This window comes from Chroicocephalus ridibundus, chromosome 11 (assembly GCF_963924245.1).
Source record: "Chroicocephalus ridibundus chromosome 11, bChrRid1.1, whole genome shotgun sequence".
Lineage (NCBI taxonomy): Eukaryota > Metazoa > Chordata > Aves > Charadriiformes > Laridae > Chroicocephalus > Chroicocephalus ridibundus.
Window position 1 is genome coordinate 15,079,555 of NC_086294.1, and position 284,760 is coordinate 15,364,314.

Genomic DNA, 284,760 nt, shown 5'->3' on the forward strand with positions numbered 1-284,760 from the left:
AGGAGAAGCGGGGGCACGGCATGGCACCGGCACGGCACCGGCACGGCACCGGCACAGCCCGAGCCAGGATTGTGCTGAGGGTGGTGATGCCTCCCCCGGGCCAACAGCAACCGCCTCTCAACCTCCCCCCAGCCCGTCTGCTGTGCGTGTGTGATATTTTCCATGCCAAGCACCAGAAACTCGTCAGTGGTGATGAAGTGACTGCCCCACCTGACACCAGGGGAGATGTCACTGCCGCCTCCGTCCCACAGTTGTCTTCTACGGCTGGAAAACATGACCTGAGCTTTGAAACCCAGCAAACCTGGTGTCCCATCCCTAGCAGAGGGAGCAGCTCTGCTGGGAAATACCCTGCAAAGGTGTTTCCATCCTCATCCCTTCCATCCAGCAAAGGTGAAACTGGATGGAAGGGAGTGGGGACACAGCTGGTTTGGCGGCAACCAGCCACCAGCACATGTTACAGCGGTAACCAAATATAATTATCACTTGGAGACACACTCAAGCTGGGAAAAGACTTAACTGCAGTGCTGACATAGATCACTCATCATCAGTGAGCGGTTGCAGGTAAACCGAAAAATCTTTGGAGCATGAACTGTTCCCGCGATGCCCAGCAAGAGCCGAGTGGGAGGTGGCAGCTCGGGCCATCACCTTCTCCGAGGAAGAGGAGGGAGATGCTTCCGGAGCATCTTCCGGAGCTGGGGAAAAGCCAGCGACTGCACTGGGCTGGGATCGGCAGAGCCACCCTGGTGCTGGGCACGGCACCGACAGCCCGGCTACGGAGCAAACCTGACCCACGGCACCGTCCACCGGCGGAGACCGCAAACATCCGATGAGTAACTTCCCTATAAAGTCATTTGTTCAGCCTTACAAATCTCTCAGCGCTGCTGGGAGCAGAGCAAGGAGCAGAGATCAGCATTAAGCCTCAGAGGGATGATGTCCTCTCCAAGTGGTGGGGCTGAGCCATTTCCAGCACTTCGTAAGAGTTAAATCTACCACAGGCCATTCACAGCTTCCCAGGCTGAGAGGGTATGCGAACCCCGCAGGTGCTCTACACTGCTTCATCCTTGTTCTTGCAGATTTTCTTGTCTTTTACCTCATATTTAGATGTTGAGTGGTTCCTTATTTAACCACGGCATCTTACCCGTGCGCCACAAATCTGCAGCTGTGACATTTCAGGGTTATTGCCTTTGCAGCATCTGTAATAACAGAAGGATGAAAAATGTCAACATGTGTATGGGACAAGGCAAATACGCACCGAGCATTCGGGGTTGTTCTACACGGAGAGAAAAGATAACGGATTGTTTCCCATGTGATGAGTAGAGCAGTTGCAAAGGGTGGGGGTGGGGGGGAAAAGGTTGCCTCTGAGTGTAAAATAGCAATAAAATATTGCTCCAGCCCTCCCTGCCCACCTCCCCTCGGGGTCTCGGCAGGAAAGCTGGGAAAAAAGCCCGTTAAATGCAGGGCACAATACGCCAAACCGCCAGGAAACCCAGCGAAGTCTGTGTGGGAAACGTCTCTTTTGCAGCTCTGCTTGCGAGGTTGCATTTGGGTTTGGTGGTAAGTAACAGGAGAGCGATGGTAAACTGCTCAGCTTTCACGGTGGTTTTCTCTGAACTTCTTGAAAGAGAAGGCAAATTTTGGCTAAGGTGCCTGAAGAGCAAAATTAAATGTACTTTTGAAGGCTGTAAACTCCACCGAGAGGATTGTTTTGGCCTGGAAGAGGGTGTGCAGCGGCAGGGAAGCTCAGGGGGAGGACGGATGCGTTTGCAGCTCCTGGCAGAAACACGAATGCCCCGAGATTCAGCAAATCTGAAACAGAGTCTGGAAAAAATATTTGTCCCTTCATTTCTGGGGAAATGGCCTGGATAAATCAATCAGTTTCCCCCCCTCCTTTCTTTCCTCTCTGGCTTCTGTTCAGCACCGATTTTTGCCGTCGGCTCCGCTTTCCCTTCTGGGTACAGAAGAGAAGAGGACAACATACCCAACGGGGGGACGTCTCACCCTCGGGATGGTTCATCACAACAAACAGCCCCATCGGCACCCTAAGCCAAGCCCAGCTTATTAATTGCAGTGGGGACCCCCCTACTTTGGCAGAGACTGGGGGTTTCGGTGGTGGGGTTGGGACCCCTGTATAGACTCGGGGCCACAGGAGGAACGAGAGATACTTGAAATGAGAAATGTGTGATGGCAGCCCAGAAAGCCAACCCCATCCTGGGCTGCATCCCCAGCAGCGTGGGCCGCAGGGGGAGGAGGGGATTCTGCCCCTCTGCTCCGCTCTGGGGAGACCCCCCTGCAGTGCTGCCGCCAGCTCTGGGGCACCAACAGCAGAAGGACACGGAGCTGTTGGAGCGGGGCCAGAGGAGGCCCCGGAGATGCTGGGAGGGCTGGAGCCCCTCTGCTGTGAGGACAGGCTGAGAGAGCTGGGGGGGTTCAGCCTGGAGAAGAGAAGGCTCCGGGGAGACCTTGGAGCCCCTTCCAGTCCCTCAAGGGGCTCCAGGAGAGCTGGGGAGGGACTCTGGATCAGGGAGGGGAGCCATAGGACAAGTGGGAATGGTTTTACACTGAAAGAGGGGAGATTTAGATGAGATCTCAGGAAGAAATTGTTTGCTGTGAGGGTGGTGAGCCCCTGGCCCAGGTTGCCCAGAGAAGCTGTGGCTGCCCCATCCCTGGAGGTGTTCAAGGCCAGGTTGGACGGGGCTTGGAGCAACCTGTTCTGGTGGGAGGTGTCCCTGCCCAGGGCAGGGGGGTGGCACTGGATGATCTTTAATGTCCCTTCCAACCCAAACCATTCTATGATTCTATACCAAATATATTCTCATTGGTACCAGGAGCTGCCGCAGGGTCTGTTTGGGAGTTGGTGAAATACAGCAGGGCAGGTACTGATATGCCACCCATGTGTCTCAGCATGACCCTTGCGGGTCTGGTTTTTCTAAACTCCTGGCACCTGGGGACTGTTAATCTGCGGGGAGCGCCTGGGCCTGGCCGCTTTTATGGACTGCATACAGCAAGAGCAGATTTATTTCCCAAATGAAATATTAACCTCCCTGTAACTCTCCGCTCTCTGATAGGAGCACATAGGATGCCATTTACTGCCTTATGAGGCTGCTAGCTGGCTTTTTTTAATACATTCATAAAATCTTTGGCATAGCTAAGGACTCCCTTCTCCTTCCAATGAAGAGGACAACACCGCTTGCTTGAGCAAACAGAATTACCTTACGCTAACAAACATGCGGCCGAGCGAGCCCAAGAGCATCGCTGCCCACTAGCCAGAAGCAACCGCACCTGGACCCTCACAAAAATCACCTTTCGGCTGATTTCCCATTCCGGAGGCGGTGTTTGCTGGCCGCTGAAGAAGAGATGGGGGTGCTGGGAGGCTGGCAGCAGTGAACTCATCATCCATTTCCAAACTCATTTTTGGTTTCTATATGTATCAATGAAAAGGATTTGTTGGGAATGAGGGAATCAGGGAAAGGTCTGCCGACTGGGGCTTGCATGGATCTGAAGGGCTGTACCGCTGAGGTAAATAAGGAAGGATTTAGCTCATTACTGAATGGCAGGGGAGAAGCAGGAGTCGGCTCCCAGTAGGGATGGAAACATCCCCCAGGCTCAGCTGTTGACCAAACCCAGCTCGAATGTACTTTCACACGTAAGTGGCAGGAGCAGAGGTCTCATGGAGACAACCCCTCCATTCCTTCACTTTGTGCCTCTTCGCCCTTCCCAGGAAGGCGGTGAGGCCGGGGCTGTGTCCCCACCGTGGGACATAGCGCTCGGTGCTGGGCTGTGTCCCCCCGAGCTGGCACAAGCAGAACTCTGCCACAGGCAGCAGTTTCGGCTCCGTTTTGTTATGAGATTTTGACTCATCCCAACCCGAAAGTCAGAACGAAACTCACAGCAGGGGGGGTGAGACCTGAAACACTGAAACCTGGGGGAGGCTGGTACCCGTGGCTGGGTGCAGAAGCAGCGGGGAGGCTGCAGAGGGCTGACATGGGCTCATCACCTAGGACCCCCGGCAGCCAGCCCCCTCTGTCCCCTCTGCTCCCCACCCTGGGCGCTGCAGCCCCTTTTAGGATGCTCTTGGAGCCGACCCGAGCTACAGGACTGACAGGCTCAGCTCCTCCGCAGAGGAATTTGCTTTACATCCTGAAACGCTGTCAAATGTAAACCTAAAGGAAAAGCCCAGACTGAAACACTGCTGTGGCCAACCCAGCCCTAGTTCTGCTTCTCTAATGACTGGCCCAAATTCCCCAGCCTGCACTCTGGCTTTGTCCCAAACCAATGCCCGGCACAGCTGAGCCCTGATGCAGCTCGGTGCAGCTCAGCAGCACGGCGGGATGCCTGGCTCCTGCTCCGGCATGTGCAATTATGACCCCAAATTATCAAAGAACATAACATCTCCTTCCCAACCGAGACGCGGAGACCGCGGTGCTGCCTGAGCCCAGCCGGGGCTCAGCCTTTCTGCTCCCCGGGGCCATCCTCTGCCTCGGCGCCGTTTTGGCACCTTGAGCCGGGGAAGGGGAAGGCATCGCTCGGTGACACCGAGACCATCATCTTCCCCACGAAACGCGTGAGTCATCTCTGCAACCGAGAGGCAGCATCCCAGCGCTCTGCCCACACGCCGCCGGGGAGAGCCAGCTGAAACGAGCCTGTTTGGCTTCCCGGCAGCGCCGGGCCCCCTCCTTCCTTCCTTCCTCCCCCCACCGCCACTTTCGACAGCCACCCGCTCTGCTCGAAAGGATGCTGCTTTTCAGAAAGCTGCTTTTTTGTTGGTTTTTTTTTTTTCTTTCTCTTTTCCTGCGGTCGGTCTGGGCCAGCTGGCTTCAGAAAAAAAAACCCGGGGCTGATCTCCCCCCTCCCTGAGTTACATGCAGTTCCCCGAGAGGTTTGTGTTGGGTCTGATGCAATGGAGAGGGGCTTCGCTCCGAGAGAGCTTCCCCTCGCCCCTGCTGAGCATCTTCCCACCCCAGCAGCAGGGACAGGGACACGGACATGGATGGGGACAGGGACCCCCGAGGCACACCAGGATGCGCAGCATCGCTGCAGCCTGAGGACCGTCAGCTTCCCCGTGCTGGGTGCATGCAGTGCTCTTTGCTTAGTGATGAAAACAGCGTGAAGATGTTACCGCAATAATTTTATGACTTCTCGAGTCTAATTTGATGGCGAAGTCACACTCCAGTCCCACAGGCATGCCATCGTGCTGTAGAGCGTGCCGGAGCCATCGCTGCTCCTCCAAATGACACTGGGTTGTCCCCATGCGTCTGTCCTGGTGGGTCACCACCCAGCAAGCCGGTGGGTGGGAGCTAGGCTGGACCTGGTAAAATAAATCCATGAATAAATTAAACCCTCAGAAAAAGCAACACTCAGCCTGCTGCAGGTCGCTTTTGCCCCAGTTCACTCCAGCTCACCCAGTCCAGCCCCCCCCCAGAACGGACAGGAGCAGGAGCGACCCAGAGGTGTGTGGGGCCGTGCCCAGGGGAGCAGCTTTTGTGGTAGGGCAACGTGGGAATTGCTCTTTTCTGCAGGAATACGAGGTCCAGCGAGGTCACTGGCAAAGCTCCTGATGAACACCCCGCTGGTGCTGCTCCAGCCTGGGCACCGCCGCCTCCAGGCGGATGTCCCAGGGCTGGGGAAAGCGTTTTTGGGAAGTGCAGTGCCACTGTGCTCGTTTGTAGCCGCCACAAGGATCACTCCGAGTGCCTGCAGAGCGGCTTCATCCCCCTGGGATAACCTAGGAGCAGCTGAAGAAACCACCCCGCCGCCTGCTGCGGCGCCTGCTGCACGCTTGGAGTGGCTCCGGCACTTTTATTGAGCGCCACATTAACCATTATTTCAACAAAATACGCAGCAAACCGCAGGGGAAGGGTGGGGAGACGCTGAAATTTGCAGGCTCCTGTTAGGTACAGGCGCTGCTGAGCTGCGTGGCGGTTACTTACCCGTGTGGTTTATGCGGAGAAATCGTGCAAATAAATATAAAGCGGCACTTGCTGCAGAGAGGGAGCATCGCCCGCCTGACGGGGGGAAGAGCATCTCGGCCCCCCCGGGAGCTGCCCCGGCTCAGGGTCACGGCAGCTTGAGAAGCACTTTGAGATCTTTTTTGGATGAAAGCCGTGGCCAGCTCGAGCCAGAGGGAAATGGGGGCTTTCAAACAGCGGCTGAACTTCTCCTGGAAGTAATTGCAGGCACTCGGCGCCTTGGAGCAGCAGGCACAGATGGAGGCTGGGAATAACACGGTAATAGCCCGAGCCTGAGCAGAAGGGGTTTCTATTAAGTGCGATGCTTAAACTGTAAATTTCCCACAATAACCTGCAATACCTCTCTTTGGCTTTCCTAACGCAGACGTGAACCGCAATGTGAAATGCCTTTAAAACACAAACACGGCCTAACACCTGTTCTAACGTTTCCTACGCCGCTCTCGCTGAGAGAAAAAACAATAAAGAAGGCCGGATGGCATCAACAACCACCAAAAAGCAAAGCAATGGCGAAGCTGCCGGATGAAAGAGCATCTCCTTAACGCAGCTCCCACCTGTGGGCACAGGAGCTTTTTAGGCACCATGGTTGAGCGTCCCACCAGGGCCAGCATCCACATTTAGAATCATAGAGTTGTTAGGGTTGGAAGGGACCTTAAAGATCATCTAGTTCCAACACCCCCTGCCCTGGGCAGGGACACCTCCCACTAGATCAGGTTGCTCAGAGCCCCATCCAGCCTGGCCTTAAAAACTTCCAGGGATGGGGCTTCCACCACCCCTCTGGGCAACCTGTTCCAGTGTCTCACCACCTTCATGGTAAAGAACTTCTTCCAAAAATTTACCTGAAATTAAAAGGATTTTTAGCCTTAGAGTATCTTACAGGCATGACTACAATGAATATCTTATAGGAAAAACTATATTCATACAATTGAAGGTTGAAAAATCCACATGGCAAGTGAGAGAGGCCTTGACTCATGTCCTTTACAGCTACAACGTGTGGCACTGGCCATCGCCAAGGCTCAGTGGGGTCCCCACACCCCTGTGGCAGGTACTTGCCATGGAGAGGGACCATCCTCTGAACTCTGCTTCCAAGGAAATATGATTTTGGAGGGCTACCAAGAAGCTGGTGGTTTGAATAGAGGTGTTTTGCAAATAATTTTTGCTTTTTGCTGGTATTCCTGGGTACTGGGAACCCTCCTGCTGGGTGCTCGGGACCAGTGGGGGTGATGGAGGCTGAGGGTTTCCCTACCTTCTCACCTCGGGGCAGGCTGGACTGCAGCAAGCCCGGCTCCAAAGACAGCCACTGCCTGCACCGTGACAGCCCTGCGTCCCGCACACCGCTGCAATTTATGCTACGACGCGTGAATAACCGCTGTTCTCGCAGCCGTCTGACATGAAAACTATTCCTTGGGAATTTCCTGGAGCGGGGAAGGGGAAAAGCCACCCAAATCCAGGTAGAACACCACAGAAGCCCAGTCTCCGGTGCAGCCTCCACCACCCAGGCAGGACCCCTCTCCCCAACCCCCTTTCCCCGCCCCGGGATGCCGGCACCCACTCGCATCCCGCACGCTGGCGGCTTCTAACCAAAGGCCACTGCAAACTAGACTGAAATCACCAGCTCATCTTATGTCAGACACTAAACAGACATGAGATGATCGCTTCGACTTAATTATAAAATAATTAAGCCCTCACATTCCTGTCATCTGCAACTGTCAACGGCAGCCTGAGCGGAGCTGCTGCTCCTCTGGAAGAGCCGTCACTCATCACTGCCGGCTTCGGAGAGGTGTCAAAATAGGGGTAATTTTGCCCGCAATGCCAGCCAAGGGCTGTAAACAGGCGATCGTGCTTCATTTCAGGGCTCTGCTGGAACAGGGGACGTGGGGATGGAGAGGTCCCACTCACCGGCAGCATGGGATAACATCCCGGGGAGTACGGCAGCCTCGGATCCCGGCGCAGGGTCCCCATGTCCCAGCGGTGGCACCGGCGTTGCACCCCCACCTAGTGAAACCACCTCCTTGCCTTGTGCGAGCAAGCTGCATAAAACATAAGTATTTAACCACGCTACCAGGAAAAGTCGAATACAAATTGGCAAATACTTTTCCCGACAGGATCAGAAAATGAAGGCTGAGGATGGAAATGCGGCTTCATTTACTGTTCACCCAGCAGAAGATGCAGTTCCCCGAGGAGCAGCCGAGCACGACATCCACTCGTGGAGTTGCAGTTTCCCAGCGAGTCATTACCATTGCTCCAGCAATACCTCATCTGCTAACGGGCAGGAGGAGAAAGAATATCTCATTCAATTAAAGCGATGATTAATTTTTGCAGAAGCATAATGACTTCCATGGAGGGTTTCCCTCACCCCTGGCCGGCGCTGCTCCTGCACAGCATCTCACACCCACCACCGAGCTTTTCTCTTACCAGTGTCCCAGCCATGCTTTAACAAATTCCCAATTAATCACCGTGGGAGGCCACCCTGATTCATTGCCTCCTCCAAACAAGTGCCTTCCTCACCCTGCCTCGCACGGAGCCCACTGACCTCTCGGCCCTGCACTTGGACAGACGCAGCTTTTGGCTAGTCCTTGTCAACACCGTCTGATTTGGGTGAGCCTGGCACGGCACGCAGGAAAATAAAAGGCAAACTGGAGAGAAAGCGTCACTGTGGCATTCTTGGCATGTGGCACCGCGCTCCCCAGGATGTGCCGAGGGGACCCACACGCAAGGGAAGGAACCTAAAACTGCTGGGAGTAGAGACAGCTTGATGCTGACCTTCATCCTTCACCTGCTCCATCCTCAGAAGGGGATTTGGGATGAGGGGCCTGGAGAAGGGCTGGCTGATGGCACTGCCGAGCCCGGGGCAGCTGTGGTGGGCTGCTGCTGGAGCTGGAGGCACTGGGATGGAGATCCTGAGTGCTGGAGGCCCTGGGCACCCCTCGCAGCTGGGGTTATCATTGCCGCGGAGCAGCTTGTACACTCTGCGTGCTGCTAGAGCACGGGCAGCCAGCCCTGCCCCACGCTGTCCCCATGTCCCCACCATGCCGAGCCTGCTCGCGTGGCGATGCCACCTGAGGCTGGATCCAGACAGCAGCCCGGCGTCGCCATGGGGGAGAGAGGAGAGGTCCCCAAAGGCAGGCAGAGACGTACAGAAAATGCAAAAGCAAATTTGAGCAAAGCGGCTTAAATCGGCATCGCAAATGCGACTTTCTGCATCCACGTGCTTTTGCAAGGGAACGTTGTTAACCGCTGCATTTTTCCTGGGTAACTTATCAGACAGAAATCACTGGTCTTTGCAAGGGTGTGTTGGCCCAAAATAGGTGCTCAGTTGCCCTTTCTTACCCCGGAGCTTGACTTTCTGCTGTTTGTCTTCACAGAGCAACTCTGCAAACAACTGCAAAGGATGTTTTGTTCCTTGAAAACAATTCATTCCTCTTACAGCAGCTCCGCGCACCAAAGCTGGGGAGATCATCGCCCAACTCCCCGAGCTCCTAAAAAACCGGCAATATTGAGAGGTTAAAGATTTTAAAGCCTGCTGCCACCTATGGATGGAAAGCAGTGAGAGCAGGAAAACCTCCCGGGGGCGCGGGGGGGGCACGGCTGGCTGAAAAGAAGACTTGAGCTCTGAATTAAAGCCATGGGTAGTGGGGAGACGCCAGCAGCCCCGGGCAAGACCTGAGCTTTCGCCTTCTTCAGACAAACTCAACGAGGTGCGGGACACAGAGGGCTGAGGGAGGCTATTGGGAAATTCGCCACCCATCGTGTGAATACACGTAGTATCAGAAAGGTAATAAACCTTCTTTTTTTTTGGCTTGCTGGATTAATCTCATCACAGCGGTTTTATTGACAGACCGTTGCTCGCCCTCCCCTTTGCCTAATTGTTATGCTTTAATTAAATCCTTAAAAAAGAAAAATTGCACATATTTGCATCCAGATTGGTAAAGTGGTAATTTCTGCAGTAAAGCTCTACAGAATACCTACAATAGACATTTGTGGGGCCACAAAAACTACAGAGTGGCATATTCCACCCTTGCTGGAGGAAACAGGGTTATCTATAATAAAGAGGACATGTTATTTGTATCGCATCATACCTATAGCAGAGCTTCTGGTTCATGGAAGAGGCAGGGTGGCCACCCATGGCAGGGTAAGGGAGGAGGTCGGGCAGTATTTTCTGCAGACGTGGGACAGGAACACCAGCCACGTAGAACCACGCGTGGCGCAAGACACCTCCCAGCACCCCATGAGCATCGCTCCGGCGAACCGAGCTGCCCCTGCTCCGCGGGACCAACCTGGAATGGGACAGGGAGATGGGGATGGGGAGGAGGATGCAGGCAAACGGACAAAATTCAGTGTTACATGTTGCAGAGGATGCTGTTATACACATCGTATTTAATGCTCGTACACACAGCATCCACCTTCCTTTCATCTGGTTATCTGCATGCTCCCAAAGTGGAAAGCTAACCGAGAACAGGCACAGTCTAATCCGCTGATCTCAGGCATCCACCGCCTTACTCTGGAGAGAAAGATTTAATACTTTCACCACAGGGGTTAAACGTCCCATTATTTTATTCCTTTTTGTCATTTCATAATCTCCAGCTTCTTGAAAAACCTGTTATTTTTTTTTTTTTATCCTGAGTCATTTCACATGAAGAAACCATTGTTCTGAACGGTGACTCATCAGTTTGCATCACCACTTTCCAAACCCCTCGGGGGCACGCGGGCTCGGGGAGCAGGCCATGGCAGCCAGCCCTTATTTACCAATAAATAGGCACTTCATCGCCGCCTCGACTCATCATCGCTATTTAGCCTCATTTTCTTCCTGCATCCCAGCCGTGAGCCCGGAGCCATCGCTCTCTTCGCTTTTGTAACCCGCTTTTTATGAGGAGCGCTCACACGACCCACGTCTCACTGACAGCCTGTCTGCTGGCTAAATACAAACGTAAAAATTTGTAAGGAGACACAAATATCTAAACACTATAGCTGAAATACCAAGTTTCCCCGGAGCCAGCCTGCCACGAGGCAGATGCAGCGAGGGATGAGTGAATTTCACACGAGCGATACCAAGACTTTAGAGTTCAAAGGTGAAAACAAAAGGCTCCATCCTGCTTTCCTTACACACCTAGACCTCAGTAAATTGCCTCGTGTATTTCTGCGACTGAATAAGTATCACTAAACCAAAAGAAACCAAGGAGCTTGCATGCACTCTTTCTTCTAAATCCCACAGTCGCCCAGACCGAACGATACTCAGCACCTTACCCTAAATATAGGACGCAGCCCTTTCTGGTGGGATGCAAATCGCAGCTCAAACCTCCCGCAGCCGTAGCTCCAACTGGAGGCGGAGGGAGTGGTGTCCGCGGAGACCCCTCTGCGGGCTGCGGCCGTAGCTCCGGCACGCTCCCGCCGTGGCTCGGTTGGGTTGGGATTCATCCCAAGGGCAGGAGGGTCACACAAGGCTCAGAGCAGCCTGAAGGCTCGCAGTCATGTCCGAGGCAGAGAAAAGAGCAAGAACATCACTTGAAAACTTGAAAAAAAAGGAATAAAAAGAACACCCAGACCTACGACTGTGACGACTGATGTTAAGTACGCCCAAAAGCGGGTTGCACCCGTGATGAGCTTAACATGGGGCATAAATTCCTGGTTTTCTCTAACAGCAAACAGCCTGTTGTTGGGATCTTACAGAGTTTAGTTTTTCTTGCCTTCCTACTCTTCTATGCCAATCCTTTCTTTGGTTTCCTTTGCAAGGCTAATAGGAAAACCATTTGAAAGCCATCTCTAGCCAAAATTTCCACCAACACTTCACTGCTGGCAGAGCTGCCCAGCCATGCAACATGGGGCACGAATGTATTTTCATGGGATAATGAGCTGAATTTGAGGCTTGGGGGTTTTCTTTGGCTCTTCAGCAGTAGTAACACACCAGCCTGGGCTCCTGATTGAAACCTCCTCCTCAGGCACAGCTTCCCACTGAGAACCTTCCCTGTACTGCAGAAGGCTCGTGTGGGGATGCTGCTCCTTCCACTTCACCTAATTTTTTAGGCTTAGCACAAAAAAATCACAAAGTTGCCAAAGACCAGGACTGGGAGCAGATTATTCCCTAGGGAGGTACAAAAGTACAGGCCGAAGGGAGCAGGCGCAGGGTTGCAATGCATACCCTACAGGCTACATCACACCGGAGAGAGATGAAGGCAGGTGCTGCTCCGGGGGGTTGGGGATGATGCGTGCGAATGGAGGACCACCATCTGTTTTCGGAAGGACTCTCTGTTCCGGCACCTGCCGCAATAAGGCTGGAGTTCGATTGCCTCTTCTGTGAAATGAAGAAAAACCAGGAATGAAGTAAACTCAGCATCCCACTGGTCTTTTTTTTTTTTTTTTTACCCCCTCTGTGTTTTTTCTCTCCCTCCTCAGATGACTTTTTCACCCAGTCCCCAGGACAGGCTCTGCTGTTCCTCCTCCCCTCTGCCTGCACGGACAGGCTCCTGCCTGTCCCAGCCCAGTGCTCAGCCCGCTCCCTGCCACCGCTCCGGATCCCAAGGAAGCCGCAATACTGGTGCTGGACTGGGAGGCACTGGCCTAGGACAGATTTACGGCCGTCCTAGAGTATTTGGGGAGGAATTAAGCATCTGGAACACCTCTCTTATGAAGAAAGGCTGAGGGATTTGGGTCTTTTTAGTCTGGAAAAAAGACGACTGAGGGGGGATCTTATCAATGCTTATAAATACTGAAAGGGGGGGTGTCAGGAGGATGGGGCCAGGCTCTTTTCAGTGGTGGCCAGTGACGGGACAAGAGGTAACGGGCACAAACTTGAGCACAGGAAGTTCCACCTAAACATGAGGAGGAACTTCTTTCCTGTGAGGGTGGCAGAGCCCTGGCAGAGGCTGCCCAGAGAGGTGGGGGAGTCTCCGTCTCTGCAGACATTCCAAACCCGCCTGCACGCGTTCCTGTGCCACCTGCTCTGGGTGACCCTGCTCTGGCAGGGGGTTGGACTGGATGATCTCCAGAGGTCCCTGCCAGCCCCTGCCAGTCTGTGATTCTGTGATCTGGGGTGGGAACACCCCTGGCCATTGCAGCTGGGAGGCAGGCTGCGCGCTGGCAGGGGTGCAGAGGTGCCGGGGTGTCGCAGGGCGCGCAGGTGGGACACGGCTCCTGCGCAGGAGCAGCAGGGACGGGCACGGCCCGGGCAGGCCCAGCAGAAGACTGGGGGGCAGGACCATCTCCTTCCGCACCACAGCCCTGTACCCTGCAGGTCACCATCGGTACCACCCAACAACGGCACGAACAAAGCACAAATGGCCAATTTCTCCCACGTATTTTTTCCCTTCTTCTGCAATCTTGAGACATGCTTTTTTATTTTTTATTTTTTTTTTAATTTTGCAGAAAGGATCCAAGCCTCAGCTGCACATCTGTTTCGACAAGAATTTATTTCAAATCTTGACTGCACAAAAGAAAACTTTTTTCTCGGTGATTTTTTTTTTTTGTTTTCCTAGAGGCTGTCTCTGTGAAGTGCTCTGATGTCCACAAGGTGCGTGAGATGTCATCACAGAAGCTCACAGCCTGTCCCTCCGACGGGTAACGCAGGGGATGGTTTCTTTGCTTTATGGCTTCAGCTACTTCCCTTTCAAGAAACACCTTCCAGCAGCATGTTGTTCTGCAATAAGTTCAAACTCACTTCGTACTCCTGGAGAGGTGCAAGTCCAATGACAGCTGACCAGGTCAGACGAGGACTTCACCAGCACCACCTCCGTGGCGTGTATTTCATAATTCCGTGTTTACGGAGACATAAATAGACGCCATCCCCCAGTCACATGCGTGAGGATCTGTTACACATTCCTCGCTGCAGTCACACAGGCTTGCAGCAGCTCCGCGAACTTCGGCTAACCACGGCGACTGTAACTTCTTCGGGTTTTCCTCATTTCTCCCAAAATATTAACGGCAAACAACATGCGTAAATCTTTTACGGATTCTCTCTCGCCTTCTGCCTGACAACGGCTCTGAAAACACAAGCAGAGTTTCTTCTTTGATCGAATAGAGAGCTCCTTTACAAATTTCTTCCCCAGCATGTTGAACATCAAACTGTTGAAGGAAAGCTCTCCCCCAAAACAGCCTGGGGAAAAAGAAAAAAAGCCATATTGTTTGTTAAATTTAGGAGGCAATTCAAATTACAGATTAGGAAACAAAACAGTGTTACAGAAGTGGTAATAGCAGACAAGAGGACTAGGCGAGGAGTGAAAAAAAAAAAAAAGGAATATAAATTAAAAAAATGTTCTCTTTACAGACAAATTTTCAGGTACAAACGTCACATTGACATACCTTCATTAGGGACGTTCAGCTGAGCTGTTCAGAGCCGGCTGCCGCAGACAGCAACGGGCAGGAGCAAGCAGATGGGACGCATTTTCTAACAAACGCTTGAATAAACATCTCATTTTGTAGGAACACCCAAACTTCTTTACGTCGATGCTAAAAGTGCCTCAGACGCCAGGAACAACGCGCTAAGCTCTAAAAAAAGGCAAACTGTATTATTAGCTCTGCCTCCTCCTGTTCTGCCCAAGCACTGTTTCTCCAGGCGGCACCCAGCACTCCAGCTGCTCTCCCTTCCATAGCTGCACATCCGAACTTCCCCCACGGTGTCTCCTGCAATTATTTTTTCACCGGTAAAGCAGAAAGCTTTTCATTTTCTCTACTGCAAACTCCTGATTAATTTTTTTTTTTTAGCCTTTAAAACCTACTGCGAACGCAGGCCTTCACGAAACGTCCTCTGCAATTTGATGCTAATGCATGGCAGTGACAATATTTTGAAGAGATTTATTTTAAACCTCTTGTGTGCACGTATATATATATGTATACATATATTTTTACATAGTACATTACATACATACACACCCAGAGCAAGGAACAGAAGAGTTAAGCGGCACATACAGGGATCTTCCTTTCACAGTTCCAATTTATTTGAAAATGAACCAAAATCAGGTTCGGAAAGAACGGCATTCGGGCACCGTGGCTGGAACCGATAGCCAAGGCTGAACTCAGACCCCAGCCCCGGGTGCCAACAGGCATGAGAGCGCTTAAAATACGGCTTTAAGTTCTGCAGCTTGTGCTTCTCTCTGGTCAGAAGCGACACACACTGAAGAAACGACCTCGGCTCTGTCCTTGGGGAACAGCCGACCGAGGATCAGCAGTTTTCAGTCACTTTGCAAAACCCAGCTTAATTGTAGGATGGGTTTCAAAACAACCTGAGACACGCCGGCATTACCGTAGCATGCACAGACCAATTGAAACACGGCTCCTATCGCTACCTGATTTGTCTCTCCCGTCTTCGCTTTCACAAGCGCCAGCGTTTCCAAACGGCAGCCCCGGGGTCAGCCCACAAACAAGCTGCGGCAGAGCGGCGTTAGGAGCCCTGCTCCGAATCGCTCTCCCTCTCACCTGGCTGGCAAGAGGCCATTTTTCAACTCGGTTAATTTTCTCCCTTCCTCCATTGCACGGGCAGGAACTTGGTCAAGTATTTCCTAGAGATGCTCGCGCAACCCTCAGGGCAGTCCCTGCAGCGTGGTCCCCAGCGCTGACCACCTCCTCCCGCCTGATTTCCTGCCGCTTTTAGGTTTCAGCAAAACTTTAACAAAGATTTTAACAAATTCTTCACTTAAACCAAATTCAAACCTTCCCCTCACCGAGAAGAGCTTCCTTTGCTCAGAAATCCGGTGTGCTACAAAACCTGAACCACTTCAGCTCCTCTCGACAGGGTAAGCTCAGGCTCCCCGTCTGCACGTCCCACCCCTGCCCAAACCAGCACGTCCCACCGCAAGCACCAGTCCCACGCCTGCCCAGACCAGCATCTCATCACAGCACACCCCTGGTCAACAAACCCGCTCCATCCACTCCCGGGTTTGGGTACTCAAATACCATTAAATTGCAAAGATCAGGTCTCCAACAGCTCATCTCCGCCCCAAACCAGGGCTTTGCTCCAGCTCCTGCTGCTCCTCAGAGTTCATCAAACCCCTCTGACTATAAAGCACCACCTTTGGGGGGACAAAATGTAACCAAACAATATAAATTCTTATTTGCCTATGCCAAAATCAGGCATTTGGACCTAATTCTCCTTTTACAAGGATAGCATTTATTACATCGCACATTTAGTATAGAGAATCAGAAGTGACACATCGAGCCAAGCTTTGCACCCACTCTACACATCACAATTTTTTTGTGCTGCTCTTTTAACTTGTTTTCAACTTAATGTTGTCATAGTTGGGTGCAGGAGCTGACAGTGAAAGGGTACATGCTCAGAGCAGCTTTTTTGCTGCAAAGGCAGAGGAGGTGACCCAAAGTGCCGTCGATTTACACATGGTTTGTGCAGTATCTTCAGCAGCTTACATGTGATGAAGGCTTCCATCATCACTCCGGGACACGGAGAAACGGTGCCAAGGGAGGCGTTGCTTCATCCCATGGTGCTGGTGGTTGCTCTTCTCATTCAGGCAGTGACCAAATATGATCTAATCCCTCCAGACCTCACCTTTGTCACAGGTTAAACAGGGACAACAAGTGCCCTCTGCCCCACAAAGACACCGAGGCACCATTAGCAGACAGAAAGCATCGAGGTCCCGGAGTGAAAGGCATCAAAGATTCTAAAATGTTATTATCGATTTCTTTCTGTGATGGGACACTTGCCATAAGAAACAGGGTCATAAGAAAAACAAGCGATACTTTTTTTTTTTAATGATTATTTTACCCTAACTGCTTATCAACAAACAAATTTCTAACTCTAATTCAAAAGCAGTCAAGTAAGAAATAATTTGACAAATGTAAACCGAGGAGAACGCATACTTTGCATGGGAAAACAGTTCTCTGTCACAGTCAGTTCACACACTTCCCCGTGGATGGGATGAGTGGACTCTGTTTGAAGAGCACCTAAACCCAAGGCAATCCCCACTCCGTGCAGACCCCAGAGGGCAGCAGGATGCCAAGGCAGCAGCATTTGCCTCCAAGATCGGATCCTTCCATCTCATTTTAAAATTGCAACAAAGGAAACACCATTTTTTCCCCTGCTCAAAGAGTTTTCCAAGTAGAGGATTTGCTTCCATGCACGCATGAACAGAAACCCTGGCAAAGAAGAGGCTGAATTATTATTATACCCAGCTGAAAAGAAACCCCAAAACTCACTACTAGACGATGTACGAAGTGACTACACTTTTTTCCTGGTTTTGATAATTTGACAAGAACTCCTTTTGTTTAAAACTCCTTTTCTTCAAATTCCAAGTCAGAATTTTATTTTCTATTCCCAATACTTAAATTTCGAGCATGGGATAACAATAACAAACACCACATTAAGAACATGTTTAAGAACACTTGCATCTTTAGCTTTTCTTCTGCAGTTTATTATATAAATTATGCTTTTAAACATTTAGAGCACTTACATTTCAAAACAGACAATGTTTAGCTCCCCACTGAGATACTAGTGCAAAAAGTGGTTTATCTAAGTGCAAGTAAGTTACATCCCCACTGACAGTCAGTGGATTAGGCTGTTTTTAATATAAATCCCACGTCCATAACTAACAATTATGTTCTCTACGCTAAATCTGAGCATGTTGTAAATCAAAAGAAATATTGGACTTTGGTTGGTAACGACCAAATACTCTGACAGCACAAACAGGAGAAGAACAGTTTGACTTCAAAGCAGACTTGTGAATTCACCGGGGTTGGAGACCACCGCTATCATTTTTCTGATCTGACTTTAGTTATAAATAAGTGGATGCCAAATGTTCTCTTTGACATTCAGTTCCAGTTATTAAAATACAATAAAACTCACATACACGCATGTATTGTATTCCAGTGAATGCCGCAGGTCACCTTTGGCACATCACAGACAGCACCTGAACACTGCATACAAAAATATTCATGAAATAGCCTTGATCTGGCAGGAGGACAAGTGAGAAAGTTCAAAGATCCTTCCCGTCTCCAACGCCAACAATTGTCGCTGAAAAATGGATTAAACCAAGACTGAAATACAGCAATGCCTCTCAGTTACACAATACATACTGAAACCCAAGTTTAATTAAATCCAAGCAAAATAAATCTTTTTCAACCCATAGACACTAGTGTATGGGGTCACTGCAGTGAAACACAGGCCACTGTGAGCAGTAGTTGTCAGTACCTTAGAAATCTGCACTCATTTCTTAAAGAACTGTTGCCACGTAAAACCAAAATGAGACACTTCATAAATAACATCTTTATTAATGAGTTTTCTTTTTCACATTCTTTAAGGTGATGGTTAATTGAAATCTGCATAGTCAAGAGTGCAAAGGAAAAAAAAATTCATAGAAGTCGGACCCAAATGTGAATGTTGCCTTTTTTTTTTTTTTTTTTTTTTTTTTTTTTTTTTTTTTTTTTAAGTTAAGTGAGACTGGTCACAATCATAGGAAAAAGCAACCTCCAGAAATAAGTGACAAGGGAGATACGGAGCGGGGCGGGGATGAAAACCACCAGAAAAACTCTGATTAGTATATTCGTCTATTAATGAAGTCTTCACACAAAGACACACAACACCCATTCACATTCATGTGCACAATGGAACGTAAACTACAGAAGACAGACACTTCCTCTACTGAATGAAGTGAAACCGCAGGATTATCTGTGTATGTAACCCAGTGCTGATCAGCTGTTCCCACGAGGGGAACCATTACAATATCCAGGTGGATAAACCCAGATTTCTTCATGCCCTTATTACAACCACATTTAAACTAGCATCCTACAGCAGGAAACATGAAATCTGAGTATTTCCATACTACTAAGAATTACTCTTAACACGCACTTTTAAAGCGGTATCACCTCCCTTCTTTTTTAATTCTTAATACTATCATCCCTTTCCTTCCTGCTAACGTTACTCGGTTGGTTGGAAGCGCAGGTGAAGAGGAGCTCTCTGTGCCCACGCCATGGCTCAGCCGGTGGAAGCGCAGAACACCTCCAGCTTCATTTCCATAAGCACAGGCGAGACGGTCCCAAGTCTCCCACATCGACACTGCACTGTGACCGCAAGTAGTATTTCTAATATTTACACCATCTACTGATTTAGCTGTTGTTCTCTATTTGTAACCATCATCAGAAAACTCTAGAGAGGGAAAAAAAAGGAAGCATGTCCCCTACGTAACAGCTGTAAGTAGCAAAGACTCACATATCGTCCACGTGCTGGTGAGAGGCCGTTTCTTACCTCCAGCTTTGATTTATACAACCACGACGCTACTCTACAGCTGAGCACTAGTTTAAATGCAAAATTCTCTTGCGTTGGTCATTTGGAAAAGCTATCCAATACCATCGCTCTGAACTTCACCATGCACAAACTAGGCTTAACGCTTTGCATATGACTGCGCACTAATAAACTTCATTACAGTTTACATTAGTTTAGGTTCTGAATTATTCATCTTATTCAGATGCACAATCAAGGACTGTGCGGAACTGATCATCAATATTCAATCGTACAAGTTCAGATCTGGGCAAGGAAAAACTCTCATTTATTTGATATGAGCCCACAGGCTTTAAATCTGAGATTCAAGCCCAGCAGATCAAGAGAAAGTTATTTATGAAATCAAACCAGTCAGAAATACGTTTGCTGCCATGGATATCGTAAACATAAGGCCTAAAGTATTTTGAAGAAGACCTACAACAGTAAGTAAAAGGGATTCAGGAAAAACACTTGCCGCAGTTTGTACTCTTACAAGGGGGAAACAAACTACACAGCAAAACTCAAACCCATCAGGGTGAAACGGTGACTCCAGGGCTGAAACCCTACCTGCGCTGGACAGATGAGAGTGAAACATGCCCAGCACACAGGAACACCAACCCCAGCTCCATGGCAGCGGCAGCCAGCATCAACAAGACACTGAGACACACGTGCTTCCACACCCCTGCTTCAAAAACAACCTGCTTCCTCCTCGGGGAACTAAAGCACTCGAAGATGGGGAAAAACAGGCAGAAGTCTGGGAACAAGGACTGCAGATAATCAAATTTTACCCCCAGAACAAGGCCACCCGGGCAGCCAGCAGCTGCCACACTGGCCAGCTTTCAGGGCAAAACCACAGAAAACAATCCATCCTGGCCCAGTCCACAACACCAAAACCAAAACCAGCCGATTGGGTGCGGGTTGATAAATTTTCACAAGCAGCAATGGCAGCTTTTTTCTTTCCCTGGCAATTTCACAGGCAAGTATTCTGGTAAACCTCAAATCCAACTAAGTTACAAACAGAATATTTAGTGAATGGTACTGTTAATTTCTTCAGAACAAAACCTGTATTTCTTGTGCCGCTTCAGGGGTTTAATTCAAGAGACCAGTACAGTAGGACGACTTTTGACATTAGTTCAGGATTTACATCAGCACAGCTGATCTACATTATTTGTATGTTTTAAAGGTGGTGGTTATAAGGGCATCGAATTAGATTTTTCTTTTACTAACGCAAAATCCTAAAGTCAAAGCAATTTGGAAGTCTGAAAAAAACACACCTTACTCTAACATACAACGAAACTACTTTGTGGCCTTCTGTGTTTCAGGAAAATATCCCACATATTCAGATCATCAGGCAGCCTCACTAGTTAAGACACATTAAAATGAAACATTTTCCATTAAAGTTGCCAAAAACCGGATTTAAATTTATTGCATGACGTTGCATAAGAAAGTATATTATTGAAAACCGTAAGGCATCATGCAATTATCCATCAGCTAATTATTTATTATTCCTTGAAAGATGGTTATATACTCTAAAGTTATAAAACCAGTTTCAAAAAAGTACATAAAAAAATTTAACATAAGCATTAAATACTTTTCACATGTTCGTAGTTTTTAGCTGTTAAAAAGTGCATTCAAACATACTGTACTGGAAAGTTGCTCTGACCAAAAATGGTGCCGGAGACTTGTTAAATTAAAAGCCGCAAAAGAATGTTGCATGGGATTAGAAAGCTCACAGATTGTGGTACTTAAACTTACAAACTTGCTTGAAATAATTTCTCAATCCTCACACTTACAATTTAGCATACATGATATAATTAGCTAAAAATGTATATTTTTTTTAATAACTAAACAGTCGAATTCAAGTTACGTACACTGAGTGATCAAATAAAGAGCAGACTTAATATTCAGACATGGGACAGAACGTACTGGTGCAATTTTGGCATTAATCAATGTACTGTGCCATCCAACGGAAGCCTTCTCCATAGCCTTGTCTCTTTAGCACGCTGCACATAAACACTTCTAGTGGCCTTGCGTTCAGTTCTTTCAGTGGTATACTGCCCTGCAGAGAGACAAGTGGCCCAGGTTACAGTGTTGTTACGAACATATGGCTACTTTACACAGACCTTTGCTTCTATGGAATGCCATTATTTAACTTGTGTTGGATACATGGATTTAGAAAATAAATTGATCTAAAACGTGCACATGTTACTAGGATTAGGGTCACCTGAGAAACACACTGAGTATGTTTTTTCATGTGCATCCATGGTTGGAGAGGGTGAAGTACCCGAAACCATAGTGCAACAGCAAGAACAGCAAGCATGTGCACAGAGAATCTGAGAGCTGATATTAATTTTTCAGTCCCAGCTCCCTGCTCCGTTTCTAATAGCTTTCCAACCAGATTAAAAAGAACATTTGCTACCAATTTTGTAGAACTGACCATAGCAAGAGTGCAAGTCGCTTGCTTGCCAAGATGAGCACAGCGGGATTAAGATGTTGCTCAACTGGAGATTCACCATGGTATTCATACTTTAAGGGAAGCATCTAAGAATAAACACTCTTAGAGGAAAAGAGGAATGGGTTGCCCAGAGAAGCTGTGGCTGCCCCATCCCTGGAGGTGTTCAAGGCCAGGTTGGACGGGGCTTGGAGCAACCTGGGCTGGTGGGAGGTGTCCCTGCCCAGGGCAGGGGGTGGCACTGGATGGGCTTTAGGATCCCTTCCAACTCTAACCGTTCTACGAATTACAAGAGCAGGAGCCCTCCTCAGCAGAGCCACACCAGTGAGCATCTAACGGGAGTTGGGACAGAAGCCGCACTGGAACAGCTTCGTCAGCTGCAGAGAGGTGTCTTTCCAAGGGCAACGGAGCAACTTGTTTCTAGTGCCCTGTATCCAAGTGTCTCCTACAAGTAGTACACTGTATTTACTTTAAATTAAGAAGAGTTGAAGTATCACAAAGGTCCATAATCTTAGTCTGCCTTGTTACAACCAATGCTGGTAGGAACATTTCCCCCTCTCTCCCCTCACAACTTAAACTCAGACTTTACAGTGGTGTAAATCTATTTCTAAGCTTTAGGTAAACGTGTCAAGTAATGAATTGTGCTAAGTCTGAACTTTAAATGAGATAAGTCGCTTACTGAAAGACTTTATTAGTTTTCTCTTATAGTTCTCACTGGAACTATAGTCTCCGAAAACTTGCTCATCCTTTTAAAGGACTGCATAGGAAAGTTGAAGTACTAAAAATTATCCTAGGTACAATTAAGTTTTCTCTGAAAAAACATGGCATTAAACATGATGCAAAAAAATTGTAGTATAGATGCATCTAACACACAAAAAAAGAAACTCCACAATTCATTTACACCATATACAGTTATTATGTACTAAGTGCTTTATAAATTAAAAACTATTTTTTTTTTGCATAGCTAGAGTGGAGTCAACACACAAATAAGGCAAAAAAACCTAACTAACAAAATAAACCAAAGCCACCAAATAAAAAAAAATAAAAAAAAAAAAGGGAGCATTACCTTTCCTGTTGTCTGGCCATACAGACCAAACATCTCTCGTAACCTCTCTTCACTAATGGCTTCAGGTCTGTCAATCTTGTTACCAAGAATTAGGATAGGCACATTAGCAATAGTTTCATCTGTCATTAGTGACTACGAAGGAAAGGAGAAAGGAACAGAGATTAATTTAGAATATAGATGGTCAAGTCATTACTGCTCATTTCCAGGTGGCAGCAGAGCTCCGTTGGATACTCGGAATTTGAGCTTGCTTATTTCTTAGAAGTTAAAACTTTCAAAAACTTATGTAAACTTACGTCGAGTTCTTCTTTTGATTCAAGCAATCTTTCCTGATCTGCACAGTCGACCAAGAACACAATGCCATTAATCGCAGGTAGATAGTTTTTCCACACTCTGCGAGCTACAGGGAAGATGTGAATTAAAAACAAAAGGAAATTATCCTAAAGTTCAGAGTGATGCACATTGGTAATTAACAAACAACAGGGTGTTTTTTTGAACTCTTAGCTTGTGGTGCCAGTTGCAATTTCATGTTTTACAAAACTTGAAATAATGGAGCAAAAGTATCATTCTCCTTACTGTTAACACCACTCTATCCCATATGCACACTGATGTACCAAAACTTTTTGCGTTTCCCCAAGAATTGTCAACAAAGGTAAGCTTGAAGCACAAAGCTTAAAGGTAAACGTAAGCAATTCAAAGTACAGAATCCTCTTCAAAATACAGACATCCATCAAAGATTTATGCTCTACTGCAGCTCCTGCCAAATTGTATTTGGGATTTGTGATAAATGGTGGAGATGTCCAACAGAGCAGTCAATGTTTTTTATGCTGCCAAAGAGAGTGTGGGAAGTCAATCTCTTCAGCATGGTTATATTTCTGATCCGAAACAGACAGACTGTAGACAACTCTAACTCAATTCAGTGAAGTGAGTCAACGTATTCCCTTACCTTGAGCATGCCCACCCAGGTCAAAAGTAGTGAAAGTCATGCCAGCAATTGTCAGCTCTTCCGAAGCTAGAAATACAAAGAATTATGTTCTCTGTGAAGATTATGCAAGTGCATTGGAACAGTCTAACCTTCTAGCATGTAGATTTTACTTTCCCTCTTGGGTCTTTTCAGTATTTTGTTACTCAAGAAACAAATCAGAGCAATACTTTCTCTCTCCAAATCGATAACACGTTTGCTTAACAACAAAACGTTACTAACCATTAAAACACGTGTGAAATATCTATAATGCTAAGAATAGCAGAGAATATTCATACATTACTTATCCCTACACATTACACAAACAACAGTTGGCTCCAGCATCTGGTTTGTCAAAAAGATGGCATTTCATGTACAACACTGTTCAAGGTTTCTCCTCTTGACATCCTTTCCCAACTTCTCACCTCCTTATTGGACACCACCAATCCACATTTTTAACCTGCATTGAACTTTTTCTCCCATGAAGCTACCCGGATAACAATTACATAGCAATCTCTGACCCCCAAAAAATCAAAACAGTGTACATAAATGGTAGTTTTCCAGTTACACAGAAAACCTGCTCCCAAATGCTTGGAGCCCCGATTTCCCACAGTTTCTGTAATCTAGAATCTCAGCTCCATCACTCTACTTGGTTTTCTCCTCAATTTCAAATAAACCGCATTGAACTATTCTACACACATTTTTTTTTAATGTTACTTGAACTATCTACAGATTGCAATCCCAGGAATTCCTTTATTTCTCCCCAGATACACTGTTGGTCTCGTGTACAATGAGATCTTGCTTTTCCTGCAATTATTCAAATACTTTCTAGCTATGGAACCAGCAATATTAACTTACTGGGGTGTAACGTGGGGACATGTTGTCCCAATCTGTCATCTTTGAGCATGTGCAGCAGCGTAGTTTTTCCAGCATTGTCCAGTCCAAGAAACACTAGTTTGCCCGATTTCTTGTACAGTCCTAGAACAAAGCAGGACCTAGTGAACAATCAGTTAAATCGGTGGGAGTTCATTTCCAGCACTAGAGATGATTTTGCTCCCAGGAACAGAGTGTTACAGTCACAGTACAAAATACAGACCAGCCAAGCTCCACCGTGCGCTTTATCAGTGCCCTTTATCCATGTTCTACTTGTATGAACTACGTTCACACTTGCTCATGTGCCTGCGGCACTGGGTGTACCACCTGCAGCCTACAGGATGCTCAGCAGGAGGGGGAGAGACACACAATTGATGTGAACGTGTCACTCATGTAAATGCATTTACATTACCTTAGGAAAACCACAAAACAGGACTAAACCTTGCCAGTGTAGCTTACTCTGCCCCAGCAGAAGGACAGTTTTGCTCACAGGAGGTGGAGAGGGAGGTACGTGGGTACACCAGGCTTTAAAACATGGACCATCCCGGACCTGGACAGAGGGTTTTTTTCTTCAGCTATCTCCAATTATGACAAAAAAAGTTGTCTGAGGCAAAAAGGAAGTTCAGACCTCAATGGGTATATTGCAGAGAAAATAGTTGCCATGTCAATAGTCATAATTAGTGTATGCATGAATTCTTTTATGTTGGTTCACATATTATTTTGACAAAAAATAACATTCACCCATACTCCCAGCTAAATTGTATGAATATATCCTGAATGGCATCATCAGGACTATTCTGACACACTTGCTGTCATGCGATAATGCTTTCATAACAGGAATAAGAAATTTTATTTTCAACAATTGTCACCTTTATAAAAATGCCTCTTCCCCGTTTTTCCCCTCTACTTGTAACCCCCAATAAATGCAACAGTTGCTGCGAAGGAGAGGAAGGATGTATAAAACATGAACGCCACATTTTCTTAAGTTTGAGGTTATCAAGGGGCAATTCTCTCAAACTTGCCAACACCACTTCCTATGCCAGAATTATTTTGCACTGCTTCAAACTGATCGACATTTTTAAGACAGATTTTATTAAAAAAAATAATCCCATTCTGTACTGAAAAACTACTGAAGTAATAGACCCTCAGCTTTGCCTTTAAGGAGAAAAAATTTCCCTTATTCCTTCTTCAGAGAGCTGGATACTACACCTCACACATCTCTTTGGAAATCGCTACTGACCCCACAGCCCTCACAAGTGCTGAAGGTGACAGTACACTTACAGAGGGCGAGGAAATACGTACACACGTGTATGCTGAAATTACATTTCTTCAAAAGCAAAACTGAGCTATGTTCCTAACAGAATTCTCTCTTCTTTCTGTGTAAGAACAACTGCAAAATACAGCCAAATATTGCAATGTGGGAGGTTTTTGCATCACCAGATCTTTTACTATATAATGGCATAGTATTTGTGGTTCTTTGCGATATGCTGAAGAAAAGTACATAGAATCGTAGAATGGTTGGAGTTGGAAGGGAACTTAAAGCTCACCCATTCCCACCCCCTGCCCTGGGCAGGGACACCTCCCACTACACCAGGTTGCTCCAAGCCCCGTCCAACCTGGCCTTGAACACCTCCGGGGGTGATACTGAAACATTTTGTGAAGTACACAATCAGATTTTACTGTTAAAGCTCAACTGTCCCATCGCTGCAGTCCTGACACTTAATCGTAAGCACAGCCAACCCTCCCGACCTGCAAACTAGCCACCAACATCCTGTGCCGTGCCCTGGAGATGCGGGCAAGTGGCTGGTAGCCATCCAAAGGGCGGCTGGTAGCCATCCAAAGGGCACGCTGCCAGCTGCCCATGGCATCTCCATGGGAAGGCTAGCAAGTGAGCCAGCAGCATCAGTTTCTAGAGCCCTCATTTTTCCTTCTTATCTAATGTGTTATCCTCACACCGTGTTTTATTTGGTGGGATTTTAAAGGATGCTGTCGCACAGGTGGCCACTGGGACAGGCCCGCTGATGCCGCAGCGTTACAGAGGTGTACGTGCCTCTGCCCAGCCGACCTTTACACCGCGGCTGTTTGCTTGCCTCTCCCCCTGCCTTTAAGCTAATCTCTGGGATCACATTCCATCATGACATATTTTGTAACATGCAGGAATTCTTCATATTCCTCAGTTTATTTCATTAATGATCTTTATTACTACAGGTACTGTAGAATGTCTTTCAATACAACTCTAACTTCCCAAACTCACATGCCAAAAATATATATTAGCTATTAAGCTACAGAGTGGAGGAGAAAGTATTAATGTTTACAGAGAAAGGAGTGGAGAATCATTTTTGTACATTAACTTATGTCACAGGGGAAACTCCAGTTCACACTAAGCTTATGAGTTAAACAAAACCCTACTAAACCTTAGTAAAACAGTGTTTTTGCCACTCTTAGCCTGGACATCCAGGAGCCTTTGCTCCCAGATCAGGTGCTGGTGGTTTCTCTGAAATATTTCACATTTCCTAAGTGTCTTTCATAGAAATGCAAGATGAACAAGCAGCAATTCTTCAGCTATTAACTACACCAAGACCAGAGTTTACATACATATAAAAAAAAGATTCTTTGTGCATTCTAAATATATACGTGCACAAAGCTGTGCTTCATAAAGTGATCTTATCAGCCTGCTGACAGGACAGCACAAGGAACTGCAGTGAGTTTCTCGAATGTTGTAATCGGCCTTCAACCGTAAATGTAAGTGAGAATGAAAATAGAATGTGTTTCTTCTAAAATAAAGGAGACATATTGAAAGTAATTCTTCTTCCTACTTAAAGCTTCCGTATCTTTCACCAGAATTAGACTTTGCATGCACAGGAATGGGAAAGTGGGCTAGTGTGCAATAATCACTGCTCAGCTAAGTAAGAGGAGATAAGAAAGATTAGTCAACTTAGTTAAAATTTCACTGGCTAATATTCAGTAGTAGTCCAAGGGTCTAACATTCAGCAAAAAAGTTTAAACTTTCAACTGATAAAAGGCAGGGCACACAGCTTGCCATGATACATTAATCTCAAATGCTTTTTATCCGCTTCAATAAAATCTTTGGAACTTGTAAATTGTGCCTTTTACCTATATGATCTGCAACTTCAATTCCTCCTTTTAGTATTCTAACATTCCCTTTCCTCCTGTTTGGGTTTGGTTTTGGTTTTTTTGGGGGGTGGGGTGTGTTTTTTATTCCCCTCCTGTTTTCCACAAGCTAATATTTCACCTTGGATCGATAGGAATTACAGACTCTTTTTGCCAGGGAACACTTTCCTGAGGCTCTTCAGCAGATGCCAGTGAAGTTTCACACTGATTTCAGTGACATGAGTCACAGAATAACACACCACTGAACATGCGCAAGGGCTTCAATATCCGGCACTAATTTTGTGTAGACCATCCCTTCTATTTGGAATTCTCAAGTGATATCCTCATGTGCAACTGAGCTACAATAACTGAGTTCAGTTCTTTACAGCAGAGAAAAATCAGGATAAACTCCATAGAAGTCAACTGAATCACACCAACCTAAATGTAATATGATTAGCGAAAAATCAAACCTGTTATGTTCATGAAAGAAAATGCAATTTTTGAGAGGTTAAAGGATTAATGAAAGATTGAGCAGAGCGCAGATTCTGGAAATACTCAGTATTGATAAGTGAAACTTTTGTTTGAGTATTTTTGAATATACACCAGAACAAATATTATTATTTAACCATCAGCTATGTTTGAAGATAAGAAGTGAACAGACATTTTATGCAAGAATAACAGAAAGAAAAAAAACCAGACATTAAAAACTTACCTAAAAACTGTAATACGCTACTGAAACCACTGTAAATCCAATCAAATATGAAAGCCATATCTGAATCTTATGGTCTGAAATAAACAGAAAATACAATGCATTCAAGATCTGTCACAACGGCACGTTAAACATTTTAAGATATTTATAGGTAACAGAAGCCATCCAAAGTTCTGGGTGAAAGAGTGACCCTGCAATGCATTAAAAAAATTAGTGTAGAAATGAAAACAGAATCCAGATCCAGACTGCCTGATTCAACTGCAGAGACTTCCTCTCTCTCTCCCTCCCCCCTCCCCTCTGCCGCCTTGGAAAATGCTACGTGGACAGAAGTCTTTGCAAGAAGTAAAAATAATTATATCTTAAGCACAGTTTGGTGGAGGTGTGTGATGTTCCACTGAAGATTTCACATGAGATCTTCATATTAACTTTTCAACTAGGAAAACATGGCACTTCTAAGCAGACAACAGAGAAATGTCAGGGCACAATCAGGGCTCCAGCTGCCCCTGGGTGCTGCTGGGGTTTGAAGCAGAGGCAGTAAGAGGTGAAGAAGTTTTGTGAAGTTGAATCCAGAGAAGTCTGATACCAAATAAATCCCTATTGTCTGCACATACCTGTCCATTTAGCTTGTAATGGGAAGCAACTACTTAGCACAAAGCACTGGAACTGCCATCCAAACACCGTGGCGTGCACAGGCTGCCACAACTTAAACCTTAAATACAAAACTTATTTTTTAAAAAAAGTACACTAGAAGACCACGTTTCCCACTAAACTACTTCAGCTTAGATTCAACAACATCTAGTTGGGCTGAGAGGCAGCCAAGGCAACTATAACCAACACCCTCGTTGTTCCATACAACCGTCAGCCCACTTCAGCCGACCATCATAGATGGGACCCCCCTTGCTACCAGGATGAAGCTCTGCTACTCCACAAGCACCCTTTCTTTGGGCCATGGTGAAAAAATATAAGGCACCTACGCTCGTCCCTGGAAAGAAGCAAGTGTCCAAGATGGATTGCACAGACTGACGAATTCAGATGTTGCTGCCCCAGAAAAACCCCTCTGCCACCAAAGGCAGGGCTGCTTCTGGACAAGTGGCCACAGCAGAGGTGTCACGGGAACTCTGGCACACCTCATGCGCCCAGGAGGACAGGTAGCACAGAGGAGAACCTGCTGCTACTGACAAAGCGATGCTTTGGGGCTCAAGAATAAAGCCATCACTAAGTTCACTGCACGGACATAATTTCTTCACTTTCATCTTAATTTCCTCATTATCTGAAGTGAGGATAATCACACTAAAAGCACCAGTTTGACACAGTGAATTAGTATCTAGCATGAAAACCTCTTGAAAGACTCAAAGGCAGCATCCTTAGAAGCATTTAGCCAGCTAATTCCTACTGGAGCGCATAAGCCCTGCTAACATCAGGGGACGTTGGAGTCCGACTGCCCTCGAGAAACTGGACTGCACTGCTGAGTGCAGCTGGCAGAGGCATCCACGTCGCTGGAGGCTGTCCTGCCACACTCGTCTTGATGCTGGAGCTGTACCATGGCGGGGAGGGGGTCACAAGATGATTTTAGGGCAGCTCTGAGCCTGGAGCTCAGGACACAGTAGTCAAAACACAGGTCAGAACCACATCAAAATCCAGGCATCGGTCACAGCAGTTACGCTCATGGCAGCAAACAGACCTTCTCCACTACACAACAACAGGTATATTACAGAAAGGTAATATGGAAAGAGGAAGAAAGAACATTCTAATTATATTTGCTTGCACTGGAACAAAGTCTCTTCAGCCCACATTTGCCTCCCTGGTGAAGACAACAAAGTGCTAGGAGTTCATGGTTTCTCCACAACTAACTCTGAAACTCTTACCCACCTCCTACGTTACTCTGAACAACTCATCAGCTGCAACAGGCGCAAATTTTAAGACTACAAATCAAATATGCTTGTCAATGCATAAACACCCAGTTGCACAACGTCACCACTGAAACTGTCCCTTGCATGGCTAAAAAGCAAAGGTCAAGAATAAGCAAACACGGCAGAACATACACGTCAGCAGATTTATTTATTGCTTGAGCAAAATACCAATCGAGAAAAGCCTCTATGGGGCTTAGAAAAACGATCGACTCAAATAACCTGCAAATCAGGGCAAACAGCGTGATGTAAGAGAAGTGCTCAGATTACTGAGGTGAGAATAACTTCACAGCATTTAGTTGTATTAACCTTTTCCATCTATTAAACTTATGGATAAAACAAAACAAAAAAATCTTTATGCATTACAGGAATGATTTTAAGGGGCAAGATTCAAATGATTAAAGTGAGAACAGGATTACTCCGCAAACACAGCTGAAGTGGCATTAATATAGGTTAAGTTTCTATTGCCACAAGAAAAGTGCGGTTAGAAACAGAGTTATCCAAATACAACCAGAACGGCCTCCATATCAGCTGGCAGCACTTAAAGGGAAATACTTTTAAAACGGGGAACAAAACGGACAGCTAATTGTAAAGGTACACTGGCAATATTTGAATAGAGATATTAAATCTACCCTTATCACGCAGGAAAAGTAACTACATCATTCACAGCAGCGTCAAATCAAAGCATTAAAAAACCATAGTGGTTCTGTATTACTATCAAGAGTTGTTAACGCTGCCGAGACATCCAAGTCATGGAGCTCCCCTGAATTATGGCAAGAGCTGACAACGTTCAACACACACAGACTCAAACTCTCAGGCCCGTGCTAAAAATACCATAAAAGCAGAACAATGAAAACTCTGTCAATGACTGCTCACAAGCCGTGAGGAAGACAAAGATACTCTTTTAAGGTTATTTTACGGGTTCCCTTGAAAATAATCAGTTGTAAGCAGAGATAAGCTTTTAATGAAAAATTGTACTGGACAGAAGACAATCTCTTGATACCAACTATTTTCACAGACCTCACTAACTCACTCATGCCTCCTTAACAAAGATATGAAAAGTAATTTTCTAGCATCACATCAACAACAGATGGCTACCACTTCAAAATGTCTCCAACAACCCTGGCTAACATTATTTCATCAGCAAAGTATCATCTGGTAACTCCCAGGGAGTCCCATGAGCCACTCTATAGGCTGAGGAGATGGGTTTGCCTACTGGAGACCACTTCTGACCGGGGGGGATGCAGAATTCCCACCCAGTGGCTCCGGTAACACCTTGAGCCAGCCTCCTGAAGGGAATGTTGCTGACAGCAGGGGCTAGCAAGCAGAATCATTTCACTTCTGAACCCGTTAGAATAGCAGTTACTTCCAAAGTCTGTAAAACTCTCAGATAAAAGAGAAAATCAGGCTTTTCAAGACAGTTTTAAATCCCTTTATGGATTAATTAGGAAGCAGAAACTAGTGACACCCAAGCTGAACAGCTCTTGCAGTAACTGGGAACGCACTGTGCGGTGCCTGGGTGGTACTGACAGCAAGAGCCAGGAAAGAAACCTCTGTCCAGCCAAACTGCACCAGCCCTGCACCCGGCCACAGCGAAGTCTGAGAACACAACTTGCAGGCGACAGGATAGAGTCTACTGTTAAGTTATAATTTCATGTATGATCATTTTAACATCTTAAAATGTGACAACAGACAACAAAAATGAAAATCCCCAAGAAACTCAGTGAAAAAAACAGTATTCACCTTCTACAGTTCAGTTTATTCTACGTTACGAAGCTGCACTTTGATGTAGCATTTTAAGAGTTGAGGAAAGGGACAGAGTTTGAAAACGAGGTGACAGCACAGCTTTTTTTCAGATATATTTTATCATTTTTTTGATAGCAAGTCATCTGTGAGATTTCAGAAAGAGTAATCATCATGCTGGTCTGTTACTAACTGTGCTGAAAACCAGAAAGATTATGTGGTTTATGGCAGGTGATTTAAATTTAGTTACATCACATCTTTTACTCTGAGACAGCCTATTTGAATTTAGCAAAGATCTCAAGCACATCCAAAACAGCAAAGCAAACCGTTTATCTGCGCAGGCGGCCCGGCAACACGCACTCTGAGCTCCTAAGGGCACCTGATGCAGCCTGGCTGACAAAAAACAGTCCTCAGCGCATGTCTCAGTGTAAGGCCTGCTGCAGCCATTTACTTACTCATAAAAAATAACCTGAAAAGACATAGCTTCTAAAGAAATAATAAGAGTTAGAATAAACCTTGGCAGAGCGGCAGAAGGTGCTGGGGGGCCGCCCAAGAGGGTTTGGGACCACCTGAGGGTTTAGGGCCGCGCTGACACCGCTCCCCCTCGCCATCGCGCACCCCCCGGCAAGGCAGGGCCGGGGCTACGGGGGCACCACCGGGCAGCCGGGAAAGGCTCACCCACCGGGCGGCGGCACACGGGCCGGCAACCCCAGCCCCGGGGCGAGTGAGGAAAGTGGGGAACGGTGAGGAACGGGGGGAACTGGGGGGGGAAGCGCACACCGCTCCTCACAGCGCGCTGCCTGCGGACCCGCGTAGGCCGCGGCCTCCCCCGCCGCGCAAGGACCCCCGGCCAGGCTCGGCCGCGGCCGCTCCCGGCGGGATACGAGAGCACCCCCACACCAAGCCGCTCCCCCTGTCCCGGGCCAGGGCGGGCAGCGCCCCTCACCACCACCCCCCCGCCCCGCGCTCACCCGCCGCCGAGCCTGAGGTGCGGGCGCTCCCCTCCGCTGCCACCGACACGCACCCCCGACGGCCGCACCCCGCTCCGCCCCCGCGCGGCAGCTCCTCCCGGGCCCGACCGCTCCACACGCACCCCGGCCCGGACAAGGCTCGGTTCCGCGGGGTGTCCCGTCCCCCCCACCACCACCACACACCGGACAGCGCCGCCTCCCCCGCCGGCCCCTGCCCCCTTAAGGCGCCAGGCCCCGCCCACTGCCGCAGCGCGCCGCTGCCGGAAGTGCCACGTGTACGCCGTGCGCCTGCGCGCGCCGCCCGGTAGTTCCGGTGCGGGGCCGTCCCTCTCCTCCGCCTCCGTCTCCTCCTCCCCCTGAGCCGGGCCGGGCGCCGCCAGACGGGCGGCACCGCCGAGCCGAGCCCAGCCGAGCCCGCCGCCATGGCCCAGCCCGCCAGGCCCCCCGCCGGCTACCCCAGCCACAACGGCGCTGGCCAGCAGCCCTACAGCAACGGTGAGCGCGGCGCCGGGGTTGGGGGGGGGGGGGTGGCGGCGGAGGCCCGGCCGGGGTGGGGGGGGGCGGCGGGGCAGGCCGCGGCCTGCGGGGAGGGGGTGTGAGGGGCGGGGGGAGTGGGGGCTACTCCCGGTGGGGGCCCGGCGGGGCGGGCGGCGGCCCCGTGGCCGGTGTGTCCGCCCGAGGGTGGCACCGCCCGGGGCTGTGAGCCTTTGGACGGAGCTGTACATGTGGCACCGCCGTTATCGACGAGGGGGGGCGAAGGGGGGGGACAGGGACGGGCTGCACCTACCGGAGGGGTTTTATCTTGTCATCCGCCTCAAACCGATACTGTCCTGTTCTGCGTGCTGCGACCTGGGAAAGTCCTGACGACTTTCTTCCCCTCAAAATAGATTTTTTTTTTTTTTTTTTTATTTAAAATGAGATATTGAAGGGGAGACTGAACAAGTTCCCCCAGGCTTTTAACCTAGGGAGAAAGAAACGCAAGGTGAGCCTTGTTTCCATCTCTGTTTTCTTTGCTTGCAAGTGTGGAAATCTGTGCTGTTGGAAGGATTTCCCGATTTCGGATATACAGACAGCATCCTCCGCACCCGGCTCCTTATTACACACTTCTGTGTTTCAGTAGTTGTGCTGCATCATAAACAATTCATTTATAACAAGATCTTTTGATTTTCCTGCTTTGTGCACGAGTAATTAAATGGTTTGGCTTGTCTTCCCCCTCCTCCTTCACAGCGCGCTTATTACTTTTCCTCAAAGTCATCTGCAAAGTGACATTTTACAAACAACTGTATGTATGGAGGGTCAAGAAAGTGGGAAGCGTATGAATAGAGCCTGAAGAGAGAGATCCTCTTTTCTGGAGAGCGTGCGGGCTGAGCAGAGAGTGTTCGGAGAGAACGTTAGCTAATGGAGTAATCGAGTGGGATGATTTACAGACCAGCATCGCTATGTGTTTGCTGATTTCCCTGTAGTTGGATTAAGCACATAATGGAAGTTCTGGGTAGGCAGGCAGAGGAGGAGGAATTTCAGGCCACCCGTCTGTCAGGTGTATGAAAAAAATCAAGAACTGAAATTTAGAGTTACGCAAATACAAGGTAATAAAATGAAACAGTTGTTATGGTATGTTAGAGATAAGGTTTGGGTTGCTGGCCTTTTGAATAAATCAGATTGTTCAAGCGTGGACTGTTCTTAGCATTGTTTAAAATATATGTTGAGAAGGTGCTGTGATCCTTGACCTTTGCAGTAAAAACAAAGCTTTTTAAAACAGTCTAGAGGGTACTGAGAATACTTGTTGTGGTAATTATAGTGGTCTGTGAGGAAAGAAGGCTGTCAGCGGAATGATAAATTGTTATATAGCTGCAGCTCTTCCTCTCAGCCTGTTGCTTGCTTTGCTGTTTGCAGGTGGCTCCTCAAGCTCATGTGTCTGTGAAGGCAGTACATTATCACAGCAGCACCGTGTACTGACCGGGAAATTGTTTAGCATGGAGCATCGAGTTGCTTAGCAACAACCTTCCTCTCCTTCATTTGTATGTTTTTTCCTTTAATAGGATCAGTATTCTGTATTCATTTAACTGTAGGTTACTAATTTGCTTTCCAGTTAATAGATCTGAAGTGCAAACAAGAAGGAGAAGCAATTCTTTTAGAACTGTTCTGCTCTTCTCATGTGGTATCTTCGCATGGCACTCTGAGGTCAGGAGATGCTTTAGAAGCTGGTGGGTTTGGAGACCTGCGGGTCAAAGCCAGCTGAAGTGGGTGCTGGTGGTGACCGATCCCATGGCGGTTCGGTTGGGATGCAGCTTTTCAGTGTGTTTATTATGCCTGCGTCTCCCTGGAGGTTGGAGAGATTGCGGCTGGTGAAAGTGACGTACGAAATAACTGGCTTGGAGTAGGTGATGCTGAAATTCTGTATGGCAGAAAATACGACTTGACTTCTACCCTCCTGTGTTAATATTTTGACCCTTCATTTTATAAAACCATCAGGCAGCCTTCACACATATTCTGGTGCCATTCCTGATCCCTTAGAAATGTTAAATGACCTTGTGTTCCTGCAGAGGTGTCTGTCGCTGTTTAGTAGGTGGTCTTTCTTGTGTTACTGACTCATTCTGCCCTGAGTGTTGGTAGTTTTGCTGCCGTGCAGGTCTGGCTCTTCAGCCTGTGCTGAATTCCTTGTTGGTTCCTGGCTTCACAGAACTGTGCAGGAAACCAGCAGCTGTGTTTGGGGAAAGCTGGAGAGCCTTTATACTCTCTGACCGGCCTCGGTAAAGAGGTCAGGTCAAGGTGGGTCTTGAAAACATGAACTTCACGTAGGCTATCGAGACTTTTTGGTGTGCTTCTGACTTGAAAAATAAAAATTTTAAATTTTGAACATTTGTTCTATATTTTTTGTATGGCTTATGGTAATGTTGTTACATCAGTGCAAGTGCAGTCAGGAGGCCTGGCATCACCTAAGAATTCTTCATCATTCTTACAGTTAGCAAGTTTAATTTACAATGGCTTTTGTAAATCGATTGTTGAAAACCCATCTGATACACTGCAGGGTAATTTTCTAAGGTGAGTCATAATTGTTAGCATTTTTGTGTTTGCAAGCTTTTTGTTTAGACACCACTGATTTGGGAGAATTATTAATTACTAAGATCTATGAGCAGCATCGTAAGGACAGTAGGGTATAACTGGATTTCCTAACTGAATGATAAGTAGCGTATTGAGATTAATGGGTGGAGAATAATACGGTGTGTACTTTTTATGCACAAATACCAGAGGCGGTGAGGGTGAGGTCACTGGCACTGTAGCACTGCCTTGGCTGTGGAGTTAGCATGGATCTGTACAATATTCAGTGAAGTGACGGCTGTCTGTGAACTGCAGCCTAAGGCTTTCTAGGGAATGAGGAGCTGAATGACCGGTGCAGCATTTGTCCTAAGTATTTCAGTGTATTGTGTGTTTAGCTTAATTTATTGTCAGAAGTGACCAAGTTCAAAGTTGTTTTAACTTGGAAATGCGAACTTCCTCACCTTTTGAAATTTAACTAGCATGCTTCAATAGGAAACCCGCCGTCTTCGTTTTAATGTTAAATGAAATTCCGTGATTTCATTCTGGTGGCAGCTGTTTCCAGTACTTGTATGGTAAATATACATCCGCTCTCCAAGCTCACCTCTCTGGCATGTTTTTGAAAATTTAAGTGTTGAATCCCGCCGACGTTTCTGGTCTGGAAAATTAAGCACTTTTGTTTATCTAGGTTCAAAAAAATTGTCCAAATCTTAGCTAATTCTGAAAAATAGTACATGGTTGCAAAGAAAAACTCTCAGCCATGAAGAGGGTCTTTTCTGCTTTCAGATGTTTAACTGTGTTTGGGGAACGTCTTCGGTATTCAGACTGGGTGTTTAGGGGCATGGGGGGAGCCACAATGTGACTGGCTAAAATAAATGATAAAACATTGGAAAGTGTTTTAGTAATTATTACGGAGTTGTGTCTGGCTGTGGCAGGCGTTATCTAGTGTATTCTGCTCAGAAGGATTTCACTTGAAAATTTATAGTCTCCCTTCAGAATGTCCATTTTGTGGCAATGATATGAACAACCTGCAGTAGTCGCTTTCTTGATGGAGCTCTTATCGTCCTGGAAATCTCACGGTATTCTGTCTCTTCGTGTTCCCACGTAAAGCAGAAACTGATGATGCTCTTGCCAGCGTTGTTTACTGTTTGGAGAATTCTTAACCTTTTTTCATTTGTTTTCCTTCAAATGAGTAAAACGTAGTTCAGCTATACCAACCAGCAAATCCATAAAAAGCACCATTAACCTGTCACGTTTTATTTCTCTGATTGGTGAATTATTATATGATAAAATTACCCTTATTCCGTCTTTGTGACCAGTTGGCTGCTCACATGAGTGGTATGTGTATGAATAGTTCTCTTACTAATATTAACTGCAGAAACTTTCATAGATTAACTCTGTCACTTGAGAAATAGCACGGTGACCTATGCTGAAACTGGCTGGTCTTGTCTTTGCCGTAAGGTGTCAGTCATCAAGTGAAACTGAGTTATTACGTAGTGGATGCTTCCGCTTTCAGTCTGCTCGCTTGTATTACTGCCAGCTGTGTGGGAGAGCGCTCCTCTTTGGTCGGCTTGCTTTTTGGGTGTTTCTGAAGATAGAAATAGTATCGTGTATGAATTTCAGGCTGGGAGGATGGATTGCGCTCAGGCACTGGAATGCTCAGTGGCTGTGAGGCTACTGTAAAACAAAACAAAGATCTAAGCGTTGATAGCAAAATACTACCAAATTCATGTCCCCTGCAGCAATACTTCTGTCATTTACACCTGATTGTTAAAAAAAAGTCTTGGAGACGAATAAAATCCTAAGGAAAAGAGATTCACGGGAATATCTCTTATTTTCAGAAGTGATACACAACACTGACTTTCTAAAAGGTTCATTGTTTTTTTTTTTTTTATTCCAGGTCCTGTTCAAAATCAGCTGATGCATTCATCAGATGGCCAGGGATATAGCCCTTCAGTTCCAGGATCGTATTCGCATCAGGTGCCAGCGAAGGTTCCTCCTCATCAGTCTTCTGGACAGTATAACTATAGCGGCTCTCAGAATGTTTCTCAATTAAACAATTACCAAGGACCTGGGCAGACTCTCAACAGACCACCAGTGGCACCTTTCTCCGGGTCACCAGTACAGCAAACAGGTTCTGTTCCACAAGTACTGCTGCCTCCATTGCCAAACTCAGCTGCTATATCATCTGCTGGTAGCTTTCCCCCTGGAGCTAGCCCACCAGTGCTTTCAAACTGGCAGTACAGCCAGCCTCCCATGAGCCAGCCCGGTGGGGCTCAAACAAGTCATTTGGCTCAGAGGACGGGGACAGGGTCAGCTCAGCCACCGTCGTCATTATCAGGAAATACAAATCCTCCAGGAAATTATCAATATGCTGCTTCTCCGGGAGGGCCTCCACTTCAGAACAGCTATATGAAACCAGGTAACCATAACTTTTTGATATTTTGCAATGCCTATTTCTCAGCGTCCTTTTCTTAAGAAAAGAATACGGAATGGACTCTGCAGCAGTATTTTCCTTGTGGAAGGAGGTTGTCAAAGCAGACACTTTGAGAAAATGCGCATCACAAGTCCTGGGGTGGTTTCTGTGGACTGGAAATGGGATTTCTGTGTGCAGGTCAGGCGTTTCACTTGGCTGGAGCAGGTAACCTCTGAATGGTGTCTTGTTTTGGGAAGCTGTGTGGGGATAATGCTGTCTCTGGGACCTTCACCGTAAGCGTTCTGTGCCATTGAAATAGAGGCCAGCTGAATGGAAAGTTTCCTTCCTCCAAACTTGTAATTTTCACTACATAATAGTAATTGCCAGTCTTCAGAAAGTACTCTGAAAGCGTGAGACTTATGTTCCTGCTGCTTGTGTGCTGGTATATACAGTGGCGAAAAGCTTTTCTAATGCTAAATAGCTCTATTATGCAACTTGTGATTATTATGGAAACAAAGTTAATAACTCAAGTTTCTCTTTGCCAAACTGCTGTTTGTTGTTATAGATGCTTTTCTGAGCATGCAAATAGAAGTTACATACAGAAATATTCTAAATGTTAAAGCAAATATTTTTTTCTTGTTAAATGCTTTTAGCCTCATTAGAGACTTTTCTTTATGCTAGTTATTTGTTATATGCCTGACTAATTTTGTTATGATGTTCAAAGTGTCTTAAGCTCACAGAATCTATGAAACACTTTCTGGCAGTTTATTGGAATAAACGATTCGTACTTTGGAGTTAGTGAGGAAAATGCTGAGAAATTTTGGAAAGCGGCACGTGAAATGAGAGCGAGTGTCTGGAATAAGAGAATTCTTATATCCATTCAGGGATGAATCCTCCTGAGCGACTTCCCTGGTAGTTTTTTGTAGAACAGTGATCACTTTTAAAATGAATTTAGCTCATTTGGTGATCACACACATTCTTAGAACAAAGGTCTGCCAGCTCCCTGCCTGCATGGCCGACTTTGGCCAGCCTCTCAGAGACAGAATCTCTTCCAAGTTCTGATAGTGGTGCCTGCATAGAGTGATTATTAATTAGCTTTGCAGTATCGAACACACAGTTAACTTCACTGGATGTGATTTTCTTTTCCCCCCCTTCCTTTTTTCTTTTCCTCCTCCCTTAAATGTGACCACACTGTGCAAGCTCATGAAGTTGCATATTTTGTGTGGTGGGGAATCTGTCAGTATGCTTTCGTGTATGGCTTAAAGGCTTCTGTACAGCGTTGAGACCTGGTGATACTGGACAGTTTGGTCTTATCTTTTGAAAGGCTGACTTTTATATTAAAATACATTGGTGTCTTCCTGGAGTTAAAGGTCAGATATACTGGCCACTGGAATAATAGGGAACAAAGGGGTGGAAGTGCTCTTAGGATTTGGCATTATTCGAAGGGAAGAAAAGCAATTCGGTTTCTAAATGTCTTGGCATGAGAAAGTCCTAGAATTTTAAAATAGAAGCAATTAAAAACTTTCCTGTGACTTTTAACATGGAGGGTTAAACAATTCAGAATACAACACCTCATGTTCGCACAGCAAGTTTATTCAAACTGCACATTGCTGATGCTTTCCCAAGTGAAATCTTTTTGCCAACTAATTCTAGTAGCTGTAGAATCTGTACGTTGCTGTTTTGCATCGGATTATTGAAGTGGAAGATGAGCATCCTGTCAGAAGGAATCCATTTAGACTCTTACTAGTTCATTATTCTCTGTCTAATATGGGGCTGTACTGTATAAAGTTCAGATTTAGTAATTGAAGTTGGGATGTTTTCTGTATCTCTTGAAATTCTTACCAACAATAGAAACAAAAAGCTGAGAGATCATGGATAATACAGGAACCCAGTATGAGAACAGCATGAGAGAAACAACCTGAAGTTGTGATACCTTTTACACACGTTAAGATTTATGTATCTCATGCTGATTATCATTTGAATAAGAAGAATATTTAGAGTTCAATCTGTGTGCTTTTGTATAAAACTTCTGTAACTTTTTAAGCTGGCTTAAATTCCTCCTAAAAATTAATCTCTTTTCAGGATCTGCACCTCCACCAGTGACTCAGCCTTTAACTCCACTCCACCCCCCTTCAAGGCCACCTTTAGGACCTCCGCCAGTTGGTGGTCCGCCTTTAATTAGGCCATCAACACTGGTAGCAGGACCACCTAATACGCAGTCTCCGCTAAATTCAGCTGCAAATCGAGAAGGTAAGAAATAATTTACTCTTTTTGTTGAATTTGAACATTACAACTTGCTCTAATATGCAACCTTTAAAGTCAAGTACACTGTTCTATTAGACACTCAAATAGTAAAATCAATACTAATACAGCATAATTTTATCTGAAAGGAGCAGGTGAGGACCTGGAAGGAAGTGAAATATTTCTTGTTGACAGTTGTTAATAAAATAAAACTAATTAACACTTCAAAATAGATTCCTAAGTGCTGTTTAACATGTCCATGTCTCCCATAGTTGCCATCTCTTTTTTTATATTAAGTTTCTAAAATGATACTGAAATTATGATTTCTCTGCATCCTTTACTACTGTGTAGGACATAATCTGTCTATACCTTCCTGTATTGCTTTATTCAGCAGGGAAAGCTAAGATGTGAACCCTGCAATTCCTTGCCTGTTTATGTAGCTGTACTTTATTCTTATCCTCCTTGTAAAATCATGGAAACGCATGCCTTGGATTTGTTCATTTTCTGAAGATTATTAGTAGAGGCTGTTAAGCGTCAGCTGTTGAAGACAGATATCTGACTTTCTCGGCCTCCTGTGGGCCCTGCACAAATGTACTACTGTTTTAAGAACTCATCAGGGCTCTGTATCAAACAGCCCTGCGGTTGTATTGCATTTAGTGCCCATGCTCAATGGGGCCATGTGGTAGCTGGCAGTTTTATTTTTCCATACATAGTTTGTTCTGTCAAAACTGTTGGTTCCTTGCATGTTCAGATTGACAGTTTCTTGTATGTGGTAGCTGTGTGAGTCCAAGAATAGTATATTCAAATTTAGCTTAGTTTTCAACATATGAAATGCATTAGAAACTGCTTTTGCTTAGAAAGTCTTTCCTTCGTAATGAAGAGAAACATTTCCAGGGCCCTGGAGAGAGAGAAATGTTTAGTCTGTGAAGCAGGTTGACTGTTGTGTAGTAGCAAGATTCAGTGTACAACGTAAGTTCCTTTCATTGGGTCATCTTTGAAGGTATTAATGATAATAAAAAGTAAACCGAGTACCTACTTCTCTTTAGCAATACATAATTGGTTTTGTATATTTAGACATAGCTTACAAAAAGCTGTCCTTTGGGAGCACTCTCTCAATTTCAAGGTTTTTCTTATCTCAGCTGGAATTTGTATCTTGACTGGTGTGTGACCATATCAGAACTGTTGGTGTTTGGTGAACAGTACTGGACTAAGTGTGTAGGTGAAGGGAATTTGATGTTTCTGTGAATTATCAGTGGAAAAAGTTCTTCAAGGAACTCGGTACCTAAATTCCAACGTACTAAATTCCAAGGAGAAACTGTCTCCTGACACTTTACTGCATATTAGCTTGGAAGTTACGGCGAATACCTAATCTAAAGTAATCTTAAAAGATCATTCAACCTGAAGTGTAGGGATTCTTGTTTTTCTTGAAGAAAGATCATGGGGTTTTATGAATGTCCTTTGTCGAGGTCACATAAGTAGGGAAATTGTGTATGAGAGAGGCCAAGATGTATATTTAATTCAGTTTCATCCTGGGACAGAAACAAAGTAGATCCAAACTACGCTAACCTTAATATTCATCCAGCAAGTAGGATTTCTTTGTAGTTAGCTCATTACAACTTCTTAGTAACTTGTGAAAATTTTTACTGGGACTGTCTTTCTTAATAGGTGATGCTCCATCTGCTGCCAGTGATGGGTCTGTGGTGCAAAACAGCTATGATGCAATAGAAGGTGGTGGCCTCATGGGTAAGGCTTTGGGAATAAAAATGTTTGCTATTACCTAACTTTTTCTAAGAGTCTGGGAAGGACAGAAGTTCAGGCATTTATGTATATTTGGTTCCACGTCTGTCTTGAAACTAAATATGAAGTTTGAAGCATTGACAATTAGCCTTTCTTCGCCTCCAAGTATGGTTAAGCAGTTAAGAGCACTTTGCAAAATAGAGAGCAGTTGTCAGTTGCTTACACTTAGAAACTAAACAACAACAAAAAGCCCTCCTGCTGTATTAATGCATTGAGCAAGCCACTGTTCTTCAGCAATTCATTTTAAGTATTTGTCTATCTGCCTCTAGCAACTCCACATCCTTCTCCTGCACCCCCGAATCTTAAGATGAATAGAAACGTTGGGTATTCTTACCCCGCCTTACCCCCAGGCTACCAAAATACTTCTCCACCCGGAGCACCAGGAATACAAGCATCTGCTTTGCAGTATCCAGATGGATCAAAGCATTTCCACCAGGTAAAGATTGTCTGTTTTTTTATCTCGTTGCTACCCGTGGTGTGTGTGGGTAAAGAAAAGTGGCGATTGGTGTGTGTTGTGCATCTGTGGGGTGCTGCTTCTGTGGCTCACTGTTTGCTGCACCATTTGTTCAAGGTGACAGACGTAGCCTGGAATTAATGCATTTGCTGATGCCTTGGTACCAGTTTGCAAAAGCTGTGTGCCAGCTCTTTCTGCAGTGTTCTCTCCTCAAATCTGTTCGGAATATTTCTCTTAAAACTTTCAGCTGCTTTTGGCATGTTTTTCTTCCCTTGGGTTGTTATTGTTAGCTGAAATACCTGAACTTTCAGAGCGAGCTGACCAACACTTTTGCCAGCTAAGCCTCTGTATTTCAAGAGCTTTGTAGCAAAAGTGTGCTAATTTTTACCTCTTATTATCTCGCCTGCCTAAGTCTAGTTTATGTAACAAGTAGTATTACTAAATATATCATTTGTAATACAATGGCAGTTAATACACAAACAACAAAAAATATTGAAAGGGAAATATGTTTGTTTTTTAAATGAACTGTGGGTTTCATCCAAATAGTTGATGTTAATTTCAGAAATTTTCTTTGACTCTAGCCTCCCCTGGGCACTAATCACTTAACTGCACCTATGGCTGGCCTGAGTCTACAGCAAGAAGGACTAAGAACTGTGAATCTTCTTCAAGAAAGGAATATTCTTCCTACAACCCTCTTGAAGGCTCCTGTCCCAAACTTGCATGAAGAGATCCAGAAGCTCAACTGTAATCCTGAGTAAGACTAAAAATCTGCTATAATTCATAAAAATAAACAGAAGTATACATTGCTACTTGGAAACATAAATCTTCACAAAATATTGCCTTAATTTTGTGAGTAGAAAACATTGAAAACAGTCTTCACTGTGTTACGATAAAGGCGGTAAGTGGTTTAAACTTCGAAGTGAGGAAAATTCTCTGCGTAGAACGTATGAGGAAAAATATGTTGCTCGCAAGGCAGCTATAGATAGGTACAATACAAAAACTTTACAATATAGCTGGCAATGAGTATGACTGAGAAAAGATGTAAAATAGGAGTTAACTCACTTGAGTGAGGTATGCCAAAAAGATTGTGAATGCAGAAACATGAGTGACCTCTGTATTGAAGTAACCATTTAGAACAACGCAGTAAATGGAATGCCAAACAAGAGGCGGGCAGTTTTTTATTCTCTCTGAGGAGACCAAGCAAACTGTGCCTAGCCAGGTACTCCTGCTTTGCAAGTCTTTTATGATAGATAAAGGAAATAACAGCATCTTTGTGAAGCTGGTCATACAAACAAGCTGGACTGGATTTACAGAAGTACTGTGCACATTTGCACTTTGTGGAAGCCATTGAGTTCTGAAGTCCCTGAAATGACTTTGGGATTGTTTACAGTTATTTTTGTGTAGTTTTAAGACAACTTTTTAAACTTTGCTGGTTCAGATTTGTATATAAGGCCACCTCAAAATAGTATTCCAAAATAACACTTGGTATACAAAGATCTGGTGCAACGTTGAACATTGTTAGGCTTAACTTTGACTTGAGTCACTAAAATGACCCTCAGTTCTGTGTAAAGAGCACGTGTATAAAATAACATAAGAACACAAAATATGTAACACGGGCCACGCTCAGACTAAAACAGAACGATCTGACAGAGTTGAAAAAGATCCTTTATCTGGAAACGGAAATTCACCATCACCAGCTCTAGAAAAATATAAAGGATGCTGTATACTACTGAAATCGTTATTTTATTATCTGAAAATAACCCTTTGTCCTCCATGTAGGTTGTTCCGCTGTACCCTGACTAACATTCCTCAAACTCAGGCCTTATTGAATAAAGCCAAACTTCCTTTGGGGCTCCTGCTTCATCCTTTCAAAGACTTATCGGTATGACAAATATTCAAAACTTTAAATACTGAAATATCAACTATGCCTTTATTAGAGTCCAGAGCTGGACAATGAATTATAAAAGGAGGGCAAGTACGTTGGCTAATCTTGGCCCAGAAAAATTACCCTGATACCTTATGCTGTTCCATACAGATAATTTTTCTGAAATTTTTCTCCCTGCCATTTTTAAACTTTCAAGCCTCACTTCTTAATAAAAAAAAAAAAAACCAATCCCCAAACCTCAAAAAACCAGAAGCTTAGAGGCAGCACAGCACTTGGAGTGTGACAGAAGGCAACACATTTAAATTCCAGTATTGCTTAGATAGTTTTATCTTGTCACATATCAGTTGTAGTTATTGATTTCCTATAACAAACCTAGTACTAATTCTTAACTTAATTAAGAGTTAACAAAGTTAAAGGGGTTTGGATGTCCTCAGCTAGCCAGGAGACTTTTTTAATTTATCGGTGTCTCTTTAAAATATTGTGATTTTTCACAATTTAAGTAACTTTTTCAAAGATGCAGGTTTCTTCCTGATTTTTAATCTGTATTGGGTGTAGGACTTGGTCTTAAACCATCAGTGTAAAATTCAAGACTTTAGAGGCTTGAAAAGGGAAACTACGCAGTCAAATAGGTTAGAGTCAGTCATCTTATTAAGGAATTCCAGGGGTGCTGTGAGAATGGAGAAATGCTTCTTCCTTCACCGAGTGTGCTTTGACTAGCTAACCGGGAAGCACAGTGTAGATAATGTTGTTGTTGTAGTTGAATAGCTGTAGTGTGGTGATGCTTTAAAACAGGAAGCTTTTCTTTTCCAGCAATTGCCAGTGGTCACTTCAAGTACTATTGTGAGATGCCGTTCCTGCCGGACATACATTAACCCTTTTGTCAGCTTTCTAGACCAAAGGAGATGGAAATGCAATTTGTGCTATAGAGTGAATGATGGTAGGTTTTAAATGTGCTTATTGCTTTAAACTGTTAAGATTTATCTTTCTCCCCTTCACCTTGGAGACGGTAATATTGGCCATATCAGTACTAGGGATCGTGGTCAGTCATGCTGGGGCTGTGAGACATGTCCTACCTAGTGTAGTTCTCCAAGAAGCGCTGCCAAACAGGCACAAAAGAGTTGATGCATTTGTTTTAAAATGCACCACAGCTAATACTGGTGTGAAATAATAATATATAAACTTATCTGCATAGTTCCTGAAGAATTCATGTATAATCCTGTGACAAGAGTTTATGGAGAACCTCATAAAAGACCTGAAGTCCAGAATGCTACTATCGAGTTTATGGCTCCATCTGAGTACATGGTAAGGCTTTATTTACTCTCACTCTCTCCCTTTGTTTCATTTCCAGAGGGAAGTCAGAAAAAGCCTTGTTGTAGAGGATGCTTTCCAGCATAGTAGAACAGTTGCTGCCTCAAAGAGTGTATCTGAGAACTCTTGGGAAGAACTTCAGATAGTTCTCCATTTCTAAACATTTATGATGTCAAAGTTCTTCTGTATTTAGCACATATAGGTGTTTGTAGGTCTTCTGGAAGAAAACTAGAATTCTAGAATTGCCCAGTACGAGACAAATGCATTTAGAAGTTTTAGCTATCATCAGTGTACTGTTTTAATAAAGTTTAAGCTTTCAGTGGAATGAAGAAACCAACTCTAATGTCATTTTGATAATTAAAGGTAATCTTTTCTTTGCTCAGCTACGTCCACCTCAACCACCTGTGTACCTCTTTGTGTTTGATGTCTCTCATAACGCAATAGAGACAGGATACTTGAATACAGTCTGCCAGACCCTGTTAGACAATCTTGACTTGTAAGTACCTTTTTCTTAGAATCCTGAGGCCTGTTTCTGAGTTTGGCTCTTTCCTGTCTGGTTCACCAATCCCCAAAAAGAATAAACGTGATGTTTATGATGTCTTTTCAACCGTATTTTTTAAAAGCTGAAATTTAGATAGGTATTTGCTGAAAGGCATGCATACATCTAATAAACTTTTCATAAAATACATGCTGTTTGAACTTATGTAAATGCTACTGGTACTTTGCAGCATGTTTCTTCCTTTTCTTTCATTTCTTATTACCCTCTTAAAAAATTTCTTGAGTGACTGCTATGTGACTCTACTATGAGCTCTTTTTTTGTTTTGGGTTTTTTTTTTTTTGTTGATTTTTTTTTGTTTTTGTTTTTTCCCAAAGTGACTTAGTCAAGCTGTTGCAGTTTTGCTGTTAAGCCAACTACTTGGTAACAACCCTGGACAGGTGCAGTGGCTGCTTAAAAAAAAAAAAAGCCTGCAGAAATAAAATTTCATCTTGCTGAACACCATATGTCTCATTTTTAGGCTTCCTGGGAACACTAGAACAAAAATAGGCTTCATAACATTTGACAGCACAATCCATTTCTACAGTCTTCAGGAAGGTCTCTCTCAGCCTCAGATGCTTATAGTTTCAGATATTGAAGGTATGCAAAAATAAATTCACTGTTTAGTATCTACTAATGGTTGCAGGGTTTGACAGCCTTTTGAAAAAATATATCCAGTGGGAGTTTCTAGATCAGATCATTAATTTCTCTAGTAATGGCTTTTGAAGTAGCACATGTCTGCGCTCGTTTATGAAGCCTCTGACGTCTGAGCAATGCTGTGGCTGTTCATGACTTAAAACATGAAAACAACCTTCTTAATTTCTAGTTTAATTTTTACAATTATCTAGATTTCTCCTATGATCCCAAATACTGATGCTTGGTAAATTGCTGTAGATTCTCTGGCGACTGATGCTTAGTACTTGTTCTTCTGCCTTCAGTTTCAAGTCACCTTTCACTCTGTGTTATAAAGGGCAAGGCAGAATGAACACTAGAAAATCTTCACTATGTGTTTTTACTTAGTCTTGATTATCCTTCAACCCTGATTGCTATTCTAACACAGCATTCTAGCCACAGGTATGCTAATCAGAAAAAAGTAATCCGCATAATGTGTTTAAATGGGTTTACATACTGATACTGTATTCTTTCTTTCAATAGTTACAATGGTTGGCAAATAGAACTGGGGGGGAGCTTGATGTGTTTTTAAAAAATAACTTAAACACTTCTTCTTTTTCTTCCAGATGTATTTATACCAATGCCAGAAAACTTACTAGTAAACTTAAATGAGAATAAAGAGGTAAGAACTATCTTAAATAACTAGTAACACTAATACAGTTTGAGATAGGCTTGATAATTTGTGGATTAGTTAATGGTCTTTAACACCTACAGTTTAAATGCCAAGTTTGAGGTGGAAGAAAGAGGTCTTTAAATTTATCAATGTGACTGTAAACATTTGCCAACCTGAAACAAGGCAATACTTGACTTTTGTTAGGGCTTTTGCTTTACTACCTTAATATTAGAAATGTTAATAGGTGTGTAATATGTACGTTCAGCAATCAGCTCTGTAAAGAAGAAAACTCCTGAGTCTTAATATTTTTGTTTTCTCAATTGTAGCTAATCCAGGATCTGTTGAGGACCTTGCCACAGATGTTTACCAAGTCCCTGGAAACTCAGAGTGCTCTGGGGCCTGCATTACAGGCTGCCTTTAAACTGATGTCCCCCACTGGAGGTAGAATCTCTGTCTTCCAGACACAGCTTCCATCTGTGGGAATGGGAGCGCTAAAGTCACGAGAAGAGCCAAACCAAAGAGCCACCGCAAAGGTTAGAAAAGCAAAAAGGCTGAGAGAACTGACTACCCTGTTCTGTACACGTAGGTGGTTCTGGAATTGTCTGTTCTGGGTTAATTTCATGGCTCCTTTGTTGAGCTAACCTTCCTTTGTTAAAGTAGTAGAAAGAACAAAAAAATCCTCCAACCAAGAACTATAAACACAGTTTTTTGGTTTTTTTTGGATATCACTGTAATCAGGGATCGAGAATCAATTAAATCAATTATTATTGTCCCTGAAAACAGGCAATAAATGTGCTAATCTGTTTGAATCTCCTTTTTATTTTGTAATACTCCTTTGTATTAACAGGACATACATTTGACACCGTCGACTGATTTTTACAAGAAGTTAGCCTTGGACTGCTCAGGGCAACAAGTTGCAGTGGATTTATTTCTTCTTAGTGGACAATATTCTGACTTGGCTTCTCTAGGTAAGTCATATTAAACTGTTTTGGGGCGTGTAACTCTTGTACTTTTGGCAAATACGTAGAATCTATATTAACATTTAATATAGGAACCTGATTTGAATAAATCTAGTGTGCCAAGATGCAAATTCATCCTTGATGAGCAGTGACAGTGGACAGAATGTAATCTTTCCGTCTTCCCTAATTTAACCTAGCTGTTCTCATATTCTCCCTTGGTGAGTCAGGATTCTTGTGATCCTGGTATAAGTGGCTGAAATACTTTCCTTCTTGTATGCCTTTTAACCGTCAGTGTAAAGATCTTTAGAGTAAGCATCATTAGGATTTTGATTATTTTTCTGCATTTAAACAAACTTTCAAGTGACAAAATACCTGTAATTTCAGGCCAATGAACACCTGAAACTACACACATACTTGAACGTATAGTTTGTGTTACACCTATGTCTCTGTATGCAGGTTTATAACTGTGTAACAGAGTTATTTGCAGGTGTGAACAGTTTGATAATGAAAGGGAACCTTGCATTCAGCTGGTATATTTAAAGACCACAGCAGCAATTGTCTGCACTTTGCCAATGTATGCTGCTTCTGTTTCAGGTTGTATATCAAGGTATTCCGCAGGTAGTGTCTATTACTACCAGTCTTACCATCATAAACACAACCCTGTCCAGGTGGAGAAATTGCAAAAGGAACTCAAACGATATTTAACTAGAAAGATTGGGTTTGAGGCTGTCATGAGGATAAGATGCACCAAAGGTTTGACTGCAGTTTTTTGGATTTTGGGGGAGGGTGGAGGGGAGGCGGGCATTTGCTGTTATTTGGGAATGTTTTGTTTGGCGTTTTGGCTCTTATGTAAGCTTAAATGGTTAAAAGACAAAGATTAAAAAAGTAAAATTCAGTACCAAGAATAAGACCATTTATTGAAGACTATATTTGCAGTATCTTTACTGGCATCCAAGTTCATTTTTGCAATGGTTAAAACTGGAAATTTTGTTGGACTGCTATTTCAACAAGGGACTGTTTTTATAGAGACTTACTACTATTCTGCATTGATTTGACTTCCAAATTCCTGCTTTCTGCTAGGCTTTGTGGTGAATTAGTTGTCTGTTTGGGATATATCCCTTTGCTGAAGATACTTTATTTAATTGAGAAGGATCTTAACATTCTGATACAGAGCCATCTCACAGTGGTGGCAGGTGTGTAAATGGCGTTTGTACTTCATGACTATAAAACCAAAATTGATTCCATACAATGCTTATCTTGTAGGTCTTTCCATTCACACTTTCCATGGGAACTTCTTCGTACGATCTACAGACTTGTTGTCATTACCCAATGTAAACCCAGATGCGGGATATGCTGTGCAAATGTCAGTAGAAGAGAGTCTTACTGATATGCAAGTCGTTTCCTTTCAGTCAGCTCTCCTCTACACATCCAGCAAAGGTAAGAGACACAGGTAGTGTTGGCTGCATTAACAGGAGAGTATTCACATGAGTCTTTTTTGTGTCTGTTTATCAGCTGCAATTCAGTTGCAGTAACTTACTTACACAAGCTATTTAATCTAGTATCAAGATCTCAGCTGCAATGCGTTACTGCATGTTATTGATGTTATTGCTTCTTCCAGACCGAGAAGTTTCTTGGGAAACTTTGTTCTGGTCTGAAAAGAGGTAGACTTATCCCATAAACTGAGAACTAACTGTTTTTAAAGGCTACTAAAAATGGCCTGATTCACCACTTGTATGATAAATTAGATTAAATCTTAATATTTTTTTTTGCTATTGAGTAAACAGTGGCATTTGTTTTATTGTTTCATAAAACAAAAGTTATGTTTGGAGACTACAGTTTTCTTTTCTTACAGGTGAAAGACGAATTCGTGTCCACACTATGTGCTTACCTGTTGTAACAACACTGAGCGATGTCTACCTAGGGGCAGATGTCCAAGCCATCACTGGGCTGTTAGCCAATATGGGTAAGCACGATAAGAGCTTGTTTGGATACATATGGATGATATCCCTAAAGCTCTGAGCAGTAATCCTCTGGGAAGTAACATCAGAAGAAAAGATTCTCTCTTTCTAAGTTACAAACCTAAGAATTGTTGTCTGTAGTCACCTGGACTTAGTCCTAGTCTGGTGCATCATCATGGGCCCCTGGCTTTTTTCTGAATCACTTGTCTTGACTTCCTCTATAGTGTAGTAAAAGCTTACGACGCATGGAAGAAATGAGGAAATTAACATACGTGACTGTATTCTTACCAAGGGAGGAAAAGCCTCTTATTTGAGCTTTGTACTCTATTTTTAGCTGTGGACCGTTCAGTTTCTGCTACCTTGAGTGATGCTCGGGATGCCTTGGTCAATGCAGTGATAGATTCTTTATCTGCTTACCGTTCATCAGTCCTAAGCATTCAACAACCTGGTCTCATGGCCCCCTACTCACTACGGCTCTTTCCACTTTACGTACTGGCACTCTTAAAACAGGTAAGAGTTAAAAGGAAATGAATGCAAGAGGATGATTTTCTGTTTGGCATGTCAACCTGAAGTAAAAGGACGTTTCTTGATGTACAAATAGCGTCTATCTTCTCTTTCAGTATTTTTGTAGGACTCAAAATTGAGAAGTTGCTTGATTTAGATTGTTTAATAAAACCAGCCTTCCTGCAACGTGCTATTAGAACACTGAGATATTTTAGATCTGAGAACAGTCCTTCTTGCACAGATAAAGTTCGCTTAAGATAATTCCATTTCTTTGCACCCCAGAATTTGATGACTTGAAAGGTCAATGTAGAACAAAGCCTATTTAAACATTTCTCAGGCCTGGGCAGATAACATATGATTTTACAGGTGGTGAATGTGTGTTTTTTATCTTGAGGTCTGCTATGTTATGAAAAATTGAGGCATTTGGAGAATTTTATGAGGAAAAAGTATCAGGGTAACAATGGACGGGCCTTCTGCTCTTGCCTGCTGAGAAGAGCAATAGGGAATAGGGAAGATGTTTACAGGGAATCACTAAAGAGAATGATCTAGTTGGGAAGTGGGAGTTTAGAAGTGAGTACAAAACCAAAAGTATAACTGGTATAAGCAGGGGAATAGGATAATCCTAAGGACCCTGACTAGTCTGGAGAATGTGGCAGGGTACCAGTAGGTGCTTTTTCAAGAATCCAATTTTTGTGCATTTCTGGAACTGTAGATCCACACAGCAGTTCAGTGTGGATTAAGAGCGCTAGCTGGCTGCCAAAGAGGTAGTTGGCTGGCTGTTCTTGCAAAAGGTTTAACACACTTCACAATATGCTCTATGTAAGTATTTTTTGATTGGATTTCCCTGAACTTATACTAGAAGTCATTTTAAGTGTTGCACAAGCTGCCTTTCTGTTCTAGAGGGAATTTTCTGATTCATACCTCTTGATAAGGAATTAACCAGCATGTTGCTACTAGTATGTTTACATTGACATTTGAGCTTTTTCATGTAGAAGACTGTATAACTGTTTGACCCAGTCAAGTGGGAAGAGCGAGCCCTTGTTTCAGTTATAGCTAGGTTTTTTGTCCCAACAAGCCAGGACTATATTGACAGAATTGCCTAAGATTCTGTACAGTAACGCCAATTGTAAACTGCTGCAATGTTTACTCTTTTAAATTCCATCAAGTAGCATTTTTGAGGTGTATGTTAGAAGAGCTGTATTTCAAGATGCTTTCATCTCAGCTGTAGTGCTCACTAGAAAGGATTGATGGCACAAGGTCATGGTAAGTTAATACAGAAATGGGAATACGGAGAAGTGTATGATTTGTATGTGAAACACTGAAGAGAACTATGGAGAAGTAAAATAGCAGTGGTGAAGTACCATATTTTGAGAAAATACTTCTGGCTCAACTCTAAGACTTTTAAGTAAGTTAGAAATAAACAGTAGATGATGCGCTAAATTCAGATTATCTCACTTTGCTTTCACGGTCAAATTAAATGCCCGATTGTTTGCAGAAAGCATTTCAAACTGGGACGACTGCACGTTTAGATGAACGTATTTTTACCATGTGTCAAGTGAAAAACCAGCCCCTCGTTTACCTCATGCTTATGACACATCCCAGTCTGTACAGAGTTGATAATCTCACAGATGAGGTGAGTATTTGCATTGCTACATGGTCTGTTTGTCTGGTTCCAAAGATTTGTACGATGTGAAAATAAACTCGTGTTAAAAATCTCACAAGTTTTCCACATTAAAGCTGCATAGCTGAGATTTACTGATTGCTATTTATGGCATTTATGGGTTTGTTATTTGGGATTGGATTGACGAATTCGGGAGAGAAGCTGTGCTGTGGCTATGGATGGATGGGGAAGATTTTTTTCTAACTTATTACACTTTTTGCTTTGTGTGTTGCACTATAAATCACATGTACATAAAGACAGTATAACATATGCTTTACCTTTTTGTCCCTCTGTAGCTTCCTTTATTTTAAAATGTCAAAGTAGTTCTGTGAACAGTGAGAGAATGTTTATGTAAGAGCCTGAATAATTTTAGAAATCACATCTTTTGTACAGAACAAATCTGATATTCCAGTTATAGAACTAATTAACTAAGATTAATTTGACGAAGTACACGTCTCTAAATAAAACATTGAGATCTGTTAGTAAATTATGCTCTTGAAGTATGACTTGAACTAAACTGAGAAAAAGGGTCCAGCTTCGATATTTAGCATGATATGTCCTATTCATATTTAACCTTTTGTTCCTGTGCCTGTTTCAATGCATCAAGATGTGAACCACTGTTTTTCTTTTTGGTTTTTCCTTTAGGGGGCTCTTAACATAAATGATAGAACTATACCTCAGCCACCCATTCTCCAGCTCTCAGTGGAGAAGTTGAGCAGGGATGGTGCTTACCTAATGGATGCTGGCTCTGTAAGTTGCATGGTGGTAGTGTATTTAAAAAGTATCCAAATTTACTTGACACATTCTTTCTGAGAGCTCTAAATATGTAGGTGACTGGTGTGGGTTTGCGTTGGATTAATGTTGTTATTGCTGGGTATCTTTCAGGTGATGTTTCTGTGGATTGGGAAGAACTGCGGGCAGGGCTTTATCAGCCAAGTCCTTGGAGTTCCAAATTACGGCTCAATACCGCAGAATATGGTACGTGATTGCTTGCTTTGCTGTATACCAGTTGTACAGTGCTGCCAGAATATTACTTTCATGAGAACTAAAATACCACTATTCAAATAATAGCCCTCTAGTTATTATTCACTATAAATCTGGATTCAGGAAAATAAATAATTTAGTTTCTCCAGGCTAAAACTTTATAGATCTTCCCATGAAGGCAATGTAAGAAGAGGCTGGCAATGATTAAGTTTCTCAGAACTGTTGGAGCAGACCGAGAATACTTGTGAACAGTAAGGACAGTGGGAAATCCTTCCGTTACTGCAACAAAACAGGTTATCGATGACAGCTCAGTCATCGCCCTTCTGATAGCCAATACCAGTTTAGTGCACTTGACAGTTTCAGCCCTTTCAAAGGAGACTAAACTAAAACTGTACATCATGAAACGTACCTGTCTGCGTTTCCTTTATACCAAATCAGGATAGAGTTGGGCTATTTTAAGTATTCCTTTTACTGTTTTTTCTGAAAATTATCATGTATGTATTAATGATATCCTTTGCTTCTTAGACGCATCTCCCAGAACTTGAAACTGCAGAATCCATCAGAACAATATCTTTCATTTCTTGGCTGAGAGAACAGAGACCTTTCTTTCCTATACTATATATAGTAAAGTAAGTGTTTTTTAACAGTCTTTGTGCTTCTTTAGGGACCTCTTAACAGTACATATTTGGGTATCATATACTGAACTTTCATAATGGAAGTTTTAACAGTGGTACCTGCTGTGCCTAAGATTTGACAACGGATATGACTTTTTATGAGTTGTCTCTAATTATAATTTCCACAGGCTAAAAAAGATTAAACGTCACAGAACAATCTTTAGTTAATGTCAGATTAAGTGAAGTAAATGCTGGTAAGTGCACTTCTTAGGATTAATCACAAGGGATATTTGAGATCCTTTTTTCATATGTCCTTAAGCTCTTGAAGTATCTTACCACTTGACCTGTAACTTTATTAATTCATTGCACTGTAGATCTTAGCAAATGTTTGTTTCACTCAAACATTTATATTTTCATTTTTAAAGGGATGACAGTCCATTGAAATCAAGTTTTCTGCAAAATATGATTGAAGACAGAACAGAATCAGCCTTATCATACTATGAATTCCTCCTTCATATACAGCAGCAAGTGAATAAATGAAACACTAGCCTTTGGCTCACTTCTTTAAGGAAAGACTTTGCAGTAAAGAACGATTGTGCTTGTAATATCATCATTAAGTCTGTGGCCTGAGGCAGTTGATGAGAAGTTCTCACTGTGATTTCAACGAACTAAAGCAAATAAAGGACCACATCTGAGAATCAAATGTGCAACTACATAATATTGTACCTTAAAAAAAAAAATCAAACTGTTGGAACTGGTTGAGCACCTTTAATTTGCTGCAAATCATGTTTTTACTGTAAGTAGTTGCAGCATGAAGTACATTTACAAAGGCAATACTGAAAAGGTGAAATACATTTTGTAAAATAAAGAGTTCTTTGTTGTTCAAAATGTATATTTCTGTAACTCTCTGCATTTTTTTTTTTTTTTTTTTTTGCTGCTAGATGTAAAACCTCACAATACTGATCATGATTTGCAGGGAAATTCTTTCTTAAGTGCATCCAGTGATTACAGGCAGAGCATCTCAATGTTCAACTTAATACTTAAAGTAGCAATGAAACAACTGTTCATTGTGAAACGAACAAATACTTATGAAGCATAGAATCCAGTGCTGGGGTTGGATTATGGCTAATAGGACTAAAGGTAAGCTTAACCTGGACAAGATGGCTGAATTTGTTAAAGCTTTTAATAAGTCAGTATTCTAATTAAAAAATAGTCGGGAGGAGCGGGCCCTATATGAGATATGTTTTTAGAAGTCAGTGGCTGAGTCAGCAGCAAAAGCAGACTTAGGTAGATGGCAAGCTTTGGTTTTCTTCCTAATTTCAGTTTGTGAATGGTGTGGGAGGGGAAGGGCAAGGAAGGTTATCTTACATTTTTTGGTTTACGTTTAGTAGGCTTTTAGCTCTTGTTTACATTAACTGAAAGTTAGGCCCCTAAAATCTAGTGTGTTTCTGAAGTGAGTTTGTAGGAGAGCACTTCATACCTAATGTTTTCAGACAACATTGAATATTCTGATGTTAAAATTGGAAAAGAACTTATTTTTCCAAAGACAAAAATATTATCGTGTGTTTTAAGATTTGTTTATGGTTTGAGACACGCTTGAAGTTTTCGAGAAATTCTTTTTTTACTGCAGCTGTGTAATGAGCCTAGGTACAAAAGCCAGTGTGCACCAAATAAAAGCTTTAAATATACTCTCAGATCCCTGCCAGAGCTACAGATGAAAGCTGACATTGGACTTGAAGTGAAAATTTATATACAAAGATATTTAAATCATTTTATAAAAGTGTATTGATAATTGTTGCATTTTGGAGATTAAGCTATCATTGATAGCTACCACTGTAAAGAGTATTTAAGTTACTGTATCCGTAGGCCCATGGAAATGTTTCATATGGAAAAATCTTGGTTTGCTTTTTTGTTTAATAGTGGTAAACTTAAAGGTCTTGCAAAACCTACTTCCTGGGGCAAGTAACTTGACCAGGTGAAACACTTGTAAGTGATCAAATGTTACTGTGATTAGGCTAGTTAACTTACATTTTGTGATACAAACGTCAAAGGGCATCGTAGGGTAATCGTTTGCTGCCATTTCAGGCTGTAGCTGCACGTGATTGTCAGGAGTTGCCTTACTTCAGGGGAGGAGTTTCTTTTGGGAAATTGTTCTTGTTGCTTGAGCACAAGCAGCTGATGTTCAGAACAATGTCTAAAATAACATGAAAAGACTATTATAGAACCAATTTAAGCTTCCCTGTCTGCTGCCTCCACAGCAAACAGGAGTATATTTACTTGAACAGCTTTTCAGAGAATTGCACAGTTTCTAGCCATAGTGAAGAGGTTTTTTTTAAGTTTTGACAGTCTGATTTTTTTTTCCGGGGGAAAAGGGGTCTCTTCATTTAAATCATAAATGGAAGCTATGCACTTGCATAGGTTATGACTTAAAACTTGTGTTTTTACTTATATTATCACTCAGATGTTGAAAATCATTCTTGCATCTAACAGCCCACCCAAAGTCTTACTATGACTGTATTTTGCTACTATATCCCTTATTTTCTTTTTAAAAACATCAGTGTTGGAGATGGCTTCATTGCTTTATGTGCACCGGACTAATGGCTAAAGATGTCAGTCTTTGTGGCAATTAACAACTTTTGAATTAGAGTCCCTAAGTTTTATAGAGCAAAACATTTTAAACAAGAATTGGATGAACCCTCTTGGAGTTCTCTTCACTTTGGAAGAAATTCTGTATTAAATTTGGTTAGTTTATTCCCTCGCAGTGGGAAAGGCCTGCTGGTTCACCTTGTATTGCTCTAAGGGCAGTACAGGACAGATGAACACACAGCCTACCTATGATGTGCCATTTTTACCTACAATTGAAAAAATGAGGACACTGAAGATGAACTGCAAAAACAGGCAAGAGTGGCTCTGGTATTTAGATCTCAGCACGACAGCTCTACCACTGCAAATGTACTCTATTTTTCTAGTTGAAGACTTTTTTTTTAAAAATTATTTCTGTATTTGACACATTAGTGTTCAGGCAACATTGTTACCATCCATTTTACTTTGCTTTCATTATCATTTTTAATTTAATATATTTGAGTCCACATAGACTATGTTGCAATAACTAGAATGATTCACTTTTCTTTAGAACTAATTTCTTAACAGAATTTAATCAAAGATGCAGAATGGCTATTAAATAAGGGACCATTAAATGTGATTTTAAGGTTCTGTTCACTATTATGGATATATTCCTTATAGTAAATTTAATTTTGTAAAGTAGTGTATAATATTGTAATATTAAATCTTTGTTTTCTGAACTCAAAACATTTGATCTTCAGTATGAAGTTATAAATCTTCCCCCTTCTGAATTTGAGACAGGATTTACTTGTCCTCCTTTTTACAGTTTGTAATTTTCACTGTTTTATTCCTGTAAAAAGTCATTTGTAACACATGCAAATGCTTATTTTATCTGTGCTAATTTATCAGATTTGGCTACTCAATAAAATTAATTGAAAGAACTCATGCAAGTCCATCAGTCCTTTCTTGTAAATAAAAATAGAACAGTGTATTTGATCAGTCGAGATAAATACCATGTACCAACAAGTGATAAATTCTACTTTTAGCTAAAACGTAGTATTTAGGGGATACAAACTGAGAGGGAATTTGAGAAAATTAGTCCTAGCTGACTCAAACTATTTTTCTGTCACTGGCATTTTTTGTCCCTCCTGAGCATCTCTGTCAGTCAGCATTGTTATTCAGTCCTACCTTGGGGTCTGTCCTCCCAGTAAGCCCGCAGTGGGGCTGTACCCCACCCTGTGGTACCCTGCCATCGGGGTGGAAGTTGGTCTCGAGAGCCAGCTGACATTGACGGTTGGAATTTAGCCTTCAGCAGTGTTCCCAAGATGGTGATCAATTTTATTGTAGGTAATCCTGTTATCTTCATTTAACATCCTATTCTTTCAACACCTTTTTGTAAAAGTCATTCCATCTTATGCTTGCCAGTTTTTTTTTGATGAGCTGTCGTCACTACTGCTTCTGGTTCATCATACATAAGTTAATGCATGAGCTTGGTAATTTGACCTCTGTACTTAAGAGGTTTTTGAATACAGAATTCTATCATTCTCTGAATAACTTAGTAACATAGAAATATTAATTGGACTTGTCAGCACAAAGGTTTTTTTCTTCAATACATGTAACAATCTGTCCTGTTGCTGCTGAATATCACCCCTCCGGCTTTGACTTGGCGTTCGACAGGCAGCCATCCCAGCACTCGTCTTTGGAACTCCAAGTCCAGGATCTTGAAGTCGAGTCCTGCTTCCAACTGAAGTGCCCAAGGCACAGTCTGTTAAGGAGTGAAAGTCTTTTGCTGTCAAGGATGTTGAAGGTAATTAGTTTGAAGTATTGATGGAAAGTATCCATGTCACTGTCTTCATTTGGTTTGGCTTTCAGGATGCCTGTTAGCTATGTGAATGTTCAGCTGAAAAAAGATTACTGTGACCCATTTTTATTACTTTTTGTCACGCAAGCAGAGGTGTGATGGACTTTTTATTGTACAGAAATAGGAAGATTATGTCAACTGTATCTCGCTAGAAAGAAGCAAAGATCCTCCCTGTTTTATAATGTTATGATAATTGTGGAATCCTTGAGAGGTCCTCATGCCCTTGTTTTTCCCCTCAGGATGCATACTCAGTCCTGTCAGCTGCATGCCCTATTAACCAACAGCAGTGCAGTGACACCAGGAATACGCTTTGGGAAGCTGACCTGTGCTGCCCAGCAGTCCCCTACAAGTATTTCCTGACCCTGTGTATCCCTTTCATGTAACATGTAAAAACATCTGTCTGCTGGTGCTCCAACACACAGCGTATTCCCTTTCCTCGTTTGGAGTGCATCCAGAGATGGCAAATTAACTTCCTAAATTCAGCTGCACAGCAGCACTGGAAGCTTTTCCAACAGATCTCAAAACCCTGACCTGCTGCGGCGGGGGCCTGACTGCGCTTCGTGCTCAACATCGCGTGCTGGAATCCAAACAGCTCTGTGGACGTGGCCTAGCGCACACCTCTACGGTTCTGCTGCTTTCCGATGGTCACAATTTTAACTGTTGTTCTTCTAGTTAGGGAAGACCTACTTCGGTTAAAAACATGAACGTTCACTTAATCTAATACTTTAAGATTCTATACAGCACACTGCTCTCATCTATGCTAAGGAAAACATTACCATCCTGTACTACCTTGTATATTTGTATTTTTCCTCACCGAACGCAGGGCGGATTTGCCAGGTTCACCGAAACCAGAATTTTAAGCAAACTAACAAGCGCTCAGGGCAGGACGTGGTGCCGCTGCTGCTCGCTTTTCCCACATCCAAGCAATCCCTCCCGGCAGCCAGAGCCGTCTGTCAGCTCGCCGCCGCCTCAGCCCTTCCCGTCCCCGCGCCGTGCCGACACCGTCACCCCTCGCGCCGTGACGTCACTTCCGAATCCGGAGCGGCCATCTTCACTGCGGGCGTCCTACCGCCGGCGAGCGCGGCGTGCGAGGGGCTTTCCCCGCGCCTCCCCCTGTTTTCCTGCCCTTACGCCAAATGGCGGCGCCGGCTTCACCGGCGGGCGGTTCCGGCGCCTGCGCGCTGAGGCGGGGCGGCCCCATTGTGCGGCGCTGAGGCAGCGCCGCGGCCTGTTCTGCTGGGGATGGAGGACGGCGGCGGGGCGGCAGCGGCGCTCGGGACCCCAGCGGCCCCCACCGGCCTCTCGGCCTCCCAGCGCCGGGCCGAACTGCGGCGGAGGAAGCTGCTGATGAACTCGGAGGAGCGGATAAACCGCATCATGGGCTTTCACCGGCCCGCGGCGGGCAAGGGTGAGCCCTGTGGTGGCGGCGGTGTGAGGGCTCCCGGCCGCGGGGCCGGCGGTAACGTCCGGCTGCGGCCTCCTCCAGCCCTCACCGCGCCCCGCAGCCTCCCTGTGGACAGCAGCGGCTGGATCCCAGCGGCTGCTCTTGTCCCCTCAGCGCGATCTTTCGTTGCAGGGATGCTTCAAGTGAAGCACGACCTTCTGCGGTCCTCCAGAGATCCGCGGATAAAATATACATGTCATCAGAAATGTGCCTAGATCGGGTCTTGGGCCTGTTAACAGTTCTTACTTAGCGAGTAGACAAGCTGTCATTTCACTTCAAGTAGTTTTTCTTGAAGAAACAATGAGCCTTCCCCACGTTTTCATTCAGTAACTGCTTGCTTTCACAGTTGTGTTTTTATTGCAAGGTTTTCTCACATTTGGGTAATAATCAGTTATTGGACGTTTGTGGTTGGCATGTAGAATTTTCTTGCAGATTCGGGTGTGTCATTTATCTTTCTGTAGGAAGCTTGACTGTCTTGCCAGGAGAGAGTTCTCAGATTTCAGTTGTCAAGGTGCCCATAAGTCATGAATCAGACTGCTTGAGTACTGAGAAATGCTCTGAAGTGTTGGTACCCCTCTCTGGTAGGACCAGGCCTGCCCTGCATGCCCCTCTATCTGGTTTGTGTTCTCTGTCATCACCTCTTTAGCTCTAAGATGAGGTCTTCAGGTTTAATACGGGGCAGGTTAAATTAACACCGCTTTGCCTCTGACAATGGAGAACAAGCCATATATGCTTCTTCCATTGCCTGCTCTTTTGTCAGTCTCTAACGCTCCTTCTGGGTGATTCACTTTCTTTGAATCTTTGCTCAGTGTATTTGGAACAACATCTTTCCTCTTGTGCATGCAGCATTGTTGCTTAAGAAAGTCCAATGTTTTCGTTTCCCCCTTGCTGACTGACAGCTCCAACTTCCAACCTGCACTGCACAGCTGTCTCATGTCTGCGCCATTTCTGAAGAGTGCCCTGCGATGTAAAGCAAGAGGTACACGTAGGGTTCTTTGTAGGCTGGTGGAGGGGAGACAGGAGTGTGCTGAGTCTAGTTTTCTAAAAGCATAATTTGGTAAAGCTGATAGGCGTTTTCAGTCTGGTCTATGCTGTGCTTTTCCCTTTTTGTTATCGTTATCTGAGGTGTAACCGAAGTCTGGGTGTAAACCTTCCATTTCCATTTGATACACAAGCAGGTTGTGTATCAGCTGAGCCCATTTCTTTATAAAATGGGATTGCTTGTATTCAGGTATGTCAGATGGCTTTGTAATTAATAATTAGCACATTTATTAATAATAAAACTGTGTTTTCCCTTTGGAAGCAGAGATATCAACCCAAGACCCCAATCTAGTATGGCTAAGCTGTTGTTCCATGGACCCAGTATGCATAACTCTGTTTTGGTTTTGTTTTTTTTTCCTCTTCTGTAGATGATGAAAGCCACACAGAATCAAAGCTTCAGCACGAACAAGATAAATCAAACTCCCTTCCCATTCCTTCAGTTTCCAAGCGAATTGTGCTTGGTGATTCTGTCTGTAATGTGGCAGGCACAGCTGACCACGCAAGCAGCATGGTAGACCTCAAAGGGGATAAGGACTTGTTCAGTAAAACTCCGGAGCTTGTCAGTGAGGGTCCAAGTGAACTCCGTCACCGTAACAGAGGGGAACTGCCATCTGAAGCTGCACCACGGCCATCTAGACACGGATTAGAGCAGTATTTATCCAGATTTGATGAAGCTCTGAAGCTGAGGAACCAGCTGATGAATGAGAAGCCAAGCCAAGAGAACGGGAATGCAGTGGAGGAGTTTGACTCTTTCCGCATTTTTAGATTGGTGGGATGTGCTGTACTTGCCATCGCAGTCAGGGCTTTTGTGTGCAAGTACTTGGTGAGTTCAGGGAAACAATCAAGCCTATTCTGTTTTGCTAGTTTACTGCAAACTTACTGTGAAATACCCTTTATCTAGGGCTGAAGTCTATCAGTAGTGACCGAGTTGAGAACTTCAGGCACTCTTTACATTTCCAACTGTATAAAACCTAAAAAAATCTCTAAATTCTTTGAGATGAGTCTGTTACCTGTCTAACACAGCCACTGTATAACAACTGAGAGTAACAGGTTTGATCCATAGTATTTTGAGGAGCAGAAGCACTGGAATAATTGTTGTAGCTTAAGTCCCCTGCAAGTTTATTTCCATCTTTGTCAGCATGAGTCAACTGCTCTTCTAGTTTGGAGTCTACAAAAGAGTAATAAAGTAAAGATAACAATAGATGTTCCAAGATAAGCAGATCTGACTCATTTATCAGTCTTTCGAGAAAAGTAGTTCCTTCATATTCTAGGTATCTGCCAGTACATGGTACAGAGGTGTGTGGCTGGTGCAGCCTGCCACCTCCTGGATCACTGGGCTCATTTTTACACACTGCTGTACGCTTCTGCAATTTCACGGTTTGGGGCTCAAAGAAAATAAGGCAGAACTTTAATTGCGACATGTAACTTGTCTACCTAGGTTTGTAGTATACAAGAATATTGTTGCTGTTGTTCACAGATTATTTTTTTACCTACCTAATTTTCTTTTATGACTTGGGAAGCATTAAATTTCTGTGTTTTCTTTGTTATTACTTCTGACTAAGTTAATTTTCTTATATTCTTTTCTGTTCCTTCAGTCAATATTTGCACCATTTCTTACTCTGCAACTTGCTTACATGGGACTGTCCAAGTACTTTCCAAAGGTAAAACATTTTTTTCAGAATTAGATCAATTTGAAATGTTTTAAATTTAAACTTGTGCTTAGATTGTACTGTTTTAGGACCAATGCATGTTAAATATTCTTCCCTTGTTTTAAACTGTAGAATTGAGAGTTACCAAATGCTGATAGTTTATACTAGTTTTTAATCTTCCCAGATTAGTAAAAATGTTCTTTGAAGTTGCTCTGAAAATGTGGACTAACAACTGATTTAGTTGTAGCCTGATTAAAGGCATCTGACTGGGAAAGCCAGGTAGTTCTTTCATGTCTTTAAGAAACTTTTGCTTTTCTCCTAGACCATGCTCTTCTGTGGTTGCTGTTTGCTCTTTCAAAAGCTGTTTTGCATGCGATACCTGGACGAAATCCGGGAGGGTGTTCGTTAAAAAATTAGACAGTCCTTGGGTTTTTAAGGGCTCTGCATTCCCTGCTAGTAACGGTTTGAATGGCACCTTGAAATGAGACATTTATTTGTGTGTGAAACTTGCTGCTTATTAGCAAGATTTGCTATATCACTTGCTTTATATATTTACACCAGCTAATTGTAATGAAGTATTTGTTTGGTTGATGATTTTGGCAGGTCTACAGTGCAAAGAGGAATTGAATGATGCTCAGTCCATAGTTGAAAGGGAAAATTTGCATTTTAAAAGGAATAGCAGAGTACCTGTAGAAAATCAGAATAAATCAGCCGTTCTTTCATAGTTAAGCATACCATTGAAAAATAAACTTCGTAGTAGTCATTCTAAACTGATGTGTCACAACACAAAACAGTAGAATTAGCCTTAGACGTGCACGAGCTTATCTGCTAGATCTTTTTGATCTTGTTTCTGCTGTCTTTAAAATCAGCTCTTCAAGTTTCAGAATTTAAAGAGGTAGTTCCTTTCCACAACTTGCTTTTACTGCTCTTTTACCCAGATGAGGTCAGTCAGCTTGTTATCCTGCGTTTTTCTCTCATGAAACCTACATTCTTGAAAGCTTAATTTAGATTGGATTAAATTGAGATATCCAGCAAGTATCACCAAATTACCGGAATTTTCAGCCACTATCACCTTTTCCTGCCTATCAGATTTAGCACCCTTGTGATTCCTCATTTTAAGGACAGAAAAACAGCTTTCAAACGGTTTTTGGGCATTTCTGTGTTCAGAGGATAGAACTGCCAAATGGAGTCATACTAAAATTGCAGGAAACAGTTGGGTTTCAATTCTAAATCATTCTTCTGTGTTAGAAAAGTATTTTTTTGCCAAGTAGTGTGATGAGATTAATCCTGTTCTGCCAGTGGAGCTTCCTTGGCTCAGCTTCTTACACCCAGATTGCCCTTGTCTGGGGCTCTTCCCACTCATGCAGGAGCTGCTGCACAGCCCCGCTTTACAGCCTGCGTTGGAGTGCCAGTGTGAAGGAGGCGTGATATCTGTGATGAGTTTTATCTGCTGTTAACCAGCCTCTCGCTCAGCTCTGGCGCATCCATCACAGCATGCATCTGTAGCCAGGAGAAGGGCTGTGAATACTGGAGCATGTCTGGAGAGAATCAATCCAAAACTGCTGCTCTTACCGATGAATTTGGAATGTGCCTGGCTGCCTGTGAAATTAGCACAACATTCGTGACATGTAAAGCAGAACTGGATTATAACAGAAGAACTAACTGTAATACTGTTGTGTTTTTTTTCTTTTTCTTTTAGTGTGAAAAGAAGGTGAAAACGACGGTATTAACTGCTGCTCTTTTACTGTCTGGAATCCCTGCAGAAGTGATTAGTCGCTCCATGGACACCTACAGCAAAATGGGAGATGTTTTCACAGACCTTTGTGTCTATTTCTTTACTTTTATCTTTTGCCATGAACTTATTCTGTTTTTTGGTTCTGAAGTACCGTGATGGCTCTAGAATTCAACGCAGCAGTTACACTAAAGCTTTCTGGACTGTTTTCCTTTAACATCTGACTGTGCAGACAGGTTTAAACCTTCATTAAAATTCTTACCTGTTCAGATGCTTGAAAGGAGCCTTAAATTCCAGTCATTTTGGGAAAGGAAGAGCAGGGTCCCAGACTGCCAGTTGTATTGGTTACGTTTATTTAAATACTGTGTCTGCCTGTTACAAATGTGAAGAATAGGATGCAGGTGTCAGTGCATTATTTGTTTGGTTTAGTTACATGATGCCCTCAGCCTCCTTCATAAACATTCACAAAGCTGCCTTTGTTCTTTTCAATGAGAACAAAGAGAATTCCTTTCAGCAGAACCATATCTATATCTCTATATCTGGTATGACTATAGCTAAGAAGAACTGCTCATTTTGTGGTGTTCCCATTTTTTAAAAAAAGCTCTAAATAAAAGAAATCCCTGTTATTCTGTTGTTTGGATTCAGAATGCTGAACCAAGTAGCTGCTGCTGGAGAACGTTGGTGAAAATGCCACTTTGTTGTCCTAATCCTTGCCTTGCTATATACATCATTTGTTGTGATTGTGATTGATTTCATTTGGTAATTATAGCGCAAAACAGTGAAGCAAAGCCAACAACAAAAAAGTCCTGTTGCTTATAAATGTCATTAATCAAAAACCAGGAAGAAACAAAATTGTTAATCTCACCTGTTTTGTGAGTTTCCAGCAACCTAATCCTAGTGTAGGTCATACATGTGCTTTCATTCTGATGCCTTTTCTTTAACAGTTCACCTTATGAGGGGAAAGTTGTATATATCGGCAACCACCCTGCAGTATCAAATGTTTGCTCGAGTATATGTAAAATTTACAAGGGAACTATTTTCTTTTCCTAGCTCCTTGCAGGATTGCGTACGACAACTTTTAACATGACATTAATTTCTGCAGTTTGCCTCAGATTATTACCAGACGTTTGCATGAAAACAGGTGCGGAGGAGTTCTGCTCCTGCTGCGCAGTCCCACAACCCAACAGTGCACAGTCTTTGACAGGGCAGAACTATTGATATTAACGTTTTTGGTGTATTTCTGAAGTTGCCCCAGTGAAATCACAGTAGCGATTCCTGTTTAAATCATGTATACTGCAAGTGACAGTGAAATAAAAAATAGTGCTTTGAGTTGACTGCCATGTGAAGATCCATGTACGAAGGGAGAATATAATTTTGTATTTTTTTTCTGTGGATGTCCAGCCACGTGGGTGAAAAGAAAAATACAAACAAATCCTGACACTGGATAAAGTCATGAGCTCATGAACGCTCTTGTTTTCAATCTGTCATGAATTTTGCACAGCAAGAGGAAGGAAGTGCCATTCCAAATAGTCAGCCTAAACGCTGATAATCTGTGAAAATTTCTATTGAAGCTAAATTTGATATTATTTTCAACTTCTTTTTCATTTAGAATCTGGACTTTCAGGCAGTCTAGGCCAATGCCTTTTTTTAGTGTGGAGAAGCGCCTACTTATCTCGGTATTTGTCTGCAGCAATTTTTTTAGGGAGCAGAAGTGCTTAATTATGCCTCTTTAAAGAAAATAGCCCTGCTTTCTGCTTAATCATTTCTGTTAAGGCTTCCTGCTGTAATTTTGGCACTGCATTTCTGACTCCTTAGTTAGGTATGTGTTTGTTTGTGGCATGAAAACAAGAAGCTTATTTTTTGATTTGACAATTTTCAGTTTTTTTACTGATTATTTTGTAACGAGTGTGATGTTACAGGTGTCCAGGGCTGGGCTGCAAAAGATTCTGACTTAGGTCTATTAGCACAAGTATTTATTCAGAAGCTTTAAATCTGTTCCTATTAGACAGGGATTTCAGAAAACTGAAATAGCTGTCATTGAAATTAAGGTTGAGATATGTAAATAATGAATTTGCTGAAAAGTTACACCTGTTCTGACTCTCTGTTCATATGCCCAAATGCAATACAAATAAATTACAAAAATGCTGTGTACTGACATTTGCAAAAAGCAATGAATTTTTAATGCTCAGCGTGATGATTTTAATCCGCATCGGCTAATTGCTACGAGAAGAGCTGACCCACCTGCTGTACATTCACTCAGCCCCTTGCACTGTCGTTAAGGGCAAGGAAAGATGAAACGGGTTTTCTTCTCAAGCGGTGAAAGAAATCGAAATCGTGCTGTGAAACCAAATCTGTGACTTTTCAGCCCGTAAATGGTTGTTTTTGTCCGATGACTTCGGGGTGGGCTTGGGGGAACCCTTCCATGGTCCCAGGAGGGGCTTCTTCACCTGAGGCCACGAAATACATCCCTTTTAGCCCGTTTTTATCTCTGTTCATGTACATAATTCTGTTCGATGTTTATTGCCAAATCGATTGTTTTTCTATTAAAAGTATATTTGTTACCCCCTTCCTTGGCGCTTTGTCCTGGCTCGGGACAGGGGTTGTAGCGCACGGTGGACGCAGGGTGGCGAGGACGGGGCGGAGGCCGTTACCGGGGCCGTTGCCGTGAGGGGGATGGCGGACGGCTGCCCGTCCCTGCCCGTCCCAGGTTCCCGCCCGTTCCGCTGCTGCACCCTCCGGCCGCCAGGGGGCGCTGCGGCGGGCGGCGGGCAGGAAGTGGCGGGGGGGCGCAGCTTCCCGCCGCGCCTCTCGTCGTCCCGGGCGCTGAGGCGCGGAATGGCCGCCGCCGTCTAGCGTAGGGCCCCGCGCTGCTGCCGCCATGGGCCGGGAGTCCAGGTGAGGGCAGCCCAGGCGCCGCCGCTGCCGTTCGGCCGGGGCTCGCTGCTGCCTCGGGTTGCGGCGCGGTGCGGGTGGCTGCGTGTGGGGGGAACAAAGGGCGGCGGCGGCGGGTACGCTGAGGGCCGCACGGCAGGCCCCGGGGCCAGGCGCGGCGCCGGAGCGAGGGACTGGCTCTGAAGGCAGGGCTACGTGGCTCGGGGCTCCGGGACGGGCTTTAGGGGCCCGTCCGAGGAGGGTCCGCGCTCCCCCGGGGAGCTGCCGGGCCCCGAGGAGCGTCCGGGCCCGGCTGCGGTGCCTGGTGTTGGGTCTGAGGGGCCGGGGCCGACGGGCGCGACCCCCTGAGCCGCTCCGAGCCCACCGGGCCTCGGCTGGCTTGTTTTGAAATAATCGCAATGACATAATTATCTGGCTAGCCTTTGATTTTTGTTGTTTGATTGTTTGTTGTTTTTTTTCTTCTGGATTAGTTTTTTTTTTGTTTGTATCTTTCTAAGTTTGTGCAGGATCGCATATCTTTTGTCCTCCTGTAGCTGATATAAACACCCTGATCAGGTGGAACCGACTCGGCAGTAATGTCAGCGTGTACTTTGGCTCAGGTGGAGCCGTGCTGCCAGGTGGTTTGGAGCTGACGAGACTTTGCAGGCTTTAAACCAGCTCCTTAATTTGCACGTGTCTCTGTCTCCTAGTTTAATATAACCATCAGATTTTGATACTAGAACCGTGACACAGTAGTCCTCGCGTGCAGTTATCCCTACCCTGTAACAGTTACCTAGATCCGTAACTGAGATCTATACCGAGAGAGGCAGATGAGTTGAAATTTTAACAACTGCCTTGAGTTCAAATTAGTGATTCGGTGAAAAGCAGGGTTCTCCCACGGTTGTGCCTAAATTAGTTTCAGACTAGCTGGGGCAGCAGTTGTTGCCAGCAGGACACCGTTAGGGACTCCAGCTGTAAAATCTGGGAACTGAACGCCAAACAGCTGGCACTCAAGCCAGCAGGACTCCCTTGCTTATCACAGCACAGCTTTTCTTCTGATAATGACAAGTTTTGTCTGTTTGGGCTAAAAATAATGTTAAAAGTGGGTTTAAACTCATGTTAATTATCTATTTTAATACCTGCAAAAAGTTTTAGAAGTGAAGAAAAGGTAAGAGGGTGGGAGTGCATGCCGGGTGTGGTGGGCTGGACATGTTGGAGTTGATGTAAATAAACATTCATCAGGCTAGGGCTTTTGAAGCCTGAAATCATATACTTAGCTTTATTGTACACCATAGAAAAAAACCTAAAAAAATAAAAATTTTAGTTTTCTAAAATGCGAAGTTTAGAAAAGGGGGGAATTATGGAACAGATCCTGTGGCATTTTGTGACAGAAATGGGAAAGGAATTGGAGATATCTAAAGCTGACAGATGTTCTTTGCATTCAGTTATACTGCTGATGGGCTGTATATGGATATCATGCTGCTACTGTACTGATTCCAAATGTACATGGTACCTGAGTATACCGAAGTGCTGAAATAAACTATGTTATTTTTAGTGCCTATACTGTTGTAATACAACCCTGCCTGGCAATGACGGAAGGGAAAGAAGGACGTGGGGGGCTTCTGGTCTTGTCTTCTCTGCTTCTTCCTGCTTCCCAAGCCTGGCTGCTAGGCTCGTCAGGAGAAAGCGTCTGGGGGTCCTGGGCTACAGGAGGGTGAACGAGGGAATTATTCTGGCGGGGTGACTGAAAATCAGGAATTGGAGGAAGAGGAGATGGTCGTAGTCAAGTCCCTCTGTGACTTGTACTCTCATCTGAAGAGTGTCCTAGAGAATTCCTAGCCCTTCTCTCTCCCACAGTGTGGTTGGGATAAGAGAGCATTAATGAGGGGAGAAAAGGAGACTCCTATCTCCATCATGCACACCCCCTCAAGCCTTGCTAACTTTTTAAAGCATCTGTTGTGATGTTCAATGGTGTTACAGAATTTCTTTTGATGTCAGCATCATAAAGGCATTGGCTGTCGCTGTGTCACATATCCTCAGGGTTTTATGTTTCTTTAATTGCAGTTTTACAGCTTTTCCATTGAGCAGAGGTATCATTTACCTAGCTTACCTGAATAAAAGTTATATATTGTATAAAAATCAACAAAGAACAATTTTATTTGTTTGATTTTGAGATAGTTTCAGAGAGTCTTTGTCTTTTCCTATGTATAATGGAAATGGGTGGATTTCTAAAAAGGAAATTGTTCTTGATGTTCTAGTGTTCACATGATGTACTTATAGTAGTACCTGAAAACCAAAACAAAAATATGACCAAGTAATCCCTCTAATTTCAGTGTTGTTAGGAGTATGCATATATTAATCAGTTTGGCAAGATGATAACAAAAGTTTAGAAATTTGAAAAGTCCAAAAATTTAAGATAATTCTTTTTGGCCTGTCCACCTAAATATAACAAATATCCTGTAACTGTAAATTGTTCTTACGCTCATGTTCATCTTTTTTTGTGAATTTACGATGCAGGCATTATCGAAAGCGCTCTGCGTCACGTGGACGCTCTGGTAGCCGTTCCAGAAGTCGTTCTCCATCTGACAAAAGAGGAAAACGTGGAGAAGACAGACGCTCTAGAAGTAGAGATCGAGAACGTAGACGTGAGAGGTCACGCAGTAGGGACAAGAGAAGGTCTCGATCGCGTGACAGAAAGCGTCAAAGGTATGATTTATCAATTCCAATCAAAGTAGATAAAAATGCCTGATATCTGAATATTGATGTTCTTCCACTGTAATTAGTTACTTTGCTGTTGTTTGTGATAGATTTTACTATCCTTAACGTTTTTGCTTATTAAATGGTTTCTACCTGCTGGTGCTGGACTTTGTAAGCTCTTAGTGATCTTGATGATTGTTGGATTCCTTTTACGGAATCACGGAATCTTCAGAGTTGGAAGGGACCTCTAGAGATCATCTAGTCCAACTCCCCTGCTAGAGCAGGGTTGCCTAAAGCACATCCCTCAGGGCTGCATCCAGGCGGGTCTTGAAAATCTCCAGAGAAGGGGACTTCACAACCTCCCTGGGCAGCCTGTTCCAGTGCTCTGTCACCCTCACTGTAAAGAAGTTTTTCCATGTATTTGAACGGAACTTCCTATGTTCTAGCTTGTGCCCATTGCCCCTTGTCCTGTCACTGGGAACCACTGAAAAGAGCCTGGCTCCGTCCTCCTTAAACCCACCCTTTAGATACTTGTAAACATTAATCAGGTCCCCCCTCAACCTTCTCTTCTCCAGGCTAAAGAGTCCCAGCTCTTTCAGCCTTTCCTCATAAGGGAGGTGCTCCAGTCCCATAATCATCTTGGTTGCCCTATGCTGGACTCGCTCCAGTAGTTCCCTGTCCCTCTTGAACTGGGGAGCCCAAAACTGGACACAGTACTCCAGTTGTGGCCTCACTAGTGCAGAGTAGAGGGGGAGAATGACCTCCCTCGACCTACTGGCCACAGTCTTCCCTATGAGCCCAGGATGCCATTGGCCTTCTTGGCGACAAGGGCACACTGCTGGCTCATGGATAATTTGCTGTCTACCAGGACCCCCAGGTCCTTCTCCTCAGAGCTGCTTCCCAGCATGTCCGCCCCTAACATATACTGGTGTTTGGCATTCTTCCTTCCCAGGTGCAGGACCCTACACTTGCTTTTGTTGAACCTCATTAGGTTCTTCTCTGCCCAGCTCTCCAGCCTGTCCAGGTCACGCTGGATGGCAGCACGGCCCTCTGGAGTGTCGGCCACCCCTCCCAGCTTGGTATCATCAGCAGACTTGCTGAGGATACACTCTGTCCCCTCATCTAGGTCATTAATGAATATATTGAACAAAATTGGTCCAAGTATTGACCCCTGAGGGACACCACTGGTTACAGGCCTCCAACTGGACTCTGTGCCGCTGATCACAACCCTCTGGGTTCTGTCACTCAGCCAGCTCTCGATCCACCTCACTGTCACCTCATCTAGCCCATACTTCCTCAGCTTCCTAATGAGGATGTTATGGGAGACAGTGTCAAAAGCCTTGCTAAGGTCAAGGTAGATGACATCTACGGCTCTCCCCTCATCCAGCCAACCCGTTATAACATCATAGAAAGCTATCAGATTGGTCAGGCATGATTTGCCCTTGGTAAATCCATGCTGACCACTTCCAATAACTTCCTGTTCCTCTACATGTTTGGAGACGACATCCAGAATGAGTCGCTCCATTACCTTCCCAGGGACAGAGGTGAGACTAACCGGCCTGTAGTTCCCTGGGTCCTCCTTCTTGCCTTTTTTGAAGATTGGAGTGATGTCAGCCTTCCTCCAGTCCTCAGGCACCTCTCCTGTTCCCCATGACCTTGCAAAGACAATGGAGAGCGGTCTAGCGATAACATCTGCCAGCTCTCTCAGCACTCACAGGTGCATCCCGTCAGGGCCCATGGATTTATGAATGTCCAGCTTGGCCAAGTGGTCTCTGACCCGGTCCTCCTCAACTAAGGGAAAGTCTTCCTCTCTCCCGACCTTCCCCCTTGCCTCCTTTACAACCTGTTCCTCAGTAGCAGGCTAAAATTATACTGTCATCATGTGCTAAATAAATACAATTTTGTTCTGTGGCAGACGTTCAAGAAGTAGAGAAAGGGAACGGAGCCGAGAAAGAAGAAGATCCCGGAGCCGAGAGAGGAGGCGCTCTAGAAGCAGAAGTAGAGGTAGACGGTCTCGATCCTCCAGTCCAAGCAAGAACAGGAAAACAGAAAACAGGTATTTGCATTCTCTAATTACAGTCAATGTCATAGTGACAAAATACCATAAACCTATTGGTAGCATGGAGGGAATCATCAGGCAAAGCTTTGGTTTGTAGAACAAGGAGGATATTATGTCAGTGTTCTGTTATGATCTTTTCCCATTGCTTAATGTGTCTAATGCAGTTTGTTGTGAGAATGTTTCTGTAAAAGAAAAAGATCCAAGTTGTGGCAGCTAAAAAAAGCAGTTCACTTTAAAGTTAAGACTGAACTTCATTCTGAAAGTTTTGTAGTGCTTCATTGTTGTCTCAGGTTCCAGTATCAATAAGTAACGTTTTGTGTCCCAGCATGTATGCCCAAATTAATAAAGTACAGGTGCACTCTAGCACAGGCATTATGTTAAAGCATAGCTTTCTTTAAACTTATAAGTTACTAGAGAACAGTAAGTTTTAGTTACCAGATTTTCTCCAATGCAGTGTTCTCAGTGATAGGCTGTATCATTTTCTTTCTCAGATAAAGCACGTTATTTCTTTGGAAACACACAGGGCTTTTGAAAAATGTGACTAGGATAGCAGCAGGGGATCTATAAATGGCGTCGTGGTGACATCTAGAACAGGAATTTATAAACTGTTGTAAGTGCCACTGATTGTACCTGAGCTCAATGTTTCCTCCATTCTTTACACAAAAGGTGGTCTAAAGAATGTAAGCCAATAAAGTTTCGAATCTGTTTTTTTAAATTATATTTGTGCACAAAAGTAAAATATATAGTGTAACACTTCAGAGAAGCTCAAGAATTTGCTTTGGTAAAGACACCACTTGTTTTTCTGCTGTGTGTTTAATTCTGTGAGTGTGCTTAGTGCTGCTATCAATACGGATTTGACAAGTACTAGTCTTAGGGGTTTGCAGTCGAATGAACTGTCTAGTAAATAGACTTAGTAAAGAGATGAACCTTGAACTCTTTTAGATGTTGACTTTAGAAATGTGTAAAAACTTATACAGGTTCTTTTAAATATATTTTAATGGAATTTTCAGATATAATTACAAACAGCATATAATCATGTTATACTGTAAAATGAGTGGGAAGTTCGTAAGTTGTCACAGCAGTCTATTCTTTATACAGCAGTCTGTATAAAGAATAAGCAGGTTGATGACAAATCTAGAAATTGTGAGAAGCTGGACTCTCAAAATACTTCGGAATAAGCATATAGTTTGTATTAGAGCACCCCAATTAAAAAAGGCTTAATGAGATTTAATTGGCTAAAGTCAATTTTACATTTATTATCATGAGTTAGAACATGTTTGGTTTGGATGCATTTTTTTTCTTTGTTTTTTTTTTTTTTTTAAGTGGAAGCAAGTAAGGATAATAAAAATCTGTGATAAATGGGTTTTGTATTAAATGCAAGGCTGCACGTTACATGTGAGTTACATGAGTAGCTTTTCCCAGGGAGAAGTGTGTTTATGTCTTTCAGTCAGTACTGTATGCCCAGGGGAACGTTCACACTTCCATGGCAAGATGCTAGATCACTTTACCTTTCTCTAGAAATTCAACAAACAGGAAATTTTTAGTATCCCTTTCCTAACTGCAGTCTTCAAGGAGGTGTAAAATAAACTGCAGAAGCACTAGAGTATCAATTGAAAGTGTTCTGGAAATGAAGTTTGCAACTTCCCTCTGTAAAGAAATGAGAAGACCAGAACCAAAGGATGTGAATTGGTGGATTGCAATAGATTCTACATTTCTGGTAGTTGAAGGGAATATTTCCATTAAATGGAAAGATTCTCTGGGAGGCAGTGTGCTTTGTAAGGTATTTGAAAACATAAACCTGTACAGGGTGTTGATAGTTCTGTCTCTATCCAGCTCATGTGTATCCTCCCCCTGAGAAAAGCTGTAATGTTCTAAGAAACGTTTGATCTTACCTTTCAGATCAAGATCTAAAGAAAAGACAGAAGGTGTTGAAGTTTCCAAAGAAAAGAAAAAAGACAAAGATGACAAAGAAGAAGAGAAGGATAAAGATGCTACCACAAATACTGTGGCCACTGAGGTAGAAGCTTTTAACGCTTATAAATTTAAAAGATAGAACTTAAACCAGGAATTAAGTTAGCCACAGATCACTATATAAACAAAATAAAACCTGTCCTTAGAGCTGGAAAAAGTCCCCACTGAATGAGAGAGTATTCTCTTCAGTAACACAGACCCCTGTCATGGGATATGCTCCCAGTTCTTGACGTAAGAAATATTCTTCTCAATTCAAGATCTGGAACTGCTTACACCGCAAACCGCAGACAAATGTGAAGGATCGCTCATTTTTCACATATTGGTTATCAATAAAGGAGCTGAATTTTTTTTTTTTTGGGGGGGGCCTCTGGACCCAGCCAGGAATCAAAGAACAAAGGGAGAGGGAAGCTCACTTTGCCTTGTTCTGTGACATAAAAAGATGTGTCTAGAGGAAGAATTCCCAAACTAGCAGTTTAGCTAACTGGTCTAAACAGCACGTTGTTACTAACCCTCCGTTGTTGATAGTGGCTGCACGGTCAGTGAGAGCTCCCCAGGCATCAGTCAGTCACAGGCTTTTGTACTAGAAGGACTTCTGGAAGTACAGGGTAATGTGATTATTCTTTAGTCTTTTATGGATTAAGGGCTAAAATGAGTTGAAACTTGCTGGTGTGAGCTACAATATTTTTTTCTAGTAAATAAAGGAAAGTTTCATTTGCTATTATCTTAAAAATAATATGGCAGCTACTATCATGAAAAATAAAATAGTTAACTGCATTTCTTATTTGAAAATGTTATAGTTGATGTTAGTATTTTTCATTTGCTTCTGTTGTGATAAGTTTGTGGATGTCCAGTCTTTCATGGCACGCTCACACAACAGTTATGTTTGTTTGAAGAAGCATAGGCTAAAGCCAGTGGCCATTAGTTGTCACTATTTGCTTGGTTTTTATCATAGAATTTTGATCAGAACAAACTAGAAGAAGAGATGAGAAAACGAAAAGAAAGAGTGGAGAAATGGAGGGAAGAACAACGCAAGAAGGCTATGGAAAACATAGGAGAACTGAAAAAAGAAATTGAAGAGATGAAACAGGGGAAAAAATGGAGTTTAGAAGATGATGATGGTATTTAACGTTTTATATATAACAGTTAAAATACTTTTGTTCCTAATAATATTTTCATAACATTAAAGCATTTAATTACTCTTCAGAATGTGAACTATAGAATAACAAAGGCTTAAATCTGGTCATGGCTTCAAATGAGATACAATTGAGATTAACAAACTGGAGAGATCTGTATGATGAAAAATTTTATAGTCATAAAACTGGACTGTAATTATTTGGGTAGACTAATAACACACGTGAGCACTTTTATCTTTCCCTGTCTCATTCTCATCTTTCTTGCTTGTATTAGATGATGAAGAGGAAACTGCAGAAGGAGAAAAAGAAGGCAATGAGGTTGAAGATGAAGAGTTAGATCCTTTGGATGCTTATATGGAAGAAGTAAAAGAAGAGGTCAAGAAGTTTAATATGAGAAGTGTGAAAGGTGGAGGTGGGAGTGAAAAGGTAAAATCACTTAAAATTTCTTATCTTTGTCTTTTAAAAATAGCTTTCTGTTTTAATATCAAAATGGCTTTGGGAAAAAAGGAGGGAAGGTGCAAAAAAGCAAGAAGTTAGATGTGCTTAATGTCTGGTTGCCTTAGCTTTTATTGCCTGTTGTTTTTATCAAGCTGTTTTATCAAGCATTATTCTGATAAAATTTTGCTGAAGTAAGTGGGGAAAAAAACCCAACAGTATAATGCATTCAGAAGTACAAATATTCTATATATTTTATGCAGCATTTTTTTTGTTTTATATGATAGCGCAATAATTTTTCTTAACTGCTCTTTGTAGAAATCCGGACCAACTGTTACCAAAGTAGTAACCGTGGTGACAACCAAAAAGGCAGCTGCAGAGTCAGAAAAGAAGAAAGGGGAGCTCATGGAGAACGACCAAGATGCAATGGAGGTAATGGAAGTGTCTTGTATTTCTACTATGAAAAGGCAATGTGCTTCTTATAAGGGACATGAGAATGAGTATAGTCCTGGGATTTTTCCATTTCCTAGGAGATAAACATTTAGTTGTTTAATTTGCAGAACCATCTTCACAAGATTTATCGTTTTGCGCACCTTCTTGTTACTTGTACTGTTTTTTTTCAGAAATCTCCTTCGCAGCTCTATTGTTCAGAGGCAGTGTTATACAGATGGGAACTGAATGAGTGCATCAGGTTGTCTGGCTTTGTCATTGTTATTAATGTGACTGGGCTGGTGTATGTCACATGTAGCGTGCGTTCAGTTCACATTACTGAAATTGGGCAGGCATTCCTGGTGATCCCATGTGTGAATGACCCATGAGCTAGTATAGTGTTTATGTGTGCAGCTGCTCAGTCTGCATGTTCAGTCACGTGTATCTAATCTGAAAAAAAATGGAGTTTGTGTGTTACATTTCTGCTGAATTTATTTGTAAGTATAAATATATTAATTTCCAAAACACCTGTAAGTTATGGATCTCAAAAGACTTCATAAATCATAATGAGACGTCTCTTTTAGCACAAATGAGGTAGATGTTTTCATTTTACAGTTAAGGGAACAGTAGAAAGGAGCTCGATTCTGCCTAGGGCTACAAAATGCTATGCCAAGCCATGTGTTCTAGTAGGCAGCACCCTCAACCAGTAAATAACAAATATGTTTTAGTAGGAAGAGGTGGTACAGTTAGATAACTCTAAGCTGCCCTCTCCGTTGGAACTGTGACTGCAGTGGGATGCAAATCAGTGGTATGCTGTCTATTGAATGTAGTGGGGATTTTTGCCTTAGTATTTTCCTCTTTCTATTGTATGGCAGTGATTATTTCTAAATGATTACAAGGTTGGTCTAGTTAATACTCATAAAGTCAAGAAGGTGATACGGAAAGTTAAGGTTTGGGAGAAACATAAAAGAAATAGATCAAAGAATAGTTGGGACTCTCAAACTGAGAGTGGGTTTTCAGTATCTAGTCTGAAAGGATAAGGAGTAACTGTTGCTTCTGAGTAAAGTTTTTCTAGAAATGAAAAACCAGAGCCTCTCAGAATACCATTCACACTAATTTACACACAAATTATAATCTATACAGTATTCCTCAGAAGAGGAGGAAGTTGATCTTCAGACTGCCCTGACTGGCTATCAGACCAAGCAGAGAAAGCTGCTAGAACCAGTGGATCATGGAAAGATAGAATATGAACCTTTCAGGAAAAACTTCTATGTTGAAGTACCAGAACTAGCTAAAATGACTCAAGAAGGTAAGGACAAACACAACCAGAATACCTTGGGTACTATTAAAGAAAGGAGTGATGGATTTTGATGTGCAAAGAAACAGCAAATTCTTTTGGAATATAAAAAGCATTTGGAGCAACTTCATATAGAAAAACACTGAATTATTGAGATCACTACTATTGATAACTTCATATAAATATCTGGGAGGTTTGATGAAAAAATTTATCTGAGTCCTTTCCATCTACCTCCTGTGTTTATGTGTAACAAGCTAAAAGCTGTTTTTATAGTGGTGATAAAATTAGTATCTCATATTCAGGGACGCATCAGGAATATTTTGTTCAAGGTAGTAGAGAAATGTCAAGTTTGACTGTGTTGTAATGCAAACTCTATTTCAGAGGTGAATGTGTACAGGCTGGAGTTGGAGGGAATTACAGTCAAGGGAAAAGGCTGCCCTAAACCAATAAAAACCTGGGTACAGTGTGGTATTTCCATGAAGATTCTCACTGCCCTCAAAAAGTAAGCAAGCACTTTATGAACTATATCAGGCTTGATTTTGTTCACTGTGTTGAGTCATATATTTATGAGAAAAACCTTTTTCTTCATTGTATAATGCAACATGCCCATGTTTGTAGATGTCACGTATACCGTCATCAGAGTGTTTATCACTTGGTATTGAAATATAGTTACAAACTAGTCCTTCTGCCATTTGATCACGTGTTTGCTGCTTGTTTTTATACTGTAGTTTTTGATTGGCACTGATATATATATATATATGTAAATATGAATATGCAAATTTTTTCCAGCATGACACTGTGATTCACATCTGTCAAACCTGATTTTGTTCTTGTAATATCTTTTTTCTCCTCTCTTTAAGACATGGCTATGAAAAGCCCACTCCCATTCAAACCCAGGCCATCCCAGCAATTATGAATGGACGTGACTTGATTGGCATTGCTAAAACAGGAAGCGGAAAAACTATTGCATTTTTGTTGCCCATGTTCAGACACATTATGGATCAGAGAGCATTAGAAGAAGGAGAAGGTCCCATAGGTACAAAGCTTTTATTTTCAAAATTGCTATTTAAATAAATAAAACCTCAAGCATATGATTTAGAAGGGTCTTCAGTTCTTCTCTTGGTTATAGGGGGGAATGCTTACTTACTAATGTCCATTAATGAGTGACTTTTAAAAATTTAGTTAATGATCACCATGCTGTTTAGTGATGTTTGGGACCACTGTGCTGTCTAACGTTGTTTCAAGAGCACTTGAATGTCCATATATCTGGAAGGGAGATGTTACTCTTGATTTGAAACTTTGACCAGATTTCTACTCCATTCTCATACTGTCTTAATTCTCTTTTTCATGAAACTACATTTTTAAAAATACATATAAGTAAATTGCTGTAAACATCATTACCAAAGATGAATTTTTGTTGTATAAATAACAACGTCTCTTATGTTACAATGTATGATGAAAATGCTTTGCTTTTCAGCTGTCATTATGACACCTACTCGTGAGTTGGCTTTGCAGATTACCAAGGAGTGCAAGAAATTCTCAAAGACACTTGGACTTCGAGTTGTGTGTGTCTATGGAGGAACAGGAATCAGTGAACAGGTACGCAAAAGACATAGCTTATTGTCAAATAACTCTTGAACTTAATGTTAGTTAATGTCACTTTTGCAGTGAATTTAGTTCCTTCTCTTTTCCATAAAGCCTTCGTGATGGATTTTCGCTGTATGAATGGTAGTAATGCAAAAGCTTAAGCATTTGCATGTAACTTAGCTTTAAACGTACTGATCTTCTTGAAAATTCTCAAATATGGTCCTTGAAAGTTTCAGACTGTTTCTTTTTATCTATATACTGAGAATGGCAGTAATTAAGCTATTAGTGGAATGTGATAGTTTGAATGTTATTGAGGAGCTATATTTTTATGAGGGTTCACCTCAAGATAACAAAAGCCAGAAAATGTTAACTTTGATTTATTGCATTATCACATATTGCATGTTAGAGTCATTTAGAAATTAATTTCAAGTCTGCCCTCCCCACCTGCCTGGCTTCTGGAATCAACAGGACTTTGAATTTCTGTGATGGAACATGGTTTATTTAGTATCAGTTGTCCCTGATATAACATTTCTTATAGGCCCTTAACCGTATAAAAGTCACATCACCATTATAACTGCTTCAAGTGGTAGTAACTTAGCTTGTCAGACGTTACTCTTTTGGAAAGCAAAGTTTTCCAAAGACTTAAAGAAATTGCCAAGTAAAATCTTTACATAGATTTACATTAGTAGAACAGCTGTATTACAGTGTGCGTTGTTTTCTTTTTTGCAAGGTGATACATGTTGTGTTTTTTAAAAAAACAAACAAACAAAAAAAACCAAAAAACCCCCATTCTAATATTTTTTTTACTATTTTTAAAAATCAGATAGCTGAACTCAAAAGAGGTGCTGAAATTATTGTTTGCACACCTGGGCGTATGATTGACATGTTAGCAGCTAACAATGGTGAGTAGAAAACCTTTTCCTATGGAGAATTTTTTATTTGTTGTGTAATTCTAACAAATTCAAAAGATCATGTATTTTGATAAATGGTCTTATGGAATTTTCTTATATCTCTTCAGGCTGCACTGTCTAGCTATTGAGAATATATAGCACTAATAATAGGTTTAAACACATATTGGTTTGACTTTTTGGGGGAGGACAGGAAATACTACATTCTTGAAGAGTTTCTGAGAATGTTTATCACTGTTAAAATGTGCTGGTCCAAATTTTTTAACTTCAAGTCATTTAGATAAAGGTATATGTAACAGTTGTTTATTTTGTCTGCCTGTTGATCTTTTATTATTGCTAGCATAGCTCAGCAGTTACCCACTGTTACTTAAGGGTCTCTGACTCTGCCTTTATCTGTTGGTTTTAAAAAACACAACAGACTAAGAAGCCCTCCCTAAATAACTGTTCAAAAGTAAAAGAACTGACCTTACATCAAATATTCAGATTGATTAAACTGAGCCACTGCAGCTTTAAGAGGTTTTGTCCTAGTGTAACCATTGCATGCTTATTAGATAAAGTTTTATTATTAAATTATTCCACATCAAAACCTCTACTAAACTGTTGACATTATTTAACTTCTGTGGAAAAAGTACCTTCAAGACATATAGAACTGGGCTTCCAAGACTTAAATCATCAAAGGTAGGTACATTAATGCTGTTCCCAAGTAATTTTACAAAGTTATTATTTGGGGATGAAAGTGTTAAGATGTTAAATAGATATGTAGATTTTAAGAAATATTTATTTTGTTCCTTAAGTATGAATTCCATATCTTAAAAAAAAAAATGCAGCGCTAAATCTCTAAAAAATAATTTGAGGATTCGGCTACAATTTGCTGAAGCTGAAAGGACCGAATTCTACTGTAGTTTGATAGGCACAAGTCTGAGTGATAGTTGTAAAAAATGTGAAAAATCTGTTCCATTCTGAGAGCATTTCACACTGTCACTCCACCGTTGTTTGGAACTGAATGTGTTCACATGTTTATAGCGTTTGAGAATATGGTTTTTACATCCTTGAGTTAAATCCTTCCCCTGAAAGGGATTCTCTTAGCTATTTGTTTGGGAAGGGTGATAATTATCCTGTCCATCATAATTTCAAAATGTTCACAGATACACAACTTGCTTATTTTGTTTCCAGCTGTCCCAGAGTTTGGGGTGGTTCTTAATTTTAAATTTAGTAGTGTTACTGGGTAGGTTTTCATCTTTATATATTCATTTTGAAAAGACTGCTTACTCTGTTTTATGCATATTACTAGCAGTTACCTAGAATTAGTATGATTATCCTCAAATAGTTATTTCTAGCTCCAAGGAAGCATTACAGATTATATGTATAAAAGGAGTTTTTCTGAGGCTGCAACAGTTAGCACTGGACTTTGCCTTCCACACATGCGCTGTAATCTCTAATATGTTTTTTTCTAGGTGGCGCTGTCAGATAATGGCTGATGTGGCTCCTTGCTTCATCTCAGTCTTAGTTTTATGATGTGTTTTGGCGAGGGCAGTTTTCTGAATTTTACAGGTTCTTCTGGCCCTATGATGGTATGCAAGAGAAGAGTTTGACAAAATAAAGGGCCTTGTGCATACTTACACGTTTCCCAGAATGTATATGTGATTAAAATGAGAACATTAAAATTCACATTTAGTGAATTTTTTAAAAAAATAATTAATGTCACTTAGAAGATAGTGAGACTATATAACATTTTTTTAAAAAATTATTCCTGAGGGAAACTAGATTTCCATTTGATTTTGTTTCCCATGTGTTTTTTCCTCTCCTTTCACAGGTCGGGTGACAAATCTCCGTAGAGTCACGTATGTTGTACTTGACGAAGCAGACAGAATGTTTGACATGGGTTTTGAGCCTCAGGTAATTAATGATATGAGTGATATTGCCACAAGATGTTATTTTCCACTTTAAATATTTTGCAATGCTACGTTATTATTACACGGCCAATGAGTGTCAAAAAGATGTGCTGCATATGAACAGTTTAACTGACTCTAATTTTTCTGTTATCTTCACAGGGCTTGTTTTCAAGAAATTTTTATATAGCTTAGATTTTTCTCTAAAATAATATTTTCTTCGTACACACTTGTTTTGGATACCTGTGGCCATGCCGTATCCCTGTGCAGTCCCTTGATGCAGGTGTCATATGAGTAGTTGTAGCCTGCTTATGAAGTCTTTGATGTCTCCTGGCAATGTCGTGCAGGAGACAGGAACAAAATGTTGGAAATGCTGGTGACAAATTACTTGCGGTCATCTTTGGACATCCACGACTCTTTCAGTTGTCATCAGGCTATATTGTCCTCCAAAACTAGGAAAATTCCTTTATTTTCTCTCTTGAGCTGTAGGGTTTCTGCTGCGTGTCAAGATTTCTGCTGGGCTGTTGTCATGTTGCTTATTGCCACTCAAGCTTCCTTTCAAATCCAGCAAATTTTGCCTGTCTTCCAATGCCAGCTCCTAGGTCCCAAGAGGAAATCTGTAAAGAAGTGTTTTGTAGTCTATGTAGTGCAGATACCACTTAACTTTAAAGATGACAGCTCTGTACGTGCATGAGGTTCAATTACAGCTTGTGGGTATTAACGGGGAATGTTCTCTTAAACCAGGTTATGCGCATTGTAGACAACGTCAGGCCTGATCGTCAGACTGTCATGTTCTCTGCTACTTTTCCCAGAGCTATGGAGGCACTAGCTCGGAGAATCCTAAGTAAACCGATAGAAGTGCAGGTTGGAGGCAGAAGTGTTGTCTGTTCTGATGTGGAGCAACACGTTGTGAGTATCACACATCATCTCCCTTGCCTACCTTCTCATTTGCTTGCAAAAGATTATTTCCGGCAATATTTAATATAAACCAATACACCCACAGAGCTTTTATTTTTAGAAGTTTAGTTACCTTATCAAACATGAACTAAACATAAACTAACTCCCTAATTTGCAAATGCAATGTGATAACTTTTTTTTTAACTTGGTTTTATACCACTGATCTGAACAGCAGTTTTGCCACTAGCTATGGAAACAGCCTGGAAAAGTCATCTCCTGTTCCTGATTTTTATTTTTATGCACCCTGAATGTGTTTAATGACTTAAGATACAATTTATACTCTTTCTACTTTGCTTTTGTATCTCTTTTTCCAGATTGTCATAGAAGAGGAGAACAAGTTTCTGAAGTTACTGGAGCTACTGGGACACTATCAGGAGAAAGGATCGGTTATCATATTTGTAGATAAACAAGAACACGCTGATGGGTTGTTGAAAGATTTAATGAGAGCCTCTTATCCTTGCTTGTCTCTTCATGGAGGTAATCTGTTCCTGTATAGTACCAATTATTATTTCTTCATAAGCGGGTTTTGCTTTATAATTGCAGAAGATATTTGTCTCTTAATTTGAAATAGACATGATAGTTTTCCGTAATCACTCTTTATTGTTCCCTGTGAGATGTCATCAGATGCCGAATCATGTCTCTGTGCAACAGGGTTGTGACTGAGAGTTAACACCTCTCAGGGAATATTACTAACTACTTGCTATTGTAGAGTAGTGAATGCCATTAGGGGAGTATTATATGATATTTTTATTTGAGATTCCACAATAACAGCAGCTGTTGTTTCACTTTTCTGCCATCAAGTAGTAATCTAACAGAAGTACTTTAGTAGCAAGAGGAGGAAATCTCTTTAGAATATGGTCCATCCTGGAATGTTTTAGGACTTTCTCTATATAATGCTTTTAAATCACAGTAACTAATAAGTAAAAAAACAACGTTCATTTAGTGCAACTATGGAAGAGGGAGAAATATTCTGAGATTTCTCTTGCCTTTTGAGAACAGACAAAGCCTCCAGATGAGGTCTCAATTGAATATAAGAAGTCAAATAGAAAATCATATTAAAGAAACTTTTGAGGATCTTGGTACGGGAAAACATCTTTTTGTAGTGGAAAAACTAAAAGTTTTGTTATTATGGATAATAGCCTAAGAGATTTATTATTCTAGATAATGTATTGTAATTTTATTTGCTTAGGCTTTCGGTTATTTGAAGTTGGAGGATGTTTTGACCTGTGTACAAATTCTTTTGGCTCAAAGCAGAGCTTTATAGTTAACTGCTTTGTCTGCTTTCTTGCAGGTATTGATCAGTATGATAGGGACAGCATAATTAATGATTTCAAGAATGGAATTTGCAAACTTCTGGTGGCCACATCTGTAGCAGCAAGGGGCTTGGATGTAAAACAATTGATGCTGGTGGTCAATTATAGCTGTCCCAACCATTATGAAGATTATGTGCACCGAGCAGGCCGAACTGGACGAGCTGGCAATAAAGTATGTATAATTAATTGCCTCATTTGGTTATTACTGAAAATTTTTCCTTATTTATTGCTTGATCAAGGTGTTCCCAAGGAATAGCTGCAGAGGGAGTAGTTTACGTTATTGGTGGGAAGAGGATTTTCCTTTAGAGTGCATCTACGGTTTTTGAGGAGTCGTGTAAAATGTACTCTGAATTTTAGCACTGTGAAAGTTGGAAGTTACATGTTCTTCTGATGTATGAATGTTCTTTTAAATCCCATTTGTGGCTGAAAAGTTGTGTGTTTTTCACTGTTGGAAATGTGCCCTACTAAATTTATAAGATTTTATTTTCCAAACTTTTAACTATGACAAGATTGAAAAGAAAGACTTCAGTTTCTGCCATCTGTGGTTGATTACCTCTGTATCAGCTTCCTGGGAAATCACGTTATTCGTTCTACAATCCTGCTAAAAAAAGTTTATGCATTAATATCATGGTTACTTTTATTGACCAGAACAACAGCACAAGGGTGCTTCAATAAATTTAGAGATAAAGTGCCTTTAGAGATTTTTCTTTATTATCTTTTAAATTAATTTTGACCAGGGGTATGCGTACACATTCATTACGGAGGACCAGGCACGGTATGCTGGTGATATCATTAAGGCTTTGGAATTGTCTGGGAATCCAATTCCTACTGATTTGGAGAAGCTCTGGGCTGACTTCAAAGACCAACAGAAGGCTGTGAGTAATTCTTTCTTCTGTGGAGGGCTTTGGTCTGGGTTTAATGTCTGTGCACGTGGGTCCAGCTGTACAGTGTACATACATGAGTCACCTCCCTGACTTCCTTGAGAACACATATGTGTGCTTAGGTAAGTGTGTAAGTGTTTTCAGGGTTGGGATCTTGAATGTCATTTACAAGGCTGTTCTTGAGGATTTAAATATTGTCATCTGGTATGTCATAGAGAAATGCCTACTGTATAAGGGCACTTTGGCTTTTATCAAAGTTCGCATAAAAGGTAATTAAGTTCTTTCACAGAATTTGTGTTGTTATTTCTAGAGCTCTCACCATCACAGGATTTTGCTCATGCTGAGAATAGTGACTTCAGAGTTTTTCCAATATAAAAACTGGAGGTTTTTTTTTTTTACTGCATTTGAAAAGCATTGAAAATGTATACGTACAGAAAATCCTAGTAGTGTAGTGTTTCTATCTGCTGAATTAACGTAGCTTTTTTAATTGCATTTCATTGTAAAAGACAGTTTTTAAATTTGAAGAGCTTTCTAAATGTGCTAGGATTTGTTCATTTCAAATAAATAACTTCAAAATTATTGGTATAATTCTGTTATCTTGTGACTCTTGGAACTGGGATTTTAAACTTCTGCATGTTTTTTTTTCAGGAGGGGAAGTTGATTAAGAAAAGCAGTGGATTCTCTGGCAAAGGTTTTAAATTTGATGAAACAGAACAGGCTTTGGCTAACGAAAGAAAGAAGCTACAAAAAGCAGCTCTTGGCTTGCAAGATTCAGATGATGAAGATACAGCTGTTGATGTAAGCACCTGAAAATAAGATTTAAGTTGCTTAAGAATTTCTAATGTATTTGGTTTTTTCCCCAGTAGGTTACCTAACATGTTGCAGAATGCATGGATTTTTGTTAGTTCATGTCCTGCGCTACTGCCTTAGTTAAATTCCATGAGTAGATCTGTTGTATTCTTCGATACAAAAAATACGTAGCTATGAAGATGAAGATCTGTGAAGGTCTTGAAAGTTTTTCTGACTTACTGGTATTTTATACTTAATATATGTAGTTACGTAAATGATACAGAAATTCTCTTCTTTGTAATACTAATCTTGCTTAAGTTAAATAGAACGGTTGCCCTCAATTGCAAACTTTTTTTTACTTAAAATGTTTTAAAGAAATTCTTAGTCGTCTTTTCTATTTCTAAATCCTTATTAGATTCCTTTCTTAATGTTTGTTAGACTCCTTTTCGTGACCTTGGAAGTAAACACTGTGTTGAAACTTTTTCCTGGTTATTAGGTCATCTGTTCCCTTTGTGGAGTCGTAGTTCTGGGCAGGCCTCTGCCATCTATACAAGATTTATTTCTTTAAAAGCATGTAAACTAAAAATGCACCTTAGTGTTTTCTCTCTTTAGGATGATAAGGTTATCTAATGGTAAATGCAGTGATCCAATAATTGTTATTTTCTTTAGATCGATGAACAAATTGAAAGCATGTTCAACTCAAAGAAAAGAGTAAAAGACATGGCAGCACCGGGAACATCAAATGCTCCTACACCATCAGCTGGAAACGCAGAAAAATTGGAAATTGCGAAAAGATTGGCTTTGAGAATCAATGCCCAAAAGAATCTTGGAGCAGAAGCACAAGTATTGGTGCCCTTCCACTTTAAGGTCAGGCTCTTTACAGAGCAATTTTTTTTCTTTTTCTTGTCTTCCCCCCCCTCCCCCAAAGACTGTTCAGTTCTTTGTTCTGTGGCTGCCATTTTATTTAGTGTTTCTGCACACTAATAATAACATACTGCATTATGTAGTTCATTTGTGCTGGGCTAATTCGGTTAGAAGTTGTAGGATTTGTAATTGAGCTAATATGATAATAAGATTTAATACAGAACTGGAAATGCTTTGTCCGCCCTGTCAAAGAGTTACTTCATTATGGGTAAAATTACACAATTAGGTTCTGTCAGTTTTAGCAGAGTTGGAGGACATCTTTGTCTGCTTCAGCATGTGATATACAGTCCATTTAGGTTTAGGTTAATGTGGTCTGGATGTCCAAAGGTATTTTGAGCTGAATACAACAGACCAATAAGATCTTTTCTATGTAGGTGTGAAGTTATTGAGAGGAAGGAAAGAGAAGTTTGGAGAATGTATGTGTTAAGTGGACGATTATATTACAGAGAAAGCTTTAACAAAACCCATGTTGGTTTCTATAGGACTTCTTTTGGCTACCTTATTCTCAACACGGACCTGTTTGGTTTTTTTTTTACAGGATGTGATGCAGCAGGCTACAAATGCTATCCTGAGAGGAGGCACAATTCAAGCACCTACTGTATCTGCCAAGACCATTGCAGAGCAGCTGGCTGAAAAAATCAATGCTAAGCTCAATTATGTACCCATAGAGAAGCAGGAGGAAGAGAAACAAGATGGAGGACAAAATGAATCCTTTAAGAGATATGAAGAAGAATTGGAGATCAATGACTTCCCACAGGCAAGTAACCATTTTGCTATAATCCAGTGTATATGACCGTTATTTAACAAAGGCTATCTTCATAGCTTAGACTACGATTATACCAATAAAATATTTTTGTCTCTATTTGTTATCATACCTGATGGAAGTTACTACATTATCTGTGATTACTTCTCAGCTTACAGATACGCAGTGCTTTGGACATAGTCCAGAGAATATCAGAAAAGCAAATATTCCTTATCATACAAAATCTTTTCACCCTCTGCCACTGACTTCTTTCATATCCAAATCTTTGACACTGTCTGGCATTTTATTTCAAAGGCCATACTAGTGTGACTGATAACGCTCTTTGCTTTTTTTATTACCTGCGTATTTTTGCCATTCAGAATATTGCTGCTGTAGTCTACGTCATCTGTTATTCTGACGGTTTATATTCCACAATATCAAGCACAAATTCCTTGTATTTGTCTTTGAGGCTCTCCCCAGGTTCACCTTATTTTATCAAGTTGTTGTTTTATTCGTTCATTACCCTTCCCTCTTAGAAATCCTTAATTCTTATCCTAAGTGGTTTCTCATTCGTAGAACCTGTTCCAGATTTTATAATTTTGCTAAGGATCCTTCTAGCTCTTTACGAATGCACTTGCTAGGTACAAAGCTTTGCCTTCACACCAAGGCAGCGTGAGCTTCTCCAGTCTTGTCTTGAGTCCTCTAACTTTGAACGCCAGAGCTCACCACGACAAAAATACTGTCTCCATCTACAAGTAACTTACAACAATCTACTAGATACTTTCTAGTAATTTCATTGTCTAAATTAATGGGATGCATTTATCATAATAAAGTACTTTTGAGGATATTGTAGAGATTTGGGACAATTTGTACAGGGTTCTGAAAAACAACCAGCAGTGTTTATTCCTTAGGATTTATTTATGGAGGTTTTAAGGTTTACTTATTTTTGTCTTTAACCAATGAACTGAGTAGAAATAAATAGCATTTATTTTCTTAAAGGGAAGTACTTGCAGCTGTTAACAGTATATGTTTGCTCTTGAAGTCTATTCCTGTACAAAAAGTGCTAAATAAAATATTTGAGTGCTGCTTTAGAAAATTACAAGTTTTAAACTTTCAGTGTAGCAAAACAGGAGATCTTTAGCCTTCTTGCTTCAATAGTACTATGCATCCTTTCTCTTTTCTCCTTCTTCCATACTTTTTATCTTGCTGACACAAGAGGCAGATTTTTTAAAAATATACTTGTATAAAAAATAACTGGCTAGAATTTCAATCTGCATTTTTAAAGCAGAGCGCCGTGACTGATTTTCACAGTGCAGTCTTCATGTTCTTTGTCTAAAATGTCAACTAACCTTTGGATTGCGATTTTGTGTGATGCCGTTCTCATTGTTGATCCTCCCCTTATCCCTTTCCTTGTAGACTGCCAGATGGAAAGTTACCTCCAAAGAAGCACTGCAGAGAATCAGTGAATATTCTGAAGCTGCTATTACAATCAGAGGAACTTACTTCCCTCCAGGCAAAGAACCCAAGGAAGGAGAACGAAAGATTTATTTGGCTATAGAAAGTACGTATTCTTTTTAGAAATGTTTCAATGAAAGATATGACTCTAGTTTTGTAATTAGTCATGGATTCTCTATAGTCGCAGTGTCTGGGTGCTCAGTTACAGACCCACTGTAGTTACTTTGCAAATTAGTATAATTACTAAAGAAACAGTCGTTTATCTTAATACACTTTGTCAGATGATCAATGGGAATCACAGAGATGCTGCTCCTGAGAAGACTGACCTGCCACAGAACGGCAGCAAACGTGTGGAGTCAGTTTAGTGGAGACAGAAAAAGGAAAAAAGAAAAAAAAATAATCAGAATAAGCACAAAGATGTCTGTGCCAGTGTGAAATAAGGAAGAAAATGGAATTGTGGGTTTTAGCTGTTAAAGGTATAAGGAATTACATCAACTACTACAAAAACTTTGCAAATCTCATTATGATTAAGTTGAATTTTCCTTAAAGAAACCTCTAGTTTCAGATATTTCTGAATACCGTCACTTATGACTGTCTGTTTTCATTATCTTTCTTACAACCGAAAACAGGATAACTGTGGCAGTCTGTACAATACTAGAGTTTTCTTCAGTAAATAGTTAGGAAATTCAGCAAGTTTTGCAGTGTTTCTGGAAATGGCCAGCAGTGTTTGTTCTGTAGGCTTGACATATAGAAAGTGTTGAAGATGGTAATGTTTTTTTGTCTTCAGGTGCCAATGAACTGGCTGTACAGAAAGCAAAGGCAGAAATCACACGACTTATAAAAGAGGAGCTCATCAGATTGGTGAGTGGAATATCTAGAATGCAGAGGGAAAGTGCCTTAATTTATGCTTTATGAAATTGATTTCTACAAATGTTGACACTGGCGTATGTTTTTATTAATATTAGGGACTGGAGCCTATAGATCTCCAAAACACTGTTTCATTGTGAACAGCCTAGAAAATATATTACTGTGTTCAGTCGGGCAGACATACGGCTGTTAGCCAGCCAGCAGATGGAGATAACGCATTAACAGAGCTTTTTGACTGAAGACCCCTTAAAGAGTTAGGCCCAAATACATTTCCTAATTTCAGCACCATCAGGCAGGGGGGAGAAGAATTATTCCCCTCATTTTAATATTTCATATGTGTTGAGAGATTTGTTTTGCCGTAGCTCTACAGCATACCCAGCTGATAATCAGCTGTGTTCAACATACTCTGTTTTCAAATTAAGATATTGTCTTGAGAAATACTATTTTGAGTTCTCTGGTTGAAGAAGCCTCAGCTTTCTCTAGAATAACTTCCAGTGATACTACGTAAGACTTGCCGGTGTCTTTTTTTGGCTTTTTCGCTTAAGTAGCCTTTCAAATCAGCAGTCGATTCCAGTGGTCCTGCCCTGCTGAGCCATTATTGGTAGTTACATTTCTTTTACAAAATTGTTGACCTCCCCATAAAAACGTTTTCCAAAGGAAGGAGATTGCTAAGGAACTGCTTATTCACATGTAATCTGGATTTATTATTAGTGGGGCTCTTATTACAATTCATTTATGCATTTTCACTTTTAACTGTGATTATTCTCTCGTTTATTTGCAGCAAAATTCATACCAACCAACCAACAAAGGAAGATACAAAGTTCTATGAGTTTTTGGAGTTATCTGTCTGCCAGTGGCTGGTGCGTGAAACTTTGTGGCTTCTGTTGTTTTTGCTGTTTACACTGCTTATTGTAAATTAAGAATTTTTTATTTTGTCTTGCGGACATTTTTTAACAGAAAATTGATACTTGCTGAAACATCTTAATTCTCTCCACTACAGTTATCAGTCTTAAAGCAGACCAGTTTTGGCAGAGCATGATTTCATTTAAAAGTGCAGTTTATATACTTTTTGTCATAAAGAATATAAAATAAAACATTTTAATTTTCCTGACAGACTATACTGTTAAGTAAATTAAACAATGTTGGGATTTGTGTTGGAAATTGTTAGAATGTACCCACTTCACATTGTGGGGATGGTTCACACCGTATCAGTTCATACTGGAAAAATGATAAAACCCAAATAAAGGCAGGATTTTCTCCTGATCCGTAGCATCTCTCTGGCTGGTTCCACACACTTCATTCCCTGTACAAATGTCCCCCTAAGGTCAGAGAGTCTTGCGGTGATCAGAGTAGAGAATTTTATCCAGAAATACTTGAGGTCTGGTTTTAAGATCTTATGCTTTTCATGTCTCATTTTGTCTTTATCATCCAGGTAATAGAATAACTCTTCGGGGTTTTTGTAAACTGAAATGTTTTGTAGAATGAAAATAGTTTTCCTGGTTTTTTTCTAAACATCAGAATTTTAGGATTTGATTTTTTTTTCCTCATTCTCTGACATAAGAATGAAAGCCTGTTTAGTTTAAAAAGAAACTCTCAGAAAAAAAAGAGAAACTTCTTTTGTAATGAAATACGACTGTCACTTTTTTATAGTGTTCTTATATATACATTTAATGTGATTTTTTTCCCCCAGGGTTGTCGTCTTTGTTACTGTTAGGACATGGCTTTAAGTAAAAATGAATAATGATATTTATGAGTGAATCCCACAAATATTGACTATCATTGCAGTCAATAAGCTACTGGGACAGGCAAGACCTTTCTTTTTGAGGTCTCATCCCCATAACCATTAGTACTCACGATGGACACTTACTACTCTTAAGCATTTAACTTTGCTGTCTACTTATCTGGAGCCTGAGCGGTAGCAATTTGAATCGTCTCATTCTAGCCGCTGCGAGACTTTCAAGATGATGACTTTCAAAAGGACTTTTGTAGAAAGCTTTTCTTACCTGACACATCGAGAAGAAATGTGTCATTTTAAAACAGCTGTGTATATACTGCTTTAACCCTGGTGAAGACAAATCATACAACCTGCATCATGGCTGTATAAATTCACAACTTGTGTTTCTCAATTTCAGGTAATTTAAATGACTGTGTCTGTTCGCATACAACTGTCTGTTACTCTAATGTCAGTGTACCTTATTTGCAATACAGGAAAGGAAAGTAATGATTATACCAACTTAATAGTATACGTTTAGGATAAGACCAACAATACTTGCCAATATTAATACATTGAGTAGAACAAAGAGGAGCAGCACACACAATAACCCTTCTCAAAATTTAAAACAGAAATCTCAAACTAAAGCCCTTTGGCTCCCTTTAAATAATTCAGGTTTCCTTCTGTTAAGAACTGGGTTTTGATGTATTTCATACAACTTGTTTGTTGAATTGTCTAACTTTTGACAGTGTCCCCCCCAGCAGAGTGGCAGATTTTGGTGTATTTAATGAAGAGCACTTTCAAGTTTGGACAGTCTGACACTTCTTTAAAAATCTTGTTTCAAAATGTTCGTATATATATTGGTATCTCCTAAAAAAGGCATGATGGAGACATTTTTGTGATTTCCAGCTTTGCACTGTTGGATTTCAGAGATGCAACAATGTATAATCTTTAACTTCCTGGGGTTTTTAAATGCAATGTCAATATTCCTATGTTTTTTAAATTCCAGCAAAAATAAAAATAATTTCAATGTATATTTTTCAGAAACTGTCTTTCTGAATAGCTCATCTGTTTTCTGCACTTACGTTGCTTTTGCGTTTTTTACTGTGGCAGTTAACTTTGTACTTTTTGGAGCAGGGTGATGTGTACAGTAACTAGTCCTTGTGTTTTTCTGCTAGAAATGCAGTGAGATGCAACTCAGGCGCAGTTCAGAAGGTTGCAGTGAAGGAGTCTGGGCACGTGAAAACAGGAGAAGAAACTCAAATTAACAAATACACAAGGAAAAAAGAGTGGAAACAAGATGAGAGTAGAAGTTCGGAGAAGACACAATTAAGTAATGAAAAATGTTATATTTAGTGCTTTCCAAGTGTGTCCATGGATATAGACAAGATCTTTGTAAACACCATAGTTTGGCTGCTTTCCAGGGAATCTGCCCTGCACAGATTCTTGTCACCAGTAGTTGGAAGAGCACAGGGGTGCTCTATTTCTTTTTTTCTTTTTCCTTTCCCTTTTTTTTTTTTTTTTTATGTACATAAGCAGAGCTTGTGCTGTTATCCGCTCAAGATGATATGCTACCAGCTTTCTAGGTTGCCTTATGCTTTCAGTGCTAGAGCAAAGAGCGGTATTCTGGGTGGATAAGTGATATAAGTATTTGATACTGGGTCACGAGCGAGTTTTTGCTTGCATTTCGCAGTACTGCAGTGTTGTCATCATGCAGTGGGGGTGGTGAGAGGTGATGCTCTGAGGTCCTGGCCCCAGCGGGTTCGTATCAGCACATCAAGCTACTCCCTGTATGTACAGGAGTGGGCAAACAGGCAGAGGTTTTTGCTCTGTGTCCTAGCCAGGAAAACAGGAGATGAGGACTAAATCCAATGTTCTGGGTGGGGAAAAAAGTACTTCACAGCAAGATGAAAAATGTGTGCAATCATGGTTCAGAATTTTATACTACCCTAACTGTATTGCACATCACTGCCACCCTTGGTTCGTTAAATAGGTAGCTTAAGACCTAATTTACATGTTAGTCTTTATGCTGTAGAAGTTGTAACCAAAATGTAGTCAGGTAGATCACAGCATGGCATGTTTCTGTAGCTGCCCATCCTGGCTGCTTGAGATTTTACTTGTACAGTTAATGCATTGCAGTTTATTCAAAGTGCATTTGGCTGCTAATTGAACAAAAGATTCTGAGGCTCAAAGCGCTATCTGTAGAAGCTTTACTCACTCAAGTCTTCCAAGTGGAAGACAAAAAAATAAAGCTATTTAAGCAAAGCTTTACTAAAATTCTGCAATTGTAATAGTCCCATGTAAAACAAAGACTAAACGCTGGATTTGGGGTCTTCCTAAAATAATAAGTAAAAGAATGCCAGAGTCTCAGGGAAAGAGAGAATGCACTTTGGTATTTCAGTCCTTCAGACATGTTTACATTTGTAAGAGATGTCTGTTACTTCAGCGAAACTAGTGGCAGGGTTAGAGAGGCAGGTACGTGTATCTGTGAGAACGGAGCCTCTGTAGCTTCCCAGAATTAGTTTTTAATTTTCTGCCATGGACACATACGACGGATGGTGTGTTGCTGAACACTTCTATTAAGAAAGCCTTTGCTGAAGACCTCTATTAAGAAAGCCTTTTCTAAATTTGCCTGAATGCCCTTAAATAGGCTGACGAGTTTCTTCTTGGAGCACAGGTTGGTGTAAAACCAGCCGGTGCCACGAGCTGACTCACAGCAAGTTTCGCCTGAAGGTCGTGCGCAGCCCCTCGCTGTACCCGAGCCTGTGCGCCGGGCCCCGTCTGCGCGTTCTGGTCTCCTCACGTGACGCTCCAGGAATGCTCTTTCCTTTGATTATTTTTCTTGACCCAGATCTCTTCCAAATATGGTCTCGGCTTAAACAAGTTTGTGTTCTTAGAGCTGGGGCATTTGCAGAAGAAATTCTGGCTTCCAGCTAACTGTGGCTGTATGGGGGGAGTGGAGGCGGAGAGCAACCTAAAAATGTAAAGATAAAAGGCGCACAGCTGGACTCAAATTTGTCCCAAAATGTACATTTTGTAAAATGTTTATACAAGGTTAGGCAGGAAGATTTGTTTTCATGGTTTTAGCGACAGTGGAAACAATTGTTTTTAAATAAATGACCATTAGTCTGAGTGATTGCCACCCAAACATTGCTTCTCTGAGACTTCTCATCTGAAACAGATTTAAATATTTTTCTTTAATCAAACTGAGAGATACAAAATTGTCAAGCAGACCAGAATAAGCAGAGGTAAATTAATTAGTATCTTGGAACTAAGTAGTTCTAGTGAGCTAAGAAATTAATAACCTACTGTGGAGTAAGCATATGATTCTTGAGTTACTTTATACTTTGGCTATTCTAAGTACGAAGTTTATCATCACAAACATGTTTCTTGGAACAATAAATACCACCAGGCAACTGTTCTGAAAATAACTGTCGAGCAAGGAAAACTTTGCACTTAATGAAAATCCTTAATCTTAACTAAAACCTCCATTTCCTCTGCCTGTGCATGTTAGCAAGCAAGTGAATTTGTAGAAATTATCAGCTCCAATAATTCATACTTAAATAGACATGGCAGTTACGGTACTGAATTCTCCCAGCTTGCTCTGCGTTGGCGGGAGGAGGAACTTGTGCTTTTAGGCCCTTCCTCTCTTCGAAAATTTGGATCTACCAGTGAGATCTCCAGTGAGGGCGAAGGAGAATGGGATTTGGTGGCCCAAGGGGAAGGGCGGCATTTCGTTGTATCTTTTACTTTACAGATCATTAACATAATCATTTGCTACTGCTAGCGAGAGCAGTCCTTTAAAGAATGAAAAGGAGGAAGCAGATTCGCAACCTGAGTAACAGCCGTGCTTCAGGGCCTGGGCAGCTTTCACAAAACAAGACGGTCGCAGCCCAGTTTATCTTGTGCTTGGTTCCTGTTTTTATTAGTACAGCATGCAGATGAGGAAACCAGCCCCTGTCGCTGACAGATTAGTATTTGAGCGGTGTGGGCATGGGAGCTGGCTGCGGCACAGCACAGAGCAGTGACACAGACCCAGTGCCCTGACAGAGACATGTCCAGCTCCAGGGTCAGACCTTTAGATCTTGCTCTGCCAGTGACAGCCTCAACAGCAGCCCGATTCGGGTTTCACAGCTTCTCAGGGTGGAACCTTGCACTGCTTCAAATTACAAGTTCACTCTTCTCTATTATCTGACCGCTTCTGTATTCTGTTGAGATCACGATTTCTTCTACGTAAATCAGGAGCCTGAGCCCAGCCTGGCTTCCACCACCTTCCAGATGAAGATACTAAAAGGAAAATAACAGGATACCAAACAGGTATCGAACTCGCCCGCTTCTGATTGGCAGCGACGTTTCCAACAAGAGTTAAAAACAGCAGAAAGATGAGGTTCGTAAATAAACTGAATCACTTGCTAAATTAAGCTAAATAAATGCTGCTTTCCCCTGCTGCTTTCTTATATTGCAAGTGAGGATTCCTGCATGCATTAGGAAGCACTGGCAAAAAACTGAACCATCGTCTTGGCAGGGTGTTTCACAGCAATTTTTGGCCTGAAGAGCTCCAAGTATCATAGAAATGGAATATCACAGGGTTGGAGTACAGCAGTCAGCTCCCCAAACAACAGCAGGAGAGGAAAATATTTAGAAAAACAAAATTGGCCATTTGTAAAAGCTGCAGGTTCTTTTTTTGCCTGGGCTTTCTTGCTTTTATTTTCCAAGACTTCATCTGAATAGCGCAGAACATCTTTCAGATTTTCAGATGTCAGTCATTTAAGGACTTACATGCTCATTTAGACCCTGTCATTTGAGGGTGTATGTCTGTCAATGGCCCAAGGGTGCTAAGAGAGGGCAGGAAGGTTTGGGTGAATATACAGTGGCACTGATGCAGTCATTAACAAACGTGGATAAAAACCCATATTGGTCATAGCCCTCCACAAAGCAGGCAGTCACTTTGTGCCAGTAAAACTGACCTTGACGACAAAAGGTCAGATTGTGAAAGCGCTGGGTACTTAAAATTCCTCTTTCTATGCAATCTCATTGAAAGTAGTTGAAGTTGCTGCTCTCACTCAAAGCCTTTTTTACAGTGAAGTGCCATTGCAGTACCTGCACTCTTACTAAACTCTTTAGAATGCAGATGGATGAAGTAGGGCGAAATCTTTAATAATCAACAGTACTTCATTGGAGCTGCTGCTGTAAGATGCCAGAGGCTAATGGTAAATGGACTCAGCCCCATATGAGTTACCTTGGAAATGGCTGCTGTTTTCATTGCAAAGTTAGTAAAACTAACCTAATACATAAATACAGTCCTAAAGCTTTATCCTTCCATAATGGATTGCAGCACATGTATTTTTGGGATGGAAAGTATCATGTTCCTCCATCCAAATGAAAGTAATGGAAACACCAAGCATCCTGAGTTTTCAGGAACACGCTTAGCCCTTTACAGTATTTCAAACATACAGGACGTGTTGTAGGATTTATTTTATTGTACAATAAAATAAGTGATTTATCCTTCAGAGCCAGATGCGAAGCTGAATGTGAATAATGCTATTCTTGAGGTGGAGAACAGGAATGATGTCCCTGTGCTGGCCCTGCTGCTCAGCAACCCCTCCGCTGCTCCCCTGCCCTGTCACGGAGGCTCTGGGTGATGGGGATCAAGTCGCCTGTGCTCAAGACTGCTGCATGTCGTCCTGGCCAGCCTCCATGCCTGTCTGGCGGCCCTGCCTTATCTCATGTGTGAAAGCAAGCCGGGGGCAGGCAGGCCAGCCGGCCTCAGCTCTCCATGGGCTCCTCGCACCTCAGCCCGGCGCTCGCCCGCCGCCTTCTCGCCCGCTGGACAAAATGGCGACGGTTTCTCTCGGCTGAGCGCCTCAGCGAGGCGGGAGGAGCCCCCTCGCCGGCCCCGCCCCCGCGCACGCGCCCCGCGCGCCCCCGCGGCTCGCCCGCCGCTCGGGAGCGCGCCCCGCTCTCCCCGCCCGCGCCCGCCGCAGCGCCGCTCCCTGCAGCCGCCCGGCGGGGTGTGGGGGAGGCGGCCGCTCGCTCCTGCCCGTCCGCCCGCCCGTCCGCCGCCTCGCAGGCCGCACCGATCCCCTCAGGTAGGTGCGGGCCGGGCCCGCGCCCCCCCCCACCCCCCCCTCCCCGGGCCCCTTCTCCGTGCGGTGGGAGGCGGCGGGCGGGCAAGATGGAGACGCGGCCGGCGGGGGAGGGGAGGGGAGCGGAGCGGAGCGGTGCGGAGCAAAGCTCTGCTCCCCTCCCCCGCCGGCCGCGTCCAGCCCCGCCGCTGAGGAGGAACCCCCGATCTCCTCACGGCGGGTCCAGTCTGCGCAACATTCCGGGGTGAGGGAGGGAAGCTGCGCCACCGCCACCCCGTCCCGCTGTCCCCCGGCGGGAGGAGGCCGCACCCTGGGCCGAGGTTGAAGGGAGGGCCGTGGGGGAAGTTTGGGCCGGGCCCTGTTTCTTGCCGCCCACGCAGGACAGGTGACACGCGAGGCGACCCCCGGCTGTGGTGGCAGCCCCTTTGTCCCCTCAGCTGGCCCTTGGCCCCTTCAGGTGAAGCAGGGCCCTCCTGCTGCCTCCCAGCCCGGCCTCTGTCCGCTCTGCTCAGGAATTATTAATTCCCCTCAGCACCCACCGCTCTCCTGTGTGGGGATGGTGGATACGCAGTGCTTTTACTTAGAGCATACATGTATTAGCCTGTGGGATCTTAATGCGTGCACGCAGTCCATAAGTGTATTTCCTTAATATACCTAATTAGTGTACGCCTTCGTTTAGCTGCATGTCAGGGTATCCCGATAATCCCCAAAATGTTCGTTCCATGCCTCTTTGCCGCCTAGCATAATGCATGCGAATGGTGTGTGTCCTTGCAGATAGTTAGAGATAGTTTAGTACATCCTTATTTGTGCATAGCTCTCCTGGGGTAATTAATTAGTGAATAGTTGCACCTTTAATTTGCATGCATTTCTCTCTGGATATCTCGCTAAAGAAAGCAACAGTTATTTTGATCCACATGGCTTTTATTTTTCTAAAATGAAAGAGTAGGAGGAACACTCAGTTAATACATTTCTTAAATTACGATTTATTTCCATTTCAGTCTTCAGGTGCCACAGTTTCTCTTACAACTCATTTTTTATCTGTATCCTTCAGGTTTTAGATGCAACCTTAAACAAAAAAAGTCCCGTGTGCTTGTCCGTTGACCATTGTTGAACAGATTCAACAAGTGGACTTTGTCTTTCCATGGTCTAGCATTAAGTACGCTGCAGTGGCTCTGTTTGGGTGTGTTTTGGGTGTCCGGAGCCTTTCGTACTACGTCCTGTTGCAGAGAAACACCGTCGAAGTGCCCATCAGGATGGAGATGCTTGATCCATCTCTTAAGCTTCAGATTCCTTTTGTGGGAGGAGGGGGAGGAGGAGGCTAGGGAAGGAGGAGAGGGTAGGTGAGAACACCCACTGAGATGAATGAGCACCTCTTACCTCTCCGAGCTATTGTTCTAGATTACAGCGAGGTCTGTTCCCTGGGGAGAAGAGCGGGTGGGCGAGGACACCCACGGAGATGAATAAGCATTTCCAGCTCCTCAAAGCCGTTGTTCTAGGCTACGGCGAGGTCTGCTCCTGTTTACCTGGGCATAGTTCCTTGAGGTGAATGGACAATTTCACAAACACTAATAATCCTTTCTTTATAAAGATCTACCTCTACCTGCTCTGTCATTCATATGCATATTTGGATTGCCTTGAAGTTCGGTAATTACAGAACCACAGAATAATCAAGGTGCAGTTTCACAACCTTACTCCTCTAAGCCAGTCTGTCTGGCCTGATGGCTGCCTTGATTCTGCACTCCCACATCTCAGTATGTGGGTTTTTTTCCCCAACCTCCATTCCCTGTGCTGTGTTTGGGACTTGTCGTACCCTTCAATCAGGTCTTCTAAGTCCATTAAGTTGTCAAAGTCATCTTTTTGAGGTCTGATTAGGTTTTTTTTAAGTAACTGGGACCAGAGGCGAGTGGGTCAGTGGCAGCCAGCGGGTAACGCGGCTTAGGCTGACCTGGGACCTCAGTCTGTCTCCGTGCTTCTAATGGAAGTTTGTGTTTCTGTTCCTCTCTTGCCTCAATGCCAGTCAACGGTTGCCTTTGCTTTCTTGTTGGATTAGTTTTCACCTGGGTCAGATCCCCGGTGTTGGTTTATTGTGCCCTTGCACAATAGTTAGTGTTGGCACAAGGAGCGGGAACATGGGAGAAGAGGAAAGGGTGAGATTGTCCTGTTCAGAAAAAATGCGGATTCAGAGTGGTTTCTATTGATTATGAAACCAAACTGTCAATTGTGTCAGTGTAACTGGAGATGCGCGATTAATGAAATCATTGGCGTGATCTTCCTTAATTTTTGTGAAGCTGTCTTAACCCTTTCAAGTGTGCTGTTTTGCATCATCACATGGTTATAGGATCTCAATTTGAGTGGGGGGAAGAAGTCAGCTGACGTTCTTGCTGATGTTAGTAGCATCTAGTGAAACTCTGCCCTTGGATATGACTTATTTGTTTTTTAAGGTTAGAAAGCCTAACAATTACTTGTTTGCCTGGTTTTGCAATGAAATCATGAGCGATCCCTAAAAGTTCACAGTTTACTTGACACTTAGTCTAGCTAGTGCTTGACAATGTCTAATCTTTGTGAGACCAGCGCTGATCTCCGTCCTTAATACAAAGCAGGGTTGCAGGTCCATGGTAAGGAGCAGGAGTCGCAGCCCCCTTGTGAGGCAAGGTTCCCCCTCCACCTGGCACGTCTGTGGAAGAGGAATTTGAAGGGGGTGGGTGTATTAACTCCAAATAACTCTTCCCTTAACTTCCATCATGTAAGAAAATGACCCTGAGTTACAGGGGGGAGGACCGTACTTGTAAGTTCTTGTACTGCTTGGGGAACTCTCTAATTTCTTAGTCCTTTTGCACTAAGAATAACTGAGAAATAAACTGTTTTCAGTTATGTTGTCTGTTCAATTTGCAGTCACATGTTGTCATGTAGTAGCTCTAGTGAGTCAGTGCTGTAAAGAAATTGTTTCTTTTATTTTGGGTGTTTTTAATATATTTTACCTAGTGTCAGATGATAAGAAGAATCATATTATGCAATCAACTGCGGAAAGTGCTTCATCAGCACAGTTTGGAGAAACTGGTTATCTCGCTTCAGAAGTAGCTTAGATTTCAAATGTAGGTTCAGGTGTTACAGTGTATGTTGTGCCACTGATAGGATTTCATACTTAGTATTTTTAAAATATTTACATTTATGGGAATACTCAAGGCAAGGTGCAGCATTGTGAAACAAGCAGTTACGGTTTTTAAAAATTGGGTAAGGCCCTACTTTTGCAAGAGTTAACATATAGAAAAGGAGCTGACAATAAAAGGGACACTTGAAAGGAACACTTAAAGTGATATAATTCATTCTTTTAACTGAGTGATGAAAGTATTTCTCGCACCCGCTGTCCTAAGAGGGAAGAGCAGAACCAATACCGTATCTCTGTCGCCATCTTGAAAGGGAAAATATTGCTACTGCTTAAACTCCCCCCACGCAAAGAAAATGAGCCCTATTGGTATTCCCCAGGGCCAGCAGCCCCTGTGCTGCTGTGTCGTACGTGGCATAGAGCGTTCTTTATGCAGAGATCTTGAACAGAGCTGGTCCTGTGCTCCGCTCCGGCGGTTTTAATTGGTAGAAGTGACGTTCAGAGTAGTAGTGTAGCAATAATACTTGTAGCTGCTTGTGTTTTTAAGTACTATGTCTTATAGTTTGTATGTATTGGCTGTAAGCGAGGTTGGATGATGATGAAAAAGTACTGCTTCAGCCTCCTACAGCTCCGTCAATCCTGCTGAAATCATTGCAAGCTTGGTGGTGGAAAACTTCAGGAAAATGAGTGGGTTTTATATACTAACTCTCATTAAAAGCAAAGTTGTCCCTGTTGTCAAGAGGCGTTTACCTTTCCTGGTATTTGTCATTTGAAAAGCTGTAATACAGATGTACTTCCAGTTTTGTTCAATTTTGCTCTGATTCAGGTGTGTTTTACCAGAAGTGAAAAGCACTTGCTGAGTCAGGTCTGTTCTGGTGCTAACCAGGCTGTAGTTACAGAACGCAGGCTGGGGTGGGTGAGACTGGAGCACTTGCCTGCTTCTTATGTTGGAACTGATTATTCTGCTGAATGCAAATAATGGGTCACAGGTCCAGTACTCAGTATAAAATGTTTCATGAGCAAGTGCCTGTTGTGGGGGGGGCTTGCATACTTTCTCTGCTTGTCAAAGTTTTCATCTTTTCTATGCTGGCAGCTAAATTCTGCCTATGAAAAAGGCAAAGGGAAGATAATGACAGCATCATGTCACAACCCATGAGGGTGTTTTTATGTAATGTGATTTGAGTAGCTTTGGTCCTTTGTGTAGTGAAGAAGACATGAATGGGGATTTTCTGTATAGTTTCAAGCCTAGAGATAGATGGGCCATACCAGTAACAGAAGCCTTAGCAGTTGCAAGCTAGAACTGCATGGTATGTTAACCTGTATTTAGGGGTACAAGGATGCGTTCTGTCTGTGTCCAAACCCTGTACTGTACTATCACTGGAATTAGGTGAATTTTTTTCAGGTTCTTGCTGCATCTGTATTGCCTATAATATGGTTTCTGTTTCATCTCCCAGCAGAAGAAAGCAAACGATATCAAGCTTAACTGTGAAATAAAAAAAATAAAAAATCTTAATGGCAGCCTCATACATCATGTATTGACCAATCAGTAGCCTGGCTGTCACCTGGGCAAAGCAAACCTTCAGACTCACCTAAGCAGGTTAACTTCGCAGGCACTTAGGAGAGCGGCAGTGCAGCTATACTTTAAAAGGAGGGGACGTTACCATGTCCAGAAATCCCTCCGCAGCAAAGCTATGCAGGCCCTGGGTGGATGGTCCTGTTTCTTTCTCTCTTTCTAGCAGCGGTGGAGCTTCTGTGCTTCGTTGCACAGGAAGCTGTAATGCTGCCTCTCTTTTCCCAAAGCTGGCTTATCCAGTTGTCTCCTCCCTTCCCCAGCATTTGTATAGAAATAAATTACCAGATAGAAAAGGATCCATACAGGAAATCTCTACAGCCACTTTCCAGTAAAAGTCTTTTTGAAATATGACTAAATTTTGTTACTGCAGTGCCTCATCTTAACTATTTGTTTACACATTGAACCAGTCAGTTAAATCAGTTTAAAAACTGATTTAAGTAAACTGATGTAAATATCTTTTACGTGTTTTATTTACAGGTTTAAAACAAGTAAGTTCTATTTTGCTGGAAACTTTTCCAGATGGTTTTATTTAAGCATGCTTGCACATAAAGTTGTATGTGTTTGGCTATACAACTTAGCTAGAGTGTGATTTTTAAATTGGCATAGCTTTGCATTTTATACCAATTCTCATTTATACTGTATATCTCTCTGCCGGGAAGCCTGCTTCCACTCTACAGATAGACTCACTACATTCTTTTATTCCCCACTGTAATGTGAATGAAGTAAAATTATGCCGTAGATGTCCATGTTAGGGTAATTAACCTTGATTACAGATTTTCTTTTTAAGACTTTTCAAAAAAAGTCTTAAATCAAAAAACACAGAATACGATCCTTGGCTACTACTTGAAATTTTCATGGTTTGATGAAAAATGGTGCAGAGAGGTGGGGGGGAAGCATAAAAGCAATCCTGTTGGCAGTCTTCCACCAAGATTGTGGGGTTTTTGAAGCTTCCTCTTGTAAGAAATTTTAAACAGTTAATGATTTGTATGTCTGTCTTCTGTCATCAATTAGAGTGATACTGGCTGCTGCCAGATGGAAGGTAAACTAGCATCAACCAGGTTTTGTGTGTAAAGTTAGAGTCTGTGGAGAGCTCACAGGGGTATTGCAGTAGACACAAAACACATGCATATGGTGATGAAGCTCCAATGTGTGCCGGTTACAGCAGGATATACTCACTGTCTAGGAGTACCTGCGATGGTTCTCCCCAAGAAAGATGGATGGTGTCTGTTGGAAAAATCCCTCTGACTATAATGAAGAGAAAAAGCAGAGAATAAGAATGTAACGTAGACAGGAACAAGTCTGAGCAGTGGTCAGTCTCCTGAGAAATACCAGGCGCCCTCACTTTATTCAGTGCCTTCTCCTTGCTCTGGTGTGTTCCTTGGATGCCGGGCAGCTGAACTGATCCTTCTTTGTGGCAGTCCAGCTCGGAGCAGCTTGCTTTTTGGGGCTGAAGCCAGTATTCCTGCATTTAAAGTGAGCACTGAGACAAGAATGCTGCTAACTGCTCCAAGTATCCTCTAGTGTATCAACAAACAGATGAATAGCCTTTCAGAGCCGCTGGGCTTACTGTTGCAGCAGCAAAAATACATTATCAGAACCCTTATGTTTGCAATTATGTATCATGAAAAATCTCAGGTATTTTTTGTGATATTGTAAACCCTATTCTAGTGGGGTTAAAGGAAGGTAACATTTTTTTGACTGGTGATTATAGAAAACTTTAAGCTTCCTTTTTATTGCTGCACAGAAAAGTCTGTCTGGTCTCTTGACCTGTAACTTACTTCCTTTGTTCTTTGCTAAGCGCAGGCTTGCTAATTATTCTTAGTTGTTTCATTTACTAGTCAACACCTGCAATAACAGTGGTTTCACATTTGCTCCACTGTACCCCGTTCAACACACCAGAATTGTAGCTCTCAGATAATCTCTGCTAGAACTATCTAATATTTAAACTATATTACTATCATAATTTCACTATTTGACATAAAATCATATTCATATATTTGCACAAGAGTAATGCATACAGTGTAATGTGCATTTGACAAGCCAAGGTAAATTGGGTGTTACAGCAGGGAGTCGTAAGAAAAGGGCATGGGGATTTACTCCTGGGTAAACAGACTTTCTCTCTGGCTGGGAGGAGACATTTATAACTGCCAAACAAATTCAGTAATCAATGGTAGCATTTAAATTGGGTTGCCGTAGGTGATATTCCAGAGCCAATGCAGGGAAAATACAATAAATCTTCCAGACCTTATCTACTAGAGAAATTTACCGCAGGAGGAAATATTTGGTGTCCTAAGCGTGACTGTAGGGCACAGAAATACTCTGACGTGCCAGATATTGATTGTCTTAATCTTGTCTTCAGCATGGCTAAATATTATTATCTTAAACTGAGTATTTGCAGCTCATTAAGTTGTAGAACCAATATAGTTGAATGGGTGAAAATGTTGCTCCTTGAGTGGCTTGCTGGGTTCTTACGCTATCACCACTATTAAGACATCTGAGGCAGTACCTGTGCAGTTGGTATTTAGAAGCATTAATATTTAAAAAGTTTTAGAATGCCAGTAACATTATTAATCGTTGTGATTCTGCCCCAGTACATAGGCTGCAGGGATTTGATATGACGGATATAAGCATAAACAATTTGCTTAGAAATAATTGCTTGTAATTGTGATGGTGACCGTAAGTGGCTTCTAGCAGCTGGATGTCAGTTTGTCCATTGGAACTGGGGTTATCCTACAGTAACATGCAGGTGAGAGTCGCCCTTCTACAGTCCTAAAGATAGGGCTTTTAACATAGAATCCTAGAATGGTTTGAGCTGGAAGGGACCTTGAAGACCATCCAGTTCCACCCCCCTGCCCTGGGCAGGGACACCTCCCACCACACCAGGTTGCTCCAAGCCCCGTCCAACCTGGCCTTGAACCCCTCCAGGGATGGGGCAGCCACAGCTTCTCTGGGCAACCTGGGCCAGGGGCTCACCACCCTCACAGCAAACAATTTCTTCCCGAGATCTAAATCTCCCCTCTTTCATTTTAAAGCTGTTCCCCTTTGCCCTGTGGCTCCCCTCCCTGATCCAGAGTCCCTCCCCAGCTTTCCTGGAGCCCCTTGAGGGACTGGAAGGGGCTCCAAGGTCTCCCCGGAGCCTTCTCTTCTCCAGGCTGAACCCCCCCAACTCTCTCAGCCTGTCCTCACAGCAGAGGGGCTCCAGCCCTCCCAGCATCTCCGGGGCCTCCTCTGGCCCCACTCCAACAGCTCCGTGTCCTTCTGCTGTTGGTGGCCCCAAAGCTGGAGGCAGCACTGCAGGGGGGTCTCCCCAGAGCAGAGCAGAGGGGTAGAATCCACCCCCCTCGCCCTGCTGCCCACTCTGCTGGGGATGCAGCCCAGGCTGTGGGGGGTTTCTGGGCTGCCAGCGCATGTTGCTGGCTCATGTTGAGCTTCTCATCCACCAACACCCCCAAGTCCTTCTCCTCAGGGCTGCTCTCTAGCCATTATCTGCCCAGCCTGCATTTGTGCTTGGGATTACGCCAACCCACGTGCAGGATCTTGCACTTGGCCTTGTTGAACTTCATGAGGTTGGCATGGGCCCACCTCTCCAGCTTGTCCAGGTCGCTCTGGATGGCATCCCTTCCCTCCAGCATGTCAACTGCTCCACTCAGCTTGGTGTCATCAGCAAACTTGCTGAGGGTGCACTTGATCCCACTGTCCGTGTCGCTGACAAAGCTGTTGAGCAGCACCGGTCCCAGCACCGACCCCTGAGGAACGCCACTCATCACTGGTCTCCACTTGAACATCGAGCCATTGACCACAACTCTCTGAGTGCGGACATCCAGCCAATTCCTTATCCACTGAGTGGTGCATCCATCAAATCCATGTCTCTCCAATTTAGAGATGCAGGACAGTGTCAAATGCTTTGCACAAGTCCAGGTAGATGATGTCATTGTATCTACCAATGCTATAACCCCGCTGTAGAAGGCCACCGTCCAGGTTTCAGCTGGAATAGAGTTAATTTTCTTCCTAGTAGATGCTGTGTTTTGGATTTAGTACGAGAATAATGCTGATAACATGCATTATTTTAGTTGTTGCTAAGTGTGTTTATATTAGTCAAGGACTTTTTCACCTCCCCATAGAAGCCAAGAGGGAGCATAGACAGGGCAAGCTTGACACAGGAATATTCCATACCATAGATATTGTGCTCAGTATATAAACAGGGCTTGGCCAGGGACAGGAGTCCATGATCATGGCTTGCGGTGGGCTGGGCAACTGATAATCGGGTGGTGAGAGCCACTTGCGTCACTTTATTTTGTATATTCTTTTATCATTATTATTGTTATTTTCTTCTTCTGTTATTCTTCTATTAAACTGTTTTTCTCTCATCCCACAAGGTTATTTTTTCCCTTTCCCCTTTCTTCTCCCTACGTTACTGGGGGAAGCAGGGGAGTGAGCAAGTGGCTGTGTGGTCCTAGTTGCTGGCTGGGGTTAAACCACGACAGCCACCAAGTTTCTCAGGCACGATTTGGCCTTAGGGAAGAGATGAGATTCAGTTAGAAAGGTTTGAAATCGCGGTGGGTGAGCGGATATTGTATATCTTGGTTGCTGAAATGCTCTTGTTCAGTTCTTTAATGTACTTCCCTAATTATGCCTATCTGAATAATATGTGGTTTAAATTGTCATTTTTAACTCTTTGTGCAAGTTACTGTGCAAAACCTCAAGCAAAAGCTTAATAAAACTCATTTTAAAAAGTAATTTACTGACATTGGTACTGTTTAGTAAAAATAGACGAAGTAGTTTGGACTAATTTTAAGAAATAGAGGTAGCTTTTGAAAGATTTGTGGAATGCTGCAGTATTATTTTATATTGATACATATTTGTCTCTCTCTGTTTTTGGTAGAAAATGATGCACCCTGTTGCCAGCAGTAATGCAGCTTTCTGTGGGACCGGCAAGAGTTCTTGCCTTAATGAAGACAATGTGAGATCTGCTGATCAGTTTGATTTGTACGCCACGCAGCAAAGTAAATACGGCCACGCGGTTGGCCACAAACCAATTGCATGCCAGAGACAAGACGCGTTGAACGAATCGCACTTGCAGACCACAAGTGGCAGGAATATAGAGACAAAAGACGAACTAAAGAAAAAGAAAAACCTCAACCGATCTGGTAAACGTGGAAGGCCATCAGGGACCACAAAATCAGCAGGGTACCGAACCAGCACAGGTCGACCCCTGGGGACCACCAAAGCAGCTGGATTTAAGACAAGTCCAGGCAGACCCTTGGGTACAACTAAAGCAGCAGGATACAAAGTCAGCCCAGGCAGACCTCCAGGTAGCATTAAAGCTCTATCACGGCTTGCAAATCTAAGTTATACGTGTGGCAGTGCAGCTTTTCCCTATCCTATGGTGCATAACAGAGGAGTACATGCTGCTGGTGAAACTAGTAGCAAAATGAAACAGCCTAATGAATGAAAGGAGGGAATTAGTAACTCCTTACTAATCCGCTTTACTCTGAATTTTGGCATGTTTCTTGCATTTTGTTGTAGTGTTTGCCTAAGTCTGAGTTTCCTAGATTTTGTTTTTATTCAAATAACGCCACAGCCTAGGAGTGCAATTCAGTAACTTAAAGCAATGTGGAGAGGGCACTGGTTTAAAGGGGGTTTTGTTGGTTTTAAATCATAATTTATAGGCAAGTCTGAAGTGTTGCGTATGCCTTGGTGTCGATACTTACGTAATGTCCATGTCCCTATTTTTACATTCACTTTCTGGTAAATGTAGTTGTATAGTTACACATTAAATAATTGAAATAAGGAGGACAGAATTAGCTGGCTGTTGGTTCATGATGTGGCCTATCCCGCAATAAGGAATTTAACCAGGTGAGTTATTACTTGATAAGAAAAACTGGTAGAGAAAGCAACAAGCTATACTTTCTGCTGCTGCAGGAGCTTCTACAGACCTCAGATAGATAGTTGTTTAAAAAAAAAAACCAAACAAACAAAACCACCTTTTTTTAAAGTGCTGATTTCAGGTGGCTTTTGTTTCTGGAGTTGTAGCAGTAAGACAATTTCAACTAATACTCCAAAAATATTTTTGAAAATATTAAAGGAAATTGAGCATTTGTACAGCGCATTACAGCTTCACAGCGCCTTATTAATACAAGCTAATTTGCCTTTAGGTGATAGCTGTTCTTTTAGTTAAGCTGTTACAGGATTCTGCTGTGTAATTTTGAAATGCCTACTAGTATATATACCAAACCACAAATAATTCTTTGAAATTTGAAATATTTTATAAGAAATTAAGTACTGTTCATTCTAGTTACACACTTGGTTAATATTAAACACTATGTTCTTAAATCTGTAAATAGCTATTTACGCTGTTTCTTGCCTTTAAAATCTGTGCTTAGGTGGCGACAGTTTAATAGCTTTTAAAGTATTAATCTATAATGTTTACAAATTAAACTTTTTAAATAGAGACTGTTGCCAAGTTTTCAGACTTAGTTTTGCCAGATATTCCTGGAAATACAGTTATTTCGTTGTTTGACACTTATACTATATTTAAGTTATGGAAGGTTATATATCTACCAAAGGACACCATTTTCATGATTTATAAAAGCAAACTGTATAGCTGATGCAAACAGGATGCAGTTTACTGCACTGCTAGACCCCAGATATAAAGTAATTCATCTATGCATGCAAGCTGAAAAAAATGTTGTTGGTTAACTATAAATACCTTTCTTGACTCAAACTAAAACCTTCCCTCCTTCCAAAAGAAATGTTCCATTTTTCAACTGGGTGTGTTTAATTTTTTTTTTAAGTGTGAGAGAGTGTGTGAGTGCGTGTGTAAAAGACTTTAATCTAGACTTCAAAAAAATCAGTCCTCAATGTTGCATATTGTTTGTTCTAAATTTATTTTGCTGGAATTAAACCTTTTTTCTTTCATTTGGAAGAAAGTTTATGTTTAAGTTGTTTCACATATAACATGACATTTTGATAAATTTATAGCTTCAAGTATCTAGGGAGGGGGAATATAGAGAGTATGCAGATTTGGGGGAGCAGAAAAATTTGGGTTAATTGAGCCTGTGCTGAATGACTAATGATGCTGATAATTTTTGTTAACATAAATGCTGTTCTGGCCTGCTGTCATTTTGATGAGAACTCTTGATTTCAGTGATGACAACTTAAGAAACAGATGTCATGTTTCATACCTTTTTTATCAGGAAAAAAGCAGCAAGCCTTCAGGTGTTCCAGTGATGCCTAACACATATTGAGCTGGACTTTATGCTGTACTTTACAATAGGTGTGTTGAATTGTTTTGGGGGAACTGTGTATGCACTGGCAACTAAGACAATGAACCTCAACTATACTGGATGGCTCCTTAATCAATAGATGAACTAATGGCAGCTAAACTGCTACTAAACAATAGTTTCTTCACACTGAAGCTATGAAATCCAGTTATACGTTCTGTTCCTCAACAAAGTCGCAAGTCTGAAATTTAGCAATCTTTCTCAGAACGATGTAACTTCTGACACATGCAAAATGCGAACGTGAGTTAATTCACCCTCAGGATCTGTGTTGTATTGGCTGTTTTTAATCAGATGATTTTTCAACAAAAGACTGCTTTAAGTTCTTTCTGAACTCAGCTGGGAAAGCAGTCCTCTTCAGCTGAATGTAGTAACTGCAGGAGCGTCACACCTCGCTGGCAAGGAACGTGTTGCATGTCACCACTGTACCTTGGAGAAACTCCACTTCTTACCTCCTCCTCTTTCTCCCGTTGGCTCCTGTTCCATTTCTCACTTGTGCATCGACTCGATGGTGCTGTGCTGTGTGTCAGGAGATAATGCAGATGTATTGCCGTTCTGCTTGTAGAAGGAATTTTGTATTCAAGTATGCTGATGAAATAATGAAATCATCTAAGCAATTTCTGTTCATTACCATTTTTATTAATTAGATCAGATGGAATATAATCCCAGTGAAAAACAATTAACGTTGTCAATTGTGAAATGATGAGCAGTAGAAAAGTGTTCAGAGAGTCTAATGGGTTGCTTGGCACTCTGGATTTAGCAAGGAGACCAGAATTGCGCTGCTGGGCATTTCCTGGCGCTGGTTTATTTTATATGTTTTATTTTACTGGTGCCATGCAGCGAGGGGAAGAAAAAAGAAGTTAAGAGATTCAAAGTGAACTAGAAGTGGAATTTTCAAATACTTCTGCTTTTCCTATGTATAATCTGCAGAATACATTGTGCTTTTTTTTCAACACTTTTCTTTCCATGACAAACACTGAAACAGCATGTTAATGCCTAAACTTTATTAGTACCAATGGGAAAACTGGCCTTTTCCCCCCATAGTATAAAAACATTACTTGTAAGGTAAATTGCTTATTTTATATTATATATCATAATTCAGCTATTCATAAGCTAGGATCACTGTTGTGTGTTAACACTGTTCAGAAGATCTAAATGTCAAGTTTGTTTTTTAATAATTCCTTTTAATTATCAAGTTTCTAATGTCTTATTTATACATAAATGAAATGTATTAGCTTGCTATTATTCCTTAATGATGCTATACAAGTTCACTGTTTAATATACATATAGTAACTACTATTCAGTTTCTGATTAAATTTACTTAAACTTTAAAACCAAATAATTTTGCTACTATAAAGTCTTGCACTGGACATATTCAAGATGCTAGCACCGTATTTTGGCAGAAGAAAATCAGATACTATCAGAAGTGGCTGACTTTGATATCAAAGATAGTATTTTTAAAATCAGCGGTTAGCTTTGTCATTAAAGCAATGTTCTTTATAGCTTGGATTTAGTTTGAACTACTCAAAATAACTATGTATCAAGAGCCATTAAAGATCTCTGTTCCGAATGAATATATTTTCATTTTGTCTGAAAGATCTTAAGAGTTCAGTCAGGACAAAACCAAGCCTTGTCAGTGAAAAGTGATGTGTCTGTGAAAAGAATTACTTGGAACTACAACATACAGAGTAATTCAGATGAGAATTTAACTCCCTCCCCCATTTTTGAAGAGCTTTAAAAGGCAGAGCAATGTGAAGTCATTTGTCCGATGGTTTCATTAGCTGTGACTCTGCTGTTCTTTGTTGTATGTATAATAATGTTTCACGCTATCCTTAGAGTTGACAGTTAAAACAGTTGATAACAATCATAAATACTTTGAACCACAGACTTCATTTCTGACCACAAAAGAAGTTTATTCTTCTCTATTTTAATGCATATATTTTAACACTGCTTAAATATATTTATGACTTTAGTAGAGACTAGACCTTTCTCCTTGTGATTTTTTTTTTCCCAAATAGATAAATCTGTAATCTGAAATTTGAACCACTTTCTGATACTTTAATCTTTCATCATTTACTTTTCCACAGGTTTACTTTGGGGAAGACAGTAATCTGTTAAATAACTAGTATCAGCACCCCATCCTCTGCTGTAAAAAGCCTGACTAGATACTGTGTATGTTTTTATGTCCATGAACTTGAGCTACTCGTGTGCAATTATGTGTATGGGAATGGAGTAGTGTTCATGATCTGTATTTACATCATCATATGGATGTATATTTATTAATAAAGTTAATACTTTAAAACCTAACATTTTTTTCTCTGGGCTTTTTTTAGTAGCTTTTAAATTCTGGCTGCAGCCAGAATTTATTGACAGCGCTGCCAGACCAATGGCCTTAGCCCTTCTCTCTTGTAAATGGAAATGCTGTTTGTTCTCCTGACGTCTCAGTCAGAGTTAAGGGACTGGAGCTGGCACTGGAATGTTTTGGTACACCTTGTACAGATTTCACTTAAAATCCGGCGCTTGTGTTTGTCCCTTGCCTCCCTGAAGTGTAATTGAATCCGACTGCAGTAGATGGAGTGTGTTCATCCCTGCGCGGACTTCAAAATGCACACAGGATTTGTCAGAGTTGGGAGGCCACCGTATTGTGTGATTTTTAAATTTAATAAATAAGCCTTTCAGCATACTTTGTTTTCTGAATTTCAACATGAGACGTGTACTGCTTCTTACGGGCAAGTCCCATATATTTGAATTAAGGCAAAAAGCCTGTATGAATTGCCAGGTATCAGAAAATAGAGGAATGTTGCTTTTTTTTTTTTAATGAATTGAAAACGCTGCTACAGTAACTTAATTGTTCTTATGCTTTCGCTCAAATACGAGAAGTGGGGAGGAAAGGAGTTACAGCTATGTATGTATAAATAGTAAGCTGCTAACTTTTTTTTCTCTGTTGTGCATGGAAATCAATTTGAGACCACTCACAAACTAAACTTTTCATGGAATGGCAGTCGTTATTCATTATTCTGTGATGAGTAAGATGTGCTTATCCCTGTATTCTAGCAATATTCACGTTTATTGGTAAGATGTGCTCTGCATACCACCCAACCCCTCTGTTTTTTTTTTTTACCCTCTACTGAAGTTTTTCAATGACTTTGGGGGAAGATGGGCAGCCCTGCCTACCAGAAGCGCCAGTCTAGACTGCTGTGTCCTCCCCTTGCTCTCCAGCACCCTCTGTTTTCTCTTCCGTGTACTTTCAAAGGCCCTGAATACATTTAGAGTTGAAACGTTTTAAATGACAGTTGCAGTCATTTTGCAGACTTTTATAAGTTGCTTTTACCTGAAAAAGACATCTGATGCCTTTTGTTGTTGTTGGCCATTCTGGTAATTCTGAGCATGTGGCTTTCAAGGTGATGGGATGTGTTCAGAACAGAGTTCAACTACAGTCTGCTATGTCCCGGTCTACAAATCAGTTCCTGGATGTGGTTCCTTGAGCAGATTGGATTGTTTTCTTGGTTGTAATGAAACCTTAAGTGTTATTTAGTCATAAGTTCTGTCATACAAGAATACAGGCTTTTCATCTGTGTTGGAAGTCACTTGACTGCTTCCATGGCTGCTGTGTTCTCTGCCATGTTATGAACTGAACGGCAGAAGTTGCAATGCAATCTGTTCCCTCCGACCCCAGTTGGTGCGCGAGGCCAGGTGCAGGTTCTGGTGACAGGACCGGTTTGTGATTTATTCATCTGACAGACTGGCAGTGGTGGCGTGTCAGCTACACAAGCTGGACATCTTGAAGGAGTCTGGTTATATCTTTTAATAATTTCATTTATGTGTATGACAAGACACCAAGGCTTGCATTGGGGCCGGATTAGCGTTTTTATGGTTTTGTACCTCCTCGGTGTGATGTCGTAAGGTAGCACAAATAGTACAGGTTGAATTAGTGCTATCATACCTATTAAATATGTCAGCTCAACAGAGTGTTTTTGGACCAAGACAAATGAAGATTGTTCTTGATAGTTTATAATTTAAAGCCGTAATGCCCAAAAGTAAAGAACTGACTAGCTGCTTTGCATCGCATGCTATTTTTATCAGGGTTCTGCCTGTGGCTCAGTGTTTATTGTTTAACATTTAAGAGAAAGGTGTGGCCTGACCATGCAGAATTGGCAGCCCAAAGGCTACCGCGTTCTGGAGCTGGCTGTCGCCCAGGTTCCCTGCATGGCCTAGGGATGGCAAGGTCTCCTTTTCCCCATCGGTATAAACGCAGCAAAAATACCTGCTTATCTTGCAGGGTTGCTGGAAGGAATCATTAGTTAACAACTTTTAACTACTTTGAAGGTGAAAAATGTTGTGGAATTCTTAAGTGTTGTTTAAATGATCTGAGGCAGATAAATCTTTATGCCTCTCATGTTGTTTTTTTCATACCACAAAAGCTTGTTCTAATTAGTGAAAAAATACCATAGTAACAATTAGTGCAAGTTTGATTACTTAGAGTAGGCCTTTAAGATATGCGTAATACTAAAATGTGTATCTCCTGCTTCCAGCAGTCATATTTTCAAATAGAACTATTCAACTGCAGCCACGCTGAGAAAACAAAGATTACAAAGTCACACATCCCAAATATAGGTGTAGGTTTAAGTTGCCTGTGGGATCTCAGCCTGTGCTCCTCAGTTGAATGATTGTCGTGTTTTCCTTCTACCTCATCTTTGCACTATTGAATACACAGAATGTCATCAGGATTATACATGATGGAAACCTCGGTCTTGGCAAAGGTCCTGGCGTTGCCTCTTTGTCCCAGTCCGTGTCCTCTTTCACTTGGTCTCTTGCCATGCAGGAGCTGCCCAGTGTGACTGAAATCTGGGGAGGGGAAAAGTCCAGCTGCTGAAATCTTAAGATGCACAAATCACCGCTGAGTTCTGGTGTTTATTCATGGGTGCAACAAAAGACTCCTATTTTGCAAACCTTCCTCTTCGCTAAATTTCACATCATTCCCTAGCAAACAGAGCTTTTGTGTGTCCAAGATTTTTGAACAGATGCAAAATAATGTGTATTTTTACTAGACTTTTTCCTGAAAACAGACATTTGGCATTAAAAATCAGAAAAACGTAAGCCACTGAAAGTAGCTTTGCAACAAAACTGGCAGAAATCGTAAGAAACGTGCCTTCTCTGTAATACATAAGCACTGGGATAGTATGTTTGTTGTGGTTTACGTATGATAAAGCCTGACTATCTCTAACTCTTGGGAGCTCATTTGTGTTGCATTAACAGATCACTTATTATAGTCACCATAAAAAAGAAGACAGTTTTGCACAAACCTTTTGATTTATGTTATGGTAGGGAGGGTATTACGTTAGGATTAAATCCACAGGAGCGTCTCAGATGGAGGTATGCTGCCAGAAAGTTATCTGTTATATTAAAGGTTTGGAATATCACCGCCTGTGTTTGCGATCCGACACCACCCAGGGCTGCGGCAGGGGGAACGCCAGACCCTGATGGCTCTGAGACGAGAGCTGGGAGCCACGTGCAGTCCTTGGCAAGAAGGAAAATTGTTTTGAAATTGAAAATGCCGCTTTGTCCAAACGCAAAGATAAGGACAGTTGGGAATGGGGCAGCTTTTTCCTGACTGGTCTGCACCAGCTTGAATTCCTTATGTGCTTTTGCTTTCAAGCTTGCTTGCTTGGTCTGTGTCTGCTGCTCTGATTATTTTCTCTTTATTTGCAAACCTCATGTTTTATATCTTTAGACTTTTATGTCCTCGATATTAATGCTTATGCAAATTGCACTTTCATAGAAAAAAAAATTCCAAGGAAGAAAAAGTGCATTTATAAGAAAGGACAGAGTTGGAGAAGTGTCTTCTAGTAAAAATAAAGAGAAAAATCCCATTTCTGTAATAAAGCTGACACCCATCTCCATTTATGCGCATGTACAGCGTTTTCCTTGCTTTTTCCCTGTGGGTGCGTATGGTTCATACTCTTGTAGTTCATAATTCTCACTTTTTGACAGATGCAGTTTTGTCAAAATGTCATTGTGCGGTGCTGGCAGTTTGAAGAAACACGGTAAAAAACAGCATATCAGCACTTGGAAGTGCTATGTTCATTTTCAAACTGCCACAAATAGTCCTGCAGCTTCACTATTCAATGAAAAGCAAGTACTAATTCTGTCAGAGGAGGAATATTATCTTGTTTCCTAAAAAGAAATACCGCAATATTTATCTTGCCTTCCAGCTTGGGAGCTTTGGTGCTATGCTGATGGAGCTCATCTTTTCTTTTAAGCTTTTAGAAAGCACGCCTCTAGTTTGCAGGCTTTTGCCCTTCCCCCAGCCTGGCTGAAGGTTAAAGTTTAGTTTTCATGTGCAAACATCCCTAACTGAATCTCTGCTTCTCTGTGGTGGGTTGAAGTAGGCAAATCCTTCAGCAGGCAGAGCTGGGTGTTGAGAAGTTCTGGTCCCAGCAGGCCCTTGGGGCTGCGATACGGGCTTGTAACATAACATCCCTTTGGAATGAATTACAGGGTTTGTGTGCCCTCTCAATTACCCTTCAATCATAACAGCCTGTCAAGTCCTCAGGATGACATTTCCCTCACTGCAAGAATTTTTGACCTGAACTAATTTAGATCAGCAGTGAAATGCCTGCCGACCTCCAGCAGTGCCAGCAAACCCAAACTTCTTACGCTGTGCGGTACAGCTGTCGGTGGACTTGGCCCTGGGCTGCGAAGATGGCAGAAGTGAACCTGCGTTGCTGCCATACAAGCAGGTTCAACTGGGCTGACACCAGAAAACTTGGTTGAAAACCCCCACTATTTGTATTTAATAGTGGCAGGAAGGGACCCTAGCTCAATTCTGCCCGTCCCGTGCTGCTCTGAGCTCCAGCGGATTTCTGTCCCCTCATTTCAGCCTGACGGACACGGGACGGTATTTTTGAGCCCGCAGACGAACGTGGCTGTGGCGATCGCGTCCCCGCCGCTGCGGCCTGCGCTGCTCCCCCGCCCGGAGGCCTCTCCCCACAGGAACACCACCGGGGCGAGCGGTTGGAGGAAGAGGAGCGCACGCCGGGCTCAGCAAACGGCAGGGAGCTGGTCCCGGGGCGGATCCACCATCCCAGCCCCGCCGCGGCCTCTGCCGGCAGCGCCCCCGCACCCCCAACCCCGCGCCAAGACAAGATGGCGGCACGCCACTCTCACGGCGCTACGCAGGCACGCACGGCGGCGGCTCGCCGGAAGCGGAAGTAAGCCGGTGTTCCGGCGGAAGTGGCCGTTGTCCGGGGAGACGGAGCGCTGTGGCGGCGGCTAGTGCCGGGCCGAGGATGTGGCGGCTGTTGCTGGTGCTGATCTTGCTCGGTCAGGCCTTCTCTTCAGGTGAGGGCGGAGGGCCCCGGCGATGGCAGCTGGGGTGGGCCCTGGGGACCGAGCGGTGTGTGCGGGGTCTCCCTGGCGCGGCCGGTGCGCGGGGCGGCTGGGGCTCGGCTGTGGCGCGGAGCTGATCTCTCCCTCCCGGCGCAGGGGTGGTGACGGAGCAGAGTGCCGGCGAGCAGCCCCACTCCCCCGGGGGCGGCTCCGTGCAGGGCGGCGGCGAGCCGGTGCGGTACCGGACTGCGGAGATGGCGGACGCCATGCTGGGCAGCGGGCTCCCCGCGCAGCAGGCCGTGGTGCTCTCGGTGGTGCCGGGGGAGGCGAGGGAAGGCCAGGTGTCCGACGTCGCCAAGGGGGCTTGCGATGCGGCGGACGGAGGCGAAGGGTGCGGCGCGGGGAGCAGCCCTGAGGGTCCCCCGGGCCAGGGCCGGGAGCAGGACGGGCTGGAGACGGTGCTGCCCGCGCCCGCCGAGGAACCGAACAGCACCGACAGCGCCAAAGCTCCCAAAGTGAACTGCGAGGAGAGAAACATCACTGGCGTCGACCGCTTCACGCTGCAGATCCTGAACGTGTCTCAGGTAAACGGATCACCCAGTTGCTGCTTGAGGATGGGGGAAGATGTCCCATCAGCACCGTGTGTGTGTTTCTTTCAGTGCTTGACTTAGTGAATTTCTTTGTGTAACATTGTCTGTGCTGTTGAAAAGAGGAAATGTCTGGGCAAGGCGACTTTCCATGTCATTATGAGCAGAAAAAAAATGGAGATACAGCTTAGTCCGCGTACCTGTGTCTCTCATCTGAGTGCCTGTAGTGAACTGTCAGCTTTCCTGCTGCACGGATTAGTGTCATTCTCTGAAATTGTTAGTGGCACCGCCAGTACCAGTGCATATTTCTGGCTTGTTTCTTCTAATAGTTACGTGTATATATATATTTTTTTTTAAATAATAATCTTTTAAAACAACTTTTAAAAAAGTTTAAATGCAATTGTCCATCTCTTTTGAAAAGGTTAAACAAACGTATAGCTACTTGATAAATATTGTCAAGTATCTAATCGATTGCTGAATGATGCATTCCTACGTAGAATTTAACTGTTCAATATGTAATTGTCCTCATTTGTTTTTCTTCTGCTTTCCCAAAGGACCTGATGGAGTTCTTAAACCCAAACAGCAGTGACTGTACATTAGTCCTGTTCTATACGCCATGGTGCCGCTTTTCTGCCAGTCTGGCACCTCATTTTAATTCTTTACCTCGAGCATTTCCAACTCTTCGCTTCCTGGCACTGGATGCGTCTCAGCACAGCAGGTAACTCACACTTCTTGTGCTCCAGCATCAGTTTATTTCTGTTAGCGAGTTGTGTGTTTTAAAAACATGAGTGATTTTTTTCTTATAAAGTGACAGTTTAATTTAGTAAAATTGGCGCTTCCTTTATCATGTCTATCTTTTGTTTCTTCCTTCAGTGGTTTTCTTTTCCTTCATGCTTTGTATTTGCTTTATGTCCACCAGTTTATCAACTAGATTTGGAACTGTGGCTGTACCCAATATCCTCCTTTTCCAAGGTGCTAAACCTATGGCTAGATTTAATCATACAGACAGAACACTGGAGACACTGAAAGACTTCATTTTTAATCAAACAGGTATGTAAATCAGCCCTGATGTGTCAGTTGGAAGAACAGGTTGGCTTTCCCCTGTTGTTTGTTCTTTAAAATGAATTTCATGAAGACCCTGAGAGGACCCAGCAGTTGCTGTACTGAGCTGGATTTCAGGGTGTGCTGAAAGCAGAAACTCAGCTCACTGGGCTGCTGTCACAGAGTCACGGGAAACAGTGGGGTTTAGCTAGAGAGGGGGCTAGAATGATTGAGCACATCATCCTGCCCACATATTTACTTTGGGAATAAAGGCAGATGAACCTTGGGATTATTGCCAGAGCCACGTAAGGCTCATGGCAGCTGGGGGTCAAGTTGGTTTCGGTTCTTGTGCTGGAGGAGACAAAAGGATTCCAGTTTCCATGATCTGGTTGTCCATGTTGTGAGCTCAGTGCCAGCCAAATCTCTGGTCCTTCTGTGCTTATGTTAAAAAAAAAACAAAAACAAACAAAAAACCAAAACCAAACCAAAACAAAAACCACATTTAGGCCTATGAGGACCTTTGTTAGAGGCCAGAAATTGTTACATTTGCTAATACTCAAACAAACAAAACCTCCACAACCCCCTCCCCAAACTTACACAAGGTTGTGCTGTGGAAGGATGGAACAAGCCTTCTATTGTGAAAACATACATAAAACTCAGTATGTTTTTATGTAAGCAAACTGTGTGCTAGATATATGTTAACATACAAGGACCACCTCGCCAAAATTTTAAGTCTAACTGTACATGCGCCTTAGCCTGAGAACAGGAAGAAACCTCCAAACACAACCAGCTTCTCTGCATTTAATGATTATTGCTGGTGTTGATCAAGTGCTTTCTTTTTTTAGGTATAGAAGCTAAAAGCGACGTGGCTGTGACCGAGGCGGACTGGGAAGGTCCCCTGCCCAGCGTTCTGACAAAAGGCATAGACTGGCTGCTTCTCTTCTCTGTGCTCTTCCTGGCTACCTTTGTCATGTACGCTACTGTCCGAACGGAGAGCATCCGGTGGCTCATCCCGGGACAGGAGCACGAACACCAGGAATAATCTGAGATGCTGGAATAGGGACAGAATTTCCTGCTTATTGGTAAAGTGGGAATTTGTACGGACTAGAAGTACAGAAGAATGAACTGTTGAATTTGGTGGTTGTAGTTTATAATCTTGACTGAAAATCTGCTTTATTTATCAGCTACTGAATCCGTAAAAAACAAATTTGTGGCGATTAATGTGGTAAGCAAAGGAAATACGAAAAAACATGAACTAAAAAAGTATTTATTAAGCTGCTCTGACCGGCTTATTTTTCATGGACTTGAATGTAAATAGGTGATACAGCTCGACTTTGCTCTTCTGAAGAGTTCCCTGAGTTTTGTGTATCGAGTAAGGGTTTTTTACAGCAGGTTGGCCTGTGTGCATGGCACTGCTCGGCGCAGCTCTGGTGGAATCTGGGCATCTTCTTTTACAGATCCTGCAGGCGTATGGACTAAAGCTCCTACGCGGATAAACGCTACGGAATTAGGATGTGTTAGCCCACATCATACTCAGTTTTTTAGCTTGTGTATTCCCGAAATACAACGTTTTAAAGGAAAATGCTGGTGAATGGTGATGTTGCTACATCAGTTTGGCAGTAAAATGAACTATGAAGAAAATGATGTTTTAAAAAAAAGTGTACTTCAAATGAGTTATTCCCTCGTATACCAGCAATAACAACTCAAAAGCGTGTTGTACAGCTCTTGACAGGGTGACTGTTTCCCACCTTTGGTGCTGGTTTCCTTGCTTACGGTGCTCTTCGAGTCTTGACAGTGACAGTTCTTTATGAGATTCAGAATAACTTCCAAAGCTGTCCTCATTGTGTGTGTGTGTACACAACTTATTTACCACATTCTTATGGAATTACATTATATTCGTTGTCCTTCCTTTTTTTTTTTTTTTTAAAATAAATCAGGTTTCTAGTGTAACCTTTTAAGTTGCTTTCTTACAGGATTAAAAACATGCAACATCTGGAGTGTGCATCACCTGCCTAAATTCGCAAGTGAGATTTATTTAAATTTCTGCTGGTGTGTTTGCTGCTTGCAGTCTGCAGCTGAGGTGACATAAAGAATTGATACGGGGTTTAGTTGTAATTAGCATGGAAGACTTTGAATAAGGTATGGATGGGTATGTTGTGTGTTTTTTGGATTATGTGATTGCATGGCAGTTGTACGTGGTGGGGGTTTGCCATAGTACCCTGATTGGAAGCTTTAGAGTGTGAATTAAGCTAAGAAGAAACAAAGATGATAAGAAGAAATAAGATTTATTGTTTGACAAAGAGCTCATATCCCTGCAACGTAATTCTTCATGTATTTTTTCCAGTGGCTGCATCTTTCCACTGCGGAAAGCTGAGGATGTGTATTTCTGTGCGTTAAAAGGAATCTGCACCGATCAAACTTTGGTATTGCCAAAGATAAAACTAGGAACTGTTTTACTGATAAAGATTCAAGATTTTGAACAATAAATTGCGAGCGTTCTTGCCTCTACTGCCTGGTAGCCGCATTCTCCCCGGTGATTACCTCCGTACCCCTGAAGAAACAGCGATGTCGTTACAACCGGTGCCCGCTCCGCGATGTCCTCGCTGGGATTTCCGCGGAAGCCGCCACGGGCCCCACAGCGCCCGGTTGGGGCCCCCCCGGGGGTCGGTGCCCTTCCCCGCCCGGTCGCTCCCTCTCCGTTACCGGCTCCTCCCGCCGCGTGCCCCGGTCCCGCCCGGCGGCCGGGGAAAGGCGGGGCGGGGGCGGTGCGGAGCCGGGCCATGCCGGGCGGCGCGGCCGGGCTGCGGCTGGTGCTGAGCGGAGCGGCCCACTGGGGCCGGGCCGCCATGGTGAGGGGCGGCCGGAACCGGGGGCGGCGGGGGCCGGGCCGCCGTGGTGAGGGGCGGCGGGAACCGGGGGCCGGGCCGCCGTGGTGAGGGGCGGCAGGAATCGGGGCGCCATAGTGGGGGGCGGCGGGGGCCGGGCCGCGCCGCCATGCTGAGGGGAGCGGGGAGGGCGGGGGAGCGGAGCGGAGGGTCCCGACACGGCCGCGCGTGGGCCCCGCTCCCTCCGCCATCGCACCCCGTGACTGTTTATAATCTTATATTTTTGCATATAAATCTACTAATTGCAGGTTCAGACCCTCGCGCCTCAGACATGAAGTATTTTATATTAATTTTTTTTTTTTTTTAAATTTAATTAATGACTTTTTTTTTTCCTCCCTGAGCTTCTTCCACAGGAGCGTTACCCATTGCCCCGGTTAAACTGGGTGGACTGGTGTGCTAAGTCAATATTTGCAGGTCGCTGCGCGCTCCCGCCCTCGGGGGGGTCCCCTTGGGGCACCCCACGGCGTGGGGCTGGGGGTGCGCGGTGGTGAAAACACACACGGCATCTCCCACCTTCTCTTTTCCCTCTTACAAGCGATTTCCTGCTGCTTTCTGCTACGTTTCTGTATATCCTCGTGATGCGTCGCAGGGGCGAACTGGGGACGTGGCCTTTGCAACCCATTTGTGAGCAAAATGCCGCAGTCGGCGTGTTCTGGGGGCCTGCATCAAACTTGGTCTCCATATTTTTATTAAAAAACTACATGATCTAATTTCAGGTCTCGTCAGCGCCTACATGTCCAGGCCAGGTGACTGCAATGTCCCTAAAGCTAACAGAGAACATCATCTCTGCTGCCAGCCGGAGCAGTGAACTTTGTGCCGCCTCCTGGACTTTGCCATCCCACAAAAACCCACCCCCAGGATTTTTTGTAAATTAGCCTACTGATTTCATCTCTTGCCAGATGAAATAGTAATTTTCAAGACAGCCGTTAGCTTTGTCAATTTTTGTATATGCTTGGAAAAAGAAGAATGTAAGAAATTCATGCCTGCAACTGGGGTTACGGCAACAACAAATCCAATATTTGTATTTTTGCCAGTCCAAATTTGTGTTTGAAGCGTAAAGAGCCTAAATTAGTTCATTTTGGGACCTGTAAAACCCATCTCTTGGACTTGACGTATCCACCTGAACACCAGCGGTGGCGGTGATGCTGTGAGATTGATTTATGCCGTCTGGGGTTTTTTTGACCCATATTGTTGGGGAAATCGTTGCTCCTGGGCCGTCCTGCCTTGCTCAGGTCGTGCTAATTGCGTTAATTCCTGCTCTGCTCGGACTCACAGCCCCATCTGGTGGCATCTGCGGCGGAGCTGCCAGCGCCGGCTGGCAAAGGCAGAAAATATTCAGAGGAAATACGTCTTTGCGGAGCTGGGATGTGTTAGTGAAGCTCTGGAGCAAAACGGCTCAGCCCCTTCTGGAAGTTCTCGCAAAGCTGTGCCACCTGCTAATACAAAGACTAAAGAAATATGAATTTGGCTCTGCTGGGGGGAGACGTTAAAGCATTGCGTTTCTGAGTTTGAGACCAATCTGTTAGAGTATACCATCTTAAGTAATCGCTCATCCCTCTGTCTCTGCTTTTAGGAAAAATACCAAACCTCTTCCAAACGCCCCATAGAACTTTCCTCTGTCTCCGGCCTCGCGCGTGGTTCAGGCACTAATTCAGATATCTAAGCAGAGGGGTAATTCGTTACGTCTGTGCTCCCCGTGGCTTCAGAAGGACTCCTTTTGCTTCAAATAAGACTTATTTAGACATAGGTGCTTTGCAGAACCTGGTGCTTACACCAGAAACTTGTAATTTCTCATAATTGTGTCTGTGTTGTCAATTGTTTTTCTTTTCATTGTTAGTTAAAAAGCTCTTTGTCGCTTGTAGAACTCTGCAGTGTGCGCTATCTTTAAATCCATTTTAGGAATAGCAGCAGACAAGTTGCGTAGAATACATTTTCCTATTTTGCTTCTGTCTTTTAAAATAGATAGTCCCCTGATATCCCTTTTAAGCTTTTAATTGTACATTTAGTGTAAATAATCCTGTATTTATGTGACAGAATGGAATATTTGAAAATTAATTCAGTTTTTACGGCATCTGGCTAATTCAGATGAACAAGGGATGGGTCCAGGTACGCTGGTGTCTGTATACATTCCTGTGAAAGCTGGTCGCTAGTTTTGTACAAAAGCATTTTTGTACAAAAGCATTTAGTTTTGTACAAAAGCTAGTTTTGTGCAAAAGCGTTTAGCCTGACTTAATTGACCAAAGAGAAATGGTGTTCCTTGGCTGGTTTGAGTTAAGCCAGTCTGCGAAATTAGAAAAAAGTAAGAAACTCTAGAGTGAATTTTCCACCTCCTCACCTGTCTACAACACATAACCACAATTTCGTCATGTGGTTTTCTTATTGTTGTACAAAGGAGAACCTCGGCCTCACTTGTGTCCTGTTTGTGTTTTTTCTTTCCTCGCTAGTCTTCGCAGTCTCGCTGGCTGACGGCGGAGGAGAGGAACCAAGTCTTGCTTGATCTCAAAGCTTCAGGCTGGTCTGAGTTAGGCGAAAGAGATGCCATCTACAAAGAGTTCAATTTCAAAAATTTTAATCAGGTAATTATTGTTATATACTGCTTTTAATATAAAGGAAAGGTAATTGCTTTAATTTCCCTGCGATCCTGATGGGAAAATATTTGTATTCAGAAATTTGGGAGTATCCTTGCGGGGCCAAACCCTGCTGGGTTTGCCTCAGTGGATTGCTCTCTGATTCTGGTCTCATTAAGTAGAGTGAATTAATTCCGTTTTGTAGTTGTTAAGTAAATTTGGTCTAATAATACAATTTCTTGATTATAATATTAGGGTCAAGGTCAGGGTCGGTACTATGGGATTAGACAAGTAATATTTGATCCTGGTTTATTATTTTTTTTTATTTTCTAGCACTCGTAAATGAATGCTGGGAATAGCTAACGCACAGTGGGGTTCATTTCTGTCAGGGAAAAACTTGAAGAAAAATGGGTAACTGTAAGAACAGAAACTTTTGGCAAATAAAGTGGGGAAAATATGATACGTTTCACCTTCTAAGCAGGCAGACGGAGTTGTGGTATATTCTTGAATGAATCATAGTAGCTGATCTCGCAGTGGCTTCAGCAGGGCAAACTGCCGGTTAGACCTCGCTGGGTTTTTATTTGGAGTCAGGATCCCGAGCCACGACTCACGAGAGCACATCCCGGGCATTGGTTACAAACTTGCTTTAGAAACACTGAATGTGTTTTGAGGCTAGCTGTCAGCTTCGTTCCCCTAAAAAAATTGCTTTCTGAGGAATCATGATGTTGTTGAGAGAAGAGTCACGTTCCGAGAGCATGCATTTCCCTTCTGTTTTATTTCTGCAGGAGAGGTGAGCGTGTTCTCAGGTGGGAGAGGAAACCCAAGGTTTTGTTGGGGTGATGGCTCTCGCTGAGCTGTTCTTTTCCTCACTCCAGGAGGAGGGATGCAGCGAGCTCCAGGCGTTGGTACGCGTAGGGACCAGGAGCTGTGCTGAGATGCTTATTTACACAGCAGTGCCTCAACACAGGCCAAGATATTTTGTTTTAGGAAATCACAGTCAGCTAGATAACAACTTGTAAAGCTGGCTCTTTTTTTTTTGCTGTTTCAGACAGTAGTTGTCACAGTGAGAAAAGCCCAGATAGTAGAGAGAAGGTGGCTTAGGTGCTCCCGGCCCCTCTGAGCTGGGAGAATGCAAAAGAGAAAACAACTGCAGAAAAATCCAGCTCACGAGCGGGATGGTGCTGGTCCAGGGAGCACATCTGGAGCCCCCAGTATGTTTTTTCCTTGATTGCACTTCAAACCTGAACGTTAATACAGAATTCAGATAATTCAGAGGGCAACGCAGGAGGGAAGCCCATGAGAGGGAGCTCACATGAAACCTTGGTGAGATGTGCAGGCAGCTTGGAGCAAGAGCAACCAGGAGACACCAGCACGTTTGATAGAAGAGTTGAGATTTTCAGCCTTTGTGCTTCAAATATGCATGAAGAGGCGTCTCTGATGAGGCACGGTCAAAGTCTTCGTTGCTTCAGCACAACTAGAAATGACTTTTTTTCCCCAAAGTTAATAAAAAAAGTGGGTTTGCACACTGTAACTAAATAAGTCAGCTTGATCAGATGGACTTCGGCAGTCTGCCAGCAGACAGGTCAAGAGACAAACTGGTGTGTCCCAACAGCAGATATCTAGAAAACCCATTGTTTTGGGAAAAAATAACAAAATTGGGGTTTTTTTGACTGTGTAGATTTATCTTACAAAATAGGTAGATATTCGTATGTCTTCCTAATTCAAAGATCACTAACAGTACAGGAAATTGAGTATATTTAAATAGGCCCATTAGTAAATTATGAAGTATCAATTTAGACTTCTAGTATGTGTACCCATCTTAAAAAGGGTATCCTTCAAAATAAATGCCGCTTGAATTGTTTGGGAGATACTGGTCCAGTGTCTGTCATTCTTGGTTGCCCTTGATGGGTGTCAGGTAAGGCAGAAACGAGAGCAGAGGCTGGGAACTGGCTTCAAAAATGAACTTTCTGTACCCAACTGGGAGAACGAGCTGGGCAGGTGGGATCCTCTGGGCACCTCTGGTTGGATCAAGGTTATACATGAATATCCGAAGGCAGAATTTCACCTGCTGATTTGGAAGAACTGGCTGCAGTGTCCCCATTTGCGGTTGCGGTGGGCAGAAGCCGTCCCTGTTATCGTAGTCAAAAGGGCTCAACGCACAGCTCCCGAGGGGATGTTCAGAGCCGGTATTACAGAGCAAGTATTTGCCTTTCAATAAGTTGAAGCTGAAAGTAAATTAAAATTATGCATGTATGCTTATTGATGCTTATGTTTATAATAACTATTAGTAAATATTGTGTTTATTACGACCTAGGGAACAAATGACAAGCGGAGCAGGGGGAATTTAGTCCTGCAATGAAAAAAACTGAACTTGTAGGTACAACTTCTTTCATTTCACGTAATAAATATTCTGTTTACATTATTTAAACTGTGAGTATTTAGTAAAAGCCAAAGGACCGAGAAATATCATTTCCTTGGTGATCTTCCTGCTGCCCTTTTACAGATGACGTAAAATCAGGTGTGTAAAAAAAAAAGAAAAAAACCCACCAAACCAAAAAAACCCACCAAAAGTAGTTGAGCTGACATGAAAGGTATTTCAGATTTATGTTTTGCAGATGATATTGGTATGATTAATGTATTCATTGCTTTTTTATTGCCTCTTGCAGATAATGTTGATGATGCATGGAAAATTCTGTGTCTTTAAAATCTATGCCAGGTTTACAAAGTCTGTGTGTGTCAACAGATGTTAAGAATATAAACACAACTTTTATTATAAAGTCGTGCAAATGTGTAGACATGAGCTTGGTTTATGTATATTATTTTCAGCATGAGAATGAAATGAAACTTCTGTGAAACGAGTTATTTAGATTCCTGAAGCTTTCAGGCTGAGATTAGCTCGGTTAAAAGCTATCAGCAGTGGGCTGCCTTTGTGAGGCTGACAAGCTAATGACACTTCTGGCTTAGGGAATTAGTTTGTAACCCAGAACTTGAAAGCACCGGTGCCATTTGTTAGTCTGAAGATACGTTTTCATGAAAATGGGCTTTGGAGGTACAATTCTCTGAAATGAGCTGGAAACCAGCTTGGGGTCCCGGCTGAAAGCCCTTTGTCGTGTTGCTGTGGGTGCCCACCACGCACCAGTCCGGCTGTGCTGGGCTGGGTGGTGGGTGCTGCTCCGTGTTCCCGTTGCCTTTAGTATGAGACAGGCTCCTGGTTGGGGGGTGTGCTGAATCTTGTATAAAATACAAAATACACCAACAATGGGGAAACAAATGCAAACGCAACTCAACCGTAGAGGAGAGCACTTTGTCTGGAAGAGCTGGGCTGATGGCACCCATGCGACCGTTCCTCCTTACGCCTTGCAATTGCTGCATGTTATTGCCACTGTTGGACAGCAGGCGGGCAGCGGTGAGTTAAAATTGGAGGCTTTTACCTCCAGAACCCTCGCTTGGGTGCACTTGCTCATGTCGCTTTCCCTGGAGCGTGCGCTTGGTGGAAACCTCTGGACCGAGGCCTTGGAGAGCGGTTGGGCTTGGACCACTCCATGGCAAGTCTCCAGCCCTGCCACGCGTCTGGGTCCTGGTGAGCCTCTGTAAACCTCGCAGCCACGTCAGGGAGCTTATTCAGGGCCTCTTTCCATCTCTGTAGGGAAGAGAAAAGCAGCTAACGAGGCTTTTGGGCCACTTATGGCATCAAGAAGGCATGCTCTTGTCCGTTCATGTTTTTGTGCTACTGAAACAGAACGTTTCCCTTCCAGCTATGGAGCAAGCCCTCTGCTTCCAGTCTGCCCAAGCAAAATTTGAAATTGGGATAGAAAGTTAATTTACACCTCCAGAATGTGCCGGTAACTTCTCCCAGTTATAATTCTGCAAACTCAGAAAAGAAACTGCAGAAACATTGGGGCTAATGTTAAAAGTTGGTCATTGAGGGAAGGAAGGGTTGCCGAGGATCTCGATGTCCTGGCCCGTATCTCAGGAATTTCCTGGGATTTTCTCAGCATTTCGGGTCAGCACACCTCGGGAAGGGTGATCCCGCACACTGGACAGATCTGGCTTAAAAATCTGAATTTCCCCAAGTTTGTCTTGAGCCCGGTCCTGGCTGGGCGGGCAGCTGCGAAGGGCTCTGGGCGCTCGGTTTAGGTCCCTTTCCCAGCTGCTCATTTTCACCAAATTTGCAGGAACATCTTAACTCTGAGACTTCCATGTCTCTTGTCAAAGTTGGTTGGATTTGACCAGAGGGTTTAAGGGGCAACTGCCTGTGTGATTGCATTTCCTTCGGTAATCACGCCAAGGCAGAAAATGCAGTTAGGAAATTACAAAGGTGGGCATGTTTGCTGATGGTCAGGTTCAGCATTTACAGCTGCTTTCTTTTATAGGGTAAGTTTTTAATTAAGGTTGTTTTTTAAAAAAAAAAAAAAAAATAATGTAGGAAGTCTCCGTAAGAGCTCTAACGTCATTTTATAAAATGACAGGAAATCAAATGCTCTAAGAGTTTTAAAAGCTGGTTTGAAGACGTTTTGTGTTCTGGGGCTGCAGAACACTGGCGGAAGATGAGCCTGGGCAGCGGGGACAGTAGGGAAGGGCTTTGGAGGACGGTGTACTGTGAGAGCAGGAGCACGTTTGTTTCCTTGCAATTGTGGACTCTGGGTTTTTGAGAACATATTTAAAGATGTGCAGAAAATCTAGAATGGTTCAATAAATTATTACTCTCACTTCGCATTTCCTTTCCAAATTTTCTAGCTCTCTTGTTTGAAATCCAGGAGAAAAATACCAGACAGAGCATGTTAGGGTAGATGCCTTTTTTTTTTCCCCCCTCATTGAAATGCCAATTATTTTCCTTTAGCTGTAGAGAGAGATGCTCAGGTTTGTTCCTTTAAGTTGATCATCCTTTTTGTATTATCACAATTACATATCCGAACGAATTTGGTAGGATATGCAATGAATACTCTTTATTTGTTTCAACGCTGGCACTTGGTGCCAGTCCCTCTAACGTAATCCGTGCTGATACTTCCTTTTTCTACTCCCGGCACGTTACTTTGTCTTCTGCACTGATCAAAGACTGGAAAATTTGTTTTTATATATGTAGGCAGTGTATTTCATTGCTGCTTTATGTACTTAAACTTTTGGCTGTTTGGCTGAAATACGTCCACACCTTTTACGTATTGAAAACATAATATCCTTTAACCTACGGTCTGCAGAGTTAAAATGAATTTTATGTTAAATATTTCATTGTGGACCACATCTCCAGCTTTTTATATGCCACAGCGGTCTTGTGGGTTTTTTTCTTCCCCATTGTCTGATAGTGAGGTCATTTTCAGTCCTCTGAGAAATTTTATTCCCAGCCAGATGCGGGCCATATATTAAAAGTAGCACCTGTGGCTAATATCACAGCAGCTTACCATAAATTTACATGGTAACTAGGATTATATCTGTCAAGACTGTTAAAAAATGTCTAGATTTAATTTGATTTCCAGTATTGAAGGAGCTCTCCAACATTTTGCTTCATAACTATATTTTAAAAGTTAAAATCACTCCATTGTTAAGTTTTATAGCACTCCCAGTGCCCATTAAGTTGATTTGTTAAATGGGGGTCAGAATAAAGCAAGTTGGCTACAGGAGGATCGGAAACCAACCCATTTGTGACAAATTTAGTCCTCGCGTGTGAATCTTCTCAGAGCTCGGGGACTGATTGGATTCAGGTGCAGCTTATGTCAGTTGTGTTTAACCTCAAAGCCTGGGCAGCCTCAGCCCCGACTGTCACTTCTGCTAATCAAAAGACGAACCTGTTTTCATTCGTCTGGGGGGAGGGAGTTGCTATTTTTAATGTAGCATCCGTCTGCTTGCTCCCTCTGCTCGAGTTTTGCGTTAGATTGTTGGTCGAATGAAAAGAAATGATTTTTACTTTTTTTTATCCGCCTAGGAAGGCGCTGGTTTTCATATAGTCTTTCCTAAACTGCTTCGTTTTCCATTATCCTTTGAGTCCTCTCCCATATGCTGTGATTTGTGCACCTGCAAAGTTATGAAAGTATTTCTTCTGGTAGTTACGTTGTTCACTAACTTCCCTGCGTTTATGAATACAATAGCCGATTTACAATAAATCAGAATTATTTATGAGTGGGTTTACAGAGTTGAGAAAAATCTTTGTATCTGAAAATAATGAATTTCTGGCGTATCTGCCTGTTGACATTTCCCTTTATTAGAAACTGATAGTGAAGTTTTCGGGACTTTAGAGGTTGACCTGCAGGCTGAGATGGAGTGAATGAATTGGCTCAAGTGTCCTGTAGCGGAGCATGGTAAAAATATATGATTCCTGGATGGTGACACCTTCCTTGAGTTTATTGTTGTGAATGACTGAGCGAAGAACACTCTCACCTCCGAGTTGGTGGGTTGGAGGGTCAAGGTGCAGCTGCGGGACCTGGACATGGTCCACTGCCCACATCGCCGCCTGGCACTGCCCATGGAAGGCAGGGAGCTCCGTGTCTGGGGGAAATGAAAGGAGAAGTTCTGAGTAGACGGCTCCTTTGAGAGCTTATGAGTCTCCTTCCCTCACCGAGGAGGAGATGACGCTGGTGCCCTGGTCAGCGTGTCCTCTGTCCGGTGATGCTTCCAGTAACCTGGCAGCCAGCAGTGTGAAATTCTGTGGAGCTAGAAAGTCCACAGTGGTGGAGATATGCTGTTGGGTTGCGTCTAGGCAGAAATTAAATTCTTGGTGCTGGGAGCTGGGAAATACAGGATTTATTTTTTTCTCGTGGCCAGCATGGCTGGTGGGGTACAAAACCATATATAAAGTCAGACAGTGCTTCAGAATATTGTCATACCAATGTTTTGCACTTGGCAACACTTTTCTGTTTTAAAGAGAGTTGCCTTAGTGCATCAGCAGCCTCGTACATCCTTTGAAGTCCTGCACAATTAGCTTTTCCCTCCATGTCTGGGAACCGTCGTTTTGTCCTTCAGTCCCTTTATTACAACCTCACGTCTGCAATGCGTATGAGAAATTCATGCCTGATAGAAGTCAGGCAGGTGGTGAGCAGCGATTGCTACTCTTCCTACTGTGGGGTATCTCATCTCTTTGGCCAGGGTTGGTGTGCAGATCCCACCACCCTCCTGTCCCATCTGCTTGTGGCAAGTTACAGTACCGGTGTCACCACTATAACATCATCGTGGCAGTACCACCAGTATTGGGCTGCCAGGGTTATTTAAAATGTCACAACATTAATTGTATTAAATAAAATTAATCGTGTTTAAGTTGAAGGCTCAGAGCGAGCACGTGTCCTTCATCTCCTTCATCATGCGAGATGTCCCATCGCAGGCATCATAGAAGTTGCATCAGTTTAATTTTTCTTGTGACTTAACTGTGATGACGGGTGCTCATTTTCCTGATGAGCTAAGTCATATTTCTCCTTAGAATAAACCATAATTTTATTGTTTATAATTGTTGGGGGTGGTGGTGTTTCTAATAACTGAGTTTGCCCCACCAACTAGACCTGTTGTATCTCCGTTTAAGCAGGCCACCGCTTAAATCTGCCCAGCTGACCTTTGGGCTGCTCTCCAGTTGGCTCTAATGCAGATGCTTTCCTTAAAAGATGGATTTATTGTGACTCAAGTAAAAATTATTATAGCATTTTCCTTATGCTCGTTTCATGCATTGATCTGAAAGCGCGAAAGAAATCATTAGCTGGCTTGTAGATGTGGAGTAGAAGAAATGTTTCTCCTTTTTTTTTTTTCAGCTGCACAAATTGATTGTTCACTCTGTTTGAATTAAAGAGAACAAACGTTCTATCAGCCGTGCGGACAGGGCCGCTGTAGATTCCTACCGAAGAGGGCAAATGTGAGCAGGTCAGCTTGATTTTAACCACAGTTCAGGCTCTTTCCTTGTTAAACCACCTTTGGAAAATGAATGGAAAATTCAATGGGTTTGAATTCTGTTGGACACCTTCGTTTGGGAAAATACAAATAAGGCTGATGTTGCCTTTCCTGAAGAAGGTGGTCACTCCGAATAATTTTTTACCTTTTCAGTTAAGGAAACCTGGTGTCTTGCAACTCTTTCTCCATTAAAATTTATTTTTACGGGGGTGCTGGAAAGATTCCGATTACATGTGAACAGCACATCTCTCTGTCTTGGTTGTTTAACCTTTTGCATCCCCTTGCTTTTAGAATAACGCCCGACTATGTTTTCAAACCATAAATTGCCTTTTACACCAGCAGGTCTCACTTTCTCGTACTCCCATGAAGGAGAGACAGGCTTTGGGATATTCTCCTCTGCAATTGTAATTAAAAATGGACTCTGGCTGGCAGAATAAACTGAAATAAAACTACAACGCCCCTATTTAAAAATTAACCATTACTCACCAAAAGCACATCAAACCCACTTAGCGGACATCCGTTAATCCGGCGGTGAGCCGTTTCAGGCTTTAATGCACACTGTTTTACACGTTAAGGGTTTTGAAGTCGCGGGCCGGCGCTGACCTTTCGCATCTGCTCCTCTCGCAGTAGGAATCTCCGCTCGCCGCTCCCCGTCAGGGCGGATTAACGTGACAAAGTGCAGCGCTTCTGCTGGCTGCAATTTCAGGTTTTGATCAGAATTATTTCTTTCACAAACAATCACGTTTGGCTAAAACGTTACATCTGCTCCGAAAAGCCACTGGCAAGGCCCGCGGTTTATCGGGGTGAGGCGAGTGCAACTCTATTCATTCCTCCTTTAAAAAGCTGCAAACCCGCTTCATGCAGGGTTTTTTCGGGGAGAGCTTCCCTTCTTCCCCCTCCCCTTGCTGTTTTGTTCTTTTAATTTTGCTGGGTTGAGATGAGAAGTTGCTTTGGACGAACATAAAGCTGGCTGTGATGTCATGGAGGGGTTTGGTGGGGAACGTGCTGATGAGTGGGGAGCCCAGTGCCAAGTCATCACCGCACCATTTGCTTTATTTATTGCTGAGGGTGCTTTGTAGGAAAACATTTTTTGTTCCTAGGATCAGAGGGGAAAGTCCTGATTTCATGATCTAGTGGGATTTTCCTCCTGCTGTGATGAGAATAACAGTAGGCAGTTAAATGTATGTGTATGACCAAGGCGTCCCTGGTTGGGAGAATCTTTATTCCGTGATACAGTGGATGGGTGTCATAGCAAGCAAAAGTAGTGTTAGTTGTGCAAGCCCAGGATGCTGTGTTTATGCCTGCCTTTTGTAATGCCAGATCTAATAAAAAAACAGAGGTGTACGAAGGGTTTCCCTTTGTGGTGTTCTCATATGAATTTCTAAAAGAAATTTGACGTTCACTGAAGGACTCAGGATTTGTTTCCCCTTGTGAGCCCGTCTCTCCGTTTCCAGATGTACCGATGTACAAATGGGGTGGGCAGCCCAGAGGAACCCTTGTGTCTTAGTAAAATAACAACCAACCAAAAAAACCCCATGGAACCTCTCAATATATTGCACATTGGATGTACTCTGCCACTTCCAGCCATGTGCGTGGAGCACACAGAGGGGTCTGAAGACAGTTGAAAATGTTAAGTGTGGGTTGTCTGTCTAAATTGTTGGCAGTTAAGTGAGCCTTGTTCTTAATAACTTAACATATCTGCCTTTATCCATTTTTCCATGACCTGCTCTAGCCATTTTTCCAAATAGCAGAGACAGGAGATGAAGCACAGGTCTAGGTGACCTATAGATCACATAGGGAACGGTGGGCATGGCAAACCGGGCGAGGTACCCAACCGCTCCGAGGTTGAAGGATGCCCCGAAGAGAAACATGTCGTCTGGGAAGATGCTTGCTCTCTTCTACTCTTTTTTCAAAGGATCTGCCACTTCTAGACTTGAAATGTCTGCCTGCAAAATAATATTTGAATTTTATAGTGCGATATAAAGTAAAAGCCTGCCATTGCTGGTGCAGGTAAGTCTCCTGCTGAGTTCACTGCCCCCATGGTCATCTGCTTTCCTCTACTATAAGAGGTGTCCAAACATGAAAAGCCATTCTGACAATATTTCAGCAGCTCGGTGGGGTGAAACGATTCCCTGACTGGATAAGCAGTAAATGTTCCTCAGTTTGCTTTATTTCACAGCTTTAGGTCTTTTTAGATTCTGGCTTGGCCAAGAAGGTGATCGGAAACCTCTCCACATTCCTCACACCTCCATCGTGGTTTCTCTGTCTCGCGTTTGAGTTGTTGCCCTTGTCTTTAAAAAAACAAACCAAAACAAAAAAGCTGACACTGTGGCGGGTTGGAGGATAGTGGAAGATGAAATGGTCATGAGACCAGCCGCTTCTTCTCTTAATCCGTCATAAAGCAATGCCTTTCTTATCACTCTCTGATGTTTTCTTAGGATCATAAATGTCAGAGATTTAGAGGATTATCAGAGGCAGGATATGATTGCCCTTGGATACTCAGCAGAGAAGATTTTGGATATGAAGCTGGTAGTGTGTGCAGTCTTGGCCAAAAGGAGAGTTTTGTCTGAGCGCTCCCTATGTTATCAACAGCGTGTATGGCACGTGAACTTCACTTTCATGTCTACGGAATGAAATCATTCCTTTGCACACAAGTAAAAAGAAACATTGGGGAAAATAGTAGTATTTCGTTCTGCTGTAGCCGTGTGTGTTCCACCCAAAACGTGGTGGGATGGGATAATGAACTTCTCTGTTCTTCTACACCCTGCCCGAGCTCTAGAAAAGTCAGAGGAGTCGAGCACCTTTTTGAAGTGGAGCATTCGCTTAAATGAATTCTGATTTGGTCTGGTTTACAATAGTTTCATGTCGTGGGCTGGCAGCGTGGGACGGAGGGTGGTTCATTGCCCGAGCGGCAGCATCCTCGTGCCGCACGAAGCCTGTGGGTTCAGGTGCCCGGATTCAGAAGGTTGGAACTGGGGACGAACTGTGCCTCGTTACCAGTTTATTTTTATAGTGGTTTGGGTGATGGCTTTATTACAGTACACCCAGGGGTTTGGTTTGCTGGGCCAAACATTTGCTTTAACAAGTAAAATTATCATCCTTCCTTCAGTGGCGCAGCCAAGAGAGTTTATTATTTTAAGTGACTGATTGCTTTAGCAGGTGCTCGGTTAATGGGGGCTTCGCTGTATTATTTAATGTTTTTAGGTAGGGCACAAAAAGTTCAGTTAAAAAAGTTGTGTTTCTTGAAATAGCCATTTTATTTGGTGTAAACCTCCAAAGTGCAACCTTTATATTCCATTTTTGAGCACAAAGCACACAAAAATGGCTCGGGAGGTGGAGAGTCACATTTAGCTGACTACGTGGCCGGAGGATTTCTTTCATTTTCTAGTTCAGTCCTGAAGCCTGGGATTATTTTCCTTCTTTTTCTCTGAAAATGTAGTTTAGAGATTTACACTTTTGAATCAATAAAATAATATTTATGAGGCTAGGTTTACCTAGAGTGCTAAGGAACTGGAACTGGGGGGAGGAAAAAAAGCCTTTCTTTTGAATATTTCTGTGTGAAGTGATATATCACAAATATCATGGGACCTTATTCCAGGTTTGTTTGGGATTTAGGAATTCTGCTTAGTTTGCAGTAGTCTTTATGGGCAACTATAATTATTTTTATCTCCTTATAAGCAAATGAATGTATTTTGTATAAGGTTGTATTTACCCCGTGGAGTCTAGGCTTGAAACTTTTTATCGGTCACAGAAAGAAGTTTTTTATGGTGCTTTAAGGCATGTCTATGTTCTCTCACTTCCACTCCATCTAGTTTATAAATCTTTTTGGTGGAATAGGTGATTAATTTTGGCGTGAAGTCTGCTCATTGGATCACCGAGCATATTATCTGCTTTCTGTTCATGAAATCCAGGTGCAATCACTTACAGTAATAAAAATGAGAATAGGAAAAATGATCTGAGGCTGCTGGAAAAGTCGAGATGTGACGAGGAAGAAGGTGTAATAGATGTAACATTTGGTATCATATTATCACCAGTAAGAGAAAAATAGATCTAAATTCAGCAGTTATGAAAATCTTGATATAAACAGGTTTAGAAAAGATAAAAGTTGAGGTTTGTCGTGCAGATTGCACATGAGGGTATTGGGGATGCTTAGTGAGCACAAGGGGAAGGGGAAAGTGAAGCAAGGAGGAGGCCTTACGAGCAGGGCTGTGCTCTCTGCCTTCCCCTTAGTCCCTTTTCTTACACTGATCCCCGTATCCCCTGGCCTTAGCAGAAAATTATTTGTTTTTCAGACCAGTTGAATCTCAGATGGGGCAAATTCTGCTTTGTACCTGCTTTGTGACAAAGTGGTGTCGTAGCTCGGGTCACCGTTGAGCTCAGAAGGTCGAGCCTTTGGCTCAGACCGTGGTTGGAGAGCTGCATCTCTAGCATCATCGGAACGGTGACGCCCCACCTGGTCTGGATTGTGCCGAGCGCGTGTAGACTTCCGAGCGTCCTGGGCTTTTCCTGGGACGGCATTCCTGGAATTGCCTTCTGTCATCTCCTGCGGCTCTTGACATTGTACCGGTACCTGTGTGAGAAACGTCCCCCGTTGAGGAAAGGCCATGCCTCCGAGCTCCGCTTCTCTTTGCCTCCATTTATTCCTCGTGTTCTTCAAATTGGTAAATCATATGACAATAAACAGAAATACCCTCAATGAAGAGAGAAGGGGAAACTGTTGTTTATCTGGTCAGGTGGTTTAGATTAGCAGTGATGCTGGTCTGTATTATGTTACTTTAAATCATAGTGTCCCAACAGGACATAAATTATGAAGATTGTTACAGTATGTTTCATCCAATGTAAGATCAACAAATTGGAATAATTTTTTTAATAGGAAAATCAGTGCTTTGGCAAGGTTATTGTTGAAGAATTTAATTTAACTTGAGCTTTGCTTGCATTATTTCTTAATATATAAAAACTATTTGCATAATGTATGAAGTATAAACATTTTTAGAATCAAAGGCAAGAATGCCTTTTCCAAGATTACATAGAGTGGCAAACTACTTAGAATAGATCAGTGTTTGTGCTTTTGCTGTCAAAAATGTTTGATATAGAGCTGGAGAGCTAGTTTCTTCACCGACATAATTGTAAACAAGTGTTGGGAGACAGAAACAGCGTTCTTTGTAGAACATGGTGTAAACGTTTTCACATACGCCGCTGCAGATCTAACATGGAGAGCCGTGTTTACAGCTAAACTATGAATATAAATAGGTAACTTTTTTTAGAGTGCAAAGCAGCATTTCACGTTTGTATAAATGATGTGTGCAGATAAGTATGGGGGATGCGGGCAGTCGGCTCTTGGAATGTTAAAAGGATATTGTAAACGCAGAAAAACATAGACAATTCAGCTGGAAGTTGTAGCTGTGGGGTTGTTTTTTAGTTTCACATTTTGTTATGAAATGGCACCTCGGTACATGCCAGTGTGTCTGTAGAATTCCTCTCCCACCCTTCCCCTTTGTTAGTGTCTTTCAGAGTTAGGGTGCTTGGGGAATGGGAAGGTTGGCTGAATTCATAATATTTTCCTGCTCAAGCTATTAAAGAGGAGAGGAAAAAAAAAAAAATTATCTACTTGTGGTTTGTTAGGTGGTGTTCACTGTCGGACCCTGCTGGCTGCCCCTTGCCTGGGTGGGGTGGGATGGAGGGAACCGGCTTGTCCATTGCTTGCACTCTCCCCGGAGAGATGGGACGGGAATAATCCAAGTTTAGCTTTATTTTGGGACATGATTTAGTTGCATTCTTAAGGACTGTCCTGCTCTTCTTGGAATGGTTTGAAAAGGGAAAGAGGGATGGGAAGGTGTTCCCCTGGTTTGTTTTGTGGATGAATCCAGACAAGGCCAAAAAAAAAGAAGAAAAGAGGAAAATATCTAATGCCACATGGATCCGGTGTCCCTGGGGATGGTTCAGGCAGGGTGATGATGCCAACAGGGAAGAATCCCAAAATGGACACATGTTTTTGAGAACGAATACCTGTCCTTCTGTGCTGCCATCACCTGCCCAAATACTAGTTGGATTCCTCTTTTTTTTGTGTTTTAACCATATTGTCACTTGCAGATGAAGATTGTGGCCTCGTGAGGTGATTTTTCCATATTTGTAAGGTAAAAGTCTTTCTTTGTGGAGTGAATAGTATTGCAATAAAACAAACCCTGAATTTTTCTTGAAAGCACAGCAGAAAATGTCACGAGATTAAGTCAAACCCTCATGACTAGCTAAACATAACTTAAAATAGCTCAACATTAAAGAGCTTTTCCCTTTTATCTGCGGGCCCGGAGCTCACTGTCAGGTAGTAACGTCAGCTGGATATGCGAAAGCTTCTGCAGTTTGGAAGTGAACCTTAATGATTTGAGTTTACCGTGGTTCTAAGTGTCAAACTGCTAAGGAGCACACGTGCTATATACTGCGCACAAGGGTATTTTTTTCCTTGGGTGAATGGAAAGCAAATGCGTGAAAGCCAATCTCTTGCCTCGTATGGCAATGTCACCGTAACTTGCTTTATTTATTCGTTTCCCACTGATAAATGGTACAGATGCAGCCGGGGTGGGTGGGGAAGGGAAGACAGGTAGCCCTCGCACTGCAAAAGGTCAAGGTTAATGCTACCTCCAGCCTTATAATGACAGATGGGAGGCAGAAACCTTAATGTACTTGTGATTAGCACATGGTTTCCTTGGCTGGGTGTCCGAAGGATTTAAGAAGCTTTGGTAGGCTCTTCATAGCGTACGCATTTTAAAACAAATAAATAAAAAGCCTGTATGGTTATATCGTTGAGCCTTTCAGCTGTTTTTTCTTGAATATCTCCACTTTTGAGTCAAGTTCTGTCAGGCGCTTTGTTCTGGAGATGCTCTGGGGTAATCCATCACTGGGGACTCGTGGGCGGGTGATGTATGAGCGACCTGTGCTCCTTTGATGTATAACTCATCAAGATAATGTTGGCAAGCATTGTGCGAAAGCAACATGTTTAAAAAGTATTAAGATGAATTGATTCCTCGCTTAAGAAGTGTGAAAGGAAGAATAACAGCAGATTAGCTCCGGGATGCCGCGGCTCTGCCGGCGTTGTGCGGTGCGGAGGGGCGGATGGAATTTCATCTTTCCTCCCACTTCTGACAGCAAAGTGTCTGGCCCTGGTTTTCCCATTCTCAGGCCACAAAAATCGCATTAAGTCTTATTTTGTGATAGTGTATTTTGTCACTTCCAAAAGCAATTTGGCCGGTCCCGAAACACTGTTTTACTTTATTGCGTTAACTTGTTCTTCTAAGAGTAGCCCTGATTTTTATCTCATGGAGACAAGCTGTGGCTGGGAGTATTTAAAAACCATTTTAAAAGTGATGTTACGACTGAAACACCATTAGTTTTTAGTTCCTTCTTTCATGATCTTAAAAGACATGAAGGGAAGAGACGTCCTGGCGCACCCAAGGCATCTCCTTGTCTCCGCAGAATTGCTTCCCTCATTATTTGTTCTAGCGCTGTTGGTGGTTCATTACAGGGATTTTGGAATCTGCCATCACTGGGGTGATGGGATGAATTTATTTAGAATAACCTGTATGTCTGGGTGTTATTTTACCCCAAATGTCCTAAAAGGATTAGGTTGAAAATGTCAGTCTGTGACTGAAATATCAGACTACTTTATAATATTTAATACGTCAAAGTCTCTTTTAAGACTTCGTAACGGCTTCTAGAAAATGCTCGAGTCCTTTCTTTCTCCTCTCTCTTTATTTTTTCAAGGAAAAACCTGAAAAAGTTCTCGTTAGTGTCCAAGGGGCCGCAGAAGTCTGTTATTAATATAGAGAAAATCATGATTGTGTTAGGTCTTACTGTCGCGAGTAAAGTACTTGTCCCTCTTTCATCAAGAAATGTGTGATGGTCTGATAAACTCTGCCCACCAGTGCAGTCTTGACAATGATCTTGCACTGCAGACTGCTTAATAATTTTCATTATTTTTAATTAAAGTTGAAGAAGTGCAGACTCCTGCTCAAATTAAGGTTGGTTGTGTTGCCGGAATGTGGTAATTACTTTAATTGATCACAAGATAGTTTCCTTGATCACCAATTAGACCAAATTACCGATCAAGTTTCAAGACGTGAAGAAATGTCCAAACTGATTTTATGTAATAGTGTTTTCATATCTAATCAAACCTAAATATCTTTTCCTTCCAGAGCCAATTGTATTTTCCCGAAGAAAGGTTACGGCTCTACAAATATAAAAGTGATTCATAAACAATAGCCTTCCAATTAATTTAATTAGCAAAGGAAGTATTTAGGACCCTAATGGAGATTGTGCTGGTGAAATTGCTTGGTAGAACTGTAGCGCATTTTCTTAGGGGGAGATACTTCTTGTGTATAATTAAAATAAACTAAAAAGCAAGAAGTAAGTTGCTTCGGGTAATGTGCAAAGAGGGAGAACGTCTCTGAGCAGAGCAGGGCCTGTGCGCTGTGTCCTTCGCTGTAGCAGGACCTGTCCTGGGGGCTTCCTCAGCTCCAAAATTAATTAGTTTTCGTGACTCGGACAGCCCCAAGTTGAGCGCTCTTTGGCAAGATGAACAGCGTTAAGACCAGTGACTGTTTTATCCAACTGGAGGCTTTTTACTGTCTCAGTGGGGAGAGGCAGTGGGTTGGCATGGCGGTCCACTGAGCGGGGAGGATTGGGTGGCCCACTGAGCGGGTGGATTTGGTGTCCACCGATCGGGGACTATTCGGTGGCCCACTGATCAGGGTAGATTTGGTGGTCCACTGAGTGGGAGGATTGGGTGGTCCACTCATCGGGGAGGATCTGGTGGTCCATTGAGCAGGAGGATTTGTTGTCACAAAGCATGAAGGAGGGTCTGCAGAGCAGATTAATTTAGTAGACTCGTTTGCTTGCGTGGTTCACTCTGTCTGCCTTCCGCTGGGGTGGTGACTATTGTCACACGATCAATGGGTTGTGTTTGTGTGGTGTAACCTGTGTATGTACATAGGTGGGTGAGTTCCTGGGATGGACGGATGGACACTGGTGGAGCATACATGAACCTGGTAGAGTTTTCAAAAATTTAATGTATTTTTTTCCTTGCTGTTTGTTTGTACAAAGGCAGTCTAGTTGCAGATGCACCACTGTGTGAATTTTTTTGGGACATTTCTGTGTATAGATTGCTGTATTGGAAATGCCATTCCTATTAAGCCCATGGACACTCTAAGAGCACTTAAATCAAATATCTTTCGGAACTATTAATGCAGAAGTTTTCCAAATCATTGCTAACGTCTAATGCACAACTTACAGCTTTCTGCTTCAAAGCGTGCTGCTGAAACATTTGCAAATTTTTAGAAGTAATTGTTCACTTGAAGTAAAACTAAACCAAGCGAGAGCTTCAAGGGAAGTTAGATTTTCCTGAATTTTGGAATGCTCTTGGGTCAAAGAAAAAAGCTTTTTAATTGCTGACAGTTTGGTGATTTCCAAATGACAAACCTCATTGGAATGATTTTCTCTGATTATAACGTTTGCATTCATTTGACTGGCAAAGCGACTAACAAAGTCATACTTCATCCAGGCACCGATTCCTCTTTTACTGAAAGGTTTTTGTAATTTGTGAGAGGAAAAAAGACTTGAAACTATTATCAACCATTATATGTTATTCATTGACCACATGTTTGTTTGAAACGGCCGTCGCTTGGTGGAAAACTACCTAAATCAGGTAGGGTTTTGTTGAGCTTGTTGTATTATAATACGAACCAGACTATAACGTGGATGTTACTTTTGCTTTGCATGTTAATTCGGGTCCTGAGCCCCGACGGATGGAGCTCGGTACGAATAAAACCCACTGACTTAGAGGCGTCCTGCTCACGCACTGAGGCCCTTCGGGCCCCACTGTGTAATTGCGTTCTTGATTTACATGGACATTCTAATTTTCTTTGTAACGTACTGATTTGATCCAAAGTATTTTGGCGAGGGCCTGCTGTTATTTTCTTCCTGAGCCTGTGATAAAACCTGCGTCCTGGGGGAGCGTGCTGTGCCGAATAGAGGGGCAGAGGATTGGGAAACCTATTTTAACTTATTTTAAGGGAAAATATTTTCTCATAAAGCAGAGGGGCGAACCCACCTGCTGCCTTTCTCCCCCCACAGGAAAATAAATAGCAAAATAGTTATGTGAAAGGATGTGTTTCTGGAATTGGTATCTGTCTAGTACAGGAATACTGTGGCATGCCGCTTAATTAGAAATGGCATGTTTCTGAGATGCAGTAAGGGATGAGGCGTGTTGGGATAGATGTTTAAAATTGCTGATGGATGCTAAAGGTAAAAATCATTGCTCTTGTGCAATGGCTTTGAGTCCTGGAGTAAGTAACTTTGAGCAGAGTGATGTATCGGGGTCTGAAGGGGATGATTTCAGCAGCCTCAGGAGATGCAGAGACGCTGCGGGGGCTGGAGCCCCTCAGCTGTGAGGACAGGCTGAGAGAGCTGGGGGGGTTCAGCCTGGAGAAGAGAAGGCTCCGGGGAGACCTTGGAGCCCCTTCCGGTCCCTCAAGGGGCTCCAGGAGAGCTGGGGAGGGACTCTGGATCAGGGAGGGGAGCCGTGGGATGAGGGGGAACGGTTTTACACTGAAAGAGGGGAGATTTAGATGAGATCTCAGGAAGAAATTCTTTGCTGTGAGGGCGGTGAGCCCCTGGCCCAGGTTGCCCAGAGAAGCTGTGGCTGCCCCATCCCTGGAGGGGTTCAAGGCCAGCTTGGACGGGGCTTGGAACAACCCGGTCTAGTTGAAGATGTCCCTGCTCATTGCAGGGGGGTTGGACCTTTAAAGCTCCCTTCCAACCCAAACCATTGTATGATTCTATGCATTGAAGTGCTCCTTTATCACACACAAACCCGAGCTGCAGCAGTCAGGAACATCTCAAGGAGTTTTTGAGATGTTGGAATGAATCTTGCAGTTCTGCTGCCAGTCCTGGCAGGTGGAGGAGTATTTTACTCTTTGCTCTTTCTCTTCTCAGGCTTTCGGATTTATGACGCGCGTTGCTCTGCAAGCAGAGAAGATGAATCACCACCCGGAATGGTTTAATGTCTACAGCAAGGTAACGTGTTCGCTAGCCCTGGTTACAGGCACGGCAAGTTAAGGAGACCAAACCACTAGCCTGTTGAGAGGAAAAGAGGTTATGTCTTTGTAAAGAAATTTGAGATTTTAAAGAGATATTAAGATATTTGTAGTGGTGATATGGAATCAAACTCTTTGCAATTGTTTGCTGCCAGAGTTTGGACTTGTTGCTTCACCTCTCTGGCTGACATCTAAAAATAAATAGAAGCCTTTAAACTCTTATGTGGCCAACCTGAATAAACGACTGTTTTGACACTGCTCACCAACTCTCATTCCTTTCCGTGCAACACGTCGGGAGCCAAGCGGTGTAGGGTGGCAGACCGTCAATGTGTAGGTACCTATACGGGAGCCTGGCAGTCTCAATTTAGGTTTGATTTTTTAAAAAATCATAGGCCTCTATGTCTCAAACATAGCAGCTTATAAAATTTGTTTATAATATTACCTAACTGACGGTGGTCTCGTATTTACAAGGGTTACAAGGTATACTGCAACCCTCGAATGAAAGGTGCTGTGTGAAGGGGGAAATTATTGCTATGCCTTTATTTTTATTTTCTGATACTTCTCATTGCATTGTATCAAGTTGTTTGGTTTAGCGTTTGATGAATATATGCCAATCCTGCTAAAAATGTCCTAAAAGGACATGTGGAACCACCACTCCCAGGCCAGGACATCCCCACCTCTCCCCCAGCACAGGTTTCTCCTCACCAGCCCGTTAGGTCGCCCTGTTTAAGGGGACATTAAATGATCAGCGGACAAAGTCTGATCGCCTACACATCATGACTTTCTTGTCCTTCCAGAATGTTTAGAATTTATCTTTCCCCCACCACCACCCCCTCTTCTCTCTTCCCAAAATCTCAGTCAATGGCGAGACAAAGTAATGCCCGACTTGTCATCTGGCTTAGTCTAAACAAACCCGTGCAGGCAGCTGCGTCAGAGCAAAATGCACCAGTCCGTTTGTTTTTCTTTTTGAAATTAATCTGCAACAAGCTCAACAATTTTTTCACCTTCAGGGTGCTGGTTTTTAACAAAACACGCATGAGCCCCTGACTCCGCTGTTGGCAGCTTGGTCACTGGCCCAGGTTTGTCGTGAAACTGATCTGTGGAATTTAAATGTAAAGAATGAGTTATTTAATCGGACACCTCTTCTTGGATGAAACCCAAGAATGCAAAGCCTGTTTTATGCTGTGAAGGGGCTCGCTTTGGTGAGACTTTAGGCTCTGTTAAGCCTCCTCACCTACAGTGTCTCCTGGTTTACATGAGCAGTGGGTGTCCAGCTCGCCGCTCACCAGGAGCATCGTATAAAACCAGTTCAGTATGGATATAGGCAGCATTCCCGATGACTTGTTGCTCAGCCTACGTGCCAGAGATCAGAATTGCTTTGTAACCCCTTTCTTCTCCTTTTTGACAGGTTCAGATAACTCTGATTTCCCACGACTGCGGAGGACTGACCAAAAGAGATGTGAAACTGGCTCAGTTTATTGACAAAGCTGCTGCCTCGGTGTAGCAAAGATGTAAAACGTTTTAATACAGTGTCCAGCAACATTTTGTATTTAAGTGGTATCCCTCATTCCTTGTAACCCTGAGTTCACAAAACCCCTGAGACAAGATATTTTGTAGAAAGAGTAGCTTGGCTTGCTTTGCCTCTGAGACCCCTCTGGGTGCCCGTGCGTGTCCTTTGCCATTGCTGGCTCTGCGTGAGGATGTAGCAGATAAACCAGCAAGAAATTGGTTTTGAACAATCCTTTTCTAGGAACTAAAAGAAGCTGGAATGAAAGCACCATCCCTGGAAACATTCAAGGTCAGGTTGGACAGGGCTTTGAACAACCTGATCTAGTTGAAGATGTCCCTGCTCATGGCAGGGGGTTGGACTAGATGACCTTTAAAGGTCCCTTCCAACCCAACACATTCTGTGATTCTATGGAAGCAGGAGCCCACCCGCACGTGTTGGTGTTCCCCAAGCCCATGGGAGCTGAGGCTGGTGGCAGTGGCCACACGAGCCTGTCCCCATGCCCAACCGTTTCCCTCCTATAGATTTGTACATCTCTGCACTTCAGACAGTGTGAGAGCAGCCAGGCCGGGTCAGTGCCCTCCTTGGCACCTCCATCTCTGCCAGGGACTGGTGGCAAGCGCCAGGGATGCTGGTAAGAGCAGCCCAAGCTGCTGCTGATGTTTCCTTGGAGTGGCAGCTCAACCAGCAACTGCAGCTCTACGTTTCGGTGTTTATTCTGTGCTTGTCCGATGGCTCTTCAAACCCATCTGCCCTTTTGGCACCCGCAGCCTCGCAGCTATATCCGCCAAGAGTCTTCTGCGTGCTTGAGAACCGTTCCCCAGCTGAGGTGCAGGACCGCATCCTGCAGTTGCAGAAAACTTTAGCTCTACAAAAAAAATCCCGGTGAGCTCCCAGCACTCATGGCATTAAATGAAGCGTGTGCTTAGGGCCAGGTCAGTGCTCAGCACCTTGCAGGATGGAGCCATTCCTTGTGTTATAACGCTCCCATACCTGACGGCTTGGAGGGGGGGAGCCTGGCTGGGCGCCCGGGGCCCCGGCGGGAGCTGCCGGCAGTGGAGGAAGCGGCATTAGCAAGATTCTTGCTAAGCTGGGCTCGGCTGAAGCTATGCTCACCCTATTTTTTTTTTTTGCATCTGCAATTACTCATTGCGAACATTGTTCCAAGAGCTGCAGATCTCACTGACGAGCTTTAAAATAATTTCTTCCACGGTTTCAAAGTCTTTGTTTTTATCCTATGATCCTCCCCGAGACAGATTTCCACTGCCGGCAGGGAGATTTTCAACCTGCTTAAGGCTTGCAGAAGGGCCTCTCGCTCTGCAATCCCGCTGCCGAGTGTCCCCAGCGTGCACCGTCATGCCCTGCCGGGTGCCGAGCTCCCAGGAGATTGACACCTCCGAAATGCCGGAGCGCATTGCTCGAATGACACCAGCGGCACAGCCACCAGCTACCGAGAAGTGAAATACACCAGTGCCAAAATCTATATCGGGTGTATACGCGAGGTGTGTGGTCTCTCAGATATTCGGGATGCAAAATGCCCCTGGCTGCCGCGCAAGGATTCGTGTGGATAAAATAAGAAAGGTATTTTTTGTTAATCCTTAGCAAGTGCGCTGTCATGTGCTAATTGGTCGCAGGAAGCAAGATGTAAGATGTTGGGGTTTATTGTCAGTAACCCTGCTTGGGATATTGAGTTCATACCTCAAAAAAACCAAATTCAGACTACGTGCTCAAATGTTCTTTGCTTACGAGTGCCCTTCCCCAGCGAAGCGGCGGATTTCCCCGATATGGTTTGAAAACGGTCACTGTTGAGAGGAATGAATAGAACTAAAACAAACAACCGGGCCGTGAAGTCTCCTGTTACTGGTGGGGAAATGAGACGAGCTTCGCCCAAAGTTTTGACAATGTCTCCAATGAACTGGAAAACTCTGTTGTTAGAAATTGCTATATAATGCGTGCGCTTTGAATAAAACCAATGAAATCAAATTCCTCCTTTGTAATTTGTTTCTTTATTATTATACATATGTGACAAAGCTGTTTAGTTTTAAGATAGATTTAAGATAAATAATATTTAGTTGCTGGGAGGTCTTTGGTTTAGAATATTGATATTTATTTACATACTCCGAGGAAAAAAATCCGCACCAACTAATGTAGCTCAGAGAGCTGCAGGGTCCAACTACGGCCCAGAGCTGTGTGATGTGGTGGTTTGAGGATCCCTGGCTGGCGAAGAGGCAAAAATACTCAGAAAACGGAGGACGGCTTTGAAATGCTCGTAGTTTCTAGGTCAGTGCTTGTTAAGCCACCATTTCTTGTTAACTTCTGGGGCATCGCACAGACCTGTGAGTACCTTTCGTGAGCGTTGCTGTGCAACAGTATGAATAATAATAAAATGAAAATAGCGAATAAACTTCTCTACTCTCTTTTCCAGGGAGTGCTGGTGTCAGAGGCAGGCTCCCAAGTGAAATCCTTGTTCCGCTGATGCCATGAAGAGGTGTGACAACGCGCCGTCAACCAGCGCATTCCCTCAGGGCTCCCGGTTCCCTCGGGGCTCCCAGATGCTGCCTTTGCCTCTGGCCACGCTTGGTTTTGTTGGGCTGCTGCTGCCCTGTGTGGGTTGGGAAGCCGTGACACTCTCCTGGGCTTTGCTTTGTCTTGTGGGCACCAGGGATTTCTTTCATTCATACAGTCGTAGAATGGTTTGAGTTAGAAGGGACTTTTAAAGCTCACCTAGTTCCAACCCCCCTGCCCTGGGCAGGGACACCTCCCACCAGAACAGGTTGCTCCAAGCCCCGTCCAACCTGGCCTTGAACCCCTCCAGGGATGGGGCAGCCACAGCTTCTCTGGGCAACCTGGGCCAGGGGCTCACCCCCCTCACAGCAAAGAATTCCTTCCTGAGATCTCATCTAAATCTCCCTCTTTCAGTGTAAAACCATTCCCCCTCATCCCATGGCTCCCCTCCCTGCTCCAGAGTCCCTCCCCAGCTCTCCTGGAGCCCCTTGAGGGACTGGAAGGGGCTCCAAGGTCTCCTCAGAGCCTTCTCTTCTCCAGGCTGAACCCCCCCAGCTCTCTCAGCCTGTCCTCACAGCAGAGGGGCTCCAGCCCTCCCAGCATCTCCGGGGCCTCCTCTGGCCCCACTCCAACAGCTCCGTGTCCTTCTGCTGTTGGTGCCCCAGAGCTGGAGGCAGCACTGCAGGGGGGTCTCTCCAGAGCGGAGCAGAGGGGCAGAATCCCTCCAGCATCCCTTCCCTCCGGTCTGTCGACTGCTCCATCAGCTCGGTGTCATCAGCTGAGGGTGCACTCGATCCCACTGTCCATGTCACCAACAAAGGTGTTGAACAGCACCGGTCCCAGCACCGACCCCTGAGGAACGCCACTCGTCAGTGGTCTCCACTCATTATGAAAGCGCCTTTTATTTTAGGTTTTTGAGGTTTTTTTGGACAGGATTCCCGGCATTTCAGAACCACATCCCAAATCTGCCATGAACCCCCATTGAACTCTACCTCCAGCCCCATCTCAGCAGCATCCCCAACTCGCTGCTCTCTCTGCAGAGCTGGGCAGGGGAGCCCCACAATGCTGAGGAGCCCTGACCCTCCCCTTCCCATAGCCCTCTAAATCCACCCCAGCCAGCCCCTCACCCCCCCAGCCCCGCTCTGTGCTCCCGCATGTCCCCAGCTCTGTGCGGAGACTGCGGGATGCTGAGGAGCACGGGGAGGGGATGCGCTGTCTCCCTGACGGAGCTGGAACTTCACGGGAAATTTATACAGCAGGGATTTAGTGACAGGCGCTGGACTGGGGCCAGGAAACTCAGCCTAAGGCGCCTTCTCCTGTGAAGAGCATCGTCGGCTCCGCTCTGAAGAAAAGTAGCCAGAGCGCGGGTTTTGGGTCGTTTCCAGGTGATGGCAGCGCTGGAGCTGTGCTGCTCTGTGACATTCTGGATCCAGCAGCTGCCCAAAATACGGCTTCATCCCCTGTGCCAGCATCTCCTCAGGGTCAGCGGGGTGCCTGCTCGACCTGTGCCTCGGGGGCTGCACCCCGATGCAGGACAGTGCCACCCCGGCAAACAGCACCATTCCCTGTTCACTGCTCACGGCCGCAGCCACCAGGTTAAATATTGCGCTGGAGTGTTTGGTTGTTTGGGTTTGGGTTGGTTTTTTTTTTTGCTTTAAAGCTGATTGTGGCTTGAAGTATTTGGATAATCCATCACGGAACAGCCGCCTTCTTGCAGGTAACTGCTTCGAGATCGATTCAACTTGGCGTGTCGTCCCCCCCCAACCCAGTCCATGGCACGTGGGAAACGCCATGCCTGGGAGACCCTCCGGTGGTGCTCCGTGGCCACAGGAAATTAAAAAGCAAAAGCTGGCGGCTGAGGGAGCCGAGCAGGAAAGATGCCTGCAGCATGCTACGTGGTTGGGATCGCTGCTTGGGTCCCGCGAGGCTGGAGATCACACCTTCACAGGACCGTCTCTGGAACGCAGCCAGCGAATAATCCTCTCCTTTCCCCAAAACGGGAGCTCAGGTCCAGTAAACTGCAAAAATCATATTGGAAGGGGTGACGGCGGCATGGGATGTGCTGCGGGGATGGGGTCCCACAGGCAGCTCTGCAGGAACGTGTTGGAAAACAAATTTCCCTGTCTTGGTTTGTGAATTATGGCTCCGTCCAACTGCGCCGGGATTCCTCCTGCCCTTCCTCCTCCTCCCAGCTGCCCAGGCTGACGGCCGAGGCGTGGGGGTGGAGCAGCTGAAGAAGAGGTGGGTTTTCTCTTAATGAACTTCTCCCATTGGGGCAGTTTGGACATTAGAAGGGTAACGAGGACGTGTCCTCACCCAGCTGCTTCTCCAGGCTGGAAGGACAGACTGACATGGTTATTTTTCAGGTGCTTCCTCGCTGTCTGTGACACGTCCCTGGCTCCAGGATGGGGCTGGAGGGGTCGCAGCATCCCCTGGGACATGTCCACGCTGCTGTGCTGGTGGCCGCTGGCTCTGCATCAGCCCCACCTGGAGCCCTGGGGGTTCAGCAGAGCGAAACCCAAGGGTGGGTCCCGTTGGACTGAAGTTTTCTGTTGGTTTATGTCCCCCAGATGGCTTGGCCCTGGGTCAGGGGTGCTTGGAGCATCCCTGTTTTTTGGTGATGAGCATGATTTCTGGGTTTGCCCCGATCCCTGCCAGGTCCTCAGCCCCGCTCTGCCTTTCCCTCGTCCGCGAGTGCTTTTCAATCATGCAAAACGCAATTTCAAAAAACTCGAGCTTTCTGCAGCTTCTGATAGGTGTGTGCATCTCCTCTGGCCTTGTCAGCCTCAGGTTAACGAAGGGATTGCCAATTAACTGAAGCTAATGAGTTCTGCGTGAGCTTGTTTCAGTTTTTCACGGTTGTTTGCTCCAAGAAGCAAATATTTGTGGCTTACTCAAAGCTGCACCTCGGGATTAGCCAAACATGTGTGTGTCCTGGAACAAGTGCTCGCGGAGCGTCCAGACTGGCAAGCACAGAGATGCTGACTAATTGAAATAAATTGGCAATTGTTAATAGTCCTTCTCCTAAAGGAACAAGGCAAAAAGCAAACATGGATGTGAGTTATCCTGCCGACATCAAAGGCCGTGTTTATCTTAGCGCTGCTCGCGCTGAAGAACTGCTGCAGAGTTGGGCCCTTTGGTGAGGAACTGACAACTCGCTCGTGAACGAATTTTGGAAAGAGCCCGGGCGCGGCTGCCGGCGGTCCTTCAGTCAGAGCCCGGCCAGCCCGCAGGGGCTGCGGGGACGCTGGAGCCTTGGGAAGTGTCCCCAGAAAGAGCAGAGGTCTGTGCTTGGGCGCCTGCGCCATTTCCAGACCGGCGGTGGGTGCACGAAGGAGGATTAACCCCCCAAAGCTCCACTATGCACCTCGTTGTAGAGGCGCTTGGTGTTTTTTTGCTGTGAGACGCCAGTGCCGGGGTGACGGGATGGTGTGACGCTCCACTGCGGGGCTGACAGCGCTTCACCCCCGGCTGCTCCCGCCCTGGCATGGAGACGGGATGTTCCCCTGGGATGCCGGGAGGGACGGGGCCCAGCACCCACACAGCATCGCCCCGGCTCATCTCCTCCCCCAGGTAGGAGCGGGTGGATGCCTGAACCCCTCAGCAATGCAAACCCAGTAAATTAAGAATAATCAGCATCTGCTTGTTATAGTGCTAATGAAGTAATGTTGTTTATCCAGGACTTGGTCTGGGCATTTGCCCGTGTGGTTTCCTCTTCTGGAAGTGACCTCATAAGTTGGTGACATCAAACAGCAAGTTCCACCCTCCCACCTGCACTGAGGGTCACTCGAGGAAGGTAAGGAGCACCCAGCTAGTTCATGGAGCGATCAGGGAAGCAGCACACGGAGCATCCAGACCCTTCCCAGAATGGACGAGTCACCTCCAGTTTCCTCATAGGTCCTTCCAGCATCTGTTAGAGGCCTTTGCAAGGCGTGCTCCCTCCTGCCGGCTCAGGAACACACAGAGCAAAGCCCTTTGGTACCCCCAGGTGTTGTGTGTATGATGTGGGACCAGCTGACTGGGGTCAGTTCAACCTGGGTGAAGGGAGGACTTGGACAGGAGCAGGATTTCCGACCGGGTCCAGCTGCTGGGGTGGGTCATAAAACCAACAAAAAAATGACAGCAAACTGCAAGAGCTCCCTCCAGCTCTGCCCTTGTTTCTTACAGGAGAAAGGACACCAAGTCCTGCGCCTCCCTGCGCAGGCTGCTGGGCAGCCGCAAATTCACGATGCTCGTGCTCTGCATCGTCTCCGTCAGTGCCATCTCCCCGGCTGTGGAGATCAGCTGCCACTGCCGGTGGCGCTGGGGTTCCTCTCCCGAGGCGAGGCGTGGTGGCACTCTCCCTCGTGCCATGGCCAGGAGGCGGGGGATGGAGGGGATGGGGGTCCGGCCCCCACCACAGCTCAGGGTGGCCACCAGCCCACTGTCCTCCCTGTGCCATTGCCTGCACCAGCCCAGGCCTGGCTGAAATGCATTTCAGCTTCAGATCCTCCACTGATTCGATAATTATTGTTCTTAAAATGCAATTGTTCGGTCCTTTCCATAGCAGCCCTTTCCCCGCTCGCGGTTTCAGCGCAGCTAGTTTTAAGCACCCTTTTAATACGCGATTTTCACATTGAAAAATCCCTCTTGGTCACACTCCTTGATTTCCTTGTCTTACACAAGCCAGCTACTGTACACAAACCTCTGAGCCTTAATTATATATCCCAGTAATATACAGCCGGGCCTGGCTAATGTCAAGAAACCCAGTCACGAGCGTCGGAGGTTTCCGAGAGCTCTGGCTGCAGGACCAGCCTCCGTGCGGGGAATGAGCGGCTCGTGCTCGGCTCCGAGGGGCCGATGGGGTGTATGGTGCATTGGGATGGTGGTGCCAGGTGGTGCCAGGACCCTCCTGCGCTGGGTAGTGACTCGTGATGATGGTGATGACGGTGGCGGGGTGAATCTGGCTCACTTCGGAAATGGTCCCTGTGGGCAGAGGGATGCGGTTGGGGACATTTAATGTGGGAGTGGGGGAAGCGCCAGCGCAGTCCTTGGGGTCTGGCAAGGTTTGCTTGTTCCTCTTTCCAGGTCACAGATGCCACCTTCGTCGCTGTTTACGCCACTGAGATTTTACTGAAGCTCTACGCAGATCCCATCACTTACTAGAAGAGCGGCCGCATCGTCTTGGACGCCGCCGTCCTCCTCGTTGCCTTCCTCCCGCACGTGTTGCCCGTGGACGCCACCATGCACACTCACCTGGAGGGGACGACCAAAGGTCTCCAGACCCTCTGCATACTCAAGCTCATCAAGCACAGCAGCGGGACGCGGGTAAAGCGCGGCTCGCTAATTCAGAGGGGGGATCCCAAACCCAGGGGCCGGGGGAGCCCTTGCCGTACCCAGGTGTCGGGGGCTGCCTGGCCCAAGAGCAGCTGATGCTGCGGTAGCTCGTGAGCAAAGGCAAAAACTAATAATTCCTGATTTTTTAAGAAGCCCATGGCTTGGCTGTCATTTCCCCGCCCCCTGCCCCCACCCTGTTTCTCCTTCTCCCAGGGAGAGGAGAGATTTTCTTTTTTACTACAGCAGACACAAAAAAAACCCCCCAACCCTATAAAACATAGGTCACATCCTATTCTTGGTCTGTGTGTATTTTTCTCTCCAGCACACCATCTCCTACTTAGTTTTCTCCTGACGACTCTGGAGGTTTGTTTTTCAGCGAGGAGCTTATGTGGGCAATGAATGCTCAGCCAGCATTTCTGCGTGTAATTAATTGGCGGGGGAGCCCACCAGAAGTGGGATGTTTATGGGCACAGGGCTCTTATAACGTTCACTTCTGAGCCTTCATTTCTCTAGTTTGGATCGTAAACTTCACTTATCACCAGGCTTTTATATGTTAATTATTCCACGTTGCTTGGAGAAGGGAGGACACGTGGAAGCGCACGGAATAATGACTGGTTTAGGCATGGTGGGTCGGAGGCTCCAGTTTGGTCTGGCTGGTTGTAAGAGACCAAGTTGATGCACGGCAAAATGGGGAGACATTTAAATCAGGGTAAGTGTGTGTGTGTTGGTTGGACCCTCACGCTCAAATCTTTAAATCTTATCCTACAGGTTTTCTTCCTTGTGGTCCCCAGACGAGGCATCTCCTGGCAGGGAGTTCCACCAGGAAGAAAACCTGTAGGATAACATTTGGCACCGTTGCCCCCTGAGGCGCTTAAAATGTTGAGGTGCTTTGAAAAAATCCCACTGGGCACAAATCTGCGAGTTTAAGAGCCTAAAGGCCTTTGAAAATCTGGGCCATACGACACTGGGTCTTGATGGAAGTCGGCGGGACTTAACACCTAAGGGACTGGGGCCACTGGGAGATTGCATCCTGGCTTTGGGTGAGAATGCCTAGAATGGCATTACTGGGGGGGAAAAAATAGCAGAGAGGAAAATTCTTGAGGCTCTCACAGTCCCTTCCTGTTCCAGGGATGCTATAAATACCCTGCAAAGCCCTGCCGCGCCGCTGCTTTCCAGCTCCGGGGGCGTTTGGGACTTGCCTTTGCCTCCTGACCTGAAGGGACAAGTGCCCTGAGCCGCTTGGCATCCCAAGAGACAACACCTACTCGCTTAAAATTTATTTTAAAATACCATAGGGCTGTCTAAATGCATTTTGCTGAAGGTGCGGGAGGCTATTTATGCCTCTGTGTGTATTGTAATTTATTAATTGAAGCCTAAATTAGCCCTCAACAGGTTAGCAGTATTTAACGCAGAGAGCTCAAACATGCAACACATTCTTGGCACGTTTCCCTTTATTAATTAAAAACCTCTTTAAAACACTCTGCCTTCCACCTTGGAGCAATAAATTTCCACCTTGAGGAAATAATTTCCTTGTTGTATTCCATACAGAGACGTTCTGTTAGCTGCAATCCCTGTTTTAGTGTAGGCCCCATTCATGCTTATTTCGATTTCAAAATAAACTTTAAAAATGCCAGGTTGTTCTGGTAAAAAAAAAAAAAATTAAAAAAATAATAAAAAAAAAAGTCGACTTTTCTGCTTTTTAAAAAATATATATTTGGGATTAATTCCGATGTAGTTTACTACCTGTGCAGACTGTGAACCACAAAGGTCTTTCTTAATAAAAGCTCGTAGGAATCCGTGGCGGTTCCTGAAGCAGCCGGAGAAGCCTTGGCAATGGAAAATGGTCCTGCACGGGAGGCGCTCGCCCGCCTGCAGTCGCTGGGAGGATTTTACAGCCCTCCCGTCACCCCCGGCTCTGGGTGGCTGGTTTTCTTTATGACCACGTGCCACAGCCCAAACCTGCCCAATGCCATGACATAACTTGGCAAAAATGTCACCTGATTTGGGGGGGTTGGATGTCTTTTGTTCCCCTGCTGGTCCCGGCCTGCGCCTGCCAGAGAGACCGACGTGTGCAGGGAGGTAGGAAAAACCTCCGCCGGCTCCTCCAAGAGCTTGTACCAAACTGGGTGAGTTTAGGGCTGGTCTCATTTGGCCTTTCGGAGATGGTTCTGCAGACAACGCCATTGCGTGTGTTGTCTCTGCGTTGGGTGCTGCCCCACGTGTAGCGCGGTGGGGGGATTTTCTGGAGCAGGCAAGACTTGCAAAAGCTGGGAATTCTTCAGAGAAGTGCTGTGGGAGTCCTTAACCCATCACAACAAGGTCTGGGTGTTGGCAGCTGGAGGAGACTGGGAAGAGCCCCTCGCTCTAGCTCTGCACAAGCGTCCTTTCCAGGAGGTACCATCTGAGGAGCTCAGCCGGATGCATTCCAGAGCTTTAACTTGAGATGCTGTTGACAGTCAGAGGCGATGGATGAACAGTCCTTGAAGGGGTGCACTGTGTAAGACCCCCCTGGCACTGGCAGGCACAGTGTTCCCTGGGGAGCAGCCAGCCCGTGCTGCTGCTGCTCTCCAGGGGAAGATACCACGGATGCAAGAGACTCCGTGAAGTTGTCTGTGATTTGGAATTAATGGAAATGTTCGCATTTACCTAAATGTCATTACCGACGATAAGCTCAGTTCACCAAACCAGCACGCCTATCAACTCCCAGGCGTGTATTTTGTGTATGTTGGTGTCATACGTGGGTCTTTACAAGAAGCGAGATGGTCTCAGAGGCATTATCACGTCCCTTCCTGGTGACTCCAGGCTTTGCACGGGTCTTTCCCAAGTGGAGCAGCCATGGAGGGATGAGGGACGACTGCGGTCTTTTGTCTCCCATCCTGGCCCATCCTTTGTGGCAGGGCAGGAGCAGCTGGACACTGGGGGCAGCAGAGATATCAGATATCGTTCTACCTCCAGTTTGTGCTCAGACCCCAAGGCACAAGGGTTAACAGGACTGCTCGTTTTTATGCAGCTAATTAATTAGTGCAGAAGCAGGGGAAGAGCTGTATCCTTTATCAACAGGAATCCCTCACCCTGTTAGTCACTTGTCCATATTTCAGGAGGCAGCAAGAAGCCCCTGTGTGCTAGGTGTGATGCTTCTGGGACCAAGCATCGCCCTTGCCATGGTGCAGGACTTACCACTGAGCCCTGCAGGAGCCATTTCCCAGCCCAAGAGGTTGATGCATGGCCACAGCCTCTGGATTTTGTCATGCTCTCATGCATCATGATGGTTGTCCCTTCCCTCTCCTTAATTCCCAGTACAGCCCTGTAGATGCATGAAAGGGAGCTGGTTCAGCGGTGGTCCAGGGAGGTTCCGCATGTCCAGCCCTGCTTCCTAGCCTTCATCCCCTCTGAGCATCTCCCTCACCTACGGAGGAAGCATTTGGGTTTTTTTTTTTCAGGTTTTCACAGAGACTCTTGGCCAGACGATGCAGACAGTGATGTGTGCCCTCATCCTGCTGGTCCTGCTGATGCTTGTGTTTGCCATTTTGGGAAGTGGGTGGTACGGAGATCCCAAAACCAGAGACACTGAAAACGGGGGCAGCTTGAAGGCTGCCTTCTTCACGCTCTTCAATTTAGTAACTGTAAGTACAGCAGCATTTTCCAGTCCATCTCAGCCAAATGACAAACTGCAGATTTTGGAGTGCTGCTGAAGAAGCCCTTTAACTAACCTGCGACTGCATTAGGAAGAGCGTGAGCTGCTCGACAGTGACCTTGTCTTCCAGATCCCTGGGAAAATTTGCTTTGATAGACAAACTCCCCTACCCAGCATCACAAATTCAGAGGGGGAAATCTCTGAAGCTGACAGCAGAGAGATCTGTACCAATTGATTGAAACCTGGACCTCTGAGGAACAGAGAAACTGTTCAGTTTTAAGAAAGAAAGAAAAAGAAGAGGAAGATTTCCTATGGCGTGTGAGTTATGCTGTGGTTTGGAACCAACTCTCTGGTCTGCTTAAATACATTTGCAGGTTGATGGCTGGACAGACTCACGGCGCGAGGTGGATCATTACGGGTTTAGAGCAGCCACATGTTCATAGTCACGTTCATCTCCCTGGGCAACTTCATCTTCTCCAATATGTTGATGGCACAAGCGATTACCGAACCCCAGGTCAGGAGAGCTCTGCGGAGGCGTGTGTGAGCGTGAGTGGGTGGGTGTGCTACCAGCTCATGGGCTCTGTTGGAAAGCTGGTGCTTGGCTGCTTGCAGAAGTTGGCTTCTGGTCCAGCTGGAAACTTTCCGGATACAGAAGTCCCCAGTCGCTGAACAGAGTAAGCGGATCTTTCCCCACCGTCCTCCTTTTGGGTCATCCCTACACCTCTGCTTTGACTATTTTTCCATGGCTGCCGAAAGCTCCTGCTCCTCCCGCACAACCGGATCCCGGCTCCCCTGGGTACACCCAGGTCCTCTTGGCCACCACCCGTTTCTGCCTCCGTTTCACCCAGGGCTGCTCTCGTGGTCTTGTAGCTGCCTCTGGCCCTTTCGCAACAACTCCCTGCCTGGAGCCAGGGCCAGTCGGGTGTGCTGGGGGAATATGGCAAATCCCATACGAGAGGCATCTGCTCCCCAGCAGCTATCGGCTGCTTAACACCTCTCACTGCTGCACGGGGCTGGACCAGGGGTTTTTTGAAGCCCAAATCTCCTTAACCAATCTCTTAACCCCCCCGGTGTGAGCGGTGCTCCAGGACTCACTCGCATCCCTGTGGTTTGGCGTTGGCAGGACTTGGCTCAGGAGTACCACCAGGAGCGCAGAGCAGCGAGGGCGGCTGTTCTTTGGGCCAAGAAACAGAAGATCCTGAAAAAGCAGCAGAAGAACGTGAGCAACCAAGTCACGCTTGAGCAGGTGGGCTGTGGTCAGCTGTGAAGAGCACTGTCTGCAAGCATCAGATGCTGTTTAACGGGGACGAGACGTGGATGAACTGCTTTGCGTACAGGAAAAATTTCCTTTTCTGTCCTCCCCCATTTTTATAATAATCCAGGCTGTAGATCCTGTGTGCCTTTTTGGTAGGTTCATCACACGCGCGGCTCAAAGTATGACGATGGCATATAGCGGTTCAAGTATCATAAAGGTGGAGAAAACCTCTTAATCGGTTTTGATGTGTTTTGTCTGAGTTTGCTTAACTTCAAAGAGAAGTTTTAAAAAAAATCCTTTTAGGTCACGTCGAGCCAAGAGCCCAGTCCAGAAGCGGCTTGGACTCGCTTTCCGCGAGCGCTCAAGGGAGGTCGTGCTCCTTCCCGCGCTCTCGCAGCCCGTTGATGCGACGTATCCAAAACGCTACTCCGGGCTTGAAACTCACACTGCAGCGTCGGGAAGGAGAGCTGCGAGCGGCTTGATAAAGGGCTCTTGCAAAGCTGACTTGAAATAAACGCAGTAAAGCTGTCACTGCAATGTAAATGATTAGAGGAACGTGACTCCCCATTTCCCCCGACTCTTCTGCTCATTCTTGCTTTTAGAAAACGTAATTTAAAAATAATCAGTTCAGGATGGCTCTGTTGAGAGGGTTCTTGCCTTTGGGCCAGAAAATCACTGGTTCGAGTACGAGACTGAGTGACCGATTTGGGTCGGTGGTTTGGGTCCCACCCCACGGGAGGGACGGGGGTCCCTGCAGAGCTGCAGGACCTGCCTGGGTGGGCGCCAGGGAGCCCCTGGCTGTCTCCCTCGGGACCTGCAGCCCATCCCGTCAGCTCCTGCTCTTCCTGTCACATCCAGCTGCTCCAGAAGTGCACTGGGGATGGGCATCACGGGCAGCCCCAGCCCGCAGCAGTGAGAAGTCTGTGCAGGGGTCTGCAGGGTGACGGTCCCAAGTGTCACCTCCTTCTTGCTAACAACATTTTCTATCTGTGTTTTGTTCTTTTTTGCAGCACAAAATCTCTCAAGGTAAAGATTTCAGTGGGCTGCTGGACATCAGAAAGTCTTTGCACCACTCCGATGTCATTATGGATGTTTTTTGTTTCACCATCCCATTTATTGATCTGTATTTGCTCCAGGACGACCTTCGGGATGACCCACTGAACAGGTCAGTAATAGTGGAGCAGCTTGTGACAACAAGAGAGACTCCAGGTTACAAAAACAGATGCCCTTTTGATGTACTGAATTATTTTCTTGGAATGAATGGACATTTTGAGGCTGTTCTCCCTAGGGGAAATGCTACTGGTCTCATCACCAGCAGTGCTGAGAGCCTGGGAAGGTTCCAGCATACGGCACGTGCTAGAAATGGGACTGGTTTCCTCCCCGTCAGGAGAGCTAACGCCATTCCCCAGCGCTGGTGTGAGCTCGGTGTCCATCACAAATGTGCTCAAGTTCCTGCTGGAGAATTCCTCGTTCTTCATTGCACCCCAGCCCTGGCACGTCCTGGAGCTGACAGAGCCCTGGGTGTCCCCTGGGTGCACAGCCCCGAGCAAGGGCCTGTCCCCCGGGTCCAGCTCCATGTTCCACGCCCAGCATGCCTGGGAGAGAGGCGAGAGCGCATCCCGGATTTCTGGGGGCAGTGGGGTTGGAGGACGTGTTTGCACCCGAGTTTGGGAGGTGAGGAGGACTTGCCACCTTCTTGCATTGGTAGTCCAGGCTGAGCTGAGCTTTGCCTCGGCCGTGGACTTCTCTGGATCTTGTCTGGGGAAGGACTAACCCCAGGCAGCGAGTCGAAACCGTGTAACCAGAAAAACCTCCCACAAATCCCCCAGATGGAGACTGCTGAGTTTTACATGTCTTAGGTTAACCTTAATGTGATACAAGCCTATGATCACAGCTTGGTACCTATTGTTTAAAAACCCCGCGGTCTGGCCTGGAGTTCGGATAAAATTCCCTGGATATCAAAAATTCCCTTTTGCCCCGTTCCCCAGGTGACTGTGGCTACTGTCAGGAGTCTCAGTATTATTTCCACCCCCGTACTTTGAAAGCACTGACCAGGACTAGTGCTTCTGAAAAGGTTTTGTTGTGTGCTTGGCACAGGTTGCGGAGCCAGTCCTGGGCTGCATTTCTGCCGTTCTCCTCTGATCTCTGGGAGAAAATTATTTTCAAGGATGTTAAAGAAAATCTGCAGAGCCCAGGGGGCTCAACGTCACGCGAAATTCTCAGGACCTTTCCACTGGTCCTTGCCCTGCGGGCTGGATGGAGGGGTGCTTGCAGAGGGTGCAGTTCTCCACGTGCCTTAGACATGGAGCTTCCCCTCTTGCGTGGTGTTTGGGGGTCTTTTTACCATGCTCTCCCTGCAGGTTGCAACGTCACTATCACAAACACGCTGGCATAGTGAGAGAGATCGTGGAAGTCATGAAAGAAAAACCTTTGCCAGCTCATGAGAAGAGGAAAAGTTCAAAGCTCTTTAGGGGGAACGTGATCCTTGGTGGCTGCCAGACCTCTGCCTACAATCTCCTCTTCAAACCTGCATTAAAACAAGCCAGAAACATTTATGATTACAAATAATTCAGAAAGAATCTGCTCTCTTTTCTGTTCGCTGGCTGGGTGGGAGCGCAGCCGCCGGTGCTGGCCCCGCCGGTGCTGGCCCCGGGCTACAGCAGCCACTGACGGAGGGAGGCATGTCGCCGCTGGGAGCTGGAGAAACCGTGGGCTGGGAAAGGATCCGAGCCCAGGTCCTTTTCCTGGAAACCTTGTGGCAAGGCTGGGACTAGAGCCCAGGCCTCCGGCGCTCTCCCTGCCAGCTCCCTCTTTCTAAGATCAAGCAGCCTCGGCGTAGCTCTGAGTCAGAGCAAACCCCCCCGCGCTGAGGCAAGGGGTCGTGATAATCTCTGAAGGAAGCAGCTCGTTTCTGTGCTCTGATGCTGATCAGTATCTTGGAATAACCCGCTTAGGTTTGTCTGGCGGTTTTAACACAAAAAACACACCCACCTGGCTTTGGGTAATCGGAGAAGGAAAGAGGAGGCTGGTGGAGCAGCAGCCGTTCCTCCACACGGCACGGGCTGTACTGGTACGGAGGTACATCCACAAAGCCCGGGCACGATGGCCGTGACGGTGGCAGTCGATCTGCCTGAGATGACGAGGAACGAACCACCTTGACCCCGTCCTGGTTGTGCAGGCAACGGGGATTAGCAGAGCGGGGCTGGCTGCACGGCTTGGCTTCACCTGGGACACGGTCCCCACGCCACAGCAGGAACTGGGAAATGAGCTTTGGGGGTGATGAAAGGGAGGAAAGTGCCCGAGGAGTCATAGGTTTGGGGGGTTGGCTCTCTGTGGGCTGGATGACATGGGAACAGGGGTGGGTGCCGCATGGTGGGGACGATGGGGGCTCAGGGCTGCTCCTGGGCTCCTGCGGCGACTGCCTTGGACATGAGCCTTGGACACGAGCCTTGGACACTGGGCTCCTGCATTGGACATGAGCCTTGGAGACTCCTGTGAGCCTCCAGTAGCTTGGACATGAGGCTGCCACAAAAGTTGCCTTTGATGGCACTGCTGGTATAACACCAGGTGTTGAGTTTTTCTCGGTCTCGATAGCTTTTATATGACTGTGCCTTGCGATTCTGCACAATCAGTGGGAGTTCAGTATTACCAGAGGAACATCTAAAAAATATCCTCTTTGCTGCTCTGCTATGGCTTCCAGCAGTAAAATAAACAGGAGCCAGACACGAGCAGTATCTAAGAACAATGACTGACACAACCCTGCGGAGAGGGGTGGGTAGATTTTGCAGAGCGCTCTCTGCCCTGCCTGCCTCTTGCCAACCCCAGAGAACTCATCCCCCTGGTTCTTTAAAATCCTTTCCGATACCAGCTCCGGGTTGCCCTTGGCAGTGGGTTTGTGCCCCAAAGCCTTCACCCGAGCCGGTTGAGAGCCACTAACGGGAGCTCCTCGTAAAAGGGCTGAGGAGAAACCAGCGACACGAGCTCCAGCTCAGTTTGGTTTTCATGTTCTCGTTTGTAATAATTTTGTGTTTTATGAGGTATACTTCCTAAAACTTCCCCAACATGATGGAAACACATGTGGTGCTATAATAACGTGATGTGACCCTTCTGGTGGGGAGACGAGATCAAAACCTGCTTTTCTCCGACAGCTCCATGGGATTCGGCGCAGTGCGATGGACAGTCGGTGGGACGTGGGGTACCCGACCTTCCCCCAGGGATGCCCGCACCGCTCACCCCTCCAGAAACACTGCCTGCATATCTTTGCATGCTCAATTTCCAGAGGAATTTTTCTTGATAATTCATTATTTAAACTTTTTTTCTCTCTCTTTTTTTTTTTTTCTTTTTTTCTCCTAGGGGTAACCCAGCTCTGTGCCCATGCATGCCCATGAGTCATGGAAAACGTCATTTAGGATTTTATCCGAAGAGCAGGTTTGCCCCTGTGCTCACTTCAAGGACAGAGACAAACCGGGGGAAGCAAACACTGAGCCTAGAAATGGTTTCTGCGGGCTTCAAAGCTAATAATGCCAAGGTTAAAGGACCTTTGCTGATTTGAATTAGCAAATCCGTCTACAACAGGTGAGACTGAGGCATCAGCGTCACTGGCTGCATCTGGGCCACGCCACAGTAGGTGTCACTGAATTAGGATAATTCCTGCCGCGTTTGTGGCCAGGTGAGTGACGAGGGTCACTTTGCCCGTCACCCAGGACCTCTGGCATCCCCTTCCCCTCAGCGGTGGGTGCAGAGGGTCCCCAAAACCGCAGGGCTGGCTCTCACTGCACCTACAGCAGCACCCTGCCGGGCATCCCCAGCTGAGGATGCGGGCTGTCGGTAATCATGGTTTTCATTATTTTAATGATGAAATAAAACTTTTGTGTAGTGTGAAAAACAATCCAAAGCCTCCCTGTGTCGATAGGATGGGTTCAGACAGGCTGGAACAATGGTGCACCAGGGCTGGAGACCACAGGACAGCAACCAGAGTGAAAGGACACCGGTCACAAACAGTCTGGGGGTATTTTTTTAACTGAAAATAAAATTCTAACGGCAGGAAAGTGCAACAGTGATGTCGGTGAATAATTCAGGATGAATGCAGAGGCTGGCAATCACAGGTAGCAACCAAAAAGTGGTAAAATCCTCTAACCTTGCCAATGGATTTTTAATTTCCAGCTGGGAACGGCAAAGTGCTCTCGAGTTTTTCAGATTCCTTAAAATATTGAGGCCTTGCTTGATGGCCGGAAACATTGCTGCTTTGGGAGAAGCCTCTCTGCCTCTTGTTTTGGCGCTGGAGATGTGCATACGAGCCCAGGAGCTGCAGAAGGCTGTGGCGAGGTGTGTGTCATGGGTGGCATTTTGGGTGCAAAAAGCCTGAGTGCTGGGTGCGGGAGCAGACAGGCTGCGGTAACAGCACCCAGGGATGTCCTTGGACACTTCTGTGCATTTCCCACCTTCACCTTACATCCCTATAAAGTTCTTTTTCTTGCTATTTAATTTTCCCTGCACCTCTGCATACCTTTGAATGGGCTGAGCTGGACCAAGAACTGCTGAAACGCTTCGAGAAACACTCTGGATGTTTTGGGAAATCACTGAACTGTTTCGCCCAGGCTGGGCACTGGGAAGCAGCCCCCTGGCCAGTGCCTTTGGTTTTGGGAGGTGCCAGCAGCATTTCTGGTACCCGACCCACAGCGTGATGCTGCCCCTTGGCTTTGTCCTGGGGAGACTCAGAGAGCAACCAAATACAAAATACGAATATTTGCTGAGAATACCAGTTCCCACCTATTAATCAGGGAAATTAATCTACTTTGTGAGTTGGCTTCTCCTGCACTTTGGGCTGGCATAAATTAGGGCCAGGCCAAAGAAGTCAGGAGGGCTGCACCGGTGTAAACCGGACTTCATAAAATAAAAAGGAGAGGCCCCTTTTGTCAGGCGATGGCTTTTCCTCAGAAGCTAAATGATACATAATGTTTATATAGTGTTTTGCCTCTCCTAAATGCAGGGCTAGACATTAATTGATTCCAGGTTTGCTCTCTGAAGTAGGTCAGCTCTTCCCGCTCCGCAGATAAGGGGGCGGTGGGGATTGCCGAGGGGTCAGGGCCGGTGCGGGGGCACCTCTGCGCATCGCCACCGCCCCACGCCGCCTCCCGAAATGTACGTGGAAATCAGCTGGGACTCTGTAAACCCAGCTACATTAAGCCCGGTTCAAATGAAATCTGTTTATGTCTCCAATGCTCGCTGCCGGTCAAAGCGGGACTTAGCTAACCCAGCGCTGTTTGTCTTCCAAGCCTCTTAAACCCCCGCTCTGACCATCTTGAAGTGAAATATAAAGTGCTCGCTGGGACCTGGAGAGAGGCCAGGGAGCCGTTTCGGTCTCCAACCCCTCCTCGTGCTTTTGCTCGTGGGGCCATTTAGAAAAAAGCGTCGCACATTTTAAACAGTGATGGAAAAAAATAATTTTAATTCACTTCTGTTTACATAGCATTGGAAGCTTGTGAGGGTTTGTGGAGGCGATTATTAATGGTTTCAACTGGCGCAGTAGAAACGCTGCCTTGGTGTGGGAACACGGGCTGGGTCTCCAGCCCCCGGCGCCGGTTCAGCCGAGCACCGGCCCCATGGGCTGTGCTGGAGGAGATGGGGAGGGAGGACCTAATGGTTTGGTGGGTCCCACCGTTGTGTTTCCTTTTGGCATCTTGGAAACGGCCTCCTGCCCTTTCTGCTGATGTTGAGCTACCAAAACCCGAAGTCGGGATCTGGAGAAACACCTGGCTCTTCCTGGTGGTCTCCATTTCTGGGTGCCCGGTGTGGAGGTGTTGGGTGGCCAGATTGTAGGGAAGTGCGGCGTCCCCACCCTCAGAGCATCGCTCCTTCCCTACTGTCTCAACACTGACGTGCAAAGCCTCCGTCTAGCTTCATTTTCTAAATTTGGTCCAGCTTTTTGGGAGAGTGTTCCTTTATTTTTGGATTGGTGAACCAGACTGTGCTCCTCCGAAGCAGGTGGAGTCATGCCCGAATGTGCCCTGGGTGGACCTGAGAGAGGAACTGGGTCCCATGTAATGTGCCCTCATCTCTTTCCAACCGGGAAGGAGGTGGGGATGAGCACGCACAGGCACCCCCGCGGCACCAGCCCGGCCTGCGTGTTACACGCATCCTTGCACGCGTCCATCAGAAGCCTCAGCCATGGTTTTACTGGTCTATCGCACAGCGGGCTCTTGCACCTATAAAACTGCTCTTAATTACTTCCTAAGTTACTAACCAGGGTGACATTGATTTTGTCTTATAACCCAACAGGGCTTTGTCTATTTAGTACAATCCCCTGCCCAGCCAAAGTTTCTTGTCTACGTGTGTTGGTGTATGACCAGAAACTGCATGCACGTGTCCGTGGCTGGTTTTTGGACACCCATTGACCTGCTCTCTGAAACTGCCTGTGCCATTTTTGCTTTCCAGCCTGTCCCCACCACGCTGCAGCACTTCCCCACGCCGTGATTCTCCTGTGGGGCTTTGGCAGGTTGTCAGGCGCCTGCACGGGGAGTGACACAGCCCGGGAAGAGCCTGGGTTGGAGGGTGACAAGCTCCTGGTCCTCCCTCCCAGTGTGGCCAGCTCACACGTGCACAGGGAGGAGGGACCGTCCCCTGTCACCGCGGCACTGACTGCCTCCGATCCGCTTTCACCCTGCCTTGGAGCTGAGTTTGAAGCAATGGCTGTAGTAGCAAAGAAAATAGTAGAGAAAACGATAGTTGGGACCTAAGCCCACGCCAGCATCAGCTCCCGCAGCACCCAGACTCCGCTTTGAAGCTCTTCACTCAAAATACTACCTCCGTAGATCCCTGGGGATTACCCTGCGACGTGGTACTCATGCGGGTGCCAGTATTACAAGATGCATATGCACACAATTTACCTGCCTACTTTGCAAGTCGGCCTCGCACAACAGATTAGGGGGGCGCTTAAAGGCATGTTGGTGTTAGAGGCTGGATCGCAGTTATTACTGACACTCCGGCTCTAGCTGAAACAAGTGAAGGACTAATCTGACCTCATTAACCAACACTGATGTATTCTAAAAACAAATCTGCAATGTGTGAAACATTGTATTTAAAAGAGAAAAAATAATTTATGAGGATAAAGGAGTTCGGAGGCTTTTGCATACAGAGCAGAGGCTGGTCTTTTCTAGAGGACTTCCTCGAGGGCTTGTGACAGATTTCTCCGAGGCTGCAGACCCTGAACAGTGTAGTTTTATGACAATTAGAAATGGATAGAGAAGGGGCTTCCCTCTGCAATTATGGGGTTGCTGTACAGTTTTTTTTCCTATGTTGGGAGAAGGCGTTGGATGAAAGATGTGTGAGTAGCCCAGGGGCTGAGGAACGCTTCGTGTGCTTAGTCATCACCTGAGTGAATCAGGCAGGGAGAACAGCCTTTATTCTCTGAGATGACCCCATCTCAGAAGGATTTTCCTTGAAAAAGGCTCAAAATTTATCCTAAAAAATGTGCTACCACGTGGAGTCCAGCTTCGCACAAGAGGTAACCTTCAGATGGATGCTGTATTTGATATGAGGCTCATAGGTGGCATCGTGATCTGATACATAAAAGCCATGAGACCCGGAACCATCCCCACTGCCTGTCCCAGCAGCAAGGAATATTGCAGGGGGGGGTTTGAACTTAGTGGGAACTTCCCCGAGTTCAAGGAGTGGAGAGTCCAGTTAGAAGGAGATCAAGAAAAGGCCTGAAAATGGGCTTTCTGTCGTAATAGGAATAATTACCCAAATCCTTCAGTTCACGTTTCTCTTGTGTGCCTGCGCACCGGGGCTAATTCCAAGTGATCAAATTATTCTGGACTGATGCTGGCACGGGAAGGGGATCGGTCCCAGAGTTTTCGGATCTGACATTAATGCTTACAGGTGGGAGAGAGCACGTGGGGAAAATGCAACTGGGGACAAGCGTGGTAGGAAGCCACACAAAATCTGAAACCAACCCAGAATCTGGCTGTAAAACACCCAAGCGATTGCAATGGATGTTTCATTGCTTACCATCCTCAGCATCGAGTGTACCCCAGGGGCCGTGTTTTCTCTCCAGTTTTCCTTTTTGCGTTGAAATTGGGCGCTTCCAAAGAGATGCCCATGCAGGCTGGTTTGTCCTGATTAGCTGCTGGCCCCCATGGCACGATCTCCTCGCAGATGTTCTCCTGGCAGGCTGTGCCCACGCCTGGTCCCTGCCTCACCACCGGGTTACTGCCTGCAGGTGCAGATCGGCGATCCCGGACGGAGACCTTCGGGAGTCAGGTCCTCGGCCTCTGGGCTTGGATGCTACAAAGAAGAAAATGGTAAAAGAAAACATTTGGAAATCTGTTTCTTATTTACTGTCCTGCCAAGTTGCTGTTAAGACTTGCTGGAATCACAATCCCAGAAAAATGAGCGTGGAAAGGATTTTCCTGCCGATATTGCTGGCGGTGGGAGAGACCTTGCCGCCTGCCGCAGGCTGGGACAGGTGGGGACAGGGACAGGGACGGGCTTTCTGCTTGCTTGTGAGGGTGAGGAAAACACTTGCAGATGTTCCTTCTTTCTCCTCAACTCTTTCCGAGTAGGAAGTTTATTAAATATTGTGAAGAACTGCAGGGAAACTTGGAGAAGAGCTACTTGGAAAGACAGGTTAGGTTTTGGTGGTGGTGAAGGGTAAACGTGATGTCAGATCCGTGGTGGCAGGAGAAAAAGCATCAGATTCTCAGGCCAAAGAGGGTTTTTGCTGGATGTTTCCATGCTCATGGCATCACCTGGAAGGATCTCCCAGCACTACCAAACCATGAGGTACCAATGGAGACACTGAGGCAGTCATTGCTCTGCTGGCTGTGGAGCAGAAGAGGACTCGTGGTACTTCCCAAGTACTTCCCAAGAGCTCTTCCCAAGGCAGCAAGCTCTCACATCTGCCGTTTTCACCTACAAGCGCCCGCCTCCCTCCTGGGAACGCCGATCATCACCCCCGGCTGCTCGCGCACACGGCAACTGGGGTGAGCCAAGCAGGGAAAGTTTCCCAGAGACTTATGGGCCGTGACGCCAGGACTCATAATTGCCTTGGCAGAGGTGGCCACAGTTGTTCGAACCTGCCCTCTCGCCCGTGAGTCAGAGGGGAAGTGCCAGAGTCATGGGATGGCTGGGAGCAAAGATGCAAAGCTGGGAGTTGCTTTCAGAGTTGCTTTTTATTTCCTTGAGGGCAAGTCTGAAAAACATTAGCGAGGGAGCGAGGGAGACTCCGGCAGCCTCAGATCCTGCCTGCAGCCCTGCAAAGGCAGCGCCAGGCCCTGCCGGTGGGGATGGCTGGCAGCATCTGCAGGGATGGGACTGTCTCTGGGGTCCCCAGTGACGGCGATGCCACGGCAGGGAAAGCAGCCGTGCGGTTTGTGGGCACCCGCAGGTGAAGTGGGTGAGCCTTGGCACCGGTGACGCGTCCCGTGAGCCGTTCGGGGCATGTCTTGCAGAGGCGGTGTTCACCTGGCAGCCACCATCCTACGCCCCGTGTATGGGGCCACATACGTGAGTTTGTCCTATTTAGGTCAGAAAGCATCAGGAGATGGCTCAACAGGGTTTCCTGAGGACAAGTGGCTTTGGGCATCTCGGAGGATCTTCTGCAGTGACAGCACTTTTGCTCTGGGGGGTTTGATGGTCCCTCTCTGGTCTGTGCAACGGAGCAAAGAGCAGAGCCGAGGGGGATAAAAGCTCAGCATCGCCAGCCTGGGGAGCAGGGATGGAAGCTGCTCGCTCTCCCAGCATTGTCCTTGTCCGTGACACTCCATATGAGCATGGGGAGAGAGGCACAGGAAGGGCTGGGGGCCCAAGGGGGCCAGGACAGATGGGTGCTGGTGGAGCCGGTGCTTTCCAAAGCCTCTGCTGGGAGGACTCGGCACATGAATTGCTTCCAGCACATGGAAACCATGATGGGTTATGGTCAACCTGGCTCCACAGGATGGCTGAAATGGTCAGAAAGTGGTGAGAGCAGGGGTGTCCTGACACAGGCATTGGATCTGTCTGGAGGCAGGTGGGAATGGAACCCCCAGTACCAAGCTCTCCCCAACCTTGGGGAGGTCCTGTCGCCTCCAGACTCCAAGTTCATGGCTCGGAGCCATCTCTTGTTTAGTCCCAGTGAATTACCGAGCCCCAGGAAGCCTACCTTACTGAGGCTTTTGTAGAAGTCAAGGGCTCAAATTGAGCAGAAGCTTGGGAAACCGTTTCCCTTGTTAAAATAAATGTATTAGTTTAATACGTACCAGGAGAGGATAGGGAGTTCTCCTTGTTAAATATTTACCAGTCAAACCCTGCTGAGGACTTACTTGGAGCAATTCAGCTTTAGTGATTTCCTTCTATTGTGGTCTCAGTCTCCAGCATCGCTGGGAAACCGCCCGGCAGGGTCAGGAGTGCTGGCGGTGGACCCGAGCCCCGGGTGGCGAAACCAGTGCCAGGATGGACGCCCGATGGTCCTGGGACACCACAGAGCCTCGGCGGGTCCCCACATCCACCCCAAGACCTCCATGGGGATGCCAGAACCCGCCCGGAGTGGCGGAGTGAGCCGCCATGTTTCCGAAGGGAGCGAGGCACAGGAAAGATGCTCAACAACCAGGCAAAAATAAATTAAAAGGAGAAAAGATGAGTAGAGGCACAAAACTTTGCTCTGTGCCTTACCTCTCCTGGCAGCCCCTGAGAGCATCCTTACAGCACTTTCCCAGACACGCCGCTGTGAATTTTAACAAGGAGCGTAATTTCCATGGGGGCTGATCCCTTCGGGAGCGTGTATCTTTGAAAAGAACCCAAATTGTGAATTATCTTCATTTCCCTAAGATGTCGCTCCTGCTATCCGATGGTGGAGTTAAGCCATATTCCAATAATCTTCTATAGTTCAGGATTTCCTGACATAGCTCTTCTATTTATAGGAACAATTTTATATTTACGTTATTTACATGTACATATACTAATTTGACACACATTTGCATTAATAATTTAACTGTCATTTACAAGTTTATATTCCAGCAATCTCTGATGCTTCAAGATTTCTTAATGCTGATAACACACTTTTTTCTTATCAAGCTAAATTCAGATTATTTGTAGTTTTGGTGACTCCATGTTGCTTTGTAACCCTGTTGCTTCTCCTTAAACTCCCCAGAATAAAATGGAAGTACCGGATGGTGGGGAAACATGGGGATCTCTATGGAAATGCTCAGAACTTGCTGGACCCTCGCTCTCCTGAATGCAGCGATCGCAAGTTTTTCAAGGATCGTGTTATCGTGGATTTTTTAAAGAATGACTCTATTAATAACATTAAGAGAAAACAGATGGGTCAGGTTTGCGACCAGAAATGTGGATATTCCAGGAGACATCAATTGTTAGAAGTAAACAACAGCCCTGATTCAACAAAGCTCTTAAGCAGACACTTAACTTTAAGCATACACTTAACACAGGCTTCAGCGAGGCGTTAACATATGTTCTGCTATATAAGGAGGGACTTAAGTACGTACTTACAGTTAAGCTTGTGCTTAAGTGCTTTGTTGAATTGGGGCCAACACTTCAGCTCTCCCTCTGTCTCCCTAACATTAACTGTGCCTGACGTCCAGGAAATCCAAGCAGGGGCTGCTGTACTCACCTACCGGCATTTCTTTTCCCTTCAGACAGTGGCTGCGTCTATTTTGCAGCACGGACGGAGCGTTTTGGACAGCCGGGTCAGGACATCAGTCATGCACCTTCGTGCCCCTGTCACTCCCCATCCCTTGGGAGCCCCACGACACGGTGCCCAAGGGGCCACCTGCGGAGAGACCGAGAAAAGGTCACACTTGTCAGGCTCTGTGAAGACCCCACCTAGAAGTCTTTTGTGCCTTTATTTTTATTGTTTTTTAAACCAAGATATTTTTTCCATAATATTTTGCATGTTCATAAAAGACGCTTGCTTTGTGCTTATTTTTAGGCGGTTGTTTTTTTTTTAGTCCTGAGCACCAAGATTTGCACTGCGCAATGATTTAGCCCCCCTGGTTAATCTTTATGCACGAAAACTTAATTTTGCAATTTTTTCCTTTTGTAGCTTTTTCTCCTATTACATTGCCCATCCACTGAGTTGTGTATATCAACAGATGAACATTAGTGGGAAAGGCTTGGAGTCTTCACAGCTTACTGATGACCTCCTGAACCAGCCTGGATGCTCTGAGATGCCCTTCCAATTAGCTTGAGACTCTTCTTCTTGGCTGTAAGTCACCTTCATTTCAGATCAAAGTTGCTGAGGATGAAGGTCTTCCCACTCTGGTCACTGTAATGGCACTTTGAATCAACTGGAAACCCTAAAGCCTAGCTGTCAGGTTTTTTTCCACTGCTTGGGATCAAATCATCATAATTTGTTGGCTTTTATTTGCAACAAACCAGATTTCTCTGAAAAACTGAACAGATCTTGTTTCAGGAGCCGGGGGAAGCTCAGGGAAAGTGGGAACCAAAGTTGATACCTCCAGACCCAAGTGACATGAGCAAATCCTGAACCAAGCATCTCCAGAGTTTCCCTGATCTGTAGGTGAAGTTTTGCTCTTCTTGCAATCAAAGGGAACTCTAGCACTTGCTGCAACAGCTTTCTCCCCAGGATTTTACTTCTGGACAGTTTTTAAACTGCGGGTGTGTCAGAAGCTCTCTGGAAGAGAGGAGCCCATTGGACAGCAAACCTGCCGCCTTTCCCAGCCCCAACTTTCTTCTACACCACCCCTCTACCCAGAAGGTCATGGATGGAGAGGCATGGTCACGGCAAAAGAGAGGATTTTGTTTCACCACTCAAAGCCAAGTGTGACAAACCCATGGCCTGCAGTTAGACGTGACTCAGGGGGTGTTGTCTAGATACAATGCTAAGTTTTCTTGAATAAAAAAAAATAATGAAGACCTCAAGGCCCAGCTCTTCACTGCTTATTTTCTCTGCCGATGGCAGCATCCAAGTTCCAGTTATTTCTGTCTTGGAAAATAAAAAACTCTACCAGAAGAAAAGGAATGTGAGTTTGCAGCTCAGTTTGGTACCTGGAAGACTCCAGGCTGGAGTGCACAGCCCTGATTTACGGTGTACTTGTTAAAACCACTTGTTCTTGTCATAACAAAACAGATCGAAGTGAAGCTGGGTAGAAGGTCTCCTTCTAGTTGACACTTCATCATGGCTTCTTACTCTGTCTTAGGTTCTGGGGGTTTACAGTTATATAAAACTTAATGAATCAGTACACTTTAGATTTCCTTCCTAATGCATATGGGTTCAATTAACTGCACTGTTTGCTTATTTAAGCGTTTTCATTAAATTGCTTTACTATATTTTCCCGCAATTGAAGGGGAACATGGTGAGGCTGATGCCATCTGCCACCATCGGTTTAGCAGAACCTTTTTCTTTGTTCAGACCCATTCTTTTTTATTAGAAGAGACCCTCCTACCCCCAGTTCCCTGTGTGACACGCTCTTATTGCTTTCTCCTCTTCTGCCTGCAGACTGATAAAAAGTTTGTGCAAGGACCTTTCAGGTATGGTATTTTTTAAGGCTCTCTTTTACAAGATCAGGTTGGGTTTTGCTCCCCCTTCTCTCCCCCTGCCTGCAGATTCCTTTTTGCTCCGGCTTGTGAATAAATAATTGTTGCTGTTACAACAGCTCGCAGCTCTTGCTGCCTGGCTCCGCGGGGTGGGGATTGCTTCGGCTCAAACACCCGGCCAGGCTACAGGCTCGGCCCAGGACAGCAATGACAAGGCAGGGGAGGCTTTTTCCTTTTTTTTAAGGAATAGCTGATCCTAGACATCTCACCAAACCTTCCTAAAGTTCCTTGCATGGCAGGGGGTGGTGTCCCTGTTTCAGCCGTGGCTTCATTTTGGTGTCGTTAGGACTTCCCACACTGTGCTCCCCCCAACACTGAGGCAGTGTTTTCTTACATTCCTCCTTTTCGCTTTACTCCATCCTTTCAAGCTGCATCTCGCCAGTGGAAGTGCTCACCGTGAGCGGCCCCGTGCTTCTCAAAGGGCTGGTGGTCCCCAGGGGGCTGCTGCCAGCATCCCTCCGAAACACCTCGCACCACCACGGGGATGCCCATCAGGGACTGACGCTGCCTTACCCCCGTTTTACAGACAAAATAAACTCAATAAACTCACCCACTTGGTTTGGGGTGCAATCTGCATCCTGTTACACAAAGCCAGTGCTTTATAGACATCACTAATAGGAACAACACCTCCTGTAGAATATAATAGAAGAAGGAAAAACATTCATCCTCGAGGACTCTTGTCCAGAGGTCGGCTTTTTTGATTTAGAAATGCAGCGTTTGATATCGCATGGGTTATCTGCCACCTCTCAGGTAGGGAACAGAGGAAGGCATTAGTGCTCCCAGAGCAAACTGGTATTTTGCAATACAGTCTGGGGAGGAAAACGCCCTAGCGTTTATCATTTTCTATTCCCTGCTACAGGCATTTTATGTAAGGGAAGATGCAACGAGAATAAATATCTTGCCCTGAAGGTACACAATGAACCTGTGGCAAGGCCAGCAAAAGAAATGCTTTTAACCATCGCTCGCAAGAGCCTTGCCCAAGCAGTACTTTCGGTGAGGGGCTGGCAGCCCCTTGTCCTGCCCAAAGTGTGAGGAAACTGCTGCGGCTGTGGAGGACCAGGCGATGATGCTGTGGGACCCTCACCCAGCCTGTGCCCCCTTTTGTAGAGGGGTTGCACTTTGTGGAGCAATGTACCAGACCAGATGCTCCAAGAATGAAAAGAAAAGAAAGAAAGAGAGAGAGAGGAAGGAAAAAAAAAATAACACCATCCAAACCTTTCTGTTTTCAGTAAAGTGAAATGAAGAAAAAGCAAAATGTGGAAAAATACATTTAAACCGGAAGGAAATGCATTTCCTCCTCCACAACTGGTAAAACATTTTTTCTTCCTTTTCTTATTTTCAAAAAGGTTTTCTGATTTCTGTTTTTTTTTTTTTTTCCATGAAAAATGCAGTGAAGACACCAAATATTTTGCAAAACATCACTGAGTTGCCGAATTAACCTTTTTGGGTGGAGGGGAGGGGGAAATCAGCTGGAAAAACATCATCCCGGACCCTCAGCTGCATCCCAGTGCCCCCCTGCCCGTTGCCGGCTGGGCAGGGGCACCCTAACCTCTGCTAACAGCCCCAAGGCTGCAGGGACCCGCATGCAACCAGCTGGATTTGCCAAAATCATTAAGGAATCACCTGAAAAAACCAAACTGGTGCAGAGCCTGGGCTCTGGGAGGCTTTCTGAGAGAGTGGCTTGACAGCCCTGCCAGCTCCAACCTCTCTCTGCTGCCTTTTCTTCTTGAAGTGAGGCATAAAATAAATTGAAGCTGCTGGCTGTGGTAAACATTCCCTCCAAACATGCCTGTTCTTGATACCCCAAATGCAGATATTCAATTGTGGAAGAAAATGGAGAAAGAAAAAAAAAAAAAAAGAAAGAAAAGAAAAGAAAAGGAGAGAGAGAAAAATCCCGACGCTTCCAAGACACTAAAAATAGACTCTGATCACTTACCAAATGGTAAAATGAAAATGATTTGCTTTGAATAGTCTCCAGAAAGGCTCAGATACAATGTCTTGTGGAGCAAAATTGAATCAGTTGAAAGTGCAGACGCCAGCTCAGCCTAATCCCTCCCAGCTGCTTTGCTTTGCTTTTTTTCCAACAAGCAGCCCCTAAAAGTCGTCTCCCTAATCCTGCAAACTGAAATTCAATCTTGTATTTTTTTTTTTAAATCAAGTTTCAAGCCTGGGGCTTGCAGGGTGGGGGAAGAGGAGGAGGGAGGGCTTTGGGGTTGCCTCCTTCCCCTCGCCCTGACTGCAGTAAACACAGCCTTGAATTCAAGGAAAAGCTTTAGACTACAATTCGCTTGGCTTGAGCCAAACACACAAATCTGATGCCTTTAAAGCCCCTCCAGCAGACGGTAGATAGCTTTGAGATGCTCACTAAATGGCTGTCTGGTTGCTGCCTTTTTTGTTGTTGATTGGGGGCCCAAGGAGACCTTGTCTCTGGGTTGTTTTTTCTTTCTTTTTCTTTTTTTTTTTTTTTTTTTCGGTGTCGGCTTTTATCAGTGTATTTGGGTTGGGCATTTACCTAATGCAAAGACCAAGACAAACAGTTTCTGGCAGAGGCTGGTGATTGTGGCCAGCAGCGCATGTACAGGCTCTGCTATCTCGGGGAATATCGAGAGGTATTTATGACACTTTCCCAAGAGTTTCCCGACTCCTGCCCTCCTCTCCCCCAGCTCCAGCCTTGTGTGCGACTTGCAAGGTCTCAGCAAAGGCTCCTGCGGCATCCCGGTTCCCTCTGCGGCACCTGAGAGCGTAACTCCATCCACTTCCAGACTTTCCTTGTCAGTCTTTGCCACCTGATGGTTCACTGAACCCCAAACTTTTTCTGGCATCAAGTGGTACTGGTTTGGTTTTGGAGAGTAATTGAGAAGAGATAAAATAACAGCAAAGCATTCAAAATCAAATCCCACGGCTTAGCATCCTGATAATCCAAATTCCTGGGTCTGAACATTTCCAAACTCAGGGTTTCAAAGCTTTTCCCGGCTTCAGCCATGCAGGCTGGCCCCGCGGGGCTCTTGGTTGAACCCAGGTCATGGTCCAGAATCTGAGCAGAAAACCCCCCACTTATGGCTAGGAGTGCAAAGAGGGAAGGTGTCTATCTTACAGTGTAGAAACTCCCCTAGGAACAGCTGCAGGCAGGTGTAGATTTGCCTGGTCAGGGAAAGGTTCAGAGTACCAAAAAAAAAAAAAAAAAAAAAAAAAAGGGAAATAAAACTTATAAGGAGAGATTGGAAAGCTCAGGTGGAAACCTTTGATATCACTTTGCTTACCCTGACGTATATGATGACAAAAGACAACACCACTGCAGCTGGCACACCCTTGTGGGTATCTCAAGTTGGAAATCGATCCCGTATCCATGAAAAACACACATTTCACAGATGCAGAGAATCCCAGTGTCCACTTTTCTTTATCTTGTTGATGCAATGATCTTGACCCCCCCACACCATGTCAGGAGCAAAATTCTACTTGTTTGCAAGTGGCTGTTATTTCTGCTTTGAGACACGTGGGGTTACGTGACATTTACTCAGCCAATATCTGTTCTTGCTCTCTGTATCCCTGTACCCATCAGTCAGATGCAAGGCTGGGTCACCGAGAGTGACAAAAGCATTATTACTGAAGTTATTTTGAGCTGAATTACCTCTTGTATAACGAGGGACAGCACATTGGGCACCCGGATCAAATGGCCCCATGTGTTGGTTGCTGGATTTTATGGTGTAAACCAATGGACAGTTTAGACAAACATACAGAAATAAATGGGTAGAGATACACAGGTACACAGAGGGTGGATGGATTAGAATAATTGGCATCATTACATAGACATATACAGGGTCTGTGCAGGGGATGGATAATTTGATATTAATACAGAAGAAGTGAAGATGGAAGAAAAACCTGTGTATTTGACATGGACTAGACAGCCGAGGCAGGGGTTTGGTGTGGTGAGTGTGGCCTTGATGCACATCAGGATAAGTAGAATAGATGTAGGATACGCTGTGTTAGAGCAAGTCCCATCTGGGGGGGTGGAAAGTTTATGTAGGAGCATAGCAAACCTATGGGGTAAATATGTAGACAGAAGAGGCACTGTCTGGATTAGCCATAAAATAGAAATATTTGGAAATGTAGAGCCAAGTATGGGAAAATTATAGAGGGGAAGGAAGGAAGGAAGGAAGGAAGGAAGGAAGGAAGGAAGGAAGGAAGGAAGGAAGGAAGGAAGGAAGGAAGGAAAATAAAGAAAAGACATTAAAGAGAGAAAGAAGAGAAAAGAGAAGAAAAGAGAAAAGAAAAGAAGAGAAAAGAAGAGAGAAGAGAAAAGAAGAGAAAAGAAGAGAGAAGAGAAAAGAAAAGAAGAAAAGAGAGAAGAAAAAAGAAAAAAGAAAAGAAAAGAAAAGAAAAGAAAAGAAAAGAAAAGAAAAGAAAAGAAAAGAAAAGAAAAGAAAAGAAAAGAAAAGAAAAGAAAAGAAAAGAAAAGAAAAGAAAAGAAAAGAAAAGAAAAGAAAAGAAAAGAAAAGAAAAGAAAAGAAAAGAAAAAAGAAAAGAAAAGAAAAGAAAAGAAGAGAGTAAACCTGAAATCAGCTAGACAGATAAATGTGCATGGGATGGATTGCAGTACACCCGAGCCTGATAGCTGTGTTAAAGCGAGCAAATAGGTGTCTGTATATCACATATTGGTTTGTTGAATGGGTGTGGAACAGATAAATATGGAAGCGAGAAAGGTGGATTGGGTAGGCAAAGTAACTGCTGGGTGGCGGGGAAGTTAAGCAGAGTAAATGTAATGTGGATAGATTAAAATATGGAAATGTGGACTATCACAAGGAGGTATTGTAAGTACGTAGCTATAATAGGTAGCAAGTAGATAAGTACAGATATAATAGAAAACTTAGCCGGACATATGGAATAAATGGAGACATCAACTGGTATCTGTATCAATTAACATGTTTAGGTAAAGGGACATGCAGAGATGTTCTGGGCTACATAAATTAAATAGAAGTGACACGAGCAGCAGTGACACTAACAGATCTAAATGGGAAAATGGATGTAAGGAGGAAGAGGTGATCCACTGTAAATACTGGGACTATTCCAGGGTTAGGTCAGCTGAGTAAAAGCTGGATGGATGGGTGGATGAAGAGATGGGTATATATACCCACTGAAGGGTTTGTTAACTGAGCTTGTTTTAGCTAGAAAGATTGACTAGGTAAACCTGTAGAGAGCAGATTAATAAATTAAAGGCCAAAAGAGAAAGAGATTAGATTGAGATGGACAGGTTTATGGAAGACAGAACGCGTGTTGTCTGGGTAAAGGGATGGAAAGATAGCTGGAATGATGGAATAATATATGATTAATACAGACAGAAAATATGGGCTGGTAGGGTGAATAGGGCACTGATGATGGGGAATGTGGACAGAGGGGGGAACAGATAAAAGAACAATAACAGAGTTAATAGATGAGTAGTTAATAGAGTAATAGATGAGTAACGCCCATAGAGAGGGTAGTTAGTTGTCAATTGTCTCAACGAACACAAAAAGAAATGTGAAAAAAGCGATGTACAAGACATAGGTGAGCAAAGGAGGGATTGGGTAGGTGCATACAAAAAAGATAAAGTGCACAAACGTGAGAGGAGAGTAGATATGGGAAAAAGCAAAAAAGCACTAAAGGAAGAGTCAGATAAAATAGGCACAGAGTAAATAGATTACATATACAATTCATACAAAATAAAGAGATTATGCTGAAAAAACAAGCTTGGAACAATTAGCGAGCTAACAGGTTGGACTAGGTATTGAGTAGATAGAGACAGAGGAGTATTCATGAGCTGGGAGTGTTGAGAAATTAGCCTGCTGATCAAGTACGAATTAGAGGGATGTTAAATGGGGGAATAAATCCTGGACAGGATGATGGATGAAGAAGGATGTGGGTGCCCATACAGATGAGTGGGTACCAGGAAGCTCGACAGAGTGGGTTCGAGTGAGCAGAGAGATGAATATGGATGGCAGAAGGAGGAAGACGAAAATACATAGTTTACCATGTGCTATGGAAATACAGCGAGATTAATTAAAATTTGCATCAGATTGACTAGATAGGTAAGTAGTCACGGGCATTAGCTTAATGAGTATGTATAAAAGAGACTGCGAAAAAAATCGTTAATCGTGGCATTAGTTGCAGCGATGTCTTAGGCATGACTGGCAAAAGCAGAAGTGGTGAATACATTAGTGCTATAAGAAAGGAGGAGAGAGATTAGTAGATGTGAGATAGACTAGATGTGTGAGACATGAATGTATGCAACATAGGCAAAGAGGTCAGGTAAATGAGAATCCACGGAGATAATGGATTGCTATGTGTTATGAAACTCAAATACAAACACCTACAGGGATGTGTGGGAGACCAAATTAGGTGATCCGCAGTCATAAGATGGACAGAAAGAGAACAGATCTGTTTGCACAAGAAATAAGCATAGAGAAATTACACGGTCAAGGCTGAGATGTGACTCCCACACCAAACCTAAAACTAACCCCAATTCTAAATCCTGACACAAACCCGACCCTGGTCTTAAAGCTTGTCCTAACACAACACTAAGCCACACCTAACCCTAACCCAGCAGTATCTGAACAGAGCACTAACCCATAATCCTAACCTCACCTAAAACTCTGCACCCACCACTAACCCTAACGCGAGTTGAGACCTACCGCTGACCCTGACACTAACCATAATCCCATCCGGAACCTAACCCATGCCTCACCCTAACCCAGCCGTAACCAGACATAATCCTAAACACTGAACCAACCCTATCCCTAACTCTAAATCCATCTCAGCCCAGCCCTAACCCTAACCAAACCCTGACCCTGACTCTACGCAGTAAGCCTTAACCCTATCTCTAACTTAATCCTAACCTTGCACCTTAGAGGAACAGGTAAAAATATATGATACATTTGTATCCAGCTGATACTAAACCGTGTTAAAACAAAAGAAAGAAGATTAGGTAAATATGTCAGAGATGGAGCTGTCAGTTTTACGTATTATAAAGTTATACGGTAGTTGATGTCCACAGGGGGGTAGGAAGGTTGGCTAAATGAGTGGGTATAACACAGAGATGAAGAAATTAAATAACTCTGTATAGAACAATCATACCAGAGAGCTCGGAGTATGCAAGTAAATAAGAAAATCATAGTTACGATCTCAGATCAGAAATCAGATGGATGAAGATGTATAGAACAGAGTCGTACATGCAACCAGTGGTTAAATCATACATCCAAGTAGGCTTGAGGTAGATATTCCTGTGGGATAGGCAGGTAAGGAGCGAGGGAGGAGGAGATGTAAGGCAGGTGAACACACACAGAGCGGGGGAGCCAGGGAATGAATAGGTATGGTTGCTGTCAGAGCTTGTTGGAGAGGACAGGCAACAGGGTGGGTTCAGGTCAGGAAAGCAGGCAGAGCCGTAGATTGGCAGTTTCTCTCTTCTTCAAATTACGGCCCCTGCAGATGTGCCCGGTGGAGGTGCCAGCCGCTGCCCGGTGAGCTTTAGCCCTTTAGCCCATGGTGAACGCTGCTTACTGCTCTCCCCGCAGCCCTGGGAATGAGATGGGGCCAGCGAGGGGAGCGTTCCTCACACGGGGCATCACAGCCGGGGCAGACGGGACAGTCTGGGGAGGTACGGGCGGGTGGGAAGGGGCTGTAGGCTGCTGTGCTCAGAGGTAAAGCATGAAAAGCCACTTAAGGTAGGAGGATGAGCTTTCAGAGGACAGGATCCAGCCCTTTTTGCGAGGGGTTGCACAGGTCCTGTGCTGGACCCAGCCCAGTGCCACCCCGCCAGCCCGTGGGACCGCAGAGGTGGGTCAGCAGAGGGGCCAAGATCCATGTTGGCGGGCACTGCAGAGCGCAGGGCGAGAGGCGCAGGCGTTCTGCCCTGCCACAACCGACAGCCAGCTTTCCTCCAGCTCCAAACGTCTGCACTGACTCAGAATATTTTATTCTCTTCACCGCGGGGAACAAGCTGGCGACGTGGGCAGGAATCGGTGTGGGATGTCCCAGCCCTGGTCTGCGCTGCTGAACCCGCCTCGGAGGGGATGCTCACCAAAGCTGCCGGCTTCTGCAGAATAAGGAGGGAGGGGGCTGCTGCCTGCGTTAGCCGGGTCCTGGGGAGGGGGGGAGCGGGCAGGCCCCCAGCCTCCCCACCTCCCTTTCCAGGTTTGCTTTCAAAGGTTCAAAACCTGCCTCTGCGAATGTTTAAAGAGCGGGGGTCTTGCTTCGTGAGAGCGCAAGATTGAATTTAGGACCTGACTTCAACCACGGACTTGGGAAAGCACGGCTCTCCAAAACGCTTCCTTCGCCTCTCTTAACTTGATGCTTAAACTTTAAGCGACTGTAGTTTGCTGACTTTCGCAGAGTGCGAGCAGCGGGGTGTGAGGAGGGCTGTGATCCTCCATGGGACACAGCCAGCGGCACATCTCCAGCTGGCCTCCGTGGGACCAGGGCTTCACCCCATGCCTAGAAGCATTTTGCTGGGTAGTTTCCTTCAGTGCTTAAGTCCTTTCCTGAATTAGCTCTTAAATGAGCGTTCCCTCCTTCTAGACTTCCTGGGAAAAAAGAAAGGAAGGGAGTGGAGGGATAGTGGGAATTTTTGAGGTGCCTGAGCCTCTGGAAGGGCTTTGGGTTCCCACAGTTTCACCCAGGCATTAGAGGAGCCTCGGAAGGAGCCAGAGCAGATACCTCTGATAGACACAGGCACTGGGTGCTTTTAAAGATCCCACTGTGTACTTAGCTGTATCTTCAGACATCTAAATCCCTCTAAAAGTCTCACTCTCAGTGTCTAAATCCCAGGTGCCTAATTCACTTCTAGGAAAATCTCACACCAGGGCTGATTCACGGAATCATTTTTTTAAATCTGGTCCTCACTCACACAGGGCTTTTGAAAATCCCCCTGCTAATCTCCTATACCCGGGCATGTATCACTCTGAAGCCTGTAAAATAAATTGCTTTGCACTCCTGGGGGACAGCCGCTATTTTGTCCCCGCTCGTACTAAGTCAGATTTCTCTTTCTTGCATATTAACACATAGTTTTGTTTTGTTTTGGGTTTTGTTCTTTTTTTTGAGGGGGTGGGGGGAAGCTCTGAAGCTGCTTTGCGAGACTCGAATTAGCAACCCGCATGGGTTGCCCCTTTTCCGTGTTATTCCAGGGAGGCATCGCCCGCTGCTGTGGGTTGTAGGTCTGTACCAGCGGTGGTGGCTGGAGGAGCTGGTTCTGGGCTGCTCATTTCCACCGGTGGCGTTCGCCCGTGGGCACAAGCCTTCGCTCAGCTCCTGGGAAGATTTGTGACCATATTTGCTCATCTCTAGCCGAGATTAAGCATCGTTACCTGTTTGGGTTTTTTTTTTTTTGCGAGAAATTACTTGGGTGAAGAAGAAAAAAAAAAATCAAACACATATGTTCTTTCATTTTTCTTTTTTTTTTTTTTTTAATTTCCTATGGGAATTTTGATTTGTTGGGAAGTTGGTTTTTTTTGGTAAATAAAATCTTCGCGCATATGCTTTCTTCATTAGAGAAATTGGAGTTGGCGACAAACAAATGACTTTTTTCCTGTTTAAAAAAAAATAAAAAATAAAAAATAATAAAAAAAAATCACGCCGCAAAAGAAAAGGCTGGCTGCCATTGAAACATTTTTGATAGAAAATCTGCCTGCAGCCCTACTGCTTAATCAGTTTGGAGCAGAGCGTAGCCTGTAGCTTGTTAATAAGAGCAGCTTGCCCGAGCGGTTTGCACAATGGTGAGCTGCAGAGGAGGCTCGTTGCATAGCTGTGGATTTTATTTTGCAGCTCTGTTAATTAAAACATATTTTACTTTGAAGGAGGTTTTTACTGTTTTCTATGAGGGTGAGCAGAAAACTGTTCTCCTGGATAGATTAAAGGAAGGATCTGAAGTATTTTTTTAGAAGTAACAACTTAACGTTGTTTGATGGGCAAACTCTTAGCAAAAACAATGTGTAGTTTCTTATTTTTATTTGTTCTCGGTCCTTGTATACAGGCTGCTTTATGAGCCTGAATGTCTTGGCTGTTTTGATAATATCAAACTAAATTTTCACATGTGAGTTGCCAGACTGGAACTGAAAAGTTGTCGCAGATTCCTGTTTAATTGGTAAAGTAATTTTTACTTATACAAGGGTAAACTAAAATAATAAGGCCTGAAACTGTGCCATTGAAGTTAATGACAAACCCTTCATAGGTTTCACATAAAGCCTGTATTTTTATTATCCCGGTTCCACTGACTTTTGTTGCAAGTTTGCAGCAAAATGTTAGGGCATTTCTAAGTGTTATTTTTATTATACAAAATCCCATTAAAATCAGTACTGAAGCATCCCATTAATTTAAATGGGACTTTGCATAGTTTGCTGAGTTCCAGGCCACAGATAAAGAAAAGTATGCAATTTGGAGTTAAACTGACCACAGCTTTTTATTAGAAGACATTTAATCTCGAACAAACAGGGCAGTCTGAGGCATGAAGCCTTTGTGAACTTCATCTGGGTCGGTGCAATAGCAGCCTCCACCGTGCGGCAACCTCTGGGTCGGTCGCCTGGGACCTCTCAGGACCATGCAGCGTTCCCCAGCAAACCCCTAGCCCGGGTAGGTATGCAAAGTGCTCCCCAGGCACCCAAGGAAATGCTAACGGGGAAGCCAGCACACCCAGAACAAATGGAAAACTCGATTCAGCTGTTTCTCTGGCTCCAAGTATCTGCTCGCCTTGACAAAGGCAAGGCTGCAATCTGGGGGCTCTCTGCTGGGGCTCCCCCCTGCTGGAAGGCAGAGTCCCACCGGGCTGGAGCCACACTGGGTCCAAGCGGTGCAGGTTCAGAAATCACCCGCTGGAGCTTCATGCGCTGGAAACCACTGGCAGGAATACGCAGGGCAAGGGGTGGAAAACCATCACCCGCCGTGTGTGGGAACAGCCGCCAGGCAGACGCTGGCACGGGGAGCTTGAAAACCAAAGTGCGAAGAGCAGTGGGGAGAGACATTTTATCCATGGGACAGCCTTTTGGTGACTTTGAGGGGCTAAGGGACCATTAAATGACATCCCCCCTCATCTGCCCCCAGCATGGGCACACACCTGGGTGCCTCCAAGGGCATATCCCTAAGGAAGCTGTGCTTGGGCAAGGTGGTCCCAAACTTTGTATCAAACACATCAAAACCCCAAAGAATTCAAGCTCTAACCATGGTGGGGGAGACCTAAAGGCTGCTGGAAGCAGGGCATCTGTAAAAGTGCACAGGGAAGGTGTAGGAGCTGCTTTCTGCTCAGCGTCTCCTTGGAATTTTCCTTTCCCTGAGCCATAAATATGTCAAGATGCCCAAATTTTGCCCAGCAGCAGCGAATCAGCTCTCCCCGGTACGTTCACAGGGCAGGGGGACACTGGTGATGGCCACCGACACCGAAACCCAAGCCGGCTGTGTCCCTGGTCCCCAGCTCTTTCCCGCAAACTGAGATTCGGGGGGGGGGGGGCGAATCAGGACTCCAACAACTGGAACTTGCAGGAGGGTTTGGCTAAACGTGAGCCCTGCAGCCGCTGGGCTGATTTAGGACTAACAGTGCTACCTCCAGGAACAGGAGAAAATGAACACCGAAAATCCAGGCTAAAATAAAAGCCGGGAGCTTGCGGATGCCCTCCCGGATGGAAGCTGGAGGGGAAAAAAATCAGGAGTTTTCCTGGTCTGGTACACGCTCCCGCAGCCAGAATAAGTCATAAAGCAGCCGAGGAGACTCGGCTCCTCTCTGCTGAGCCCCCGGGTGAGGTGCAAAGCCATCGAGGAGCCCCCCGACCCCGGGACGGGCACGGACACCCCCCCAACTTTGCTGCCAGGGAACGGCTCCTGCGGCTGCGCTGCCCTGCGCGGCCGCGGAAGCCCCCAAGGAGGGGGGGGAGCAGCGCAGGGAGCTGCAAACCCCGCGGAGGGGTGTTTAGGGGTGTGTTGGGAGGGGTGTGGGACATCCGCGGCCGCGCAAACAGCGCGTTTGGGCGGCGGGGAGGCAGCCCCGGCAATGGCTTTTTCCCGCCGCCGGATCCGGCCTCGCCGCAGATAATTTATTAATTCGTTGGTTGAATTATGTCTTTTTTTTCCCCCCACAAAATATTAATAATAATCATTATAGCAATGAAATAATAATGAAATCAGAGTCTTTTGTGCTTGCAACAGCTTGGGAAAAAAAGAAATAAATCGAACAACCCTTAAAATTGAGGATCTCGGAGAATTTGGAGGAGCAAGAGAAAAAAGCACCTTAGAAAACGGGGAAAACGGTTCAGCGGGAAGGAGCGGTCCCAGGGCTGCGACACGCCGCGGTGGGGGGGTCTTCAGGGTGCGAGGATTGACTCTTTGGGGAGAAAAAAAACACCAAACCCAACCCATTATTATTTCGTTCTTCTTTCGTGCGAGCAGAAACGCAGGCGGCGAGGAGCGCTGCCTCTCCCTCCCCCCCCCCCCCAGCCCCGCTGCAATGGCAGCGGGGAAAAATCTGCTGGAAAATTAGAAATTAGAGGTGGGGAGGATTTGCACTGCCCGAGCCGCCCCCCGGGATGGCAGGGAACCCGCACCCCCTCCCCGAAAAAGGATGCCTTCACCCCCACCTTTGGCCGGGTCCCTGCCGGGGTGGGGCGGGGGGGGACACGTTGGGCGACGGCGCAATTACCGAGGGGAAGCGGAGGAGCCCTCCCCAGAATGCCACCACGGGCTGGGGAGTGGGGGGAGAAAGCTGCTTTTCTTCTTATTTAGTCGATCTCTTAAACACGGCCAGAAAAGAACATTAAAGGCATTTCTAGATTTCGTTTCCGTTTTTGGTTTTTTGTTGTTTTTTTTTTTTTTTTATTATTCCCATGCTCTTAATTTTGAAAAAAAAAATAAAATCACAAAACATAACTTATAAAACAATATATATACTGCATCCTTATCCACAACAGCATAATTGAAACATCCAGCGTAACGTTTACCACAGGTGTGAAATACACTGGGAAAGAAGTACCGTGTGCATTTTATATTATGTTTCTTTGTCATCTACAGGTAATAAGTATCGACAAAAATAAGCAACAAATATGCCTGCAATTAAACTTCATATGCGTTTTGTATGCGTATTAATAAAGATCATATTTATCAGTTCCATGTTTGGTTTTTTTTTCTTTTTTTTTTTTTTTTTTTGCCAACAAGCACTTGTTAAAGTATCTACATTTACATAATAACACCTTAAGATAATAACACCTTAAGATCGGAGTTTGTGGGTTTTGTTTTTTTTTTTTGGTTCCTTGTTTTTCCTTCACAGTTAGAAAAGCAAGGAACACTTTCAGCTTTGCTAAGCAACCTTTCCGGACGCCGAGGCTCTCTATTTCTCTAGCAGAGATGCAGTATCTGGATTCACTTCATAACAGACCATTTTTCGTCTTTTTTTTCTCTTTTTTTCCCTAGAATTTCTAAAAGGGGTTTGTTTTTTTGTTTGTCTTTTTTTTTTTTTTAAAGAGAAAAAAAACCGCCTGCATTTAAATAAAGATGAATGATAATTTCATTATCAGGATGGGGAGAATGCTGAACAGTTTTCGCAGCGCTGGAGGGTTTCTGTGCTCTCTCACAACCGGGGATACTGCAGTCTTTTGGAAAGGATGAAGAGGTAGGAACCTTGAGCTGCTTAGTATCAGGAATGACTGGATTATAGCTTCCAACTAAAGAAAAAACATCAAGAATCATGCATTTTAAAAACAGTTTATTCAACGGCCAAGGACAATGATCCGGCACAATGCAACGGTAGATATAAATATAACCTTATATAAGTGGTTGACCCTTGTCATTATTATTTTTAATAGTTTCATACCTAATATTTTAACCATTTTTCCCGCAGAATCTACTCTGCGAATTATATTTTTTTCTGGCGCCCCCCCCCCCTTTTTTTTTCTTTTTTTTTCGAGTGTGATTCTGTTTCTCAGTGGTAAACATTAACCAAACTCTTCCCGTGCGACAAGCGGCCAAGAACCGTCACACCAGCTCTTACCATCGAGGCGTCCCCCTCCCTCCCTCGCCGCCCCCCCCCCCCGCGGGGAAGCGGCCGCCTTACCAACTCCTGTGCAAGTTCAAGTAAACACATACAACCCGCATAATCCAGAGAAAAAAATTGCAACTCATCCATGTACCAGATTTCGGTGTCTCTTGCAAAAGTTTTCTGGTCCGTTTACGGTTTTTGATGGTTTATTTTTAATTTTTTTTTAAAGCGCAGTTTTATTGGTTGCGCCGTTGCATTAATATTGTTTTTTTCCTAGACAGTTGAAGTCCGCGGAGCTTTTGGGGTGTTTGTTTTGGTTTTTTTTCCTTTTTTTTCGGTGGTGTTTTGTTTGTTAGTTTTTTCCTCTCTCACTTGCTCGGGTTTTGCTTTTAATCAGTTTTAATTACTTTATTTTTTTTTCCCTTTTACGTTAAACGTCGATTTGCTTTGTCGGCGGTGGTGGGTTTTTTTGTTTCTTTTTTTTTTTTTTTGTCGGAGGTGGTTTGTGTCAAGTCCGTCAACTGTTGTACTGACAGGCGTTTAGACTGGAGCCGGGGCTTTGCAAACTGCTGTAGCCGAAACTGGAGTGCTGCTTTGATTTCAGTCTGAGACTGGCTAAGCTGGAGTTGCAAGTGTCCCGGTAGACGCTGTAGGGCGAGCCCGGTGGCCCGTAAGGACAGGCCGGCGAGGACATGGCCGAGTTCAGCGAGGAGCCGCTGATGTTGTTGATGTTGTTGAGGCCGGAGTTGGCCATGCCCGGCACGGCCGAGTGGCCCATACTGGAGGGCATGTTCATGGAGGAGATGCTGCTGGGCGCCGAGAACATGGACTGCGAGGAGAGGGGGCTCATGGAGTTGAAGAAGGTGAAGCTCTTGGTGGAAAGCGGCGCCGGGGTGAGGCTTTTGGTGGCCCAGTTGTTGTAGGGGTAGCCGGCGTACATGTCGTCGTAGGGCTGCATCAGCCCGCTGAACTGCGGCACGTAGCCGTTCTTGCACAGGTCCATCTGCTGGTTCCGCTCCCGCTTTCTCCACTTGGCTCGGCGGTTCTTGAACCACACCTGGGGAGGAGAAGGAGTCGGGGGGGGGGACGGACACCGACACGGCACGGTGAGTGCGGGACCACCGCCTCCCCCTTCCCCGCCTCGCAGCGCGGACGCGCGCAAGGAGAGCGCAGGCAGCGCGCAGCCAAAAGCCGCCCTCCCCCGCCCCCCCTCCCCAACACTCCCACCCCGGTCGGGATGCGAGGGGAGGTGGGCACGGCTCCGCGGCCGCGCACGGCCTCTCTCTGCAGCCCCCCGCCCCGGGGGTCTCGCTCCGCGGGCTCTGCGCGCATCCCTCTCTATTCCGCGGGATGCGCGCAGCCGCCTCTCCGCCAACGGTGCCTTCGCGGGTGTCCGCGTCCTCCCGTGTCCCCCCCACACTCGGTCCGTCCCCTCGGAGCAAGCCAAGGGGCGAAGGCACGGCCCGCTCTGATTAGGGCCGGCTCGCCCCGGCTCCGCCGCGTTTCCGAACGCTAATGCTGTGTAATAAAAGTCCCCTGTTACAGATCATAAAAAAGGGGATTGGATTAGTATGTTTAGGTTTAAAAAAAAAAAAAAAATCAGTCCCCGCATCGCCTTTGGGTGGATGCAGCCTCTGCCTTTATATCTAATGAGAATTTACAGCCCTGACTAGGGAACAGAGAAGCGGGGGCCGCTCCTGGTGTTTGATGCAAAAACCTGATCCAGGCTCTCTCGTATTTTTTATATATATATAATTTTTTTAGCCCTCGGAAAGCTTTTGAGCCCGCCGTGATGGAAGCCGGTCAGCCCCAAAATTCTTTTTCCAGGTTGAAAACCAGCATCGCCCTGTCTGCCCCGGCTGCGCCCGGCCTGCGAGACTCTCCTGCTGCTCCCCCCCCCGCGGCTTCCTCTGACCGAGCCGTCGCCCCCCGGCTCCCTGCGGACACTGCGCGGTTCCCTGCGCCCGGCCCCGCGGAAGCTGCGCTCCCTCCGCCGGGACGCGGGGGGGGTGGGCAGCTCTTCGGGCCTCCCCTACCGGCGCAGGAATGGCGCAACTATTATTAAACACCGGTCTCAAGGATGGAAACTTTGCGGGGGGAAAGAGGGGAGAATGGACGGTGGAGTCTATTTTAAAAAATAACAATAATAAAAAGAATCCCATATAAATAGGAAACGAAAGCCAACATGTTCAAGACCTGTAATATACTCCTCGGAAGGTGCTTCCAGACAGGAATTTCCTGAAAATGAGGGTAATAGTTTTAATTATGGCTCCTAGACATTTTAAAGGAAGGCCCTCATAGCAAATTAAGGTTAGATTTGCAATCTGCAATCTCAGAACATCAACCCAAAACATCTCAACGCAGAGGGAGAACGAAATTATGTTAATGGCAACTCATATATTAGTTTTATTTGCTTCCTGAAATATTCCAGCAATATTAATGCAGTTTAGTCTCTGCTCCGGCTTTGTTTTGTTTTAAACTCAATTAAGACAATGCTTTCAGATGCATTTTCCCCATTGCAGATGGGTGTTTACTCTTGAAAGGTTTAAAGCAGAATCTCTGTAATCCGATTTGGTCACTCGCGGTTTAATTGCCAAGAAAAAAAAAAAAGTAAAAAAAAAAAAAGAAAAAAGTGGCTTTTCGGGACGGCGAGGCTGCCCTCCCTCCGCGGTTCCCGTTTTATCCCGGTTTTCTCCCCTCCGCGGCAGCGAACTCAGCCCACGGTCCGCGGGCTCGGCTGGGGTGCGCGGCCGCGGTAGAAACCGCGGGGGTAAACGTCCCGGGTGGGGGGGGAAGCGGGGGGGGAACACAAAGGGGAGGTGGAGAAACCGTGACAGCCCAGGCACGGCGGGCAGAAATTCTACGGATCAATAGAGCTCCGCTCTGGTCCTTCATTGCCAGGATATTTCACCCGTAAATCTCCCTAAGGAACTGCCGAGGCTACACGTACATTTATATATATATTTATTTATATGGTGGCATCGGCTCCGAGGCTCCTTCGCCGTACAAGTATGTGCCTACAGCGCTTATTGACTTTGGAGTGCAATCGCTCCCCAGCCCTCGTCCTTCACTCTGCCTCTGCAAACAGCCCCTCCGTCCGCCCGCGGTCGCGGGAGACGCGCGGCCGCGGAGGATGCGCGGCCGGGAAGGGGCCAGGCACCGACAGTGGTGGGCTGAGCCGCAAGCCCGCCGCCGCAATGGCATCAAGCAGCGGTTTGTTGGGAGATTGCTGGGATTATTGGGAATAACCAGAGCGAGGGGAAGGGCCGCTGAGGCTGCCCAGTTGCTCGGCTGCGGGGTTGCTCTATCCCCGCGTCGGGTTTAGGCCAACCCTGGTGGGGTCTTCCCCCCCACAGTCAGGCCCTTCCCAAGCCCCGGCCACCCCGCTGCCCTCTGCACTGCTCGACCCCCAACTTTTCGGGCCCGTCCCCAAACGCTGGGCCGGCGGCCGCGGCCCGCTCCGGGCGGCATTTCTCCGCGGCCGGGAGGTGAATTTCTCCTCTCTGCTCTGCATCCCAATTTGAGTAATTAAAATCAAGCCCACAGCAGTCGAGAGCTGTTCGCAAACCGCCTCAGCGGGTTCCTAAAAGGGACAATTTCCCCGACGCCCCCACGCTTTCCAGCGGGGCCCGGAGCAGAGCCCTGCACCCCCGCGGGGCTGGACGCCCCTCTTACCCGGACTCGGGGCTCGGTGAGGTTGGTCCAGACGGCGATCTCCTCCCGCATGCTCATGTCGGGGTAGCGGTTCCGCTGGAAAGTGGCCTCCAGCTCCTGCAGCTGCTGGCTGGTGAAGTGGGTCCGCTGCCGCCGCTGCTTCTTCTTCTTCGCCGGGTCGTCGGCGGCCCCGTCCTCGTTTTTCTGCTCGCCGCTGCGCTCCTTTTCTGCGGTGGGGTTTGGGGTTTTGGTTGGCGTTTTTTTTTTTTTTTTTTCTTTTTTTTTCTCAAACAGAAATACACAAAGGCAGCCCCGCCGTCCCCGCACCCGGCCCTGCCCGCCCCCACCGGAGCGACGCGCAGGGACACCCACTAGGGTCCCCGCCGGTCCCTGCACCCACCGAGCGCCCCGCAGCCAAACCCGGCCTTTCCCGGGTGGGGGAAGGCTGGGGAAGGAGGACGGAGCCCTGCCCGGGCCCAGGGCACCTGGGGAGGCAGCGGGACCCCCGGGGCGGCCCGGTTCGAAAGGGGACCGAGGGGTGAGAGCGATCGCGGAGGAGCGGGGTTCCCGCAGCATCGACCGCTCGGCCTTTCCACGGCACCTTCTCACTCCCTTCCACCTCGGGCGCGATCTTTGCTCCATTGTCTTTGTTGTGCTGCGGCCGCGATAGGAAACTTTGGAAGGGCAGGAGTGTAAAACCCAGCAGCAATTAATTGCAAAAGGCACCCTCTCTCTTTGCCTCTACATTCCCCCACGAATTCCTTTTTTTTTTTCTTTTCTTTTGCTACTTTTAGGATTTATTTTAACCCGAGGCCGAGCGAAGCCCTCTGCAAAAATCATATCGAAAGAAGCAAAGCAAAAAAAAAAAAAAAAAACCCCAACAAAAAACCCAGGAGCGTTTTGGCGGCCGGGATTTGCGCGGACTGGCAGCAGGAATCCAGCCCCGCCGCAAACGCGAGGACAAACCCCGGGTCCCTTTTCCTAACGGCCTTTCTGGCTCTCCCAGCCCGGTTTTGGGTCTGATTCGGCCCGGTTGAAGCCCTCGGAAAAGGGACTCAAAGGCCTGAACGAAACGTGCTCCCGGCGGCAGCGGGGGAAGGTGCGGCCAGGCGGCGGGAGGCTGCAGGGCCGGGGGCCGCGGCCATCCACCCGGCCCCCGGCCTCCGCGGGGAGTTTTCCCTTTTCGAGAAGTTGTCTTTCTTTTTATCCTTCTTTTTGGAAGGTTTTATCCCGGCGGCGGAGGAGCCGGGGGCATTTATCCAGCCCCGACCTCTGCGAGGTAAACGGGAGTCTAAAAATAATCGCGGGCTGCATCCAAAGCCCGGGAGGATTCGTCCTTGCAAAGTCACCCCGGAATCGCCCCTCGCCTGGGCACCCTCCCTGGCAAAAGGGGGGAGGACGAGCGAGCCCCAACGGCTCAATGGAAGCCCCCGAAGGGGCCGATCGCAGCCCGGCTGGCCCCTCTCCCTGCTCTAAGAGGTTTGCAGAGCAAACAAGGCCTCTGCAGCACAGACCCCATCGCCACCGGCACCCCCCCCTCCCCCGGTCCCCCCGGCCGCTGGACCGGCCGAGCCGCAGGGCCCGGCGGCGGAGGGGAAACAGAAACCGAAATAACCCCCGCAAAGACAAATCCTCTGGGTTTCCGCTGGGAAGAGCCCGGAGAAACCGGGCCGAGAGGGAGCCGGGGGGATATAGGAAAGCGGCCGCGGTGGGATTTAACCCCACTCCGGATTTAACCCCGCCAGGATTTCATTAAAAATGCGGCCTCCGCGCTGGGCTGCGATACAATTTCAAATCATAAGGCATATTAGCTTTAATCGGCTTTTGTATTTTTTTTTTCCCCCATTAAAAAAAAATAATAAAGCGTGTAAGGTATTTTGCAGCTTCTCGGAGAAGAAAAGCAGGCAGGACCTCAGCCCTCCTCCAGCACCGAGGGGTCACACACAGGGGTAGGGCAAAATGGAGCAAATCTCCCTCTCTAATCTCAAATAATCCCCTCTAATCTTGGAGTCCCTTCCAGACGCCGGTCCCTAACTTTGTTTGCGAATCAGGCTGGGAGGCACAACCAAAACCCTGTTTATCACCGGGTGCCACTTCGGGACCCACTCTTGCCACTGTCATTCCCTAGGTTATAGGACCTGCTAAAACTCCGAAGAGCAACAATAGCTATTAAAAAAAATTGAAATTAAATAACAGATAAACTCCCCCTGAAAGGGTCTCGGTGGAGAACGGGTATCGCGCTCCTTCCTGCAGCTTTTGTTTCCTTCTCCTGGCTTCCCTTGTCACCCTAGAAATGTTGCTACTTGAATTAAACACAAACTGGGAAACCACAGCTTTCCCCGCAGCCCTCGCACATGGTGGTCAGGGCGCGGGCACCCTTTTCCAGCGGGAAAAGCGCGCAGCCCCCGCGCGAAACCTCCGCGGCCGCGCACATCCCCTCCGCGGCGGCCCGCGCTGCCTGTGCCCGGCCCCACGCCGCCTCTCCTGCTCTGCGGGGCTTTTCTTTATTATTATTTTTTTTTTCCCCTCTCTCACCCCCCTCCCCCGACCCCCCCCGCCTCCTTTGACAGAGAGATCTTTTTCCATCTCTGCACCACCCGAGCTGGAAAATAAACCCGGGCAAAAGCTGACATTATTTCAGAAACATCCGGCAAAACCGCACTCCCCGAAGAGCCCCCCTTTCCCTTCGACCCTATCAATTAATAACTGTGTTTTATATATATATATATATAAAAACAGCAGCTCCTGGGATGGGGCTGGGGAGCCGTGTTGTCCTCCCGGCGCGCTGTCAGCCCCGGTTGCCGGGGCTCGCTCGGGATGGAGCCGCCGGGCTCATCGGCAGCTCTTGTGTCCCCCCCCCGCCTCCGTTTCCCCCCCATCACCTCTGGTTGTGCGGGGGGTGCGGGCAAAGCTCCCCCCCCCCAACCGCCCCGCGAAGGGAAGGCGCGGTGGGGAGGGGGAGGCGGCGCGGGGGGGAGCGGGCCGGGGCCGCGGGGTTTGGGGCGGGGGGGGTGGGGGTGGGGGGTTGTTGGGGGTTACCTGGCACCTCCGTGTCGGAGGATTCACTGGCTGAGTTCTCGATCGGGTCTCTGGGTTCCGAGGATCTTTGCAAATGGAAGCTGGAAGCCATGTCATGGGAGGGTTGGGGTCTCAAGCTCTCGGGCAGTCTCTCCAAATTCATTCCACCTTTAAAGGAATCCATGGCAGGGGCGCCGGGCTGCCTGGGGGAGTTTGCAGGTGTTTATTCCACACAGAAAGGAACAAGGAGCTTTTTTTTTTTTTTTCTTTTTCTTTTTTAAAAGAAAAAAACAAAAGCAAACAACAAAACCAAAACCAAATCCACTTATTACTAACAGTATTATTTTAAGGGTGTCGGAAGAAGAGATCTGGGCAGTGCCTGGAAGCCGGTTGTCTCTGCTCGGGGAGAAGCTCGGCAGTCCGGCCGCATAGGCAGGGAAGTGGTAAAGATCCCTTATAGAGAAACGCGAGTTGAGAGTTGGACAGTTTAAAGCTAAAGAGATTAAAGTGACCTGCCCTAGAACAAATGCCTGTAGTTAAACGGGGCTCCTCCCCCTGAAGGTTAAAACCTCCCCGTCTCGCTAATGCATCACTCCATCTAGCGCTCGCCCAGCCCGGGCGGACCTGCCTCCGCGCTCCCCGTCGATGTGCGCGACTTGCGCGGCCGCGGCCAGGCCCGCGGACCCCCGGCCGGCCCCTGCCCGGCCCCCGCCGCCCGGCCGCCTCTCCTCCGAGGATGCCCCCTCCCGCCTCCTCCCCCTCCCCCGCAGCCTCCCCTAAAGCCGGCGAGGTATTAAAAATATTTCAGAAACGAATGGAAAGGTGGAAAAATCACTCCCAGCCGCTCGGGGGGCGGCTCGGGACCCCCTGCCCGCCCCCAGCACCCCGCCGGCCCGCCCTCCTTCGCAGCGTCCTGCCAGCCGGCAGCGCGCAGGTTGCGCCCCCGCGCAGCGCGGCATCTCCGCGGGTAGCCCCGTACCCAGCCCGGCTGGGCCTCCCGGCCCGCGGAACCTCCGCCCCCACTCCCTGCAGTGGACGCGCAACCTGCGCACCCTTCAGCATCCCTGCACGGGGCTGCGCGGCCCGTCCCGGCGTGAAGCCGCCCCGCCGCGAGTTTCAGTCCCGCGGAGAACAGGTCCCTCAGAGCTGGAGGGGATTTCTTTTGGGGACGGACTCCTGGGGGTTGTGTCTGAGCTGGTTTTGTCCTTTTTTTGACATTTTTTTTTTTCTGGCTGCGGGGTTTATAACACATCGGCTCGGGCCCTGCCTGGCGGCTGGGGGACCGCAGCCTGGGGAGCAGAGGCAGCGCCAACGCTCCCATCACACCATCTTTCAGCACATGATTAATAACAAATAATTTTCCTCTCGCAGCCGAACTCGCGGTGACCCTCCGGAGGGGTGTCTGCGGCTCTGCCAGCCCGGGGGGCGGCGGGGAAGGGGCGGGAGATCCCCCCCCCGTCGCAGCGGGCAGTGCGGTCCCCGGGGCGGGTGGAGCGGGGCTGGTCTGGAGACACGGGACACGGCCTGGAGCCCTCCCGGGTAACATCTCGGTTTTTAGGGAGGTGGAAAACCCCACGGGAAGCCCTCAGCCTCGGGGGGCAAGTGGGAAGCGGGGTACCGGCGGGGCAGGCGGCGGGGGGCTCGCTGCACCGGGGACGGGGGCGAGGGGAAGGGGGAGAAGGACCCTGGCTGTGACTCTGCCCGGGGAAAGGACCTTCTCTCCTCTTTATTTTCTCGGCTCACTTTAACTGATCCATCCTGACACTCTATTTTGCTTTCAAATCAAGTAAAGATGTGGGAGAGAACTTTTGAACTGGTTTATGGAAAAGTGGAGGGAAGCAATGTTCCAGCCGCGCAGGCTTTTTCCTACCAGCCCGGGTGATGCAGCCGGGCCCGCCCCGCGCCCACCCCCCCCGGTAGCCCCCATGGGCCCACGGAGCCGGGGACACCCGGGGAGAGCTCAACGCTCCCAGACCCAACCCCTGCACCTCTGATCTCCAGCGCCTTTTGCAGTTTAGGGGAGGTACAGGTGGGTGCTGTCAGGGTCAGGTCTGCCTACCTCTCGCTTTTCCTTTTTTTTTTTTTTTTTTTTTTTTTAGTGGCACATTGTTGTCCGTCTGTCTGTCCGCCGCTCCCGGCTGAACTTCGCTCAGGAGTTTGCAAACGACGGGGAATTTCGGGCACCCGAGGTGAACCAGGCAAAGATGGACGTGGTCTAAAATGCAAATATTTACCAGGGCCTCCGGGCTTCGAGGGGCTCAGCTGATGTAGGAGCCCGGGAAGGATGGAGACCTCCTCCCGGGAGAGAAGGGAGAGGTGGCGGTGGCTTTTCGCCCGAGGAGAAGGAAGGTGACCGGATCGCAAACGTGCACCGTGCCTGAGACCCTTCACAGTCTTTTTTTTTTTTTTTTTTGGCTTTATTTCCGCGGGCCGGGAGTGGCGGCAGCCCCGGGGCAGGTCTCCGGGGGCTCTCCCCGCTGAGCGGGAGCGGGATGGAACCCGGAGGGCCGTGCTGGAGGGGGGGCTGCCAACAGCCCGGCGGCTCCGCTCCGGCTATTTTAAACCCACTGCTCACAGCAGCCTCAAAAACGGAGGCGGGATTTTCTTTCTTTCTTTCTTTCTTTTTTTTTTCGTATTTTTTTTAATGCTCCTAATTTAAAATTTTTGTTCTGCTCTACAAAATTTATTTTTAAAAAATTCGTTCTAGGCTCAACTCCTGCCGGCCGGGCGCGGGGAACAGTTCAGCCCCGGGCACCGACGTGATTTCGTCCAGGCGATAACGCCCCTCCCGGGGCGACGGCCTCCCCGGCTCCTTCTGGGGGGGGTCCCCGGGTCAGACACCCCCCGAAATCGGCGTTAAATGGAGAGTAACGAGCCGCTCCCGCCGCTCCCGGCCCCGGGGAGGCAGAGCAGCGCCCGGCTCCCTCCTGTCACCCCCATGGATGTCCGTGGAGCGGGTCAGACATTTACCGCACACCTGCGCACGGGTCGGCGGTCTCAGGCGGGCGGATATATATATATATATATATATATATGTATGTGTATATATATATATATATATAGGTGTGTATGTCTTGTGTATGTCTCGTATTCGTCTTATGGGGATTTAAGGGCGTCCTCTTGCTCCGCGCTTCGGGGAGCGGGCGCACTCCCACCGCACAGACCCAAATCCTCGCGGTTCTTCCCGTCGCCGGTCGCGACAACACGTGTCGCGACAACAGAGCGCAGCCTCAGGGCTGTCAACCCGCAATTTGCGCTTTCCTCCTCTCTCCTCCCTGCCTTACCCGCTGCGTTCCGGGATGCTGGGGACATCTCTCCTCCGGCAACCCCCTCCAGCAGACGCTACGTCACTCGTGTGACGTCATGCCTTGTTTCCCTGACGTCACGCCTCGCCTTTCAGTCAGGCCAGGACCCAAAGCAAAGCCTTGATGTCCCGCTCGGAGCCGGCTGCTCTTCCCGCGACGTGAAGGCGCGACGGCGGCCCCACGGGACACACACGCACACAGGTTTCCCCTCCCCTGGGGACCCGCGACCCGCGTGGGCGTGGGAAGGGCCGGAGAGAGACGGAGGAAAGGGTCGGGCCCGCGGACCCGCGGCCGGGACGCGGCCGCTGTGCGCGGGTGGCGGGAGGGATTCGCGTGGGAAAGCTCCGCGCAGCGCGGAGTGGGGCTGGCCGGAGAGCACCACCGCTCCGCGCCCGCGCAGCCACCGCACCCCCAGTCCCCCCCCCCCCCGCGCTGGGGGCTGCATCAGGGATCTATGAAACGCTGGAAGCCCGCAAATAAACCGCTCCGCTTCCTCCTGCTATAAATAACCCAAGAACGAGGGACGGCGCTTATAAATAAATCAGCGCTGGCCACGCCGGTGACAACCCTGTGAAGAAGAAGACGAGACGCGTCTGAACGAGAGAGGGACTCCCACTGTCCCCCGAGGGGCGGACGGACCCCGACGGGGCGCAGGGGACGGGGCCGTGTCGCCCGCCGGGTGCCGGGGAGGGGGTCCCTGCTTTCGGAGAGGAGCTCCCATCCCCGACGGGCTGCGGTGGTTGTAGCCAACACAAAACCACCTGGGCCGTATATCAGGCGGCGAAGTTCAGTCTCTGCCAGCTTTTCCTCTTCAGATTTATTAGTGTTGTATGGACTCAGATTCAGTCTATAAATTATTGGGAATTGTTACAAAAATGAAGGCATCTCCTCCCAAACGCACCTCTGCCCGAGAGGAGAGGGAAGCCCTCTGAAAAAGAGCTGCAGTGAGACAAGAGAGGAGGGAGAGGCTCCCCAGCCCAACCAAACCCAGCCCAACCAAACCAAACCCAACCCATCCAAACCCAGCCCAAAAATCCAACCCAACGAAACCCAAGACCAGCCAACACAACCCAACTCAACCAAGACAAACCAAATCAAACCACGCCAAACGAAACCACAACCAACGCAACCAAAACAAGCCAAGCCAAACACGAACAACGCAATCCTAGCCAAACCAAACCAAACCAAACGAAAGCAGCCAACCTCTAGCTGGTGTCCCCTTGGCGCAGCCCAGAACCCGGGAACTGCTGCAGGAAAACAGCTTTTAATAACAAAACCATCCTAAAAGTGCCCAGCGGGCGGCGAAGAGGCACGGACGGGGCGGTGTGAGATGCTGGAAGGGAGCATCTCCCCTGTGCCGAGCGCCGGCAGCACTGCGATAGCGCGCAGGGGCATTTTTAAAGCTTCCCTCTATGAAAATGTCCCCCGCACGGGTGGACGAATGGTTTTCGGCCTCCAGCCCCTGCTCCCGGTCTTCGCTGGTGCGTGGCTCGGACCCATGGGATGCCCACGCCGGTTGTGAAGAAGCAGAGGCCGGGGATGTGCGCCGGGGTGTGCGCAGGGCAGCGAGAGGCCCCGCGGAGCGCGGACCGCACTGGGGGAGCGGTGTTTATCGAGGCAGTGCACCGTGTCTGTGTGTTTGTGTGTGTGTGTGTCCACCAGGACAGTGTTCCAGGGGTGTCCTGCCCCAAAACAGCATCTCCCCAAACACTGCCTTACGCGCAAGGTAGAGACCCTAATGTGCGCCCCCGCGCAAGGCAAAGCTCAGCACTCCCCGCCGCGACGGTAGCCCCCGTCCGAATAGGAAAAAAGGAGCAAACCCCAAGTAACGGCGACCACGAAACGAGCCCCGACACCGCCCGGACTCCGGCGGGAGCTGGGTCGTCCCCCCCCGCCCCGGGCCGGGCGGAGTGGGCAGAGGGAAGCAGAGAGGGGGAAGAAACCCAGCCCAGAGAGCATGTTAAATCGCTCAGGAGAGGAAGGTGGAAAATTACGCTGGCTCCCAGCCGGCCTGTCCTCCTCTGCGCAGCCAGGAGAGCAATTTTCCTAAGAAGTTGAGCAAAACGAAATCAGCCCCTTTTGGATCCGCAGTCCTCTTCGCTCCCCGCGCCGGCCAAGCCACCGCCTTCCGCGGGCGCGCAAGGCCCCCTCCACCCCCGCGCAGCGCTGCCCGGCGGATGCTGGGCGGGAGGGTTTCCAGGGCGATCCCTGCCCCATCCCGCTTCCCTCGGCCCCACTGAATGGCTCTCCCTGCCTTTCAAACCCAACGTGGTACAGGGAATTTTCGCGGGGAGTTTGGTCCGTGACATCTCCCGGGGCACCTGGGGCACCCGGGGCTGCGTCTCGTCCCGGTCCCCGTCCGTGTCCCCCCCTCCCCCGCCATCCCCATCCCTCCCCGGGACTGCCCCGGGCGCCGGCGGCCAGCGGCAGCTCTTGCAAAAACTCGGGATGAAAAAGTTGAAGGCTTAATGTTTTCTGACAGATACAAATGATACCCCAAGGCTTTCTTGAAATGCAGCAACTGACGGCTGGAGAAACGGTTTTCCTATTCGGGTTTCTGCAGCTGGAAGCAGACGTGGGTGGGGGGGAGTTTCCCCTCGGCCCTCCTCCCCCTACCCTCACCCCAAAAAGAAAACCATCTCCTGGGTGTCCGCTGCCAGCCTGGGACAACTCTTTTTTTCCCCAAATGCCTGGCAGCACCCTGGCCCAGAGCTGCTTCCCACCCCTCTCCGCATCCTTCAGACCACAGGCGCTGAGCTCTGCTCTAAGAAAATATTAATTTGCTGTTAATTTGCTTGGGTTTATCTCTGCCCGTTCGCAGCCCGGTGTGAGCAGGAGAGTGTCAGCGCCCTGCAACGACAACGCCGGAGGATGGACAGCTCGGGAATACGGGGGGTTATTTCCCGAGGTGGGGAGGGAGGGGAAAGAGAGGAGAAAAGTACAATATAGTCCCACAATTCCCTCTCTGAGCAGAGGGAACATGCTTTTCTTATTAATTGATGGAGGAAGGGGCACCGGAGTTTGCTAGGCAGCCTGCTCAGGTTACTCTGTGTATCTTTAGATCCCAAAATATGTCTCTTTTGTGGACTAAAAAAGATGCCTCTGAAGGAGGGTAATCAAAGGCCCGCGCACTCCGTTGGCATTTATTGAAGACCCTTTTACAGCAGAAAAAAAAAGAGGCTGCGTTTGGAACCACCGACATTATGTTTCCATGTGGGTTTCCTCCACCTTGTTTCGGGCGAGCAGCCTCTTAATTGCTGCAGCATTTGGATGGGGGGAAACACGTTTCCCTTAAACAGGACATTTCCTGAAAGGCTGAAATATTCTAATAACGCGCTGGGCTCTTTAATGTTCTCAGAACAGCAGCGAATTTCTGCAGAGCCGCACATTTCCTGCTTTAAAATGTAAAATCAGAGAAACAATTAACCTTTGTGTGCATTCAGCTTATTCTATATTATTTTATATCCCCCCTTTTTTTCCTTTTATTTTTTTTCTTATACATTTTTCTCTTCTTTTTTTCCCCCTCTCTCTCTCTTTCTTTTTTTTTTTTTTTTTTTTTTTTTTAATTTCCCCCCGAAAGGCTGATTTCTCCCCGCTGCCCGGTGGCACCGCGCGGCTCCCGGCGCAGCTTTGGCGCAGCCCCCGCTCCTCTCCGCTGCCCGGGGAGCAAACACCGCCGAGATAAAGGCACCGGGACAATTTTCTTTCCAGTTTCATTGTGGGAACGGCCGTATCTTAACGGGCACATCTCGGGGAGAGATAGGAACATACTGCCTTCCAGAGGGCTGTGCTAATCAGCACGCCGGGTTAGATATAAAAGTTCAGGGCAAATAAAACGAATTAGTTTTATTAGCACGTTTAGGAGGCGGTCTAACGAAGGAATTCGGCTTTACTAGAGAATGTTTTCTCCTCCCCTTTTGTTATTTAAAAGCAACATATATCCGAGCAGCTCATCACGAGAGGGAAATAACGCATCGTTCAATCTGCGGTCATTTTCTGGGACAAAGGCGCTCCTTTCTCTAAACCCGATAAGAAGGATATACCCTCTTGGAAATCCACAATTTCATAATAAAACCCTCGTGAACAATAAAACCGACTGTAAAGGACAGGCTGCGGAACCCGCCAGGTTATTGTTCGGCGGTGGGTTTCTATAGGAAATAATCTGCCTCCATCACACGCGCCTCTACCTCGGCTAAAACTTTCCCAGGGAAATGTTGCCACCTCTCCAGCGCGGGATTTCCAGGGACTTTGTCCATATTTCAGGCAAACGAAGGATTTTGGAGAGGTTCTCTCAGTGAAGTAGCTCTCAGAAAATACTTAAAAGTCAGTTTTTAGATCAACGGCTGGAGTTGGCGCAGGGAATAACCAGGAGAACATGGACCTTGGTTTGTTAAGTGGAAATTATGTATTTTTAAAATATTATTTAAAAAAGCAAACGGCGTCTCGGTCCCCGGTTCAGGCATAACAGTATTGTTTTATGTTCAATTCGTGCCTCAGACTTTGTGTCCGCCTGCAGTGCTGTTGGCAAAATTTGGGGAAAAGGGACGAAATAGTAGAAAACTCGTCTAACTTTTTTAACGTGAGACCTAAAAAAAGTCTCCGAAAGCGTCGGTGGAGAGCCCTCACGTCTATTTAAGCAGGGTTAAGACGCGGGGGAAAAAAAGCCTTTTTCCCCCAGCTCCGAGAATTTCACTCCCGCTGCAGGAGGCGTTATCCCGGAGCGATGCTGCCAGAGCCTCGCACTGTGTGTAGTTGCTAAAGATGGTGTTTATTTTTCAAATCAGAAAAAAAAAAAAAGATGGAAAACAAAAGAAAACCAGAGGGACTGTATAATACTATTTTTCTGAAAAGAGAATTCACCGACGGCCCAGACTATTCCCACCCGCTCGCCCCGCTCATCCCCGAGAGCGGCCGCCTCTTCTCCGCGGCAGCGCAGCTCCAGCGGAGCATCGCCGGGGGATCGCGTACTCCGGGCCCGCACCCCCTGGACCCCCCGCTCGTCCCGGGGACCTCCCGCCCCGCCGGGGCCGCCTGACCCTCCGCGCTGCCAGCGGCCAGCCCCCGCCGAGGGCACCGGGGACCCGGGGGCGAGCCGCGGTCTGCTCCGCGCCCCGCGCAGAAGCGCTGGAGGCTGAAAAAGGCGCGGTAGGAAAAAAAAAAATTAAATATATATGTATGAAAAAAAAATATATAAAATGAAGTAACCTCTCTGGAATTGCATTTCCCAGCGCATTTGTCAGAGCTGACGAAGCGCAGAGGCCCCGAAAGAATTTATACACGGCATAAAGATGTCAAGGACTGTGCGGGGAGCGGAGCGCGGAGCGGGCTGCCCGTCGCGCCCCGGCCTCCGCGGGCGCGGAGCCGCCGCCGAGCTGCGGGGCGGGAGGCGAGGCGAGGCCGCGGTGAGGGGCGGCACGTCCCGTCTCGGCTTTGTTTCCCAGCCCCGGAACGCTCCGCACCTCCGTCCCCGCAGCGAGGGGGGACGCGGGAGGGGACGGGGACACGGCCCCGCGGGGGACACGCGTGGGGGGACGCGGCGGACACGCGTGGGGCGTGCCGGAGCGCCGGGCGCAGGCGTGGGGGGGCGGGACGGGGCTCCCCCGCGGGCCGTCGGTGAAGGACAGGCGGCGACACGCGTGGGGCGGGCCGGGGTCGGGAGGGGGGAACACACGCGTGGGGCCGTCCCCGGGGTCACTTACCGGGCGGTGCGCTCGGCGGCGGCGGCGGCGGCGGGGTGCCGGGCCCGGCGGGGGCTGTGTGCGCCCCGGCCGCCGCTCCAGGGTTTTCTTGGGAGATTTCCCCGTCTCCTCCTGACGTCAGCCCCGTCCCAGGGTGCCGCAGACGGGGGAGGGCCGGGGGCAGGGCCGGCCGCACCGGGAGACCGGCGGCACCGGCCGCCCCGCGTCCCTCACCTCCGGCCCGCCGCACGGGGCATCCCCGGCACCGGCCCCCCCCGGCCGGCCCTCGGTGCGCGGCCCCGGGCCGGCCCCCGGGGCGGTTTGGTGCTGCTGGTTACGCGGCCCCTGCCCTCTTCATTTCCTCCCGGCCGGTGCGCTTGTCCGAGGGGGCAGGGACAAGGCAAACCCACTTATTTTGTCTTATTTTTTTGGTTTCCTCCCTGAAATACGCTCCCGGTTCAGGACTTCAGCCTGGAGGTGGGTGCGCGGTGTCGAGCACCCCGGGGGAGGCAGTAAACAGCACCCAGGGCTGAGCGAGGATGGAGCTGGGACACAGGGCTCCGGGGGCATGCTTCGGTGGCTGACATGGTGCTGCCCACCCATCCCCAGGCCCTTCATCCACTTTAATTTTCCAGGGATGCTTCTGGACTTTCAGACACTTCATTTCTCATACCTCCCCTCCCGGAAGGTCCCCTCCCAAGAGAAGAACACCCAGGTCATGCAGTGACCCGAGCGAGCACCACGGTGGGGACATGCCTTGTGCTTTCCCCAGTAGAGCGGGTCACACGCGCGCACACACACACACACACACACACACAGAGGCTATAGCTGTAGCTGAAAACCAAGGACAAAGAATATGGAATGGATCAGAAAGATAAATAGCATAAAATCAGGAACAGTCCAGTCCCACACTTGCCATTTGTTATAGAGAGAAGAAGTAAATGGGATTCACATGTCGAGCATTAGCTGCTTGTTAGTCTGTAAGATAATATTAACTTTAGTGTTTGCTGGTTTACTCCAGTTTTCCAAAGGCAGTTCCAGGAGGCGCCCAGCCTGTAATTTAGGATGGCACATACTGTGTGAAAGAGGCCTTGGCACCGGGGCCTACCAGCACATCAAGGTGATATTAACATAATAAAACGTTTGGAGAGGGAGTAGGAGCTCATAAATTAATGCATTCTACTGTTTTAATGCTAGGAGCTAACAATGCGTTTCCTGTTCGGCTGATCGTCCCCGCTGCAGCCTAACAGCTGTTTTAAAGGTGCTGTGAAATTAAAGAGAGGGAAGATGATTGTCTTTAAATCAATGTTTAATGATGTGTTATTAGGAGAAAAGTCTTCCTCCAGCAGATGTTTACATGCTGAGGATGGAGGGGAGCTTCCCAGGCTGCCTGCCGGAGAAGCAGGGGGGGACGCCCCCATGTCCCACCAGTCTTGCAGATGGCCCTGATGTCCCCAGCACAGGGGTACAGCCCGCTTGGCACTGGGCTCGGCTGAGCGCTGGCACTGGGAGAGGCTTTGCCCAGGTCTTTGGGTGGGTGCTGAGGAAAATCCTCCAGGATGCTGATTTTCCGCAAGGTTTTCAAGTGATTTGAGTGGTGACCATGAGCAGGTGACTACAGCAAATGTCGAGAACATCCTGCCCATGTTCTGCACAGCTCAGGGCTGCCAGGTTCCTTCCCCCGTAAAGATTAGATATGGATGCAGGAGTATCCCCCTGTGCAGGAGTCTCTGGAGGACAAAATCCTTTTTAGCGGCGGATCAGAAGAGCTCTGGAGGGGCAAACAACTGGTCAAAGACCACACAGCAAAGGAGTGGCAGAGCTGTCCCGTGGGCCTTTGGGCTGCAAGGGCAGATCATATGCAAACCCCATCCCTCCTAGCCTAGGAGACCATCCTTGCTGAACCTGTTAATGTGGACTGGAAGCCTTTCCAAGCTCTTCACTTGCACCAGTCAGTTGGATTGAGACACCTCTGGCCCAGCACTAACAGCAGTCTCCAGGTACTAGAAACATAAATGTACCTTTGAGGCAAGATTTAGGAGTGAACTTCTAGATGCGGTGCCTAAAATAAGGTGGAAATCAAAGCTGTGAGCGTAAATCTTTCTGTAGGTGCCTGAGTCTTGTTATTTCCTTTGCGTTTGATCCAAAGAAGGATTAATTAGTCTCAGTGACTGTGCTTCAGCTTCCAGTTTAAAAGATGGCCATCATAAAGCTTCTCCCCCAGAGGAGACATCAGATGGATTCAGATGCCAACCCCACACAGGAACTGGTGCCCAAAAGACCCTGAGGAAGGCGGGTTGCTGGGGGTTGGGAGGGAAGGACCATCCATTGCTGGGCACCTCGTCGCCAGGTCACCCTCCTGCTGTCAACCAAAACAGCATCAAATTGTCTCCAACCCAACCCTGTTTCCAAAAGGATGGTTTCCACAGCCAGCCTCGTATTCCGCATGATGGTGGCACAAACTGTTCCTACACAAGCAGAAGAACCATTTGCAATTGCTTCTTTTAATCACCACAAATGTTCGTTAAAAGTAAGTCTCTCCGTATTTCCAAATATAGTGAAGAAATGACCCTCCAAGCTCACCCATTCCTTTATTTGCAGCTTTCCCTGTTAGTGCATCCTTGGAATAATGTTTAAGAGGCCACACTGCTTCTTTGGGAGAAACGGGGATGTTTGGAACATGAGTGGATTGTAACATTTCTAAACTTCCCAGAAGAGGCAAATTATAGAAGAATAAGCTTCTTTCTGTGCACGCACATTTATTTTGGAGCCAAATGGAAAGGAGAGCACAGAAGAAAAAAAAAAAAAGACAAATTGTTTGGAAAATATTGTCCGTCCCAAGACAGACCCAACCATATGGGGGGAAGGGAGTCAATACTGAAATTTTCCCTTTCTGTTTGAGTCCAGCAGCCCTCCCATTCACTCCGCTGGGAGGTTTGTGTGAGTCAGACCTGCAAGATCATCCACGCAGGGTAGTATTTCCAACACTTCAGTCCCCTCCCTGCTTCACTCCTATTCCCTACTGAAAGAAGTGGGGAATAGGAATGAAGTGGGGGTGTCCCCCTGCTCAGATTTACGGTAGGAGCAGCGGGATGGGACCCAGAGCCATCCATGCTCCTCCTCACCTCATCCACAGCCCGGCATCCCTGAAGATGAACTACAGCGGAGGAAAAGGCAGAACAGCTCTGCCACTTAGAAAACCTATTTGTGAGTTTATGCAGATCATTGCGAAAAGCAAAAAACACGCAGGAGCACGGAAAATTATGTATGAGGAGCTGGAGAAGTCCTCTTTCCAGCCCTGCCCAGCCTCCTGGTGGGACTCCAGCAAGTCGTATGAGGTTTATGTGCCTGCAACCAACTACCCCGACATCCCCCCAGGGCGTGGGCAGGTTAAGGCAGGAATAGGTGTTAGGGAAATGGAAGAAGTTATAAAAGAGCGGAGTTTATTGGCATTTTGATCATGCTTGTGAAAGGCTGCTGTAGCCTCACTGGATCGATAATGCCAGATCTGATTTCTTCGTGGACAAAACGAGGCATTGCTGCCTTGGCGGTTAGATGGAAACACAGAAAATACTTGTTGTGGCAAGGAAATCCCTTCGTTCCTTTTAAATCACCAAATTTATCATCATCGTCATCTTTAAGTAATAAACAAAGCGATATTTATCCGTCCCCGACTGCTAATGGTGACATTTATTCAACAACAAAAAGAGCTGCAGCAACTGCGTACGTTGGCAATTAGTGGCGTGCAGAGCGAGCGCGCGAGATACTTTGAAAGGAGATGTTGGGAAAGAGGGTTTTTTTTTTGTGTGTGTGGTTGCGTTTATTCCCTGGTGACGTGCTGCTAACAAGCTGCCAACCAAGGATCACCCACAACAAACAAAAACAAACAAACAAAGTTTTGTAGAGGGTGGTAATACTTAGTTTAATTCTCTTAGGCCTTTAAAAATAATTATAGCCCTGTTTGTGACAACTGGAAAGGCCCCATTTACTCCAATAAAATGGCTTGTTATTCTTGAAGAATGACATTTGGAGTTGTTTCCTTATACAATGTAGACATTAATGGGAGTAAATCTCAATCAATGAAATATTGACGCATTTCTCATCTTTGCACTAGCAGCGTTTTTGATTCCGCAGCTTGTGGTCGGCTGTTTACTTGCCAGTTAAATCACAACACATTTAACAACTTTCTAGAGATCTGTCTGAGGACTTACTGCCAACGAACAGGATCCTGGGGATTTGGGCTTTAGTGAAAAGTTACTTAAGATCTAGACATCGAACCAAGTATCTCTATTGCAGTTTATTCCATTCATTACCGATTTGGGGGGAAAGTGATAAATGGCACATAGACCTTCAAACTAACACACATGCCTCCAGTGATCTCACGAGGTAGTCGTTACATCGGACTCCAAACACTCTGCCGTGCTTAGTATCATTCGTCTGTGCTTTGAGAGCACAGCGGTGGCTTAGCTCGTGCACTGTCTGAATGTCTTGCTGGATCTTCATGTGCCACGGGTTAGACCTTGGCATCTGCTTGAACCAGCTTCTTAGGTCTTGGTGGAAAAAACCCAAACCATATAGATATAATATAGATACTCCAGTTGAGAAGTGTTTGTCTTCAGCCTTAACAGGGACCGAGCATATATTTAAAGGTTAATTTGTGCTCGTTCATGAAGAGATGGCTGCGGGCAGAGATGTGCAGTATTCTTGGGGTTGTCACAGGATATGTAGTTTATTCCTCCCTCTTCCCCAGGGATGGGCTTTGGGCCATGGTGAGAGGCAAAAGGGGACTTTGCTCTGGCCTGTCCACTCTTGGCTCCTGACGTTAAAGAGTGGAGCGAGACTTTCTCAGAGCCAGGACTGCCTCCTCTCCAGCCCTCTGGGACCTTCTCCGTCTCGTATTATTATTGCCGTATCTATTACCATTAACAACTTCCAAAGTTGTTCTAAAACTATTTAAGTGCCTGCTGATCCATCTGAAACTCATCTCCATTCTGCGCGCAAGTCCCAGGCGTTAATCTTTATAGGTGATGGTGCTGGCCTGCCAGTGGAAATGAGATAAATACACATTATTTGGCAGAAACTATATATCGGACAGCGCTTTCTGGCAGCATGCACAGGGCTTCATACAAATGGAAACTGATGGCTTAATATTTTGTTACGTTTTTCCCACCAGAGTTATTACCTCCTAATTGCAGGGATGGATGAAACCGAAGAGAGCGCGTTCGTTCGGAGGGAGGCTGCCCTGTGTCAGCCTTGAGCTGTCACCGGGAAAGCGGGCGTCGGGGGGCTCCCACTTTCTGCCGTGGCCATGGATGAAGCTGGGGTTAAACACAGGCTGGCATGGCACTAGAGGTGGCATTTCCGAGGGAATTTGTGCTTTCTGTGGCGTTCCAGGGACATGGGAGGGTGCAACCAACTCTGCACTGATTTCTCAGTACGCATCTCATTAATCATGGACGTACCATACTAAGCTGTATTTAGATGACCTCTTTAATTGCCAAACCTATCCCCGAGGTCTGCTGAATTCAGTGAGGCAGAAAGGAGAGGCGGCTTCCAGAGGGAGCCTGAGAGCGTCCGGCCGAGCCAACGTGACAAAACATCGTTTTATACCCCTTTGTGTGCTTTACAGCAGAGCTCGGCACCGGGCTGAGGATGCTCAAGGTGGATTTGGTAGTTGCACGTGTAAAGACCTGCTGGATCTCGTTATTCTCAAAAGCTTTGCACCACATGAGCTTCCTCGGAGAGCTTCCTGTGCATAGGGTGCTCCTGCTGCCATCCCACCCCGGCTCTCCCCATGGGCCAGAGGACGTCATCCTGCCAAAGATGGCCAGGCCACCGCACTTCTGCTCTCCTGAGACCTCTCTGTCTTAGGCCACAGTTTCAAAGCCAGATTGCCAGCTTTCTGGCCCATGGCAGATGCCTTGTTGATGTCTGATTTACCATGATCAGCAGCAGAAGTTCAGAGGCCCCTCTGAAGACAAAGCAGCAGAGAATAAGGATTTGCACCATCATCCCTCCACCTGCTTTCAAAATCAGCAGGTCATTTTGGTGAGAGAATTTTTTTGTGCCTGTTTTAACAGTGAAGACAAAATGACGATAGACCCTTTATAGAGAGCGGCTCGTCCATGCCATGGGGCAAAGGCAAGTTTTTATTTTCTGTTTTGTAAAGCTGGACGGTTCCCGGAGCAGGGACAGGCCCCCGGGAGGTACCGTCCCAGGCTGGAAACCCGCCCAGGGTCAGGAGAGGGAAGGCATTTCTGGCCACTGCAAATACGGAGCTCGATGTAAATATATTTTCTCCAAGGACATGAAAGGGCTGAGCTCTCTCCTGCTGAAACACCCCTACACTAAACCAAAGATGCTCATAGCAATGGAAGAGTGAGAAAATGAATGAGTTTGGGTGCAAATACTCGGTGTTTAAAAAGCAGAATTGTCCACGTGTGTATATTAAAAATGCCTTTAGCATTTTTGCTCTCCGAAAGGGAACATCTACAGAAGAAGACTAACCTGGAACTCTCCCAGCGACTGGGCTGACCACAACGTAATCACCAAAACTGGGTATAAGGTTAAAATTAAACACCTGCATGGAAAGTATTTGCAGAAGAGAAGTCCTCATTTGCCTGTGAGCAAGAGAATAAAAGCATTCATCCAGCTCAGTGAAATACTGTGAGATCTATGGGTGGGAAGTGCTAAGTGTTACAATTATTATTTACTATATATTAATATTTGTTATTCAGGAGGATTTGTGTGTGGAGAGAACTTGGAGGATCTGGGCTGGCTTTGTGTGTGCTGGGACTCTCGAGGGATTTTTTAGTGTCTACCACAATTATAGATGAGGACTGAGTGAAACCTTGTGGTTTTACTCTACAAAACGTTAAGTTCAGCAACTGCCCATGTTTTCAGGGGAAAAAAAATAGAAATGAAAAACAATCTTTCAGGATGTATTTGAACAGTATTTCAACGCTGTGGCTGGGGCAGGCTTTTTAAAGAGGGATCACACATGGCTATGAGGGAAAACTGTAGGCTTAGGCTCCTGGTCATAAAATCGAGCCCTATGCAGGAGGGTGGCAGGTATTTTAATCCTCCTCTGTCTCCCCCAGCACGCAGAGAAAATCCACCTGCACGTGCTGCTCACAGAGGTGGTTTTGCCTCTGTGTTGTTCGTAGCGGTTATGTTTGGTGTGAGGATGTACCTGGCTGGGGCTTTTCTGGCTTCACCTTTTGGTTCCTGCAAAGGAGAAGAGCAGAACGCTTCCCCCTTGACTTGAGGAAGTTGAATTTTTTGTGTTTTGAAAGATGACACGTCTTTCTGGGTGAACGGCACAAATTGCCAAAAAACATTTAAGGTGTGTTTGTATAATTGCTTACTGTACGTCTCTGGATTAGCGAGTGCATTTAGATGTTTAGTTTTAAGGACCAGAGTTTATTCTGCTTCATGATTAAGTAAACACTGGAAGTTTGGATCCTCCATACCGGATAAGACCTCTGGTTCATCAGGTCTGGTGTCCTGGCAGTGACTCACAGCTGATAGCGGGAGAAGCCGTGGTGCCGGAGCGCAGCGATGGAGCCGGGATGTGTGTGCTGGGCTGCGGGGACCAGCTGGGATCCTATCTTGCCCCTCCTGGGCAGCAAACCCTTTGGTTTCACATCGTTGCACCTTCTTTAGCTTTAATACACCATAAAATGTTAGAAACGCTTCTTCAAAAGAGCCTTATGGTCTTCACCGACAGCGCCTGCAGAACTGCTGCTCGTCTTTTCCCTGTCGTGGCCATACTGGCACTCTGCCATGAGAAACCTCCTGTGGTTTCTGCTCTTACATACTGGCGTGTCCCGGCATCGCTACTCCCTGGTGTGCTGGGGTCCTCGATCACGGCTCACACAGAGAGAAATTGCTGGTATTAAAGACTGCAGGTGGGAAAAGCATTCCCCAGGTTTACTTCGGCGTTTATAACCACTCCTCCCATCGCTACAGTGCGTCTGAGCCGAGCTGCGGTTTGGTTTTTTTAAACTTCAACCCTTACGTGACATATAATAACTTTAAACTGCGTTACAAGCCAAGATTACAAGGTATAACATGAGATGAAACAGTATATGGGAAATAAGGATCCATGAAAGGTTTTGTACAAAGGAAGTAACCCACTGTACATAAACTGGGTAGTTGCTCAGGGCAAACCTTTAGGATTTGATGGATTGTTATCCCGGGGATCCAGTGTTAAAGAGTGTTTATTTATTATAGCTGCCTAGTCCTCCTCCTCTCACCATGTCCCAGCCTTGGGGCTCTGAAAGGCTCAGTAATGCCACTTCTCCCAGGCTGCCTCTTCACCCATCCCCATCACTTGGGGGTTTCCACTTAAGGCTGGAGCTCAGACCTGTGCTGCTCTCCTGCTGTCTGCTCTAAATAAACAGGAGAAAGCAGGTTTAGCACTCCTGCCCTCAGGAAACCTGTGTGTGGTTGCTCTGTCCCCTTGTCCCCTGTGCCCGCGTGTCCCAGCCCTGCCACCCTGCTGCCACCGCTGCCACCAAGGGTCTGCACCTGATGCTTTTTGCAAGAGCTCTGAGAGGTGATACTGTTCCACTTCTGTTACCACCTAATGCTGCTGCTGAGCATTTCCAACCCCCTAATTACAAATGTGAACGCAGTGAGTCAGATCCCGATGGATGGCTCTTCCCAGATACCTTCCTCTTTGTTGGGTGACTCTGACTCTTCCTCATCAAGGCAGGATGGGAACTCTCCCGTGAAAACAACTGGAAATCCTGTTTTGTGGAGGGGTACAGCTTCTGTGTGGTACAAAAGCTTCCTAGATTTGACTGAGGGAGTGCTTTGATGTGGAATTGAGGCCAGCCAAGGTCCCTCTCATGACAAAAGAGGCAGCAAAAGAACAAGAATATTATCGATGAGCGTGCAGTGCTCACACTCTTTTTTCAGCTCTTCATTTGGATAAATTTCTTTTACATTTCTCCATTTCATGCTATTTAACTGCAAATTCAAATACAGTGCAAAATTATCCAGCTCCACTCTTTTTTTTGTTTTGTTTTGTTTTGAAGTTCAGGTTGCATTTGTTTTGGTTGGAATTTGGGAGAAGTGACTGTGCCCCAAGGGCAAGAGGTGTGACTGGCAGAGCAGGGTACATCCCTAATCCGCTGACTGCAGTGACACTCCTGGCAGGACTGGGAACTGGGAGTCTCTTTTGTCTGACGAAAGGAACACCGTGTTAGAAGCATGTATTACTTGATAAAATATTCCTCCTGTAGAGATGGAAAGGAAATAACCTCGGAGGCCAGAGACAGAAATTACATTATCCATTACGCCTGGCAGCACATAGCCCAGGGTTTAGTCATGGGTAGTCGTAACCATCCAAACTGCTGTGCTCCCGTGGCTCCCCTGGAAGGATTATTCTGCAGGCTAACACTTTTCATCCTTGGGAAATATCTCCTGATATTCAGCCTAAATCCTTCCTTTCTTAATGTCATCCCATTACTCTTAGTTATGCCCCATGCATAATTCCTCTCCCTCCTTGATGTTTACAGCCTCCAAATACTTGGAGGCTGTTATCATGTCCCCTTAGTCATCTCCTAGCTGAGCTACATGTGTTTGGCTCTTTTAACCTCTCCTTAGAACTCAGCCCACACTCTCCACCCCGGCCACCTCACCGTGATGCTCTGCTTTTCTCCAACCCCCTTCCCGATGCCTTCCCCGCCGCTGTTCTGCCGTGAGGGGCTCTGACCGGGATGCAGCCTTTCCCGCGGAGCTGGGCGAGCAGGGCTGTCCCCGCGGGGCATCCTTCGGGACACACCCCGGTCCCCATGTCCTGGCCACACCATCACCCTCCCACACATCATGGTGCTCTTTTCTCATCTCCTACAGCATCTTAGGATGGAGCCAAGCTTGGACCAAATTGTGTTTTCAACCTGCTTTGCCTTTCTTCTTCCAGACACTTTCTCAGCTCAAAAAGGGAGCCAGGAGCCACCTCTTTCCCCTTTCCCTGGGCAGCAGGACTTGCCGAGCTGCTGCAGAGATCCCTTCTTGCCATGGCTTTCATTTTCTCGAGTCTTTTTCTCATCTGAAGGAGAAGTTAAATCCATTGGCCTCTTTGTAGAATTATCAGTGTCAAAGCTGGTGAGTGGAGAAGGGTCCCAGGACGTCTGCATTTAGAGAAGCACCTGCCCAGCAGCAGAGCCCTCCCACAGATTGCCCACGGACTCGGCAGCCGCGGGAAGATGCTGCGAGGTGCGAGGTCCCTCTTCCCCAGCGCTCGGCTCCCATCACCCAGCGGCAGCCCTGAAACCCAAAACGCCTCCTTCCAGCCCAGGGCAAGCTGTCTGCTAATTCCTCCTGGTGTAAATTTACACCCGGAGCTGTTTTCTGACAGGAGGGTAGGCCGGGAGAGGGCTGCCCGGCCACTACAAATTAGAGCGCTGAGTGGCAGCTCTCGCAGGGATGCTGCTCCCTTCTCCTGACACGCCGGGCTGCCTCGGGCTGCAGGCTCTTGATGCTTATTGCAGTCATCGTGGTATTTTCCCCTCGGTGCACTGCAGTTAATTATTTCTGTGTTGGGCTGCAGCTATCATCTTCCCCCGACCCGCAGCGCCTGCAGCAACGACAAGAGTGAGAGCAAGCAGGTGATGGGGAGCCCTGCGCTGTGGGAGTGGGGCAGCTGGCTCCGTGCAAGTCCTTTCCCTCCAGGATGCTGTGCCAGCGCTGGACTGGAAGTCAGGGCAGTGGGATTTTTGTCTTCCTCCTTCTTCAGCACGTGAGGAGGATCCAGACGTACCTTGTCGGTGGCAGGAGGGATGTGCTGGGGCAGATAAGGACCTAAGGGCAAGGTCACATCTTGTGTCACTTGTGGATGATGCTCTCTGCCTTCCAGCAAGTGTCTCTGGAGGTGAGACCGTTGTGTCTTGCATGAAGCCAGTGAGGAGCTGGGCTGGGAGGGAGCAGAATGGCAGTGGCCACTTCACGCTCAGCATCGCACTGGGGATGACTGCAGGGCACTGGTCTTCCTCCCAGAGGCAGAAAGTCCAACAGAATCAGGCCACGTTAGGGTCCTCTGGTCCTACCAAACCAACCTGGGAGGACTCACTGCCAGAAAGCATTTTACCCTTCAAAACGTGCTTTGAATAGCATGAAACCGGCGCCTCCTTGTAATTACGGAGTTGGGGAGTTATGTTGACAATGTGAGTCATGCTGCCGTCTGCTTTGTCAAGTTGGTTGCCCACGATACGTACACACGCTCAAACACACACCTAGTGTGAAGGGCTGCTGTCACGCTTTCCTTTTCCCTATTTTAGCAAATTAATATAATTAGAAACGCACACAAGTTAATTGTGAGCAGTTCACTGTTTTGGAAAGTGTAACTTTGTATAATTCTGTCTAAATTTGCTGTAACCCTGTGTATTTTGACAAACATCATGCCACCACCTTTTTTGTTTGCTTGTTTCAGGTTTATAATTTGCAGTCAAATAAACCAACAGTTATTGACAGCTATCAACTGTCTCTGTTTTATGCACCTGGACCTGACTAAATTTGGGACTTAATTTGCATTTTATCTTTTGAAAGAAAAAAATTTCAATTTGTCGTGGGCAATTTTGCTGACATCAGGCCGTGTTGTACAGAAAATGGTTTGCTGTTGCGTGTGCCCTCTTTTTCCAAAGGTTTTGCTCAGCTGCATGTTTGTACAGCCGAATACTTACCGCTGTTCTTCCTCGTACCTATTCTTTCAATAAATACCGTTTCACTGAGATCTGACAAGCTCATACTGCTCTGGTGCAACGACTTGCCCATACATATTGTGGTGGTGTATTAAAGAGCTCCCTCATTATTTCGGTGCAGTGTGTATCTCCAGCATTTGTCAAGGCTTGTTCGATTCAAACGTGTTTGTCTTATCAGAGGGGAAAAAAACAACCAGCCCTTTAGAACTGTCACTGAGGACAATTAATAATGTTTTAAAAAAAAAAAGACCCAAAAGAATAGCGCACTGTAAGGAATGCCTGGCTCTTATGGCACCAATAAGGAAATAAGGTACTGAAGCCAATTTGGAAATGAGCTCTGCGTCCCAGGCTGAATGCATGCCCAAATCGGGAGCGTCACGTAAGGAGACAGTGGATGGCTGGAAGCATCAGGGATGCGAAAGCTCCCGGGCGCCCTCCCTCAAGGACTGACCCTGGTCCAGGCAGGGCTGAGGTCAGCCCTGTCCGTCGTCCAGGAGTGCGGATGGCTGAGAAATGTGCTCTCCTCCTCCTTCGTGCCGTTTCAGTGTAATGGAAGTATTTCACGAACGTTTAAGTCATTTGCCAGGAAAACTTAAAATCCTAGTGAGGAATCTCCAGCGGTATTCAAAAAATCCCCAAGTGCCACCAGCTCCATGACTATTTGGAACACCTACATTAAACATTTGATAGATGTAGTTTTCCTTATTCAAAATTCACACCTTTAGCCAAAAGCAGCTAAAAAGCTGAATTTCGTACTTTTTGACCATTTTGTTTTTCATGCTGGCAAGTGGAACAGAGACAAGATTTTCAAGTCCTTTACCTACAAGGCTTAATATTAATCTTATATCACTAATACTAATTTCATACTGACATAGTCTCATTCACATCACCGATGCCATCGAAATTACGCAGGTGTTATCGCTGTTCCAGAAAACTTCCCTGGATCTCCGGTAAGGTGACGAGGATGTGTCAATCTTCTGCAGCGGTTTTACACCTGCAAAGCCCCCGGATTCGGTTGCTCTCCAGGGTGAGTGTGGATTGTCACTTCTTGCCTTTTTTGCCTCGGGAGCCCATCAGTAAAATGGATGTCACCATATCCCATTTCAAAATGCTCTGCGGTAGCTGCTGCTGGTGTTACAAAAGTATTCCCAGGCATCTCTCGTAATGGATTAAATTAATTTTCAGATGATAGAAGTATACAGTATTGTATTTCTCAGGATATATTTTAATTTCTTGTTGCTTTATTCGAAACCCTGCCATGACCCAGATCTATGCTGTCCCAATGAACAATATCAGCTCTAACATCAGAGATTCAGACACACGTGCGGTGCGATCTGAATAGCAGAAGGTAAGCGAGGTGACTTTACCGTTGTTACAAAAAAGCAGGTCACTGGCTTTTGTTTAGCACTTGCTTTGCTCTTGCCATCATGCGGTGCAAAACCAAGAGCTCTCCTTCCACATGAATTTGAAGCTAATCAGCATAACTCTCTACATTTTGGAGCTGCTCTGAGGAACAGAAAGCCAAAGTTCGCCTTCGCTTAAATCAGAAGATTTATGAAGATTATAAAGCTTGGCTAGCATGACTTGTTGAGCGTTTGGAAGTGCAGAGCGTGGTTGAACCCCCTCGACTTGCAATCTCTTTGGTGCTTTTTACCTGCTGTGGAATTCTGTGGAAACCCTTACTTGCACTGTTCTGTGCTGCGTGGGGTCTCGCAGGGTCCCTCTGAAGACAACGGGTCCCTTTGTTTCCAAGACAGAGAGTGAAGAAGACCCCAAGGAGACAAAGAAGATCAGCCTATAAGTACCATGCTTTCTAATTCAAGAAGGACATGGCTTGAGCCAAATATTGCCATAGCGTGGGACACAAGCGTGTGCACGGCTTCTTTTGAGCCTCTCTGTCTTTTCCTTCCTTAGCCTGCCGAGATTCCTGGCAGTGGGATACAGGGCTGTTTGCACTACTGATGTGTCGGTCTTCTACTCTTACTAAATGGAGCAGAGCAATTCCCATTGCTCTCAACCTGGGTTGTGTTGCCAGCGCTCAGTTCACTTGGAAAGCTTTGGTCTGATCGCACACATTCAGCGCACGCTCTTTTAAGTGGTTTCCAGCACTCTCCATAGAAAGAAGGGGAAAGGATAATGATCCTGTGGAGATTTTGGAAAGAACTGAGCATAACCTTGGTGTCCAGGCTGACATTCAAGATCTTCAAGGCTATGTGTTTTGCTGCTCCTTTGTACCACTCCAAGGCAATGGACCAAGGCAAAGATAATCTAAGGTAGTTAAAATCCTCGTTTCCAAGTACATCTCCACATACAGGCCTGTCTTGTCATCGGCATTTTGCTTATTGCTCTCAGTGTGTGCAGAGATCTGTGTAAAAGCAACACCTGCATTTTCTCCTTTTCTACCATTTAATTCCATTAGATGCATTCTTTCCCAACATGCTCTGAGACTACACATTTCCAAACCTTGACACACTTGGATTTTACTGGGTTCTTTGCACATGTCCCTGGCAATGGCCTGCAATCCTTAATTATGACCATTAGCAGCGGTTCAGTACAGCTGAACTCCAAACTCGAGCCCCGGAGCTGGTGTTCCTGCCTGAAACCATGATTTCATGACTCTTTCAAGTAGACACAGCTGCCAAGGAAGCGGGTCTGTGCTCCTCCAAGGTGAGGCTGGTCCCTGCTTGCCCATGACCACCCCTTTGGTGCCCTGCTGAGTCACCAGGTCCACAAAACCCAGGATGGATTAAAGCAAATGATACATGAGAAAAAATGGGGAGTTTCTTGATGTATTTCCCCTTGGGTCTTGGATATGGCCTGGGAAAAAGTTGCCCCAGGAAGGCTGAGCATGCGTCTTGCAGGGATGTGACACAGCCCAGTTGACTGAGACCATTTCCCACCCTGCAGCATTAGGGACCAGTGCTGGATTACTCAACCTTCCCTTTTTTTAACAACCAGAAAATTTTCCAGTGTGCCCCATATGTACTGCAGTACTGGTAGGGAACACGGTGACGGTGACTATTGTATCAGAGCTCACTAAATCTTTCAGGAGTTCTGGGTATCTGGGCTTGTGCCCCCAGGATCATTTCCATCCCTGTTGCTGTTGCTGCTCTTTGGTCCTGCCACGGCTCTGCTGAAGCCTTTTTACAGTTCAGGTCCCAGTTCCCTGAGGAAATAGGTTGCAATTTCCCTTTGCTTCCTCCCGAGACTCTCCCTGCATGAGCGTTGAACTTTATAGGAAATATGAGCAACTGCCATGAAATCTCAATCTCCTTTGTCCCTGAATAGCAGCATGTATATACTGAACTGTACATCCTAGATTTTGCGTCTTTGAAGCTGTAAGATGATTTGTGCCTTCTCCTCCTAGACGTCAAGAGCAGGTCTGTCTTCCTCGGGAGATTTGAATAGCTGAGGCTGTCAGGCTCTGGTTATGGAGGATGGTCCAGGTTTTGAAGGTGCCGTTCTCAAGTTCAACAGAGCCTCGGGCCAGGCTCTGCTTCGGAGACTGAATTCCCTGTCCCACTAGACCATCTGATTACAAATAACCATGACTGGATGTTATATGTCAAAATCCATAATCCCTTGCAAATTGTTTAAAGTCTTGTCCATTGAACTGCAGACCATTATCAGACATAACAATTTATGGGATTCCATGTCTGGCAAATGCAAATATAATGTGTGCTGTGACATGTTTTGCTGTTAGTTTCTCTGTATTATTGGATAATATTATATAGTTCCAGGCTCATGTGAATAATAACCCCAATTAAAATGTGATCTTTGCCAAAAAGTATAAATAAGTCTATTTTAGAGAGCTTGAGTATTTCTTTGTCAAGCTATTTTATTTTTAAGTCCCCATTTTTACAAGTTACTACTTCTGTCCACGAATCTGTGAGCAGCACACTGCATCACGGGCTCTCCTTTCATTTTCCTCTAAGCGGCAAATGGGGAATAACACTTCCACGTCCAAAAATCCTTGCCTGTACTTGTGCTGGATGACTTTGATCAGAAATTGTACAGTTGCATCATGTTGTGAAAGAGGTTTTCTATTCTTTTTTTCCTTTTTACTGAAGTTAGCTTTCCTGTATTGGGAAAGACGTCTAGTCTGTGAGAAGGCTTGTGGTGCAGATATCTTCAAGCAAGATCCACCCAAGCCAACAGCGAGTCTATGGCAGCAGAGATGGACAATGTGTTGTTGCTCCAAACGAGTTATCCTGGGCTCGATGCTGCATTAACAGGGCCATCGTGCTTTTGGTACGCGAATGACAGTCTTTGGGAGGTGTGACACATTTTATAGAGTCATCAGCTTGCTTGGAGCAAACTCACAGATCTCAAACAAAGTACCTCATTTTTTCAGTGGAGACATGCTAAGATGCTTAAAATAATGTTTGCAGCCATTGGGCTGTACTCAAAAGCGGTGTAGATCTTGGGGGTTTACTTGGCAGGGGATTGTGCTAAGTATAAGGATTTATTGCCTGCTTTGCACTCGGATGCTATGTTTTATTCTGCCAGTAAATAATGAGGGCAGCAGAATTGCAATTTAAATTCTTAGAGAAATTTGGTTCTTAACCTCTTACTGGATGGCTGGTCTTGGAAGAACAACTTATTCCCTTGCTTAGGCAGCTAAAAAGTGTGATAGAAACAAGCATTTCTAGTTATTTCTGTTTGAAGAGCTAGTGTACATAAACGTTTCCATGAATGGTATTCTTACCTGGAGAAAAACCCAACTGGAAGGTGAAATTAAAAAAGAAAAATGGAGCCAAACATGCTGCAAGCATAAAACAGGGTAAAGCTGTAATAGGACATAGAGGAGCTTCTGTTCAACGGGAGAGAAATTGGAGTGAGTTAAAATGTGTGGTGCGCTGGCGAGGTTGTGCATGGGGGAAAGACATGAAGTCCTGCAGGATCGCATCTCAGCAGGGAAATCCCACCACCAGAGACGGGATCACTTTCCTCTCCTTAATACCCAAAACCATTCTGGTTCTGCAGATGACTTTTCTTGCTTGCTGTGGACTCCGGTAACACTTAGTTCTCCATTTGGGTTCCTGCTGGCTGGGGAGGGTATATTTTTAAACAGCATTAGTGGAAATTTTTATTCATGGCTTTCTGAAATCCCTGGAACTGAAAGCTTGGAGTTCAGGCTTTTGCATGGTTTCCCTGGACACGTCCTCTTTTTCTGCCTGGAAATTTTATACCAGTGGAATTAGGGGATTTTACATATTTATCCAGGATTTCCAGCATCTGGTGCCTGGCTGGAGCAGTAGCCCTGCCTGCCCATCACTGATGCAGGCTCCTGGTGCTCCCACACGGCTCTGTGGCCCCAGGGCAGCTCGGTCCCTCCGGCATCACTGGATGGGCTGCGTGTGCCTGGCCACCACAATGACCTGATGCTTGCCAGGAGCAAGTGCTACACAGCACACAGTTCACTTTGGGCAGCCCCGCAGAGATAACAGCAGACATGTTGTCGTTGGGTCACAGCTCAAGCTGCTGAAGATCAGGAGCGATGCAGCTCCAAGGGACGTAGTTTACCCATGGGAAAGTAAGACGAGCATTGGCCACGGAACTGCCTCAAGCGAAGTGACTGAGAGCACTATTAACATAGGAACGGCCGGGTTTTTTTATTCTTGTAACTCATCATTTGTTGTAAGAGCCCACAAAGTGCTTTATCCTCAGGTAAATTCTCAAAGAGAAATGGTTTCCCCTTTTGCCTGTGGACAGTAGCTCGGTCTGAGGGAGCTAAAGTGAATCAATCAATTAGGGATAAGAGGAAAACCAGTTTCAAGAGAACTGATGATAAATTTACATTGGACTTGGCAGAAGCCTGCAATGTTGAATCCAACCGAAAATTGGCTCCATGGGTGCCGAGACATGGATCTTACTCGGTTCTTTGGCTCGGTCCTCATGAACCGATTTCAGCTTCAGCCCAAGAAGCCGCAGAGGATTTCCAGTGCTTCCCCCGGCTCCACTCCTCCCAGCGCCCATCCCTTGGTCCTGCCGGAATTTCACGGCACGTGAACGAGGAGGTGCCGTGAGCACTGGTGGGCTGGAAAAGTCAAACCTTCTGTTTGTGCAAAGGATGATTTGAAGTCTTCTATTTCCGAAGTATTTTTTTTTTCCCCTGTTTGCCAGATTTCTTTCATGAATTTTGTTTGACACGTTTCCAAGTTCTTGCAGAAGCATGAGAAAAATGTTATTTAAATGGATTTAGACATTTTAGTTTATCAAACCACTGCTCACCCTGTGAATATGACAACCATTTCAATAAAGTTTTCATAATATTTTGAAAACTGGAATAGAGAAAAGTGAAGCATTTCATCCAATATAAATATGTCCAATGAAATGAGCAAATTTTCCTCGTAGGTTGTTTTGGATAAGGAGCTATTGCTCAATAAGGGGCATTCATTTATTTTTTCTTTCTCCTGGACCTGACTGATTGTCTCTTCTCTGGAGAATGTTGTTGGGTAAATCTGGTGGCTTTGCTCATTCATAAACAAGGAGTGAGACAGAATCATCAAGCAACAGAAATCAGTCAAGGTCCAACAACCAACTTTGTAAATGTGATGGCTTACTGTCTTCTGGTTTAATACCAAACTAGATCATGCTTTCAAAACTGAATGCCTTTTTTTTTTTTTGGAGCCTTGTTGCATGTTTTAGGCACTTCCTTGCTGAGGAGTTGCCTGAAGCAGGTGGTTAAAAGCAGAAATCTCTATTGAGAGCCCTCCATTTCTATTTCCCTTTCCTCCATGGGCACTCTTTGATTTGTATCTTGCATTTTAAAATTTGAACAAACTGGAACAACTGAGCTTTATCCTTTTTTCTCAAAGTAGTGTTGAAAATTTTTTGAAGGGGCAGTGAAAAATTGTGATTTAAGGTGTTTTATACTTTGAGTTAAGGAAAAGTAAGAAATGAGGTAGTTCTTATGCAATTTCAGCTTCCAGGAGAGCTTTCTGTGTAAAAAATTTATCCCATTCCCATGGTTCCAAGAATGGCCACTCATTAACTTTTTGTGGGAGACGAACAAAATTCAGAGAGCTTTGCTAAATCTGGGAACCGAAAACTAACCCACCGTTGAAGAGAGACAATAGAAATCTATTTAATGAGGTAAATCTGACCAGAGATTAACTTTGTTCAGGATATTTTCTAATAGGAAAAAAAGCAGTGGGGTCACCCAGATCCCTTTGAAAATTTATTGCTGTGCTCAGGAATTCCTCGTACATACCAGGACTGGGAATCTGAGTAGCAGGCTGTTGTGGCAAGTAAAAAAATAAATGGTGTTATCTTGATAGCCAGATAAGACAGTATCTGCTCACATAAAGTCATTTGGAGAATATTGTTTGCGAAAACCTCTTTGCTTTGGACCCATTCCTTCTCCTTTCCGTTTTCTGATAAAAAATCCTAAACACCAAGCAGTTAAAGGCTGCCATAAAACTGAGAAGAAACACTGACACTGGTGCTTTATCATGCTCCATCTGGGAGGCGAGCCAGCTCTTCCTACTTCAAGTTTATTTCTACTACTCTGCTTTACCTCAGATAATGTCTCATAAACAGTTAAGAGGGTCATTTATAAACGTCTCGGAATGGTTATTGCTCTCATCATAGGCTTTGGATCTCCGTGCTTTCAGCTAGCGAACATCAAGGTAAAAACCAAAACAAATTCCCAAGCCCAGGGCACTGGCTGTTTGGGAACAGCTTCCCATTGCAGGACAGAAAAGTCACTATTTTTCTCCACCTGGTTTTTGTTTTAATTATAAAATCCCTCTCTCAGATTAGGTGAGACTTTCTAGCTTTCCATGCTTGATGTAGAAACGAACTTCTGCTAAACCAAGGAGTAGGACACTTAAACCAAGAGCTTGACTGGAGCGTTTTAACAGAACATGGCCCCAAACAAGTGGGTTACTTGGCAACAAGGTCTCTGGGGGGGCAAAGCACTAATTTCAACCAAGCTTAGACGCGTTTTTCCCAAGGTTTTGTCCCAGCTTTGTTAAAAGAATTAAAACCGCTGACTGCCAGCGACAGCAGTGTGTGTTGGGAGGGCATGGAGGACTGCTTTCTCCTTCCCCTCGTTTGTGCCTTGCTTGTGGGTGCTCCTCTTTTCGGGAGAAGACATACCCCTGCCTGCAGGTATTACTTAGCTGCTTGTAAAACCCAGGTGCCCATGCCCAGATTGGTAAGCACGTGATATATCTTAATATCCCCCCAAAATATTGCATATTTCGCCTCTCTCCATCAGCATGTGATACCCACCGCTGGGAATGCCAGGGGTGCCCCATATGCCAACGGCGCGGGGATGCAGGAGAGCGGCACAGGGAAAGGAGCTGGTACAACACAACCACGCTCAAACTTATGATGAGCAAAAATAGTATCCCCGTGCCCTGTTTCCAGCGGAGGCAGCAACAAGGGCTCCTTCCCCACGCTCCTGCGCGAGTCAGGCCACTTTGTGAAAAATCAGCGTTTGGCTAATTTCTTGTGACTGTGTTTGAAGAGGCGGGCTGCATAAAAAGACATTTACAATAATCTTTCATGTTCTCCAAAGGAAAAGAATCCACCTGTGTAATCTTTTAAGTTAAGCTTCCCTCAGGTCTTGTTTAACATTATGAAAATGGCAGCTCATATAATTTTATTACCTGAGCTAAATATGATTCTTTCTCTGTCTTCCAGCTATTTCTCCTAATCCATATCAATAAAACTACTAGGGTATAATGATTTTATAGGCTGCTGCTTCTTCATCTTCTTTCTTTTATTGCTCAGAATGTATTCTTTTCAAATAAACTAATTAATCTCACAATTAGAAACCCAAAGTAACATTACTCAATGCATGCAGCTACGTCAGTCAGGAATGTAGAAGCAGACATGACCCGATATTTACTCGTGACGTCCCGGCTCTGAAAGGATTCCTCGGAAAACAGCAAAGAGAAGAAGAACCTGCAGAACTGGGAAAGGAAACGGGGGGCTCCTGGGATGTTTGATCTGGATGGTTTGAGGATGGGCAATTTGGAGAGGGTCTGCTCTGAGCATCTCCGCTCTTCTGTGGCCGTGGGAGGAGGGAAGACAAAACATTGCCCAGGTTTATTGTGTATGGAGAGGGTGGTGGGTTGGTGGTCTGAAGCTCTGGAGAAGGTTGCGTCCGATCAGAGATATCAAACTGCAGCAGGCACAACAAATCAAAAATTTTTGTTTACTGCAAATACAAAGGAAAAGCTAAGTGCTTCGGATAATGAGATGCGAGGCTGGGGCTTGTAGATTCTAAACTCATCTCTGATGCTGTCCTTGAGCAAAATGGGTGTCTTCTGTGTCTTGACCCTCCATAAGATAGGAGCGATGAGAGATACCTACTTCAAGCAACATTAGAGATTCCAGCTGATGTTTTTAATGCACCCTGCAGCAATCACTAAGCAATTATTATGCACTAATTTTTTTTTTTTTTCAGCCCGAGCCTGTAGTCCCTCCTCACTAAGGGGTAGTTTTTGACTGCTGCAGTCAGTGTGGTATCACTGCTGAAGTTGGCATGAGTGGATGTATCATGGTCTGAGCTTTCCCGAAGCGAAATCCCTTCTCATGCAACACAATATATGTCATTGTAGGCAGGGTGTATTAGTTATCCTTACGTACATGGAAAATAAATGACCGTAAAGCTTGCTAAGTCACACTGTCTGTATTGATTGTCTGTGTCTGCAGAGATTCCAATACTGGATGTCAGTGATTTAAAAACAAAATTAAATGCTCCACCTAATTATAGTTCTGTGCACGTATAGTTGCCTTTGAGTATTTGCAGCTGTCAGGTTCAAATATTTCTAATAACTGTGGCTGTGACATTTGTTCAGCAGATGAGGTAAGAATAAAAGATAAAGGCGCAACAGCTTGGTTTGAGGAATGGAAAGAAGATCGGATATATAACGGGATGCCATGGAGCATTGTAACATAAGTTTGAAGGTGGACTTGAACGCACCAGATTTTGCAACTAAAATAAAATAGCAGGTGGTATGGTAGCAACCCTGGAAAACAACACGGAAAAAACACCTCGTGGAGGAAATGGCTGAGAAATACACTTTACTCCAAGCCCAGGCCTGAGAAGGCTGAATGTCAAGGTTTCTCTTGGGAAGGGTTTAAGTTCCTTGGGTAGTTTGTGTCATTTCTGCCATGTTTTCCCGTGGAAGGAGGGCAGTGGTGTGCGGATGTTTGTCTTGCTCTAAAACAGGTTAGCACCAAAAACCTCTGTGCAGACGCATTCAACTCCAGGCTTCCCTACAGAACAACCTGGTGCTTGTGCCCACTCTACCCCCCACCATTCATGCCTTTCCTTCTTCTTTCTGCACAGGGGCTCACTCTCTCCAAGCTGTGCTGAAGTTTCAGGCCTGGAACACCCTGCCAGTGTCTTGCATAGCTGATTTTTCTCTCTCTTTTTTTTTTTTTCCCCCTTGCAAATTATTTTTTACACATTTCTGTCCTCAACTGCTGTGATATGCTGTGTGTAAGCCACAAGGTAATGACAGAAATATAGTTTTGCAAAGACTTCCACTGAGAATTCCCATCATGACATTGCTGACAGGAGATACCTTAAAAAGAAAGCACCGTAAGGAAAAACACATGTTTGGGTTTTTTTTTTGGTAGGGGGGAGTGGAGGGAGGAAAGATTAGTAGACTATTCTCAATGTGTACGTCTTAGATCTGTGATCTTTGCTGCAGAATCCAACTGTGCAGATCTATCAAGTTCAGCCACGCTGGAGTATGCCACACAGGTGGATGGTTTAATCTTGACAGTTGAGCTTCCAACTGAAAGGAGACAGAAAGAATGAGATGAAAAAAAACATGCTAAAACCTGTTCGGCTCCCAGTCGGGCTTTGGAGCTGTGCTTGTAAAACAAAGGCAGAGCGATGGGTGGCTCTTGCAGTTGCGGGTACTGCATTGGTTTTCCTGAAGCAATTGCAAAATAGCAAGGACCCTCCCACCACACAAAATAAAGGAGACGAGGTGCAGCTCCGCTCTGATGAGGAAGAAACAGGAACACGGATATGCCCTTGGAGAAATTAAGATTGAATGCAGCTGAGATCCTTGAGCGCAGTGTGTGTGTTTCACGGGGAATGATACAATACCCCAAAGCTGTACATTTCGGGCTGCATCTTCAAAGCTGCCCAGGTCATGTGCCCACAGAGTTCCCATTTCATTTAAATAGGACAAAACATCCAGTTCTCAGCAGAGACATTCTGGAGCTCCTTGCTCACACAGCGGGTTTGGATGCATGTTGCATTTCTGCTGCAAGCTTCTAGCCGCATGCGTAGAGTTAGCATGGCTTGGGTTAACGTTAAAGGAGGGAAATGTTAATGAATGCTTAAGCACATACCTATGACACAATCTGAAACAGGTGGATGTGGAGCGATTGAAGGCCTCTCGCTTCACTCAAACCATATGTGAAACTCCTATTGCCATCCTAGGAGCAATGATCAAGGGCAAGAGATGGCTGTTAGTGAGCATGATTTAAAACTGACTTTGGAAAGAGTAATTTATGCTTTGGAGCCTCCTCAGATGTGTACCCAGTAGGAAATTCTGTAGCTACACCTGTTTACACATCTTTCGGCTCACTGAGATGCTAATGAGAAACCCAGCCATCATGGGCACAGTGAGAAACTCTAACAATTACTGAACTCCAGAAAGAAAACAGGCTTCAGTGACTGATTTATCAGCAGGATTTCCTGTAGGACAGATAATTCACGCCAGGAGTTTTGAGGGGCCACCGGACTGCACTCAGCTTTTGAGGTGCAAGACTACGGACTGCATCCAGCAGCACTGGTAACACCCAGTGCTCCAGGGCCAGGGACCATCCGAGCCAAAGCTCCCTTCCACCTCTCTTTCTTTTTGCTCGCACCCACATTTTAAAAGTCTCTGGCTGCCCTTCACATTCGTGAAGAGTTTTAGACTTAATGGGGCTTCAGGTCGCTTCACTCTTTCTGCTGAGATGTATTCTTCATTCACTTATTCTTGGCACCATGTGCAGTTGAGGGCCTCCCACCGCAGCACAGTTCACTGGGGGCTCAGCATCAGTTTAACAACACCCTGCCCTGAGCCGTAGCTGTTAGTGCTGCTTGTTAATCTAGGTAGAGAGAAACCAGTGTCCTTAGACTCGGGCTGCATGCAAGGGTAAAATTCCAGCTTGTCACACTCAGTCCTTGAGGGTCCTCTTCCACCTGCAGACTGATGGACCATCCTGCAGCAGTGTGTTGGCTCTCTGGAGAGGTCTCTGTCTACCGTCTGCAGACAGCCTTAAGAAACGGCAATTCTTTGTCAGAATTGAGCCATGGTGCACCCTCTTGGAAACCAGAGAGCGGTGGCAACTGCTTCTCCAGAGGACAGAAATAAGGCTTGATGTTCGAGGACCTTGGTCCTCTTTCAACGATCCCCGTGAACTTCCTCTTCCAAATCCTCACCATCTCCCCCAGGCAAGTGCTGGGGCTAACAACAGAGACCCACTTTGAAGAGCTGGTGAAAACCTTTTGCAGATGTCCGGAGATCCTTCCACTGGGGATGCCCAAACCTGGGGCTGGATCACGGGGCGGCGCCAGCACCCTCTGCACAGACATGGGTGCCTGCACCTCCTCGTGCACCGGGAGTTTGGGCTGGGAGTGGTGGGAGTGAGGAAAACGCTCGGGGAGATTGCAGGATCAAATGGGTTGCTTAAGTACTAGTCATTATAATTTTGTTTGTGAATCATCATTTTACTTTGTTAAAGATAAGTACAAACGTGGTAAAATAAGAATAAGGCTCGGTGTAAATGGATTTGCATGTTTAAAAAACTGCTCCTGCAGTTTTTGGATGTGAGTACACGGTGTGAATATGCTCGCATCAAAGCCGCTTTGAGACTCCAACCCCAATCTCATCATTCCCCTTCCTAAAATCAGATTGCAAACGAGCAACAAGACTTCTGCTTAATTATAGCCCGAGGAGTGATGTTTGGGCTGTGAATCATTTTAGATTTCACACTGATAGACTCGGAGAACATGTGCTGATACCATCTGCAGATTGGGCACAGCTCGCCGGCAGCAGCGGCAGCCTCGCAGAGGTGCACGCCGTGGCGAGGAGGCGTCCCGCTATGCTTCATCCCTGGCAGGTCCCCTGCTCCCAGTGGGAGCCATTCCTGGGACCAGCAAACGCATTTATTTTCTGCCTGAAGTGCAGCTTTCCTGCCGCGCAGCCCCGCGGCTCGCCCTTCCTCTCGTCTCGGAAAGCCTTGGGAATTGGAAGACTCCTTTTTCTGTTTGCATAAGCAGGACATAAATTCAAAGGGTTCTGCTGAATATTTGTTAAGATGCATATTTATGTGCAAAACCCTCCCTACCCCTCAGAAACCATTTAGTTAAAAGAGGATAAAGATGATTTACTCATGCCTTAGGGCGGTTGCTATTTAAACACTCCACATTTATGTCTATTTACTCTGGTATTTACTAAAAAAGCATAGTTAAATTAGCAATCGTTGCCTCTTCTAAGTAATTTCTGAAGGCTCTTACAGCACTTCTTCAAGGGAACAAACTCAGGGATGAGCAAACTGAGTCATTCTGGTTGTAGGACGGTGAAGGCAAACACCCTTTTCCAGTGGCCACAGGGAATGAAAATGGTGTCCAGGGATCCCTCAGTTTGGCAAACTCCTTATTTTGGTGAAAAAAACCAGCTTTGCAAATTGTGTTGTCGCCATGCGATGCATGCAGCATCGCTGGGATGATTTGCTCCATCACCCAGGTTTGCGTGTGGGTTCCTGACATCCCGTCAGCTCCATAAATGGTACGAAAGGGGCAAAATCCCTGGGACTCTCCCCTTTGAGCTCGACAAGGGTTTTTTTTTCTACCCAGGGATATTAGCAGTAACGACACTGGGGCAGTCGATAACTCGCTGGCTGCGCTTAATGACCCGAGGCACGTCAGCTCCTCTCAGCTGGCTCCCAATCCCCAGGAAATGCACCCCGGCTTGATTACTGTCGCCTAAAGAGTCACACATGTACGCTGGGAACCTTCTTTTCATTAACTTAACCTGTGTGCAAAGAGCTGCTGCAGAAACATATTTTTTCAATCAGATAACGCATTTTCAATTAAATGACTTGGTTTCTACCCATTTTCTCTTCCTTTCCTGCTGTACAGGAGCTATCTGTGTTTAATGCTGTAATGGGATCTTACCATAAAGTTGGCTGTGTTCTTCTGAAGTGATGGCAACGGTAATTAAGATGTGTTATTGTTTTCCACTGGGTATATTTGTACCATATGGACATGCAACGTGACTCAGAGCAAAGACTGTTCCTGAAAATTCAAGACAAGATGCGACGGGTGAGACTTCGCAGGGAAAAGTCACTGAAGAAACTCCACGCGAGCAGGAAGCTACGTATTCCCGAACCTGCCTGGAGTTCCCCTGCAGATGACTTCAGCAGCGGTTTGACAAAGGAGCGCACACATTTGTTAGAAGCGTTGCGAATGATATATGGCAAATGTTTGCAAAGTGACTGAGAAGAAAAGCTGCTGGGGCAGGGCTTTGGGTTTTCAGACTGCAAGAGCACCCTAAGGACTATGACCTGAAGATAATATGGCTTTGAGGAGTGCCAGCAGAGTTGAATTAAGCATGAATCAGAAATCTTTGTTGAATAGTGAAGTAAGAAATGGGGGAGTATTTCCATTCCAGAAACCTTTTTCTTCTCCCTCTAAATAAACATTTCCCAGAGCTGTTAAACCATGGCTGTTCCACGTTCCAGACTTGCCTTTGGTGCTGAGTGGGAAATTGCATGTGTTCCTTGCCCCAAAATCAAGAACAAGAACAAACCCGCTCCTTTCCAGGCAGAAAAAAGCCATCAGCAGCCAGAAACAGGCTGGGGTGGCCCCAAGGACCAGCCTCCCCTCTGTGCAGCTCTGCTGGGAAGCGATGGAGGGTGGTGGTGCTGCCCCACTCCAGGTGCCATTCCCTGGGTCTCTTGGGTCTCAGGTGAGGTGACTTTCCTCTGGCAAAAATTTACCCCTTAGTCTTGGTACCCAACTGCATTTTGTGAGACTGCTGTTGGTTTTCACCTCTCCAGGCCCTGTCCCAAACTTTGCAGCTCGTCACACTTGGCGTTGCAACGTGGGAATGACTCACCAAGACCAAAGACATCTGGAAGTGGCAGTTTCAGGTTGCGCTTAAAAAAAAAATATTAATTTTTTTTTTTTTCTGAGCAGGCACCAGCTCTCCAGGACCACAGAGTGCTTCGTGTCAAACTCCCGGTTTTGGTTTGCTGTGGTTGGAGGATAGAAAGGGGGCAAACAAGTGAGATGCTCTTCCAGGAAGGGCAGCATGTGGGCTGGGCACCCTGGATACCGAGGGGTCCCGTGCGACTTCTTCGCCCACCTGTGGGGTGAGGGAAAGAATATGGGTCAATTTATTCTGTTTTCTTTTTAATATCACCTCGGTGTTAGAGAAGACCCCTCATTCTGAAAGTGGGTTTTCCTTTGCTAACGTGACTTCAACAGCCTTCTGAAGAAAGTGGTACAAAAGAAATAACGTTTGAAGCAATTTCCTGTGTATAACAAGTTAAATAGCTCTGCAATGAAATGTGAAGTAAATAACTTTGAAGCATAGTTATTCTTTGTTCTTGGTTTCAGTGGTGAATTTCTTAGAGCTCGCATGGCATGGAGGAGATCTTTTTTCAGGAAAAAAACAGTAAAAAAACCAACCCCTTGGCATGTTTAATGGAAATCAATCTGAATTGGAATTTCAACTGTTAGTAAATCAATGCCATCCCCATGCTTTCTGTGAATACTTGCCCGTTCCTTAAGGATGGTGCTCATATTTATTTAAAAAAAAGGCTGGACAGTGTTTGGTACACAGTGAATTAGACGCCAACCATGCTTTAAAGCCATCACAAAGGAGTGTGAGCTCCTGCAGACCATCTTTGAGAGAACAGCCATTGCTTATGGCAGCTACCTCATTGCCTCCCTCTTACAAGTTCATGCTGTGTGATGCCCCCGTGTCCCTGCCGATGGTTGCTCTGAGCAGAGGAGTAGATGGGGAAGGTCTCCATAGGTCATGCATTTCCCAAAAAATGCTTTTCCTGTGGCTTGAGACCACTGAAATCAAACTGCCCATAAGTGGTCACAGAATCACAGAATGGTTTGGGTTGGATGAGACCTTAAAGATCATCTAGTTCCAATCCCCTTGCCCTCAGCGCGGACACCTCCCATCAGACCAGGTTTCTCCAAGCCCCATCCAACCTGGCCTTGAACCCCTCCAGGGATGGGGTAGCCACAACTTCCCTGGGCAACCTGTTCCTGTGCCTCACCACTCTTACCGTAAAGAATTTCTTCCTGATATCCAATCTAAATCTACCCTCTTTCAGTTTGAGGCCATTACCCCTTGTCCTGTCATAACACTCCCTGATAAAGAGTCCCTCCCCATCCTTCCTGTAGGCCCCCTTTAGATACAGGAAGGCCGCTATAAGGTCTCCTCAGAGCCTTCTCTTCTCCATGCTGCGCGCTGTGGCTCCACCTCTTCAGCAGTGGAGCTCGGCAAATTGGGCTGTTTGCCATTAGCTCTCTGTCCTGGGAGGTTGTCACTCATCCCTCGCAGGCGCTTCTGCCCGAAGTGATCCATCACCGTGCCAGCAGCAAGCCCTCACTTGTCCCTTTCTATGGATCAGAAGCAAAAAAAAAAGAAACATCCACGGAAGGGAGGAACAGGTCTATATGTCTTGGTGTCATACCCTCAAATACGTTTTTATTTTTTAGGGTGCATGACCCATGGTGAGCACCCACCCCACCCACACCCTGCAGGGACAGGGGTGGCACAGCACTGGGCATGCTAGGCACAGAGCACAGGCAGGTCTCTCGAGATGATTATACGTCTCCTGGTACCACTGGGTACCACTGGCATGCCAAGGTCCTTGCCAGGTAGAGGAAATGTCATACAATCAGTCTGCCATCTAAAAATTACTGGCTGGTTTGCATGCTTAGGTTACCTGACTGTCTCTTGCTGTTATTTATTGCTATTATGTTAATTAGTTTCCCACATCCCACCATGTCACAGCTCTTGTCTTAAACATGAGCAGGACAGATGCCCAGACTCTAGGAGATAGGCACCAACCCTGGGAATTAGGAACATGCATGTCCTTGAAGATACCAGCTTTTGCCCAATCCCACATAACCTGGAGGATTAGCCAGAGACTTCTTAAAAGTGCCACAGGAAGAGAGGTGCTGAGGGATCCAGTGCCAATGCTTTTCCTGAATATTTTTCCTGCTGGAAACATGCAAGGGAAGGCCATTTGTGGGCGGTCTGTGCAGGTATTCGCAGGTCCTGGGTGTGCAATGTGCATCCCTCCATGCTCGCACTGCAAGCCCTTACCTAGTTAATTGTCGCGTGCAATTTTTTCCCCTGTGGCAGCCTTCCCATCCCCACAGACAGCACAAACTGGGGGAGGCTGCAGGAAGAAATGGTCCTTCCTCCATCTCCGCTGCTGGAAAAGAGGCAGCAGGACCACATGCACGCTTAACACTTGCATTATCTGCCCCATATGCAGCCATCTGGTTCTGCTGAAGTTTTTGATCTCTCAGCCGGGTTTGATTTATGTGGCAAGAGCAGCGGCATTCCCCATCCTAGAAGTTGAGCGCGATGCTTAACGTTGCCACTGCTTAAGGGTAAAGCCGGATCCCGCCAAGGCTGAGTTTTACATTGCCCCTTATTGGACACATCTGGTGAGGGAAAGGCCTCTCTCCTCGCCCCTGGCCCGCTCCGGCTGGGTTCGGGCCAGGCAACGTGAAACCCTTTTGCAATTTGCAATGCCTAATGTCTTGGTTTGCGGGAACGCCGCTTTCCTGACGATCGAAGTTTGGGAAAACGATACCGAAGGGTACTTTTGCCCTACGAAAATACTAAAACGCAGGGTTTTTTAACTTGGTAGAAGGAGGTTTCTGTCCCCTGTTGTGAGGGTGGCAGCGTCAGGTTTGGTGTCCATATGATGAAGAGTGAAGAGCATCAATGAAATGTTTCGTGAGGGTAGAGCTCCTGGGAGCACATTGGCATCATCAGTTTGCATGTGGGGAATGTAACAGTGCCGCACATTGCTCATCTTGTGTCCTGGGTCATCCTCACAGACATTGATGGTCTTTCTCCTTTTCCTTCACCTCACTGAGGGTGTAAAACACCATATTCAATGGTTGCACACTTGAAACTCCTCTTTGTGTGGTTTTTTTTTTCAGATCTATGTCATTAACATCGCGTACTATGACATGTCATGATGCATTATCAGAGCTTTTTACACTATTTCCTTTATTACATGACATTTTGCAAAGTTCATGAATGAATAGTCATTAGTTCCAGCTGAGACCTGATTGTTGAAGGGTTCGTTCCTGCCTAGGAGGCTCCCCAAAGAAAAGCTGAAATACGAAATTAGTCTGATCCAGGGCTATTTATTTTCACTTCCTAGTGAAATCCGGTGGACTCTCAGTGAGACGCATCGATTTTCATGAGAAGGGCGTTGTATTGCAACATGGTAGTTTGGGACGGGAATTAAGGAGCCACAACTCCAATTGAAATGTCATAGGAAAGTCGGGAAGGCAAAATATACTGACCCAACCTAGAGCGAGCGCAGCCTTCCGCAGCAGGCAGGGCTGGTAAGCCCTGCAAAAAGGGATTTGTTAAGGTTTGGGTGAGTTTCTGTGATGTAGATACTGGAAGGAATTTTTATGGGATCTGGCCCTGGAATCGAGAGGATTAAATAGCAAAGGAAAAACCAACGTGTTGTTCGTAACTGATAGCACACAGAAATGATAGTTCTGGTAGCGACTGGAATTTGAGTCACAGTTGCCTGTAGCCAGCCATTTCCAACCATCTGCCCGCAGAGACAGCCTGGGAGCTGAGGCTGAAGAAATAAGCTGAGGCAGCCCTGGGTTTCTTCATGGCTTCAGGAAGGATGTCCCATAGTGGGAAAGGGGACACAGACCCCAGAGGTTTCTTTATTTGAAGCCATTAGTCCACGTGGCAAAATTTAGTCCACGGGGCAAAAATTAGTCTGTGTGTAGTGAGTTGGAGGTGCCGAAGGGAAGGTCCACAAGCGCAGTGTCAAACCCAGCTGGAAAAAAGCAGGAGGCAGGACGCAAATCATGAAAAGCTCTCTGCAGCGATGCAGCCCACGCTCCTGTCCCGAGTGCAGCAACACGCCGTGTATCATGTGCTGCCACGTAACGCCGCTCTGCATTTCATCAGCAGCCTTTGAGGCGCTTCTTGGGCATTTTGCTATTGGAATTAAACCAAAATACAGCAATGTTGTGGTCAGGCCTCCAGGGGAGAGTAAAGGAGATAATATGGTCTGGGGGCTCGAGCACAGGACTTGAAATCAGTTCAGGGGCCAGTCCTGTATCCTCGTAATTCAAGGTGTTTTCTGGGCGCAATCCATTATTGGTCTGTGCTCTCGTTCCGTCCTGTGTCATCACGATCTTGGAGCATGGTGGCACTCAGCTCATTTACAGGTGTTTGGAGGAATGCCTGCAGTGGGAGATGGAAGGTGGTGCAGAGCGATCCCCTTTTGCATTTTGCACGTGCACTAACTCGAAGCTTGAATTTTGCTACAGAAATGGACCCTTGAACGGGTGGATGGTGGTGTCTTCAGGTCCCACCTGCATAAAGAAACCAGAGTGTCCAAGAGAGGGTGAGAACTGGGACCAACCCCACCGCATCCCCTACCTGTGCTGTGCTTGGGCACTGGGGTGAAGTTCGCCTAAGCCAAAATATTGGGATTTGTAAAGGCAGTTGGCTGCTGCCGAGCCTCTGGGAATTGTAAAGATGCTTCCAAGAGTTTCTGACTTGTCTAAGGAACTTAATTAAATGACTCAGTGAGTGACATGCAACTTTCCAGCATGCCCAGAGCCAGCACCGCAGGGAGCAGCGGTCCACGTCGCTGGAGCCACCTGGGATGGAGCGATGCTGCGTCCGACGCGGCTGGGGGGTGCTGGGATGGCAGTTTTGGCCCCGCTGATCCTGGGACGTTCTCCTCTCCCAGAGCCTCGGCAGCAGCGGGCCGGGAAGCAGCAAACCTGCGGGATGCGTTTCCTGTCAGATATCTTGCATTTTTGAGCCGGGCCATTGCCCCCGCTGCAGAAGGCGGCGGGGAGGAGGGAAGGAACGCCAGGCCTGCAAATTAGCATCAAAGGGTTGGTGCGAGGTTTATGGGGACATTTACTAGTGTTGTTTTCATTATTTACACCAGCCTTGATTCTAGGAGTTCTCATTAAAAGTGTAATAAATGTAAAAATATTTTACAGGCCAATAAAAGTTCCAAAGCAAAAATAGCTTTATATAGTGTGATGGGGTTTTTTTGTTTGTTTTGTTTTTTTTTCTTTTACAAAATACTGTGTGGTATCATCTCGAACCTGCTGATTGCTGATGGGGTGAGAGAAGCCCCTCCGTTCCGGTGCAGTGTAAGGCTGGGGCTCAGGACTGCTTTCCAGCCAACTAATTTGTCAGGTAATGGGTAACTCTTGTGGTCACTGACTTTGATGAGAGAATATTAGGCCATATACAACCTTTTCTTTTTTTTTTTTCCCCCATGGGCAAAAGAGAGAAAACCAGATCATTTATATATTTTTTTTAATATTCTTTTTCTTGTTTAAAAAATATGAAATATGTCCAGAAAGGCACTGGAAAATACGGGACTGACAGAGGGAAAATACATTAATGTTTTCAAGTTCCTCTATAAAATATGTTTGCATAAACACACTGTGTGTAGTCAGAACCAGCCTATAGTTTCTGGAAGTACGTTAAACAAGGAGAGTGATATTTGCCAAATCCTCTGTTATGGTTTTGGGATGTGCAGTCCTCTGCAGAAGGACAGAACTAAAACGAGGAAACGCTTTGGAATGAACTCAGCTTGGAGAAGATCCAAAAATCTTGTGGAATGGGTGGAGACAAAAAAAAAAAAGAATTTAACCATTAAATCATCCAGCAACTTGGCATCTGCGGCATTTATCATCTTGTCCCAAGGATAATAATGTTCCAAAGTCATAATGACATCTAAACATCTTTGATCACAGAGCAGATAAATTGGTCCAAAAATGCTCAGTTTGGCCGTCTCACCCGGGTTATCCTAATAAATACTGAGTCAGCTTTGCAAACGGAGTGGTTTTCAAAAGTGTGGAATGAATGTAGATGTGCTTGACACAGAAGAAGCTGGAGGTGTTAGTTGCAGCAGCCAGTGGACCTCCACTTGCTTGAAAGCAAATTTATGATTCCTGGTTTTTAGGCTCTGGCCTCTGTAAATGCTGCGAATATTTTTTTTTTTTTTCAGACTGACTCTAAAAGCTGCCTTCATAATTTTGCACGAACAGCGACTTTTGCTCATGCGGGGTTTTGGTCCCCATTTTTAGGGCTTCGAAAAGCTAAGCCTGGGCTTGGGGAGAGGGAATGGGAATGAAACTGGTTTCTGCGAGAGGAAGGCTCTGCCTTTTTCCCTGCCCGCTTACTGAGCCGACCTGTTGCCAGGATTAGGGAAGCGTTGACTAACAAGCCAGAGAGGTGCCATCATCCCAAAGACCTTTAATGACACAACTAACGGCATTTTTGAAATCCAGTTCAAGAACTGAGTGAAGCCAGGCAAAAAGACTGAAGCATTTGCATCCCATCTAGCAGGTACCAGCTGAAAGCTCAGGAAGGTGGAGCAATCGCACGACAGATTAATTTGGGCTTTCGACCTGAATCTTCCACTGCTGGATTTTTTATCTTTCTCTGTGACCAGGATAGAGAGTTCCTCTGCGAGGCTATTCAAAGGGGAGGCATGAGCCAGCCAAAAGTCGTGCAACATTTTCTTAGCAGGAAATAAATTTAGATCCTTGCCTTTATTATTATGATTTTTTATTTTTCTAAAATGTTGGAAAGAAATGTGGGACTCGGATTGGATGATCGCTGCAAGAAAACATGACTGGTTTTACTGCGCTTACTATTATGCCCCAAGGCCACAATTAGGTCTGGAATCCCATTGTGCCAGGTATTGTCCAAACACAGAGGAAGGAACAATCCTTGACTCGGAGGTCTGCGGTATTGATTAATTTTTATTTGTTTGTGCAACTGCTAGTTTATTATTAAACCCTTATTATTTGCTTTAGAAGGAAAATGTTCTCAATTTGGAAATAACGAGCCCAGGTATCATTCGTAGCATAAGCCATACATTGCACGTAGGCAACATGGAAATATTTTTTTCGTTTTCATAGGTGTCTCGTCGAAGTGTCAGGTTTTCAGGCAATCTTGGGGAGTTACGCTCGCAGCCCGTGTGACCAGGACACAGAATTCCTGGCAGCCCCTTGGGAACCTGCATCCTAAAATGACACGTCCCTAAGCCCGTGTGAGACAGCAGCAGAGCTACGACTAATTGTATCCCATATCCCAGGGTGGTTCTCTTGAAATAGTATCTCTTGTTTCTGCAAAAATGGACATTCTGGGAATATGCCTCTACAAACCATTTAACTGCAAAGTACACTTGATTTAACTTCCAAGACACTGGTAATCTATATGTCCCTGCCTTGGCTGCTGGCTAAAATACCATTTTCTTGTCCACACATTGATTTTGGCTTCCCCATTGCAATGCTGTTATCTCTCTTGCTATCTCATAATTTACAGGAAATTCAAAACTGGATGCAATCACAACTCATAATTTGAAATGCTAATCCTTGGCCTGTCACTCCAGCTGTAACACATACAGCCTGCTCTATTAAACTTTAATGTCTACGCTAATAGCCGTGTGAGGCTAGAAATCCAGGGATTAGCTTTGATTCCAGTTTAACTACTGATAGGCGCCTGTAGTATTATGAAGGACTCTTTCTCTTCTGAGCAGCGCTGCGCATCTTTGTTTTGGTTTGTTTATAAGCTACTGAAAGTTGGTCTAACATAGATTTTCTCCAAAAAGGACTACTATAAACTGGGTTTAATCTAGCTGAAGAATGGTGCACTCAGCAGCAATGACTCAATTTCTCACTCTGTGTGTATCGCAGGCTGCCTGCTGTAAATATGTTGTCTGCTAGGGAAAGAGCTGAATTTTCGTAGAATCGTAGAATCATAGAATAGTTTGGGTTGGAAGGGACCTTAAAAGGTCATCTAGTCCAACCCCCTGCCATGAGCAGGGACATCTTCAATTAGATCAGGTTGCTCAGAGCCCCGTCCTACCTGGCCTTGAATGTTTCCAGGGATGAGGCATCTACCACCTCTCTGGGCAACCTGGGCCAGTGTTTCACCAGCCTCAGTGTAAAAAATTTAGTAGTGACATTCAGGACCATCTGGATCTGTGAGTGGGTGGAAGATAGGGTATGAAGCAATGGGATTGTGTAAGATGGGTAAAAACCTGGCCCTGTTGAGACCAAGGCTAACATTTCCTCTGATCAGTAGGGCCAAGATTACCCACAATATTTTGGATTGGGCTAATGGTGTTTGCGTTGTCCAAATAGATGCTGGCAAGGGAGGTAATTATTGGTTTTGGTCATGCCTCTCAGTCATGTGAATGCTCCCTCCACGTTGTGTTGGTAGGAAGGCTAAGGAAGGTGTAAGAGCAGATGTTTGGTGGTGTTCTTATGTGTTAAAAGTAGGTAGAACTCATAGGCGTATAGTCTTCTGCAGTTAATACTACTGAGTTATATGCTGGAAATCATAGAATCATAGAATCATTTAGGTTGGAAAAGAGCTTTAAGATCATCGAGTCCAGCCATAAACCTAACACTGCTGAGTCCACCACTAAGCCATGTCCCTAAGCACCGTGTCTACAAATAGGGGGCTCCTATAAGAGCTAGCTTCTGCGGATACAAAAAGACCTATTTGGGTTGTGGATTGGGAACTCTCTTGGTGAAAAATGTCTCATTTCTTTTGCAGAGGAAGATCTGGTTACTGTCACAAAGAATGAGGTTGCAACCTGTTCTTCAGCATGGAGACTGTGCCACCATAGTGCATGCCTGTGGTTACTCCAGGGCATACAGTTGCAATCCAGCCATCTGTGCAGCTCCTCCCAAAGGCCTCCAAGGACAAGTGATGCAGGAGAAACTGCTCCTGAAGGTACCTTCAAGCGTGTTGGTGAGCAGAAGAGGACTACGGAGGCTCAGCAGATCCCCAGTATGGCTGGAGGTCCATCTCTGGAAGCAGCTTGCAGAGGGAGGTTGCATTTCTGTATATGGTCTGTAAAACCCCTACAGCTGGTTGGGAATGGGTTTTGATTAGGATGTTTTAAAATTTGGAACACAGCAATGAGTTCAACCAGGAAGCTTGTGTTTGTTTTGTTATTATTTTTTTTTGAGAAATTTATTATTTTGTATGCAGCTTGCAGCGGGAAAGATCTCTTGGGACCAGAGTAACGTCTCTGCCAAAGCATACAAAGCCCAGGAATCCAAACAGCCTGACAGGGATGGCACTTCTCTTCTCCGCCAAACTTCCTGACTTGCTCGGTGTGGCCTGAGTAGGAAACACAAGTATCGCCTGGTATCGTAGCGTTGGGCTGGAGGTACTCTGCATGAGGCAGAATTTCCCCCAGCGCATCATTCTTTCCTCACAGTTATTCAGGGAAAGATTTTAGTTTTGCCTGGATTTGGAACAGGACCCATGACTGAAGATTGAATTTTTTTTTTTTTTTTAAAAAACCCTGAATTCTTACTGTTCAGCCACTCTTCACTCTCTCGAGGCTAAGACAACCTCCAGGCAGCTCCAGGTCTTCATTTTCATACAGGATCTACCTTTAAGGATCTGGGAACTCTTCCCTGATGGAACCCCTTGTCTGTTGTACTCCAAGGCAGATGATAAATTCAGATGGGATTTTGGGGATGACTCACCAATTTGTTTCAATCTCTGATAGATTTTGAGGATGACCTTTGGCTGTGAAAAATGCTCGCTCCTCTGAATCCAGGCTTATGGGCTTCCTGACTATTTTATAAGGATTCAGTGTTACTTTTTCTTGGGATTATGTTGAATAGGTACCTGAGTTGCTGGTATGGATAGGTGGAAATTTTTAATGACTGCTGCTGTGTGTGGTTTATAGCTATTTTTGTGCATATTTTCAATAGCCACAATGGTTACGCCCATAAGCTGAAAAAAAAGAAACCTCTTTCCCGTCTGCTGGCTTTTCTTGCGGCTCATGTATATTCTTGTTTATTCTGCCTGGCTTCCAAGATGGAAGTTTGTACAAACATTTTAAAGTTTTGAGAAACAACAACCAGAGGCAGAAGGAGAAAAAGAAAAACAAGGAGCAGGGCGATCAGCTCTCAAGTGGGTCTGTGCATCCTTTGCTTTATCATCTGGAGCTTCAAGCTGGCATCAATTTTTATAACTCTTGGGAGACGCAGAAGTTCCTATTTGCAGCTCTGTAAATGAGTATGACATGCTGTTTCTTTCACGTATGTTCTTTGGAATCCATCCCCTGGCTGCATAGCTCCATGCTTCCTGCAGATTATGTACATATGAAGGAAATAATCACAGCAGATGCCACCCAAATACCTGTGGGTGATCAGATAACCCAACCCGCTCTACGGCTTTTGAAAATCCTGAGTCAAGTGTTTGCTATCCAAAGCTGTTTCCTTAAAAAAAAAATCTTTTATGGGGTTTGCACACCCAAACTTGTTCCATCTCCTCTTGTGGCTTTTGCCGCAGAGAGACGAGCGATCTCCAGAGACAGGAGGAGAAGAGGTTAAGAGGAGGCAGACAGGTGAATGAAAAATGCTCTCCAGCTGGCACCAATGGCTGGGAGTCCTCTTGTGAAGAGACAAATTTTATATATAAAGGAAAAGCAAGTGGAGCTTGTTCTTCTAGTTTGCCACTTGCAGCTGATCTAGCAGTATCTACAATGTCCATCATAAGTACAGTTAATGCTATTTTGTATAATACTTTGATTTCCATAATATCTCCATTAGCCATGGTACCTATGCAGGAAGCCAAGCAGGCCAACTACTTTTTGATATTAACTGTAAGTTGAAAAAAAAATAGAGAGTGTCTGATTTTCACACTGAATCACCCCAGCTGCAGGTAGATGTTGGCATTAGCCAAGGATGCTGGCTTGGTTATGGTCCACAGAAGCTCACTCAGGTTTTAGGGGACTTTTCCCATCTTCCATGGGTTTCATGCAGAGGGAAGCATGTCTCGATCTGGCTGCAGCCCTGTGAAGGTCAGGATCCATCCCAGTACAACCCATGGGGCACAGAGGAGCACCCACCATCCGTGTGCTGTCGACTGAGCCCGCAGCCAGTGTCAAGGGCACTGACAGACCCGAGCTGCCGAAACGGCACAAACAAAATAGCTGTGCGGAGGAGAGCCATGTCCGATGGGTTGCAGCTGTCCCTCTGCCTCTCGGCCACCCCCGCCCCGCTCCAAATGTAAATCATCACCCTTTTCCCTTTTAACATAACAGTTGTGTCATTTAAAAGCTCAAAGAGCTGAGAAAAAACTCTACTTGTTTAGAGAAACCATTAAAACAAATTATGAGCATTTAATAAATGGGGAAAACTGTCTGTTTGTCATAACACAGAATTTTTCCTTTAAATATCCAAACAACTGCCCAAAAGGTTACTCGTAGATGGGTGTGTTGGGGGGATATTTCCAGGATTAGTCCACACTGGGGTCCCTGCTGGGAGCCTTTGGCCCAAATCCCGGCTGTAGCGAGCACGGATGGGTGGAGGGCTCCGGGTGGGGGACAAGGCTGTGCTGAGCTCCGTGGTGATGGAGCACGGCAGCTTTGGTACCCAGCCAGGCTGGCACACGTTGCCACCACCCTGGCAGAGGGGGGATGGGACCACAGTGCCCGTGTACCCCACCGTGCTCGGCTCTATGGCCCGCGCTTGGCTGCTCTGTGGGGAGGAGGGTCTGCCCTGCATGCAAATGGCATTTCTGTAAAATGCCGATGCATCTCTCGAATAAACAGTAGCTTGGCGACTGCCTTTGGAGGGCACTTCAGTGTTTTTCTTGGTTCTCATGGGATATTTCTTTTTTTTCCAAAACATTTCCTGATCCTGAGCTCCTTCCTCAGGTTGTGAGAACATTCAGGTTCGGATCTGCAGTGTGTGGGCTGGCCTCTCTCCAGTTGTTTAACAGATGATTGCTTTGAATAGGATTATCTTGGACAGGCAGAGAATCATCTCTGCAGTGCTGGGGACGCCTTCGCCCTGGGAGGGGGGAGCGACCAGACCACTCTGCGAGATGCTCGGCTCGCCTTGCCGGCAAGTGTCTCCTCCAGACAGCGTATGCAGGCTCTGGAGCTGTGATCTGATCTTTAAGAGCTATTAAGTCCTTGGCTCTTAAGAATGATTGATTGCCGGCTAAACTTCCTTGTAATGAGCCTCTTCACCTTTAGGACCCACCAAAAGTTTGGGAGAAAACCTGTTGAGTGTCTTGCTGCTTGGTGACACAGGAGCCTGGAGGTAAATAAGTCCTCAGCCTTTAAGTGCACGACATTTTACTGTATCGCAGGATTGCAGCTTCACTGGTCTGAATCCTGCCCGCTGGCTCCCAGTTGGCTGCTGTCGGCATGGGGAGCTGCGGATTGTCTGCAATCGTGTTGTGGCCCAGCTCCTGAGGGCAGCAGGCACTGCCGGAGCCAACCCTTCTGCAAACTGGGAGCTTCAGCGTTGCAGGCTGCTGAGGAAAGGCAAAACCAGATGGGCTCCAACAAAGATAACGCTGATGAGTTCCTCGCTGTTGCCAGGCTGGCTGTTGCATCCCTGCCAGTCTTCATCCGCTTCTGACGGTGCCAGGGGCGACCTGCTGAGCACTTGGGGCACTTGCATCACCCTATGTGAAGGCTGGCCAACTTGCTGGATGTATCTCTGTGACTGGCACCCCTACAGAGCGCTTCTACAGTTTTCCTGAAGCTCTTGGAGCTGGAGGTTTTTACAAGGTAGTTGGCCAATGAGGGGACCACATTTTATGCTGTTGTCATGTTGGAATGGGGCAAAGCAGAAGGAAAAGGAAGAGAAAGACCTTTCTGTGTCTGTCTCCACTGTGGCTGTAGGTTACAACAACATGACAGGATGGGAGCCTGATGAAGCTTGTTGGAAGAGAGCACACAAGGTTTTGCTGAATCTGTGTAGATACATGAATTTGGAGATGGTGATTTTTAAGGGTCTGTTTTACGACATCTCTGTGTAGTTCATGGGGAACAAGTCCTGTGAAGACCAGGGTGAGAAACCAGCATTCACCCAAGAAGACACTACTGTAGGGGCAACAGCAATGCCATCAGTGGGAGCCAGCACTGGTTAAGCACATCAGTCAGGAAGACATGGGTATGAGAAAAGCCAAGTAACTTGGGTTTACCATGAGGAAGATGGCAAAAGATATGTCCCGAACAGGACTTTGGGCTATGCTAACAGAAGGAGGAAAGAATCAGAGAAATGTCACAAGGACAAAATGAAAAGGTTTTGAAACAGCCTCAGTGTGTGGGCAGGAGTCAGATGTTAATCACAGTTAACCGCTCAATTACAGGCTTTGTCACTGGCAGATGGAGCGGAGGTGGCTCCGCTCCACAGAGGTGACAGCCGAGGTGGGGACTCCTCTCCTCAGACACTGTCAACAGCCCAAAGGTCTGGTCCCAAAATACAGAGTAAAACATTTTTCTCCCTCGCATCACCCTCCTGTGAGCTGAGCTGCTTCTAGCCCAGCCTTCAGTGTCCAGCCAGCTTGAATCTGGGGTTTGAGATAAAGCAAAATGGGAAGACAGGTAAACTCTGAAGGGCCTCACCTAAAACTAAAAGCCCAGTTGTGAGATGGTGATTCAAGGGGCCACTGTCCTTTGGGCGCACCCTGTCCCCGATGTGGATATTAACTCTCTTAGTGAGAGAGGTGCTGTGTCAGACTCTCTATTTCAGGTCAATAATGAGTATTTTATTACCTCCCTATCATTAAAAAAGAAGAAAATCCTTTCCTTTTAGCCTCCATGGTCCTTTAATCTTGAAGTCCTCCTCGGTCAGATGTGAGGAGACTTTTTCTTTGTGAATCGGGAGCAAATTCTCCAGCTTCTCTCCCACAGGTTTTAATCCCTTCTTTTGTCTCACCATGTAGTTGTGTAAGCAGTTCCCTTGAGAACAGGGCTCCAGGAATATATAATTAAATCAAAAGTTTGGCACTAATAAGTGATCTTATCACTTTGTTGGGCTTTTTTCAGGTCTTTGTATGATATTCCTAGCCCGCTCATTTGAAGTTATTTAATTACAAGGCCCCCACAATAGAGCCAGGGCCTTGGATGGTGTTTTTTTTTTTTTTTTTCTTAAATGGCATATTATATCATGTGTTATGATGCTTTGTGCACCAGGTGACCTAGGAGGGGTTGACAACCCTTCAGTACTGTCACTGACAAAGCTGACTCTGCAGAGATTGTTTTTGCTATGAGTAATTACCGAGGAGAAACTCCTCGTCAAGCCCCAACAAAGCAAGTAGTTGAACCCGAGAATAGCTGTCGCCGTCAAGTTGGGTGCTGGAACACACTGGGGACTGTGCCTTGCTGGGGGCAAGAACAAAGGGGAAAGAAAGCAAAAGCCTGTGAAAACTCCTGTTCCCGGTGAGTGTTCCTGTGTCCCGTGCTGACCAGAGCACTCTGCCTTCTTCCAAGGTCCAAGGGTGGTGGAGGCGTGCAGCTGCCGTGACCTCCGTGGGGTGGGACGGTTGCCCAACGCAGGTTTCTCCATGGGCTGAACCTCTCCATTGTTCAGCTCCGAGCAGCGATGAGGAATCAGGGTGCAGCCCTTGCCCTTGAGAAGCCTCAGGGCCTGAGTTGACTAGGTGTGAAGTTGTTTAAGTACTTCAAGATGAAGATAAGATATGAAGATTTTAAAAGTCTCTATTAGAAACCTGCCATCTATTGAAGTGCATTCTAGGTAATGGGGTATGTATGTTTGGGATGGAGTTAGAATTGATAGGAAATCAGTGGTTGTAGAAGTCCCTCCTCCAGAGTATCTTCAAATCACCCAAGCATGTCTCTGCATCTTTCAATGCCTAAATAATTTTGATAGCTGACCTGCATCTCCTCCTCTCAAAATGTGCAATATGATTGAGAGTGCTGTGAAACGGGTGTGCAATAGCACAAAGGAAGGCCTTGGCGTGGTGCCGTGGGGTGATTACCTGGTGGCATGGCAGCATGCGCAACATGGTGCTTTCAAAACCCCAGAGCATGTTTTGGTTTTGGTTTAAGGAAGAATATTCTTCCAACGCTCATCTCCATTCTAGCTGCTGGTCCATCGACAGCTGCTGGTCCCTGGGAGAGGTGAAAGCTGGGCTGCCACGAGCAGGGTGAGAGGTGGGGATGGTTCGCTTCCAACCTGGGGTAAGATCAGAAGGAGCCACCAGCCAGGTGGAAGTAGGAGTACAGGCTTCAACCACAGTTCCCCCTGCTAGATAATATTTTCCCAAATGCAGCCAAGCTGTATTTTCCCCTTTTGTTACTCTTTTGCCTCGTAAAACGTCAGAGAGCCCTCTGCGTATCTGAAGTTTTAGGCTTTCAAACGTTACGCAATCTGCGGAGGAAATGGGTTTTTAAACCGATCTGTTTGCTTGAAAATCCTTCAGTCTCTCAGCAAAAACTGCCCCCGGGAAACCCTTCCCCCTCTCCAAACAGCAAATCTGTTTCAAGAGCTTCAGCCATGCCAGCACTATCTCTGGGCATGACAGTCGGTGGAAACCGCTCTGCTTTCCGTTGGCCATGTGACTCGTGGTAAGACCTCTCTGTTGTTTTAATCCATCAACTGAGAACCTGCTGAGTGATGCCCCGCAACTGCCCTGGCGCGCTTTGCTGCGCACCTGAGCCCGGAGCTGGTTTTGGAGCTCCATCCCCTCGCTTTATGCTCGGGCAGAAAGCCCTCCGTCTGAAAGTCAGGTGCTAATGAAATAAAAACTGAGCAGAGATTAGTCTACCCTCACAGTGTCATTTTCAGGTCTCATTTTGTTGCTTTTCTGCCCACTTGGAATGCTGCTCCATTTACTAACTTCTTATTTGCTTTACTTCCAGCTTGCTTACCTATCATCACTAATTACAGAACAAACAATTGCAGTAATACAGTAATGAATAGCAACCTTTTTGGATTTTTTTTTTTTGTTTGTGTGTAGGTGCACCTGGTTCAAACATTTAAGATAAATGGGAGTGACTTTCCGACTCTCCTCTCCTTTGCCCAGCAGCAGAATTTCTATCAATCTGTTCTGGGACGGTACGAGCAGGCAGCAGGAGGTTTTGCCAGGTAGGCAAAAGGAAAGGGTGTTCCGAGATCTCCCGTAAACACAGAGTTCAAGGGTTGCTGCTGAGCACCATCCCCTTCCATTTTTAATTTTTTTTCCCCGCCTTGACTTTGTGCTGGCGTTATGGTGAGCAGTTCTTTGTGATCCCGGTGACGCTCTGTGACACCGGCTTTGGCTCAGCTGAAACGCCTTACAGCAAGCCCTTCGTGCGATCCCAAATTTACAATTTCACCTTTAATTCAGAAAAAGGGGAAATCCAGAAGAGAGACCTAGAACCACTGCCCTAAAGAAACGCAGCGCTTGGGTTAAGCACGAGCTTCACTGATTTCGCTGCTGCTCTGTGTAAACTTACGCATCCACATAAGGGTATCTCTTCGATCCGGATTTGAGATTACAATGGAACAAAAAGCAATGTAAATCCACCAATAAGTACATCAATAAAAATACATCGCAAATGAAGCTTAAGTAAGCCTTAAAATATGCCTGGAAAGATGAAATTACCTATTGTAAGTGAAATAGACGTTGTTATAAAGCATTTAATTAAAATGGAATTAGTGTTTCAGTTAATCTTTCTGTATTTCCTTTCATTGTTGTATGCGGTTGGGCAGAGACATGTCCCTGCCTGGACTCGCAATGGCTCTGACTGGGGACCGGCTTCCACCTTGGACCTACACAGCTTTTCTGACAGGTGTTTTGACCAATGTGATATGGTTCGGGAGAACAGTTTGCTTTCGGTGAGTTTACATAATTTTTAATTTTTTTTTTTTTAAATCCCCTTCTCCTCTAAAGATGCCCAGGTCCTCCACCCTCTGCAGTTACCGCCGTTTCTGAAATGCAGGTGTACAATTCCGCTACAAATCTACTTACAGGGAGATATGATCTGCTTAATGGAAACAACCCAAGTCACCCTCTGAACTGGTTTGGTGCTATTTCGGTGTAGTGCCAACTAGTCGTGCGCTAGGATAAATCAAGAGTCACTTTTTGAGGAGGCAAGTATCCACCCTTTGCAAGACTGTAATGAATTACTCTGTCCATTCAAATGGACCATTAAAATTATTGCTGACTCTAGAAGTAACAAAAACATTTGAATCAGGCCTCAGAAAACTGGGAATTTGGATCAAAGGTCTTGAGGTGCTCCTCCAGTAGCGGAAGGAAAATGCCAAATAGAGTCATCACTCCACAGATGCATGGCAGCAGCTTGGTGCAGTGGGACTGGGAATGGGCGAACACAGCGGCGCATCTCACAGATTCACTATCAGGCAAATGGGATCATTCACATCAAAATGATGGGGACCAGGTGGGCTGAGATACCACACTTGCACAGTGTCCCCTTGGGCTTCTCCTCTCAGAGTCCCTCTGTCTGGGCACCTTGTGCCTCTGCCACCTCTCTTCCAGGACTCCCCTCCTGTTCTCCCAGGGTTCGCAAACCTACGGGGCGAGCAAACACCAGAGCAAAGTCAGCAAGAGACAAGGTTTCTGCTGCCTTCCCTGTCCAGGCTCGTGATGCTCAGCTGTGGGGATGCCCCCTCCCTGCAAAGTAGGTGTCTGGCATCTGGACATTAAATCGTGTCACAAAAGCAAATTTGGATGCTGGGAAGGTTCATGGGAAAAGGAGGGGGTGTGCGATGGTCAAAGTGCGATACCAGCGCTTCAGATAATTTCCTTGGTGCAGCGCCCCAGCAGGACAAGGGTTGATTCAGGGTGCTCATCCTTTGGTGTCAGGATCTCCCTTCGGTTTGCTGCATCCACACTGATTCCCTGTGTCTGCCATGTATAATTGAAGGAGCACATCTAATATAAATACAACAAGGCCTCTGTTACTGACTTTACCACGTTGTCTGGCCTGGCTTTATGTCTGCATTTTACTGGTTTAAAGCACTATGAAGCACCAGTCCTGCTTGCAAGAGCCGTGGTGAAAAGTGGACGACAGCAAGGAAACGCCCTGGGATGAGATGGTATCCTGCGCCACGGTGAAATGCCAGACTACGGCAAGGGAACGCCCTGGCATGAGATGTTATCCTGAGCCCAGCAAGGGCACGCTGAGGCCAAGCAGGAGGAAAGCCCGGGTCAGTGGAGAAGGAAGGACGCGCTCTTCTCGACAGCCGTTCATTGCACACCAGGAGCGGGAATCGCGCGTCGTCCTGGGGTCACGGCTCCGCCTCGCAGGAACAGCTTTCATCACCCAGCCCCAGCGTTTCCCCAAGAGTAAAAAACATTGACCTGCTGGGACGTGTCCCTGGCCTCCAGAGGTGAAGAAAGACCAGGGCTGGGGTGGAGCCACCCGCGCCCCTGCCACTGCAGCATTGTGCAGGGCACAGCACCCACCAGGGCTCCTCAGCTCCGTGCTGGTTGCTGGTGCTGCTAGAGGAGGGCGCACAGGCTGTGTGTTGTGTGGGTGCTCCCCTGCACCCACCCCAGGTCCTGCAAGAGCTGCCTGAATGTCCAGCCTTTCCCCAGTGCCACCAACCTTTGGTGGCATCACGCCTGGTGATGGAGCACCCACATAGTGTAGGAGAAAGAAAGAGGGGGTCTTCAGGCATTCAGAAGAAGGGGGTGTCTTTCTGTACACATCCTAAACTTCATCTGGGTTTGGGGATGGAGTTCAGGGTGCTCCTCTCCCACATGTCAGTGCCTTCCAGGCTGGGTGCTGCAGGGGCCATGGGTGGAGAAGCCTCCCCTGCAGATGCCGACACAGTTTACGTGTGAGATAAGCCCTGAGCTGCAGTGCACAGAGCGGAGCAGGGAACTTCTGGGAATTCTAGACATCTGGAGAACTATAATGTAGAAAACACAGATGTTTATAGATGCTTGCTGCAAGGTCAGGGAGGTTGGAAGATCATCATTTCGTGCTTGGGCATCTAAGTCCTTTTGCAGATTTCTTGGCTCCACTGTTCACTTCTGCAATGGCAGAGGAATGATTTGAATTAGAGCAGCGCAGAAGCTGCTCAGGATAAATAGACTTGCTACATACACATGGAAAAAAAATCTCTCTGTGCCTCACTTTCCTCCTAATTAAAATTATCACATTAATAATTCTAGAGGTGGTGGGCCAAAATCTCAGTTTTACGTGTGAAGTCGCACAGGAGTTCAAAGTCCTGTTACTGTCAGTTTGTCACCCATTACATTAAGCCAATCAATTCATGCCCTTTTTAAATGTTGACTGGCAGGTATTCTGTGTCTCACATTAAATAAAGCACATTATGCGTATAGCTACAGTGCTTCTCATATTGTTTTGCGTGAGAGCAGGTCTCACCATTTGGTCACCACTAGGGCAAACAACACATAATGGGGATATTTCAACAAGAGGCAATGAGTGCAACTTCCTTGACCTGGATAAATAGCAGTGGGTGAAAAAACCCCCTTCGACAGCTCCAGCAAGTGCTGGGGGGACCGGAGTGGGGACAGACATCAAATGGTTCCAAGTGGGAACTTGGGGTTAACACTATCCTTTTGCCATTTAGTTACAATACCACCTTTTGCTTTGAAAGACGACTTAGATAGCGTATGTTCAAAATACCACCCATTAATTAGGTAAAAAGGCTAAGCCCCACTTTCCTCCCCAGGTCCAGGGGAGCTGAGGGCACCAGCCTCCCCAGCACACAGTGTGAAGTGATTTACTGTAGCCCCAGCACAGTATTTTCTGGGGCTGCAGCACATAGACATGCCATTGATAATTCTGCCTTTGTTTTGATTGCTTCCAACTGCAGAATGAGTGAGACTTAATTGGCAGAAATGACCTCATTCCTGGCTTGATTAAGGTCTCCATATGTGTTTTATAAATAAAGTAGTCTTTTCAACTGTTTTATCACTTGGAGGTTTCAGCAGACTGAATATGATTTATGGCTTTTTGCTTCTTTCCCCGATGGGGGACTATTTCTGATCATCCACCCTTCCTGCAGCCGAGGACGCTGGCACATCGAGAGCCGACGGGAGCATCGCCTGTGCTCGCCGGTGGCTCTGGAGGTGGCTGGGCATCATCCAACCCCTCCCTGGGGCGTTCGCCCAGCCCAGAGCACAGCTGAGTGAAGGGTTTCAATAGGGTTTGCATAAAGCAGTTGGCAGCATCAGCCCCATCCCCGCGGCGTGACCCAACAAGGGGCTCCTTCGCCACACGGCCAGGGCTTGCCCCGACAGCGCTCACAGGTGATGGCTGCATTGGCTGCCGGCTGAATTCCCCTGCTCCCTTTCTTATTGTGTTATAATAAAGGAATAAAGCAAATATATGGGTTAAATCAGGCCTTCGCTAATTATTTGGGCTGCAGTGTATGGCCTCCTGCAGCATTGGGAAAGGCTTTTAGCAGGGAGCCCCGAGAGGCACCTCCATCCCAGTGAGCTGCTGGATCATCTCCCTCCATGCCCAAGGGCAGTGGGTGAAGATGAGCTTCAGCAAGGGACCCACCATCCACTTAGTTCTCCCAAATCCACCCAGCTTGAAGTCAGAGGTAGAAAGATGAAAAGTGGTTGGATAAGAAGCTGTGGCTGCCCCATCCTTGGAGGGGTTCAAGGCCAGGCTGGACGGGGCTTGGAGCAACCTGTTCTGGTGGGAGGTGTCCCTGCCCAGGGCACGGGGTGGCACTGGATGGGCTTTAAGGTCCCTTCCAACCCAAACCATTCTAGGATTCTTTGATTCTAGCCAGGTGCTAAGCTGTGAAACCTGTAATAGTGCTTTTAAAAGAGATTGTCAGACAAGCAGCAATGGAAAGAAAAAAAAAAGGATGAATAGAAATAAAATCAAGGCCCTGTGTGTCAAATACAGTGCTTACTCCGCTCTACATCACTTCAAGTCTCTATGTTTTCACGTAGCTGTGTTGCTTAATCCAAGCTTTCAGAAACCGTGAGCTTGGCTTAGAGCTAGGGCTGAGAAACGTTTCCTATCAGCTTCTTTTATTCCGTCTCTGAAGGTTGAACATTTTGCACGCGTATGCCTTTCAGGAAGGCTGGAAATGCATTAAAGGAAAAAATAAAAGCTTAAATTGTTAGGTTAAAAACTAATCCAAGCTCTAAATCACCAGTAAATACAGACGACTCACGATAAAGTGGTGAGAATTGAAAATACCGTTAGACATTTACAGAGATAAAGAGGAGAGGTATATTTAGTGGGATTCTTGTGTCTTAGCATTTGGTATTCTGAACTGTCTAGAGAGAAACATGCTGATTTCCTCGGATTACTTGATCATGGTTCACTGAGTTCAGGTTTTCTTTCCTTTCTTATTTTGCTTCTAATTCAATAGCAGTGAATATTCTTGTGAATGAATTCACGCAGCTAAGCACATTTTCCGAGAGAAAGAATATCTTTTCTAACAAAGATCATTTCCTAGCTGAAGCGCAGGCGAAAAAAAAAAGAAAAGGAAAAAAGTTGGTTTTACGTAATTGTTAGTTCTGAATTTTTAAAAAACAAGCAAAATAAGAAAGGCGGCCTGAAATAGCTGGACGTGAAATTCCAAACAATGGAATTTGGGATTTTGTGCCAGACTGGATGCAGCTCGACGGCAAAGCAGCTCTCGAGAGCCGGTGTGGGAAGCAGCCAGGGAGGCCGAGGGAGAGTTCGGAGGGGATGTGGGACAAGCTGTTTCTGCTTTGTACCCTCAGGCTGCTCCAAATAATACTCCTGAAAAAGGTCCCCATCCTGTAATTAATTAGGTCTGCCTGCTCCCATCACTGCTCAAACCCCATTTCTTTTGGAGCTGGGGGACCCACAGCAAGGCTCGATGGCAGCGCGAGGGCGTTTTGCGGCTGTCACACGGGGAGGGACAGCACAAGCGGTTTGACACCATTCCTCCTCAGGAAAACCCGCTGGGGCAGGACAGCCCAGCCGACAGGCTTCTGCTCAGGTTCATCTTCAGGAGTCCCTGTGGCGACACAGCCCAAAATGAGACGTTACTGTGCGCCGTGCCGGCAGGGAAAGGTAAATGCGGTGTTTCCCCTGATGGAAGAAAGGCAGAGGCACCACAGTCAGGATTTCCACGTGCTTCTCGCCACAAGGCATGCAGGAGGGAGCCCGCTGACGTTGAATGAAATCCTTCCTTTGTGGCTGGCGGGGAGAGAAGTCCTGTGTTATTTCTGTGCTGACGGCATATCTTCAGGAAGGTTATTTTGGTTTTGGCTCTCCTTCCCTTAAAGGAATGGCACTACGTGAAAACCCAAGGTCCATTCGTGACCAGAAGGTTTTTGGTCAGAGATGAAATGAAGCACACTCCTGCCCTGCTGAGGTGGGAAGAGAAAAATATCCAGAGAAACCTCTGCTTTTGCCTCTTTCGGAAGTTATAACAGTAGCTTCCCAGCAAACGGCAAACGTTTTAAGGCAACACTTGAGATGTGTGCTCATCTGGAGCAGATACCAGACACCACCAAAGAGTCCCAGCTGGATTTTTGTCTGTGCGTAGCAGGGGCTGGTGCCAGGGTGAGTAAGGGAGCTCTTCTCCTGAAAACCACCACGGACACAGCTCTTCACAGATGTGCATTCACCGAGGACTGAAGCAATCTTGCCGTTGTTTCCAAACAGGCTTTTCAGTGCTCTCCTGGAGGCTCAGTCCAGCTAAGCTCAGGTCCTCCTGGGTCAGGGCAGGGGGGTGTTTGCAGTGCGTGCCGGGGGACGTGCCCCTTGGGTGGGGGATGATAAGGCCAAGTGAAAAACTCCCTAAAAGTGCCTGTCCTCAGCAAGGCAGGGGGCGAAGGGGTCACTGTCACTGTATGTCCTCATTGCTATAATTACTATCAGTTGTACTACAAGTAAGGCACAGGGATGATGGGATAAGAACTGATCTCAGCAGCTGGCGCCCAGCAGTTTCCTCAAGATCTACATCTTCAGCCCACGGACCGCGTGCATGAGCCACACCAGGTGCACCAGTCACAAGCTCCGAAAAATACAGCATGCAACAGACCAGCACCACCCAGCATCTCACCTGCCCTGAGAGACTGTTCTAACAGATGGCGGAGGCGAAGGGGTCTGGGAGCCCCCGTACCTTCCGCCCTTCCCCAACCTGCCAAAACACTCACCGTCCTCCTCCGTTTGGCAAAGGTTAACTGCTGGGGAAGTGTAAGGTCTATTGATTAAGGTTTGCTGGACAACTCGCATGCCTGTCCCATGCGGGTCGGAGAAATATTCTTCCTCTCTCCTGCCTTTCGTGTCGGAGCTGTTCTTTGTTCAGCCAATTTCTCGGGAGAAATCTGGGGAGAGGGAGTGTGCCTGCGGGAGATGTGAGCTGAATAACAATTGTTAAACCCCCCTCCTGCATCAACTTCTGCTCCTGCTCCCGCTGTTCCATTTTCTCTGTGGCAGAAACATTGGAAACAGATTTTCCGGGTGCAGAAAAAAAGAAAAATTGAAGGGCCGTCAAGATGCCAAACGACAGAACACATTTTCCTCGTGCAGATAACGTTTCTGATTTTGTTAACGAACACCCAGGTTTCCCTGAAACCTCTAACCATCACAGAGTTTTTATAATAATGTTTGCATTAGGCTTCTGGTGGGCTCAGGCTTTTGGAATTATATTTGAGCTTCCTTAGCTTTCAGCACCATTAAGCATATTTTAAAAACACATTAAAAGGAACATGTCAACTTGGTTTAGGTTGAAACATACGCTGGGAAAGGAAAAGAAAAGTGGTCAAAAGAAAGAATTTTACAAAACACAAATGAAGCGAGAGTGTTTTCATTAAAGGAAAAAATAAAGAAAATATGTCGTTTCAAAATAAGGTCGTTTCTCATTTTTTTACCTATAGACTGGGCAACTCAAACACGTTGACTTTGTGCTCCTGAATGAGGAAATCCAAGTGACCAGAACTCAAACCGCTCCAGGTGATGTGAAGCAAAACTCGTTTTTGGGAAACGAAACAAACAGGAATACCAAATGCAAAAATATCCTAAGTATCACCAGAAGCACCTGCGGGTTTAAACAGAAACATTTAACTGAAACATGGTTTGTTTCCTTGGCAAAGAATGTAGGAAATTTTCTTTTTATTTTAACATTTCCATCTATTTTAACATTTTAACATCAATTAAAAGACCCAGACCCTTCCCAAACTCCAGCTCGTACTCTTCAACCTCCAGGGACCATTACTGAGAAGCCCAAATTCTCAGTTCTTGCTCTGCAGAAAGATTACTAAAACAAGGCTCCAGTCCTTTTGCCGCCTTTTGTTTCTCTGAAGAATAGTACGGGCATTGTTTAAAAGCAAACCGGGAAAGCAGCGGTGGGTGAAGCAGCGTAGAGGCGGAGGGGGAAGCCCAGGAGCCAGATGACCCATGAGGGATGGAGACTTTGGTGGCCTCTCAGCTCTTGGATGATTGTGTCTGGGGTTGTCCTCCCACCAGGTGCCCAGGTCACGCTTGGAGGAGACCCCTGTGCTTCACCACTGATTTCTCCTCTCTCAGGAAATTATGGTGTGAAAACCCATGTATTTTCTATGGCTCCTAGTTGTAATGGGCTGTTGTGATGGAAGAAGGGACAATGTTAATGACATTAAAAATGTCATTAATGAATTTAGGACAAGAAGAAATGGCCTTAAGTTGCACCAGGGGAGTTTTACGTTAGGTATTATAAAAAATTTTTACACTGAAAGGTTTATCAATCACTGGAACAGGCTGCCCAGGGAAGTGGTGGAATCACCATCCCTGGAGGTATTTAAAAGATGGGTGGACGTGGTGCTGCGGAACATGGTTTAGTGGTGGCTTTGGCAGTGTTAGGTTGATGGTTGGACTAGATGATCCGAAAGGTGCCTTCCAACCTAGATGATTCTGTGGTTCTATGATTCTATCATTAATAATGGCACAAAGCCTTCAAGAAGGCTTCTAGAAGCCTTACTGCATGGAAGCCCCTGGCCTCCAAAACGCAAAGCCTCCTTGAAAAGCCTGATGCACCTTTATGTTGCTGCCCTTTACATGAGTTTTCCTTTAAATCTAGCGACAAGTAATGTGATAATTGATAAAAACATGTGCAGTGTTGCTTCTCTGCATAATGCCACTCCTTTTCTGTTGGCTTCAACACCAGCGGTGTCTTCCTTCTGGGCTGCTGTGAAAAGAGGAAAGGCAAGATGTAACCGTCTAGCCCCGCCACAGCTTTTCATCCGCCTCTGATTTTTGTAACGGGCATGGTCAACAGCTCCCTGTTTGCTGCCCTTGTATATGGCTTAATATGGAAAACACAACATGGGCTGCCAAGCTCTGTGTGCTACCATGTATGGTGAAAAGGAGTGACTTCCCCAAGGCAGAGGCATCACTTCTGCTTTCTACATATATGAAGAATAAAAAAGATAATCTGAAGCTCCTGCCCTCTCCTTGTTTGGGTCAGCGGTATAGGAATGGCCAGTTATAAATAGGAGAAAATGTGCTTTCGGGCAGATAAGGCAAGCAGCAGTGTGTACTGCTTATTTGGGGGAATAACAGCTTTTTTCCATACAGAAAGGTCGGCAGCTGGAAAATCACTTTGAATGTAACAGAAAGGCAAGAGTAAAATAATAACAAAGAAGATGGTATTTTTTAAGTCCTTAAATATGTATTTGTCTAATCCTAGAAAAGCAAGTTAAGTTTTTATTTATATTCTTACTACTAATAATAATATAAGTGATAATATAGTTAATATATAACTATATAATATATAAATAATATATAAGGATAATTACAAAATATAACATATTATTAATATATAACTATTATATATCATAATATGCTGGGCAGGCAGAATGAACCCCCCCAGCCTGGCAGGGGCTGAGCACAGAGAGGGCAACCGTGGGTCCAGAAACACTTCCCGAGTGGCCAAGAAATGCAATATTTTTAAAAAATCTGGTATTTTCTTAGGGATGAGCAAATCAAGAATCTCCACAGAGATGATATTCTCAATACTTTCTTTTAGCAGTTTAAATAGCTTGATCTGAATTTTTACCCAAATTTCAGCCAAAAAATAATTCTCCTGGTATGTGAATCTACCTGCCAAGCTGCAGCCAAAGTGAGAGGGTTTTTTTTAAGCTGTAGAAACCTTCATCCTTGGGGTAAAGAAGAAGAACTTAAAAAAGATATTCATTCCCATGTGTTTACACAACAGACCCTAACAGCTCCGAGGAGGCCTTTAGAATTAATTGGGAGAGTGCTCTCCGCTGTAAAAGGTCCCTAAATACGTATTTACCTAATCCAGGCTGTGAGCACTGCTCAGATGTTTGCCTGTGACCAGCTGTAACAGCTCTGGGGCTGCAGGCACCGCGGTGTGTCCCCACAGAGGGATGGGTGTCCCCAGGAACGCCGTGACTGTGCTCAACCCAGCTATTGCAACACCCAAACCCCCGCGCTGCCAGTAACCAGTGGCTTCACCCGTCGAACAGCCTTGGGGGCTTTTTGCCCGTTTCCACGCGTAACTTCGCTAGTGATGGATTCATGGCTGAAGGATCTCCAAATTCGCCTTGGGAAAAAATTCCCCCCAACCTTCAGAAGTGGATTTCTTAGGTAAATCCCAGCATCTTTAAGGAGAACAGGGGTAATTTCCCACTCCAGGGCTGGTTTTCACTCGGAAGTGACCCAAGTAACCCTGGCTGGTTGGATTTGGACACCAGCCATCAAATCAGCAGCACTGGGTTTTGCAGCCCTTTTGTGTGGGTGCAAAGGGTGGAAAGTCTGGGGATAGGGGTGAATTCAGCCCCGTGTCCACACTGGGACGAGGTTCATGTTCATGGGTCCTTTGAGGGGAAGAGGGTGGGCAGCATCGTGTGGGTTGCCGGGCAGAAGCTGCCTGAACTGAGATGACAAACTTTGCTGAAGTGACAGCGTGAACATTCGCCCGTATCAGACATAAGTATTACACACGCTCACACGCTACAGAAATTATTTTGCAACTTTGGTCCAGACTCTTTCTGCAGAATGAAAATCCAAACTGAGTTAACGCCAGGCTACAGAGTCTATAAAGAAATCTTTGGCATGACCTTTGTTGAGGACTTTGGGAAAAAATGTATTCAGCAACGAAGTGGTTAAATCAAAATAACAAGGGCGATTTATCTAGTAGCTTTCCCTGGCTATACTCAAGGGGGGCATATCTACCTATTTGTCAAGTCATTGACAATAGCCTATTTCTTTCTTCCTACCCATATGCTTTATTAAAGAAACACTTGACCTACCTGTCATATCAAACTGCTTCCTTTATCCAAAACAGAATAATATAGACATTTCCCTTAAGGGAATCCTGATGCAAATATATAAGGACAGGTTGCCAATTTGTTGAGCGTATTAGGGTACAGAAAACTGTCAAGGGAAACAGCTGTAATACAGACTGTTCTAACAAGCTCATTTTTCTTTTTTTTTCAGTGGTACTTTTGGTCTCTCTTTAGTTTATATTATACGATTTGTACGTTAGGATTTTTATGGACAGCTGTCAGCTGCAACTTGTCTTTTTCACTCTGAAAAAAAGGAAACCTTCAGATTCCCGGCCATGGCTCTGATCTATTGTTTAGACTCTGACAATAACTGTCACAAACCCTTCAGCTGCACATGGCTGTGAAGAAAGTTATGGGATAGGGGGAGGAAAAAGCAGCAAAGCTTGTCATGGAGGAGGCTCTGACTGTGATTTAAAAGGCAGGTATTTTCACATGAAGCCACTTAAATACACGGTGACACTTGCCATTTTCACCTGTCTGCTTCTGCGTTGCAGAAAGCACTGGCTGTCTTGCCCTGGAAGGGTGGTTTGGCCGATAAGTCCGTTTTGAAACAATGCAGAAAAGTCCAAATGTGGCGCTTTGCACAATCAAGCTGTGCCGTGGCCGGGGGCGATAGATGGGAGCCAAGCTGCAGCAATTCAGGTTTGCTGGTGGCGTGGTGGTTAATCCTGAGCTGCTCGGTCCCCAGCCCTGGTTTTGGTGCACAGGTCCAAAACGTCACCGCCTTCCCAGCAAGGCGTTTTGGTGATGTTGTACAGACCCTCATCGGTTTCCAAGTGAAATCCATAATTTTCAGCAACTGGAATCTCCTGAGACCAGAAAAGATTAAGAGCCAAATCCATATAATTAGAGGTCTACTTTGACTCGTGGACAAGGCAAAGGCTGTGCTACAGGAACAAAGAGTAAATTAAAGATGTTAGTCCTGTTTCCCTTTGGCTGCCGCTCCGCCAAAATCAGTGGGGCTACCCCAGGGATTAATTAGTCAATTTATGCTTGTTTGCATAAAGGATGACATAGATCATCAGCTGAATACAAGTGACTCAGCAGGACAGAGCAAAAGTTCAGGCAGCGCAAGTCAGGGCAAGAGGGGAGAGAATTAACCGTGTCTGGACCGAGGTCACGGCTCGGCTGATGCGCTGGCTGATCCGGAGCATCGTGCCCACCATGTGCCTCTAACCACTGCCCTGCGATGAGAGGTGGCCACGGGATTCCGCATCTCTAACAAAAGTCAGATCACCCTATGAAGAAGTCTTTAAAGAGTCATACAAATGTTTGAGTGGCAAAGAAAAGGAACACTGGGACCAGCGTGTGAAAGCGTGCACTGCAATGGTCTGGTATTTCCCCTTGGTCCGAATTGATGCCCCGTTCCGGCTTAACATCCCAGCACCGTGTCCTTACACCCAGTCTTGAGCTCCTCTTCTCAAAGGCATGAAAAAGTGATTCCTAATCCTGGCTTTTAATGTGGGAGTACCCAAATGAAGATAAAGAGCAGTAGGTGGCATCCTGGTCCTGCTGAAATCCTGGGTTTTCTCGTGCCCCTTCCCAGGGCCAGAAGCTCACCCGTGTATTAAATACTGGCACTGTGGAAGGAGGGAGGGCTGGTGGGCTGGTGTCCCTGCCAGGCTGCCAGTGGCTTTAGGGGACATTTCGCTGGCATGTGGTGTATGAAGGAAAGCGTCACAGATGGCTCTGGGAGATTGCAGGGTACATCCACAGATGAGAAGATCCTACATATTCGTAGCACTGAGTCTGCCTTTAGGAAAGGACTGGATTGTTGGAAGTCATTAATAGGTTTTCTATAGCAGACACTACCCGAGCCAGAAGTGAAACGTTACCACGAAAGTTTAACAAAGTGGGGCTGGGCAAAAAATAGCTGCCTGCTCCCTTGGGATACTGCAGAGAGTAGAGGAGAGGGGCCGTCAGACACCACTTTTCCGTTCTGGTTTTGTAAATACACATACCCCGTACATGCTCACCAGCTGATGAGCATTTTCTGACAGAAGTGAAAACATTGCCTCATTTTCGGTCCACGTTTTGAATCTGAAATGCATTTTCTGAGGCCAAACCGTAGCTCAGACGTAGCGAGGAAGGCATATATCGCTGGGACTGGAGCCCAGCCAAAAGCTTCTCCTCTTTTACCCTGCCACTGACACACATGATGACACTTAATGATCTCTTGTCTAAATAGCGATGCGCTGGAAAAAAGACTTGAATACCCAGGGGAGGGGTGGCGTGGAGGCGAATGCGTTAATGGTCACGGTGTATTTGGTAAATCCAAGCCCCTCGGTGCAGCTTGGTGTCTGCGGAGCCACTTGGTTGCAGTGTTTTCCGAAAACTGGGGGGGGGCAGTGAGACAAATTGGAGCCGCCCTGGGGACAGACGGGATCAGGGGACTCCTGGGGACCAGCAACGGCAGCAGCAATTAAATGTTGATCAAATATTGGCCTAAAGAGCTGCTTGCCTAAGTCACGTGAGATACCCAGTGGGCCAGATCCCCTGGACCAAACCCAGGCTGTTCCAGTGAGGATCTGAGTCACAGGTCCCGGGCAATAACTGTTAATTAGCATTAGACAACCGTTTCCAGGGGGGAGTTTGAAAAACAAGTATGTCTCAATCTTGCTTTTGAAAAGCCACATCTTGCCAACAGAGGGGACTTTTAACACTTTTTTTTTTCTCACAGGGCTTGCAGGGATGAGCCCTGAAATGTTCAGGCAGTGTTGGCGTAAACAGATTGGGGGATTTTGTATTATGGAGAGAAATAGCTCAAATATTGCAGCATCCTCAGCAAAATCACACCAGACGCTGCTTATATTGAAAAGTAGCTCATTTGGTTTTAATTCATCCTGTACCATGAGGTTACAGCCTGTTTTAGTTCCTGCTTGCTTTTTAGCTGCTTTCTGTTACTTTTTTTTTTATTTTATTATTTTTTTTTCTGGAGCTTGTGAATTGCAAGGTCAAGCTAAAGTCAAACTTTACCATTTCGGTGATGAAATGCAAGCAGATGTGGCTGTTTCATGTGACACCGTGCCCGCCCCATTGCGCTGGGGGCTGGGGGTGGTGCCTGGCACCCCGGACCATGTCCCCTCCCTCGCAGCTCGGCGCTGCCCGTTCCCTGATTTGGTTTTCAAAGAGGGTGCCAGGCCTGGTCACGGTTCATCCATGGAAGGTGACCAGGGAAATTGCTCTAAATTCCAATACCAGAGCACGGTGCCCACAGCTGCTCTTTGCTTGGCCTTAGGAAGGAGTGCAGGCAGGTGACCGATGGTTCACGATGGTGTTTCCATAGAATCATAGAATGGTTTGCGTTGGAAGGAACCTTAAAGATCATCTTGTTCCAACCCCCCTGCCATGGGCAAGGACATCTCCCACTAGACCAGGTTTTTCTTCATAACATTTCATTGCATCCGAGTCTGACTTCCTCATGGACATACCAAATGACAAATTACGCGGAGTTTCCCCCGGCTCCATCACTTTCTGTGGATCTATCCATTTGCTCTCTGCAGTTCTCTTACGGTTTGCAGTTAGCAAATGGTAATTGCTTGGCGTTGAGTAGGATGGACCACCTGAAATAAAACTAGATTAACCATCCCCAGGCTGCTGCTGAAGACAAGGACACTTTTTTCATGGAGGTGATGGTGCTGCTCATTGCTGTTATTGCTTGTGACCATTTGTCTCTTCCCACCCATGAGACAAAACACCAATTCCCATGAGATAAGGCATATGGCTCAAAGTGCCCAGGCACGTTGGAAGGATGGCATCAGCCATTCCTTCTGGGATTCCTGCCCTCTCCTCCAGCCACCTCTTGCTCAAGGCATTGATAGTCACCCATGGATTTCACCACCATAGAGCAAAAGATTCAGAATCTACTCCTGAGTTTGCCACTAGATACAGAAATAAAAGCACAACCCGCTTACGCAGGGCAAGATGGGGCTGGCAGAGAGGACTTCCCTTGCTCAGCACATAGAATCATTCATAGAATGGTTTGGGTTGGAAGGGACCTTAAAGATCATCCTGCGCTATAGGTCTGGGTCACTCAGTGGTTTCATTCATAGGTTTGAAAAACTTATTAAACTATTCTGCACAAGACTGGTAAAGAGTTGAGTCTTGCTGGTTTGCGTTCGTGACCCCATGATGTGCAGTGAAGCCACAGTCATTTGAAATATTTCTCTTGGTTGCCTTGCTGAGGTTATTTATTATCTAGGCAGAAAACATACATACATACATGCTCTTTGTGGTGATGGCGGGAAATACAAGGTTAGCAAGATCGCTGAGAAATAATGAATTTCTAAAGAAATTTGAGAATGTGCCCTGGAAATTTTTCATCTCTTGGTTTGGGTACACACGGCTCCGTTGCCTGTTCACAGAATGGGATGTAAAGCTTTGTATCAATGAAAACTGTCCAAGTAACGCAACACAGCCTATTCCTCCCTCAGAAAAATCACAACCAGACAGTATTTTTCTACCTACTTTTGTTTTTCTAGTTCCGGGACAATTTTTTTATTCTGTGTTAGCAAAGAGACATATTCCCAGCAGAATGCCAGACCCTAAAATCCTTCTGAAAATTTGCAGTAAGCTCTAAATAGAGGGGAAAAAAGCGGCCGGTGGCTCGAGCCCTCTGCTTTGGTCAGCGCGGATGCTGCGAAGCCAGCCTGCTTCTCTCACCGCAGTGTGCTCCCGACGTTTCTCTCCGAGGCCTTTGCTTGATGTTGTTTTGTTTCTATTAGGATTAGTGGGATCCACTTAGTGATCCCGGAGGAAAGGCTATTTGAGCCCGAGGGACGGCTGCGTGTACGGGGCGGGAGCGACGGCGTCCCGTGTTTCAGGAGCATCGCGGTTTTCTCGCCGAGATGCGTGGAGCCGGAGCCGCTTCCAGACATGTGGTTGTAATTTCTTGTTTGGTCTGCCTCGGTTCTGAGAAATGGTGCATTTTTTGATTTGCCTGCTGAAAGGGCTTCACACTTTCGGGTAGCGGCGTTTGATTAGTTTTGATGATAACCACAGTAGTACAATTCTGACTTCCAGATTGCTTTCCAGCCTGACACTAAGCAGCCACCCATCTCCAAGGCTGAAGACATTCACACGTGCATTTGATTTTTCCTTATTATGAAGATGCAAAAAAGTGTAAAAAGCTTGCCACCAAATAAAAAAAATTAAAAAAAAAAATCACATTTCTCATCCCTCCATTTAGTGTAATGTCTTTGTTTGCCCGTTCTAGTAAATAGAATGGGTTCTATCAATAGCTCCAATTCCTTCTTCTCTCATCTCCATACACTAGTGATCTGCCTGAACAATTTTTACAAACTTTTTTCAACGAAAGGCTGTGTTTGTCAAACGTGTATAATTTAAAATAGAGTTACTGGACTTCAGAAGGAAAATTACTGGGAATTCTTGTCCAGAGATAACATAACATGAAGAGGACGGAAAAGAGCAGGCTAGCATTTCTATCACCCTTTTTCCCTGACTACTAATGGTTTTGATTCTCATTATTTCTCAAATTCCAAGAGTAAAAACTCTCCAGAGTACCAATTAGCTGTGCCCAGTTTGGATACAACCGCTCTCATCCAGGACATATTTCGAGATGCTGAAGCTCTCTTTGGGAAAAGGCAATTTGTGTGCAGCTATGTGTGCTGTTTTTCAAGGATTTCGTCTTCTTGGGAAATAGAGGTGGACTTGTACGTAATTTAATTAAAAACAAAGCTTCTTATTAATTGACTTTAAATATAACCAATTACCATAAATCGGAACCTGGGATCTGTGTGTGCAGATCATTTTTATCTGCCTCACTTATATTTTATTAGGGGGTATACTTTCTTTAAAAAGTGAAGTGGCACTTTGAATTTACTTCTGAATGAGCTTCTTGCCTTCCCTACAACCTTTTCCATCTCCTTTTGTGTCCTTTTAAATGTAGACAGTTGAACCATGATAGCAGCAGAGTTTATTAGTGTGCAACTGTGGTTTTACTGCGTATTTAAGGCACGTTTTCTTATTTCAAACAGCAAACATAGAAAATGGAATGGTTAAAATAATAGCGTTTTGCGTTACAGCTGGGGGCTGCTTGGGGTGAGGATCGCTGCGGTATCGGTGGCGCTGCGCTTTGTAAATTGGTGCTGATAGAAGGACCTTGGCTCAGCCTCCCCCCTGCATTAATTGCAGCCGGCAGCCCTCTCCCGAGGTAGCGCTCTCCCTGCTTTGGAGATTAGGAAGCAGATCTGCTAAGACCGACGCTTTACTCACATGAATAGCTCCATTGAGTCCAACATGGCTATTAAGTGAGTTAAGTTCAATAATATATTAAATCTTTGCAGGGCCTAAGGCAACTTGGAGGAGGTTATTTAAGAAGTCTGCCCTAGCCCTTTGCCGCAGCCACAAAACCATCCTTGTCAGAGGTCCCTGCTTTCCCACTCTTCATTCCGTGGCTCGTACAGTATTTTGCCCCGTTCCTCTTGCAGACACGGCACCTCTCGGGAGCGTCCTGCCTTTTTCCATCCCCTCCTCCCTTGCCTTGGCGCAGCTTCCCCTCCACAGCCCTTTGCATCTCTCCAACCCACCTGTATTCCCTTGACTTTTGTTTTTCAGTACTTTAGCGGGAGCAAATAAATTAAAAAAAACCACCCCAACATCAGAGGAGCAGCTTCCACTGCTCTTCCACAGCCAAAATATCTCCGGCTTTTATAAAATTGCAATACTGGCAAAAGCAACAGAGGGAGCTGCTGCCGGTGGCTGGCGTCCAGCAAAGCACTAAGAGCTGGACTCGCCTAATCCCCGGCAGCGATCTCCCTCACAGCTCTGTCCTTTAGGATTCCTTGGAATAGATAAAAAAGAAAAGGAAAAAAAAACCACAAAAAAACCCCAACAGCCTCAGTAAGATTTCTTTGGATCAATATTTAAAGTGCTGGAAAAATTAAGAGAGAAAGATATTGGTAAATTTCCAAAATATTTTCTTAGCCTCAGCGTAAATATTTGTAGAGAAAGCAATTATTGTGCATCAGAATTTTCTGTTGTGCCTGTTTCAGTTCTCTGAGTGAAATGATTGCTTTTTTGGCCTATCCCTGATTAACTAAGTAGAGGTGATTAAAAACCTTCAAGTCCTTCGAATTTATTGTAATGTAACTATTTTTGAAAGCAGATTTAATATCAGTACACTATTTATGTTACCCGAGAGCTAACGTTTCAGAGACTATACCGATATATCAATGCCTGATGCAAAGTAGATTGCCCTGAAGATGTGCAAATGTATACAAGAAGAAAACTGCTTATATTCAATAAAGAACTGAGATATAAACATATTTTAATACAGTGACAGAAATGGCTTTGAAATTGCCGGGTTCCTACTGGTTTACTCCATCCACCTCCCCGACGTATCTCTCCTGCATCCCCTGTGCAGCGAGGCGGGGGCACCGACTGCTCAGTTGCACCTAAGGGGGACGGCAAACACCGGACTGATCTTTCCCTGAGCGATGTGATGGGCCGGTTTCTTCTGCGCGCATCAGGCTTATTTTTATCCCCAAATGCATTTTCGCTCCCACGCTCCCGCTGCCTGCCCCAGGGCTGCCCTCGCGCTGCCTCTCCTGCCCAGCCCTCAGCTCTCCCCTCGCCCCCGGCCTCTCCTCCCTCTCTTGGGATTTCTCGAGGGGACCCCACGGGCTCCCAAAATGCCATCCTTGAGCTCCTCATGCCCACAGACACCTGCCCAGGCACTTGCTGGAGCATCAGTCGAGGATGAAGGTCTGGCTGCCCCGTGCAGCGCCAGGCTCCGGTGGGTGGGATGGGAAGGGGTGGCTGCGGGTAGCCCCGGTCCCAGCGCCCAGAAACTGCTCTGAGGCCGAAGGGAAGAGCAGGCAGGTAGCAAAGGTGCATCAGGGAGGCAGAGGAGTCCATTCAAGCTGCTGTCAGTGCCCAGCACTGAGGGGTTCCTACCTCCGGGCTTGTTTCTGGGCTCTGAAGGGACTGGTTTCCTTTATAGTAGAGAGTAGAAAATGTTCCCTTTTTATACAAGCATTTAATCCCCCTTGGTCTGTACAGAAAATGCATGTAGGGGTTTAAGGCCACCACATCCAGCCTGGCTGTGCTCCTCATGGATGTCCCCGGTGCCACACTTCATGCCCATGCCACGGCAGAAGGCTGAGACCTGTCTAAAACCTCCCTGCTGTGCTTCTGCCTCTTCTGCATCTCACTGCTGCGCTCCTGCTGCCTCTGCACCCGGGTTTCGCACTCGGCTGCCTCTACCCGAGATAACCAAAGATGCAGAAACCTTCTGGTCTCCTTGCTAAAACCCCAGCACAAGGAGAGGGCCGGGGCTGCGGATTCGAGCTGAGCCGAGCCGAGCCGGGGCTGGGCAGCCCAGCAGCTGGCTGCAGCTGGCTCCCCACCATGCAGCCCCCATGGCCAAGCTCGGGACGTGCATGTTTTCACCCCTGTCCTCACCCCTCTTTGCAGGGAAGTCCACCCACTCCTCCCCTCCCTCTCTGCCTTTGATGGTTCATCCTTATTTTGCTACAAGCAGCAGCCTCCTGCTCTTCCCAGAAACCTTCTCCCCTCTCTTAGCTGCCCCCTCCGGCCAAGTTTAACCACACCAGTGCCCTATGGCCCCAGGAAAATTTCACAATTCTGTCTCCTTTGGCCACTAACACTTTGTTTTGTAACAGCTCCCTCCCGATTTCGCACATCATTCCATCTTTGAGTGGCCAAGCAGTGAATCAGCCTTCACTGCTCCCATCCCTGTACCCCATCGCTGTCCCCATCTCTGCATCCCATCATTTCCACTCTCTCATCTCATCATCACTTCCACCCCGTCACTACTCCTATCTCTGCACCCCCTCTTCCATGGGTGCCCTGGCACGAGCATCCCCTCCTTGCCCCCAACACCCTGTCTGTGCCCCGTAGAGCGATGGAGACCTCTGGTGCCTCCACCCCTGGCCCATCCAAAGCAAACCCTTCCTGCAAGCCCACGCACATGACGTTCAGCCACAGCCTGGAGGGGACAAGTACGAATGTCCCAAACCCTCATGGCCATTGCCACCTCTCCCAGGACAGGCGGTTTTCACCTGGGGAGTGGCACGGGCGCTGGTGGGACCCTCAGTCCCTCCCCGTCTCCAGCAGCGAAGATATTATTAAAGGCATTAATATTTCAGCCGGTTTCCAGCGGGGGTTCCCTTCGTGCCACCTGGTGGACAAAGGGGACATTTCCCCCTTTTTATTTCACAGAAGAGGAAGGAGCTCCTGGGAAAGTTCATTTTCGGTTCGGAATCTGGCGGACCATCACCCGATTTAAATTTTGCGTGATGAGAAATGCGATCCTGCGGTATCACGTACCCCGGGGTAAGCCCAAACCCACCCCAGCGTTAATCAGTTATCTATTTCTTACCCATTGCTGAAGTTTATATATAATACTGCGCTTTAATTATAAGTAAAAGCTGTTCAATAAAACTCGATTCCTACAATCATCTTAACAAGAAAACAACATTCTCACACACCCCCCCCCCCGAGTTGGGGACAAATTCACGTTCTTACTTTTATTTAGGTTTGAGCAACTACTTTCTGATTTTTTAACAAATGTGCAGTTTGAATCCCTCCTGTGGCCAGACGCAGGCAGGCTGCGAGGAATGGAAACGCTGGTAAAAAGTCCATGGAAATAGAAAAATTTAAGTAAATGATAGATAATAGTGGATGTTCCTGGCAAGTCTTGGTTTTTGTTTTTTTGTTTTCAATTTATGAACACAACCATTGCATGAGAAACTCGGTTCCGAGAGATTTTTTCGTTCGAGGATTAGAAGTAAATCTCTGAATTGAGGTGCTTAATGAAATGAACCAAAATGGCTTTTGCTCTCAAATCCCTGCAAGAAGAAGTGCCCAAACTGAGCTGCGAAATAGCTTCAAATCAGGAATAAATAGCGAGAAAACTGCAGCGTGCTCAGACCCCATTTCGGAAGAGCGGAAGATGTTGATGGCCGGTGAGGAAATTCATCGAGCAGAGTTCTCTCCCGCTATTAACAGTTTTACACCCCTAATGTGGAGAAATCCTGCCTTTAGCGGAGTCCCTGAAAATTTAAACAGCGATTTTGATTGGGACCAGGATTTTGCCCCAAATCTTTTTTTAAACTCAACAAAAATGCCTGCACAAAAATATACAGCATGGACGAAAATCACAGCCAGCAGCTGTTGGTAGCTAATGCCGGGGATAACACCGGGCAGTTTGAGGCAATGCTATAGAAAACGAAGAATTTCTTTGTGTACGTAGCCTGAAATCTCTGCGGGCAGAATGCAGCTAAAATTTGGCTACAACCCTCTGACTGATACCCCGATTGCCGCAAAAAGACTGCCACAAAATCCTTCTGCCGACAGTTAGCTTACACCGTGATTTTATATCTCACTTGAAAGACGACGTCTTCATAATATCCCACGTAATCTTTCGGGACAGCAACGCTTCTTCCCCAGGACATTCAACTCAGCCACACAAAGCCCTGGCTTTGTTTTTCTAAAGGGAAGGGAAAAAAGAGCACAAATTAAAAATATTTTGACTTTAGTGTGAGGAAAATCGCATGTTTTACTTGGAAAAGAAACAAATTGCTTTTATTTTCTTCAGTGGCAAAACCCATATAATTTAGACTGTCCAGAAACGGAAAGCTTTCAATTTTCTAGGGAAACAACCTCCTTCCCTGTCAAAGATTCAATTTTCACTGACTCAGATTAACTTGCCCTGACTGAGATTAAACGAAATATTTTACTTCATCTCAGACTTTTTAAAGCCGCCTGCAATAGTTGTTTTTGTTTTTTTTCTAATCTGGCTAATCAAAGATAATAAAAAAATGAAACATGCAGAAGTTTCGCCTAAAAATGCAGAAACAAAGACTGTAAGCTTTCCTCATCCTCGTTAATTTGTTTCCACACCTCCCCGCCCTGGAAATTTTTTGTTTAGTAAATGTTTGCTCCGAATGCTGTCGGAGGAGCAAGCGCCAGGGCAGGAGCTGCTCTGGGGGGGAGCGGGGGGTGCCCAGACATCCCCAGCCTGGCGCTGGTCTCTGCTGGGGGGCTGTGGCGGTGACAGCATCCGCGCTGGGGACTGGAGCCACCTTCGTCCTTGGACCTTATCCGCCCGGTGTGCCTGGCCAGGAACATGGCTGCCCGGGGAGCCAGGGATGGATGGAGGGGATACGGGCGGTGAGCTGGGATGGGACGTGGAGGCGGCGGAGGGAGGGGGTCAGGAACGACAGAGGACATTTTTGGGGTGGGGGAGCACAAGCAGCTTAAGCCGGCTTTATCAGCGCGTTATAAAGCGGCAATCAGCGGGGCTGAGATTTGGCAATTGGTCAATACCGGCTCAAAAAACAACCCCGGCGAAATGAACCTGAGACCCACTTAAGGTGACCTTTGGAAGGAAGAAAAACAAGTTTAAAAGAAAACAAATGTTTCGCAGCAGTGTTTTAGGCAGCTCCGTTTAACCGAGGGTGTGTAAGGACATTTTTCCTCAGTGTGTGGGAACTCTTTGTTGTGCCTGGGGCTTTGTGGTGACACGAGAGGCTCATGGCCCTCAGCTGGCCGCGGGTGTCCCGCCTGCCTATAGAAGGGACCCATCGGTGGCTCCTGGGAGCTCCCCGATGCCTCCAGCCCTGCAGCGAAGCTGGGCAAAGCCGCTTCACCCTTTCCTAGGATAATTCAGGGGCACGTGCTAATGAAGAGGCAGCTGTAAGTCTCCCCTAGCTGTTCTCTTCCCAGCAGTGGCAGACAGCCCGTAACACAGGTCGATAGTCAGAGGTAGCTAGCACCGCTGCTGAAATCCCAAAAAAGTTGAGCCCAGGGTTTGCATTCCAGTTTGAGGTCGGCTTGTCATCTCGTAGGAACACGGCAATCGCACAAGGCCATTGCACAACATGGCTCAGCAGCTTGTTCTGCTTCCCCGGGGACCAAATTCCCCACAAAACCCCAATTTCCCCTGGCTCTCAACCAGAAGATGCCCCTTTCTTTCCCCAAAACTGGCCTGCTAGCAAAAACTCCAGAGTTTGAAAGCAACTGCCCTTCAAACGCCGGATATGAAGCCCTGCTCCTGCCCAGACTCTCCCTAAAAACCTAACGAGGAATATGTGAAACGTTTGAAGGAGCCGAAATGGCCCAGCCGCGGATGGCGTGTAGCAGCCCCACTGAGATATCTGGTTTCTGTTACGTGTTTCTTTTCCTTGCATTATCTGTATTAGAACTTATAAAATGGATGATTTGTATCAGCTGTCCTGCTTTGTTGTTATTGCCATGTTCTGCTAAAATGATAACGAACCGCTTGTCCCAAATCTTCCCCTCCCACAAAATATCCCAGCTATGCGAAATAAAAGATGCCATTTTATTACAGGGCTGAACAAAACTGTGTAAGAGGCAAAATGAAAGGCCTGTGAGGGGCCACGACTCCAGGGAACTGAAGGAAAAGTTGGTGGAGATGATGGTCACAGGGAATGCAAAAAGCAAAAGCAATTATTAGCTTGGAAATTATTTGTCATTTTGCAACCACGATCAGGAGCTTCATACCTTCCCCCCATGGCATCACAGCCTGGGACACTTGGATTTGAGAGGACAATTCCCAACTTTCATATGGGATTTCACACTAAAGCATTTTTGGGAGAACTTCTAATTTTCTCTACGAATCTGGAAGTATCTGGATTACCTGAATTTCCAGGTGCTGGGCAAAATTAATCCTCGAATGGACCTAATTTCACGAGGTCATGGAGAGCAGGATATTTTGGATCTGCTCACCCAGATGGGTCTTCCCGATCCTTCCCTGGCGAGCCTTGGCCAAGCCATGTGTGTGGCCAGGCGCCTGCCGTTGTACGTTTCTGTACAGTCATTCCCTCACTCGTGAACTGGGAATTTTTTCCTGCCACATCTGGTGATGAGGTTTTTCAGGAGAAAGACAGCAGAGCCTGCTTTCGTGTGTCTGTGAGCTGAAAGCCCTCCCCATGGGTGATCCATCGGGTCAACAGCCGCCTTGCCCAGGCTGCCGGAGCCCCTCTGTAAACACACGCTGGTGTGGAGCACGTCCTGATTCCAATGAAAATTGCACCCCAAATCGTAAAGTTATATATGGCTTCAGTCTGGCTCCTCCACCAAAATTTTACGGTGTCCTCCTCTTCAGTGACCACAGTTTCCCTCAGAATATTTAAGGTGTTTATTTCCCTTCCTCACTTTATTTCTTCTTCCCACCACTTGCGTTGTGAGGTTGGTGCGAGCAAATATAATCTGGGTTTTACAGAGTACACAAAGGAGGCAGAGCAGAAGGGATTTATCATTAAAGAAACTGAGGTCAGATCCAGCCCCACAGCTCAGGAGCAGCTGTGAATGGGCTCCTTCACCCAAACCATTGAGCCAGACCCTTCTTAGCTTTGGCCGTTCCGCTGCAGGACCACATTTGGAATGTACTTATCTCAGGAGTTTCGAATACCGTGACATTTCAGATGAAATCTCATCGAGCAAGCCTACTTTTCAGAGGAAATATTAAGGAACTTAACAACTTAACACTTCAACAGTGATAAAAACATATTTGCCTCTTATACAGAAAAGGGCTGACAGCCAAATTCTGTAATTGAGAATACTTCCTTAAATATATAACACTGAACGAGCAGCAAAAGGGTCAATTCATATTTTTATGAAAACAAGCAAAAGTGACTGTTCTGTTTATATTCTATATGCCTGGAGCGTGGGCATCCCGTCTTTGGGGGCGATGGGAACCGTCACACCGCTTAAAGAAAAAGCTCGAATGTCTGGCTGAAAAGAATATACAGAAATTGATTTCAAGACAATAAAAATAATAATTTATCATCAGAAAAAGTGCTGGGGTCAGAATTTTTATGAGCACTTCCGTGAGGCTACACCAAATCGCATCAGCAGGAGAGAGGGTTTTGGTGAGTATTATTTTAAGTGGTCTGGCTAAAGAATACCTCCTTACTCGGCTTTGCAGCGGATTATTAATTATTATTTAAAAGCTTAGTAAAGCTTTTGTTTCTCCATCTTTCTGTTCTCAGCAGAAAATGTACCTCATTATAGACATATTATGGCCCTTCTGCAAACAGAAGGCGATATGTTTTCCCCTTTAATCAGACATTTTCATTTGCATCTAACTTCCTGCTGAACATTACCGACTTCAAAGGATTAAAATTCTTAATTCTGGTCCAACAAGAAAATTGTTTCTTTTTTTACAGATGATCAGAATGAGAATAAAACCTTTTTCTTTTTGCCCTCTCCTGCCTTTTTCTGTATGTTTCAGAAAAGCCTTGCTTGGTAGATAATTTGGAAACTCTTGCCACAGTCTTGTTAGCAGAGTCAAGTGCTAAATACCCCAATAGAATAAAAAGCCTAATAAAAGACGTGGTTTGTAACTATTAATTTTTGCAGCTGTTTGAAAAACCCCCACACATCTGTTTATAGTGATTCTTGCTTTGCTGATGACATCCATTTATCCTCTTTTCTCTAATTGCCAGCATTCCTAAGCCAGTTGCAAGTGTGTCCCCTTCTGTATCACTTCAGGAGGGTCAAGACCAAATTTGCCATTAAAGAAAACTGGGAATCGTTCCTTCGCAGCCATGCTGCTGCCTACCTGCTGAACTGCTGGTCCAGAATGTCCTGGTTTTCCTTGCTCGTCAGAGGAACATTGCAAGGAGGTGGTGGAATTTGAAACGAAAACTGCTTGTGGGTCAGCTGGGAATTGCTCTGCAAATTTGTCTTCAGCTGTTGACAGACTCCCTGGATTACAAAGGCAGAGGCAGAGAGGAGAAACTCTGCTTAATCCCAAACGCAAAGCACAGGTGGAAACTATCCAATAGAATGGGGTTGGGGGGGGGGGAGGTGGTTGGAAAATTCTGTTTCATTAAGTTGCAATTGTTTTTGCATGAACATGTTCATTTTAAAAAAACCCCACCAACTTTGCGAAGAAGGCTTTTCAGCTCCAGAACGTCGTTTCCTGCCAAGGCTGGAAAAAGGAAGGACTGTCGTTCTTCCTGCACAACAGCCCATCCAAACCACCCGCCAATGTAATTTCCCAAAGATAAGGGGGCTTAAGTTTCAGAATTTTCCTCTGCCTCTATTTTTCCCTTGAAAAGTGCCAACCGAACTTGGCATCGCTTTGGGCTGGAACCAAAGGTCAAGCCCTGATTTCCTTCAAGGAACGCAGTCGCTTTGCAGCCAGCCCTGTTTGGAGAGGTGCATTGAACTACAGGGATCACATTTTCATGCCGGATCATATGGTTCAAAATAAAGAAGGGCCAGTTACTTCCCTTTGCCTTTCCCAGCAAGAATGCCTCCCAGCAAAGTAACCCCGTGTTTGAATTTCAGATCAAAACAGTTGCTGTGCATCCAAAGCCTGCCCGCAGCCCGGTGGCTCGGCCGTGCTCGCAAACAGAGCGAGCGGCCAAAGGAGAAAACTCTTTTAAGACACAAGCCGGAGCGGGGAGGGAGTGGAATAAAAGCTACTGCTTGCAAATCCATTCCAGAGGATGGGATTTGACGTCCCGCAGCTGCCAAGCAGACGGTATGTGTGGCGATGGGTGTTGTCTCCCACGCCGAGCGAGCGTCGGGAGAAGGCGAGCCAAAGGCGGGGGAGAGCTTGCTGCAAAGGTGCTCCTGCGTTGACTTGCTCCTCCAACGGCTCAAAACACGACAGTGCTGCCTTGCAGGGAAGCTGTCCCCATATCCGAAAGGCTGGTCAGCCCTTCACGCCACCCGGGTCCTGTGTTTTGAAGCCTCCATGTGCAGGAGAGGTGCAGGACAGGCCGTTTTGGGGAGCAGCAGCAATGAGCTGCATGCTTCAACGCAACAACAGGGAGGGAGGAAAGAGTGGCTGTTACCGAGGGTCTAGGTGTCCATCAGTTTTCATGCACTTTACGGGGAAATTGTAATAGAAATGAATTTACAGGTAATTTATTTCCTCTTCCAGGTGAGAACAGCCAAAGGAGAGGCGGTGCTGGTCCTGCATGGGCAGAGGTGGTCGCTGCTGAGCTCACAGGGTTTAATCACGGTCCAGATGTTCCTCTTGCACCTCTCTAAGCTCGTTCTGCTCCTCTCTCTGCCTCCCATTTCCTCCCAGAGGTTTCCTTCAGGCGCCGCTCACTGTACGTGCCCCCTTTGCAAAGGGGCTGTGGGTTACGTTTCGACCAGATAACGAGCTGTGGAAAAATGTTTTTAGGAGGAATTTTTCCCTTTGGTGCTTAAAGGGAGCCAAATTACTGCATAGAATTATAACGCTGTACGTGAACATCGCTCCATATTCAGAGCATCTGCTGAATCCTTCGCTGTTGCCATTCGAACATCTGCATCTCTCTCTGGAGAAGCAGGGGGACTTGCTAGGGCTGCCGTAGGATGAAAAAGGGCAAGAGCAAACTTGTTGTTGGGATGAGAAGATCCTGCCAAAGAGTATCCGGCCACCAGCTATTTGAATAGAGAGAGTTAGACGTTTCATGGTGCTCTGAACTCTATTCCAGGTGGTATGCTACAGGTTATTTATATGAAGATTCAGTAATTTTCAAGCACGGCGACTATCCAGTTAGGGAAATGGAAAATAGAAATAAAGAAATAACTAGGAACCTGCAGGTACAGTGTGCCCAGAGACATCTGGCAAACACTTGTCCCCAGTGCCCAAACTGCTCAGCAAGGTGCTCACATCCAGGTGTCAACTCTTGACCACTCTCAACAAATTTGTTCTCTGCCATCCCTTCTGAGCCCTTCTTTGTTCACTTTTTTAAAAAGGAGCATTTTCTGTATCATCATTGCTTTTTTTTTAATTATTATTATTTTTTTTTTAGTTATCTTCATTGCAGCCATCAAGCCTGCTGAGAGAAGGTTTGCCCTAGATTAGATGCAGCAGCAGATGCAGCTCTTCTGCCCTCCAAATGCCCCTCTAGCTTCCTGGACAGCACATATACCTCACTCTAAATTATAACATAAATTAAAAAACCAACAAGACTCTTTGGGATACTACCTCAGGAAAGGACAAGTAACAGTAATGTTCAGAGACGTGCTGGGAGGAGCACTATCCACAACCTATTTAGATTCCAAAAGTAGGTTGAAATGCTGCAAGCCACTCCACGGTTTCTCCTTGTTTTGCCAGTAGAATTATGGCCAAATCCAGTTTTCCTGCACTGTTTCCATTTCCCATCACCACCACGCATGCACGGTAATGACCGAACATTTTAAAATCAAAAAAATCCCCCAGCACTTACCAAAGAAAGGATGTTTAACAAACATTTGGGGTCCGACGAAGTGGGGACAGCAACGGCACGGGCATGTCCCAGCCCAACCTGCCTTTCCAGGAATGCAGGTTTCCTGCAAAATTGCCCTCCCCGCCTCAGGGCAACACCCCCGGCACCTCTCCTCCTGCCCTGTTCCGCTGTTATTGTGTGCACAGATGAATGGCACAGACCCGCGCGCTGGGATGTTATTGCTGGATAAAGCTAATAAAACATTTGACTCACTGCGAGGAAGCTTTCCCATCCCACCGCACGCCTGATCTTCGGGGTTACCCGCCTTTGCCTCCTCACCTTTGCGTTGTGTGATGTTATTCTAACCTCTTTCATCTTTGGCTTTTGGCAGTCTTTCCTGCTTTAAGTATATAGTTATCTTAAGTTGAGCAAGATGTTTCAGGCTACAATAACTGGCTGATGTTTTAAATTGAAATCTCCTAATATGCATTCAATTTACATGTACTAAGGCACTCATTCAATCTGAAATACCAACCAAGTATAAAATAATAGTGACACTTGACATTTTCACAGAGATTTACAACTTCAAAGGGCTCTACAATATAAACGAACTCTCTCTGTACTTATGAGATGGATAAGCAAATACTATGAAGGCAGAAAATGGACAAGGAGAGATTGCAGAGCTTGCCCAAGGCCAGCCGCGGAGCCGCTGTCAGGGCTGGGGTCCTGGCTCTCTCTCATATTCCCAAACCACCAGGCAGTTGTTAACTTTAAAAGCTGTATAACCAACACCGACGAGTCACGCACGTCTGCATCCCAAGCAGATGTAGGAGACATTAAGGAATTGAATGCTGTCATCCAACAAAACACAGCTGTTTCGGGGAGCTCTCGGGCATGGTGGGTGCTGCGGTTCCTTAATCCTGAGGTGCCCCTGCACTGGCGAGGAGGCTTCGGCACCCGGATTGGCGATGGGTGGGACGATGGCCCCGGGGCAAGTCCTGCTTGTGCAGACCTGCCTTTGGCACAGCTGCCGTCCCACCCTGCAGACGAACGATAAAACTGGTAGGAAGCCCTATGGACCAAGCGTGTCTGTAGTGACAGTCTGTGCATTTGCCTGTGAGGGTGGTTTCAGCCCATTTTCTCATTTGCAAACACGGGCCGGGTCCCTCCCTTGCGACACTCCTTCGTTTCGGGGGGAGGAGGTGGCATTCGAGCAGCGCCGTGCGCTTGCTCCAGTAGCCTGAATTAGAAACCTGCACGCTGTTTGATGGATGCTGCTATTGTTAACGCAAATAAGCGGGTGGATGCTTCATTAATCACAGCCCATAAACCATTTTGACTAACAGAAAAAATATTTCCTCTTTCTTATTCATGCAATAGTTTCTCTGAGCCTTTTAGCCCATTTGTACGGGCTGGAGAATGAGTTGCTACCCGTTATACAGCATGTCCTGCCCTTCCCTTTCTTTGTAAACATGAGCAGCTCCATTCCATGATGTGTTTTGATGAACTGCCAAGAGCCAGCTAATGTACTGTTTGCTGACAAGTATTTGTTATTAATCCAAAAGCACTGAGCTTGTGGGTTGGGATCTTTTTTTTTTTTTTAAAAAGAAATATAAAAACTAAATTAAACAAGGGTGTGGAGATTCCTCAAATGTAGCTACTGTTCCTTCCGTGATGCAGTTGCAAATATGCAGCGCCTCCAGTTCCAGGGAATTATTTAAATAATTCTGCTCCTTTATCACCTTTATCTTCCCGCAGAAATCACAAAAGCTTAACTGGGTGTACTCTTCTGAGGAACATCTTCACTAAAGAGCTAGAAATTTAAAGCAAATGAATGGAGATAAACCTGTGGCGACACTTCCTTGTACATGTCTTGCTGCTTCATGCAGCTCCCTGGGACCAGGTGGTGACAACGGGGCGGCAGCTGCTCTCACCAGCTGGAGAACCCCTAAACTCAACATCCATGTGTCCCACCAAGGATGTTGCACATCACCTAATGGGTTTCTTTTGGTGTATTTTTGACAAGACCCCACCTCATACAGCCTCCATGGCTTTTTGGGATGCGCTCAGGATTCCAGCGTAGAGCTTGGGACATTTTGCTAGCTGGATGAAGCCTTTTGGCCAGGAGCAGCCCATAAACTCATCACAGACATGCTTGCAGCACCGACCATGGCTGGGATCATCCCCATCCCATCTCCAGAAACGGCTCATGGGAGGGAAGTGTGTGGAGGAGGAGAAGGAGGAGGAAGAGGAGGAGGAGGAGGAGGAGGAGGAAGGGGGGGAAGACATACTTTGGAAGCGTTCCCAAGCCAAGCGTGTTGGAGGTGAGCGTCTCCGCAGCAGCCACCGCAGCACGTCAGGCTGCGGCTCTCGCTGCACCGACAAGTTTGTGGGACGGGACCCCCCACAACGCGGAGCAGAAAGTGCCCCGAGGGCAGATCAATTTTAAGCTTGATGGAAAAAGATGACAACTATATATGAGCCGAGCAGGCAGAAAACACAGGGGCTTTCATTTTCATGTGCAGGGCACCATTTGCCTTCCAAATTCAACTGACAGCTTTTGAGGCAGTTCTTTCAGGTGACAAATGGTAATAAAGCTCCTATTTACACTGGCTATTGACTCGTTTTAGGTGGAATTATGTACCGAAATAAGTAAATAGCTTCCTATTCAATGTGATCCATATACAGCTATGGCCCATAGTACAATGCAAAGCTCCTGTATAGACAAGACTCTTGTTTGTTGTGTGCTTTTCTAGGTCACTTAGCACTTTGCTTCATAAATGTGCTTTTTAGGAGTGAGACTCCTGGTGTGAATGGTCTTTCCGTTGTACAGAGCAACTCACCCCTAAAAGCTAGCAAAGCTATGATTGCTTTTTAATTTGCATTGTAAACACATTAAAGACGAGCTGAGCAAACCAGGACAACTTAGGATGCTTTTTCACAGACCTGAATTTGAGGGCTTGTGCGGTTTATTTTGTTAGTGTCTCCATTTATCTCATGACTTTTGGGATTGTTAGAAAAAAACATCTTCGAAAAAGGCTCTCAAGATAATTGCATTTCAGATGGTGCAATTGCTGGACCTTACATGTGCACGTAGCATTTTCATAGCTCTGGTTCATGTCAGTCAAGCTGGTAGAGGGGGACCGAGCCTATTTTTGTGTTTGGGCAGTGTTTCTCTGAGGCCTCAGAAGCCATTTTGGGGATATTTAATCCAGTTAAAAATGTGTGATTAAAAATCCCTTAAAAACCAAACAAAAAAACCTCAAGGATCAACAGTCAGCAACATGAAAAAAACCCTGTATAATATCTTCTCTCTTAAAAACACTCAAAATTTAGTATATGCAATTTTGAACTGGACTGCCTCCATGATACTGCTCAAGGACCCCTGAACTGCTCCCAAATTGCAAGGTAGAAATCGGGAAAAGTAAAGGAACATGAGATGAGGCAACTTGACGGGTGTTGTGGATATCTCAAGGAACACAACATGCTTATGAGCTTCTATTGCACTGATTTTATGCTTCTGAAGGACATTTCAGTCCAATTTCTGCTGACTTTCCTGTTGGATGAAGCCGTCTTTCTCTTTTGACTCTCAAAGGATTGTAGAAAAGCAGTGTCCTAACTTAGCTGGTAAACTCTCTGGGACATTTTGGGTCACCTACCCTGTAAGGTTGCTCATTTAAAATCCTGGTTGGTTACTACCTCTAGAAGGTGCAAGAGATGCAATATTGTGGTTTTCCATATACATAGATAAGCTTTTGTATCTTAGGCCAGAATAATTTACTTCCCGATATCGATACACACCTAAAAAGAATCTGATTCCCCATTAATTCAGTCCTCTTGTAATAGAGACTGGTTCATCAAGATCGTATAAAAATAGTGATTCCATGAATGAAACGAATCTGAAAGTTTCCCAAAACTGTCATTTACCAAATGATGTTTCTGTTCCCAGAATTTTCTAGACCAGCCAGTCTTCAACTTATTTTTCTTTTATTGATGATAGGGGCCTTGCAACAGTTAGAGAAGACAGATGAATCGTGGCAAATAGAAGTTGCATCAAAGATGGTTGAAAAATGCAGTTTCTTACTTCTTGACACTGGAAATTGAAATAGCGTAGGGAACTGTGTCTGTTTCTAAGGATTTAAAAATGTAACATAATTTTCTTCTTCCATTAGATGCTTCCAAGAGTGACTGTAATAACTGACCCAGTGCGTTCAGACTAAGTCATTATCGAGTTAGCATCCAGCCAAAGGGGCATGACTGGCAAGCTCTTAATTCTGTTTCCTTTAATGATTATGGACTTGACTTGAAAGTTCCCAGCATCTCCAGGCTGCCCAGAGATTTTACCTGTTGGGGAAGAGGAAAGATTGACCAACTGAGTTTGCAGGGGAGTTTGAGGAGGCTTGTCCAGATGAGGTGCAGCATCTCACTCATCTTCCCTAGAAACTCTAAGTCATGTGCTGCAGGAGAAGTGACTTTCCTCTTACCTCTTCTTATCTTTTATTATTAGTGTTCACATGCAACAATTCAACGTCTCCTTCAAAGCAATCCCAGTGGAAAAGCATATAGTAATGAAAACAAACATTACTTTCCCTTCCATCTCCATTGGCTTCTTTCTCTAGTATTTCTCTAGTTGATGCTGAAATTACTGCTTTGCAAAAAATCACTATCCGGCAAACAAGCCAGGTATTAGTGTCACTTTGTGGGTCTTTTTGAGAGACCTGAGGTGCCACTGCCAGCGCATAGCGGAGGGGAATTTGAAGCAGAGGAATCCAGGTCTTCCAGTGCTGCTGCAGGATCGTGTCCCACCATCATCCCTGAGAGGAATCTTTCCCATCTCAGAGTTTTGTGTTTCTGCGCAGAGAAGATCATACCTAGGTGTCTGATACATACATGAATGCTCACACACCTCTGCTGGAAGACAATAAGCGGTGTCTTCTGTTGCTGGAGAGTAAAAGAGAAGTAGGGAAAGGTGTTGCAGTTCTCCAGAGTGCAAAGTGACCTACAGCCCCTCGGTGGGAGGCATGAAGTTATGTAGCTCATTAAACCTTAAAAAAGCAAGGAGGGAAGCTGCTTCCAATTATCAGGATGAAAATTAATGAAATAAAAACTACAGACAGGCTGCAGAATTATGCAATAAAAAGGGCTTTGCTGGCATTAACAAGGCGGTGTGTAATATTTGTGTGGTTCTAGCTCAGCCTTGGCTTGAACACATGGTGATTCTGCACATAAAATGTATCAAAATTAATGAATTAAAAATCCGCGATAATCCCACACAATTTTCTGTTCATACTTAACTATTATTACTTGGGAAATCTCCTCAGAAAGGGAAAATGAGGTTGTGATCTGTTGTCTGAGAAAATAACCTCTTTGTTAGTACCAAAAGAGTCATGTGCTGGAATGGCTGGCCAGATTCATGGAAAAGCCCAACTGCTGTCTCGTTGTTGTAGGGTCCTACGTGGCAGTATTTGCATATAACAGGCTCCAGAAGAGACCTACCATTTGGGGGACACGGGACCAAAGCAAAGTGAGTGTGGTAGTGAATATGCATGAGAAAGTCTGCCTTTAGGTACACGAACAGTCTTATTAAAAGGTTTTGCATCCACCGGCAAAGAACGTCCTCCACGATCTTAGCTCTGCCTTGGGACCTCAACAGTGTTGCTGTACTAGTCTACATCTAAAATCACTCTACTGTGCTCTGCTATAACCAAAGGTCATAACCTTCAGCATGAAGAGACTGCACGAGCTTGATGCAGAAAATACTGCTTTTTCCTCTAAAAGCCTGGGCCACCCTTTCCTTTTCGCTTTGCTTCTCCCAATTCCTATTAAAGGGCACAACTGCCTTTCCAGGCAGCTGAGCAAAAAGTGTTCCTTCGCTTTGAAAACTCCATAAATGTAACCTTTGTTCCTGTTGTGGTGATGTCTGTCTGGCATGGGATATATGTGTGATCCAGAAAGTGTTCGCCAAGGACTGAAGGGACCGCTGGCCTGGGGAGCAAGGCACAGTGAAAGTAGTATACATGGAAATGTGTTAGTGAGGTTGCTGTTCCTGTAGATGTAGATACAGAATCTCCAGAGAGGGGAGAACGTTGCAATCTAAACATTTATATTATAAAAAAATGGGAAATCATTTGCTTAGACATAAATTAGCCCCTTCGAGACAGATTTATTGCGGCATGGAATGTTTTAATGAGAAGAGGAGTTTCCACAATCGTAGGGTACATTTTGCATCAAAATGCTTGACATACAACTAACATTTGGGCGAATTTTTCAACCCCGTGATATTTAGTACTTAACTGGGGATTTGGAAGGAATTTAAGGAAGAGGGATATGTAAGTCGGTTTTTCAGTTAAATTCTGAGCGCTCTGAAGTCTGACGTCAGGTTTACGCACGGGAGCTGTGCTGGGATGCTCACCGCGGGGCGGGGGAGAGGTGAGAGCTGAGGTCTGAAAGGCTCACAGAAGTGATGTTTGTGGAGAGCAGCTCTCCCTCTCTCCCTCCTTCATGCAAAGCCCTTTCTACGCCCAGTTCTGGGGGTAAGAGAGAAGACAGGAGCACAGCTTCAGAAATATCTTTTTCTCTTTCACCCCCTGTTACCCCAAAGTCCTGTATTTCACATGCTTCTAAACCATGCTTCTAACAGTGATTATTCTTGGTGTAGGAATCAGCTCTAGGCTCTCTGAATGCACCAGGAAAAGGAGATACAATTCAAATTCCTGACTGTGTGGTGGTGTCAGAGAGAGTCGGCAGTAAGTGATTCCCAAAGGGCAACCAGAAGGATTTTTCCTATTTTGCATGTCTATTAACAGAGAGCTTTAGCAACCCCTGTAAGAAAATGCCAACATATAGTCAAAGTCACGAGCTGGACACTCAGCTGAGAACATCTTATTTCTAGCCTGCACTTCTGCCAGGAACAACTTCTTTTTTTCATGTTAACTTGTGCTTGAAAGATGACAACAGCAACCCCCAAACCTCTTCCTCCTGGTCTGCTTTGGTGAAATGCACCTGGATAATGAAAAAAAAAAAAAGCAAGAATTATGATGTTATTATATCATTCTGATTGGCCGTTCACTGCAAAATCATAAATATAACAGAATATCAAGGGATTTGAATTCAGATTTTAACTCCTCAGGTTTTAACATTGGCAACAATGGGTGTTTTGTAGACCTTCTTTGAATAAATGCAGACAAATGAGCTATGGATTTAGGGGCTAGAGTCAGTTTTCACACCAAGTACAAGCACAGAAGGGGATGCTGAGCACTGGCACTGGGGAGAGCCTTTGGCTAGGACCAAGGGCTGAATGCTTCAGATCAGAAAGGACATTTTCAAGGTCTGAGTCTTTTTTTCCACCTCTGGGAACCTGGCAGAGGTTGGGGGGACCGCTATGGCAGAAGCAGCATGGTGATTTCCACAGGTATTGCCAATTCTGCCTGAAGATCCCTGAAGCATTATTACCCTTCACTCCCAACCTCGGTACTGTGATCGCTCTCCTGGTTATCGGCTACTTCTCTGGTTGACACCCCGAGCACACGCCGAGGACCCGGTCTCTTATTCAAAGAAAAACACTCTTGAAGACTTCATTCCAGGAGAGTTTGCGTTGAAATCCACGGGATGCTCTTTCTAGTGGAGGCGTCGGGATGAGCTGCTGCTCCCCCTGCTCTCAGCGGTTTTCCCCCACTGACTTTCCCAGAGGAAACATTCCCACTCCTCTAGGCGTGAGGAAAAGGAGAAACACCGGCGGAGCAAATGCTGGAAATTGCAGACATTTAGCGGCCAAAGCTGAAGGGAGAGATGGAAAAAACCTGGGACATCTCTGGGACAAGTACTCAAAGCACATGCCTGCCGCGCTGGCTCTGAAGAATATGAATTAATATTATTCGGGTGTGTAACTTAAGTATTCTCTCTAGGATGCTTGAAAAGATTGTAACAGTCATTTTGTGTTTCCAAACCCATGGTGAAGAGGAAAGCAGGTATATAAAGCTTATTTCATGAATGATGTTTATTAAGAAGCGTTCTTGGGGTTGGAAAAATGGGCACGCAATGTCCCCAGAATGTATTTTAAGCTCAACCGCAGCAGTCCTTTGAGTTATCTTGCACATAAAATTTGTTTTTTATTTAATGCTAAGAACAGAACGTTGTATTTTTATGACTAAGAATAATAATTAAAACAGTAGAACTTCCCTCAGTGACAAAGAGGGTACAAAGATGACTCGGAGGGACACCTTGGCACTGTCTGCCTGGATTTTCTTTAGCACTCCTTAGAACTATGAATCCTGTTTTCTTATCTGGGTTTTTTCTTCCTCTTTTCATTTCACCATCTTTCACTGCTGCTGGCATTTCAAAGCCAGCAGTTAAGGAATTACTACAGATAAAACCATGAAAGTTTTGTTCAAGAGCAATACCTTCAACAGCACAGTATTTGAAGGAAAACTGCAGTGTTCAGTTTTGACACATATAAATTAGGGGAGGGGGAGCAAAGTATCCCCTTTCCTGTGTTGATAATTTTTAGCAGTTTGGGGCAGAACAAGGAATATTGAAGTTTGACCTTGAATTTGTTGTGGTTTTCCACAAGAAAAGGTCATGTTTAAACAGCGTAAATGCCTCATCTTTCTAGGAAAAGCTGTTTTCACCTAATTCGTAACATGTTTGCAGTTCTTATGTTGGTAATGAACTGCACTGATTTTGCAGCGTAAGTAATAAATTCACTGACTAAATTTTGCAAAAATAGCAACCCCGGCCAAATTTGCAAGATCTTGGGAAAGTCATGAAAACCATCAATCTTGGCATTCAAAAGTTTACAAAGCGAAACTTTGTTTTACACAAGTGCTGTTATAATAATTTATACATTTCATTTAACATTTCTTTTACTTAATAAGTATATAATTCATAGAGGACAGAAATTAAATTGTACAACACTTGGTTTCAATTTTGCAGTTCTTATTAGGGGATTTTAATGCTCTCCCATTTTTGCTACAGGGTTTTTTCCCTGCTATTGGTCCCCATCATCCGTGGGTTGGTCAGCTTAGACGAAAAGCCACATTGCATGCGCTAAACCCTAATACTAATGCCACCAAATTAATCAATTCCTACATTCTGACTTCTGAACCTACCCTAGGGTGAAGGAAACATGATCCACTGAGGATCATCTTGCAATTAAAACAATTCTCTATGAATCAGCTTGACAATGCAGGTGCTAAGCAAGCATCTGTTCAATTAAGTTGGTTTGGCAGTTTTGGGGCAAGCCTATTTTGCTTTCTTTTTTTTTTTCCCATCATTAAGCTTATACTTAATGCTTGCAGCAAACAATAGCTCATTAGTGGATTAGGGGTAATTACCAACAGCAGTCATTTTTCCTAAGGCTTAATGGGCCAATTTGCTGCTGTAATAATACCCCAGCATTGTGGTGCTCCAGCAGAAAAGCTGGGGGTGCTGGAATGAACCATTGCCTTGAAGGCGCTGGAAATGGCTGAGCCATCCCATCCCTTCCCAGGACACCCCATCATGAGCTGGACAGGGTCTTTCCACCAGCTGGGGGGTCCCATCAGCTCCCAAGCTTATGTTTTGGGAGGTGGGTTCAAGCTAAAGGGCATCCACATGGGGACAGCTGCCTGTCCCCAAAGCTGCCGGGATCGTTGTCCGTAAAAAGTCCAGTAAGGAAAGGGGGAACGCCAGAAGCTGTGCCCACAGGTCCAGTGGCACTGCCCCACCTGGAGCCTCTCCTGGCCTCTCCCCAGGGCTGCAGAGCCATTTTTTGGGAATGTTTTCTTGTTCTCATTTGGACCGGAGACTGAGATACGATATCCAGACACTGCCCCGGTAAGAAGTCTTCCATGTAAGAGGTACCAGCTTAGCTAAACAGCTGGTGGGCTGGAGGAATTTTTAAGGGATATTTATGTAAAATGTAAGGGATGTTTAAGGAGCTCAGCCAGAACGGCACACACCTGCAGTGTTATGGTAAGACATTAGATTCGCTTGCCGTTGCACCACCTTCCAGTTGCATTCAACGACGATAATGAAGAACAAGTGGCAAAAAATGTTCCAGAGCTGGAAACCTGGTGCTGTAGGAATAAGGATGAATGACTTGGCTCCACCTTCCCAGGAAGATTCCGATTTCCCAGGCTGCCTGCGAGTCGCAGCATCTCCATCGTGCGTACGGTCCATGGGCAGGGGTTGAGCAGAGAAGTGAGGGACCTGGGTGCAGAGGACTGAAGGGACCATTAGAAAAGTCGAAGTATGCGTAATTGTGGTCCTGTTTGCAAGCAGAGTAAAATGATATCGACAGCTATGTTTTTATTTTTAGCATTATATTTTCAGTCACTCATTCCAACCTAGAGTGCCATATCGTTTTTCTGCTTTTAGGAAGGGGATTAAGAAAGAAAAAAAGACATAATGCTATAGTGGAGTTAAGTGCCACTTCTTCAGGCTCCTGTCAAATCTTGTGATTTGGAATAATTACCAGTGTCAGGTTTGGAGAAGGAGTTTGATGTAAATTGCCTCGATCCGTACTCATCCTGTGAGAAAAGAAAAACAGTATGTTAGAAGGTAGAGGACTGAATAGGCATCACCAGGAAAATCACTGTTTAAGCAGCCTAGCTTTAATATACCTGACTGTATTTTATCTCCTTTTTTCTTCATGTCATTCAGATCTGGGCAAATCCTGCTCATGCTGAGACCAAGGGTGATTTCTCATTTATTTTAATAGCCCAGCCTATAGATTTCTGCTTAGCAGGAGGTCTTGTGGGTTGCTAAGCATTGTATTCATTACTATATACAATCCTTTAAAAAGCAGAGAAAAGCTAACCAGACTTATTTGTAGCTCCACGCAGGGGAAAGACCAACCATCTTCTGCAGGCACCCTCCAAAGGGGTTTGCAGGATCCCATCTGGATTCGGTCCAGCCCTGCAGTCCAGCCTTGGTGTCCTGACAAGCCTTAGCAGTGATATCCACGTTTTCTGGGTGGTACAAGTGAGGATGACAGCAGTTTTGTGAGCGGATATGTTCACTTCAGCCTGAGGCCTCTAGTTGATGTGGAACAAGAGGAGATGCCCTGGTTGGAGCAGGGAAAGGAGCTATTCTGGCTTTGGCCTGCTGTCATCTCCCATCCAGTTACTTTCTTGCATCTGTAACTCATCTAAAATTTTAATTTAGAATTTTTTTTTTTTTTGATGGGGAAAAAATGTCATCCTCAGAAGCATTAGCATTCACTTTTAGTGAACAGAATCCAAAACCCAAACCCCATAAAAACTTGAAAATAATCAACCCACTCTTTTGGAACTTGTCTCAGAAAACAGAGCATTTTTTATTTCTTTCCATTTTGTGTGTGTAAAAAAACATGCCTCGTTTTTCCCTCTTTGCAATTTCTTTTGAGTTATGGGAGCAGTTTCTGTCCATGTATTGAAATAAATCACCGCCATAAAAATCACAGTGTATCGCCTTCTCCACTTCTTGGAAAATGGCCTTCAGATCCTGGCACCATCATGAATGCCATGACAGGAGCCCAAGTAGACACTTCTGAGCTAGGAGGTTTTTGCAAACATGTCCCAAAATTGCAGTCCTATTGTCATCACTAAATCCTGGGAGACATTGGATAGTCTTAGTGATCCCAAAGGTTCCTGTCATCAAAATGTCATCAAAGCTCACCAGCCTGGACTTCAAGAGAGCAGGCTTTGGCCTCTTCAGGGACCTGCTTGGTAGAGTTAAATCTGGCCAGGGATGTCAAGGGCAATGCAAAAAGCTTCTATGGATATGTCAGTGACAAAAGAAAGACTAGGGAAAATGTGGGCCCTCTCTGGAAGGAAATGGGACACATGGTCATCCGGACATGGACAATGCTGAGGTACTCAATGGCTTTTTTGCCTCAGTCTTCACCGACAAGTGCTCCAGCCACACCACCCAAGTCACAGAAGGCAGAGACAGGGACCAGGAGAATGAGGAACTGCCCACTGTAGGTGAAGATCAGGTTCAAGACCATCTGAGGAACTTGAAGGTGCACAAATCCATGGGACCTGATGAGATACATCCTG

The 284,760-nt window shown here is 45.8% G+C and overlaps 8 protein-coding genes across 21 annotated transcripts; 6 read left to right on the forward strand and 2 right to left on the reverse strand.

Moving 5' to 3' along the window:
* Positions 1-18,142: 18,142 nt before the first annotated feature.
* On the reverse strand, positions 18,143-33,195 carry SAR1B (secretion associated Ras related GTPase 1B). 3 transcript variants are annotated; one of them, XM_063348715.1, is made up of 7 exons: positions 33,129-33,195; positions 28,328-28,401; positions 24,490-24,609; positions 23,617-23,682; positions 22,967-23,070; positions 22,674-22,805; positions 18,143-21,214 (listed from the first exon to the last, which is right to left on the reverse strand). In XM_063348715.1, the coding sequence occupies exons 2-7, from the start codon at positions 28,383-28,385 to the stop codon at positions 21,098-21,100; spliced, it is 597 nt and encodes a 198-aa protein (XP_063204785.1). In that variant the 5' UTR covers positions 28,386-28,401; positions 33,129-33,195; the 3' UTR covers positions 18,143-21,097. The 3 variants fall into 3 exon arrangements, with proteins under 3 accessions (XP_063204785.1, XP_063204784.1, XP_063204782.1); XM_063348714.1 differs by having other exon boundaries at positions 33,068-33,147; XM_063348712.1 differs by lacking the exon at positions 33,129-33,195 and adding an exon at positions 32,946-33,087.
* Positions 33,196-33,258: 63 nt separating this feature from the next.
* Positions 33,259-55,473, forward strand: SEC24A (SEC24 homolog A, COPII coat complex component). Its single transcript, XM_063348912.1, has 23 exons — positions 33,259-33,440; positions 37,882-38,403; positions 40,480-40,647; positions 42,304-42,381; positions 42,705-42,871; positions 43,471-43,643; positions 44,669-44,771; positions 45,585-45,711; positions 45,967-46,076; positions 46,466-46,578; positions 47,099-47,217; positions 47,856-47,911; positions 48,229-48,435; positions 48,750-48,870; positions 49,456-49,614; positions 50,125-50,298; positions 50,714-50,824; positions 51,154-51,329; positions 52,819-52,956; positions 53,629-53,733; positions 53,869-53,961; positions 54,493-54,596; positions 55,007-55,473. Exons 1-23 carry the CDS (start codon positions 33,368-33,370, stop codon positions 55,119-55,121), a joined length of 3,312 nt encoding a protein of 1,103 aa, XP_063204982.1. The 5' UTR covers positions 33,259-33,367; the 3' UTR covers positions 55,122-55,473.
* A 4,656-nt stretch (positions 55,474-60,129) lies between these two features.
* CAMLG (calcium modulating ligand) lies at positions 60,130-67,425 on the forward strand. Its single transcript, XM_063349328.1, has 4 exons — positions 60,130-60,412; positions 61,858-62,312; positions 63,085-63,150; positions 64,838-67,425. Exons 1-4 carry the CDS (start codon positions 60,247-60,249, stop codon positions 65,027-65,029), a joined length of 879 nt encoding a protein of 292 aa, XP_063205398.1. The 5' UTR covers positions 60,130-60,246; the 3' UTR covers positions 65,030-67,425.
* Positions 67,426-67,635: 210 nt separating this feature from the next.
* On the forward strand, positions 67,636-93,139 carry DDX46 (DEAD-box helicase 46). 3 transcript variants are annotated; one of them, XM_063349021.1, is made up of 24 exons: positions 67,636-67,765; positions 70,259-70,447; positions 72,354-72,494; positions 74,397-74,514; positions 75,421-75,586; positions 75,876-76,027; positions 76,355-76,468; positions 77,609-77,774; positions 78,144-78,264; positions 78,623-78,798; positions 79,240-79,361; positions 80,173-80,251; positions 82,071-82,153; positions 82,891-83,055; positions 83,418-83,580; positions 84,395-84,588; positions 85,154-85,291; positions 85,946-86,095; positions 86,756-86,953; positions 87,549-87,767; positions 89,169-89,313; positions 89,995-90,068; positions 90,856-90,934; positions 92,964-93,139. In XM_063349021.1, exons 1-23 carry the CDS (start codon positions 67,749-67,751, stop codon positions 90,901-90,903), a joined length of 3,138 nt encoding a protein of 1,045 aa, XP_063205091.1. In that variant the 5' UTR covers positions 67,636-67,748; the 3' UTR covers positions 90,904-90,934; positions 92,964-93,139. The 3 variants fall into 3 exon arrangements, with proteins under 3 accessions (XP_063205091.1, XP_063205090.1, XP_063205089.1); XM_063349020.1 differs by lacking the exon at positions 92,964-93,139 and adding an exon at positions 91,765-92,824; XM_063349019.1 differs by lacking the exon at positions 92,964-93,139 and having other exon boundaries at positions 90,856-92,824.
* Positions 93,140-97,709: 4,570 nt separating this feature from the next.
* Positions 97,710-112,134, forward strand: C11H5orf24 (chromosome 11 C5orf24 homolog). 3 transcript variants are annotated; one of them, XR_010072911.1, is made up of 3 exons: positions 97,710-97,874; positions 107,430-108,403; positions 109,744-112,134. XR_010072911.1 is itself a non-coding variant. In XM_063349117.1 (3 exons), the coding sequence occupies exons 2-3, from the start codon at positions 107,433-107,435 to the stop codon at positions 109,782-109,784; spliced, it is 468 nt and encodes a 155-aa protein (XP_063205187.1). In that variant the 5' UTR covers positions 97,716-97,874; positions 107,430-107,432; the 3' UTR covers positions 109,785-112,134. The 3 variants fall into 3 exon arrangements, 2 of the variants coding, with proteins under 2 accessions (XP_063205186.1, XP_063205187.1); XM_063349117.1 differs by having other exon boundaries at positions 97,716-97,874; positions 107,430-107,859; XM_063349116.1 differs by lacking the exon at positions 109,744-112,134 and having other exon boundaries at positions 107,430-108,404.
* A 4,879-nt stretch (positions 112,135-117,013) lies between these two features.
* Positions 117,014-120,701, forward strand: TXNDC15 (thioredoxin domain containing 15). The gene is made up of 5 exons (XM_063348817.1): positions 117,014-117,168; positions 117,313-117,740; positions 118,298-118,461; positions 118,663-118,793; positions 119,630-120,701. The coding sequence occupies exons 1-5, from the start codon at positions 117,117-117,119 to the stop codon at positions 119,824-119,826; spliced, it is 972 nt and encodes a 323-aa protein (XP_063204887.1). The 5' UTR covers positions 117,014-117,116; the 3' UTR covers positions 119,827-120,701.
* Positions 118,946-146,670, forward strand: PCBD2 (pterin-4 alpha-carbinolamine dehydratase 2). 8 transcript variants are annotated; one of them, XM_063348818.1, is made up of 6 exons: positions 118,946-119,225; positions 121,326-121,633; positions 122,386-122,415; positions 124,114-124,245; positions 143,080-143,160; positions 144,589-146,670. In XM_063348818.1, exons 2-6 carry the CDS (start codon positions 121,379-121,381, stop codon positions 144,682-144,684), a joined length of 594 nt encoding a protein of 197 aa, XP_063204888.1. In that variant the 5' UTR covers positions 118,946-119,225; positions 121,326-121,378; the 3' UTR covers positions 144,685-146,670. The 8 variants fall into 8 exon arrangements, with proteins under 8 accessions (XP_063204888.1, XP_063204889.1, XP_063204890.1 ...); XM_063348825.1 differs by lacking the exons at positions 118,946-119,225; positions 121,326-121,633; positions 122,386-122,415 and adding exons at positions 123,159-123,340; positions 140,283-140,331; positions 141,080-141,134; XM_063348819.1 differs by lacking the exon at positions 118,946-119,225 and having other exon boundaries at positions 121,251-121,633.
* A 39,772-nt stretch (positions 146,671-186,442) lies between these two features.
* PITX1 (paired like homeodomain 1) lies at positions 186,443-192,781 on the reverse strand. Its single transcript, XM_063349149.1, has 3 exons — positions 192,619-192,781; positions 189,601-189,806; positions 186,443-186,982 (listed from the first exon to the last, which is right to left on the reverse strand). The coding sequence occupies exons 1-3, from the start codon at positions 192,779-192,781 to the stop codon at positions 186,443-186,445; spliced, it is 909 nt and encodes a 302-aa protein (XP_063205219.1).
* Positions 192,782-284,760: the final 91,979 nt, after the last annotated feature.

Coding starts and splice junctions, on each gene's coding strand:
- SAR1B (XM_063348715.1), bottom strand. CDS start 28,385: ATGGCTTTCATATTTGATTGGATTTACAGTGGTTTCAGTAGCGTATTA. Junction 24,610..28,327: donor TAGCGTATTACAGTTTTTAG/GTAAGTTTTTAA, acceptor GCTTTGTTCTAG/GACTGTACAAGAAATCGGGC. Junction 21,215..22,673: donor ATGGCCAGACAACAGGAAAG/GTAATGCTCCCT, acceptor GTCTCTCTGCAG/GGCAGTATACCACTGAAAGA.
- SEC24A (XM_063348912.1), top strand. CDS start 33,368: ATGGCCCAGCCCGCCAGGCCCCCCGCCGGCTACCCCAGCCACAACGGC. Junction 46,579..47,098: donor CTGTTAGACAATCTTGACTT/GTAAGTACCTTT, acceptor TCTCATTTTTAG/GCTTCCTGGGAACACTAGAA. Junction 48,436..48,749: donor ACCAAAGAGCCACCGCAAAG/GTTAGAAAAGCA, acceptor TTGTATTAACAG/GACATACATTTGACACCGTC.
- CAMLG (XM_063349328.1), top strand. CDS start 60,247: ATGGAGGACGGCGGCGGGGCGGCAGCGGCGCTCGGGACCCCAGCGGCC. Junction 60,413..61,857: donor CCGGCCCGCGGCGGGCAAGG/GTGAGCCCTGTG, acceptor CCTCTTCTGTAG/ATGATGAAAGCCACACAGAA. Junction 63,151..64,837: donor TGTCCAAGTACTTTCCAAAG/GTAAAACATTTT, acceptor TTTTTCTTTTAG/TGTGAAAAGAAGGTGAAAAC.
- DDX46 (XM_063349021.1), top strand. Junction 74,515..75,420: donor CAAATACTGTGGCCACTGAG/GTAGAAGCTTTT, acceptor TTTTTATCATAG/AATTTTGATCAGAACAAACT. Junction 89,314..89,994: donor GATTTATTTGGCTATAGAAA/GTACGTATTCTT, acceptor TTTTGTCTTCAG/GTGCCAATGAACTGGCTGTA.
- C11H5orf24 (XM_063349116.1), top strand. CDS start 107,433: ATGATGCACCCTGTTGCCAGCAGTAATGCAGCTTTCTGTGGGACCGGC.
- TXNDC15 (XM_063348817.1), top strand. CDS start 117,117: ATGTGGCGGCTGTTGCTGGTGCTGATCTTGCTCGGTCAGGCCTTCTCT. Junction 117,169..117,312: donor CGGTCAGGCCTTCTCTTCAG/GTGAGGGCGGAG, acceptor CTCCCGGCGCAG/GGGTGGTGACGGAGCAGAGT. Junction 117,741..118,297: donor AGATCCTGAACGTGTCTCAG/GTAAACGGATCA, acceptor GCTTTCCCAAAG/GACCTGATGGAGTTCTTAAA.
- PCBD2 (XM_063348818.1), top strand. CDS start 121,379: ATGTCCTCGCTGGGATTTCCGCGGAAGCCGCCACGGGCCCCACAGCGC. Junction 121,634..122,385: donor ACTGGGGCCGGGCCGCCATG/GTGAGGGGCGGC, acceptor ATCTAATTTCAG/GTCTCGTCAGCGCCTACATG. Junction 122,416..124,113: donor CGCCTACATGTCCAGGCCAG/GTGACTGCAATG, acceptor TTTCCTCGCTAG/TCTTCGCAGTCTCGCTGGCT.
- PITX1 (XM_063349149.1), bottom strand. CDS start 192,781: ATGGATTCCTTTAAAGGTGGAATGAATTTGGAGAGACTGCCCGAGAGC. Junction 189,807..192,618: donor CTCCGACACGGAGGTGCCAG/GTAACCCCCAAC, acceptor ACCCCACCGCAG/AAAAGGAGCGCAGCGGCGAG. Junction 186,983..189,600: donor TCACCGAGCCCCGAGTCCGG/GTAAGAGGGGCG, acceptor TCTCCTCCCCAG/GTGTGGTTCAAGAACCGCCG.